This window comes from Chaetodon auriga, chromosome 1 (assembly GCF_051107435.1).
Source record: "Chaetodon auriga isolate fChaAug3 chromosome 1, fChaAug3.hap1, whole genome shotgun sequence".
Taxonomy (NCBI): domain Eukaryota; kingdom Metazoa; phylum Chordata; class Actinopteri; order Chaetodontiformes; family Chaetodontidae; genus Chaetodon; species Chaetodon auriga.
The window spans coordinates 17,660,272-17,941,648 of NC_135074.1; the positions used below are offsets into that span (position 1 = coordinate 17,660,272).

Below are 281,377 nucleotides of genomic sequence, written 5' to 3' on the forward strand. Positions count from 1 at the left end.
TGTGTGCTGCTGATCAGAGAGAAACGGAGGAAAACAAGAACAGAGAGAGAGTTGAAGAGGGTAGATAATAAATGTGTGTGTGCAAGTTTGTGTAGGATAAATGCATATGTACAACTGTATGTGTGTGTGGAAAAGACAGAAAGGGAGTAAGGGGGGATATTTATAGGAACTCCCATCATAAAGCCTAAACTGTATGAATCATAATTACAGAATTTAAAGGATTTGTTTGCCGAGCTCTGAGTCGTCTCTTCTGAAAGTGTTGGAGGTGAAACGCTGGCATGAATAATGGAGATATGTGTGGGACATGAGACCGACAGTGATGGATGACAGACAAAGACGTTAATGGAGCTCTGATCACCTTTCAAATGGAAAAGTGTCACAGGAATATGAACATGGCATAGAGCACATACACGTGCTGAACACACATGTACCCAAACACACGTGCACACACACATATGGGCGCACACGCACGTTCTCATACAATATGAATTTAAAACAGGCAGTAATAGGAAAGCTGTGTCAGCTTTGAATGCCAGTCATACGTGATTTGCAGATTATGGATAATTATGCAATCCTGTTAATGCTGTGTAAAATATAGAATATGAAATTCAGATTAGTTAAAAGTGGCTTAATATCGATAATGAACACGGAAAGGGAAAGCTGAATGAGGAAATGTTGCACGCAGCCAGGTGTTTAAGAGGCTTTTCAGCTCCTTTTTATTTAATTTTCTCAAATGCAACAACAATGTGATATCTCTGGTGTTATGCAGAATTATGCAGGATCAAATGCACAAATCCTACTGAGGTTTAAACATGAAAAAGAACTGATTATTTAAAAAATAATATACTGAGCTATGGTTAGAGTGCAGATTTATTTTATTTCAGATTTCATTATTTGTTCTGGTGGCAAATTGTGCTGAAGGAACACTGACGGGAACATATTCTCATTTAAAGAGATACGTTTGTGACTGGAGGTGGAAACTGTGGGTTCACAGTTTTTCTTATTATTACCTCCAGCGTCTGCTGCTGTTTCACCACATCTGTCCTGCTCAGTCAATGAAAGACATTTCTCTAACGCCTCTTTAAACATCCCTTTTCAAAGAATTTCATTTTTCTTTTTTACAATTACCACTTGAAATGATGAAAGCACTTGCAAAAGACAAGGCGGCACAAAATGCATACCATATTTTGGTGTTTAATTTTTACCTCAAGATTTCATCAAACTCTTTTTCTTTTTCTTTTTCTACAAAGTGATACAAACACAAGCAAAGAGGATGATGTTGTGTAGATAATAATTAGAGAAAATATAAAACTAAATCTAAATCAGACTCTAAACCTCTCCAAACTAAATCAAACACTCTAGGCTTGTTTAGTAGATATTTACTGAACACTGAAACCACAAAGTGCATCTTGGCATGGACATGTCCAAGTTTTAAATAAGACAATAAATTGGTCTTCCCTGTGTGAATGATAAAGTCATAGTTTTATATATCGTGTTTTCAGTGTCTCTAAAATCTGAAGCTGCTATGCTGTGCTGTAATGCAGCCTCAGAGACTGGGCGTCTTATTCCTTTTCTTGCAGACACTGACGTTAATCCAAAGAAAGTAACTTTTCTGAAGAACTCACAACCGAATTGAAGCTTTTGAGAGGTAAGAGTAAGGCAAAATTGCCAAAGGTTCTGTTTTATTCATCTTTGGATTCATTTTAGGGGTGCTGTGCTGTGCTTTGTGAGGTTTATATGGTCAGACGTTTGCTGTGTGTTTGAAAAGAATGTGGAAGAAACACACTAAACACTAGAGTCTTTTAAATAACACAAGTGCATCAAATGCAGGTGTACAACTGCCTCCCTTGCCCACATTTAACCTCTCGCTCATCTCTTCTTATCCACAGAGAAAACCTCAGATGTTGATTAACAACAGAATATACGACCAGCAGGAAACTTAAGGTGAGGGTAAGGTTAGATTTAGGTTAAGGCTTAGGGTTAGGGTTTGGTCAATGTAATGTCCCTAAAAGCGATGGAAACACGAGTGTGTATGTGCTTGTACATGTGCGTATGTGCATGTATGTGTGTGTTCATGTGGCAGGACAGCAGCTGCCTGATGAGCCCCTCACTGATGTTTGCGTGCACTCAATAGCCTCCAGTCATGGATGAATCTCTCTGTGCTGATATCTGATCAGCCAGCGGCACGCAAACCAAAGAGATGACCCACCTGGCAAATTACTACACCTGACATGGTACGGAGGATAGACATGCATCAAAATGATCAGTTCACAGATGAGAGAGGTCAGAGCAGAGGTCTTATCGAGCAACATATCTGAAAACATCTGTGCAGTGGCCTTTCATCAAAAAGACCTTGATATCGGGAGATATCCATGCAGGACCACGAGTGTGATTCATAGTATAGTCCTGAGCGAGGTAACATGCTGATTCTAAAAATCTCAGAAGATAATTGAAACTCTGAGAGACAACGTTAAGGAGACTTGATGAACTGACAGGGAAACTTCAGGATGACACAGGGCAGCTGAGAGATCAGCCATGACCATGTTCATTTACATGAGCGAGAAGCAAACTGAACTTCATGAGCTGGGAACATCCAGGCTTCCAAACACAACAGATGCTGATTATTGCACTTACAGCATGCCTACACCAAGTATTCACCACATACATCATGAGGACACATAGAAGCACATACAATTCAGCAGACAGTCACTCTCGTGAATGGCCAGCAGGCTGTCCAATCAGCCTCTGAGGAGAAGTGCAGTGGCCCATGCGGCTATTTGTCTCACCCACCTGTCATCATTAGCTGCACAGCCATTCAGGACAGGCACGTTCAAGTGAACTCCAAACCTGAACTTTCACTTCTTCGCTTTCCTCCAGCGAGCCTATCCCTCCTGGAGCTTCTTGTCATGCAGCCAATCAGATATCAGCTGTACTGCATAGCTGAGTATAATAAATTACAGCAGTCCTCCTCACTGCTGTACTGCGACAGCACACTTCTAAAACTGCATAATCACACGCTCAGAGGAACAATAAATACCAAATGCGCAAGTTGTTGGGAGGAATGAATATCACAGTATGGGATTATTTGTGTGGAAGTGTGCATGTAGATTAAATTAGACTTTCTGGGTTAGACTGCCAGAGACATTTGCTCCAGCGTTAATACGGTTGAGCAGAAGTCAGAGTGGGAGTGTATGATTTGTGTAAATTAGAGTGACAGGATGCCTCATCGCAGTAATCAGCCATTTTTATCAGCTGCACAATGTGGACTATAGTTTAATCGTCAGACATAGAAACTGTTGGTAGCCAAAGGCTGAAACCAGATAAAGCAGAATCCAATTTTCAGATTTGCCAGATTGTGCTGTGATTATTTCTCTGCTCAACACTGCAACAGATAAACACCTGACAATGAAAAAAGCTGCATCATCATTTACTGCTTGCCATTTGTACATGCGACAAATATGTAGAAAATCACATACATAGTAGTCGCAGCTCAGCGGACACTATCACAGGGGGGTTTCCTGCCGAAGCTGAACCCACACAATGTGAGCCAAACATCATCATACAGCATTTCACAGATTAGATGCACGTAAAGCTCGGCAGCCACATGATAAAATTGTATTTTTGAGTTTGCTGAACAATCAGGAGGAAAACGGCATCTCCCTGCATGCAGGCAGGACGGTTTGTTCTCCCCCCCTCCGTGGAGAACAATTAGGAGACCTCCAGAGAACACATTTCTCAACTGGAAAAACAACCCCACCACTAGTAATAGTGTCACCTGAGACAAGAAGTGATTATTTGTCCTCATGATGTAACAGTGAGCTGTGCAGTGCGGCTGTGAGGCAGAAACTTCATGGATCCACAAAAAGAAAAAAACACACACAGACAGACAAACATTTGAAAGGTGTAGCTCAAGATTTTGGCACATACACTTTTCACGATCCTGCAGACGGTTAAATGAGAAGATTGACTTCACACTCACATGTTAGCGAAGCATTAAGACTGGAAGCAGGGGCAAACAGCTAGCCTAGCTCAGTCTGAAGGTATACAAATCCTCCTCCCTCTACCTCCTCCTCGACTCTCTTTGCTAACTGAAGGTCTGCTGACCCAGACAGCAGCAACAGCTGGAGTGGAAGGCACAATGAGACTCTACCAAGACGTCAGTTTGACACCCAGCAAGGTGAAGTAAAGAGGGTTTATCTGATATGGCTGTGCTGGTGTTGTTCCTACAACATCATCATTCATGTTGCTGCTGGACCATCGTTGCAACTGAACAGAAAGTTTGTTTGTTTTTTCCAGCTTTAGTTTCCTGTTTGAGATCGCAGGTGTTATGTGAAACAAATATTTTACAGTCATTCAATTATTATCAAAAGACTTTTCCCAAGAACTAAAATATATTGTTGAGAAATGGGCTAAATATCCTTGTTATGATTACTATTGAATGAAAATGCATTTACTTTGAATTTGTCCATGACAGGGTGGACATATTTGTGGTTTGCTCGTACATTGCGGGCTTGCAGTTAATTTATAAAAAGCGCTTGAGCTTGACAAATGTGCATTTTTAAAAGCCTAAGGTCTCCTTAATACAATGAATGTGAAGTTAAACAGAAAATCTGAGCTTTTTCTTTGGGAAACTGAATTCTCAGAGGCACTTTAGGGTGATTTAGGGTGATTTTGACCTCATAATTACATCTCTTCTTGGTCACGTCTCTTAGCAGTTAAAACGAATTGAATTTAAGCGTTGATCAGACTTAAATACATCAAATAATAAGCAAGTGTTCGGCCCCACACACAAACACTGAGTACAGGCTCACGTCCACTGCCGACCTGCATCCGCCATTTCCATCATGTGTGTTTTTTGGGAGGAGAAGTATGAATCTGTGCAGACAAACATGGATCACACACATGGAGGGAAAATATGTCGAAGCACAGGAGCTCAGCGCTGTGATGAATCGTGGTGATTTGACAGCCTCCATAGACAAGTGCACTGAAGCGCAGCAAGCACTCCCACATGCACATATCAAAGTGCAGTGTACATACCTGGGCAAACATATCCTCAGATGAGTGTGTGTGTGTGTGTGTGTGTGTGTGTGTCTATTGAATGCCAGCAACAATTGTCCCTGAGGCCTGATTTGTGCTCTCTGCCCCACCTCAGTCCAGGTAATCCATTTCATTGTGCCAATTCAATTCAGTGGGTGAACAGAAGTCTATCGATGTGAGCAAGAGAGAGAGAGAGAGAGAGAGAGAGAGAGAGAGAGAGAGAGAGAGAGAGAGAGAGAGGGACCAGTGTACAGCAAACAAGACTGGCAAACAGCAAATCTACCAGCTATCGTCTGTGATAGTTCAAACATACCGTAGAGGAGAAATAACAGCGATATCAGTTGCTGTGATTGTAAGTGTCGAAACAAATTAATCAAATTAAACTAAAACCAGTGTGGCCCATATGGGACATAATCTAGCTGCCTAACTGTGGGAAAACATGTGTGACCCGACAAACACTCAGCAGCTTCACACACTAACTGCTTTGGCAGCTGCACATTTAAAGCTTTGGCTCCGTCGTGTTTTCATTTTGGACAGAAAATGACACAATGAGCTCAAAGTGCAAGCTGTTGGCTCTGAATAGAGGCCAGGCAGGTTTTAGCCATACCAGATTAACATTTCAGATTTTTCTGATTTTTTAATCACCTCCCACCCTGACAGAGAAATATGTGAAGTCCCACGCAATGTCAGCAGACAGCTCATCTGAAAGGTGATGCTTCAGACCTCAGATGGAATATTGGTTCATTAAGTAACTGAACTGACTTCGTATCTGTGTATAAAGGTATGCATTACAGTGTATATGTAGTAATAATAATAACAATAATACATTTATATTATTTGATTTCTCTTTTAACCTTTTTGCATTCAAAATTCCTCACTAAATTAACTTCAAGTGAACTCAGTCTGACACATTTACATGTGTCTGCGCTGTCACACACAAACTCTGTTTCGTGCATTTGCACCATGTTACTTTGGTTAAACAGTATTTGCATTCATTCTTATGCAGGAGGGTGTGTTTGGTGCACAGCAGCAAAGATGCCAGACTCAAGTCAAATGACTAACAAATGGTCTCGAGACTCGAGACATGCTTGACAGACACTGATAAAAGAATCAACTTGACTTTGACTAAGTATTCATGACCTGAGACAGATGACTCGAAAGGACCTTTTGTATTAGATATTTGCACTTTTGTAGATACTGAAGAGTTCCATTTTGTTTCGGAAATGACTGCAGGATTTATAGTGCACGCAAACCTTTGCTCATAAAATGTCACAAAAGGAACCTTTTGAAGTCTTTTCGAGGGGAATGATTCATACTGGGGTGTCATGTTGTGACACTGACTCCGCTTGTGAGCGTTGAAGCAATGCGGTAATTATAGTGGTCAACAGATAAGGGTCTTTCAGTAACCAGTGGTGATATTTAGAGAGCAGGGCAGCCAGTGGCAGGTCTATAATGCTAATGTCATGTTGTTGCTTTCTTTCTTTCTTTCTTTCTTTCTTTTGCATCTGATAAAATACAACAATTGAATCACAAATGAGACACAGTTGCTGAACTTAAATGAACATTTATTAATGTTATTATCTGTATTGTCTGCTTGAGTAGATCTGCACTCTGTCTGCCACTTCAATAAAAAATATCAATTAAATAAATGTCCACAGGTAATCAAAAAACTAAACTTTATAAAACTGATGAATTAAAAATAAATGAAGATTTAGTGAAGTGAATAAAAAAGCGTTTATCAGCAGACAGGAGCATCTTCTCGTGTCTGAGAGAGAACAAAAGTTTCCACAGTAGCAGCTCTTTGTTTTTAGTCCCATTGAACATTTATTTAATATTAATGTATCACTCAGTAGAAAAATGTGCATTGTTTCTAATGTGTTACACTCTGTGTAATCGGCTTGGTGAGCACAGACTGATCAGCTGATGACAGTTATCTCCAAACACTAGATATTGATTCATTGGTCGACAGCTAAATTTGACTTTTTAGGTCCTCATCCAGTGTGCCATAAGGAAATAATGCTACACAGAAACCTGAAATAAGAAAACCAATAATCAACTATTAGTTCAGAAAATGTTGAGGCTGTTACTTTAAATCCACTTTGCATTTCATTTGAATACGTCTAGCAATATGTTTATATCTCCAAACGCAAGACCTTTAAAGCGCATTTCTGAAGGCATCAGGACAAATGAGTTGAGAAGAACGTGATAATATAAAATATCTTTCAGTTTAATTTAACAGTACCTTCAGAAAGGCACACTTAGAGAGCTGACTGACCTGGATATTACATCTGTGCCATCATCATAAAGCACATGTTGACAGAGGTTGTATGTCCCAGTTCATGACCTGCATTTTCTGCTGGTTCTTCCTGCTCAGATAATTGTCAATAAAAGCAGGAGCACCAGAGAAGAGAGTTAAACTGATTAGCATTTTCAGAAGACAAACCCAAAGACTATTGTGTTTTAGCAATAAATCTTCGACTATCCAGCATGATTTACATACTCAATCCATAAAACCAGCCATTAGAACAGGAACTAAACTGCAATATTTCCAAGAATCGACAAGGATTGACACTCCAATTCTGGCCGGGTGTCAGAGGTTAATTGGTTGCTATTGTTTATGAGTGGAAACACCTGCCACAACTGAAGATTTGTGATCCCAAGTCCCTCTTTTCTCCTCCGATGACTTTTTAATTTTTCCCTACAGACACCTAAGCTGTATGTACAACCTCATGTAACACTAAAACCATAACTCAAATGAAAGTTGGATTAATTAATTCCTTCCTCCCACAGATTTTCCGACTGCATATCCAGTAAATTCTTGAGGATTAATATAAGAATATACAGCACAGTCGCAGTTTATAAGCAGGAATGCTTTTATCTTATTTGATGTGATTTCCAGTCAACAGTCTGGCTGGATTACATCTTTATAGTTCTATTTTTCTTATCTATATGCTCCTCGTTTTCCATTTTCACATTTCCTCGAATACTGCAGAAAATAGCTGAGCCGAGTGTTCGGCAGCAAGGCTTTGCTTTGGGCAGTAAATTTTAAAAGCCTTCAGCCATGACAGTAACTTCACCAGCTGCTCTCACGGGATGTTAACAAAAATTAAAACATGTTTTTTCTAATTTGGTCACATCCCTGTTTATACTGTAAAAGTATTGTTCATGTTTACCGTGCCAGATGTGACATGGCTCGTGTCTCTTTTTCTAATTCGGAGATTGATGCATGTTCTTCTGTTTTCAGATGATCCATCTTTCGTCTGTGAGAAGGACAAAGAGGGTTTGTTGTCAGACAACAGCTGCAGGAGGAGAGAGAGTGACTCGTTTGCATCACTGTGGTGTCGCGGTGACAGAGAGCAGATGTTCACTGTGATTGCTTAGTGGTGTGTTTATTTCTACTCTGTTCCTCATCGAGTCGGAGCTGAGACATTACTGTCATCTTCAACATTCATCCTGTGAATAGACTCACTCTCCACTATTCCAAAACCAGCCGAACTTTAAAAGCTCTATGTGCATTTACCATATTTCATTTTGTCGTAATTACTCAAGAAAGTTTCCAACTATCACCTATGAACGGGTTCATTCTATGTGGCGCTTTAAACGTGTTTACTGCATTAGCTCTGGGTGTGATTTGCCAAGAAATAATTAGTTTAATAGTATACAGTAAAGGCCTCTTTAATAGTAAGTCTTAAAGGACCAGTTTGTAGGATTTAGTGGCATCTAACGGTGACGTCACAGGTTGCAACCAACTGATCACTTGTCCTCAGTCCCTGCTAAGAATGCAAGAGGTGCCCTCTAGAGCCAGTGTTTGGTTTGTCTGCTCTGGGCTACTGTAGAAACATAATGGTGCAACATGGCGGACTTGGTGGAAGAGAACCTGCAGTTTCTGTAGACATTGTGACAACCCCAAGTGGGGTGGGGTTGTTTGGATCTGTTTGTGTGTGTATATGGTGTCTGGCTCGCCCTCTCCTCTTTCTGTTTCAGAGCGCGATTGATCATCGGCCTCCGGTGTGCGCCGTAGTGGGCGGGGCTGCGGCTTTAAATGCCTGTGGAATCCGCCCATTCATTCTCTTGGCTTCTCATTCCCGGCCTGGCCCTGCAGCTCACCTGTTGCCTTTGTTCATTTTAGTTTTGCATCCAACACGCACAACACACACACACAGCCATGCACCTGCATTCACCGCTGATATTCTACATTACAGATACAAATTGTTGTATTTAGTTATCCTCAGTTTCTGTTGCCTATGTTTGTTAAATAAATATAATTTGCAGTTGCGTTCCCTCTTGCGTTTGTTTGTCAGAGAATATATTATTATTACCACCCATAAAGCCATGGAGCTAGCATGGCTGAAAACAGGCGGAGGACTCACTTTGACTTTGTCCTCTTCTCTGTATTGTACTGCAGAGCTGACGCAGCATCTGGCAGAGCATCTGCTTTGGCAGCAAAGTGTCATCCACTGACCAGGTAACGTGAAGAGAAATATATTCACTGGAGTGATGAAGTTAGATAAAAACAGACAGGTGTGACCCGACAAACTAAATTAATTTATCATTCACCGAGTACAGAGAGAGTCTCTAATAAATCAGCATGTTAATATTCACCCAGAACTTTGACTTATAGTAATAGTTCACCATTTTGGGAAATACATTTTCTTACTGACAGTCAGATGAGATTAAAGCCACTCTTAACTGAGTCCATTAAATATGCAGCTGTCAGTTAGCTTAGCTTAGCTTAGCTTAGCATAAAGACTGAAAACAGGTAAACAGCTGACCTGGCTCTGTCCAAAGGTGAAAAAAAAAGTCCTCTCACAGCAACTTCCTGAAGTTTTACCATCACTGTGAGGTTACCAGACAACCAATGGCAACTCCAGCAAGTTACTGAAGTTGACCAAGTAGTCTGGCGCATAAATTATTAGTGTTACGCCTCAGGTTTTGTATGAATTAAACAAAGAAGATGTAACATGTTAAACACAGAGTTTTAGGGGTGCTGGTACAGAGCCAGGCCAGCTGATTCCCGCTTTTTCCAGGCTTTATGCTAAGCTAAGCTAACCAAGAAAGTGAATACGTTTCCAATGATTCCTTTAGTGGTATTCTCATGTATTAAATATGAGGACTTCAGACTTGACTTGGACAAGGCTGCTGTTACTTGACTGCCTGAAACCAAAAAACTGGCAAAACTATGCTTAACACCTTGTAAATGTAATCATCAACCCTGACAGAAATTAGAAAACATTAATCGAATAAAACAAGGATTTTAATATTCATTTTGTTATGCTGGGGGTGTTCTGAGGCATGTTAACACTTCCTTCACTGCAAACAATCTCTTTACTTCACAAATTAACGACTGCAGTAAAGCGAGAATAACAAGAAAGACAGTGTGTCTTAAAATGAGATCACAGACAGACAATTGAGTGGCTGAGCTGAATTCCTCTGCTGAACACGTCGTGCTCTGCGGGGAACACAGCTCTCCTCCTCACAAGTTTATTCCTGCTGCATTATTTTGGTTGCATAATGAGAGTTTCACTTCACCTGATCTGTCAACATCTTGTCTCTGGAGACGACCAAACAAAGTGGCAAGTCTCCACTCAGCAGTGATGTGAAAACAAAAACTCACTCCCAGTTTCAACATTTATATCAGCCAAAAATGCTGCCAATGTTGAGCTGTTCTGCTGTTCGTCACAAACATACTGAAAATTCATTGTTGTCAATATGCATTTATTATAACTGCCTTTCTTTTCTCCATATTTACCATCTGAACAGCTTTGATAAGGACTCTAATACTGTGTTTCCTTCTGTGTCAGTGGATACGGATGGAACTACTAACATTTCATCGCCACACATATTTAAATATTCTGTATTGTGACACAACATATTTTTCATTATATTTTTACTTGGTGCACACATCCATGATATCCTCAATAATGGAACAGTGTTGTAGATCAGAAACCTTTCAATGAAACAATTCAATTAACTCCAGAGAGCTGTTTTGTTTCCACCTTGAATGCATTCAATGTGAGTTCAGCACACAGTTCAGAAGTTCATCGTCTGATCACTTCATCCACACAGATTGGACTGTAGTCAGCATCAACTGCAGAGATAGGAATATTGGTTTGCTAGTGTGCGTGTGTGTGTGTGTGTGTGTGTGTGTGTGTGTGTGTGTGTGTGTGTGTGTGTACTTACAGTATTTGGAAAGGACAGAGTGGTGACAGAGGAAGAATATTGCACTGAGGACAGATTAAATTCCTGGCACACAAAACAACCCAATCACTGGACTCAATCACACTCACTGTCTCTTTCTCTCTCTCTCTCTCTCTCACACACACACACACACACACACACACACACACACACACACACAGCTCCTTTTTTACCAAACCTCACCATTTCTGTGCTGATATTTTGAAGAGACAGTAAATGTACATGTACATAACATTTATCTGATTTCTCTTCCATTTTTGTGTGTAAAGAATGAGGGGCAAATATCCTAAATCATCAGTTTGTGTGAAACTGTCTGATTTGATGATTTTGGTGTCGTGGAGTCAGACAAACAGGGAGAGAGATTAGAGGAAGATGGCTTGCTGATTTGTTCTGTGATCCAGTTTTAATCGGTAATCCACAATATCACAAAAGCAGAAACTGCAGTGGCATTAAACCGATGAATAGAAACCCAATCAGCAACTTTTAGTTTGTTTGAGGATGTTTTTGTCCGGGGTTGGCCCAAAATACTAACCTATATCAGGAGAGGCCCAGAGGGAGAAAGACAATGAGCTGAACACAGAGGATGACAACCAAACTGGTAATGAACTGATCAGTCTCTCATTTGGTCGACTAAAGTGGAAGTTTGTGTGTTACATAGACTCTGTTTTCATATTTTGACTGGAAAAACAGAAGTGTTGCCATCCTGCCTTAAAAACACGGTATGTGCTGCTACTGAAAAGCATGAAAAGCAATTTTTCCATTAACTGGAAAAATAACAGTGAGAATACTGGGCTGCATGATGACTTGTTTTGTATCATTTCTTGATTGTTGTTGGGATTAATATGATTTCCTGGTTAGTTGTATTGCTTCACACAAACAAAGTGTTGCCTCTGACTTCGACGTGAACCTACTGCAGGCAGGATCATTTCCGTATTCACACCCAACATCTGCTCAGTTTATCATCAGCAGGTGCTGCAGCTGAAGTCGTGCTGCAGGAGATTCTGCGTGGACGATGCCTCCACAAACTCCAGCTTCTTCTCCTTGTTCGTCTGTGCTGAGGTAATCAAAATGGTTCAGCACATCTACCTGTATTACACAAAGTAAAGCAGCTGAGATATGACTGCGGTGGGAGACATGCATGAAGACAGACAGGTATATCACACAAGACAGGTACAACAGTTATCTGACATTAACAGATACAGAGAATATAATCACACCGTTTCTTGTGCCATAATCCCTGGTGAGCTCTGGAGTAGCGACTCAATTCAGTCAGATGATTATCACCATATGTATAATACACAGGGCTGTGCCAGCGTACTGTATATCTGCAGTGCCAAACACCATACAGGCTCCACACTCACTACAGTATTTAGCTCATCCTAAAACTCCATAAAAACCCACAAAAAAATCTGTTCAAACTTGTTTGAACCTAACAAATGAATCTTATTATGCATCTGAATTCTCACACTTGCACATGCTTACACAAAGGAGCATATACAGGCTTCACCAATCAGCACGCCTGAAAGCACCAGTGGAGGAGTGTCAGTCATTCGGGTTTCATTCGAGTAAAAACATTGATCTTAAGCGCTCACTCTCTCAAGTCAGTTTGGGAACTGCTGGTTTAGTCTAATTAGAGCTGAGCCTGACAAAGTGAGAAATGTCCTCAGATGATGGTTGTACAGAAGATAAATCTCTCCTCTGGTGCCGCCGTCAGGTCAGGAGTTAAATTTTTGGATAGAATACAGGAAGTGCTTTAAAAAAGTATCAGAAGTTTTCTCCCGTGTACCTGCACGAGATGTGTATTGGCTGAGGATCTAAGAATAGCAAAGCTGTCACTCCAGTTTTCATCCGTCTCTGTGTGATGAACATTACAGCCTGACAGGACTGCGGGCAAGTTAGAGCCTCACAGTTTTTCTTTTTCTGAAGATGTCTGTTGTACAGATTTGCTCGTTTTCACAGTGTCATTATACGTAGAGACCTTTCAACACAAAACAGAAGACTTCATGTCATTTGTCAGTGCACGTTTTTAATATATTTGTAAGAATGTAAGAAAATATACTCCACATTAAGGATATTATAAAGCAAAATCAAACAAAAAAAACACTACAAATAAACAAATGCAGCATCGTTACTGAAGCCAATAAACTATTTCATATGTATGTTTCTTTCCTCAGCAGCTCCCTCGTTGAACAGCTCATGCAGTGTAAAACATTTTAGTGCAAGCAGGCTGTCTTTCCATGTGTGGATATAAAGTTTTTTCTCACTGGAAACAAAAGAGAGAAACGAATTGCTTCACAGTAAGTTGCATGATAGCAAAAAGACAAAAATCAAAAAGAAATTATGTGTTGTAAAACACAACAGGCACTTCAGGACAAAACTCCAGGGTCTTGTGATGTGGATTTCAACACAAACCATCTGTGACTGACAGGAGGTTTGGTGCTGAGGGTTGGACTGTTGTTTACTCAGCCTCGCTAAAATCCTCAGTGAATTTAGTCACGGATGAGTTCTGCTGATCAAGTACTGAAAGTAATTTGCATTTTCATGCACTGCAAGTTCGTGTCGTCAGTGCTGCTCTGGCCTGCAGGTTCGCAGAAGTATTGTATGTAGCACATTTTCTTCTTGTCGGAAACGCAATAATGATAAGGATGTTTCTGAGGCGTAACTGGTGAAGTGAAGGCGTCTGTCTTAACATCACAGGTTGCACATCTGCATGAGAGCCCAACTGAAACATCAGCGTGGCTGATTTTGGCTTATCAGAGATTTCTTAGCGTATACGATACGTACCGCACAGACTGTGTCAGCATGAAACAGTTCGAGGGCACTGCAGAGTTCATTTTTCTACTCTAAAACGTCAAATGTTCTCAGCAAAGTGTTCAATATTAAAATAAAAAAGAATAAATTGTGAAAATTAATGTGAAATAGTTTTCATTTTCATAACAACTGAATTTTACTGGATATCTTTTTTTATTATACACGCTTTATTACAAAATGCTGACGTGTTTATTAAGCAGCTGACATGAGCTGCGGCTCTTAACTCTGTCTAATAAGAAAAGCTCACAACCCTGCTAGCTAATCAACCAGCTAGGTCGGCAGCATGTGCAGCCTAGTTAAATAAAGGAAAGATGTTTGTTCATGTGTCTGTGTTCTTTGATTATTTACAGCAGCAAGATGATCGACTGTTGATTCAGAATTAGAACAGTGTTGTTGCTCTAGCTAACAGATGCTACCTGGCTAAAGCTGGGAGCGGGAGCTGAGCTGGGCACATGATTGGCTGAAAAGTGAGAGGGTGGAAGTGACATGAAATACGTGTTATTTGGGAAAATGCTATCATGAAATGAAAGCAGACTTGTGATCAAGGGTATTCTGAAAATAAAAATGTCCATTATGTACAAGATCGTATAAAATTCTGTTATTATGAAAATAATGTTTATTCATGTATTTAATATGAACACGTTGGCACTCCACACTCATATTTTAGGTCTAATAACTATAACAACATATTGTTATTGAATTTTTTAACTCTTATCAGCCAACATATGCTGATGCCTAAATATCTGCGATAAGCTAAAATGGGCCGTGTCGATATATCAGTCAGGCTCTGATTGGCTCTGCGTATGTTTTACTGTATTGTTTTCTATGGTTGCTTTGCATTCTAAATTCATATTACAATTTCCAGTAGTATGCTAATCTAAAAGTTAGCGTCCAAATGTCCTTTAAAACTGACACCATCCTTCAAAATCCTGTCGTCATCACAGTCCCAGAAGTATCCCATAGATACTCCATCTAATACATCGTTACACCAACTGGAGGATCCTGAATGAATAAAAGCCTTGATAACACAACGAAATGAGTAGAATAGGGCATTTAGCTTAATACATGTCTGCTGTGGAGCATCATCATTAGACTCCATTGAATCTACATCAGTATGTTTACAGGCACAGAGGAGTACTACTGCACATGTGAAAAAAAGGTATAAAGGCTTTGGGGTGTGCAGAGGGAGCCCCAAGAAGTCTGATGAATTTGACTTTAGTCAACTGAAGACTACAAGTTTGAAAATAAAAAATATCTGGTGTTGTGGAGTGAGAAAGAAGTGAGACCTCTATAGCTCTCTCTGCTTGAGGCAAGTGGCTTGCAGCTACATTAGCCACTATTTAGCATAAAACACCTGAATCTCAGATCAAACTGCTAGCGTTTGCATTGTGGGTAATGCAGACGACAGGTTTTGGCTAGGAAGAGGACAAGATATGTGTGGTTCTGTTGCACCGACTCTGATCCTCTCTCTATAATTGTCCATTGTGAGTCTGACACTCTTATAGGAGTGCAATGCTAAATCACTTTAGTACCATTAATGTCAGCAGACAAAAATGATTCAGTGACGACCTGCTAGAAGGTCATGTGGTTGAACAGTCTGCTGATTCAGAAAGAATAAAATATACTGTAACATAATGACACAGCTTCTGAAGCGCCAGCATGCACCACAGAGTCACAGCTCACTAAACCGCACTACGACTGCACGAGCAGATGCAGCTTCTGTTGGATGATTTCAGAGTTCATGGTCCACAGGAACTCAGTCAGTCCTCCAGTGAGCATTTCCTCCATAGGAACAAACTGCAGCACCTGTCTGTCGCTCCCAGACGACAGATTTTTACCCGAGTCCTCTCCTGTTAACTGACCCATGCAGTTATGGGCATCGGTAAGAACAGGGAGTATCTGTGCAGCAGCTTCAGGGCAGAAGCCGACACACACCAGAACCGTCCCGACGACGCCTGAGGGGGGCGGACACCTGAATGTGACCGAGCGAAAACACACATGCAGGCAGAGCACAACAGCTGCGGTGACACGGGTGAGGGCAGAAAACACAGGCAGCAGCAGGGCATCCCCAGAGCTCAGGGTCTGCAGGGAAAACACAACACAACCTAAGAGCTGCTGCTGGTACAGCGGCTCCCCGTCGTGCAGCATGATGCAGCCTCTTTGAGGAAGTGAAGGCTCGGCAGAAAATGTTAAGGCTAAATCCCCGAGCTGGCTTTCAACGATACCCCACACTGAGCGGCTGCCAAACACCAGACACCGCCTCTTCTTTTTGTTCCCGTCACTGTCTGCTGTGAATTCACAAAGACCTGCAACATCAGAGAAGATGGAAGCCGTGCAAACCACATGGCAAGAGTGACAGGGAGGGACATGTGTCCAGTCTACTGCTGAGTCCATCAGGGCTTCATTCAAGTGGTTTAACAATCCTCCTTCACAGAATGCAGAGTTTCTCACTGCAGGCAGTGCAGCCCCGACAATAACGTACCATGAATCCACATGACACTCGGACAGGGGTCCTCCCAGCACGCAGCTGGTCCCACTGGTCTCAGTGCAGTGTCTCTGTATCCAGGCAGCATGGCAACCCCTCTCAATGCGCTCCCTCCAGCTCAGGGTCTGCAATTCCCTCCGCTCATTGAAGGAGCCTGTTTGCTTCTTCTGTCCCAGAGGTCGACCCGCGGAGACGCTGCAGCAGGCGGGACTCACCGTGTTGCGAGAGATCCATCGACTCCGGGGAAGAAAGCTCACCTATGACAGAGACACTTCATCAACGTCAATTGTTTATTCCCTCAAACCAATGTTGTATTTCAAATGCACTCAAACATTTGCTTTTTCTAGGCTCCAAAATGTTTCTTGTCTTGGTTCATTTAATTAAAAGTCGTATATATATACAATTAGATATTTTAACGTATTTATTTCTTTATATATATATTTTTGGTTGGTTGTCAGACTAAACAACCTAATCTGACATCAGGTGGACTCCGGTAACCTTTGATGATGTGTCATATGATGTGTCAGCACAAAGGAGGATTTGAACACTTTAAACAGACCTGGGGCTTCATTTCTAAGTTTCAGGTCAAAAAGTTTCATGTGGATGAAACAAAGTGCTTACTCACAAACATATTCTGATTTATAACACAGTGCACACACACCTCCAACACCGTTTAACTTTATAAATAACTCAAAAAGTGGCACACCTTTGTGAACTTCAGGTAACGCCCATGCTTTCCTTTTGAATAGTCAGGGAAACTGCTCTAATTAATATTCATTCATACCCACTAATGCTGAGAGAAAAAAGAAATTACAGAGTGTGAAATTCAAGTTCGTGTTGGAAGGTACCCTTGCTGCAATGACGAGCAGGTGGACTCCAGGACCCCATGACATCACTGCTGGGTGTGGTTACAGGAACACATCCAACCACACCCATCAGTGATGCTGGCTGTGGTCAGAAGAGACAGAGGCTTAAAGCTCTGAACCAGAGAGGGCAGCATAAAAAAAGTTACTCTTTGAGGTGTTTCAGGCTTCGTGTTGATCCAAAACACTGAGTGGACCTGAGAGAGTCTGATAACATCAACAACAACCAACAACAGGAACCAGAATTTCTGTTTAAGGATAATAACCATAAAGTATTGGCAATGAAATCACTGATACACATTGTGGCCACTAAGTGACATGTGATATGATCGAAAGCTCTACCACATGAATGAATGACAGGTTCATGGTGTACAGACATCCCACCTGGAAGCGCTGCAGGTATTCCTGAGCTGTACAGTCCCTGATGTAATCGAGCCGCTGCCTCTGCTCTGTGCTCATTCCCTCAAACAGTCGCAGGTTTTCTGTGATCGTCTCCACCTGCAGTGCATGGAAGTACAAGCACACCTCTTCATGCTGTTTCCGGAATGACTCTGGGACAAGAGAGTTGGGGAAAAGTGCCTCTCGGTCAGCCAGATGGGGTCCGTAGTTACGGATCAGCTTTGACAGCAGAGGCCTCACAGCTTCCTTGCCGTCATAGTTCAGACACACGACATACACCTCAGAGTTTCCGGCTTTGCTGGTGGCAGGTTTGAAGACGCTGACAGAGTTGAAGCAGCAGTTCAGCAGGTAGAGTAAGCAGATGGAGGAGTGCTCATACAGGGTGAACATCTTCAGTACAAAGGAGCCACCGGGGCTGAGGAGCAGCAGCGCAGCTGTGACCTCGCAGTAATGCAGGGACGCCACCAGCGCCTCCTGCTCGTCTGGGTTCTCCTGACAGTCGAAACTACCATCTGCCGTCACCAAATCAACTCGACGCATGTTTGCCACGAATGCCTGCAGCTCCAGCAAATGCTTCTGGATCATGATGTTTCCTGTGTTATCTGAGCCGAAAAACCACCAAGGCAGTGTGTTAGCAATTAACCGATCATCTGCGATCGTTGTGCTCCCACCATTAGCCTCGTGGTACGGGTTGAGCGTGTTTGCGGCCCAGCTCCAGTCACAGTAGCGTGTGGACTCACTGGTTTTGATGTAGTGGTTCAGAGCGGTTATAAAGGCCCCTGGAGCTTCACACAAGTGGACTGTGTTCAGCTCTCCATTCTGAAGTGCCTCCTCTGGAAGAAGATTAAAGGTTCCCAGGATCTCAAAGAACTTGCACCAGGCCTGAGTGCAGATCTCTGCATTGGCAGCAGAGCGCACGGCGGCAATCACCTTCCCGGCTCGATTGGTGGAGTTGGTGTGCTGATGCCAGATCTGGACGTTCTTATCACTGAGCTGGTTCTTTACTGCGTTCAGCGATGCCTTCAGGGCCTGCAGCCGGCAGTGCTCCTCTGTAGAGTGTCTGAGAGCAACGTTTGGGTCAGGGATGCACCAGTCGCCATTGGAGGGTTTCACATAGGTTCTGACTTTACTAAAAATAGCTTGAATCTCAGTCTGTGTTTCAGGGTCAATAGCCACCATGTTGTTGAAATGCTGCAGCTTGCTGACTTTCCTCTTGGTTCCATTGCCGGAGCTCATCCTTTACATCTGTTGTAGTAAAGCAACAAGAGAAGTTAGAAATGTCCCAGTTAAAAAAAAAACACACATCTAAATCGTCCAGTTTCTACGTTGATGTAATCCACCAGACCTGCTTGCATGGCACAGGTAGAGTCAATCTTAAAAAAATCTGCAAACAGGACATTTCACAGTGAATTAAACTGAAGCCAAGCTCTGCAACCCTTCATTTTTCTCTGCACGCATGAGTGCCGTTGAATTACTGATGTCGACTCACTGTGATGTGATGCCCCTCAGGCAACAGGGCAGACTGTAAATACTGGTGATTATCTCACCAGGCCAGGACGTTACCCACTCTTTCTCTTTCTCTTTCATCAAGAGATTTCCTGCATCACTGCTTATCTTAACATGTTCACAGGATGAGGGTCCAAGTTCAATTAATTTTTTTTTTTGCTGTTGTGTGAAAACCACATATTTCTAAATGGTTAACTATCAACACAATCAAAAGATTTAAAATCACCAAATGTGGAGATATGTGGTTTCACAACGAAGTAATGCTGTGTTTATTTACCACAGAATGGCTGAGCCATTCAGGTCAGTCTGCAACCTTTCACCAGGCCATCATGGTGCGCTAAGACTAAGCTTTAACAATTCACGTAGTCATTGAATAATTTCTAATTCATGACACAAATAAAATTTACAGTCAGAATCAAATTAACCCCTGAGCTAATCCTCTGCTCATGTGCACATGATTTAGATGATACCACAGGGCAGCAGAATGTATTTCTGGGTCATTTCTTGATTAGTCTGCAGTGACTCAGTGATGAATGGAAATATGTGGTGTACAGCTAATGGCAGCACATTCATCCATCAATCAATCCTCATAAATCATACCGTTAAGCACTTATGTGTATGAAAGTCATCTGCTCTGGGCAGTTTGTGAACAGTTCAGCTACTGTTCAACTAAACTCCTGACTGTACTGTGACTGTACTGAGTTCTGTTGTTTGTTTTCTCTTGATTTTTGTGTGTATTTATTCTGTTTTAACTGGAAATTAGGGCACATCCTCAGTGATTCATCCACATTTAAATAAATACTGAATGAACAGAAAAAGCCTGATGTTAATGTTTTATCCATACAAGACATTTAGGACAGTAATAAAGACACCTGAGATAAGATATACATTGATAAGCATCTCAAAGATCTCAGCTGTGTCTGTAGCAGCAGCTGTAGTAAATTCAAGCTTAAATTAAAAAACATACTAAGAAATGAACACTAGCTTAGCATTAGTTACATGCATACCAGCAACAGTAAAACCAGCATGTTAAAATGTGCCACTGCTGTTAGTCCACAGACAATTAATTGAAAAGTTAAATTTAATCAAATACATTTTTAACTTTAAACAGCAACATCAAACTGCTTTTCTTGCTAGTTTACATCAAGTGCAGCTGAACTGTTTACAAATGATAACAATCACACAGCAAAGTGATGCTGAGCAGTATGATTTATGAGAGCTGCAGGTTCGAGCATCTCACAGATTTCTTCATCTCATTTTCTTGTAAACTGAAACCTTTTGGTGTTTTCAACTGTAGTTTATACAAATTTACCAATTAGAAGAAGACACCTTGGGTACATGTGGGGATTTATCCTTATTCTCTGAAAATGTCTCGCCAAGGCAGTTAATATAAACAATTAGCATTAGTAATTAGGGATATAAATTAGTGGTGAAATTAAACTGTTTGCTCCATTCACTCATAAGATTAAACAAATTACTACAATTTTCCAAAACGCGACAGATCTTTCATCATTCATACAGACGATAGCACTGATTATCACCCCCTGAATTACTGCCTAACCTAAGCAGAGGTGGAAGAAGTACTCAAATAGTTTACTTATACTATAATTAGTGTTAGTGTGTAAGCGAACTGCGGCTACTTCATGTATTATCAAGTAGCTCAAGCCATAATAATACATCATATTCAATTACTTAATTTATGTTTTGATTAACAATCTTAATCTGCAAAGTAGGCCTAACTAGTGGCTAATGTTAACAAATCATGCAGTACAGTAAAAAGTAGAATACTGGTTTCCAAAATGAGATAAATGTGGTTATGTTGTGTAGTGTTAAATAATGAACTTTACAGCTGTGAGACGGAAAACAACCTGAGTGTAGCTGCATGTTTTGGACATTGTAAAGGACAGTGAGAAATGCTGTTTGTGGAAAACAAACTGTGTTACACAAAGTTTGTCTCCAGCTGAAGCTGAATGAGACGCTTCCTACAGCGCAGAGCTAAGCTGTGTCTCCTAAAACCCGCGAAGACTGGATTTTCTGACACCCTGAGCTGACTCGAGGCTTTCAGAGAAATGTCTTCGTCCCAGTGAACAGTGTGAGGAGCTGTCCGTCGAGAAGAGAGACACAAACAGCCCAAAAACACCGAACAGACACTCACCTGACTGAAGCTGCTGCTAGAGAGCGGAAATACGCGTCACGTGCCACGGAACAACGCTGCGCATGCGTGTGACTGAAGGGGCGGGGCGTCTTTTAAAGGCGCCCATTCATTGGAGTTTCATTATTTATTATTTCATGTTAAAATCAAACAAAAAGTTAATAATGGAAATAAATGTGCAGCGACAGAGAAAAGCCTTATGTAGCTTATTAATGACCTCTACGTAAATAATGTAAAATAACTGAAGCTTGAAGGTTTATATTTATGCTTTTATGCTTTTTTATTTGTCATGCTAAATGCATTTTAGCATTATTTAAGATACATAAAATAGTAATTTATGTTACATGCCATGTGACATCAACCATGTGCAACCAGCTTCTCTTGAGTTGAGTAGGAGTGCATCTGTGAACTAGCATCTTACATTTAGAAATATATGTTAGCAAAAATTAATATAGTAAGAAAGTGAGTTTTCAGAAATAAAGGAGCTAATTTGGGGTGGTACTTTGAACAGGGAGTTTTAATATAAACATAAACACAAACACAAACAGTCAACCTAGTTTATTGGCTTGCTGTCTTGTAAAATCTAGAACAATAAACTTTTGCCCCCCAAAGATTTTATGTTATGCTTCATTAGGTCATTCATTTTTGTTTAATGCTCCATGATAATGAATGCTATGATTATGTGGGATTTTTCTGACAAGTGGCAATGTCAATCAAACCAAGAGAACAAATAGATCCATGTTGAAGTAGTCTAACTTTCAGTTTATGGGGGAATTCAGAAGAATTTGAGTCTCTGAACAAACTGTATAATCATCTATTCTGTTGCATTTGCTTGTGTGTGTGCATCTTTTCAGACAGATTATCCACGGTGAACTGTTCGGTGTCATCATGTTATATAATTATTAGAGCTCTTTAAATTGTGGGACTATGAAAACTGACTTTTGAAAAATTGTGTTTTAGTGCCACGTTTGAATGTCACTTGCACACTGTTTGCATCTCTACATTTGCTTTCCTCCCCCTCCACTTCACATAGATAACATAATGCTCATGCAAAGATAATTCAGGCTTTAATAAGAAATGTGTCGCTAAGTTAAAAACAGGACACTCACAGAGGGAGTCTCATTCATAAATAATGGACCTTTGGGAAATGCAGGTGCAATTAGGATTTTCACAAGTGGTGGATGTAAACATTTTGCTGTCCGATTTACTGCTGAAACAGTGAAACCTCTTGTAATATTAATGTGTACACTGTGGAGTTATCTTTCTATTTATATCTTAATGTTCCTACGGTACTGCCCAAAAGCAGCATCTCAAACTGTGACAGGTGGAGCAAGGCAGTCAGTTCAAGCAGGTGTTTGAAGAGGTTGAAGGAGAGGAAATAGCTTATTTTGGAAATGCAGGAGAGAGTTATGAAGTTTAAAAGAGAAAATAATAATAGCATGAATAAGTTTTGTGGTTGAGGACAAACAAAACAATCAAAACTATTGTTTCTTATCATAAACATTCATCAAGTGGTGCCTCATGGGCAGCTTCCAATAATACACACTGAACATACTGTAAATCTCAGCTCAGAAAGTGGCTGCATTTAGTGAGATTAAGTAAAATTGAATTCATCACTGTTCAAAGCCAGGGCTACAAAGTACTTCACAGTTACAAAAAGATCATTCGAAGGATTTGGAAAAGCATTTCAATAAAAGACAAGAAAGATTCTAGATAAGAAGCAGCAATGAAGTGCTTTTCTGAATAAATAGATTTGCGATGAGACTGAAAACACTTCACAGAGTTTGCTGATCTCTGTAAGGAGACTGTTAGATAATACAGGAGCCAGGATAGCAAAGATCAGGTCACCATGAATCATGAACTTATTCTGATGACATGAGAGGCCTCGTACAGCTTCTGCATAAACAAACTGATGTGTAATGTACATAACTGACCTAAAAAAAAAACCCTGTTTATTCATAAAAATAACATTTCATTTAGGCATCATTTAGTTTATTATGCTGCAGAGTATTTTGTTTTCTGAGCAACTAATCACAGTTGTACAGTAGCAGGAGGTTCTTTGAAGCATATCGACGCAGATTTGATCATACAAATATTCAGTATCCTGCTCAGTAGGTTCCTGAATTGTCTCTAAGTGTTTAATTTACATGTCAATATTAACTAGAGGCAACTTCAGAGGAGGTTACTGCTTCCAGTATTATATGTAGGCTACACACTTGCTGAGAACCTGAAGACATGATTAACCCTTTCAGTTAAAACAACAATAGCTCTGAGGATTGAAAGAATCTGTTCAGTACATTTCTGCAGCTCTAACAAGAGCTGACCTTTAGTTTCTTTCGAACTGAATTAAAAGATGTTTTTAAGGGAATTCATTTTGAATGTGTGTAGAGTCATGTAAAAAAAAATTGAACAGGCCCTTTAGGGGGCAAAAAAGCTCAGAGTTTAGAGTATTCAAATCCAATGCAACAGCATACTGTATATATCACAACTGATATTAAGAGATTGGGCTTTTAAAGGTCATGTGTGACTTTGAAAAAAATTAAATGTGCTGTGCAAATGGGAGGAGAGACAGACTGCATCCATACTCTATGTGGTATATTATTCGTAAAGGGCAGCCAGTCTCGAACTCCCTCCAGCATTCAGATCACTCAGCCAGTGACACTGTATCCTGTGTACTGGAAAAACAAGCCAAACTGTAACACATACACGCCCGCCAGACTAACTGTGGTTTGAACAATTAACTCCACCATTTCTCTTGAAATGCTTTGCCATTGCATTTCCAATTGTTTACATTTGGAAACCTCTTGCCCTCTTTTCTATTGGAAGAAATCTTTAAATTTAACTGTTATTCCCAAAGATTTAATACCAAGATATGAAAAGTACATGACATACACAGGACATGATCCATGACCTTTATAGCTATAATGAACCAGGGTGGAGGTGTGGTTTTTAGCCAGTATGATGGTCAGTCCACCCCTTTGGTCCAGACTGAAATATCTCATTATCTACTGAATGGATTGCCACAAAATGTTGTACAGACATTCAAGCAGGCCTGTGTAGGCCTATGTGATCTCCTGGCACCATTGAGGTCTAACATATTTGGGTGCAATTGAAATAACAACCATGAAATGCCATGACATTCATGTTTCCCAGAGGATGAATAGTAAAACCTCAGATTGAAGTGGAATTAAACGACTTTTCAACCTCCTCCCAGCTTTTCCAAGTGTTATTACTCTTGGCGCTACTGTTGCAATGAAAAGCAGACGGTTTTCTGTTTTCCTCAGAGTTTAACCGCTAACACAGGCCACACTGCATTTGTTTCCACTTTTTTGTGAAGAAACAATCAATGTCAATTTTGAAATAAGAGACGAAAGAAGCATGTTAACTGAAGAAGTTAAATTATCATAATTTTAAGCGGAGTAATGATATAGTTTTCAAACTTCAGCAGGGATTGGCATTGGGTTGAGCAGAAGAAAACAATCGGAGGAAAAGAGTGACTTCATTCATTCAGTTAGTCAGTAATGGAGACATGAAAGCAGATGGAAATGGTGCTAGCCGGGCTGGATCAACTGTCAGCCTCAATCTTCCTGGGAGATTATACCCGGTGAACAACAAAATTGCATAGTGAAAGCGAGGCTTATAGGGAACCAATCCAAACACAGATGGTGTCATTATTGTATAGCCATTACATTGTGCAATCAAAATTTCCTTCATAATGATATGTTAAAGCAAACAACCGTCTACTGCCAGTTTAACTTTGTGTTTAGTCTCAATTAGGAAATGTTAGCTGCTAACATGTAAAGCGCCACACTAACTGATACACATCGACACAGACACATTGTCTGTGTGTGTTAGCATTTTAGCTCAAGACACTGCTGTGCACAGCTACCTGTGCAGCCTCAGAGAGCTGCAAGCTCAGACACTTTGTCGTTTATTTAGAGAAATCAGCTGAGGCGCAGGAGACAGAGGCGACCATCTCAGTTTTAACTGTTTGGATGAACTCCACGTGATCCTGAATTCGAATTATTAACAGAAATTCTGTTAGTTTCTCATTTGCATCACCTGTTACAACCTGACACATTTACGTATTTACTGAGAGCCTCTGTGTTACTTATTGATGCACAATGTCTTTTTATAAATTCTGACATGATTTAATGCAAACATTTGAAAACAGTAAAGATTTCCACATCTTCAATCATGTTTGTTGTTATTTTTTTAGCATATGTGACTGCAGTCATCACCATGATGGTGTTATTGGATGGAGAGATAAAGGAAAGTGGGCGAGTGAAGCCCAATTGCACATGACAGGGAGAATAAATTTATTATGCAGCCTTACTGCTGTTTTCTATTCTTCATTGTTATTCATGATCTCATGTGTGAATGCAATGACAGGATTAATTCTGAGTCATGTTTCTTTGTTTCTGTGTGCATACACCATATCTAACTACTGTAGTAAATGGAATTAGTCAATGAGGCTTTGTGGCTCTGGCAATCCTCCTCTTGTGTTTAAACTGGTAACAGTGCAGTCTCACAGTTTGTTCATATGAATTGGCCAATTTGGTTTAGGAAATTGTGTTTTCAAAAGAAACACATCTATCAGAGTGGTTGAAAACTTGCACACATTTCATAAAAAGCACCATATGACCACAGATCGATCAACAAATTGATTGCTGAAAGTAGTTAAACTATAAAAGGATTTTTGTCAGCATATACATTTAATGAGTTTGTCATGAGGGATAATGTGAAAATAAAATCAACTCTGCAGTAGAGCAGATATGCTGTTAAAGCATTTAAAGGGTACTGTGGAAAGATGACAATGCTCCTTTGGTTTCACAAATAGAATTTAAAGTTATCCTGACCTGCTGCACTCACACAAGGTGACAGAGGCCTCTCCTTCACCTGAGCTCATTTCCTCTTCAGCAATTATCCCACAGAGTTCGACTCAGAGGTCAAAGATCTGCTGTCACCACTTCAATAAAGGCCCGAGCAGCAAAGTGATGGACGCATGTTATCTCCATCATGATGATCTCAGTCTGCTGGTCATAACCTTGATGCATAGAAAACAAGGTCATAAACATCCATGTACCGTAAAGTACATTGTTAGACACTGACAGTCACAGCAGTGGTGCAGTAACGTCCCTCTTCTTATTTGATATTGAAAAAGACAAAAAAACTGTCAGTTATCTGCAAATTAAATGGGAACAAAATAAGGTTTTTGTCATTCTGAGCACAAAAGGTATGCAGATTTCAATCAGCGTGACAGTGAGAGAAACCACACACGTACACACGCACGCACGCACAGACACACACATTCACACAGCTACAGCCATAACATGCAGCATATGTTTCATTGAGGAATTTTGCTGATGCTCTTATCAGGAACAATTAAAATTTAAAAGGGATTTTGCTACGAATTGCCATTTCATTAATTAGGGCTGCATGAAGCCTACATTACAAGTAATCTTTCAATAACAAAGTAGCTCCAGGGGACAGCATAATAATGAGGACTGGAAATAATTTGTCAGAGGAAGAGGAAAATGAAAAGATAATCTAATGCAGACAATAATGGATGATTTTTAGCCATGCTAGAGGCTGAATGGATTGCAGTGTTGGTTCGTCGGTCCACCACTTTGGTCCATACTAAAATATTTCAACAACACACATATTCATGGGGAGCAGAGGATGAATCCCGCTGACTTTGGTGATCCCCTGACTTTACCTCCAGTACCATTGTGACATTTGTGGTTTTAAGTTGAAATGAATCAATGACTACTGGATGTATTATGATTAAATTTGTTGCAAATATTCATGTTCCCTGCATGATGAATTGTAATAACTGACTTTTCCTTTTGTTTGTTATGTTTGTTTTCTTCTATTCTTTATTTTATGGTCAAATGTCTTTGGAACTAAGGTCATTCCCTTCATCATTGGCTTTACTTTGTGTTTAGTGCTAATTAGCAAATGTTAGTTATGTGTGCTAACTTGCTAAACTATTATGGCAAAAATGATAAACATTATACCTGCTAAACATCTGCATGTTGGCATTGTCATTGTATGCATATTAGCATGCTAGCATTAGCATTTAGCTCAAATCACAGCTGTGCTTCAAGTAAGTAACAGCCTCACGCAGCTGCTACCCTGTCTGTAGACTCTCTCTTTTTTTTTTCTTTTTTTTTTGTATGAAACAAAACAATGTCTGTTGTGAAGTTAGAACTGAGATAGCTGGCCATTGGAGGCAGAAAAGTTGGAAATGGTGTTCAACAGACAGAGAACTGAAGTGCTAAGCTCTTGGTAGCTGTATGTATTTCCCAGGCTGCTACAAGTCTGCGGGCCAGTTTACAGTGAGTGCAGCTGTAGGATTCAAGACTGAGTTTGAGGTTTGTGTGATTTTCAAGGATTTTTGTCATGCCTTTAGTGGATTTAGTCATTTGGCCAGCAGGTTGAAATATTGTCTAATCCCATGGGCTAACCACAAGTGAAGTATAACATTTTGAGGTTTTCCCTTGAGGTCAGTCACGCTGCACGAGATTAAATAAACCCATTACATAACTGAAGCATCGATACGGTGCCACTGTGTGTTTGTGGATGCTCTATTTTTGAATGAAGGCCTTACTCATTCTGTGTGTGTTCAGACAGATAAACGTGTGAAGTTGGGCTGATTCGTTCCTTTACAGCAGAGCCCTCCAGGCACATACACAGCCCCGTTTTTCTGGGCTAACTGTAAATCATTACTCACTCATACATTAACACACATGTGTGAGCACGTGCACGCTCACAGGCAGCATGCCATAACTCTTTTAAGCTTGAAGTCAATAAACAATAAACAGTGATATTCAGCATACCTCAGCCATCAATCTGTGCTCAATGAAAGCTGCAGATTTATATCGCTCAAATGATTCAGGCCATGTGGAGGTCAGTGGAGAGGAAGAATGGGAAAATGCAGAGGAAGGATAAGAATCACCTCCTTAAGAAAACAAATCTTAATATTATTCACTCACACTGTCATCTGGTAGATGTAAACATGTATTCCAAGGGCACAAAATCCATCTGTTTGCATTAAAAAAAGAATATTGTCATGCTTGGTTGATTTAAACGTGGCACTTTCTAGTCAAAGTGATCCCTGGGACCATAATAACAAGGATAAGAGGTGTTTTTCCTCTTATCTGTGCTGCCCGTATGGGCCTCCACTCATATATGAAGTGACCATGCAAATAAATAAATAATGCTTCAGTAGTCTAATACTGCCCCCTGTCAGTGTTTGCAAGTACCAATGAAGACTTGGAGGCAACACAGTGATTTTTCATTTAATATGCTCTATCATTGGCATACTAAATACAACAGATACATACATTCAAACGTCAGTATTTTTTCTGTACATAACTCATACATAACTCTGTATTTTGACATTATTCTCTCTGACATTACATTGAGCGCATCACTCAAAAAAAATATTACATTCTCACATAGTAAATATATTTATATCCAGGCTGTGATTGACCTTGATATAGAAATACAAGTTGAAACCACCTTTACAAATGCAACTTTCGGTTGTGCAAAAGAGGTGAGCGTCGCAAACCGCTCTGAAGTCACAGTGAAGCAGCTGCTGCAGATACTTGTGGTAACGGTGTGAAATTCAGAATTTGTGGAAAAGCTCCATGATAGCGATGGTTGTGCTCTGTCCAAAGATGAAGACTCCGACGACGATGGTTATGACTCCCCAGGCTGTTAATATCACCCTGCAGAGATGCCAATCAGGGACATCAAGAGAAAGACCACTATAGATGAGGCAACATTATGAATCCTCCGCTTCAGTAATTAGAAATCACTAATCACAATTTCCGTTACTCAAACAACCCCATGCTGTAAAACAATGGATCAAATCTTCTCTGCAAATTTATACCCATAGAGGCCTTAATTCGTTTTTTTGTTTTTTTAAAGTAAAGCCGTTTCATTTCACTCTTCTTACCTTCTCTGGAGACGACACAACCCAGACTCTAAGGACTTTCTGGACTTGCATGATAATGAGTGATTGGAACAGATTGCTGGCCTGCTGTGAAGTCACTCTCTATCAAGGCTCTCTATTAGCAATTGGAATTGATTGACCAGTTCCACTCTGTCTCTAGTTTCCTATAATTAGTACCAATTACATAACTCTCTCTAGGAATTTTCTCAGGAAATAATTCAGAAATTAATTTCAAGCACACATGACCCCGTTACGCACTCACTCACCTGACTCTTGGATTCACAGATTCGGTTTGCATTGTGAACACTAAGCAAAGACCTGTAATACACAAGCACACACACCACATTTCCAGGGTTACCTTACTGTGTCATGTGCATGACCATCAATCAAACTTGTATATATCTTAAATACATATATTTATATAGCATCTTGCATACAGGTTAGTTCAATTCAAAGCTCTCTGCAGGTGACTGACGCTGACAATTAGAACAAAAACACACGATGTATAAATATGAAGTCATGTTCATACAGTACAGACAGATACATATTAAACCTGAGGCTGTTTACATACCAGGAAAAATAAAGATGAAGAAGGCGCTGATTCCCCCGATGACACTGATGACCTCACCCATGTCAGGGACAAACATGGCAATGACAACAGTGACGGAGATCCACATCACAGTGAGAACGACTCTGCAGCGACTCTCAAACGAATGAGTGACGATTCCTCGACGACGTCTTTGAATGCGCAGCGTCAGGTTCAGGATGACAGATCTGTTCAAACACACACACACACACACACACACACACACACAGGTGTTAGGTGTTAAAAACATAAACTCAGACGACACAAGTCAACCCTGGCATTGCTTACCTCCCCAGAAGAAGAATAATTGGATAAATGGTGATAATTGATATTCCAAAAAGTAGTCTGGAAATGATCATGACCACATCATTTCCTGGATATGACATCAAAATATCTGAGGCAACGGCTCGTCCAAACGTCATGAAGCCGTACACACCTGGAGATGAGCAGAGGGGCTGGGATTATCAGCTGTCAGGTAAGCACTTGGTGCACTGAGGTCTTTAGAGGTGAACTCACCAGTTAGGGTGTAAATAAGTAAACAGAAAAACATGGAGAGCACAGAGATGACCACCCAGTGGGAGAGCTTCTGGTTCTCCATGCTGCTGTAGATTGCTATGCAGGCTTCATGACACTGCAGACACACAGAGGCACACCGATTAGTGATTCAGTTTGGGGGGATTTGAGGGAGCTTTTTGTTTTGTTTTGTTTTTTGTTTTTCTTTTGTATTTCCTATTTCAGTCATGGCTGTTTTTTGTAGTTTGTGAGTATCTTGAACATTGATTAGCTTAGCATACCTCAGTGCATGAATGTCTATGGGAATGTTTGCTAAGGCAATTGTTTAAGTAAACAGTGATTGGTCAAAAGTTTAATATAGTTTCATTTCATTAATTGTGAAGTTAGTACCTTTACAAATATAGGAATTATGACATACAGTTAAGTTACATAGTTGTAAGGGTAGAAAGAATATTTCCCTATTTGTCTGCCACTGAGTGAGCTAACCTGGCCAGTTATATGTAATGACAGGAATACTGGGAGCTGAGAAAAACCTCTGATGTAGATAAAAGCACTACATACGATTGAAATTAAAATCATTTCCTCATGCTCCCCATGTCACGTTTGAGATCCTACATTTCTTTGTGTTTTCTTATTTGGACAATGTTAGCTCCATACTAACTAATACTAACCCACTTCATGGCTGCATATCATACTGACTACTTTAAGACTTCAAACCAGCCTGAAGTTGATCCTACCTGGAAGCCAAAGCAGATGGTCGGCACAACACTGAACATTGAAGCCCACGAGCTTAGGCTGAAAAACAGGCAACACACACAGACATTAGTAATACACACGAAACAACAGCTGTATGAATGAGAAGCCGATGAAAATACACACATGCATCCATTAAAAGCAGTGTTACTGACCCTTGGCTGTGCTCTGGAGTTGTTATAACAGTGTGGTTCTCTATCAGGTAATATTTGACAACTACAGCCACACACAGATATGTAGCAGCCAGCGTCCCCAACACACTGATAAGAGGAGAAAAGAGTTAAATCTCATAAAGGCTGGCGGTCATTCTGACCACAGATCAGTGATGGATACCTGGTGTATTTCTGGATGCCGATTTCTTTGGGGATGGACAGGGGGAGGATGATGACGAGGCACATGATGAAGAGGGCAAATCGTTGGTCAGTGTACCAGTGGTAAGGCATCTCTCCCTCACTGGACCCAGTCACCGTCTCATATAAAGAAATACACACTGGAGAAGAGCGAGTCAACATGAACATTATCTGCTGCACCACGAAGGCATCGGTATCCAGGAGAACAAGAGATTTACAAAAGATTCATTTACATTTTCCATCCTGCTAAACAACGTGACTTGTGATTTTTTTAATTGTGAGATGAATGCTTTGATGAACATAAAGAATAATAAAGGCATTGCTCGTGTTCAAAGCAGTCCGTCCTTGAAGATATCTCACTAAGTGCTCCGTCTGCACGCTGCTCCGTGCAGAATTTCTGATCAAATGGATTTTTTGGGGGGTGGGAGTGTGTTTGTAAATCCAATCAAATGCTTGTTCAAAATTGGAACAGAGGAAAAACATTAAAGGGATTTGAAGGTTTTCAGATGGACAAAATGACAAAGGGAAAAATGAAAAAAGGGTTGCATTACTGCATGCTTACCCTGATGCTCAAATGAAAATTAAAGTGCGGATGATTTGTGGCCTGAAAGAGATTAATTTTTTGATATCGGAAATGGCTGCTAAATTGATCACAAACTCAGGCGGGTACCTTGATAACATGAAAACATTCAAACACAGAAGAAACTAATGCTGAGGGCAAAAAGAGAAGTGCTTCATGATGATCAACGGCTGGAATAAACCATCGCCAACTGAACAATAAGGATGCCTGGCACACATGTGTGTTTCCAATGGGAACTCTGGTATTATTCTTCTCTAATGTGCTAGAATACAGGCACAAATAAATATTGTTATTTATGAGCAAAGATAGTGCCATAAAGGCTAGTCAGTGCCCATGTGGACAAAAGTTTAAGGACAGATGTAAGCGGATGTAATTTTTGGATAAGATGCATGTTTTTACAATGTAATCTATAAACCTTCGAATAAACCTTTATTCAGTGGTTTCCCTGCCTTCTGAGGCAAGTTTAAGAGTTAATAAGTTGTTTTTAATAGTACATAAAATTCAGTTTGACATCTGTTTTGTGGTCAGACCATCCAGATGATAAATGTATGATTGAAAACCAGAGGGGACAATGTGGCCCAGAATTATTTATCATATCGTATTCAACAGCATAATTCCTAATGATATAATCAATCAAATGAATGCAACCTGGAGCTGTATAAGCTACATAAAACGGATGGATAAATTACCCAATTAAAAATAATTGATTAATCTGGTTAAATTAAGTTTTTGCTAAAATCTGCCCAGTAAGAGACATGAGCGTCATAGCTGCTGGAGCAAACAGTAGAGACGGTGTTTTCTACAGGTCTGATGGTGCTGACTGAAACCCCACAGTCCACTGTCAAATTAACTTCCTGTAATCGTTTCTAAAGATATTTATTTTATAACTCACAACACACTTGGAGGGAGAGAAAAGAATGTGATCATTAGACTGATGTGAACACTTCCTCCACAGAGAGAAAGGGCTACATAAAGGTGGGAGCCTGTAAACTATGGCCATTGGCCAAGTCGTTCACTGTAAGTAAATACAAAACCCATCCATTATGGAAAAAAATAACTTACTTCAGCACTTACATTTCTCCAGCTGGTCCTGCACCACCACCAGGAAGGCGACACATATCATGAAGAGGTTGAAGCAGAAACAGACTTCACAGAGTTGACCCACAGCTCGTCCACACACCTCACTCACCACGTCCTGATACGTCTTCTGTCTGCTGACCGATGAGGCATAGCCGAGGATCACCAAACCACTGATGAGAAAAACCAGTGAAACCTGCATGGACACCAAGGGAGGACTTCAAACTTAGTCTTCATTTAAACACACACACACACACACACACACACCAAGGACAGATTATCAGACAATGGACCCTCAGGCACAGTCACAGACCCCTTCTCCTGAAAGTAGGAAGGGCCCCCATCCTCCTGCTCCTCAGGACCAGAAATATGTAATATGTCCAAGCAACACTCCAAAATCCTTCAGTTTAGCAACAAAGAAGTCCACCCAAACAAGCAAATATTAACATTTGCATAGCTGGAACGAGGAAAGGTTTGAACATTGCTTTTTTAAAAAATAATGAAATGTTTAATTGATTATCAAAATAGTTTGTTAACTTTCTGGCTATCAACTAATTGATTTATCAAGAGCTTTTTCAGCTCTCTCTCTCTCTCTAAAGATTCCTGCCACAGCAGATCAACAAAGGAAACCTGTTAGGTTTTCACAAGCAAATATTATTCATATAAAAAAAATATTAAGACCATGGTCAGCTTTCCAACAGGGAACTGTCACTTCCAACACAGACTGGTTCTCAGTAACACCCCAGACCTCCTGGGTCCATTCTTGGAAATCCAAGAAGAAGACTCTCACACATACATATTTCCTGTGGCAGTCAGTGAATGCAGTGCAATGAAAGTTCAGGTCTTCATCTTAACTGGAAGCTTCATTAGAGGTCACCTGTGAAAAAGATGTGCCTCTTTCACACCAGGGAGAGACAGGAGGGTGGTGAGTCTATACATACTCAGTCTACAGGCTAAAACTTAGCCCCCAAAAGCCTCAGAAATGCAAGATATTGAAAGATAAAAGTCAATTAAATGAATGCATTTGCAGTGAAAAGTTCCTAATTAGTCCATGAAAGTGAGAATGTAGTCATGCAGAGCATTTTATGCGCGCAACGAGCTTTTAACACTTGTCCTAAACTATGCACAAACATCAGCAGTGAGTAAATCTTGCAGGTGTTTGCTGTCCTCACCAGCTCCACGCTGATGGCGGTGGTCACTCCCCCCGCCTTCTGGAAAGCCCAGGGGAAGTTGAGCAGTCCGGCTCCCAGCGCAGACTTCAGCATGATGAACACCGCGCCGAACGAGCCGAGGCGCGGCGGGTCCGCATGGGACGCAGACCGGGCCAGCAGGCTGATGCTCTCCCGGGCCAGTTCCTCCATGATCCTGAACCAGCTCCAAGACTCACAGCACAGGCAGGAGAAGCTTTGACTGATACTGGCCTACAACGATTTTCCAGTGCGACTAACTTTTCCAAAGTAGTCCAGATGTTAGGTTCAGTGCTCTGAGTTTGTGTAGCAGTAAAACCGATGAATGGTAAACGAGGCAAATATATAGCCCACAACCACGCGCGCGCACGACTCACGTGGTCTAATTGGACATTTTGACTATTAAACATTTCACTCTGAGGTGACACATTTGTCACTAAAGTGAGTATGTTTGCTTGTGTCCTCTGTCTCTGTCTCGCTCTGTGAGCTCTGCTCAACACAAGATGGTACACAAAAGTGGACTTGCTCTAAATAAGCAATGATTGTACATCCTAAAAGTCCAATGACAGCCTGACTAGATTAAGCTAAATGGCTCCTGGACAAAAACATAGTGCTGGGTCCTTTGCAATTCGAACTCTCTTCACAATTTGAACAGTTTTTCTAGGCTGGGGTAGTACATGGCCCCAGGTTGACTGTTTTTATTAAACACATATTAATTGTTGTCTCTTGTCTTGTCATTGAACATCTTAAAACTAGATTTTTACACCAGAGCCTTTTCACGACAAGGCCTCAAAGTTAAGGAATCAGGTACAGCCCAATATAACCTAATGGTTAAGGTTCTTACCACTTAACTGCAAAGTCTTCAGTTTTATTCTGGCTGCTGCATGTGGCCTCACTCACCAGGTTTCCTGTTGGTCTTTGAAAAGTTGTCCACTTTGCCAGGTTAGTATTTCAGCCTTTGCGTGACAGTAGTGGCTTTTGCTTCTTCGATTGTGTTTATTTCAGGTGGGTTGTAAATGATACAAGGCACAATATCTTTACCGTATCTCTTATATTTCTTTATTACGCTACTGTCTCCAAAGAAGAATGTGGGTGTTGAACTGACCAGTGACAGCGCTCCTGACTACATTAAAGGTATTATACAGCCAGTCTTCACTCTATCAGATTGCAGAGATCATTATTGACACACTTGCAGGTGTCAACATTTGCAACAACTGTAGCTTTGCCTTCTGATAGTAAACAGATAAAGTAAGTAAATTAACTTTACAGTAGGACCCCCTCTGTTTTTAGAGCCTTGAATCAAAGCAGGAAAAACATCAGGAAATCAGACTTACAGCTGTCAGTTAAGCAGCTTCTTCTCGTAGAGAGATTGAATAACATCATTGTTTACTTCTCATTGATTTACAATATATTTAATGTGTATTTCACGTATATATGTAGAGTTGGTGTGCAGTGCAGCTTGCAGGGTTGTAGCATTTGTTTAAAATAAAATTAAATCCTGGTCATATGGATGAGAGAGTACAATCCACTACACATGGAAGCATAATCCCAGCCATGATTTATGCTACACACCATCTGTTGTAAAGCATTGGTCAAAACCCCATGAATGTTGTTTTACATCTCACTGACTTTCAGCTGGCAAGAAGAGAAAAATGCTGTATTTTAAACATTTGAACATCTGGGCACAGAATGTGAAGGCTTTGGGGCATCTTAAAAAGATTTCGTGGTGATGTTGCAGATTTTCTCAAGTGAAATGCAGGACAAAGAGAGATTAGAGTGAGCAGACAAACTGAGGTGTTCTGGGGACAGTTCAAAGATTTTATCCTCCAGGCATGCTGCGCTGTTTTAAGAAGTATCTCAGGAGTTCACTTACAAAAGAAAAGAAAGAGGACTTTTCCATTTTTAATGAAGTTACACGTGTAAAACTGTGGAGTTGTACTATTACAAAAGGATGTTGAGGGTGGACCATCAAAAATAAGATTTAAAGAACATGAGAGCAGTTTTATAATGAAATTTAAAGTGAGCTTTTGGCAGAACAAATACCTCACACAGAAAAACAACCCAATTGTAACATACTTTAATTGTTTATATAGCTGTTTAGCCTGACAGTCAGACTGAGATGCACTGATTTAAAGACCTGGAACCAAGCTAATACTTATCTAATTAGCTGCATTAGCTTGATATCTTTAATATCTTATTATCTTTGAAAAAAGGTAGAAAAACACTTTCAGTAAAAGCTGGCAGTAAAAGTTTTTGGACATTTTCAGTGACAGGCACACTTCATTTAGATTGTTCCTCAAAGTAAACAAACACCTTCATATTTGTTCTTATTTCATGGTCAGTATAATCACATTGAGGTTCAGTCAGATGTGAATTCCCTCTCTGTCCGTGGTGACCTGCCATGCTGTGTGCAGACTGTCTGCAGTATTGAAAATCAGTCACTGTGGCCAAATCGGGGTTATAGTCTGCCTTTTAAACATGTAGTCTGTTAGCAACAAGCAGACAAAGCCAAAGACTTTTTGACATGCAGTCTGACTTGTTTCAGATCAAAAATGCTCTCGTGTACCACAGTCGTGGAAACTGCAACAGGAATCAACTGTAGAGGCTTAAACCTGGGAAGTGTATGAAACAGCACTATTCAAATCAGCCGTCAAACCGGTGAACTTTCGGTGGCACAGGCTGCATGGTGGTGACCTGACATTTAATCAGTGTAACACATGAATCTTTAAGCAGAAGCAGAATATAAAGCAGGATGCTCAATTCAGTACGCTGCAGTAATGAAGTTATTACCTCTGACCTTCAGCTGTCACACTTGCCCACATCACGATCAAGTCACACTTCACAACACCGCGGACATGGCAACACACCACACAACCAATCACCATTGACTTCCCACGTACAGTATTTATCCTCGACACAAAAACTGTTTTCAAGGGTTTCGAGGGGCAACCTGCTACAGAGATACATGAGACTAATCTATTCACCATTCTGCTGTTATGAAACTACTTAAGAGCATTAAGATTACACAGACACACAGACACACACACACACACACACACACACACGCACGCACCCACGCACACAACTGACACAAAAGCCCATCCCTTCAAGAAAAGTAATGGCTGTGATTTAAGGAAAATGACTCTGCATTGTGTATGTCAGCATACCTTTAATTTAAATATTTGTTGGGTCAAAAATTAGAGTGAATCAAAGACACATGTACCACTCCATGCTGCTGCTAAAAAAAGTATAATTCAAATAACCAAAAAAATCAGAAAATATTACAGTAAATATATTGGTGATGTGAAAACCAGTGAATGAAACGCAGTGTGTGGTTGAATAACAGGGCTCGCTCAGTTTCAGAGAAAAGTTCTACAGCATAAAGTACAGCAAGTGTTCATGTTTTAAGGATGAAATCTTGGAAATTCCCTCTTCCCACCACTGGCTGATGTGTTTTATTGAGATGTGTATGCTCTGCTTTGTGTCCCTTTTAATGGCCCAATGAGGATGTTTTAGCGTAAGCAGCAGTTCAGAATAGAAAAAGCAACATATACCTGCTTATAAAAGGACTGGAAAACCACTGATAGGGGTCACATGAAATGACACAGTTTTAAATGCTTCCAAACAGAAATCTAATTTTCTGACGTTAAACCAGTCATACAGGGTGATGAATTAACCTTGCTGCTCAAAAACACTGTTTTGCACCCTGTAATAACACTCACCCCTGCATCACCTTGATTGGATCACAAGCAGATCTGAACACCTGGCATTAAAACATCTCTCAAAATCTCCTTTGTCCTAAAAATCATGTGGTATGACTGCAGTAGTGCTAAAAAATAAAGTATTTACAATAAATATTAGCTGAAAGGTGAGATTTCTTTTCTTTCAGTGAAATGGAGAGCCTTTTCTTCTCTCCCTACATTAACAGTTTGTCTCTCCAGCCTATAAAAGTGTGACCATGTGCGTAATCACAAACACTTCTGCAGCACAATAACTGTTGTAGAATCCACTTATCTTGATATTTGTTTAATGCTTAAATTGACGCACCACCTTGTCCACATAAGAAACACTGAACAAAAAGTTTCATTTAGATCCAGTTATTGAAATCCTTGTTTTAGGATCGGCTTGTAATCATGAAGAGCCTGACTTGTGAAGAGGGTTAACCTCTTGTGTTTGGATCGTATGGGGAGCAGGACTCTGACGGCCAGCTGTCATCACTCTGATCAAAAGACTTAGATGTTAGATGGATGAACTAACTCCTGAGCAGTAGTAGGATGCTGCATACAGGGAACAACAGAGTGGTGAGGGTGGGGCTGTGCTTGCATGTTTGCCCTTTCAGTGTTTCCTGGTTGGTCTGGTCGGAGGTGGGAGGGCTCTGGGGTGGAGGCACAGTGCTGGGCGGTAGGGTGGTGCGGCTGGCACACATGTCGTAGAGGTTCCCAGAAAACTGCGTCTTCCTGGACTCTTGTCTTAGAGACTCCCAGACAGCTGCTGCCTCTCCGGGACAGCCGTCCAGAGCTGAGTTGGCACAAACGTGAAACGCGTTCCAGGACCTTCAAGGAACCAAGACATCAGTGTGAAATGTAGAAATGTAATGCAATGCATCATTTACCAGGACAGGAAGTAGAAAGTAAACTACAGTAATACAGTGATGCCAATTTTGCTTTTCCTGAGAGGTTTAACCCCTCATGTTGCTGCAGTGATGTACAGGTCTAATGCAGGACCCTGTGACATCACAGATGGGTGTGGTTACACGTGCAACAAAGCATATATTTGACCACATGCTCTGATATGAATGCTTGCAACATGTTTTCTTAATAGAGAACGAGTTTTCCCCCTGCTGCATCTGGAAACCACGCTTACGACACTGAAATACGCTGAGCCAAAACAATGAAGTTATGGGCCACAAAAACAAAACAATGACTTCAAAGACTCTCACTCTGCTGATGTCAGCACTTAGTTTAGCATCTTAGCATGCTAACATTCGCTAATAAGCACAAAACAGAGGGTACAGCTGAGACTGCTGTGGATGTTGTTCAATTTGCAGTTATTTAACATTGACTGTAGATAAAGATGATGACATGACAGCTCCACGAAAGTGAAGCCAAAACATCTCTATTGTCCCCTGGTGGATGGCTGCAGTATAGGTCATAAACCCCTCCACGTTAGCAGATTGGACAAGAGCTAAACTAAGTGTGAGTCAAACAATTTTTTTCCAAAGATGGTTTCTGTCATTTTAGATTTTTCTTATCACACTGATGTGTTCAAGTGTTATTTCTTCTGGTAGGTTTGGTTTAAATTACTTATTTGATACTATAAAAAGGGTGTGTGACAGCTGACACTGATTCACAGCTGAGTTGGACGGGTGCATGGGCGGGACCTCGCTAAAGTGGCTCCTCCGTCATGACTGCACTACTGGAAGTGGAGACATATCGTCCATGTTTATACACAGTCTGCAGCATTTAGTCACAAAAATTATCTAAATCCATCCAATAGCTATTGATATATTTCACCAAAATTGTCAACTCCATGGGGGTACTAGAGGAAAAGTCATGGGGAGTGTCTGTGCACAAGGTTGTGGAAATCCTTCCAACAGTAGTTGAAATGTCTGGACTGAAAGGTGGACTTTCATCCTTAGCAGGGCTAACACGGCTATTCATTAGAGCAGCTTTAAGGCTTATAACCTTTACAATTAGAGACAAGACACACACACACACCTGCAGATTGCATCAATGTCCTGCGTGTTCTGGTCTTTTTGTGTTTCCACCAAACTGTCTCCAAGTGTGAGTAAACACTGAGCAAAACTCTTGTAGATGGAACCACATGAAACAGGAATTGCAGCTCCAAAGCAAACTGGGGTCAAGCCTAGTGGAGAGGAAAAGACAAGAGAAAAATATATTTGAAGACTATATCAAGGTCATTTTATCACAATTGATATAAATACATGTGTTTTGGGGACATTGGGGATGAGAGAGAGAAATAAAATCACTAGATTTTTTGGGTTGGGGATTTCATCTTGTGGAGTGAGACACAATGTTTATATGTTTATCGAGACATGATCCATTCAGTGCTTGGATGGATCAAGCAAATACAGAAATATGTTGTATTCCGTTCATCTGGAGGGATTATACGCCCTCAGAGCCAAATTCAGTATGAGCTGTTTGAGCGCATTGATCAGCTCATACACAACACATCCGGCTGTGATTGAACTGGAAAGAGGACTTTTGTCCTCTGTACATTAATCCACTCAGTGCATGAGGGTATGGAGGTAGATCTCTTTCTGAAGACATCTATGGACAAATCCAGTTGTCAACGGCCTTAGGTAAACTGTTCCAGGGTCAAAGGTGCACTAGCCATATAAGTGAGTCATATGTGACCGTTGAACACCTCACTCCAAAGCCATGGATATGAGTGCACTCCTATATCAGTTTCCTCTCCTCTGGTTTCAGGCTTTCCTCAAGATTTTGGATTCTGGCTGCAGGAATTTGCTCCCATTCAGCCATGAGGACATTAATGAGGTCAAACACTGATGTTGGGTTATCAGACTCGGCTTGTTCCTCTTCATCCTCCAGGTGCCAGATGGGGTTGAGGTCGGATGAAGTTCTTCAACAAACTCAAAAAACGTTTTTTGATGAATCTCAGGCTTTTCCCAAACTACTGGCAGAAGTCAGATATTTATTGGCAGCATAGTACTGTGTCTTATATGTGATTTTTACCTTCAGTTTGTGTTCGATCCAACACCTGTAAACAGGGTTTCTATGTGCTCATTGTGCACTCTCTTTGCATGCCTCAAACTATTGGCACAAGATTGGAAGCACAGTATTTTCAATCATTTCACAGCATTAAAGGTACAATGTGTAAGATATGGCCACCTGTTGAAGGCCACTCCAAACAAACAGCATATCACTGGAGTTACTGCTCACTATACTCTTTGCTGTAGCTGTCCATGGCTGTAACTGCTAGCAGCCGTTAGCTACCCAGTTCAGTTAGGTCAGAGTGCTGTCCCCTCTTGAGGTACAAAGTGGTATTACAAGACAAACTGTCTAGTTAGCATGCTAACGTTAGAAGAAATCTCTGCGACACAATATGTAGACCTCTTTGACAGAACATCAGAACGGTTACTTCTTCAAATTCTGCTGAAAATTTTAGTAATTTTTTTTTGTTTTAAACTAAATCCATATCGTACACATTGCACCTTTAACATTTCCTTTGATTGCTGTGAAAGAATCAAGCTCAAAACATGAAAAAGAGCCCCCAACTTAAAGATGACAGGGTGTCCACAGTCTTCTGTACATACATGTAGTTCGTTAACCAGAGGTCAGTCAACCTTCGCAAGAAGTAACAAACCTTAAAATAATCATTTTCAAAGTGTTCCTTCTTTATGTTTGATTTAACATATCAGTGGGTAATTAATTTTATCTACAGTGGTTATCTTTCAGTCTTTAAGTGATGTTTCCAATTATTTTCAAGGTTTGCCATCTGTCTCCAGTCTACGCCTTAGAGAGACTGTCATGTCCAGCTGTGATTCAGCTTTTGCTGTCCTGGTTGTCCTGTATGAGTTTATTAATCACGTATGAATACGCATTGGTTTTTTGGGGGGGAGGTTTGTTTTTTTCGTTGTTGCTGTTGTTTTATTTCTCTTTTGTCTATTGTTTTGTTTTGTTTTGTTTTGTTGTTTAATTTCCATCTGAGCAGTTGTCGTTGTAAATCTCACAACCATGAGTGTGAGGCAAGTGTTGTTAATCCTGCGCAGAGTATTACTGAAAAAGTCAAAAGTCAAACAAACACCCAAATACATGATGCTGTACACCAAATGAATGCGCACACACACACACACACACACACACACACACACACACACAGGAGAGAGACAATCAGAACATGAGGGGACAGTGAGCATTTCATTAAGATAAGTGCATTTGTAAAACCTTCCTCTCCTCAGTTTCAGAACAAGCTCAATGGAATCTCCTTTATCAGGCCTTTTTCTGGCAAACCTGCTGAAATTCAACTTAAGTTTCTACCTCAGTCCAGTTTGAGACATATGTGCAGAAACAGACACATAAGGAAAACTGCTGAACCAGTAAGAGTGCACAAAACCGGACAGGCAAGAACAAACTCAGCACTGACAAACTTATTCCAGTCGACATAAACGCACAGACACAACACACACATCAATTAATGAAACATCCTTACTGAGGCAGAGAGCGATGGGCAGCAGTATCGTCGCCATGCCTGGTTGGGACTTCATTGTTCGTCCCACCTCTGAAAGAGAGGCTCTAATGTGAAGCTCCCACTGACTGTAAATCCAAAGAGTATGAAGTTGATGCTTTAAAATGTGATGTGTCCTGCTGTCCGTTGGGAATTCGTCAGATTGCTAAACTACAGCAATGCACAGAGGCACAACCCGGCTGGATTAACAGTGAAAGGGGCCGATGCATTGCGGAGCGTAAGAGGATGCTCTGTGTGAGTGTGTGCGGGCATGTGTGTGCGTGCGTGTGTGTGTGTGTGTGTGTCTGTGTACATGTGCACCAGGGAGGGGCACAAGGCGAGAGCCATAGAGGGCTTGGGAGCAGCAAACCAATGACAGCATCACAACACAGAGCGCTGGATTAGAGTATTCTCATTTCCGGTCTTTAGTATTTAGAACATTTATTTGAAACACAAATAAATCATATACAGTATAATGATGAGCAGCACACTCAGGCACCATCTCTGCCTTGTTCATACACATCTATCTGCTGCAAATGCATGGTTTCACCTTTGAAGGAGTGTGTAACAGAACATGATCAGAAGTGTGAGGATTTTATTTTTCATGTGGACAGATGGATGACATCCCAGAGAGGATAAGAGAATCCAGCTCACCTGGGAGTCCAACGTTGCCTTAGTGCGCCCTCTGAGAATAGTTGCAACCCATGTGAAAATCCTCTGCAGCTATGTGGGTCACGAGGGCTTATAGAGGAACACTGTGATGTGTTAAACTGTCTTAAATAAAGATTGGACAGCAACAAATGACACATGCAGACCCTGCTTTTAGATGGCTGATTGTAAACCATCTACCTTATTCCAAACATCCCTTACTTACATCTGTCTTACATCCCCCTTCCTCTGTCCCCCTGGGTCTCCAAATCCCCTGTTACGCCCCCCAGATGGCTCACACTCTGTGCATTAGTGTAAGTCCTGGTTCACATCTGCATACTGACACAGGAGAAATGGCAACCCATTGTTAATCTGCAGCTTAAAACAGCCATTAAATGCAGAATAATCTGTCTGAATCTGAAGCCACAGTCACAAATCAATACATCATGGGGGCTACTTTGGCTGCAACTCCAATTGTGAGTCTCCCTGACAACATCTGTATTAACTCAACAAATACAGGTTGTTTTTAATTCTCATCTTGCAGATGTGCTCAGGATCAATCAAGCAAGATGAGAAAAGTCATTCCACAAAGAGATATTTCAGCTTTTAGGACTTTTCTACTTGTTACATGTTGACTCTTAGTTCCAATTAAGATAATCTTAATGCTGTACTTGTATGAAAAGTGATACTTTAGTGTACCTCCATAATTGTGTCAAATGCTTGGGGAAGGCCCTTTCCTAATTAATCCATAAAGTTAGATCCATAAGGAGATGGTTTTCCCAGTCTGATGTGGAAGAACTTGACTGGTCTGCACGGAAAGCCATCCATCACCTATCACATGAACTGGAACAGCGACTGTGAGCCAGGCCTTATCATCCAACATCTGTGGCCAACCTGATGCTCTTTTGGCTGAATAGAGCGAATCTCTGCATTCAGGATCCAAAATGTTCGGGAAAGACTTCACAGACAAGTCAAGGCTGTCAGAGCAGCAAATTAATGCACATGATTAGAATAAGAAATTCATCAATCACTTATGTTACAATGTCCACATGCTTTTGGATGTAATGTCTTTGGCACTCTGAAGTAGGTGCTCCATCCTCACCATTACGCTTTGCAACAGCGAAGTTGCTGTCTCTGTGTCCTGGTTTCTATCCAGGTGTTGTCGTACCTGGTGTTTCCACTGCACGTGTAGTTCAAAGTAGGACCTGGTGGGTTATAGTGGTCACAATGGATTCCCATCGCAACTGATTTCAGTGACGAAAACAGGATCAAAACACACGTCTTGCAGCACAATGAACCTTTCTGCCCTCCCAACGTATTCTCAGTTTGCTACACAGTCACATTTTTACCAAAATATTCCTAAATATTTCTGCTTCCATCTCAGCCCTTATGCACCATCCTCTCCAGCTCACAAGCAGACGTGTCTACTGGTTTCTGCATGTTTGAGTGCATACATTTTCTATATGAACTTTTTATACTATCAAAAGAAGGCAAATTTTGTAATTGTTAAACAAACACCCGAGCAGCAAATGAATGAGCAGAATCATGTAGTCTTCTGCAGCCTCTCTGCTGACACATACACACCCATTGATGCTCCTGAGCCATGCACAGTGTGTTGAAAAAGATCATATAAACACCCACTAAAAGGCATTTGCAAAAGGCATGTGAAGACAAACAAAAGGTTCTTGTTGAATATTTTCAAAATACAACCAAAAGTGTCACTTTGACCAGTCTATTTTGTTAGTAAATACCAACAAGCCCTAATGAGATTTTATCTAATGGCAACCTTTTTTCCAGGCACAGATATTAAGTTGTTTGCTCTCTTTATTTTATACTGTGTATGTACAGTGATGTGAAAAAGTGTTTACCATTAAGGGGGAAAAAACCAAAAACCTACACAGCCCAGGATTTTTTTTTTCCCCTTCATAATAAACACCTTCATTTAAAACTGCATTTTGTGTTTATTTGTGTTATCTTTGTCTAATATTTATATTTGTTTGATGATCTGAAACATTTAACTGTGACAAACACGCAAAAAAAATAAGAAATCAGGAAGGGGGCAAACACTTTTTCACACCACTGTATACACTGTGATGTCGAACCCTGGACCACATGTTGTGTACACTGTTCTACTTCATGCACATTACATAATTATTCTCAAACAATGAGACAATCTGACAGGAGAAGCTATTGTTTGGCCTGAATGTAAAGACGGTTGTGGTAAATGGCAGCAGCCATAGAAAAAGGAGTTGTGTAAGTTTGATCGACAGCTCTGGATTAAGGCATTATGCAACACTGTTGGGAGTAAAAAAATAAATCCAGATGAGATTAGGATCTGGATCGTCGCTCTCCAATGCTCTCTGTCTATCCATTCATCCGCTTCTCTCTCTTTCTCTGTTTCATGTAACAGCATTATCACGGTAGGTGTTCAAAATTACACATTTTAAATAGACGGGTTGAGTGAGTGCACTGCAGCTTTACATTCACACTGAGACGTTTGACATTTCAATTGTTTAATAAGAGGAACAATTAAGGAAATCACCATCCAAGCTGCCAACAAACAGATAGATAAAGCCATATAGACACAAGCTAAACCTCCTCTCCTCAAGCTTCTATCCCGTCGCCATCTAGAGGGTGAAAATCCTGCTGCAACATCTGTTCTGCCAAAGACAAATTTTACACTTCTGCTTTGTACTGTGTGTGAAATCTGCTATCAACCTGTGTCAGAGTCAAGAAAATAACCAAGAAACCATCATTCATACTGTGCTCTCACTGTGCGGCACTGATCATGCTGAAATGTATAGTCAAGATCAGAGAATTATTTGCTTAATTTTTATTGTTTATGATTTATGAAATAAAAATAGCAAACCTGCTGGATATGGTTTCTCAAATGTGACAAATTGCTACTTTTGAAGACACTACTTCATCTTGTAAAGGTCACTTTTCTTTAGTTTTAGACATTTTATGGTCTAAACAATAAATGAATCCCGCATTTAATAACTGAAGACATCAATAATTAAAATAACCCTAAATTGAAATCTGAACAGAAATATCAGTGTCTCCTGAGTTTTGCCATTTGTGTTACCGAGAGAAACTCCAAGAACAAGTAATATTTCAAAAAACGATTCAGAAGAAACAGCTGAAGTGATGAGTGGCACACTTCACATCATATCTATCGCATTTCTCTTAATAAGGCAACACTTTGTTCAGGACGCACTCTGACAGGAGTAAAGCTTTAAGCACCAGGTGGCCCAAAGGTGAATGAAACAGGGCAGCAATACTGAGATTTGATGTCTGAGTTCATGCTTTTTTCCCATCACAAGTCTTTAGGATTGACGACTGAATATGATACAAATTTTATTTCATTTTCCACAAAAGAGCTTAAAAAAAAACACTCCTGATATTTGACAACAGAGCTGAAGTCACTAGAAATTTGTATCTCTTAAATATTCCTAATTCCTAATAATAAAATTCCTAAAATGAAAAGTCCAAACAAGAGCTTGTGACAGATAACTACAGCCCAGATATGCTGAGCCACAACGCTTCAACATAAAGGTAAAAACAATACAAATAACTCACAGCCTGTTTCAACTTTGTTACTGTGACACTGAACAACATCAGGACACATTTCTTGGGTTGAGAAATGATTCAGCCTGAATCAGCACTATTTCAAAATGAAATTTACTTCAAAGTGAGAGCAGAGCTGTCAGACAAAGTTCATGAATCAGAAATGTATGTGACATCCTGGAGCATAAAACACTGATGAACAGGACAGAGAGATGCAGCCACTCGACTTCTGTGTGGAGGAAGATCTGACCATAAACTCACAACTCATTCACAAATCACACTGAAACAAGCACGTGCTGTTTCACACAACAACCTTGTGGGCAGACAGTCATGTTGAAGTTGCATAAAGTATCTCGACCAAATGGTTTTCTTTGCTCTTCTCTTAAGATTTCCAAATACAATGATGGACAAATGTAACTTAATGCATGTCTTCAAGAAAAATCCCTTAATAGCACTATAACTTTTGAGTGCCCCTTCAGTTCCTTCAAGTCACGTATGTCTTCAGCATCAGAAATAAAGGAAAACAACTGAAGGTACCTGAAGGTAACTCAGATAAAATCATGGTAGAGTTTCATCTCATTGGCTAACACCATAAGTGTGCCAAGAGTAGTGTTGCGTTCACAAAAAATGTACTTTACATCACCTCTGCAAATCTATTGGGAGATGTTTCTTGCAATAACCTCCTGATATAAATGCCTAGGCAACAAAATAAAAACATTGTCAGAGAAATCTTAAGGAGCAAAACTCTTGATACAATTAGGCAGTTTGGAGCATCTGTCTTCCCATCAGTCTGGTAATAAATTGGGCGAGTCTGTGCAAACTGTGAGTCTCGGCTGAATGAATAACACGTGTATTATTGACCTTGGTTGGGCTGCAGGCCAATAGTGGACTGTGCATGTTTCTAAGTAATTAGATGTTATTAATATAAGCTACATAAACTAGCCAGCCAACTTTTTTACGCCAGGCCTACGAAAAATCTGTTCTACTTGTTGAAAATAAATTGTCATCGCTCGTAGTTTTATACAAAATAGGGCTGGAGCTGCTGTCTTCAAACACCTCGGTGTCATCTCTGGTAGTCTCAGTCTTTTCACGGGTCGTCTCCAGTGATGTTCACCCATCAGATTTTCTTCCGGACGCTAAAAGCCACCACCGAGTTTCCATAGAGAAGCCGGTCCCGCTCCCGCACCTCCTCCTGCAACTTGGCCTCGGCCACCCGGAGCTGGCGGATGGTCGCTTTCATCTCCTTCATCTTCACCTCCATCAGTGCGATGATGTCTCGCTGCTCGTTCAGTTTCCGCAGCAGCTCGGCGGATGTGGTGCCAGTGGTCAACGAGTACGAGTGGTCCAGTGGGCTGCTGGTCACACTGACATACTGCACGGGCGGCTGGTGCAGGGCGGACGCGTTTTCGACCGATGAGTCGTCGGCGGTCAAGTCGTCGGCGGTGCCGATCGGCGCGTTGTAACAAGTCCCCTCTGACTGGGCGGGCAGCCGTGCCGTGCCCAAGTACTCCCCGTTTTGGCCTATCTGAACCACGGTGATGCTGTCGTCGCTAGCCTCGCCGCCAGCGTTGCCCTCGGCTCCCTCTGCCGTGCTGCCCAGGACGCTGGCGAGGACAATCCCGGAGGTCGCTGCAGCGGCGGGGGCAGGAACCGCCGCGGACACTTTCCTGCCTCTGCCCCGCCGACTCCTGCGCTCATTCACCCCCCGCAGAGGAAAGAGGGACGGTACTCGAATGCTGTAGGTCTTCCTCCCGCCGGCGAAATGTACGCTGCATACCCGGTGTCCTGTGGTAGGCTGGAAGGTGCTGAAGCAGCCGCTGACCCCGGCCCGGGAGATGTTCCTCAGCCACAGCTCCCTCAGCGTGGTGTCTTTGGGAAATGTGTAGAAGCGCAGGTCCCGGTCCCGGTGCGAGTTGTTGTAGCAACCAGGGACACAGCAGGTGAACCCGGGCATGTTTACCTCAATGCCGAGGCTAAAAACCCCGTCTTCGAATTAAGTTTAGGTTATTTTATTGTTGTTTCTTTATTCTATGCGTTGTTAAAAAGCTCAGTGGCCTGCAAGCGGAACTACACGTCCCACAACGCTAACGACTTCCTGTTTATTTTTCACCCAAAGTGAGCCGCTCTTCTTCGTACGACGACTGAATCCACTCGACTTTATCCGGATTCAAAGCATACGGAGCTTGAAATTGTGCTGAATTCGAGGCTGATATTTTATTTTCGGTGGTAAATGTCTTGTTTTGTTCTTCGCAGTGTTATCAAGCCAACCGTCCTCCATTGAGAACTAAAAGTCCCATAATGCTTTGCACTTCCTGTCCAAGTCCGTTAGTGAACTACCGCCCCTGGTGGTCAGTATTCGGTAACGCAATGCTGAGCTCAGCCTAGAGCTGTAGGCTTGTGTATTGTTTCCATATCCACATCTTTTCTTATTTTGTTATAATACAGACACGCTGAAAACAATGTCAGCATGTAGAAAAACAATACTTTCATGCTTAAAAGTTTCCAAAGATTTGTAATAATCACCTGTTTCCATGGGAAATGATTTACAATTATCTGTATTAATACAGGTATTATTTTCCATGTGTAATTAAAAAAAAAAAAGCTCTGCATATCCACACAGGTGTTTTAAGAAGAGAATTCTAAAGGCAATCAAAAATTTAATAGTATGTTGTTCAAGAACAGAACTATTTTTCCGACATGGTCCCAGTACTTGCACCTTATACACTATGAGTCTACGTGAGGGATGTATTTCTTGAGATACCAAAAAGTGTAGTTTTAATCTTGGATATATCCAATCAATAAAACATATGCTATCATTAAAATTGCTCAATTCATCTCAAGCATCCATGTAGGGTGAAATTGAAGGTGACAGAATGTTAATAGGTTTAAAAGGAAATATTTACTCTTGCTTCATTTGAATCCAATCCACTCATTGGACTCTATCTTCTAAAATATCATTGTCCAGCCATGACTGTCTGCATGTTGTAGTAATCTTTATCGGCCACCTGATGGCCATGTAGATTCCTCCTTTGTGAGTCTGTGGTGGTAACCACAGGGAACTACCAGCCCCAAGTAACATATGGAGGATATTTTTGTCCGGTGGATATATCCATGGAGTTGCATGGTCAACGATTTCCTCCCTCTGTGCACCTGTGATCTCTCCTATCATCCTCAAAACACTGTTCCTCTTGTCATCCGGCTATACTCTACTGATTCACATGGCAAACATCTATCTGTACACAGCAGACACATCTGTAGTTTGAAGTACAGATTACATTCTGACACATCCTTAACCAATATATGTAAAGTTTTAAGTCTTTATGCAACAGAAAACAGACTTATATTCTGAAATAATAAAATATAGAATAATAAAATATATTTTATGCAACTGCACAAAATACCAAAATATCACCAGAAAGCAGCTGGCAGGCAAGCAGTGCTGTTTTCTTAAATGTTCCCTCTGCTATCAGATGACAGTAATGGAGACAAAGTTCAGGAGTGGTACTAGACTGTATGCTGAAAAAAGACAGACACTGTAATATGTTTGGCTCCTCTTTGAATGTAACACTGTAAAGAAATGTGGGAGCATTCTTGGGGTTTGTTGCGACAAGTCTGTGTGTGAGCACAGAGGGCAGGCATGGAGTTTTGTTGGACCAGGCCTCATGGTGCTGACAGTCTCAGGCACTGGAGTCCTCATCTGTTACACTGGAGTTTGGTAAATTTGAAATCTCTTTGAAGAATGCACCATGTTGTTTAGATTCTTAAAGCCAGGTTTTGAATACTCTCCGAGAAAGCTCCAAGCTGTTTCACAGTTTCCTCAGAGTCCATCTGTGATACAAGACGTAGCTTGTGAGCTTTACAAACTGAGACCCAGAAAAGAACATAGAAACTTAAGTGGAGCAGATTCTTCTACTGAGCAAATATCTCATGAAAAACATTGCCTTCCAAGCAATACATGGTGACAGTGTCGGTGACACACAATAAAAATTAAGACCAGCTCTCATTAAAATTGTGGGGGGTTTTGTATGATGCACACAATAAATTTCAGATATACTGTACATACGATTCGAAATATAACTTAATTTTTTAAATTGATATAAAGTCATCTTTCAGTAGACCCTTTGACGATCAAGCTGACTTGTTAGCCATCTCCACAATCCATCCGCGCACATCTCCTTACTCTCATCCTTTAGATTTATTATCTCAAACAGCCTATGGAAACAGGTACTCTAAATCAGGGCTCCTAATGCAGGCCTAACTGGCCCATGGGGAAAATGTAACATGACAGCAACAAGATGTTGCACCTGCAAGTTCAACAAATTACTAGATATCTGCCATTCAGTCTATTAATAATGAAATTAATTACATATTAATTTGCAGTGAATAACGAAACATCAAAGGCACTGGAAACGCCATAAATCTGTATGTGTGTGTAGTATTATACAGGAACCATGATAGGTTTAAATGTATTTTTTTTAAGAAACCTTAACAATTGTACCCCACAATATTCCACAAGTTAACTTGCAGAAAACAGTACAAAAAAGAAAAAAAAAACAGAGAAAGAAAGGAAGAAGAAAGAACAGAGCTGTTTTCAAATCATAGAGTTACTTTTTCAAAGGATTGTCGTGCGGGTGAAGTCACAGGTGACACACTGAATCATGGGAAAACACGGTGCCCGTCCAAAGAGCGCGCTTGCTCCAGGTCAACCTAATGTTACGTGAGTTCATCCAAATAGTTTTTAGCGACCTACTTTTTTGTCTACAAAATAACATGTTTCACAAAAACAACTTTACGTGCGTGAGACCGGAGCCATGTTTTCTCGCCTAGCTCGAGGCGTGTTTGTCTCGTTGCTCCTCCGCCGGTGACCCATCTCCAGCCTCTGTTAGTATCTCTGGACCTCCCCACAGTCCTGTCGTCGCTGCTGAAGTTACCATTAGCAACTGGGCAGCGCCCGGCAGAGCACCTACAACCGCTGTCGATGTTGTCCGGGCTAATCCGTAAGGTAGCTTATGTTACATTTCATTATGGGTTGTTTCTATATCAACTTTGAAGTCAGTTACAGTAATTAACTTTTGATATTAACTCTGAAAAGTACCTACATGTGTCGGGAGCTCTTTGAGTTGCCTTTGCGGCTGTCTGGCCGGCTAGCTGAGCGTGCTAGCTAACGTTATCACTCACCTAGTCTAGCTAGCTTAGTGATCGGTGTGAACCTTAGCTATGCGGACCACATATGCCTATGTTAGCTGAAGTAGTGGACACTTTCCGCTAGTTTGTGATATCGTGAAAAGTATGCCTAATGCCCGTCTAGTATCGATTTCGGCAGCGACAATTTCGTGTGGCATGGGGGCTTTGTTATCTGACCAGCCGACAGCAGCACAGCAGCACGGCTGGGTTACTTTCCAGTGGTATCTGAGGCTTAATCTGTCGTCAGCGTGGTAAATGAATGTTTGTTTGGACATGGTGTTTGTGCCCTGGGGTGATACTGCGTGAAAAGGAGAGAGTGTCTTTTTCAACGGTGACACAGGTAATGCAGGTGCACAGGCACACAGTCTGTTGCTGTAATATTACAGTCATGGCCGCGGGGAGGCACAGTGTTAGCCCCTTCCAGCCGCCAACGTTTTTTCTTCGACTGCATATACGTACTCAGAATTTTATAAATAGGTAAACCACTTTTTGCTTGTGGACAAGCTCATCAGAGCTATCGCAAATAAACCTGCTCATCCCACTCTCCTTTTCAAAACTAATGAATAGTTTGGGCAGGTGCCCCCACCACACGAGCCAACTCAAATTACATAGAGGACTGAAAGCCACAGAACAGATAGAGGTCCATGATAGATTAGACTAACACCAGAGGCAAGTGGAGAGCTGGGAGCACCTCAGGTGAGCTGAACAAGCAGCACTTAGTGAAGGATCAGTGTTATTTAATGTCATTAGACCAACTGATTGTAAGTTCTGTGTGCAAGTTGTTGTACATAAGTGCCACTAAATAAGTCTTGAACCTGGTTAAAGCCCAGCAGAGACATAACTTGTACTTGCTTAGGTAGAGATGACGTTGACTTTCAGTGGGTGTGGATCATCTGAGGAATGGCATGCTAACTATGTAGCAGGACACAATGCAAGTAGCTGTCAGAGACTGCTGATAAGAAAGACTAGTTTGACCTCCGTCAGACATGTTTGTCCTGTCTGTTGGCACAGTCACTAAAGCTGGGGCATGAATGGATAATAAAGACATTGTACTATGAGTTACTGTCTGTGGTTCTGTTTATTAAATCCTGCACTACAGTAAGGCCAGATGATTTGCTGATGAACACTTAATGCTTTTACATGCATGGTCACTATTGTTTACATTAAATTTAAACATTGTATGGAAATGGCATAAAATGACATTTAAAAAATGTCCGATATTTGATTTTGTTAATGTCCTCTGCCTTCAATAGTCTATTCTTTTATTTTTCCAGGTTCAGAAAGCTCTCCTTGATTTCCAGAAGCAGTAAAGGCCTTGACAGACAAGTGACTCGCAGTCTGTTGGGATGTTAGTGAGGCTGGTCATGGTTAACACGTAAGGTTGCAGTGAGTGGCACTGCCATGTTGCCAGGAGTCGGTGTGTTTGGCACAGGGAGCACAGCCCGAGTGCTGGTCCCGTTGTTGAAAGCTGAGGGCTTTGAGGTTCATGCACTTTGGGGGCGAAGTGAAGAGGAAGCGTGCTGCTTGGCAAAAGAGCTTGGTATCCCATTTCACACCAGCCGATCTGATGACGTCCTGCTGCACCAGGATGTCGACCTTGTTTGCATCTACATTCCCCCCTCAATGACAAGGCAGATTGCAGTCAAAGCGCTGGGTAAGATAAGCCTCCATACAGCAGTCACTCCATCAGAGCCATGAAATATACAGCATTGCTATAAAAATGAATATTAGTGGATTTTCATTTAATATCGGCTGTATTTTTTCTTTTACATATCATAATTCAGAATATTTGGGTTTATGTGAATGATAGCACTCAGATAAGATCAGTTTTCATCCTAAACACCAGGTTCAGCTCTTGCACTTGCACTGTATTTGCATCCAAGTTATACAAATGTGACCTAACCAAGCTGGGCGTGGCAGGTCAGCCCTGGGGCAGACTTTTTTGCGACTATAATGACAATACTCCCCAAAAGATCCATACAATAGACATGGCTGCATTCTCACTGTAACATCTTTCTCAGGGTTTATGTTTGAAATGTGATTAATGGTGGTCATAGCCATGACCACAGGGAATGTTATAATTTGTGGGGGGAATCCCCAAAACAAAACTTGCAGACAAAAACTTAAAATTTTCCACATCTCACATCTGCTAGCGACACATTGAAGCAAAAATAGTCAACGCATTGTCGTATCAGAGGAGAGTAGATCTATAAAGTTAACTTACAGTATCTGATGGAATTCCTGAGCGTTGACCTCAGCTTCCTGTTTTAGTTGCAACTTCCTGAGTGTGTCCTCGCCAAAGGACTTGTCCATAGCACTACCATCAAGGGGAACTGAAGGCTGCTGATCTCCATCGATGAAAACTATGTACATCCTCTGTGTTATCACATGGTGTGTCAGGAGAATGTTGACTTTTTGTTTATTCATACCAAAGTCCAGAAGCTGGGCAGTAATGCCATCTAAGGCAGTCGACTCCACAGTGAGTCTGAGCACCAAGACACCAAGTCTGCCCTGCACCTTCAAATCATATTTAGCAAACACTCAGTTGACGTTTTAATGGTATATCGAGTTAAAACAGTCTAATACTACAAATATACTGTAAATCCTGCCTATTTTTTCAATGTTTTAGAGGCATTGAATGAACTTTATGGTAATTTTGGAGGCTGCAAGTTAGTTTATGATGCTGCTGAAATGTATTGAGTCATTCTGTAAAATCTTGTCTGTCCTCGTAGATAGGGAGGAACAACTGAATGTACGTAAAACAAAATTGTACTATAATTTTATTAGTATTTAATGGCAGATTAAGAACCATAGCTAGTGAAAACTATGCATGCAGAACACAAGAGATTAATTCAGAATGAAAGCAATTATTTTACTGTAAACGTTTACTTGAGAGTCGGAGATTTGCAAGATTGCATCTTTGAAATGTAAAATTCCAGAACTCTCACTGCGTTTACATCAGATGGTTGACTTCAGTTTTATCTAAATGAAAAAACCCCGACCTTTGCCCGTCTCTCTGCAGGTATCGGTAAGAATGTGGTGTGTGAGAAAGCTGCAACTGCTGTGGATTCATTCAAGATGGTGACTGCCGCCAGGTACTACCCCCAGCTGCTCAGCATTATGGGTAATACTCTGCGCTTCCTGCCAGCTTTTGTTGCTATGCGCCAGCTGCTGGTGGAGGGATATGTTGGCGAAATGCAGGTGTGTGATGTCCGAGTCTATGGTCCCAGCCTCCTGGATCAGTCGTACGGTTGGACGTGCGAGGAGCTGATGGGAGGAGGCGGGCTGCACACTGTTGGCTCCACCATCATTGACCTTTTAAGCTATCTAACTGGTGCACGAGCCAACCGTGTTCATGGCTTACTACGGACCTTTGTACAACAAAACGGATTAATCCGAGGCATCCGCCGTGTCACCAGCGATGACTTTTGTTTCTTCCAAATGTTGATGGGTGGAACTGGGTCAAGCTCGGGGGGCGTGTGCTGCACTGTGACCCTGAACTTCAACATGCCAGGGTCATTTGTACACGAGGTCATGGTGGTTGGATCCAACGGGAGACTGGTTGCCAGGGGAACAGAACTGTATGGTCAACGCAATGGGAGTAAAAGTGAGGAGCTGTTGCTAGGAGACAGTGGGTGGGTGGGACCAGAAGTGACAGAAATGCCCCTGCCTCACCTGCGGGGGCTGAGCTCCATGGTAAAGGCACTGAGACAGTCTTTTCAGGCTCATGAGGAGCGCAGGTTGTGGGCACAAGGACCGGTTGCCATGGCGCCAACATTTGAGGATGGTCTGTATGTGCAAACGGTGGTTGAGGCGGTGAAACGGTCCAGCTGTAGTGGAGAATGGGAGTGTGTTGAGATCATGAGTCAAGAGCCAGATCCAAATCACAACCTGTGTGAGGCTCTGCAGAGGAATAAGAACTGAATGTGTTTATACTCCCAGTCCAACCACTACATGTGTCTGAGCAAACTGGCCTCTGAACATGTTTCCTTTAAATCAGCTGCTGAGGCGGTTTACGTGACCCATGACTACTTTTTTGCATTTTCACATTCTGCCACATTTTGAGAAAACGAAAGTGTGCGTGTGCCCTCACAGCTCCATTACTCTGATTCTAAACAGAACATTTTATCATAGTAGCAATTTCAAAATCTATCTGTGCCCCTTTGACACATTTATTTCCTGTACCACGCCAAAAAGTACACACAGTCTTTTTTCTCACTGAAGCTTGAAGTCATGACAGTTTCCTGTTAAATAGGGTTGAAATACGTCACGCGCCAGCAAGGCACCACACCTGTGTCAAACAGTGGCAAAGAGCAAAATTACTTGAGTCAGAAAACAGACCTTTCACTGGATGTTTGACCATTGCATTAATGCTCATTTTAAGCAGCCTGTGTAGATAGATTTCTGTATTTTAAGAAAAATATAGGTTGTTGTATCTTATTGATAATCAGATATATATAAATAAAATAAGCTCATACCTCATATTTGCCATTGAACAAGAGCACAGCTCTTCCTGAGGCATGCCAGAGCATTTTTGAATTTTTTTTTTTTTTTTGGGTTAATGTTAAGTCACCAGAACAAGAGTTTGCAGGAGCTGGATATTAGGATACACCAATAATGGCTGAGTGGGCAAATTAGTGCACAAACAAATGCTTTCTTCTGATTACCCAGTTTTGGGTCATGACCAATTGTTCAGAGCCACAAAGTTTTTATACTTTATCAGTTCATAAATTGTCACTTGATTAACAGTTGGGTGCTTCACAACCTGTCCGAGCACTGAATTCAGTAATTTGGCTCACATTAAAAACCAACCGTAAATGTAAAGTCCAGTGGACAAAACATTTTAATCTGTATCGTATATGACATTTAGATGTTGATGTATTTTGTTGTTAATTTATTCCCAAACCCAAAAGCACCTTATTCTGAAAGGAAGTGTTTACCTCAGACATGAATGTGAATGTCAAAGCATGAGGATGATTTGACTAACAAAGTACTTTGACTGTTCGCAGCGTGGTGACTGGCAGAATTCAAGCGTTGTTTCAGAATGAGAATGATGGAGCGGTGCAGAGTTTAGTTTGACTTGTTTGATTTTTTTTTTTTTGAATGTGTGATAATAAGCATACATTTAAAAAGTGGAAGAGTTTGCAAAAGGAGCTTGTAGGTTTTAATGTTATGGCGTGTTACGGCAAACATAAATTACCAGGGATTGAGTAAAATAAGCTATGTAGAAAATTTATATTTGTGGCATCGCCCCTCAAATTTCCTAGACATCTTAGATCTCTTTTGTTTTTGTCATTTCGTTTGAGTGTTACTCGCACTCTGGTGGCTGCAAAATAAGTTCGTAGTTTCGTTCTTCACAGAGAGCAACTGCAGTGAGCTGGAGGTTACAATGGATTTCAGTAGTGACATGTTGCATAGTGGGGTTTTTAGTAGTATGTTGGGTAAACCTTAAAGGATTGGTTTTAGGTGGAGAATCACATGAAATCTTATGTTAAGAAACAGGCTTCTTCAAGAAATTTCAGATGAATTACCTTTTTATTGTTAAACTGATATAGTTTTAATGAGTTTAAAATCTGTGTCAAAGGTTTGTTTACATGTGCTAACCATTGAAGTAATTTAATATGTTTTTACAATTTTTTTTTTTTTTTCCAAGCAAACTATGCATTTAAAATGAATACAGCTGTTTGAATCCAGAGAGTGGGGCCACCATCATCCTGAAACCTTACTGATCTTCTCATTGAGCAGAACCACTGGATTTGACGTGTGTGAGAGAGTAAATGTGTGCCTCTGTAAGGTGATCAGACCAAGAGAAGGAAGTGTTAAAACAGTTTATGGTTGTTGCAGTCACTCACTGTTCTGTTCCCTTCTCAGACCCACGCAGAATCTGCAGATAAGGATATGTAGACGTGACACGCTTACCTCACGCTTTCCCAACAGTGCTTTACAGAAACAATACATCAAGTTTACAGTCTTTGTAAAACACATCACATTTGCCTGCAGGATGCTCCATAACCCACCACTGTTGAAATACATTCCAAATGAGGTTTTTGACCTTCTTGGTAACAGATGTTTTTGTTTTGTTGTTTGCACTGATAAAATGCCACATATTTAATATGCAGTGTGATGCGTGTACTAGCCAGCTCACTGCAAATTAACATTTATCTGTATAAGGAAGACTGTTTGTATTTATTTATGTCTTGGTGTGGAGAAAGTTTCCCATTGTTTATTCTGTTCAGTGTTTGTGTTTTCAGCCTGTGAATTTCTGTCTAAAGCTGTAATATTTAAATGGTTTAGAGTTAGTGTTGTTTTAATTGATAATATGGCTTTTTGAACACAATGTGTTGCATTTACATTGGGAAACTGTTCTGTTCATCCTCCTCACAGACATTTCCTTCAATAAATACAGTTCATTTAGTGTCTGGTCAGACTTCACTTTGATTCTGTTAAAGCTGAGCTGAATATTGCAGTAATACTGTTCACACCATTTTTACATTTTTAACATAATCCATTATTTTGTAAATCAAATATTTCTGCTCAGGCTAGTTAGTGTTCTAGCCTGAGCTAATCTTTACCTGTAGTCTAACTAATAATCTTTCAAATATCTTAACTGCATGACGCGATATCACATCATGCCTTCTCCGTCATTTCCATAGAGTCATCATTTCTCCATGCAAGCATTGTGCTGTGTTCACGTGGGGATTACAGAATCCACCTGCTGGGAACACGTTTTAATGGATGACTTAGCTGTACCTGGTCTCAAAGTACAGGGTTGTCATTCTGTGGTTTTTGACTAACTACACCTAGCTAAAGCAAGCAAGGTGTACCTAATTAAACAATTTGTTGAGAGAGGTGTTTGTTTGTATACACTGATATAAATAACTAATACAATTAAATAAGTAATAAAAACACCCGTTCATGTAACACAATGCAATTCAGCAGGCACCACTAACATCATCCTAACATAGATTACAGAGTTATTGCAATTTAAAACATTGGTAGGATGCTTGATATGTTCACGTACTGTATGTAGCGTAATTTTGTTTTTCAAGCACATTAAACATTAAATATATTAACATACATTAACATGAACATTACATTAAAACATTAAATACAGACCATAGACAGGTGTAGACAATCTACATGTTCAAATATTACATTCAAAACTAAACTTCTGGTGACAGATAACAGTGTTCGAATATATTGCATATATTCTGTTAAGCGTTTTATAATTTTTAATTTGTGAACGAAGAAAATGTTAAATATTTTGTGATAATTTTATTAAAATCGGTTTCACACATATTGTTTTCTAACAGGCCATAATGAGAGGAGCTCTAATGAACGTTTTATTTCATTGTCCGTCACTAAGGGCATAGTTACAGATATTATAATACAGGAACCAATATCTGTTGGAATGAGCGTTTCCTAAGTAGGCCCACGCTTTTTGCCCGCCACGGATGTGACGTAACGGCAATGCATTATGGGTTGAAACGTAACAAACACAGTGGACGGCTGCTAAAGCTAATGCTAATGCTACTGCTAGCAAGCAAGTAAGAACTACCGAGCACAGAAAATTACATTATCTGTCACAGCTACAGCGCGGGCTGTGAGGTGAATCGCTGAGCCCTCAGACCACGGCAGACATGGTCCGGAGAAAAAGCGCAGTTTGGTGCTTTTTCAAACCCATCGACGCTGAGTCGGCCCAGTGCTTGCTCTGCATGGATTATCGGGTGAAACAAGGCACCACCACGAACATGCTGAGACATCTACGAACCAAACATCCCGCAGAGGTTGTCAAGAAATTAAAAGGCCGTGTACCCGAAACTACATCCATCAGCGGCGGTCAGGGAGCCATGAACACGGACAGTGAGCAGTTCTGCTTCGGTATGGTTACTTGAATTACTTAACTGAGTAGCCCAGCCACCATTTGTTTTTATTTACTCTTGTGCGTTTTCTACTGAAACGACACTGCGTTTTCTACATTCAGTTGTCTCCCATGTGCATCAAATTAAAATATGCCACGCGATGAACAAATGTCAGTGTAGCACTTTCTTTAACATATTACACCACCCGCTTTATTGTCGCTCTGCAGTGGCATGTACGTTAATGATGATCAGGTTGAGTTAAATGAAACCAGTCAATCAAAGGTGAACATCTGTCCTATAGAGGACATGCTTTACATGCTTTATGTTACAGTCAGCCTTTTAGTCTGATTGTCATGTTTTCCCTGTCACATCTAATGTTTTACCTCATCAACTTCATTGATTTTTGTAAATATTTGCGTATTCAAATAAGTTGGGACAGGAGCAACAAAAGACTGGGAAAGTAGTGGAATGCTCCAAAAACACCTGTTTGGAACGTTCCACAGGTAAACAGGTTCATTGGTAACAGGTGAGAGTATCATGATTGTAGCCATAACTGTAACTTTGTTTTCCTCCTTTAGTGGAAGTTGAACTGGAGGATGGAGACTCTGACACCCTTACCACAAGGAATGATGCTGATTTTAATGAGGCTGTTAATGGCATCCTGGAAGCCGCAAAAAGAGGTCCAGCAGAACAAGTTACACATGAAGAGGCGAGTGATGCCCGCCCCGTAAGACGGAGACGGAGCTTGATTTGGAGGTACTATGACCGCTTGGACAGTTTGGGTGCTGCTCGTTGCCGTATTTGCATGAAGAAGTTACAGTGCTTTGAAAGTGGCAGCACCAGCAATCTGCATCGGCACATGTCAAAGAGACACCCAGAGGTGTTCTCTCGGCTAGGCGGCGACAGGCAGAACCCAACGCCATCCCAGTCATCACAGGGCTCAAATGTTAAGGGTGGCGCCTCGACAGCACCAGAGACAGAGAGGAGGCCGTTTCCAGGTAATGTTTAATGCATCACTGCTGTTTGTGTATGAATAACAGAGGAAGACAAACGTTAGCTGTGAACACTCTTTAAATAATGTGCAATATCTGTGAACGTGAATGTGTATTAATCACTTTGTATTGCCAATGTGTGAGTAGATTGTAACGTAACTTAAAACATAAGATCTTACCAGACTTCCTCGGTTCCCTGTAGCAGCCTTTGGACTGATTTTTAGGTAAAGGACTCGGGACGAAGGATGTGATGTTGTGTGTGCTGCCGAGTGCCCTGCCCGTCTTCTACAGCACAAACACTGTGCAACACTAGCTAGCATTAACTGAAAAATGGAGTCTGCTAACGTCAACAAACAACCAGCAAACACAGTCCAACTCAAAGTCAAAGCTAACATGAATGCAAAGCTACTGTAACAGCTAGCCAGCTAGCAAACGTTGCAAAATATTTTTGATTGGTTTTTATCATGGAGCCAATGGTCCAAATAAAATAAAGGAACATAGCAGATGGCAACATTATTCTAAATATGATTGTCATTTAGTGTGACAGCCCTGGTTTCATTATCAACAAGGGTTTTCTGAATGTTGCAGATAAACTCTCAAGTCCTTATATTGCCATTTGATTTTCCCCAGTGTTTTTAATAAAGTTGGTATATTAGCAACCATAATCACCTAATGTAAGTGGAGTGGATTAATTTGCTTCATGTTTATAGTAAATAGTTATTGAGCTGTTCTTACCTACTGCACCCAAGACTAATGAGACTAAACATTTGGCCTTCTTTTCCCCTTGTCTTCAAGATGAGTTTAAAGCTTCAAGAGTGTCTGCAAGAGAAAGGCGTGTGTTAAGTACAGAGCGGGAGCTGATAAACTCCCTGAGGAGGGCACAGAGGGAGGAGGCGCGAGCTCTGGAGGATCAGAGGGAACTGCTGGAGAAGCTGCGTGCAGTGGATGCCAGGACCGCAGCTGCAGAGAGGGAGCAAATTGAGTCATTGAGGAAAGTGCAGCTGGAGGAGGCCAAACAGTTGCGTAAACAGAAAGAAGAGCTGCAGGAGGAAAAGGCAGAACTACAAAAGAAATGGGAAGAGCTTCAGCAGGAAAAAGAAAAGCTTTCCAGAGAACAGCAAGCCTCCTACTTCTGATACGACAGGATTGTGTTGTTGCTGTCCTCGCCAATTTCAGGTTTTCTGTACATGCTTTGGACTAATTCAAACACATGATGATGTAAAATGTGAACTCTTCTTTAAGTAAACTATATTTAGCAAAAAAAAAATCAATGAGCAGTTGGTTTTCTTTCTGTTACAATGTGTCACACTGCTTTATGGTGTCTTAAATATTCCCTCTTCTATCCACTATGGTGCTGTGTCATTGTGGGATGTCCTGACATCACTGTGGCATCAGATGAATAGAAATTTGATCCAGGACAAACCTCTCCCTCCCCACCTCACCCTGCATTCACTTATAACTTTATATTTGTATCATAGAGTGAAGACAGATGCATTTCTTCTCACTCTTCAAATCCGCAGTATGGGATCAGGCTGTTTGCACAAGTTATCTTAAGTAAATTGTATCATTCAAATGTGTAAATTGGCAATTGATCAATATGCTGCCCTTAGAAACGATTCCATCAGAGGCTGCCATATACATACAACTTAACTGATTCATGTTTTCTACCTTTCTTTTATCTACCACTCTGCCCCAAGTTGTCGTTGGTGAGTGGTGTGATTATGAAGTTTAATTGGCCTTCCGACTTGAATTGTGTCCCTTTTAATAAATCTAATACCAATACTTCATTATCAAACAAGAAGAAGACCCAGGGTTTCACACTCAGAGGTGATGCGGGTTTTTTTTGTTGTTTTTTTTGTTTTTTAAATACTTGTAAACAAGTTATTCTTGTATTTCATGAACTGAAACAGCAAACCTGACCTATGATACTATTTTAGCACAAGATCACTGATTTGGCAGGTTAATCTAGCCCTAATTGAAAGAATGTGAATGTGTCAACACCACTAGTAGTCAGTTAATTAGATTTCTGTAAACTGGGTGTACTTTCAAATAAGATCACTTCTTTCTAGTGAATGGCTTCTGTCGCATCCTTGGATTGAATTGAAGACTGATATGTACAACAACGCATGCGCAAGTTTGGGGTTTTGTCCCCCAGATTTAGCTTTCTCAGGCAGTGCGCATATGCAGCTATCGCAAGCCCCACCATCAGAAAGTCAATGTGTGTGTACACATCGTTGATGATTAAAGATACTGTTTCGATCATCAGGGTTACATTCACCCAGCTTTAGGGCGAGAAGGCAGCGTGTCGTCGCTGTAAAACCCTTAACCTGCCAAGAGCCGCTGCCTGACAGGCTGAACCCAGGGTTTTCTTAGGATCGTGACGTCATCTCCAGCGTCCTGTCTCTGAGTGGGAAGATGGCTGACAGCGGCTCCGTGGCAGCGAAAAGATGCGACTCTGGCTCTGTGTCCTCCGTGAGTATGGAGACCATCTCGGCCCTGACGGAGCTAGAGGACCTGGAGAGAGTTTACCAGCAGCTCTGCGTGCAGGAGGTTCGTACAAACGACCGTTAACGGCAGGTTGACGTTTACGTTACACTCGCTGTCGTCATCCACGTCAACTTCCGGGACGCTGCTGACCCAAAACACTGCTGAGGCAAAGAACTCTACTTCGATCATTCTGATCAAATTAACACAAAATAATGAAACTAGTGACCAGTCCTTTCCGGTCAGGACAGGGCCACAGGGGTACAGAACACTTCACAACACCCAGCGTTACATAAATAGTTTCTCTGAGGGTGTTGGTCAGTATGTCTGCTTGTTCATGGGTCAAGAATTAGTCCCAGCTGATCTGTTTTAAAAGATGTTAACGTAGACACTATTGTCAGGTCATTCTGAAGATATACACCCTGCTGCCACCAAGGCCTGCTGCCATTTTCAGTAAGGAAACGTGAGAAATCAAACACACAACCCTGACAACTGGAAGTGTCACCCAGAGTGTGTCCATCTGCACAGACTGACATGACTGCTCTCCACTTCACAGCACAGCCGAGATCTGTACAGCCTCTTCCAGCTCTTAGTTCATCCATTATGAAAATCTGTTTTAAAAGACAGGTCTTATTGACTGGCAGATAATGAAATGAAGAAAGGCGGCAGTGGCTTCACAAGTCATGGGCCATTTGTTCAAAGTAAATGTTAATGCTGAATTCTGAAGAGCTCACTAGATGGAGCAAGTCACATATGAACTGACGCTCCAAAAGCCTGAATTTGCAAAGATGTGTTGTCCAAATGTGGCTGTGTTAATGGACTTGTTCAACATTTCCTGAGTGCTCTTGAACTACTTATACACCACAATAAAACATGTCTCCTTCTCCTATACCAGACCTCTGCATGCATAGCTTTATTTCTTTGAATTATTCATGTGTTTTGATAGAAAGTATGAAGGCAGATAAGGAAAACTGACATGTAGTAATGAGAAAATGTATTGAAGTTGTGTATATGGAATATGTGTGTTGTGTATGCTGAACATGTTGCTCAAATCAAAATGAAATTGATTGTCTTTTTGCTCCTCTAATACAGAAGGAAGTGGAGGCTGAGCTGGACAGACTGGTGGGCCAGGAGGGGACCATTCATACAAAGATGCTGGCGCTGCAGAGGATGGGGTACAGTTTGTACAGACTAGTGGAGTTTCAAAAGCACCTGATGGTCATCGTTTATTTGAGCTTCAGCCACTACAGTCAAACTGTCTCTGTGCTCCACAGGCCCAACCTCCAGCTGATCGGAGGAGACGCCAGTCAGCTGTCAGGCATGATCACGTTTACCTGCAGCCTTGCTGAAAACGTCAGCCGCAAAGTCAGACAGCTAGACCTCGCAAAGGTAAACACACACAGTTCCAGTGTTGCATCTGTCAAAGATACAGCGTCAGTTCTGCACCGTCAGGGGTGTAATGTGATTATTGCACTGTTTTCTTAACCTTTTTATTCATTTTCAGCGGTTGCTGACAGTTTATTTTCCTCTACAGGTTGTATTTATTACAAGAATGTTGTACTGCATCACTTACACTGATCTCTTGGTGTATATCTTATCTTATCTTGTTTTTGTAGACACGGCTGTATAACGTCATCCAGCGTGCTGATGATATCCTCGATTTGAAGTTCTGCACAGACGGCGTGCAGACAGCTCTACGCAACGAAGATTATGAACAGGCCGCTGCCCACATCCATCGATACCTCTCTCTGGACCAGTCAGTTATTGAGCTGAGCAGACAGGGAGAAGAAAGTACGAGGCCTCCAGTTCTCTGTTATAGTGCACTGCTCAGTATTTGACTTGTGTTTTTGCACAATTTTGACTTTGTCGCATCATTATAGGATTGTAGTTATTCCTAAAAATAAATTGGCAAGCATATTGGAAAAGCATCAAACATATTACTACTGTGACCAAAAGACCAAAAGATTTCACATTTTTCTCCCTGCACTTTAAGTTGCATCATGAATCAGCTGCAAAATGTCTGGGCTTGCACTGTATAACTGTCTACGCATCATGTGTGCGCAGGCAGTGCCGTGGATGCCAGTTTGATAATGCTTCAGGAGGCAGAGCAGAAGCTGAAGGTCATCGTTGCTGAGAAGCTGGATGAAGCTGTAGCTGCAGTCGATCTCGCTCAAGTCGAAAGGTTTTTCAAGATCTTCCCTTTGCTGGGCCTCCACCAGCAGGGCCTCGCTCGCTTTGGCCAGTATCTCTGCAGTCAGGTCAGTTGTTGCTTGAATATAATGTGTATTTTGGTGAAGATGAGATGAAGATTCTGGATCCAGACGCTGCTTTTCAATTGAAATAACAGATTTAGAGAATTGTGCAGTCTTGGTTGACGTACACACATTTTGAGGGCTTCCTATTATTTACTTCAGATAACATTTGCACTCCTTTTTGTTCATTGCGTTTAAATTCTATTGAACTAATAATGTCCTGATCCATATCCTGATGTTGCAGTCATTGTATTTGGTATAAGTGTGTCAGCTAAATGCTAAAATGAGTTCTATAAGAGCTGTTAGTTAGAATGAGAGTATGAATATAAATCTCTGTCCTTGGAGTTTGCTTTTGTTCTGGTCAGAAATGGTCACAGGTATTTTTTTTCACACAGCTTGCCTCCAAAGCTGAGGAGAACCTGGTCTTGGCTACAGGAGGAGACCTGGGCGAGAAGAGAGCCCCGCTGGTATTTGCAGACACTCTGACGCTGCTGCTGGAAGGTGAGAAAACGGCCCTGATACTCTGCCTGCGTATGTTTTCCTTGCTTGGAGCGGCCTCCGCAAAGGTGTCCGTGTGTGTTTACAGGTATAGCTCGCGTCGTTGAGACTCATCAGCCTATCGTAGAGACGTATTACGGTCCAGGCCATCTGTACACGCTCATCACTCACCTGCAGCAGGAATGTGACAGACAGGCCCAGAAAATAGTCGACAAATTCATCCAGCAGAGGGGATACCACAACAAGGTGTGTATGACATCTGAACTGCATGACTGTTTTCACTGCACGTCTGTACACACTGTCAACTTGGTTCTCTCCTGCAGTTTCAGATTGTCCAGAGCAGCATGATGAAGAGCGTCCCTGGGGAGAGGATCGAGCCCAGGTATTTCTGGTTGTCTCAGCACCATCCTGCTGCTCCTCTGTGTTTGTCTCTGTGGCGATTTTTTTTTATGACATATGTCTTCCACGAGCAGGGAGCTGGACCCTGTACTGACAGAAGTGACCCTGATGAATGCGAGGGCAGAGCTCTACCTGCGCTTTTTACGTCGTCGCATGCTGGCCGACTTCGAAGTTGGTGATGCTCAGAGCGTCACACAGGGTACTTTTATATGTGCATGTGGTGATGCATACACTGATGCCTTTTTGAGATCTAAAATGTCAAATATCAACGAGTTTGTTTTCTCTACTTTTTTAACAGAGCATCAGCAGAACGTGGAGAAGCTACTGAAACACTGTTTGCTGAGCAGGACAATGCAGGAGCTGATTGGCTACTACATTCCAATGGAAGAGTACTACATGAGAGAGTCTGTCAACAAGGTTACTTACTCTCTGTTTTATGTAGTATTTATAGAGTATTTGTATATTAAAGGGGAACTCGACCAATGTTACACTCCAGGTAACACTGTATTTATTCATTAGAACCTTTAACTAAAAAAAACTGAATGTTGCTTCTCAGGCTGTTACTATGGATACATATGAAAAGGGTCAGCTGACCTCCAGCATGGTGGACGACTGTTTCTACATTGTGAAGAAGTGCATCAGTCGGGCTTTATCCAGCTCCAGCATCGATTGCCTCTGCGCCATGATCAACCATGCTAACTCTGTGCTGGAGTCTGACTTCAGGTGCTCACTCTTTCACTTTCCAGTTGACAAATTCAACACTTGTTTCTTTTATTTCAACACTTTTTCACATCTGAGGCAATCGTGTGTGCAACCTTCTTGCCCCGTCTCTCTCCACCTGTCAGGGAGGTGCTGTATAATAAGCTGCGGCAAGGCTTCCCAGCTACGACGCTTCAGGACATCCAGCGTGGCGTCAGCAGCGCGGTCAGTCTGATGCAGAGCAGCTTACAGCAGGGCAAGTTCAACACACTGGGCATCGAGAGCGCTGAACATGCCAAGGCTGCTTTTCTGGTAAAAAGCAAAAACACACACACACACCCATATATCCCTGCCTCGCTCTCAGGCAGCATCTGATTGGCAGTAATTGTTGGCAGACTATGACAAAAATTAAACATTCAAGTCTTTTTGTAGAAGGTAGATTTTAGTGAGGAATCAAATGCATGAATACCCTCCTCTAATTTAAGTGAGGTAAGTAGTGCTTTAATTTTTAAAATGGCTCTCAGCTTAAAGGAGCACTACCTCAAAAACCTTTTAACCTGTTTGTCAAAAGAAAAACTGGAATCAAGAAACACATAAAGGGTTCGTACCCACCAGCTGGGGGGACTGAATCGTACCGTGCCGTCAGCTCTGAGAATCCTTCATTCACACTCTTTTCTTTCTATCTCAGGTGACTCTGAATAACGTGGAGGTGTGTAGTGAGAATATCACAACTTTAAAGAGGAACCTTGAGGTAAGTTTGGCACTCTGCATCTCTCCTATTCATTTATAGTTTACCTCATTGCTCGGAAATGTACTCTTTTATTTCTCGCCCCCTGCAGAACGACTGCTCCAAGTTGTTCAATCAGGGCGCCGGCTCTGGCGAACAAGCCAAGATTGAAAGCTGTTTGTCCGACCTCGTCAACACATCTACCAAGTTCAAGGATCTCTTACAGGTTAGAGACACGCATACAGTGATCAGCGCTTGGCAGCTTAGAGTTGTGTGTGTGCTTATTTACAGTAGGAACAAAGCAACAGGCAGCAATTCTATCTGTGTTCTTAAAGGGCGAGGTCTTGTAAATGTATGTATATTAGACCCTCTCGTGGTAAAACTATCATGCTCTGATGTGGCTGTATTTCACAGGAGGGCCTGACTGAGTTAAACACAACGGCCATAAAGCCTCAGGTCAAACCCTGGATCAGCAGCTTCCTGTCCATCTCACACAACATAGAAGAGGTAATGTTTCAGAAAAGTGAACAGAAATAAATCCGAGGTCATGAAACATGTCGCTGTAACTGCTGGTGTCCCTCACAGGAGGAGTTTAATGATTACGAAGCTAATGATCCCTGGGTGCAGCAGCTCATCGTTAACTTGGAGCAGCTCATGGCTGAATTCAAGGTATCTTGTATTTCAGCTATGATTCCAAATGTGTATGAATTCCCCCTCCTATTTTTTTAAACCTCTCTCCATCTCCTCTCCAGACAGCCCTCTCTCCTGTCATCTATGACACACTGACCAGCCTGATGACCAGTTTGATATCCATTGAAATGGAGAAGACTGTCCTGAAATGCTCATTCAGCAGGGTGAGGAGCCAGGCTCAGCCACAAGGTGGCACTGAGCATCCTGTGCATCACTTCACATCACATCACTGACACACGTGGTGAAATGCCTCAAGCAATGATTTATAAATGAGTCCAGAAAGGCCTGCAGGAGAGGATGCATCCTCTTTGCACGATAGCATCATCCTATTTTGAGCTGCGTGTTTACAGCGAGCCTCTAAATAAATTCTTTTGTTTGGTACAACATGAGGTCCATTCACTGTCCCTGATCTATTTGTTGCAGCTTGGAGGGCTGCAGTTCGATAAAGAGCTTCGGTCTCTGGTGGCGTACCTCACCACCGTGACCACCTGGACCATCAGGGATAAGTTTGCTCGTCTCACACAAATGGCCACCATCCTCAACCTGGAGCGGGTAATTTAGATCATTTTACACACACACATACACAGAATATACATCTGTATAAAAGCTTATTTTATGTGTTTTAATCTGAACATTTATGGCCCTTTACAGCTGTGGTGGAACGTAACCAAGTACATTTATTTAATAGAACTTTAGGTACTTGTGCTTTACTGGAGAATTTGCATTTTGTGCTACTTCTACTCCACTACTTTTCAACTGGAAATGTCATCATGTGTACCCCTGTACAGCTTTAGGTACTAGATACTTTACATATTAAGATCAAACACGATGCACTGTTATAAAATAACTACTGACAAGATGTAAAATAGCTGCATTAACCTTGACCAGCCGCAATAGTAAAATGGGGCATTCAGGTGATTTTGAGTCTATAGATGCTGACCATGAAGTAGTGTACAATGGTAATTACACATTAATGCATCAATAATAACAACCCAGTAATATGGTTTATAATAGTTTAACACTCACAGGGGTGATTTTCTGCATTATGAGGATGGAGCGAGGTCACCACTTTGTGAACACATGATTGTTTAAAGGATGTTACTGCATGGACATTGAACATTTAGCAACAAAAACGTCTAATTTTTACAGTATGATATTGCTACTGTTTCTGCTGCAGGTAACTGAGATCTTGGATTACTGGGGCCAAAACTCGGGTCCCCTAACATGGCGTCTGACCCCGGCAGAGGTGCGACAGGTTCTAGCGCTGCGTATAGACTTCAGAAGTGAAGACATCAAGAGGCTGCGACTGTAACTCATGAGCCAGAGCACTGGCTATCAGCGACTGCCGCGCAGTACCCACCTTTTGATGCTTTTCACTGAAGAGCTTTGCACAATCCAGGTTTAATCCACGTTTCTGTAAATGGACGTGGGCAGGATGTGGGCATATGGCCGGGGATTCTTTTTGTCTGAAACAAAAATGAACATTGCTCATCCTGGAGATTTCAGTCATGTTTCTGGGGTCTGCCTTCTGCTCCACATCCGGCTGATGTCAGTCAGAGTTATAGCTCAGCTTTTAGGGGCATGGTTTGTGGTTACATGGCAGAAATGGTGATAAGAATGATCTGTAAAAAAATGACAATATTCTCTTTAATGTGTAATTAAAAAGTGTAATTGTGTCACACTGGGAGTTCCAACCTTTTAACCTGTAACTGGAAACGAGGACACACTGGGACTGAGGAGCAGAGCTCTGCGGCTGTCAGTGAAACAGAGCAGTAATGAACATCATACCCATTAAACTGACAGAAGCAGGTCAGACAGCTGATCCAGCCTAGTCATTCAATATATGAATAGCTCCTTGTCTGTGATGATGGAACACTTTTAACCTAATAAATTGAGAGCCACTGTGCAACGCCTCTGATCCCTGCCATCCGCCACATCTCACGAAGTGCTGCCCTATTGCCATGCAAGACCTGTTCCCAATCTTTTATACAAATTTCTGACACTAAATACAAAGCTGTGTTCACCAGGCAATGAAGCATTAAAAGTGTTCCATTCTCATAATGTTCAGCCTAATTTCCTCATCTAACCTCAATTCTCTGCACAGATTAAAGCTGGTCAGGGTGTATTTAAACTTTTGCTGAGAGGACAGCTCCGCGATGGTGCAGTTTGTCATCAGCCCTCTTCTCCAGTGTAATCAGACTCAGACGACAGATGCAGGAATAGTTAGGAAAAGTGTGGCTTTAATGTAAACACAACATTCGATTGGCTCAGCACAAACATTCCACATGAGAGCAACCAATAAACTACCAAATAGGATGGGGTGCAGCACAAAAACATTCACAGTAAAAAAAAAATCTGGTATAATCATAATATATATACAGTACGGTGCTTTTAAGGTGAAAATGGAGATAGGATATGGGGATTGATATGTGATAGATAAAGAGTATACAGGGATGGGAAGATGAGTTTCTGGGTGCACAGGTGAAAATGGAGAGCTGTACTTTTTCTCTGTGAAAAGAGAAACGTGACAGGCAGGGGAATAATGGTTCCCTGTTTACTGATCAGAGGAGAAGAGGGTACAAAAACCCCCAGTTCCCCAGACAGAGGCTGCCTCCAGTGATACTGTTCTCCTTGTGCAGTGTTCTATTTCTACACAGAGTCACATCGAGGGGTAAAGCACCACACAAAGAACAAGATGTCACTGGAGGGCCGCTTTCCACCATCTGAACCGTAGACAGGTATCGGTGTTCCCCCAGTGTTTCATGTCAGGAAATAAATATGTGGCACGGGATTTCAGGAGGTAGGAGGAGGCATGTAGGGCATGAGGCTTAAATAAATAAATCATTCGATGATAATAAAAGGTTATCTCTGTTACTTAAATAATATTAGTTGATAGTATGAACATGAGCTATGATTTATGATCCTAATCCCCTATCTGTCATTGTCAGATGGTTGGCACCGATATGACGTTTTTTTGAGATATGATTGGCTGATAGGCATTTCCTCACGCTACAGGAGGCCAATGGTGATGGGCAGCCATTCTGAACAGAAGAATCCTCTCTTTCATTATGTTTTAAAGCAAAAGAGAAAACAGAGAGGGAACAGACCTGCAGGCTACTCAGTCATGTGTGGGTCTGAAGGAGAGGGGAGCTTTATCCCTTCTGAAAGTTAAAATAGCCTCCTTCCCAACCATAACCCTCAGCCACGAGTTCAGCACCTCCCCAACAACATCATCATCTCCACCTTCATACACACAGCAGCTCTTCAAACGGAGCACAACAGGCTATATTCAGTACAGATATAAATGCCTCGAGACTCGCACAAAAAAATGTCACATAAAAGATGGGACAATATTCCACACCGTGGTTAAAAGTGGCATTGCACACTCCTCGCGTTGCATTTCTGGGCTTTGAGTTGTGCAAAACAAGGCTCCAGCTGAATATACCCCTGGTGCTGCCGCTTCTGACCTCAACAGTTGTTGACACAGTCATCAACAGAACACGAAACATTCAGTTCAAAAACACATTTTTATAAGACAAAACCGGGGTTGTATAGTGAAATCAAAATAAGAAGAAGGGAACAAATCATGGCAATAATCCAGTGTGGTGTCTGACGGCAGCTCTTTGGGTCCTTTTGGACGTGTAGAATTACATATTTATGTGTTTAAGTATCATCAAAATTATCATTATTAACACCTCATACTCTCCATGACAACCTCTGTGCTTGGCCAGGCCTCAGTATAAGCCACACCCTCTAAGGTTGTTTGCAATAATGATGTCAGTGACGGCATCAAACACTACCTGGATGTTTCCTGTGTCTGTGGCACAGGTCAGGTGACAGTAGATCTCCTTATTGGGAGAGCGGTTCTTACTCTCAAACTGAACCTGAATATATGCAGTAGCATCGTCGTAAGTATTAGCACCTGGAGACAGAAGGAGGAAACGGAGAGAGGAGAGAGCATGAGGGACCGACATTCAGCACTCTGTTCAAGAAGAAGCTCCGCTGGGGAATGAAAGTCGCGGACTCACCTGTGTATTCTGGAAAACAGATCGTCAGCGGTGACTTCTTGATCTTCTCAGCGAACAGATCCTTCTTGTTGAGGAAGAGGATGATGGAGGTGTCGATGAAGAACTTGTTGTTACAGATGGAGTCAAAGAGCATGAGCGACTCATGCATGCGGTTCTGTGGGAAGTACGAATACGTGGTCAGGTTCACATTTTTCCTGTTAGCCCAACCTTAGTGGTAGTTTCACTCCCTCTCCTGGAAGAGGGCTCCCTTGTGGTTGATCCCTCTTTCTTTACTGTTAAAGGACATTTTTCATTATGTAAATCAGGGGTCTAAGGATAGAGGGTGTTGTCAAAATTGTGAAAGTGAATTGCCATTGTAGCTGTCAACCTTTAGGATTTATTTATTTTGTTGGTATTTTGCCTTCAGTAGAGAGATAACAGTAGAGATGCAGATGGGATCTGGAGAGGATAATAGAGAGCTACAGAGGTCCAAAGTGAGGATGTCAGTGCAACAAAGGTTCCTGTTGATGTTGCAGATATAGCATATGTATGCGACCCAGGACACCCTGATTTCAGCCTTTAACATCACTCAAAGCCCCACCCATGAATTGTGATTCAGACAAAATTAACCAAGCTATACTTACAGTTGTTTCATCTTCATGGAGCACCTGGTCGTATCCACTCAGAGCAACACAGAAGATAATGGCCGTCACATCTTCAAAGCAGTGAATCCACTTCTTCCTCTCTGACCTCTGACCTCCCACGTCAAACAGCCTGGGAAAAGGTGCAAGAAGTCAGCGCAGACACAGAGCTGCACACCCTGAATCCAATCTCAGACAAAATGCCAACAACAAAGGCCAAGTCATCATGAGCTACGACGCTGCAGCGACTCCATGGACGGTACCTGAAATGGAGGTTTTTGAAGGTGAAGTGGGTTTCGACGATACCAGTGGTCTTCACTCGGGTTCTCAGGATGTCCTGCTCTGTGGGCTGGTAATCTGCTGCCCCGATCCGGTCTAGACTGTCCAGGTAACTGATTACGAGAGGAGCAGAGATCAAGAAGAATGTGGGTTAGATGACAGGTGTTTTTTGTTAAAATAGGGGCTGTTATAGTTCTTCTTGCTCACTCACTATTGAGCAGAGTCGTTGAGTTGGTATTCCCGGGCACGGCTGAAGCACTCCTGTGTCCCAGCATCAGCCCATACACGCTTCATTGCGGTAAGAAGCTCTGCAGAGTACGGCTCTGTGTCCTCCATACGACTGACCACATCGCAAACCAGCTTAGCATCCGCCTGGACAAATACATTTCATGAGACCAGGGAAAGAGGTGCAAAATTACATCTGTTCATTTATTATTTATCACCTGTTGTAATTCAATTTTCTATTCAAATTTGTCTAGCATCCAGTCCACGTGATGACTTTATCAGACATCTTAACCCAAGGAGATATTGTGCTTTATAGCAGCATGAGAGAAACAATCTCCTGATCGAATTCTTCTGATAAGAGAACCCAGTCTTGCGTTGGCACTGTCACATTTCAACCCCTAAAATCACAGTTTCTTGCCAATCTGTCAGTGAATGTGAGTGAATGTGAATGTAAGACTAACTTTTCTGTCTTTGTCTCCAAACTCGATGCCCAGGGAGTCCATGGCTCGGAGGATGGCTGCCAAGCTCTGGATGGTGTTGCTGTAGACCACAGGCTTATACTGCTTCACGTCATCCCCAGAAAAGCCATCTTCATGGATAATCCTGCATGCACACACAGATATTACACACAAGCATGGACTAAACAGAAAAAGTTGCACATATCCATATGTTCCCACAGACCCAAAGATTTGTCTTTTCACATTAAAAGGTCCACTGTGTGAGCCAGGTGACCCCTGCCTTCATGGCATCAAACACAACACAGATATCTTATAGTCCTCTCTCTCTCTCTCTCTCTCCTTCCTGTTATCTCTACCTAAAATGCATAATGGGACGGGAATTGATCACATTCTCAGTCTGTGATGTGTAATTGGTCAGTAATGTGATATCTAAGCCATTTATAATTTATGATGGTCAATGGAGTGGAATCAGTCAGAGGACTAATCAATCACACCACACAGGACTCGGCTGTATGATTTAGTACAACACAGTTTAACTCCTTATAATCTGGCCAACATTAATTAATTATTCATCGGCACTCCCTCACGTTGACCTAATGCACACTGAATCTATAAAATATCAGTCATAACCTCCTGAAACTGACCTGCAATCCACATTTAAGCATCAGCAGCTTCTCGTCGCCTCCTTTGTGATCAGTGATTGTTTGATGAGGAGAATAAATGAGGGATGATAAGGGATTTACCTATATTCATCTCATCAGTGCACGTTATGAAAACATTTTTTATAAGAGAGGTTGACCATCTCCACGAACATCAATCCAACAGTGCAGCAGGACCAACAGTCCGAAACACAAAGGTATTAAATTTACTCTCATGTAAGACAAGGAAAACCATAAAATCCTCAAAACCATCCCAGCATCAAAATGGTTGCTGATTATCAATTAATAATATCAGCTCTAAAATAATTGTCACCATTGTTCAGGCGTGAGTCGTGTCAGGATCTTGGTGGTCTGCCAAACATTTTCCCAGGGGAAGCCCTCAGAGAGGAGGTGTTTTTAGTCTATATTCTGTGTGTTCGGTGTGCGCCAAATGCGCATAATTAGGGCTGATAAGTGAATGAGTCTCACGAGCTGAAGACAGAAGTTCAAATTAATATACAGTTAAAGCTGCAACTAACAATTACATTCATTATTGATCAATCTGTAAATTCTATTCTCGTTTAAACTTAAAAAGACCAATCACAATTTCCCAGAGTCCAAGGTGACATTTTCAGATTTGTCATTTTGTCAAACCAACCGTCCGAAACTCAAAGATATTCCACATATTATTCATAGGGAACAGAGACAGCCAGTACACATATTTAATAAAGTGAATTATTGCCACTTTTGCTTAAGAAATGGAAATTTACGATTAATAGATTATCAAAATAGCTCCAGCTTAATTTTTAATTTAGTGGACCAATAATTTCAGCTCTATATGACACATGTGCATTAATAAAATCTGTTTAAAAACTGACCAATCACAGTGTCCAAAAACAGAAAAGTGTAGAAATAGACACGACTGCCATTTCTGCAAATGAGTTAGTATACATCAGCCATCAGTGAAGTTTCCTAAATCTAAATCTACTTTGCCAAATCTACTTTAGTGTGTGCATCTTCTCAGCTATGGGACTCGTTCACCATGGGTTACATTTTCTGACTATTTTAAGGCTTTCAGAATTTATTGTGGCCTTTCAGACTGTCACTCACACTACAAGGGAAGTGAAGCTACATCAGGCTGCACTCACAAAACTACTGCAGCCAGGCCTGGACCAAACAATATAGACACTCTCAGCTGTTATACTAACCTGCACAACATGTGATGATGATGAGTGGAGAACATCAGGGCAGGCCACACTAGATTTGCCCACCAATACCTAAACTTTATGACTCACAGTGCGTAGTAAAACTCATCCAGCTGCTGCCTGCTTTGGCTAAAACAAACCCTGAAAAGGGTTTGTAAACACTATTTGTCCCAGTGTCTTGTGTACAGGGCATAGCAGCAAGTAAATGGACAGGCAGAGACCACAGGGAGGGTTAGGAGGTGAAGGCAAGAAGAGGAAGCAGGGCAAGGAGGGAAGGAGGGAGGGACGGAGGGAGGGAGGGTGCAGTCAGTGCATTGCAGGCCGGGATGCGCTGAGCAGGACGGAGAGGCAGAGAGACGCACACCGCTACCCACAAGAGTGGGAGAGATGCTTCACAAGACAAAATATACAATGGACGGTGCGTTTTCCTGACTGAAACGTCTAGAAACTTAACTAAGAGGTTTAGGGGAAATAACAACAGTGATTTAAAACATCAAAGAGTGATTTAGCTTAGACAGGAGAAGGTTTAGATGTGGTTTTAGAAGCCATATTTCTGCGTAAATCCGCTTTATAGGCAAAGTACTCCCGGCGATATCGGGCACTTAAAGCCATTAAGATTAAAAGCAGAGGTATTCACTAATGGAGCTGTAGTGACCTCAATGTAATTCACACACACACACACACACACACACACACACACACATGCGCGCACACACGCGCGCACAGAGGAACAACACCCACATATCCCCTGTCGCACACTCCCTGTAGTCAAGCAAAACCCTCGTTAACTACATTTCAGCACCGAGGCAGTGAACAGCACCCTGGGACGCACCGGTGCGGCCTCCGCAGCCTCACTGTCGGTCTGCAGGAGGTGCTCGAGTCACCGGCACTCCTCCGGGGCTACGGCCTCTCGAAACATGGCGGCTCAACCTGCCTTAGCACAGATAGGGGAGGCGCAATCTCGGGCCTTTTACTCTGCCTGTGCCCGAAGAGTATTCAACTTAGAAAAAAAAAGAAAAAGACACACTTACTTCATCTGTTTGACGATGGTGCTTTTGCCGGACTCTCCGCCGCCTGTAAAGAACGGAGGGCAGAGTGAGAGCCGGCAGTGAAATCAGTACCACGGAGAGCACCTCCGCCCCATGCAGTCCCACCACAAGCAAACCGAGCCGTGCCGCGCCTGGGCGCAGCAGCCCCGCGGCCGGGGAGGCTCGTGTCTTACCGAGCAGAAGCAGTTTGACGTCCTTGGCGGCGACCATCCCGTCCTCTTTCAGGTTTTTCTCGATGGCCTTGCTCCGGTCCAGAGCTGCGCGCTCCTCGGCGCTCAGTGTACATCCCATGTTTCCAGGCGAATGAGCAATCCCGTCGTCTCTCCTGTCCGCCCTGTCCCTCGCCGACTCTCAATCAGTGCGTTGTCTCTCGCTCGAGCTCTCCTCCCGCGCTGTCTGCTACAGCATTAGGCCCGGATTGAGGGCAAAACAGAGCCGGGATCCCGAAAGGTCTTTTCTCCGTGACTCTGTATGTGCCTCTCTCGTTCCGTCTCTTCTCTCAGAGGGGACTGGGGGGTGGGGTCGTTGTGCTCGAGCCTGCGGGGTTGGGGTTGTTGTTAGGTGGGGAGGGGGGGCCTTTCTCTCTCTCTCTCTCTCTCTCTCTCTCTCTCTCTCTCTCTCTCTCTCTCTCTCTACCTCTCTCTCTACAGGGCGGCGCTGGTGATGATGACAGCGAGCGCGAGCGATTTCATCGTATCTTTTCACGAAGGCAGGCAGGAGGGGCGCGAGAGGAAGAGGAGGGAAGCAGGGCTGGCTGCGCGAGACTCACCTAACGCGGACAGTCTTGCTTACGTCAGAGCAGCCGAGCTTTAATCACGTCCTATGAAAGATTATTCAAATGAAAGAGCCGTTTAAATGGCAAATGTTGCCCTCTTGTCTCTCGGTATTAGTGGAAATTGTGTTGTTGAAAGATTAAAACGCCACAACAACCTTCTTCTATTCAACACAGATTGACGTTTAACAACAAAAATAGGCATAAAGCACACAGGGATGGTGGTGGACGAGGAGCACAACATCAACCGGTTTTTTTTTTTTTTTTGTAAATTAGCCTACATAGAAATATAGTGGGACAATCAAACACAGTGGAGGAGGCAGCCTGTTCACATTGACTTACAATGTAGCGTTAAAATACACAAATACATGTAAAGGTCCAGCATTCAAAATGTTACTTTTGTGATCTAGCCTACATGAGTATTAACCGTAAAATGTACTTAAAATATCAAAAGTTAAAGTGCTTATATACTGTTTGGTAAATTAATCTAGCAATGCTTTGGAAAATATTTGATCATTAAAGATTTTAATAACTTGATGTACAAAATAAGAATTAATATAGTGAATATAGTATAAAGTACAATATAATGAAAGTCCTGACGTGAAGTACAAGTGCCTCAAAATTGGATTTACATGTGTACATACATGTACAGTACATGTGTTTTAAATTATATTCCACCATTGGCACATGTGTTGTTATGTATTATTCCTAATACATAAATGTGTAAGAAGGATTGTCATGCTTTAGCTGGTCTAGGTGCAGCTGATTTAACCTACTTCTTACTGCTGGGCTGTTTAATCTGTACCTGTGCATCATATTTTACAGAATGACCATATGTTTTGTAAATTAAATCTTATAATCTGCAACGTAACTACAGCTGTCAAATAATGAGTAAAAAGTAAGGAAAACCTCGCCCACCTAAGAAATGATGGACCAACTAAAAATAATAATAATAATAATAATAATAATAATAATAATAATAATAATAATAATAATTTTGTTTCAAAGCCACTTGTCCTACACTTAAACTTATGTAATACTTTGGAAAAAATATAATTGGTCTTATGTAATATCAGATGTGTGTAATATCAATATTTGTGAAAGTGTAGAATTTAACCTCTCCATTTGTGTCATAAACCTCCAAAATTCCTAGAAATATTACTGAGGACAAAACCTCTTCAATGGTGGGTACAGCTCCAGTTACAGTCGAGATGCAGAGAGATGTGTGTTTATCATAACTTATAAAATGTATGTCTACGTTGGGGGTTGCGGCCATGCCATATAGCAGTAATAAGTGTTTGTGTGTGTGTGATAAAAGCTTCTAATCCACACATCACATCTGGATGGATGGTCAACTGGAGTAAAAAAAAAAAGGAGGGAGGGGTGGGATTTTATAGGGGACCCTGGATGAAAACCAGCAGAGGAGCTCGACCTGAAGAGACTCCATCCATCTGTGAATTTCCTCTTAGACAGCCAAGCTGAGATAAAACCTCCACACACATCTCAGCTGCAATCTCCACCTCTCTGCCCCGAAGCTCCCACAACATGACATGTGCAGGCACACACACACGTTCAGCGACAACATCAGCAATCAGCATATTCTAATCAGCATGTGCACGTGTGTGAGTGACAGGGAGTGATGGTAGGGAGGGAGGAGGATTAACGCTAAATTATACCTGAGGGAATTTTGACAAAATTATGTTTTCAGTTTTAATTACACTAATGCATCAAACACAAACATGAAGACTTTTTTTTTTTTAAACAACCATTTAATTTGTATGGACCCATTTCGTAGAAAAAAAAAATCAATAACCTTCAGTTGTGCACTCATTAGAAACAAGACCCAATGGGTTCAATCTGTTATAAAGCGGAAATACAAGAGGAACATGATGAAAACAATGTCACCAGTGTATTAAACTCAGGACAGCATACTTTTTTTAACAGTGGTGGCAGATCATTTCATCTAAATGAAAACAATAATACTAATAATTGTAGAGCAAATCAAAATATGAATCAGTTCTCACAGAGATGTTAGCATGTGTTCACACAACCTGTCTGAAACACACACACATGCACCTACACACACACACCCACACACCCACACACCCACACACAGGAATGATTTTGAACATCAACCAAAGACAAACATACTGTATATAAAAGCAGACAGGACAGAGTCAACCACTCCTCAAGAAGAGAGGACCCGTCCTCCTCAGTTTTCACAGCTCATACACGCAGAACGAAAGCATACAGAGTTACTCTCGTGGCTGTACATCCAGAATATTTTCAGCCAGGCTGGTGAGTTTGCAGTCCTCCAGTGCTTTGACCAGCCGGCTCAGCTTGGCTGCTCTCCCCTCCGCCTGGAGGAAGCGGCTCAGCAGCTGATAGGCTTGCTCATACAGCCCTTCTCTGTCGTACTCGTAGGCCAGGTTGTCTATGGCCGGACCCTTCAGTGCCCGGCAGCTCTTCCCCAGGGCCCTCCCTACATGCTTCCACTGGCGGCCCACTCCATTAGAAAAGCTCTGAACGTCCGCCGCCGTCAGCATTCGGTCCTCTGACGGGCAAAAGGATAAGGGATGAAGGAAAAAGAAACATTAACGTAAAGTGTAATTAATTATGATTACGTAAACTTAGGTTTATAATCATATGTATGAGTTAACAGTGAACATTTCCAAGAATAATTTACAGACTTGCTGCACACCTTAACCTAAGGACACCAACAGGATTGATTCTATATATTAGGCCTGTGAAGCATTAAAACAGCATTGATTGATTTTATTTGGCCTCTTGGGGACAGTGATACAAGCTATAAACACAACATTTCCATGTTATCACATGTAAAGTCGTCATGGAGACCCAGTTGCTGTTTAAACACCCTGCAGACGAGGAGGAGCACCAGCAGTTAACTGGAGTTTTGTTTGTGTCTGATGTTCCTCTCCTTTTAGCTCTGATTTACTCCCCAACAACTCCTGAGGGAAATATCTGGCTCCGTCGCTGCCAAATGCTTCACTATGTTCACCAGCTAGTTGCTAACTTTGTCTATCTGCTGTTTGGTGCTGAAAACAACACAAATGAGAGGAGTGAAAATAAACTGAAACACTAAAGTTGTGGGTCATAAAACTAAAGCAATGAGCTGAAACAAGCTGAAATGCTGTTCGGAGACGGAAATGCAGAACTGGCTGATAATTCTCTGCCAGGATTTTCACTACAATCAGGCCCCTTCACATCACCTGCAGACATTTAATCCATTGTGGATACCAAAATATTGATCGGCACAGCTTTATGATTGTAAATGTGTGAGGGCCTCTCTATCTTAAATAAAGACAGAGAGGCCCAAGCGTTTGCCTGCTCCTCACTGTTTAAGAATCAGAAACCAGAGCAGCTACTCCTGCTGGAGGCCTTAGAGGAGGCACTCAGGGAACAGAAGTCCCTCATGCCCCGATACAGTGTCGAAGGAAGCTGAATCTAAATTGACATGAACTGAATCCAAATATTAAATTAACTCAATCAGAAATCAAATTAACTTTCAAGACACTGTAGTCCCTCATTGGTTAATGTTGATTCGACGGTTCAACGTGAGGTCGACAAATTTGAATCAATGCAATCCAAATACATTATCATAGACTGAGCATCAGTTTAGAAAAGGCGGGATTGAAGAGACAGCTGACAAGCGGCACTGACTCCAAATGCTGTCAGAACATCTAACACAAGGTGATCAATCAACAAATGTGGATTTTGTGAAAAAGATAACATGAATTTGGCAGTGTCTTGCATTAAAAAGTTGCTTTTTGACTGCAGACCAACAAACCTCAGATTGCTGAGGCCTGAAAGAGTTCAAAATAATACGACCTCTAGACTGTGTGACAATGCAGCACTGACACAGCTGCTGGTATAAATAAATGCAGGGTGATGCTCACTCTCACAAATTATGTATCACCAGCAAGCTTCACTTTAACACATTACTGTCTGGACGACAGGAAATCCATTTAAAACTGTTGGGTTATGCTTTGTAAAATGTTTGGAAGTAAATCTAAACACACAAACAACTGTGTAGTCATTTAAAGTTGACAGCATGGCTTGTTCACCGTGTGCTTCTGGGGAATCTAACAAACAGCACCAAGCACCTCAAAATGAAGAAAAAAACCTCTTTGTGTGATATAAATGCTGTTTTAACCTGTTTTGTGACCTCTTAAGGCCAACACTTTGTACACCACATAAGACTCGAAAGCAGAAAAGCAGAAAGAAAGTCGTCTCGACTCACCGAACACTCTGTTCTGAAACTTGAAGCAGTTGCTGGGGACGGGAGACTCTTCCTGTGTGATAGAGGCTGACTGTGGGGCAGAGCGAAGGGCCTTATTCTGCAGCAGCTGTTCCAGATGATCGATCTCCTCATCGCGCAAGCGCTCCGGCTGACACAGAATGACAAAGAACGTGTGAGTGTTTGTTCTGCCACCCCCCGGAGTGACGTTCCTGAAAAGCTTCACTGCTCTTCCCTCCTCTGTTGTTCTCTAACTGAGGTCTTTATTCATCGAGCCTGTCAAGACATCATTTCACACGTCCTATTTCTACACAGGATACTTGACACTTTCACTTTTTATACCAACAGGAAGTCATACAATCCAGTATCAGATGTCAATTAAACTGCAATTCCAGAATGCCAATTAAACTTAGCAGAGGATGCAAAGTGTTTTTCTACAGATTTTATTCTTTTTTGTTATTGTTGGTCTAGCTAGCTACTTAGCGAGATTCATGAAAAACAGCAACAAGCGTGGATGAGAGCAACAAAAGCTGTATAGGTTGTTATTATAATAATAATAATAATAATTCTTAAACTGACTTATTTCTTTGATTACTGTGAAAAACTATCCGACAAAGTACCAACTACTTGAAAATTACACAGGAGCTCCATCTCAAACGGCCAAAAAATGTACAAACAGAGACATCCAGTGTACCTGTGACAGGTGGATGTGCTGTAGGCAAAGTTCTAGGTTGTCCAGACAGAGATCCAGGATGTATGTGCTGGCCTTCAGCTGGGTTTCCACTGTGAGCTCTTCGGGAAGAGCAAGAAGCCGGCAGGCGTGTTGGGAGAGGGACTGACGCACTGTGCCAGAGCTGTAGCTCTCCAGGAACTGCTGACAAGCGGCCACATCCACAAACTTCACCTCCACCCCCAGAAAGGGATCAGCATCATGGACCTTAAGTATCTCATAACCACCCAGACCTCCTGCAGAATCTGACCATGGAAAAGACATCCAAGAAAACGCATTTGTCTTTTATCTTAAATATTATACTATACATGCCTGATACATGCTAACTAGACTGCTCACCTGTGAGTGTCAGCTTGATGACTTTGAAGATGAGGAACTTTTCCTCCTGCTGGTCTTTGTAGAGAGAGAGCAGGTTCACAGCAGGACAGAGGGACTGCAGAAACAGGACTGCACAGCCTGTCCATGGCCCACCATCCACAGTCTTGTCTGCCATTCTCTGAAAGTAGTTTTGAAGATAACATCAAAAGGATCTTTTGTCTGATGTGCAGACAAGGACGAGAGGATCATTATCTCCCCTTCACTCTCCACGATCCTCTTCATAACATCACACATGACAACATTGACTGAGGCTAAAGATGCTTACTTGTGTCATGAACCTGAAGAAAAAGATCCCTTAACCTCACACAACTTCAAAGTGAAGGCCTCTGTAACACTGGGAGTCGTGACGGTCCAGAAGTTACCGAGAGAAATCAGGACGACACTGATTTCTGTGGCGTATCCTTCACTTCACTGAGTATATGAATATGTGGAATTGGCTTTTTCAGCTCTGTCTTTTCTTATTTCAATTTCACTGTGTTTTCAGCAGTCAGTGAACTGTTGGCTGGACTGACAACGTCATTTATTTTCCTCTCTGTGTTTATTTGTAACATCTGTATGACTGTTGGCATAGTCTTACTCTCATCTGTAAAGCGGGGTCAATCAGTACAATTGGCTTTGATAGAAGTGACTGCTTTTTTTGTTCCTTTTGTAATAGATTTTAAGGATTTTCGAGAAGGGCCGCTATTACATAATGCTACAAACATTACAGATGATGGATATCATCATCTGTAATGAGACCTAAATAAAACTAAAGCCAAGAAAGGATTAGGGATGTTGCAATTCAATATATTCATGATTATATTCAATATTTGACAGCAGTGTGACAATTTAATTCATTTTCAATAATACACTTTCCTATTGTGTTCAGCTGCAGTTGATCTTTGACTGGTTTAACATTTCAGATGTCAGAATGAAGTCTCACATTGTTCAAGCATTAGATCTCACTCATTTGGATTACTGTCCAGCAGTGTGGGACAAGTGCTTCAAAGAAAGACAAATAAAAAACTACAGTTAGTGCAGAACAGAATGGGGCAAATGTTGGAGTGGAATCACCAAAAAGTCACTGCTTCAGCTTCTTAAACGTGTAGATTTGCTGTTTACTACGATTAAAAATTAAAACTATTTGGTCTGTTATTTGAAACAAACCATTAATCTCATCACCTTTGGCTGTGTTACTCTGTGATGGCACTTTTCAACAACTTCTTGATATGTTGCACACTCCATGATCAACCCATTTATCAATCTGCAATATTAAAAAAATATGTGCTGGCAAAATCAGCTGTACTGTCTCAGTTACATAACCATGGTACTGAACTGATCATCAGATTCTGAACCTGAGAAATGACAAAATGTTTGACACACCTTTCCTTTCATCTGAGGCAGGTGATACACTGAAACTCACTCTCACGATCACTTCCCACCAAAGCGATGAGCAGAATGCACCATGTAGCCTCTCTAAAATTAACTGCCAGGACCAATGACAGCCAAAAATATGTTTCCTCCTTGAGTTAAAACCACTTCTCTCCTAGTGGTCCATGGTTGATGTGGCTTCACTCCACTTTACCCTTTTTTACCCCATCCTCCTTTTGAAACCCTCATTACATAAAAACATGTTTAATCTCAGCCCTCCCCTCCCCCAGTCCAGCCCCTAACTCCTGTTCTCTGAATGAACAACAAAGCCTGCTAGCTCACTCTTGGTGTTGTCTCCATGCTCAGGATGCAGAGCGCTCTGCATGGAAAGAGCATCTCTGAGCTGGATTATATGCATGTCCTCATATTTCACTAATACATAGTATGCCTGGCTGCTGGGCCTACAGGAATGCCCATAACTTAGCCAGTATGTAATTATATGCTAGCCTATCTACCGGTACTCTGGAAGTACACTGTGAGATCTGTTCACCAGCTGTATGAGGATTAAGTGATCACAGGAGCTTAAAATATATCATTTAGCTTTTGCTGCCAAAAGGCAACCTCTAGTATTCCCTGGACAGCTGAAAGTCAGGAAAAAAAATATAATAAAAAAAATAGTTGATTCACACAAGGACGTTCTTCCACAAATTAGTAATTTTATCTTTTTGTGATGATGCGAGATGATGTGTGTTTGTGTTTTGTCTAGTTTGTGTCATTGTCTTTAATGCTTTACAGCTCCAGATGTAAACTAAACAGACCCGCAGATGATGGCTTGAAATAAAGGAAATCCATGTGCCATCCAATGAAATAAATTGTTAGGTTATCACTAATGATTATTTTCAGGGTGAATTAATATGTTATTCATTGTTGTCATTAAAATGTCAGGTAAGTTTGAAAAAAAAAAAAAAGCACATTATAATTCCTCAATGTTCAAACTGATTCAATTTGGCCTGACCACCAGTACAAAACATAAACAATTTTTTGCTTGATGAAAGATATTGTTTTTTAATCCATCAACAAAATCGTTGCCAATATATTTCCTGTTGTATCATATTCATTCAAATTGAGGCACGTGAATACGCAACTACCTTGAATAGTAAAATCAAATAATGAAGTGGCACTCCTTGTGGTTACAGTAAACTTCAGAAAATCCAAGAAACAATACTAACAACAGCTACTTCGATTGCGTCTGTGCAGATCAAGCAGAATAAGTGAAAACAAATGTGTAAGTGGAGGGTGGGTGTGAATGAATACTCAAAAGTTATATATACATAGAAAGAGTTGATTGGTGTTACTGTTCCTCACAAATTAATACAGCAGCTTCATTAAGGCAACTCTACATGTTACAATCTGAACTGACCAACCATAATGGTCTGTTTTATGAACTGCAAATTGACAGACGAGGTAAGTGACAATAATGAACTACATCAAGGAACCTATATTACTGAAATATGTGTACTTAAATAATTAGCCAACTAATCCAACAAAATAAAGTTAGATTTCCCTGTATTATATTGGCTTTACACAGAATGAGTGCCCGTCAGCTGTGTCTGTGTGTGTGTGTGTGTGTGTGTGTGTGTGTGTGTGTGTGTGTGTGTGTGTTGTTTTTGAGACAGACTTTAAAAAACGTGACCCTGTCCTTTAAAGGATGATTTAACTGCTCGTGCCTTGTAGGCCATCATATGTCCAGTGACCTTTCTAAAAACCAAAGCAAAGCTAAAATTTGTTTCGCAGTTTTTCTGGAGGCATTTTTTTTATATAATAACTCGGGTGAGAACAAATAGCCAGATTGTACTATAATTTCACGTGACTGTAACACCAGAGTGATCGATGTTTTTGCAGAGGACGTGTAAGCAGAGTTTAAACAGCTGGCCTAGCTAAAGACGAGGTTGCTAAGCGACCCACACGTACAGTACAGGTGACTTTCGGTTTGAACACGTGAAGTTTGCTGGTTACCTGCCACAGGTGAGGATTATTTATCGAGAGGTTTACAGCAGCATTAATTCGATCAACCGGAGGTAGCACCGTCCATTCATAAATCGCAAATTTCAACAACTTGTGTAAAGACATTAAACAGTACTCGTGGGTTAGTATGAGAATGCAGTTCGTGTTGGTAAACGTCCCGTACAGTAGACCCAACTGCCGTAAACCTTCGGACGCGGCTCTCGACCAAACGGACTACCGGAGTGTTTACTGGACAGCTAAGAAACACGGGACCCGGCACATGTGATGTGTAACTGGTCATTCTTTCGATTTCCTGTAAAGTAATCCTTCGTTAAACTTGGCACAAACTTACCTTGAAACTTTCTTATATTGTTCGGTGACGCTTCCTCCTGCGGGATCACACCCACTGACACAAGTCATAACTTCCTGGCCCCCCATTGGCTGAACAGGAATAAAAAGAACACTCTGATTGGTGGAAATCAACATGCCGCCTGGGGAAAATCGTGACAGGAAGGAAGTGTTTTTTTGTTTTTTTTTCAATTTAGGACTCCATAAGCAGGTTCAGTTACATATTTTGAGCAATGAGCATTTCATTGTACTGATTTTTTGCTACCGAAACATAATCGTTAATGTCATGGCTAAAACTGATGAGAGTTAAAATAATCAGTGAAATTGGACAACTAGGAAGTGTTTGAGGGCGACAGACTGCTTGGTCACTTGACCAAATCAGTGGTACTGTAATTTGTGGGAATATGATACTGTCCCTTTTAACAACTATCGATCGACTCCTCTTTTCTGACAGACGTTTGAGACCCGTGCAGTCTTACTGTGCTTCTATAAACAGTTACTGTTCATGTAAGCCAACTGCTGAAAACTCATAAAAATGCGCAGCCAATTAGTTGAAAACTAATCAAATATGTTGATCCCTGAATTAATCGAGGTAATTTATGAAGTTGTAAGGACTTTTAGTTTTCTTTTTATGTGAATATGAAATAAACATCTGTGAGATTGTGACTTTTGGTCAGACAATTATTCATTATTTTGTGATATTTAGTGTCAACTGCAATAACAATAGCAGTGGCAATTTAACTGAAGTCTTCCATTTGTAATTTTCATAAAATGAACATGTGCTGTAAGAAGGCAATGATGTAACTGAGAAACCTCAGCAGACTTTTTGTGGACTGAGAATTTTCAAATACGTGTCTTAAAGTTTCATTGACACATCAACGTGTCCTTGAGCATAACACTGAACCACAAATAGCTCCCACAGAGTAAATGAATGTGGATAAAACTAATCTATGTCAAGCGTCTCTGTACACATCACCTTAGGAAGAAAGAACAAAGATTTAAAGAAGCACACGCAAGAAGAGATATACATGTATCTTTATTCATAGTACACAAAAGAGAAGTCATACAATGGTCTGCAGGTAGAACTGTTATCAGACTCAGAGGAGCTTTTATGGTTGACGTGTTTGACAAATTTGAGGGTTTCTTTGTCTCTGTAGACGAGGGCGAGACAATTGTCCTCTGGATGCACTGTCAGAAGCTGCGATGAGGAGGAAACCAAAGCAATGATGATCACTGAAGCATCACCCACACATGTACAACTGCACTTTTTACTGTAGTCAACACTCACCTCCTCATCCTCTTCATTAGCAACGTAACACGTGAAGCCCCCAAAGTCTGAGTGCCAGTCTATGGAAGACAATTCAAGAGTTGTAACAGTGACAATACTGATTGACAATTTGAGTGTGTGTGTGTGTGTGTGTGTAGACTCACCTGCACTGCAAAAAGGCAGAACAAGGTCCAGAGCATACTCTGCTCGTGCTGCCTCTGCATCATGCAACAAAGTGTAGCCGCCATGAGTCCATCGACGCAGTTCACCACAACACGTAGGTGTGCTCAGCTCTAAAGAACAAACAGAGGTCAACACACACGTACACACAGCTTTATAGACTTGTGGCTGAAGAAAGTGACACACACCTTTCTCTCCGCTTGTATCTGCTGATTTTGAATTGTCAGAGGACCCCGTGGCTTGTTCATCAGACATGTCCTGCTTCTCCACTTTCTCTTCACCTTTATCCTCATCGTCATCATCAGCAGGACACAGGTAGTGCAGTCGAAGGCCGGTGAAGTTGGAGAGAAGCAGGAAGAAGGCCTCTGAATGAAGCAGCTCCCAACATGCACTGACACACTGTGGCAGAGTATCCAGAGACGCCACTTCGTAGCATCTAAATTCAAATACAGTGAATGTAACCACAGTGTTAAAATGTGCTCCTCAGGACAGAACACATCAAAAATATGAGCTGTTAACAAGTGAAATGATCTGTGAAACGTGCCCTACCTCTTATTAGGCGGACCTCTCTTTGTCCACTGAATCTGAGTGAGTCGCAGTGCCTCACTCACCTCCCTGAATTTCTCCTCCTGAGGACAGACACATAATCAGCCAACAAGAATGAGAGGACGCATGAGAGGCAGTAAAAACAAAGTTACCTTGAGAAAATCTTTGAGCTGGATTTCAGAGCTGTCCTCAAACTCCTCCTGAATCTGCTCCTGATGGGATATGTCCAGGTAGACTGGATTGACCCACTCCAGGAGCAACGTTTCCTGTGATGAACACAGCAAACACGTCAGCAGGAGCACAGGCTGTCCATTAAATATTAAGTTGGAGCCAGCAGAGGATTAGCTTAGCTTCTATTCAGGAAGTCACTGTTCCCAGTCAAGAAATAATGCAGCACATAACCTCCTGTAAGACTGGAATATGATGGTTTTTTTTCCTTTTGGTTTTTGTACCGATTAAACAAATGAAACATAATGTTTAATTAGTGAGATTTAGAGGTGTTTGAAGGTGTATTTTGTAACATTTGGACAGAGCCAGGCTAGCCTTTTCCCCCTGTTCCCAGTCATTATGCTAAGCTAAGATAATCAGCTGCTGGCAGTAGTTTCAACAGACAGATATGAGAGTGGTATCTTCTCATCCAAGTCTTGACAAGAAAGCTACTAAGTGCATTTCCCAAATTTTTTAAATCTCATTATAAAAGCCGCTCCTGTCCCAACTTGTTTGAAACATGCATTAAATTCAGAAGAAGCATATTTACAACAATCAATGAAGCTGATGGGGTCAAACATTAAATATATAGTTACAATGTCCTAACTTCTTTGGAATCAGGGTTGTTAAAAAAACTGAACACATCTTTGTGCATATTTGAGCAGACTCACATCTCTTGGTAAGTGCGGGCTCCGAGGAACAGGGGCCTCTATGTGGCGAGGAGGGCGTTCTAAAGACGGCCCGTGAAACCAGCCGCTCAGAGACAGACGACACTTGTCCTCTGTAAAAACCTCTGATACCTGAACAAACACAAAATCCATCTGCAATCAAAGGTACACCGTTGATGAAAAGGCATGGGCAGTTATTCTTACTTGGTGGAAGGAGACTGGAGAAACTTCAAAAAGGACGAGTGTGTTCAAAGAAGGTACAAGCGACTTCACAATACTCTCCGGTTGGAAATTACCTGAAGACAAAGATGAAGATTATATAAGACTTTGTCTGACTGACTGTTGTCTAAAAGCAGAGAAATACACACACACACACACACACAAAGTGGGACGCTCACTGTCTGTTGAGTAAAGGTCGAGAGTTCCTCCGTCACTGCTTTGCCATGGAGGCACCAGATATAGGATGAAAGCCACGCGCCTGCCCTCCAATTCATCATCATGACACAAAAGAACATCTGGAAAGAAGAGAGAATGTGACATATGTAAAAAAAGAAAGTCTGAAAAGAATGTGATCAAAATAACCTCAAAATATAAAAAAAGCTCACCCGTGTATTCGTATCTGGCACACGAAATATCCACTGTGGGCTCCAGTTCAACCCCCAACACTTCCCCGAGCCAGGAACGGAAACGCCCAAACAGCGCCGCCCTGAAAACAGAGACACGGATTAATGCAAACTGCACTTCATTCACCGTGTTGTACAGACAACGGCAGTAGAGCTGAACCTTTGACCGAGTAATAAGCCTCACCACACAGACCGAATGTTCGACCGCTTCAACCTACCATGACATTTTGTTGTGATGTAAATAATAGATGATCACAAGAGGAGGCCGTCATTGTACATCTAATTATGGTATTTATTCTCCAGGGCTTTAGAAGGCGTAACACTGTATAATCACAAGTAAGCATTAAGAAGGAATGACGTGTCTCTCCACAGTAAACACAGGTTGTCATATTCAGAATTTACAAAACTAAACATTATTTCTAAATAAAGGAGAGGATTGTACATTGTTTTGCTATCTGGGTAATGTTTGAGAGTCAAAGGTTAATTTTTCTTGATTTATACATTGGGATCTTCATTTTTCCTGGAGCCTGCTCAAACACTGAACCTCTGAGCAGGCGTGGCAGCTCTTACTACTCCATAATTCAACAATAACAGCTTGGTTTCTAGACATTTGTTTGAAAGCCCCAACATTTACACTGCTGTAATATCCCTGTGTACCAGACTGAATGAGGCACAGTCGTTCCGCTTTAACAGGGATCGCCTTGTGCTCACAGGTGATTAACTGCAGCAGAATCCATTTTCCATTAAGTTTACTGTACAGTCCCTCCATGCCAAATGTTAATGCTACCTTTCAGAGTCAACAGCACTAAATGAAGGAAACACACTTATTCAGAGTCAGGCGTAATCTCTGGCTCCACCTGGTGGAGCTGATGAATAAACCCCAACCAGTGGGCTCACCTCAGCATTTCACCCTGGAGAGTCATGTAATGCTCAAATAAAACTACTTATTTTAACACACTTAACCCCAGAAGCTAAAATGCAGAGCCAAATGATAAAAACAGATTAATTTATGTCAAGTGTGTCTTTGTTGAATCTGGGACTGACAGCAATTTGCTCTCTAATTATTTCCCCAAGCAAAAGGTTTTACAATATTTATATGTGATAAATATATAAATAATATAATACATATAAATATATAATCATTTATATAACATTCTCAGAGCTGAGATCAGCAGTGAGTAAAAAATACTGAATTTGAACTGTTCTCTCAGGATGAGATGCCAGTTGATTAAAGCGGTTTAAAGCGAGAAAGCTCACTTTGTCCTTTAAGAAAAAATATCGTATCTGTCACAGTGGACCAGCAAATATGCTTAAAAGTGATGCATTTCTTTTTGCCGGGTGGGAAAAACGAGCAACACAATCAGAATGACCAACTGAAAACAAAACCTGACTTTCGAGAAAGGCGGGTCATTGTGTCAGGTGGGAAATATTGATTACAGAGGACTCCCAGAAGGTAAAATGTGCTTTAAATAACAGTTTCTCTGTCTGGCAGATCAGGCAGTGGAGCTGCTGAGATCAATTTTTCCATTAATCTCCGGCTTAGGGGTTCAATACGAGCTCATGAGAAAGACAATAAGACACCAACTTGCTTGAGTATATAAAATTGTGTTACACAATTGACTGAGTCTACCAAATGAATATAATATAAGGTTTTTAGCACTTTATCTCCCACCTGATAGAACGAGCTAAATCACCTCAAAGTACTTTTCCTCCAGTTGCAGCTCCTGATGAGAGATTGTCAGAACTCCAAGCACTATCCACACCACCTTTCTCTATGACTATTTATCTTACTTCATAACTCTGCTGCAAGATATTCCTAACAATACGTTACTGTCATATATAATACACATGTACAAGCTTTTTAGTTTACCTCAGTCCTGTGATATGCGGCTCCGTTCTCTTCCTCAAGTCATCTGACTGCATGGGAACAACAACAAAGTGAGGAAGATGAGATACCAACACAAAACCACTGGGATAAATGAACGAGAAGGTCGCTTTGACAGACAACCTGTTTGAATTTGTACAGATCGTTTGACTTCTCGTGGAAGGTGAGGCCCAGCAGTTCTCTCTGGAGGTTCTCCACAAAGGTCTCGCTGGCGAGGAAGTTCCTGATGATGCAGTGAGGGAAAGGGTGGCAGTCCAGCTCCAGATCCCCTACACGTAAACAACAAGACATCATGTGAGTGCATGAGATGATTCTTGCCACAAACTTGACTATGAAGAAACAAACTCTTACGAACAAAGGTATATTTCTATATTACACATTTCAGGTGTGACAGGTGACATGAGATCAAACAAAACAAAAAAAATCTCCCTCGATTCAGATCCATTCTTCTATTAGAAGACTGTGCAATGTAACAATCTATACAATGAGAGGATGTAAGTATGTCTACCATCAGAGACTATGACCTTTTTGGTTAAACTTTAAATGCCTCTAAATGTATTAAATGATTGTGAACAATGCTGCAAAGCAACAAGCAAGACTGTTTCATGTAATTACGGTCTAAAAACAGATTCCATGAGCAGTTTCTTGATTGACTTTTCTGAAAACTCGCTACATCATTACACATACGGGTGTATAAAGTAGTAAATTAAGTCTTGATGGTCAAGATGGATTAAGTTGTTATAAAAGGCTAAAAACTAACACCACACCAAAACAAAACATGACCTGGTCAAGTGGCTGACGGTGGTTTCAGCAGTTTAATCGGCCGGTTTTCTATGTGCGTCACTTCTTTTAAAGATCATCTGCTTCACGTTTACTTGCTTAGCTGCTGAGTTTATGATCTACCAATGTTGTGATAAGACAAAGAGACACAAGCTCCGACAGACCAGGACTCAGAGTCTGACTGTAGGCCGATTTTATGGCCGGTGACCTGATGGGGTCCGTAGGAGATCTGTTGTCCGTGTATTAGTGTTGTCTCGTTCGCGAACGTTTCGTTCAAAAGAACGAATCTTTTAAGTGAACGTACTGAACTGCATCACTTCCTCAAGTGATTCGTTCGTTTCTCAGTTCACTTGAACTGTCAGCTGCGCCGCCTGCCTGCAGCGCCGCCTGCTGACGAACGAACTGTCAGCAGTTCAACTGAACTGAGAAACGAACGAATCACTCGACGAACGAACTGTCAGCAGGCGGTGCTGCTGACAGTTCAACTGAACTGAGAGACGAACGAATCACTTGACGAACGAACTGTCAGCAGGCGGCGCTGCTGACAGTTCAACTGAACTGAGAAACGAACGAATCACTTGACGAACGAACTGTCAGCAGGCGGCGCTGCTGACAGTTCAACTGAGCTTGAGGGAGGGACCGCGCGCGCCGACTGCGCCGCGTCACCGACGCATGAATCCGTGGCAAGTTGTTCTTGCCAGAAATACGCCACATTCAGTCACGTTTCAACTTCATTACGGCGTAAAAAAACGCCGTTTTTTTCAGATTTTACGCCGTTTTTTTACACGTAATGCGCAAAAAGAACGCTGTTTTTTACGCCGTAATGAAGTTGAAACGCGACTGAATGTGGCGTATTTCTGGCAGGAACGGCTTGCCATATGAATCACTCAGGGAACTACACTCTCCTGAATCATTTTCCTCTGAGGGATACACTTTCATGGCGACCGTTGTTCCCCGTTGTTTTAACAGATTTAGTTTCCAGATAAACAAACTTAAAACGTTATGCTGGCAGTAATGAGGAGCGACGGAGGGAGATGGGGGTGTGTTGTGTTCAAGTGTACCTCGGAGAAAACTAACTTTTTTTTAAACTCTGCTAAATTTGCCACCGCAACAACAGTACAGTAGGACACAGCATGTAACAAATAGTGTATAAAACCCGCAGTTTGAGAAAACGCGTGACTGTCTGATCATCTCATTGCGACAATTTGCGAGGGAACGGTGCATATTCAGTGTGAATCCTTCACTGAATGTACTGTGGGGTATACGTTCAGTGAACGGATCACTCACTGAGCCCAATTTGCCGAGTAGACCAGTTAAATAGCATACCATAGGACAGGACACTTAAAACATCATGATTTATAATATAGTTATATATAGTTTTATATTTACAAATGTGTTTGTCAAAGCAACACAGTCACAACACTCTCGTCTCCCGGTCCTGGAAGTTGTGCACTGAACTGAAACTTGAACCGTTCAGCCGTATATCAGTTCAGGAGTCGCAGGCTCCTCCTGCCAAGCACTGAATGATTCGGTGATTCAGTGAACGAATCTTTTGAACGAATCTTTCTAGTGAACTGATTCTAGTGATTCAGTACGTCTAAAAGAACTGGCGTGCCCATCACTACCGTGTATTGAGCAGTGGGTTAGATTTATCGGGTCACGGTGGGGTCTTCACTCACCCTGTCTGCAGTGAGTCTTCTGGCTCCATGCCGCATTCACTGCCTTCTTCACCTGCTCGTCCTCCACAGCTGAACAAAGTTCAGCCGTTTCTTCGCAGTTCTTCTTCTTTTTCTTCTTCTGTGTTTTGTTATTCTCATCCTGTCGTCGTTTAGAGGCCATTAAACAAACTGTGTGACAACACTTACGTTAGTAACGTGTGTAGGTGTGAAACGCTGCCTGTCGCGGGTAAATGACGTTTAGCCCTCGTGCATTAAGCCCTGAGCTGAGACTGTCAGGCAGCATTGGCAAACTGACAAAAATCCCTTTCTACGTTAAATTTAAGTCTTAAAAGTCAGTAACACGGGTAAATCTCATTCATAAATGTTAAAAAGCCCTCTGTAGCTTTAGGAGGGATGAAGAATGGAAAATATTTTCACAATTCTCCAAGCAGCCAGGTCAGACTATCAATCAAATCATTTCTCTTTAAAGAGGATAATTTACCCAGAATATCTTTCTGGAAAAAAAATCCTAAAATTTGCATGTTTGTAGCTTTCACAACAGAAAATGTTAGATTTGGAAAATGCTGGTGTTTATTTGCTGCACTGAACACATCTAACTTTAACCTCGACATAACTGAGCAACCAATGAAATTTATCAGGGCAGTACCCAACTAGCTAGCTAGCTGTAAGCATCACACATGATCAATTCTTCTGTCTTCTATTAGGTGAAATATTTTGGTTTTCACATCCACTTGATGCATGTTCACTGGAAATTTGATGCCCATGTTTACAGCTGATTAGGAAGTGCCTGCCTCTCTCTCGGTAAACGTACTGCAGGAAATAAAAACAGATGTGAACAAGTAAACATGTGACCATATAAAACAGCAGCATATGATTGTTTTGTCATTAGAATTATTATTCAACATTATCATTTTCTGTTGTAACCATGGAACAATTTAATATAACGCCTCCATCTCAGTCTTGAATTATGTGATCAGTAAACTAAAGAAAATACCCAAAATTAAAATGACTTCTCCAAAAGGTTTATATTTACTTTGAAATTGTATCAGTCAGCCATTCACTTGCTCTTTGAACTTTATAAAAACATACTCAAAGAACTGCTTTATTAAAAAGAAAAAAAAAACACAGCATTGTTACAGGTTAAAACAACAGGAAACTCAATGATGCAGTTTGTTTAATCAAACATTGGTCTACTCCGAGAGGACATAAAACCAGGTTCTCATCACACTGGAATACAGACTTGTATACTACAAAAACTAGTATTTTAAGATTTAAAAAAAAAAACAACCAACACATTTTCATTTTCTTCCGACAGTATAAACACCCTTGTGAACTGTCAATATACCTGACATGACAAGCTTTTGTTTCGTGAAAATTGAGCTAAAGATGAGACCTTTTTTTCCACCACATTGTCTCTCATCTTCCCTCAGACGGGGCCGCACTCACAGAGACAGCCAGACAAACTTCTGTTCACCCAAATCAGTTGTAAATGAAGTTGAACCTAAAAAGAGAAATGATAATTATCAAAAATTACATTTACAACCTGTTTACTGACAACAGTTTCACAATCTGCAAAATACTCTGTGTGTATGCATACAGTATATGTCTCCTTTATCTTAAATAAGCTGTAGTGGTAGGTCTAGTTTCTGAATTTGGTGGAACTTCAGCGTTGTGCTCAAACACTTCAACATGATGGATATCTGAAACGGCTCATCAAAACACAGTGGGAGTCTTTGTACTCTTTGTGCTGCCCTGCAGCCTCCAGCTGAGGCATAAACATGCCAACAACTGACCGCTTTCACTGTGTTCACTGGTGTTGATGAAATGTTTAGCAGGCTGTTACATTACAAACATGAGTGTAAGATGGTAATTTGTTAGTTTAGAAATTGTAGGTCATAGTACACAGGCTTGGTCAGTAATTTAAGATAATAAATCCTTGAGACAGGCCATTAATGGGATGATATTTCTAGCAATTCAGTTTTGTACTTATTTAGCTACTGTGACAAGGAACATAAAAAATGAGTGTTTCAGTTACATTTCGACTGTTTATACAATGACCAAACAAATGCAAAAAACATGAACAGTACCTGCTCAATAGCTGTGGTAGACTGGAAATTATTGGTCCATATCCAGGAGCGTTGTCATATAGTTCAAACAACGGCGCTGCCACCAGTTTATAGTTCTTGGGGACAGCAAACAGCGCTGAAGAAACATGAATCCCAGGTTTCAAAACAAGAAGCAATCATAGCAGTCCTTTCATGCACACCACTGGGTCTACCATTTTTTTCTGCTAAACTTCAATGCTAAAATATGATCATTTCAAAAGTTAAACTGTGAAAATACTGACCTTTTTCCTGCAACTGAACCAGGAATAGTTTCTTGTGTTCCTTAGGTTTGGTGATGTGAGCTGGAATATAGGGATACTGCAAGAAAGACAACATCTTACAGAAAACTCATTTGTAATTCCTAAAAAGCTAAATAGTTTGGACAACATAACCTAAAGAAATAAATGGACTATTTGTGTGTTTGTGAAAAAATTTCAAACTCCAGTCAGAGGGGACAACAGATGCTGACCAGGCTGCTTCTGTGTGTTCTAACCTGTGGAGGCTCAAAGTTGGGGCGCCACCAGTTGCCAATACAGTCATCAATCACCCAGTCCTGTTTCACGCCATCCTGCCGTCCGAGGATCTAACATTCAAACAAAAGTTAATACACATAAACTCCACAATCACCAAAGCAACAAGAAGCTAAAACTGTGCTGTGATGTAGAGACCTCAGTCATCAGGCGTTTCAGACCCTCCACCTCATCTTCTCCAGGACTCAACTCTCCCCCGGGCCTGCCGGAGAGATGCAAACTATCAGACAACTGTTTGTACTGCAGGGTTCATTCAGGAGCCTCTGAACATTGACTACTCACAGTTTGAAGAAAGTGGTGCCCAGCTGCAGAAGCAACACATGAGGTAGCCTGTGTTCGTGGACAATGAGAACGCCCTCCACTGTCCTTCGCATTCCCATTTTATCAAACTCTTCCCGCATCCGCTGGAAGCGCGCAGCCACCGAGCTGTCCTTCTCATACAAAGGCTCCTTGGTGCCGAACGTGTAGTTGGTAAGAGGATACCTGAAGTGAAAACGCACACATGCAAAGACATTAAGCATGGCCAAAGATGGTAACAGCTTGGTTCATACCTACATACAACGTAATGCTGTGTTATACAAGCTAATAATAATAATAATAATAATACAATTTTAAAAGGCTGCAACAGACAATTATTATTTAACCATCCTTTCCTTTTCTTGAATTGCTTCAAAAATCTATAATAAGTCACTTTCCAGTGCCCATTAGGCCATTTATCAATCATTCCATAACTGACTAGAGCTGACAAAAAATTACATTCACAATTAATCTGTTGATAATTTCTCCATTAATTGTGGGCAGTATAAAAATGTAGACGTGTGTTGTAATGTGTATTACAACTTCCTAAAGTTGGCATATTGAAACTGCTTGTTTTGCCCAGCCGACAGTCCAAAAGTCAAAGACATTTAGTTCGATATTACAGAAGACAAAGAAAACTTGCATGTGCTTCCACCTGAATGGCTGACACTTGTGATTTGAATTCAGATAATTCCATTTTAATCAATTATAAGAAATGATGTGACTGCTGAGGGAAATAAACTAAATAAACAATGAGTACTACATGCTCGACCATTAAGTTAACACCACATATGATATATATTTTTTTTACATTTCCCACTGATACTTTAGTCTACCATTCCTGGCAAAATAATACACACAACACCAAAATGTGACCACATGGCTGACATTGATGTACTGTCAAGCATGTTACATGTAATCAGTATAGCCGAGCTCGAACAAGGAGCCGAATTATTCTAGAAACAACAAAAGACAATTAGCTAACTGGGCTAACATTAGATAGGCTTGATATGATTGTCGGTCGTCGGTCTAAGTTAACTAACCGGCACATTTTGATAGTAAAACCAGCTAAATTGGCACTATTCCCCCATGAACTCACAGGTTGATGGTCCTCTCCAGTGTGAGCGGTTTCGCAGGCCCGCTGATGTATTTGTTCCCAAACTGAACGCCACTACCGCGCGGCCAGCCCGTAGACGAGCGACTGGGGGGCACAATCGACATTTCTAACGCGTGCACGACGAGGCTAAATCCTCCTGCAGATGTAGTTCAGGTGTTTGTTAGTTTGAAACACACAGATTTATCTAACGCTGGATAGCAAAAGCAATTCTGTGAACAATTCACAACAATTTGTCTACCGTCGTTTCCCTCAGCCCTCCTCTTCCGGGTTCAGCGTGTGGCTTTCTGGCGATATCCCGGCCAGCGACCCCTGCTGGTCAGGATGATAGAAAAAAAACCATTTCACCTTATGTAGTTTTAAATTGGAGGTAATTGCTGTAATTGCTGTTTAACTGTGATTGATGTTCGTGTATATATAAATATGTATATAGAAATGTTAATGAAAGATGTTTTAAACAGATGTATGAATTTTATCAACCAGGCCTCAAACTTGCCCATATTATATCGGTCTGTCTCCAATAATGGACTGATTCCCTCTTTTATTAGGTAAAGGAAGAAAGGAAGTTTCTCAGTAAACCTTTTACTTCAAATTATACTGCACCACAGCGAGCTGCACAGCCAGTGCTCTGCACTATCATGTATCGAAGGGCTTCAACATGTCTACAATAGAACAAGGTATAATTTTAGTGTAAATGTAGCATTAAAACAGGAATTACTCATACTCAGGTGGATTTTATTTCTTTATGATATTCACACTTATTTTTTCTGCTGAATAACTCATACAGCTGCCATAGTTTTCTGTTTTTCAGTCACACGTAAAAGAAGTCCCTCTGTACTTAGACTGGGCTTAACACTCTTCACTTGGAGCTGACCTTTCATTGGGTTACCAGGGTGTCTGCCTATCTGCATCAGCTGGCTTGAATATCTAACATATACAAAATCAGCATGTATTCATGATCAGCTATACCAAAGCATGTGGCCCAATAGATCAAGACAGTGCATTCTATGAATTTCACTCTAGTTTTCAACATTTTGCTCAAAAACTGACTTCTAGTTTAACAAACCAAGTTATAAATCAGACTGATTTTATTTCCTTATTGAGACATGGCTTAATAAGGGGAACATATATGGCAACTTTTATGTTTAATGTTGTACATGATCCCTTACAAAACAGTAGTTTGACAAAATACCTTAACTCTGCTTACTGGCTTCTTCCAGGCTTTCAGCAATATCTCACAGTCTTCCTCATCAGATGGACTTTACTCAACTGTCATAAGGCAAATCTGGCACCAAAGACCATTGCTGGACAGAGACAATGATATAAGACCACCTGTGATAACTGAGAGATCTCCATCATAACTGTGGAAGTCCATGAGCTCCAGCAAAAGCTAGCAAGTGTGCATTGAGTTAAGATGTTCTTGTCAAAAAAAACAACAACAACAAAATGTTAGAAATTATACATAGACAGACATAAAAAAGCAGAAGGAATGACTGAGTCAATTCAATATTCCATTTAATAGTCATAACTATGTCTCTTATCCATCTATTGTAAACATGGTGTATTTTACCACAGTAGTTGTCTTATGGTACATAATCATACGTGCAATGCAAAAATTCAAACATAAGTTAAAAAAGGACAAAGACACTGCTGGATTTGTTGATTACATCACACCAAGGGGATCTCAGTTCTTTGGTCCAGTGGCCCACCCTATGTGGTGTGCTGCTGTAATGTGGTGGTCCCTGTAGGAAGTGCCATGGATCGTCTGCCCCCCCACTTTACCCTTTACTGTGGCCTCTCCTGCCCCTGTCACAGTAGTTGGTCCCGTATTTTGCAATTTCACTATTTTTGAATTACTTTGCAGCCACTGACTTAGTTTCTTCTTGTTTTTTACCTTCTATCACCCCCTCATCACTAAACAGCTCGCCGTCTTTCCAGGATGCAGGTTCAGCCATTCCCACTTCTGTTTTCACTGCATCTTCTTCAGGTTTCACACTCTCTTCCTGCAATTCTTCCTTTATCACTTTGCTGTTGACTCGAGCTGGTTTTTCCTCTTCATTCTCACTCTCCTTCCCACCATCAATGACTTTCTTGCTGTCATCTGTATCGGTTTGCTTGATCTTCTGAACCACCTCAAGCTCCTCATCTACTGTTGACAGAGGAAAACCACACCATTCAACATATACTAGAGAAATACATGCATGCATGAAAGCATACATTATATGCTCACAGAGCTTAAAACGTACCTGTCTCCTTCTCTGCAGGCTCTACACTAGATCTTTCTTCAGAAAATGATTGTAAATCATTGTCTTGGCCTGAATTAGAGGGTGCTGGACCAGTCAAATAGTGAGAAGTAGCACTTGAGTTGTCAGGAGTGGGGAGGCCAGAGATAGTTGGTGAGAGGGTAGTGCTGACGTTGTTACTGTAAGGTGGGTCTGAGTCAGTCGGGAGTGGGGAGCTAATTGCAGCTGCGGTTGCCGAACTGGTGGTGGAAGTGGTATCTGCACGGTTTAAACTGGTGGTGGTGGTGGTAGTTGTGTCAGTAGGGTTTGTTTCACTGGAAGAAGTGGAGGGGGCAGAGATATCGGCAGGGCTAGGAGTGACTGAGTGAGTAATGGTGGAATTAGAGATAGAATCTATGCAGTCGTTGGGTGTTGGGCTTGTAGTAGTGGGAGAAGAGGTGGAACTGGTGGGAGGAAGGGCAGAAGGGACCAGGGAGGAGGAAGAGGTAATGGGGGCGTCAGGTGTAATGGTATCACTTGACACAGGCAGTGGAGATGTTGTTTTAGTGACTGGTGAAACTAAAGAGCTAGCAGAGGTGACTGAAGTGGAATCATCACTAGCTTCAGTAACTGAATTGGTGGTAGCAGACATATCTGATATGCTGGTGGAGGGTAAAGAAGCTGTGGTGACAACAGAAATAGCTGCATCATCGCCAGCAGCAGGAGTAGCATCAACTGAGGGAATACCATTTGGCTCTGGGAAAGTCGATTTAGTTGACAGATTTGTTGATTTTGTGGAAGCCGGGCTTTCATTGCAGGCCTCAAAAACAGTATCTGAGGTGGTAATGGAAGGCGTAGTTATTGTTGTGGAGTTGGAAGTGACAGAGAGGCTTGGAGTAATGGACTCAGAGGAAACGGAGGTAACTGAGACAGTGGCGGGGGGCTCTGTGGGTGTAGTGGTGCTTGTAAGGGTTGTCGGAAAGGTAGCGGTGGGTAGTTCAGTGGTAGTAGCATTAGCTTCAGTGATAGAGGGTTTGCTGTTGAGCTCTGTAACATTCGTGGGTGTTGTAGCTGCTGCAGTAGGGTTAACAGAGTCAGTGCATATATCTGAGTCAGAGGGCAGTACAGTACTTGAAGGGGAAATCGTGAAATTGGTTGAGTCAGGAACAGAGTTTGAGATTGTCGGTATAGTAGGAGTGGTGGTAGCAGTGAGGGCAGGAGCAGGGGCTGATGGGGTTGCAGTTGGAGTAAGTTTAGTTGGTGTGTTTGTCTCCCCTTCCTGTATTTGGGCTAGCTCGTTCTCAGGTGTGTTGCGGCCAGATGTTGTGGGGGGTGGACCTGGCTTGAGAACTGGCTTTGGAAGCAAAGCGGGTTTCCCGGCTGACTCGTGAGCTGACACACTTGGGCGAATTTGATGCCTTGTATCTAAAGAAAAAAATGAATGTGCAAATTATTTAGCTTGTCATACAAATATGATATGAGTCAGTGAACCTGGGCATGTGCCTCAGTGTGTGTGTGCATGTGTGTTTTACCTGACGACGCAGACATCGTTCGAGGTTTTGTGAAAGTAGGTGGTGGCTCAGGTTTACTGTCAATGATAGTACCTGAGGCACAAAAATCATTTACAACCTATTATACAGGGGGAATTAATTCATTATAATGTCCCTTTAATGGATGGAGAACAGTCTTATCAGCCCAAAGAGATACTGAATCATTTTAATGGAGAGCTGATCCATGTCACAAAGTCTCTCACTCTGAAACGAATCCGTCACCTTCAAAGATTAATTTTGCTTCATTAACACTAAGCTGGAGCACAGCAGAGTTTGATCATATTAGACATCAAATAGATAGAAGAATATACCTTCAGATTCTGCCTTTTTCATCTCTCCCTCCTGATTCTACAAGAATAAAGAGGTATTTAAACACCTTTGAAGACTACACAGAATCACATGTATCTAATTGCAGACATATACATTCACACACCTGTGTCTCTCCTGGCTGGGCTTTGGAAACTCCAATACGTTGAAGCATGAGATGGAGTTTCTGTTCAAAGCTATGCTGGCCTTCGAATTGTTTCTGAAATCAGCAACAGCAGAATGGTGAGTGCTATTCAAAACATACCTATTGTACCTTAATATGTATAAGACTTTATTAGACTATTAAGACTTAAACTCCGCTAACACTCACCTTTGCAGTGTTTCTGGCATTAGTAGTCCCTGCTGCGGCTGATCCAGACAGCAAAATGAGAGACTGGGACTTCCCCTCTCTGAGAGCTCGGCGGGGAGGCACCGCTTCACCCCTTAGTGGCGGAGCACCAGAAACAGGTGTCTCCTGAACAGCTGACTCTCCAGAAACAGCACTGGGATGTTCTTTCGCTTTCTCCTTTTCATTTTCCCTGTCATGCTCCTTCGCTCGTTCCTTTTCTTTTTCTTTCTCGGCTCTGGCGACCTCCCTGAGCGGGCGGATGAAATCAGCGATGGAGGCCTTTTTGGGACGCCCCTCTTGGCTTGCTTCTGATTTCAGACCTCGTCTCTTTTTCAGCGTAAAGAAATCACCAAGCTTCCTCCTGAGTGTTTTTGTCTGAGGTGGACAGGGGACAGAGCTGGCAGGAGCCACTTCGTGCACTGTGATAGATTCTTCATCTTGCTTTTTCCTGAATAAAGGATCATATGCAAAATCAAGACTGTGCCTATCCGGTTGTATCATATCAGTTTATCAAAGCAGTATTGTTAGGATCTAGATGAGATGAATATCAAGGAACTGTAAAGAGGCTAGTGTGGCAGCTGGTGATACTCACAGTGTGTCAGTAGGAAGTACTCTCTTAGTAAAGAACTCTTCAACTCCTTCATCCACCCTCCCCATGAACTCAAGGGCTTCATTTTCACTCTCAATTATTGTCTCCTAATTTCCACACATATACACAGAAAATGCATTTCATTCCAAACATCAAACAAACTGATGCTGAAGAGCAACTTGTATCATATGAAACTTTACATTACATAACCCTCACCTTTGAAAAACCCACACACTCTGGCACTAGTGTTTCTTCTGCCTCTATAAGTGTATTTTGGTTTGAATCTCTCATCCAGTCATGCTACAAACCAGCCTCCTGGGAGTCAGTTGCTCAGTAACGTACAATAGGGGGGCGTCACTGGATTTTACATGCGGAATGAAAGGAGGATAACTCATTTTGCCAATGTAGGTAATGTGATATCCAAATTGCAGCTATACAGTGTTGCATCATCCTGATCATATTAACATCTGTGCCCACAAGTAGCAATAAAAGGCAGGAGGTTGACTGCAGAACGCAAATTTAGCAGAAGTCACCGTTACATGATATCCTGTCAGGGGAATTGCTTGAAATTTGTCTCCTTGGCCATTGGCTCCAAGGGAGTGACTATATGTCTACAGCCTAATCGCTCTGTGACAACATGATCAGCTCAGTGGAAAATGGAGATGATCACACACACACACTCTTGATACAATCGTATGAACAACATAAAAATGGCACTAGCTTTTTCCAGAGAGAGCACGAAAAGACATTCAGTCAAAAACCAAGTGTGGGCTCTTCAAACAGCCAGTGACCGGTACAATGGGACTGCCTTATTCAAGCAGGGACCAGGCATCTTTCACAGCACTCCCCCTCCGTCCTTCCCTTCCCCCTGCCTCTCCCCTCTGTACCCTATTACATCTCTCCTCTCACCCTCCCTTCCATTTTCTCTCCTCAAACACACACCACCTTTCCCTCACACTCCATCTTTACAAAACCTCTCTGATGCTCCTTCACTGTACCTGCGGTCTGCTGGGACGATAGTTCAGTTTTTGTCGGTGGGGTCTCGGTCTGCTCTGGGTGTAGTGCCTGAGCGCTGGTCCGCCCAATGGCAGCTCCATTGGGGAGACACGGCACGCTGTTGCCGTGGAGCTCTGTTGCCGTGGCTCTGTTGCTGAGGCACCGTTGCTAAGAGCACGAGCAGCAGTATGTAATGCCTCCACTGAGGTGGGAGGGGCCAGGCCGGCTAGACTGACAGATCTGACAACAGAACCTCGCCTTTCTCTGCCCCCTCCCCTCCGAGAGGAGAACCATGAGAAAAAGATGGTGATAAAATAAGAAGAGGCAGAGAGAGAGGAATAAAGTGGTCACATGTGTTTCATCCATGCATCCAAGCCTATGATAAGTGCACATATCTGGATATACTGCAATGGAAATAGGTGAAATGAACAAAATGTTCTATTGGTTATGTAACAAATTAATAATTTATTTTATATGCGGAAAAGATGCTCTGAAATGCTGGAAGTGAAAGGCTGACCTGGTAGATTCTTTTAGCACCAAAAAAGTGTGTAATGAGACACTACAGTTTTCTTGTAAATTTCAAAGCGAGATGTCTCACCAATAGCTGGCTACTATAGAGGAAACTGTCCAAAACAGTCCTGAGAGGATGGTTAGAAGCCTTGATAATGAGCTGTAAGACTTGTTCAGAAACCATAAGACACACCCACAAGCACCAATCTTCATTATACTACTAATTCACATGAGGGCTTGTTTGGTAAGTTTCATGGGAATTGGGTTGCCTGCTTTGAATATTTCAGATGAAAACCTGGTTTCAATATTTCGAGATTTTCATCCTGGTTTGAAAGACGTATCTAAATGTATCAGTTACACACTGGCTTCATTGGCAGAGTAGGAAATGCTCAATCGACTTTGATTTATGTCTACAATAGTACCTGTCCAAGCACACACAATTTCTCTGGGGATGGGATTTATTTTCTCTGTGACTGCTTCCTCTCCGAGCGGCTAACTCTCAGCTCCACATAACAACCCATAAATAACTTGTTTTCCACTTATGAACCCATGTCAGGTTTTCCACATGACATTAGCTATTCCAGTGCTATAGTGTAGATGTAATAGACCTACTGTAGTTCATTGTAAGGCAAAAATAAATAAATAAATTAATTAATTAATTTCTCAATTTGGATCATAGTGGTGACACAGTTTTGAAGCTTGAATGTGTATTTTATATAGATCTTGTAAATATGCTCATGTATCACAATAAGTTTGGTCTTTGCTGTAAACCAATAAACTGACAAAACATTAAATAAAACTTTAAAGCCAGATGAGATTAAAATTTAAGATAATTATAAGCATCACTGAAGAATGGGCTTGATGTGCAACCAAAGTGATGCTGTGGTTGATACTCAGTGCTGTTAAACTCCTAAATCACATTGTTTTGCTCTTAAATGTCACACATTCCTACTCCACAAGTTCACCAATATTATCATCCAGCAAATGTTCAACTAGTAAGTACCACAAAAAAGCTATAAACACTGCACTTATAGTGCAAGGACCTCAAAGTTTAAATGGGCCCAGCAGTTCATTTCACCTTGCCAGCAGTTTTATCTGGTCATGGTGGTAGTGTCAGGATATTGGACAGTATCAGTTTCTGAAATATAGGTCATTATTTGGGATGAAAAAAAGTCACCTTCACTCCACACTGACACAACTACATATAAAAACCCTCGAGGATGATGTACAATCACGACTATCTGTGTGCTCAGGCCTGCTTCACACCTACAACATTCACACTGCCCCCTTGTGACCGCTTTTATGAATTGCTTTAATTCGCAGAATGTCACTTGTAGCCACGACTTAACAGTGACTCGACACTGTCTAGCAGTCACTCTCGGTTAAAAGCCACCTGAACTTCCCGTCAGAAAACTGATCAATAATCTATCGCTCGTCCTCGTAATGTTTCCGGACGCCACGCCCACGCCTGAATTCAAATTTGGCGCCCATCACCGCCAGCCACAGCTCGAACACTCCCCTTCACTCCCTCGGGTGCTCTGTTTGCGCAGTCGCGTTGGCTCTTGTGGACCGCCATTTTGTGTTAGGCCCTCTCTCTTCAAAAGCGGGAGAAAATTATTAGTCCGGCGCTCAGCACGTACGGACGGTCACAGCGGGACTGAAGAGAGCGACCACAGACGCTGAGTTTCCAAGTGAATATCACGGGGAAAAGAAGCCGCCGGGAGTAAGTGAAGCTGTTACTTTGCCTCCAAACGCGGAAACGTTTTTGTAGGAGCCGTCGCCGGCCTCTAGGTGTCACGGTAGGGCTTACCGGCCAGGCGGCTGGCGGGGGGTGTTTGTCTCCCTCTATCGTTGTCCAAAATGCACTAAATCCGTCTATAAACTGTAACTCCCGGTCACAGTCGAGCCTTTTGGTGTTTTTTTGGCCGATGTTTTGGGGTACTTGCACAAGGATGGTTGTATTTAGCAGTATTTCCTTTTTAAGTTTGTTCAGGCCTGACGTCCATCTTATCGTACCCTTTGTTTCCTGTTTTCAGACGTACTCGCGCCCCTCGAGTTAACTCACCAACTCACGAGTTGACGTTTGAATAGTTTATATCGTTTTGACTGTATTTCACTTTTAGACCGACGGACTGAACTAATGCATCAAATTTTAAAAAGTAACAAAGATTTAGTAGTGACAGAATTATTGGCTGATTGATTGATAGGCTGATTGATTTCTGTAAATGGCAAACAGATGCTGCTCATCAGTGTTTAATCAGCGCAAGAAGGCCCGAATTATCACTTTTCAAAAGTTTGCCTCACTTTTGGACTTCAGGACAGTCGTGTTATGGATCATAAACTCTCACGAGTTGCTTCCTCGCAACACGTTGCTCGCTCGAGTTTTACTCTAATCTCCAGGTACGACTTAATGTAGTGTAGAAGTCGCCGTATACTAGGTTGTCCATTATATTCATCTCGACGTGGTGCATTATGGGATTAATACTCGCAGCGGTAGAGAGGCAATCTGCGTGAAGAATTGTGTTATTACATCGAAATCATTTTTTGTCACTGCTATTAGCAATCATCTGTTCATCCTTTTAGGCTTCTGCATGTTATATGGGCAGATAAACTGAAGATTTGACAATCCTGATTACATGAGGTCATAGTTGGATTCTATCGTGCTTTATGTTTATGCAGAAAGATTGGGTTGATTTAAGATGCATACGTAATCAGTGGCCCTTTTTAATGGTTTATTAAAGGACCAGGTCATCAACATGACACAAACACACTCGACCCTGCCTGAGCTTTTGAGATCTGCAACGGCAGTGAAAGGAAATGCAGTTTCATTTGTTGAACTCACAGCATTTGATATACTCAACTGCAAAATGGCCTGGTTACTCAGGATAATCCACTCACAGTGGACAGTTGTTGCAATTGTTCCATTTTATTGAAAATTATTTCAAATGAAAACTGCTCAATTAGGTCTAAGGATTATCTTCAACATTTTCTCTGGAAACAAACACTGGTGTTGAGATTTTCAAAAATCTTCACTGCCATTGCATTGGGGTGGTAGTGGACGTTTCCAGAGGATACCTCAAAACCTCAGTAACTGGGTCAAAACTGTATAGTGGAAATATCGGAGGAAATACACAGCAAACATGTAAGATTGATAATTAACTGGTTTTCCACACATGCTTTTTGATGTCCAAGATCCTGGGGCTTGAGCATATCTCATCTTTGGGCAAAGGGCAAGGACACTCGCCTGGTCAGTGCAGCAATTTAGAGTCACTAGTGCATGTGTCCTCAAATGTTGTCACGGTTTGAAACACTTTCAAGTATTGTTTCAGAAATGATTTTAAGTCTAGTTGAGTTGAACAAATAAGTACAAAATTATTTTGAAACATTGAGTAAAATTAGTATTAGTAAACATAAGATAAGTAAGCAAAAATATATTCAAAAACCCAAATTGAATTTCACTTACCATGAAATCTTAACCAAATGAGTAACATTCTTTGTGCAACCAAATGTATTTTCAGCCATGTGTTCTTGTTTTTAAAACTACATGAATGGTCAACCATGAAAGCCCTTTTCAGTTTTTTGATAAATGTCTTCTCTGTTAAGGGTGTTAGTCGGCCCGTTACCATGGAGGGCGAGGTTGTTCCCATGGAGACTGCTCAGGCTGACGGAAAGGTACTGCCAGAAGGTGGAGAGGCCTTGATGCAAGGAGCAGCCATAGCTCCACAGGGGGAGGTGGCTGGTAACATGGAGATGATGGTGATGGATGCTCTCGACCCAACTCTGCTGCAAATGAAGTCTGAGGTGTTGGAGGGTGGCGGCACAGTCACAGTTACTGGTGGAGATGAGGGTCAGATCATCACGCTCCAGGTTTGTATAAACCACCAATGTTGGATTATGAGTAATTAAACTTGGGGAGGAAATGTTTTTGTCATATGATCAAGTTCAGCAGGTTATTCCTTCTATTTAGGTGGTGAATATGGAGGAACAGACAGGGGCTGCATTGGGCCTTGGGCAGCTTCAGTTGGTTCAAGTACCTGTCACAACAGCAACTGTAGAGGGGCTCCAGGGCACCTATGTTGATGCATCGACAGTTAACAAGGACACAGAGCCAGTTATCTGTCACACCCTTCCCTTGCCAGAGGGCTTCCAGGTGAGAAACAACTCTGGGCTGCTGTGTAATGAAATCGGGCCCTTTTTAGTTCTGTCCTCAACTCGGCACACTGTGTGAACTCCTTTTTATTGGAAAGAGTCCCGTTGCAATAAGATTAATTTGTAATGTTTTCTTTTAGGTGGTAAAAGTGGGTGCCAATGGTGAAGTAGAGACTGTAGAGCAGGAGGAACTTCAAGCAGCCCACGAGGAGCTTCAGGGGACAAGGGGCGAGGAGGAGGAAGGAGAAGAAGAGGCAGCAGAAGTAGATCCCCCTGCGCCTCAACAAGAAGATCCAGAATGGTCCAAGGACCCAGACTACCAGCCCATCACCGCTGTCCGTAAAGGAAAGAAGGGAAAGAAGAGCCGCCTGCGCTATGGCGAGGGAGATCGGGACATGGATGTTTCTGTGTACGACTTTGAAGAAGAGCAGCAGGAGGGGCTGCTGTCAGAGGTGAATGCTGAGAAGGTTGTGGGCAACATGAAACCACCCAAGCCCACCAAGATCAAGAAAAAAGGTTAGACTTTAGAGCCCTAGATAATGACACATGAGGGTGAAAAGGACACATTTTACATTCTTGTTTGGTTATGCAAGGTTCCTCTTTACAACACTAAAATGGTGTTTTATTTGCGGTGCTTAGATTGAATGATTATCCCTTTTTGTGTCCAGGTGTAAAGAAGACTTTCCAGTGTGAGTTGTGTAGCTACACCTGTCCACGTCGCTCCAATCTGGACCGACACATGAAGAGCCATACAGACGAGAGACCACATAAATGTCACTTGTGTGGACGGGCTTTCCGAACAGTCACGTTGCTGAGGAACCACCTCAATACACACACAGGTAATGCAAAGACTGATATTTATACCTGATTGAAAATGTCTCCTTGTGGTTTGTAATAATTCTGATGACTTGGTAAGTGAAGAACTTGCTTTGGGAAAAGAAACTGTTACGAAACCTGGTTAGCTGCTTAATGTACTTGAATTTTGTTCTTCCTCTCATTACATTAGCACCACATTGTCAAGAGTTTGCATACTTTTCATCAATCCTTCTCACTTCATGTTATTTTTAGACCAAGTAGGCAAAGAATATATTCATTAATAAGCCATGGTCATGTTCTTCGTTCTCACACTTCTCTCCATTTGCTTAGGCACTCGGCCACATAAATGCACAGATTGTGACATGGCATTTGTGACCAGCGGTGAGTTGGTGCGTCATCGTCGCTACAAACACACACATGAGAAGCCCTTCAAGTGCTCTATGTGTGACTATTGCAGTGTGGAGGCAAGTAATCACATACTGATTGCTAAAAAACTTGCGTGTAATTCTCCTTAAAGCTGGGGATTAGTTCTTATTTTAATGTTTCTGCCTTTTTTTTCCCCCCCAGGTGAGTAAGCTGAAGAGACACATCCGCTCTCACACAGGAGAGCGACCCTTCCAGTGCAGTCTGTGCAGCTATGCTAGCAGAGACACTTACAAGCTGAAGAGGCACATGAGGACACATTCAGGTAACATACTCGTTCCATTTACTGGCTGAAAGACTAAGCTTTCCCCCAGTTTCAGAAGAGTTAACCTCTTTAATTCTCTCTTCTTCGTTGCAGGTGAGAAGCCGTACGAGTGCTATATCTGCCATGCCCGTTTCACACAGAGCGGCACCATGAAGATGCATATTCTGCAGAAACACACAGAGAATGTGGCCAAGTTCCACTGCCCACACTGTGATACGGTCATCGCACGCAAGAGTGATCTTGGTTAGTTATGTGTTGCCATTTTTACTTAAAACTATGTGTCATTAAAGTGGTGTGGTAGAATAAGTGCTGGGACACTGGTTTATATGTGGGTCTCTGAAGCCTGAGATCATTACATGTCTCCATGGAAACCATGGTTGGAGGAGAAGTCATGTTACTTCACATGATGTAAACCGTCTATGATAGAAATATTGTTTAAAACCTGGTCGTTGGAGTATTGGTATGCTGTGTGTGTATCTAGTCATTGTAGAGAATTGGAAGGATCTGTATGTACCGAATTATTATTATTAGTTTGTTTGTTTGTCTTTATCCATATAATAGGCCAGAGTGACTTTTGTCAAACTGATTTCATGTCTTTTTATTTCCATTCCAGGTGTTCACTTGCGGAAGCAGCATTCATTTATTGAAATGGGAAAGAAATGTCGTTACTGTGATGCTGTGTTTCATGAGCGATACGCTCTCATCCAACACCAGAAGACCCACAAGAATGAGAAACGTTTCAAATGTGATCAGTGTGACTACTGCTGCAGACAGGTCCGTGGCAAGAGGAATATGAAGCACATGTGTGGGTGTTAATTTATTTTCATGGTAAATGACTCTTATTTTTGTCTGACCTAGGAACGCCACATGATAATGCACAAGCGCACACACACTGGGGAGAAGCCATTTGCCTGCAGCCTGTGTGAGAAAACCTTCCGGCAGAAGCAGCTTCTGGACATGCACTTCAAGCGCTACCATGATCCCAACTTTGTCCCCACTGCTTTCGTCTGCAGCAAGTGTAGCAAGACCTTCACCCGCAGGGTAGGCCTGTGCTAAGTTTTAGTGCGCTGGCACACACACACTCACCATTTTTTTCACAGTACGCCACTGAGTGGTGATGGTTATGTGTATGCTCCACAGAACACCATGCTGCGTCATGCTGATAACTGCACGGGTGAACTTTCTCAAGAGGAAAATGGAACTCCCACACCCAAAAAGGGTCGCCGGGGTAGGAAGAGAAAGATGCAGGCCAGGAGGGATGACGATGATGATGACACAGGTACTGTGTACATATGCTTTTGTATTGGTCCCTCAAGTTGACACTAGAATATACACTGGCATTTCTTTAGGTCAGAGGAGTCCATTTAGCATTTATCTGATCATTTTTCATTTAACTTAACTATGCAAAAACTGTTCAGTTAAAACAATGTTTCATTTTAGCTTCTACTCTCAATGTTCAGGATATTGTTTTGGCCTACGAGATTCATCATCAGTCATAGAGACAGTTTTTTTTGGTTAATGAAGATTATACAAAACTTGGAAAATAAAAAGCATAGGATCCAGAACATTAATTGTTACATGTGCCAACTTTTGTTGGTTTAACGCCAACCTGGAGACAATTCAACAGTTTTTAACATGCAGAAGTTTTACCAAGCAACACTATTTAGATATATGTTGCTCATTTTAAGCTGTGGCATTCAGGGGTTTAAACCTAGATTCACTGTTCTTTTTTCATCTATTTGCTCATTTGACATTATTCATTACCTTTGAACAGTTATGTAATACCAGTCAAAAGTTTGGAAACACCCTCCCATAGAGCAATGCTGAAGACATCAAATGTATGAAAGAACACATGTGGAATTATGGAGTGGACAAAAAAAGAGTCTGAAGGGAAAAAAAATGGTAAAATATATTTTGTGTTTGGGATTCTTCAAAGTGGCCACCTTTTTGCTTTGATGATTGTATATGCTGAGCATGTTAGCTGCTTTTCCTTCAGTCTGCAGCCCAACTCATCTCACACCATGTCAGCTGGGTTCAGGTCAGGTGATAGTGGAGAACAAGTCATCTGATGCAGCACTCCATCTGTCTCGTTCTCAGTCAAATGGCCCTTACATAACCCGAAGGTCCGTTTTGGGTGAGGGTCTCACGAAGTACAGAGCAGATGGGACGACTTGTCGCTGCAGAATGCTGTGGTGGCCATGCTGGTTAAGTGCGCTTCACATTTTTAAGAAATTGCTAACAGGGTCACCAGCAAAGAATCCCAACACCATCACACCTCCTTGATTAATCTGACCGATATCTGCAGATAAATGCTGTTGTTACATGCACTAAACTGTATTTTTCACTCATAAGTTGTTTTCTTTTCATCTGATAAAATACAACATTAATTCGGCATTATAAATAGGGCATGTGCAGCAGAGTTGACTGTTGACCTTCGGCAGTCTCATGAGAGCTGGTTTGATAAGAGAATTTGATGGTTTTTGTGATAGCACTTGAAGATACATTTGAAGTTGCTGAAATTTTTGGGATTTACTGACATCATTTCTTAAAATGGTGATGATAATGATCTTGCAGGTCTTACCATGATATAGATTACTACAGTAATCGAATAGGGCTATTTGATCTTCTATCAACACTACCGCTAACACATTAAAGCTTGGTTTAGGCTTCGGCGTCGCGGCGACGCCGTACCTACGGCGTACACCCTACGCCGTCACTGAGCATTCGTAGTTCTGCGTCGAGGGAACGCGTTGCTCCGCAATTCACCGCCAAGCCGCTAGGGGGGTGCGGCTGTGTCTTTGTATGGTTTCGGGGGGCTCTTGCTGCCGCGAAGAGGAGTTGTAGAGGTGGTCGTACTTGCGTACCTCCTCAATAATTCTTTCTTCGGCTTGGTCCAGTTTTTCTTGTAGCTCTCACCACAGAAACTTTGAAAATGGCGGTGTTGTTGTGCTGCGACCATAGGGCTGCGACTGAACCGAAAATTACGTTCTGAACGGACCAATCACAGTCCTCGACGTTCACGTCACTACGCGTCGACGCGACGCGTAGTCAGGATTTTTTGGAGGCGCGCGTCAGGCTACGGCGTAGGGTCCGCGTAGGGGTCTGCGTCGACGGCGTAGGTACGGCGTCGCCGCGACGCAGAAGCCTAAACCAAGCTTAAGAAAGCAAGAATTTCCACTCATTAAGTTTTGATAAGGCATGGGTTATGTGAAAACCACTGCATGAAGCTAGTTAGGATAATGCCATTAGTGTGCAAGCTGTCATCAGGTGAATGGTGGCTATTTTGAAGGGTCTAAAATCTAAAACCTATTTTGCTTCAACACTTTTGTTTCCTCCATAATTCCATGCGTGTTCTTTCATATCAGTATTAATATACACTACAGAAAACAATAAAGAAATACCATTTGATTAGATGTTGTGTCCAAACTTTTGACTAATACTATATATACATATTCATACACACAGCCGTGTGCATGTATGTCTCAAATTGTAGTGGACGATATTATATCGAGTAAGATTACCAGTAAATATCAAAATTGAAGTCAAATGTGCTTGATGTCCTTATTCACCATGTAGAGGCTGAACTGGATGAGGCAGAGGAGGAAGAGGAGCTGTTAAGTGAGATTGAGGTGGAACAGGCCCCACCAGTTGTCCCTATCCCAGCCCCTGTGGAGCCACCAGTCAAGAGGAAACGTGGACGGCCCCCAAAGAACAAACCTGACAGTAAGTGTCTGATCATGATACTTTTGCTAATGGATTGTTACGCAGATCACAACTACATAGCTAAAAAGTTGCAACAGTGTGAAAAGCATATTTACATCTTCTAGTACCAGAATCTGACCTGAAACTCTCTTAACAGCGGCTGCTATCATCCGTGTGGAGGACGAGGCCACTGGAGAGGTGGATGACATAATTGTGAAGAAGGAGGTTGGTGCTGAACAAGATGACCAGGAGGCCATAGAGGAGGTGGTGGTTGGTGGAGGGAAGTCAACCATTCAGATGGAGGAGTTATCCCAGGCAGAGGGGACAGCACAGGAGGTGCAGCTGTCTGATGCCCCACCTAATGGGGACCTGACCCCTGAGATGATCCTGAGCATGATGGACCGGTGATGGGTGTGACGGTTGAACCTGTAAACACACACATCACATCTTCATTTTAATTCTTGGAATTTAGGATTACAAACACTTGCATCCTAGCCAGAAACAAACATCACTGTTGTAATTCAAGATTTGCTTTTTAATCATGTATTGACAAAGACTTGGATAAGTGAAAAGGATTTGTAATCAGGATTTGCCTACCAAAAAAAAAAAAGCTTATTTCAGTACATTGGGGTTTGGAGTGGCTGTAATTGACAGCGGTATCTTGAGCCTTTTGTTGTTGCCTTTGGTGGTTAGTAGGTCTGTTATGTGGTAGAAAACGGCTATGCGTCATCTAGACGACAAAAGCTCTTCTGGTTAAATTTTTGCAAAATAATACGTACAGAATGTTTGAACTTGGTAGAATGATTCTTCCCTAAATCAAGACTGTGTATAATTTTACAAAAGATCTGGGGATTTTCATCTCTCTTCTTATAGGTCTTTGTTTGTTTTTCCTTTTCTATGCCTGTGTCATTGAGTTAAAGTTCTAAGTAGATAATGGACATATAATATGGACCTTGCTTTTTTTTTTTTTTAAATTTCTTTCCATAATTCCAATCAATGTTCAGTATCCTTACTGAAGAGCTCCATGTACCTCTCAGTTTGGACAGAACATGTCTCCTCAGAAATGTCATAAATTTGCAGAAAGAAAAGGGCAACTTTCAGGGATATGATACAGCATTAATCACAGCCACTTCAAGAAAAGAAAAATATTTTGAATATTTTTACTTTTTGGTTTCTTTTTCTGTGGTTAGTACATCCCTTTTTAAGCCTATCTAGTTTTTAAAAGCTTAATAGACTGCTTATCTTTATGCTCCTTTCTTGCTACTGTAACAACCCTAGATGATGCATATGTACTAAACATTGTCACCGCTAAGTTCAAGGAAAGAACGTTGTTTTGCATCCTTGTGTAGCCATTCCACTTTGGGTTAATGTTTTCCTTTTGTACCATTGGCAATGTAATGCTCCGTAGCAGCTTGAATGATATTTTAACAACTGTGTGGCAGATGAGACCAGATGTATGACTGTACAACAAATAAAAGTAGACATTGAGACTGAAATTTTAGGTTTCTGCAGGTGTAATAATCTTGATCATTGACTTTTAAAAGTATAGTGGTACAGTTAAAAAAGATGGCTCGAATTAGTTTTATCAAACTTAGCAGAGAAACCCCTGAATGCTTACACAGAAATGTCCGTGTATTTTGCTTGCAAATATATTTTATTAAATGGACAACTTGATATTAAGAGCTTCACTCATTTGAATGTCTAAACCACATGAGTTGACAATGCATTGGGCTTGTCCACCATTGTACTGGATGTTTCCGTCGCTCTATTTTTCACACTGGTATTGTTCAAATATGTCCTATCATGACAACATTAAATTTTTTACTCATTGAGCTGTAACCGTGATTTGCCTAAATTCCCAAACTAAACGTTTCACCTGAAGCACATGAGTCAGGTTGTGCCTTTTATCAGGTGCTTATGCAAAAGGCTGTATTAACTTGGTTCTGACAAATAAAATTGGTTTCTTTAAGGAAATCTTTACTCAGTTTAAACTTTCATATGAAAAATGCTCAGCTGTAGCATTGATGCTTACTCTAATACTCGTGCTTAAGCCTAATTCATGATTTAATAATCTCCAATTTAACTGATCATGAGCATAATGCAATTTAAAAATTCCTTCACTGACATAGAATTATATCAACAAAACCAGTAAATATCTGCAGTGCTTCAGTGGCAAGAGAGAAGGGGGATTACTTGCTTCAAATCACACTGAAATGAAGAACATCTTTGTCTTAACAAGTTGCTTTTCAGTATCCTACGTCCCACTGCCTGAGCTGTCAGGCGGTAGACTGCAGCCTCCTGGCATACAGACCTTCTAGCTGGCTATAAGTTACACTGTTAATGAAACAATGAGCTGGAGACCTTGTTAAACATTGGTACAGTTATCGGCTATGTAACGTTTCTGGATCATGTAGCTAAATTTAATGCCAAACACGACAAACATGGCATATGATCACATCGTTTGACTGGTTTCCAGTGTGTTCTTAAGAGTTCTCCCTCTTCTTTAACAGAAAGTCTTCCTCTGAGAAGAAGTTACCTCCATGTTTCCTATTTTTATCCTGACGACACAGAAATGTTGAGTCTTCGCGGTTTGTGAGGTTTGGGAACCTCCTCGTCATGTAACAGTCGAACAATCCGCTGTAACTTCGCTAAAGCTACTTCATGTTTTAGCTAGCTGAGACACTGAAGGACCAACGCGCTGAGAAAGCGACCGTTATATGGATTCCAAACTGTAGAACGTTCGTTACCGGTCGCTAATAAGTGAAAATGGGGCAAAATGGACGACTAGTGGCTGCGAGAGTCAGGAAAATTTAGTGTTACTTTGTAAAATTGTTTTACCCCTCGGTAAATTAATGATATTTAACTTTACTTAGCTCGTAACTCTTCCATCTTCCAGCAAACGTTACCCTCACTCTATATTATAACCTGTATGAATACTATAAAACGCGTGGTTAGTTTCAGCCGGCAGTTATTTAACTGGTTAATGTGGATGATTAACAGCATTTCTCATGGTTTTGCCAGCTGCTACGTCCTGTTTTGTAGGAAATCTGGAGGAAAAAGCGCCACATGCTGTCCTCCATCGCCGCCCCCTCCCCGGTTTGGACAAACGGCCCCGACGCCGCTGCACCTGATAGATTTCACTGCTAAAAATGAACCTACGCATCGGACTGGGCCACCCATGGGTGACCGCAGCGGCTGTGGGAGACGCTGCTACTTTTTCTCTTTCCTCTCCTTCGGAAACACCATGTCTGTTTTTTTCCGTCGGGATTCACCGTGGCGACGCCAGCGAAGCACAGGCTGAAACGAACAGTGACAGACTGAGGGACATCCTTGTTGCCACAGCAACTAGCCGAAAAACGATTTCCGGTTGGAGGAGCGACATTTCAAAATAAGTTGACATGGCAGCGTAATGGTCCAAACGTGCAGAATCTACAAGATTGCTGGCTTCGTGTTTATAAGGTATATTGGTCCTTAGTGCCGAATACACAAGTCTAGTGAGTGTGTCAAAGCGAGACTGTTCTGGATAGATTACACAAAACTTGTGTCAGTCTTGATAGTTGGCAGCCAGTGCAAAATGTCAGATGTCATCAGCATGTGTAGTTCTGTACAATAGTAATTCTATTCACATCTATGGCTTTAGTCGAAGTGTGCTGGTGTGCAGTTGTTCACAGTATGTTGTAGTTACAGAAAAGGGGGACAGAATTTAAGTATAAATCGATATCAATTACACAATGGATCATTATAACAAACCAACAGACTATTTCAATCTTACATGTAGCCAGTGTCTTCATTTAGTATATATATATAGGGACTGATATATATATATATTGTTTTCAGGCAGTCTTATTTGATACTGTTGACGATGATACCATGTTCATTCTTGATGAGCCCAGAGGGTAGATATCTAAACTTGTGCATGCATCGTCAGGGACAGCTGTGGCTCAGGTTGCCCACTTCAGGTGCTCGGGTCGTTGCCCCTTAGACTCTAGTCTAAAACTAGACTTGAGTCTAAGTCTAAGGGGCAGCTGTTTCTCAGGTTGCCCATTTCAATCTCTGGACCCTGCAGTTTACATGTCGAAGTGTCCTTGGGCAAGATACTGAACCTAAAATTGCTCCTGATACCTGCGCCATCAGCGTGAGTGTTTATTGCTCCTGATGAGCAAATGACGCCTTGCATGGTACCCTCTGCCACCAGTCTATGAATGTGTGTTACTGGTTTGTTTTGTAAAGCCGTTTGAGTGGTCAGTAAGGCTTGAAAAGTGCTATATAAATGCAGTCCATTTGACCATTTACCATGGTTTAGGTCTCCATGTCTTACTTTTTACCCTTTTCACAGGGTTTTTGACCAGAATTTTTCCTTTATCTAAACTGAGGTTTAATAGAGAGTGTATTACTTGTGATTTGAGTTATATGGATAAAAAACTCAGTTTCTCCTTGTGCTTTGTTGTCAGCCCCAGTCATTTGTACCGGACAACAGGGGTCAGTAGTCAAGCTATTCTTTCTTTCATTCAATCTTTTTTGAGTATCCCCGCTGAAATACTTGACATTTGATTCATATTGTTGCTGCTACATATTTGCGCCCCCATATTAGCTGCAAATCTTGGTTTACATGCAGAGCTTTTATAATGAAAACCTCCAACCGGAAGTTATATCTGGTAACTGCTGTTGTCTTGATTGTGGACACAAAAAACTGCGAAATCAAGGAGAGGGACAGCGCCCAGAATAACTCTAAACCTCTGCTAACTGTGTGGAGCATCGCGTTGGAAATGAGACAGCGGTCCTGTTCTCCGGGTTGTGGGACATTAAAACAGAGGTAGGGCTCTGCTGCTTTTCTCGCCAAGGTCACAACGAGAAGCCCGTTAAATTTTTCTCTAACGTTACATGGACACGAGTCCGTCCGACGTGAAGTTGCTTTCCTGCGATGTTGTGGAAATTAAATGCGCCAGCTCTCTGTGTCTGACTGAATCCCCCGTTTTTCCAGCTGCTTTTCGGTGTTAGTTGCGAGTTGGTGGACCGACACTTTCGGGGGGACGAGGGCGTTGGGGGTCCTGGCGTGGACGGGAGTGGACTTTTTGTGGCCTGTGATGAGGCTGGGGTGGGATATGTGCGGAATACAAAATCTGGCACGACACCGTGTCCTAAGTTTGCTGACGGAGCTCCGTCCTTTGCCGCTGCTTGAAGTAAAGAGCACGGCCGCGATGTGAGTGTGCTTATCCGACTCAGTGGCCTGCTGCCGCCGGGTTAGGCTAATCCACTAATCTGGAATATAGGTGGCTGCATTGTATTGTAACACCATTACCCCTCATCCTCCTCCTCCTCTTCCTCCTCACACACACACTCGGACCCTCAAAGTAACGCTGGTCTAACGGGGTGTGAGCTACATGTTTATCTGCACCGGAGCTCTGAATCCAAGTGTTCAACTACTAAGATACAAATCTTTGGTGCTGAAATGATTAGTCGATTAGTGGCTGAAGTGATCGGCAGGGGACTAATCACTTCCAGTAATGATTGTGATTCATCTCTAGACTTCACACACGTGAATTTCCCTTTCCTCATTCCGTGTTATAAAACACTGAACGCTGGGTTTTCGGTAATGGGTAATAAAACCATCACGTTTGGCTGAAGCACGCTGTGATGTCCAGTGTCATTCCAGCAGGTTTTCAGTCCACCAGCAGAGAATTCATCGCCAACTAGTTTGATAATTGGATAATCAGGTCATGTGTCAGGGAGAAATGTCAAAGTTTCACTAATTCCAGCTTTCTGATTGTGAGGATTTGCTGCCTTTGTCCCATTGAAACCACTGTAGGTTCATTCTCACTCCCTCTACTGAAATGGATGGTATTTGCTTGTTTGTGACAAAGTATAAACAACACAATCGATGTAGTGATTCATTGAGTAATGAAAGTAACCATCGGCTGCAGCTCCGCTCGGTAAACATGGTAAATGATTGATGGATTTGTTAGAATGAATAAATGATTATGAGATTGTCGTAGGCCCAATCTACTGCCCCAACAAGCCTATATGTGCTTGTGCATGCAGTGAGTGTGCTGAAAGGTTTTTTTTTTTTTTTTTTTTTGAACAAAACTCCAGTCTTGTGAGGTGATTGGAAACAGGGTCCTCTTTGTTCACTCCGCTCTGTGCAGAGGATTAATCCAGCTAATGACCTGTAATGTAAGGAAAGGGATAAAAACATCTGACGGAGAGGAAACTGGACAACTGGTGCTCATAATTATCAATATTACTGAAATCTGCTGAGCATCGGTGTGGGCTTCAGGTGTTGAAGTGTGTAACATCTCTGTTGTTATGTGTGTATCAACATGATGACTTTGCACTTTCATAGCCGTGCCTGCCTCAGGGTGCAGGTCAGAGTCCTGCATGTGTTCTTTGGTCATGTTTGGCGAAAGGTGGTTGGCGTTCTAACCCCAACCAACTCCTGTTAATCCTCCCAGTGTGCTCCTAAAGATTAGCGCTTTAACCGGACCCCCGGCCTGGTGCACCCCGAGCCCACGTCCTCACTGTGTGGCAGGAGAACGCAGAAAACCAGCAGGGTGTCTACAGCTTTCTCTCATGTCAGCGATGTTGTTCCTAATGTGGCTTTGATCATATAAAACTATAATGTGTGTGTTTTCCACCTCTGCTACTCCAACAGGTGGAACATTCGGTCCTGACTCTTACAGTGAGGCTCATTTCTCTCCTGGTTTTCAGTCTAGTGTAAGACAATGGAGAGCAGATGTCATTAGTTGCTCTGTCCTGTGTGTTAGTGTAGGTTTGGCTCCTGCTTGACAGATTTAGTGTGGTTTAAGGCTGTAATCTCTTTTGTGACTAGATTAGCTCAGGCACGACCCTCTCCTCCCATGGTTTCCCCTGCCTGTGGCATCACACTAATCTGCACGTTTAATGGCTCAGCTCGGAGTAGAAAACGGGTCAATTTTTACACCCTCGCTCACAGTTTTATATTCTTGGGCCAAACTTCTGTGTAGAATTTCCTGTGTAGAGTCAGCCACGAGACTTCCTGTGCTCTGGTGTTGGATGTGGAGGGGGGTGGAGAAGTAGGGAAGGAAGGGCAAGAGAAGCAAAAGCAGACTGTACTCCCTGCTGTTGTCAGTGGTGGCCACTGTGGTTGCTGCATGCATGTTGCTCGGCTTCTCGGACTCTCAGCAAAACAGTGTGGCCAGACTGAGGAAGTGAAAGAGTGGTTTCGACCTCCCCAACCTAAATTTTCACCCAGCGGCTTCTGTAGTTATCAGTGTCCTTGATAATCACAGAGTAGGAGTAAAAATCCTGTCAGGTAGGGTGAGGTATGAGGTGAAGAGGGACATTTTTGCCTCTAATGTCTTCCTTTTGCATAATTACAGGACATGTTCTTCGGTTTGCTAAAGCCACAGTGCTACACTCAGCTCTTCAGACATGCTACAGTAGTGACAATCTCTCTCCACCCAGCAGGTGAGCAGAACTCTGTCTGCCTCTCTGTCCTTCAGCTTTCCTTGAATAAATGGAGATCGTCATGAAGGCCTTATCAGAAATGATCCCATGTCCTCCCTCTGCCTCTCCCTCCCTCCCTCAGCACTGTTTGATCCAAGAGAAACGTGCCTTGTAAGGAAGCAGGATGTTCACAGGCTCCACCAAACTGCCACCCACTAAAACCCCCCAGCCCGAGCGGCTGGATGAAGTGTACGCTGCCTTACGCAGAGGCTTACAGTGAGTAAACACATCTCAGGCACTGTTTGCATTGATTCCAGTGGACGGCTGCCAGGTGCACTATCACTGAATATGCAGATTCGACTGCTATTGAGTCTTAAAATGGCAAAGTAATGGCAATGGGATTTTTGTTGTCAGGTCGTACCTGCAGGTGCACCAGCTGGAGCTGGACAGTCTGGGTCAGCAGATCAGAGAAAACAAGAGGAACGGCCGTTTGGTGAGAGCCCTCGCAGTCAAACCAGTCACACCAGTATAGACTCTCATTCATGACCCTGCTGGCTGCTTTCAGCTCCAGTCCTCAGTCATAATGTTAATTTGATACTTTGTGATGCTAAATGTTTTTATTCTTGTTGTTTGCTTTGCAGGGGTCTTTGTATGAGCAGGATAAGGTGAGTTTCATTCACTCCTGTTGTATACAGTGATTGCAGGAACATCGAAACTGCATGAAGGTGGAAGAGAGACTGAGGTTTTCGGCGTTAGCTTGCCAAGTTTAATCATTTGTTTCGGTTTTCTTTTTTTTTTCTAGCAAGTGAAAGCCATAGAGAGGTTTATGCGCCGCTTGGAATTCCATCTGAGCAAGGTGTGTACTGTATGTATGTATGTATGTTTTTTCATTTAAGAGTCAAAGTCATTTAGTTCTAAAACGATGGTTCAAAGGAGTATGTGTGACGTTAAAGCTATCATTCGTACTGACAGACCCAAAGAGAACTGTCCCCTAACTCTGTTGAGCTTTTTACTGTTTTTCAGCTCATTGTTTTGGTTTTTAAGGCCTTCACTCTCACGCCCTCATCAACTTGTTTCCAGCTGCAGCAGGCAGCTGTTTCTAAGTTAAAAAAAAGCTGTGATGTGTTGGTAGAGACCTAAACAGAGTGATTGTTTGACTGAACTTGGTTAGATGGACATAAGAATGACTCAAGACAGATGAATACTAATGATGTTTCATGTATACTGGATGTGTAAATAGGTAGCTGTTTGCTAACATGTTCACCACAACTTTACGAGGCAATATTATGTCAGTGCTGTTTACAGCTTGTCCCAGTGGCCGAAAGAAATGACATGAATTATTACACAAAAGTGACAATTTACCAAAAGGCTCTAAATCAAAGTGAATTCATGATAATATCCATTTTCAGTCTCTCCAGGTGAGAGTTTAACATTGCACCCATTTGTTGAAACGTGTAACCTTTGCTTTTCCAGGTTGAGGAGCTGTACGATGCTTATTGTATACAGCGGCGGCTGCGTGACGGAGCAAGTAAGATGGTGGCGGCCTTCAACTCCGCCACCGGCAGCAGGGAGGCCAGAGAGAGCCTGAGTGAAGCCAACAAGGGCTACAGGGAATGTACAGAGGCAAGTGACTGACCTGAGTTCGATCTACAGAGTCACACCTGGTGTTGAAATGGCGTCTGTTTCCAGATACATTACCGGGATAATAAAGCGTCTTTGTGTCTGGTATTTTGAATGCGTTCTCGTCGTCCTCACTGTGGTTGGAGCTCTGTCCTCCAGAGCAAAACCTGCATGTGAGTAAGTTGAGGTGGCGGCAAAGCAGCACCAGACTCCCTGAAAAGATGTCGGAGGTTTGTGAGTTGTTGCGTTAGGGGAAATTTTATGAACTTTGTGAAATGCTGTCGACAAAAAATTCCTCTCTGTATAAAAAAAAATATACTGTGTCAGTTTTTCCGTGTGTGTTGCAGTACGGTGTGTAGGCTACTCTGTGACTACACAAAGTACACAGTGTGTCTTGCTTCACAGTTATTTCTCACCGTGTGTCGTTCATTTCATACCAATATTGCTTTAATTTTTCATGCAGCTCTGCTGAATGAGGCATCTTCTGGTGCTTTCGTGGCACAGAATAGACGTATAATCAGTAATTAGAGGCATCTTTCAGCCTTCCTGCTTGCTCGCTCTCTAAATTTCAAAAATAACCTATATTTTCATGTTAGCTAAAAATAAATATATGTATGTTGTGCAGCTTGTGGATGCCAGCACACTGTACACCTACACCCACCTAAGATCCAATCACATTGCGAGCCAGACTACCTACAGATGTGATCAGGCAGAGCCGATCACATCCTGATCGCAGTATTTTTTCCTGTCCAGACGACGTGTCCGGATGCAGAAGGCGTTTTTATACCAGGTGTGAACGGAGTCGATGTGTTTGTATGTTTCAGCACTGGGTGTGGCTCTCACATCGGTTTAGCTAAAAATAGATGTCAGATTATGGACTGTACATTGTAATGTTATAACAAATCACTTCGACATTATTTAAATCCGTTCTTGTGTCTGTTTCTGCAGCACATGTGCTCACTTGAGAGCGAATTAGAAAGCCAGATGGGAGAATTTCATGTCAAGATGAAGGGTGAGTCACTGCGTACACTCATATGATTTCCTATTTGCTCGACTCTGTAATTCTCAAGTTCTCATTTTTTCTTGCCCGTTTTGGATGTTTCAGGCCTTGCGGGCTTTGCACGGTTGTGTGCTGGTGACCAGTATGAGGTAAGAAACACCAAAACAAGCGCATGCACTCATAGTTTGACAGAGTGTCTGCGTCCACTGCATCACTTCAGCTGTTTTTGGCCCCATTAGGTCTTAATGCGTTACGGGCGGCAACGCTGGAGGCTACGAGGCCGCGTGGAAGTCAGCAACAAGCAGATATGGGACAGTGAAGAGTACATCTTTCTGCCTCTCGTCACAGAACTGCTGTCAATCAAGGTAATGGCATCAGCTTTAAAGGATGAGGCTAGTGTTATTTTTAATATTTCTTATTGTAAAGAGAAAACTACGTTTTATCACCAGCCTTTAACTCACAACACGCATCCTCACGAAAGCTGCCAGCTGTAGCTAATTGTGAATTTGTCCAACGTCCACGGTCTCTGCTGTCCTCATCCCTCTGAGGTTTGCTTTTGGTTGTCAAGGTGACGGAGCTGAAGAGCCTGGCCAATCACGTGGTGGTGGGCAGCGTGTCCTGCGAAATGCTCGACCTGTTCTGCCCTCTTCCCCAGACGCTCGCTGTGGATATCAACGACCTCGGGACGGTGAAGCTGAACTTGGAGGTCACCTGGAGGTGCTGACACCTGCAGCCCACACCACCTCTTTTTTTAACACTTTTAATGTTCATTCAGGCGTCTTTTGCTGTTTCTCACTCTTTGTCCTGTTTTTTTTTCCTCCTCCTCTTTCAGTCCGTTTGATAAGGATGACCAGACATCATCCACCAGTACAGTTTCCAAACGGCTGCTGTCCAATCAGAGTCCTCCTGACACGCCCTCTATGCGGGAGCAGGTGTTTTATGTGAGTCAGTGTTTTCCACTAACAGCAACTCCATCACACTTGCTCTGTTTCACCCATAGACAGTATAATAAGTGGACGGAGCGTCATGCAATGCGGGATGCTTTAAACCTGCATTCTTTCTAATGGCCAGCAGGGGGCCGGTTGCAAACAGAAATCTGATTGTATGTACGCTTGTGAGACAATGACGGCACTTTAATACCTCAGTAAACACGCTTCAAAACAGCAGTCCACAAAGCACCTTCCACTATTTATTATACAGTCTATGATCAGAGAATTACAGTTAATGGTTTGGAAACTCTCTCTATATAAAGACATTGTATATTTGCCATTTATCTTACTGATGGCTATTATTACTGTCATTTCACTGGCTTGTTCTATTTCAGCTGCTTCCCAACTGCTTTGTCTGTAGCGGTAGCACTGATGTGTGTGAGGACATTCACAGAGGACTGTGTGTTAGGACATGTGCAGGTGGGAGTGGTGTGCCTAATGCACAGAGAACGAATGATAGCGGTAGTGGGACGTGTGACAGCAGCAGCATGTATGAGCGGAGCTGTGGCCCTTGTAGCTGTTTAATAGTGGTTGAGTAGAGCTCCAATCTGTCCCTCCTCTTCCTCACCCCGCGTGAAGAGCGTGCCTCGTTGTGGGCCCAGACAGAGCCGCTTGCCGGTGGAGGCATTCCACGACGTCGTGACAGGCAGGACGCCATCCTTACGTTGTGAATTCAGCCGCACAACTCCCTGCTTCACCTCCGTACAGTCGGTGTGTTGGGACGTAGTTGTAGTTTGATTTGTAGTGACCAAAGTGAAAAAAAATTCAGGATGCTAATAGAAAAAGTCTGATCATGTTCTGAATCTAATCTCACAATCACAGTCAGGCAGAGTGGGTCTGTTGTCTTTACTTTTATTTTTCATTGTTTGTTCTAAAACCCAGATTCCAACAACAAACAAAGGGCAGGTAGTGCTGTATAGATGGTAATTTACTGTTTACACAACTGTTGTGTAAAATTAAAATATTGTGTAAAAAAATCAAGAAAATGAAAAAAGTCGGTGATCATTGTTTTTTTTAACAATTACAAATAATGACTAATCACAACTAATTGCAACAAACAGCAAAATCTGAACATGTAAAAATCTGATAAACAAAATATTACAGTGATGAAATTAGAGCTGCTGGCAGTAGACAGAGAGGATTGATTAATCCAGTGGTTCTAAGTAGTATCCCACTTTTTCTTCCAAGCATTTACAGTGTTCAACTCAAAATGAGTCTAAATGAATGTTACTGCATTGAAGTAACACATTACTGTAGTGCAGGTGGTGCAGGTTTGTAGACACAGAAGACAGTAAACCTGTGAGCATGATGAACTTAGCCTGTTTTTTCTTTTTCACCTTCCAGAAATCTGCTCAGTGCTCAGTCACATATCATTTAGCTGTCTAAATAAATATATATTCATATATTTTTCACCTCAGTTTTTTCCCATTTGCTGCCTCTATGACCCACGTTTTGAGGACCACTGGATTAATGAGTTTGTCTGTTTATCATATGCACATTGTTTTTCTGGCTGTAATCTGATAACCAACCTGCGCTCAAAGCCTGCAGTCATGTCCTGTATGTCAACGTAGCAGTGATAATTTAGCGTCCTCCTCATCTGTCGCCTCTCTGTGTATTGTTCCCGCTCTAGTCTCTGCTGAAGCGACAGGGAGAAATGGAGAACGGGACCGTCTGGTCCAACTCCTCCGAATCCTCTGATGACTCCTCCAGTCCGGCCCTGGCTCACCACGCTCAGAGGCTGACTGCGTCCAACATGCTGCAAACCACTCTCACCCCTCAGCTGTCGTTCACGCCGCACAAGTCCAGCGCGTCGACGCCATCGCTCTCCTCCAACCAAGAGGAGGATGAGACAGAAGCCGGCGAGGTTTTCTCTCAGGCGGATGCGGTGCCCAACGGCCATCTGCAAACTTCCTGCTCTCACAGCCAAACCGGCGAGAGTAGTCCAGACTGTACTGTGACTGACAGGGCGTCTGTCCAGTCAGCCGACCTCTCGGAGACCTCCGCAGACCTGAGCTGCTCGTGCCCTGATGTTTCCTCTGTACCTCCCGTGTTGCTGACGGAGAGACCTGATTTGGCTGAGAGCGGCGTCCCACAAGTGTGTATTTCAGCGGAGGAGATAAAAGATGATGCATCGGAGCACTCGTCCATACAGGGCGGACAGACCGAAGCAGAGGACAGCACCACTGAAACAGGAGAGGGACACCAGGTAGAAGAGACACATCAGCCCGTTCAGGAGTCAAAACGAGCAGAGGACGCTCCGGCGGTGAGCTCCTGCGTTCTTTTTTGTGTTTTTGCCAAGTTTAAAGTGTCAGATGTGATCTTTAAACTCCTGCGTCTGTTCTCTCCTTCAGGTTCCTTTCCCTACTTCGTCCAGTTTCACCCACGAAGTCGAGACGGCCCTTGAAAGTTTTGACTTTCTAAACTGCTCTGACCTGGACGAAGACGAGGAGGAAAAGGAAGATGAGCAACAACAATTGGAAGACGAAGGAGAGAAGGAGGAGGAGGATGGGCAACACGAAGAGAACCAAAACAAAAAGGAGGAAGAGAAAGTGGAGGAAGAAGAGAAGGAAGAAGAGAAGGATGAAGAGAAGTTTTACTCTGGAGGAAGGTCAGTGTCATGTTTTTTCTGTCAGAACTTGGACAAACTTGTTGGTCACCGTTGAGCTCTAAATATTCATTACTGCCTGCTCCATGAGCCTTTAAGTGTTTCCATTTTGAATTGTTAAGAGTAGCTTTGCTAAAGCAAACAGCTGCAGATTCCAGCTTGTTAGAGTCTTTATTGAAACTGAAACAGGAACCTGTTCCTATTTAAATCTGCAGTGACTGGTGATTTCTTATGTTCTTGTATGCTCAGAGGGGCCTTTGTCTCTTTCTGCTTGTGTTACTCTGGTGGAACCATTGCACAGTGTTTTGTTCTACTTGTACCAAACATTACTTTTCTTTTTTCTTTTTTGCAAACCCTTCATTGTAAAGAGGACGTTCTATGACCTGAAAGGATGAAATGCCATTCAAAAATCGATTGTCCCCTCAGCCATCTGACTGGACTAAATCAAGCTTTTGTGGCAGGCTAATTTTGAATGGTCGTCTACATTAAGATCCCAGCATTTAATCCACCAAATGCATCACATCAGTCCACTTTTTGTCTCACTCTGCAGCGACGAGGAGGCCGATGGTCTTGAGATCCTTATGGAAGCTCCAGAAGGATTTAGGAACTCGGATGAAGATCGTTTCTCTGAGTCACAGGTAATCAAAGTTCAGTCCTTTCTGAAGCCCTTAATGTGAGCGTGTTTATTTTGATGTGAACCAAATGGAACATTATTTTTAAAAAGGAGTCGAGCGTGGAGGATGTGCAGGATTTGGGACAGATTGAAATGCCCGAGGATCGGGAGGATCACAGGAAGGAGCACAGCGAGGAAAAGGGAGATGAACAACATGGTGAGAGGCAGTTTGTCAGTAAACAGAGGCTGCTGTTGTTCATGTGACAACTCAACTGCAGGCATGAGACGTTTGTTTATTCGCTCTCTTTTTTTTTCAGGAGAGGACACATCACATGGTCAGGAGGAGCGTCCCTCGACTCCCAGCCATTTGGCCACTACTGTCTTCTAATGAGCCAGTGGAACCATAGCTAAACCATTTCTCTCACTCTGATCACTGTCTCCCTCTTACTCTGCTGGATTGGGCCTTGAGGATGTTCCACTTACTGCTCAGACAAACAACTCTTCCATTATGGCTGAGTTTGTGCACATATTTGCCTTGTTCTGACCAAGAACGATAAACCTCGTGACTGAAAGCCCCCTCCCCCCCGAAAGTCCTCATTCTTTTAACTCACACCCCATCACATTGCCTGGGTTAAGGGTCCAGTGTGTAGGATTTAGGGAATCTATTGGCAGACACAGAATATGATATTCAGTTATGTTTTCATTAGTGTGTAATCACCTGAAAATAAGAATCTGTTTTTGTTACCTTTGAATTAGCCCTTCATATCTACAGAGGGAGCGGGTCTTCTTCCACGGAGTGCGTCATGTTGCAATGGCATTTTTCTACAGTAGCCTAGAATGGACAAACCAAACACTGGTTCTAGAAAGCGCCTTTTTTTGCATTTCCAACTGGAAATCCATCTGGCGGCCTGCGAAAGCTTGCCATCAACGCAGAAAACATGCATTAGAAGCAAGAGGCTTCACTTGGTATTTTCATTGGCCAATTGTTGCACTAAGTGTCAAACTGAGTATTTTTGTTTGCTTCCTGGGATCCTGAAGAGGAGTTTTCTTGAGATCAGGACTCATTCATTGGTAGATAAACTGTGGGTTTGTACTGAGAACTGACTGCCTCCTTGGTGGAGGTCTGAGAGTGTTTTCTAGTGAAGTATCTAGATATCATTGTGGAGTTTCCATGTTTGAAAATGAAAATATTGGATCCAGCCCACACAGTGTCTGCTTAGAAAAATGCAGACCCCAGGACAAATCCCATTGATGACCCTTGTCCCACATGCTTGGAAAGGGAGGGGTGAGTAGAGGAGTATTCAGTTGGTAGCAGTGTGCAGCCTCCCTGTTAGATACCACTAAATCCTACACACTGCACCCTTTAAGTGGGATCCCACTTAGTTTACACTTTCATAAACTGTTCCTGTCGTGTGAAAATTCAGTGTCCAAAAACATTTCAGGAACAGCTGAAAGCAGCCTTGTTTTTGGCTTTACTGCAGTGCATTTATGAAGTAATCTAATCATTTTTTATAAGTTCAAGTTGGTTGATTTCCTCAACCACAGAGGCATACAATCACTAAGTTGCATTACAAGGTTTGAGAAACGATCAGTATTTGTGGATATGAAAAAGTGTTGACGTTATGATTTTCAGTGTTAAATCAGTGTACAGCTCAGAGCCCTTTCTCTGTCGGTAGGAGGGGAAAAAGACTTCATGAGCATGTGATGTTTGTCTTGAAGATTTGTATCGCCGTGCTGTGGACATGAAGTCATTCCCAAACCAGGAATGTATCCTGAAAACCAACAGGATCTTTTCATTTTAGGCATCAGAGACAGTTCATGAGAACATGAATGCAGAAGTTACATCACCCTTCAAGGCCACACCAGGGAGAGAGGTAATATTAGGAAAGAGTATGAACACTTGAAGGATGGGAGTCAAACATTCTGTGGTCCATAAAAACAATCTGCGGTGTAAAACTATATTTAAACCTGCATGTGTAGCTGCCTCACACTGCCAGCATGTCTGTATAAAAAGCTCAACAGTTTAAGTGTGTAAGCTAGGCTCCTGTGCAAGGACGCCATTGGGTCTGTAGCTGTGTACAAAAGCTGCCTCACGGGGGCGCTATAGTCTTTCAGCATCATGCTTTATGTTGTTCTACAAAAGCCTCGTCATTCAGAAAGTGCCTCAAGTGACAGAGAAATAAGGTTTTCAATGCCAAGACCAGGAGAGATCAGGCAAAAGATAACAGCGTTTATTTTCTGAATTACTTTAAGAGTGTGCACAATAAGAGATATTTACTGTTTCATATAAAGAATTGTATATGTCTTGAAATGTTAAAATGTTTATGTTCAGAAATGTTTAAACTTTATAAAGGTTTCTTTAAAATGAACACGGCTGTTGTGTTGAATTAATTAGCATATGTAGTGACTGTCAGACAACACCATGACAAGAGCACAAAACATTTCCTGAAGGCACTTTTAGTGAGAAATACAGCGATTTTATTAAAGCCAATGAACTATGTATACATACACTGAAGGGTTGTGGAGTCCACATCTTCAGGAAATGTTCAGCAACAATAATTTTGTGTCATAGCAGTTTTAAGAAATTGATAATTAAAAACAAGTTGAAATTATTTGGAACAAGTTAAAAATACCTAAAACCAGACCAAGTTTAGAAGAACGCTATGTCTCATTGAACTAAGGTGTCAATGTCACAAAACTGAGCATCAGAACGTAAGAACTCACCTCCCTCTCATTCATGTCACCCTTTGTAATGCTAAACCCCTCAGTGCAATTTCCCCAACAAACCACAACAACATCACAATTGATTAAAACAATGATCCCAAACAAAACCCATAAACCTGCCGTGAGTGTCACAAACTGATCTACAACACTCTGCGTTCAGTGCAATAAAACACCAAAGATAAAACAAACTAAGAAACAGTCCATCTTCTGAGAGCCTTCTTTGTTCCTCTCTGAAAATGAAACACAGTCTTACAGTTGAATATTATCACACATGAGTGTTTAATTTCAGCATAAACACAGTGTGATGTTTAGGTGTAATTTCCACTGTGGGTGAGAGCGACGTGTCTAAGGTTTCTTCTAATGGTAACGTGTTTAACACACAGACTGTCATTAATAGAAACCTTAGACATGCCCCATCCCCCAGTGGAAATTACACACATATGAAACCAAGCCTTGGTGTGTGTGTGTGTGTGTGTGTAAAACTGGGTGTTGAAGTCATTTGGATTCATTGTTTCTACTGTTTTCCAGTCAGGACTAAAGCTGGGATCAGTGTGTTTCCAGCACTAAGCTCACCTTCCACCTCTGACACAATAATTAATTCAACAGTGAGGAGCCAATCAGCTGCAGACCCAAAGCTCTCTGGACATGGGAATATAGATGTTCACGATATAATGTCAATTATTTGTGTCCCAAACACATGTTGTTCACACTGGTACCACAAAATCTGTCTTTCATGTAAAAGTGCAGCTGCAGGAGGAGCAGCTGTAAATGTGGAATTTAAGTTCACAACAGCTCTGGGTCACAATATCTCCCAACAATGTCTGCTGCTGACCAGGCACCCAGGTGCATGTTGTTTCTGCCCTCACCTAAAAACTGAGCAGCTTCTCCGGTGACCCCCCGAGCGGCAGCAAAGCGCCACAGAGTCCGGCCTTCAGTGCAGAGTAGTCTGGTTGCTCAGAGTACTGCAGAGTCATCACTGTGGCCAGGTAGGTTTGAAATGCACCTTCAACATCACACACACACACACATACATACATCAGCAAAGGGCATACATACAATCACACACTTGTTTTATGGTAAATAAACATTTCAACTCACTGGAAACTCTCTTCTTCCCAAAGCAGTGACTTAACAACGCAGGAACATCCTCCATGTACCTACAAAGAGAGTGTTTTTGAGTCATTTGCGTTTTCTTTGCATTGTCCGACTAATCTGATGATGAACGCTGTCTCACCTCCGTTTCTGTGTGGCTATCTGGTCTGGGTGAGAAAGGACGGTCCACGGCAGCGTCCCTGTGTGCCAGCGCAGCATGCAGTAACCCAGAGACTGCAGGTCGCTGCGTCGAGATGGAGCTGAAAGGAGAACACACACCAGATTAACCCTCATAAAACATCACAATACTACCCTCAGATGTACATATCACATTGTTGTTGTTGTTGTTGTTGTTTACATGGTCAAACAAGTCAAATGCTGAAAGAACCTTTTATACCAAAGGATTTCACAACCAGCTTCACAAGAAAAGTCTTATTATGTGAAGCCTGATGGCTCTGCAGACAGATGGACTGTGGGAGGAGCGCAGGTTTCCTCATGGAGGGAAGAAAATCAATCTGGTAGCGTTTGGTTTACAGTATCTCGTGAAGGGAAATGACTCGCTGAGGTTAGTGGAACGAGGAATCGGTCAGCCACAGCAGTGACTCACCTGCTCCCTGGTGTGCATCCAGGCTGATAAACTCCAGGGTGCCCTCGTTTGGGGTTCTGCTGGCTTCACGGTACTCTACATGCTGTCCACCAGGACAGTACCTGAAAGCATGGCAGTATCCTACTAGGTATACCTAACCACACACACACGCACACACAAGCAAAGGGTGGACAGCGTGAAACACAGTTCAGTCGTTATTGCGAAAAGATTACAGGTTGTACTTCAGAGGATTTCTCACCTGTGATTTCTGTCCTGGTTTGATGTAAATGTTTTCTGCATTAATATCAGCGTGAACATACTCGTTTGAATGGATGTACTGCAGCACATCTAACTGCAAGGACAAAGAAATGCCACCGTTTATTGAGTCACAGTTCTTTACGAGTTCCAGACTGTGTATTTTTTGGTGACTAAGAATATTGTGTGATACACAAACCAACAAGTTTACACTCACGATTCTGCAGGCGAGCTGAAGAACAACTTTCTCAGACAGAAGCTCATCTTCCTCCTCCATGACAGACTGGAGAGACTGACCCATGCTGGGAAAAATCAGAAACCTGTGTAAAAAAAAAAAAAGAAAGAAAGAAAAGAAAAAGAAAACGTATAGCAGAACAATAAGTTAAAGCAAAATGATTTCACATGCAGTATTCACAGTAAATATTTGTAAATATTAAGAGATAAACTTTTTTTTGTGCCTGTAAGAATCTGCATGAAGACCAAAGCCAACACAGGAAGGAATCCCCAGAAAATCCATCTTGCTTTGTTTGATCCATTTGTCCACTAGAGGGAAACACACACAGAGGTAAAGTATCATGTATCAAGTATTTGAGGAGTGTACGCTGAGAAATCAGTTAAAGGCGGTTAAAGATGGCACAATGATGCTCCTGTTGGACAAGCCCTTGTCCACTTCTGCTTTCCTCTGAGTGGATTATGAAATGAAAGATGGATGCCTTTATGTGATCACATGACAGACTGGCAGAATCCTTCTTACTGTCTATTTCACGCTGTAGCTTTGGTGGTTCTGTCACCAAACTTTGATTTTTGATCAGACTGTTACAGCCAAAATAAACAGTGAAACGTTCTTACAACTGATAAATACTGCTGCTACCTTTGTTTTAACAAAGTTTTTATCTCTTGCTGGCTTCATTTGGAAGCTGTGGTAATGGGTATATATGTATGCCAGCACGGGTACTTTCCCACATTAATAGGTCAGACGTTGTTGTGCTTGTTTCCTGCTCTGTGTACTTCGTCAGTTCAGGCGTGAAACAGTGATCTAACAGTAATAAGCACCATATCATTACTGCAGGCTGACAAGATGCCTCCCTTTCATCCCGCCTCTTCATTATTAATAACATGCGGTCATTTGCAGTCTAATAACAGTAATAATGCTTATAATCAGCTATTTATTCTGGAGCTCTTTGTGACACCAAAGAACATAGATATACACATCAGAAGGATTAAAGAGCAGCATAAACTGTCAACAGATTTCCCCACGTTGGTCCCAATGATGCAGGATGACAATCGCCATAAGTGTCCAATCAAAGAGTTTCCTGTCGGTCTGTATAACTTCATGTTCACTCCTCTTGGTTCATTTGTGAAAAGTTAATGTGAATAAGAAGTTTACCAGAGCTAAAACGCAACAATGGATCATTTTTTTTCCTCTTTATCTGGAGCAAATGAACCGAGCTACAGGTGTGAAAGGGCCCTCAGAGAGGTGCCAGGAGGCACTGAACTTGAGAGGAAACACACTAAACCCTCACCTGATGCAGGTTTAGCAGCCCTCTGCAGAAAGTTCTGCTCATTGAAGATTCTTCCATCTTTAGCTCCCTGAGAGGAAGAAAGATCAGACGAACTTTATTGATCCCACTAAACTAAAAAAGTATGAATTAAAAGAAATAAAACAAATAAAAACAATCAATGTGATGATGAATACACACGTGGAGAAACATGTTTACTCCATGTTTATTCTTGGAACCTCAGTGACACAATAATTCAGCAGTTTCTGGGTGGGTAAATGTTACAGGTGCTGAGGTGGTGCTCACTTACCAGTTTGAGGATGTGGTTTGACTCTTTAGAGTTGGATCGGGAAACTGTTTGGAAAACTGAAAAGGACAAAACATACTGTTCAGGTGGGATAAGAGGGCTCTTCCACTTTTAACTCTCGGTTGTTTTTAGAGTCAACTGTTACAACCTGCTGTAGACAACTGAAGCTCAATCCCCTAAACTCTGTCAGTCATCTCTTTTGTGTCCGACAAAACAACATCTACTATAATAACTGCATGAAAAAAGATTGTGTGGATCCAAGAAACTGTAAAATACACAGAACTCAGATACTGGAAACATTAGAGTTTAGTAAGAGGTCTCAATAAAACAACACCTTTTTTCAATTCTGATACTTTTTTTTTTTTTTTACTTATTATCCTCACACATATACACTCTAACTGTCCCAGAATAATAGACCGTTTAATTGTACATTCATTTCATCTTCCACTATTTGCTCTCATGTCATATACTGTCTCACCTTCGTAGATGAGCTCTGTCGTGCTCTGACTGAGCAGTTTCCCAAGCTCCCACTTCTTGCCTGTCGTGTCCATCACCTCCTCACCCTCCTGCAGCGGCTCCACAGCAGATGCATGCTTTGCTCTCTTGGCTTTGCTTTTACCTGTAGCTGAACATGCAAACAAAACATGACTAACCAATTCTGCTGTGTGCATGATGACAGAAAAGGCACCGCTGCCCACTCACAAGAAAAAAATGATGCACAACTAGACAGTCTATCTCTCTGGGTTAAAAATGACATCAAAGAGTAAAAACACTGTAAATAAATCTGGTTAGCTGAAAGCAAACTGATTAACAACCATCTTACAATTAAACATCTCTTATTTAGAAATACATAATGATTCCGATTGTTTTTGGGCCCTGGCAAAAAGATGAGGATTTTTTCAAGATGTCCTTTTAATGTGTTCATGTGTTTTTTTCTGTTCCCTGGAAAGATAAACCATATTTCTCCAGTGAGCCTGATTTCAAACCAAATGTCTTTTTCCTCCTCTCACTTCAAAAGCTGTGAGTTCATGTCATATGGCGATAGGGAGTTTTTGCTCACCTTTAAAGGGAGACCTGGAGATTGGTGCAGAAACCGAGGGAGAGACTGCCACAGGGAAGCCGTCGACCGCTGATTCCTCTGCCTTCCTTGTTGTTTTATCAGCAGGGCTGGAGAGCTTCGCCTTTCCTCTGACTGCATATGGATCCAGCCACAATCAAGATGGATGAGAGAAAAGATTATGATAGAAGAGAGACGCTGCTTTCTTCTTCAGAAACATATTTTGTTCTGTGTTTCAGCTCACCAGATCGAGGGGATTTAGTGACAGGGGAAGAGGAAGACTTTAAAGTTGGTTCTACTGCTGCATCAAGTCTAAAACTGACTGTGTGCTGCTTTGAAGGAGTTCCAACCAGTCCAACGCCATTATCTGTGGGTAGAAATCACAGCATTTTGAGTTAAAGAAAGGTTTAAGCTGTCTAATTAAACCTGCCCCACCAGTTTGTATTGCTGGAAGGTTAAAGCTACACGTCACAAACATTTGGTTTACAGTCTGCTCTGGCACGTCTGTCGTTACTTCCCTCACACCTCAAACTAAATGAAAACTTAAAGGTAAATCTCTCCTTCATAACAGCAAAGCAGAGCAGCTGCTTCCAGGGCAGCTTAATAACCTTCAGTCGTGTCATCTCTGACGTGATTAGTGGAGGGCACCACGGGTGGAGTGGCATCTTTAATGTTGAATTTAACTTCTTTGTCCAAACGAAGGGAGTTACGGGTCTTTCGCAGTGCAGGACGAGCTGTAACTGGAGTGGAGGTGATACATGCATGGGCTGTAGAAAGAGAGAGTGTTCATTTTTTACAAAAGTTTATAACCACAAAAAGTCTAAAATCTACGTTTAACACTAAGACACACTGCCTTACTTTCCGTGGGCTCATAACTTGTGCTTGAAGCAAGGCTTGTTCTAACTACTGATGCTGCTGTTCCATCCTGTTTGGATGGAGACGCCGTGGAGCTCACAGGTCCACATTCATCAGCAGGACAGGGAAGCTTCTCCCCACATGATGGACAAAATCTGAAGCCAGGCTGCAACTTTGTCCCACATTGAGGGCAGAAATTCAAAGGCATTCTGCAGGAATAAACACACCGTTTGATTCACTGAACCTTATGTCAGCCTCATGTGTACAGTCTCTCTGGGAGTCGTCTTCTGTGTCTTCAGAGAAATACACAAAGAAACCTGCCTTTATCCTACCTAGACTGCTCATCATTTATCATGCATGTTTACATTTGTGCGAGTGTGCTTGTCACAACCAAGAAAACCATCACTGATGAGCACTTAGCAGTACTGAATACTAAGTGAGCTCGAGATGCATTAGCCAATGTGATAATCTATGTGTCAACAGGAAGAACATTATGTTCTTTATTATGGAAATAAATGTTCTAATTGTGGTTTACGATGGAAAGACCTGCATTTCCATAACCACATCCAATTAAACGTGAAGACTTTTTCTGTCAAAAACTAAAAGAAAATAAACAAAGCTCAAGCTTAAGGTCATTCTGCTGTCATGTCGTGTTAAACTGACAGCTAGTTCTGGTAACGTTAGCCAGCTGCTATTTGTACTGTCGTGATAATATGACAAGTAAAAGATTCAGAGCTCGACACCTAGTGAAAACCATTTTTTAGTTAATGGTTGTGTCTTTTTCTCTGCATATAGTTATTTCAACCTGTGTTTCACTTTCTGTTACAAAAAACAATGCAATGACCAAACAGCTTGACGTTAGCTAGCCAGCTAAAGAGCACTGAAGCGAAAGTTTAAAATAAAAATACAAATGGTGTGTTTTACTCTCGAGTATCGTATTTTTTCAGGTTTCAAGACTTGGCTCTGAGTAAAACTGGCATCTCGGTAACATATATCTTAGTAATGAATTACAAAGTTGCCAAAACAAATGGAAAATGTTTCAGATACCTTCCTATGCCACTCCCACAGCTCAGGCTGTTGGGGTTGATGGCGCTTCTTCTTCGCCGGAAAAACACTCGTGTTGTTGAGCTGTTCACGGGAGGTGCTGCCCCCTACAGGGGCTGAGGACAGCTGCAGCCATGCTGTTTAACCACTTCTCAGAAAAACTGGACTTTTCCACAACTGATGATGCCTTGAGGATGTAGTTTGTACTCAGAATAGATTACGTTAAGTTTTCTCAACAGTTTCCTCAACAGTACAATTGTCTGCAGGGACTAAAGAGCCTCCAAGCTACATCCAGGCTCTGAATTAGCAGCTGTAGCAATGTAGACAAACCCGGATGACCCGAAGAAATGTGTTTCAGTGTTTTAAATCGTAAATTAATTGGTAAAAATGTGAGAATAAAATAACCTCACCACAGGCTTTTGTACATAAATCAGAGGAAGAAAATTGGCACACATAACAAATAATGGCATCTAGAAATAGGACCTGGTATCAATTGCACTTATCAGCACAGAACCACATTTTCAAGATTGATTAGATAAAATGAGATACTGCTTTACAGAACACATAAATAAAATGTTTATTTTTGGACATAATTTACATATTTTGCATATGAAACTGTATGGCACAACATTTCAGTTTAGTCTTACTAATAAAATCAAATTTGATTTAATAGATTTTCAAATCTGTGGATTGAAATAGTGAGTGGAAAATATCCTGTGTGCCTTTACTAAACCATCACATTCACCCTATTATACAAGAAAGCATGACAGGGTAATACAAGTAATGTGGATCTGTGTGTGAGACTATTGCAGTTGGGATAAAATTTGTCACAATACAGTTTTAGTGGTTTCATAGGTGTCAATACTGTTTTTGTAAAATTTATGATTAAGCTAGTACATGATGGCCAAAACAACATCAAAAATCTAGCATTTGCTGTGTAAAATAGCACCTCTGCTCATTTTCCCTGAAGTTCAATGTTTTATTTCATGACAGTGTATACATTATTTATGCTGGTGGCAGAGATGGTCACTGTTTCAGGCAAGGTGGCCCACCACCTTCACTGTGGGACCCCCTGGAATAACTAACATTCATTAGGTATCATTCTGGGACCTGTGCATCAGGTGCAAGTATCTCACCTAGGAAAATCCTGTTAACTATAAAAACATCTAGAGTTGAAAACAGTAGACATCATTGACTCTGTGCGAGGTGCAGGCGAGAGTCATGAAACTATGTCAGGACTGAAGATGGAACTTCTCCTCAGTCTTAAATCTTGTTATTAGGGACAGTACTTGTTTGAATGTGTATCTATTTAATTGGAAGGAAGCAGGAACTGTTTGGTAGTGAATTGAAATGGAATTAAGTGAGCTGTGCCGTCTTCAATAGACGTCTCCAAAAACGATTAAAATATGCACAAAAGCTACAGCAAGAATTTGCATGTATATTTTTTGCATGTGTCTGTAATACAAGATAAACTGCCCTGAAGTTACTGCTCAGTTTTTACAAAAGTGGCTTCTTCCTTGAGTTATTTGCAGTGTGAAAATACGCTAATCTTGCAGCAATTACAGAGCATTAACAGCATATTTATAGCACATCTGGCAGGGCAGCTCATTTCGCTGTGACTTGGAGCACAGAAATGTATACCTGAAAATACGATCAGCATTCTCAGCTGATGACTACAGTTGGACATTTCAGCCATGCATCACAACAAATAAATATCCCACACTAAAACATGAATTAATTATTCAAAAGACAAATGATATGAATTGAAATGAAATGCCCATATTCAAAAGACACTTCACTCTATACTGACGAATAATACAGCATGTCAATGAAAGTACATCAGTAATGCACTGGTTTGTGGGGCAAAGGACACAAATAATGTCAAGTTTCACCTAACAGAGAACACTATATATATATATATATATATATATTGTGTGTGTGTGTGTGTGTGTGTATGTACATATATATATGAGTACATACATACTCCCACTGTTAAACTTGGTTGCCTTCCTATTTTTTCACCACTATTACGGACACAGATGCGTAATCACAATGTCTTGTCATCACTCTAACATGCGCACTTGCTCTTATCAGATCCCTCTGAGGTGTCTGGGTTGGTGGGTCCATTAACTCGGACGGTCCCATCAGGGATCCAGGATTTGTCAACACATCGCTCCATCCTCTTCATGATAAGATCCAGCAGGACATCCACAGCCTGGCTGACATTCTGCCCGTTGGCAGCACTTGTCTCAAAATATGGGATTCTGCATGGGGGAAAATACTGGTCATAAAAACGGGACCACAGACTCCTGATACCACTTACAGTGGAACACAAACCTTGACATAGTTTAGAGAGGAAAGAGGACCTTAACGGAGCTCCAGTTCCCATAAAAAGATGAAAAAACTTTGGTCTACTCTCTTGAAGGCCTTTAAAATATTTTATATAGTGCAGTTGTACCATATATCTGTGTCTTTAGTAAGGGCGTGTCTGGCAGGTTATTTTACAAATGTGCACAAATATTTGCTTTGAACTAATTTAGTCTAACACTCTCCTGCAGTCTTTGGCAAACAACGCAGCCACTGCCTTCTTGGCAAACACGTAAGGGAGAGGTTCATGTACAGATGGATAAAACTGAGACATACCCATACTTCTCTGCCAGCTCACGGGCCTCTGCCTCACTCACTGCTCTCTGATCGGTCAGGTCACATTTGTTGCCACACAGAATGACATCTGGACTTTCGCAGTATGCGTGAATCTGTAACTGACCTGAAAGATACATTCAGCAATTTATTATGCATTCAGTCCCATTTCAATGTGTAATATCTTTGCTTCTGAGAAAGATTTCAAGCCACCATGAATGCATTATATTCACCTGAAATAAAAAAAGGAACACAGTAAAAGCAGTAGCTCAGAAAGACTTATTCATAAATGAAGGATTAGATGTTTTATTTCAATATTTTGCCTCTAACAGCAGCCCTGCATCAATTCTACATGAGCCAGACTGAAAGTACTTTGACAGTCAAAAAGGAATGTGATACTATCAAATGTCCGGTCATTTTTGGAAGAATCATCAGTTTAATGCCTAAAAGTGGACATTTTGAGTGATCAGAGGACATACTCATCCAGTTTCTGACATTGAGGAAACTTTGTTCATTTGTGAGGTCGAACAGGAGGAGGAAACCCATTGCATCTCTGAAGAACGCCGTCGTCAAACTCCGAAACCTGGTACCATTCAGAAAGAAAAGTACACTCATGAGAGATATAATTAAAAGAGAAAGGCAACTGAAGACGAGGTCTGAGGAAAGTGCTGGTAGAAGTACTTCATGTACCTCTCCTGTCCTGCAGTATCCCACAGCTGCATGTGGATCTTCTGTGCTTTACCTGAAGATCCATCTGGACTCGTTGATTTGTAAACCTGAGTCAAACAGACACAAGTGAGGTTAAACTAACTGTGGATGCTCTTTGCACTAAATTTAACTGATTATGAAGATGATATCAACAGACAAAACATTAAATCTCAACGTGGATCAGCTGTGCTGTAGGAACGTGGTTTGCTGTTGTTACTGATGGCTTGAAAGAAGGAATTTGGATGGAAAAGTTTATTTGCACATCCTCCTCCACTAGAAAAAACAAAACAACAATCCAGCTCCTAATGTTAGCTACTTAACCAAATTATCTGAACAGGCTTCATGAATGATGTTGAGCTGTCGAGGAGGGCAACCAAAGGCCAGACCACGAACTAGCTCTGTTTACTTTGCTTGTATTGATGTTCTGGCCAGAGTTTCCTTCAGCTATAACTCAGCGAAAGCGAGCCTGTTGAATGGTGAGCTATATTTGGAGCATGGCTGACGAACTCCTTTCTGATAAACAACTTTGTTTGGGCATATTTTCGAAACATTTTAATACACACATGCAAAAGTTTTCACTGATGTGAATGTATTATAAAAGATTAGCAGTATTAATCTGGTGTTTCATGGTCAGCAGGATGCTGGCAGAAATTCATTAACATTACTGTTGTTGAGGTTTCACAGCACAAAAAATGATTTTTGCAGATCAGATCTAAGCCATATTTGCCATATTTGGAAGTGGTTTCCATCCTTTTATACATTTGATATAACTAAAGTCATTTCGTGGAGCAGGAGAGACTGCTGTTTCATTTTCATGCATGATCGATTTTAACAATTATAGACCGGATGCACAGCTCTGGGTTGTTTGAGGACACACTGGAATTACTTACAGTGCTGCAACAATGATGACTAAAAGGGATATTGACATTGTCGAATCACAGCTGTCACTGTCAAATATGTACTTTAAAATTTTCTTAATGCTGCATTTATTATTGTCTTTATTTTTATTCATCAGAAGTGATGGAAACACTTCTAATAAAAAGATAATGATGTGCATCGATGGACAGTCACTTAAAATAAATCATGCCAGATTGTCTGAATATACATAACTATGACAAACCCTTTTACTCAGGCATCAGACTATACAGTACATATTCTTGGAGCTGGAGGTCAGCACCATTAAAGAGTGACTATTGAGTAAATATGAACACTGCTCAGCTGTTTGCAAATGGAATGAAGTGTTTATTCTCAAGGAGGGTGGTGTCTGCCGTTCATCTACATCAGTCATAACTTGGACTTCTGTTGCAACATTCATCAGTAGTCTTTTGTCCTAAGAGAGTTACTTAATGGTGCAGGAATGCATTTAAGCCCCTAATGAGGCAGTCATAAATGGCTGCAGCACACTTGGACACGAGGAAATGTTACATCCCAGAGTTTAAACTCCATGTGTGCTTTAAGTGAAGCATTGATCAAAGGAAACCCCCCCCTGTTCCAACGTTGGCTTGACCTCCATTTTATTCAGAATTGATTAAACTTACCACTCGTTTTTCTCTGAAGTCTATTCCGACTGTAGTGATGAACTTGGAGTTAAACTTGCCATCTGTATACTGGTAGAGGAAGCTTGTTTTTCCCACCCCGGAGTCACCGAGGGCTAGGAATTTGATGAGGTAATCATAGTCCCCGTCAGACATAGTGAGTGCTTAATTTCTGAAAAACACAAACAAAACGACTCAGTCAAGCCACAATCACTATTTGGCAGAAAATGAATGAGAATGAATGGTGCTTCCTTTTTTCAAGACCCAAAATGACAGAGAAGAAATTGTGAAGCAGATAGAGGGTCGTGAGTGAAACAGGATCGGCAGGTGGGACAAAACATTTGACCTGAACGTTGAAAAGTGGGCATATCATAACAAACATGGTGATTACAGTGACTAAGAGGTGGATGCTAGACTCCATTTAATCGTAGAAGACGACTCGCCTCTTTCCACACCTAACGAGCTAACTAACTAATGACTCTTCGCTCTGTGCTGCTAGAGGTTAAAGATTGATTGATGGGCGGATGTCATGATATTATTGGTTGAAACTGGTTGGTTCAAGCTAATGTAACCACGTTATATTTTGTTTTACAGGAAGAAAACAGGATTGGATTTTGAAACAAGACAAAGAAATAGATTTTTTTGTTTTGTTTTGACATACATTGTTAAATAGGTCCACAATATGACAAGGATGTGATCTACAAGGGTTAAAAAGATTAACCAGATTACAGATACTGATTATTCCTCTGTGCCATAGAGCTCCATTGTCTTCCAAAAACTATGAAAAACACATCAATGAGCTGCACTAACACGTTGTGACACGTTGCTTCATTACGATAAACATGGGCAGCGCCGTTGATTTTAATGCATTGCTCCACATGCTGTCTTACTGCTGTACATACTCTCTGGTACACTCAATGTGTATTCATCCACCACCACAGAAAACCATCTGAAAATAGTCCTTTACAAATGCACTATTTACTGTTTGTGTAACATATGCTAAAAACTGCAGTGCCCAACGGTTTCAAAGGTTCTGGTGCTCTGACGAGGACCTTACCATGGAAGGAGGAACAAAACTGACGATAAAGCTGAAATAAATGAGTTATTCCTCCAGTCAGTTTTGCCTTTTATGCAATTCACCCTTTTGTTGACCTATTAAAGTAGAAAATGCACAAGTGTTGCAACCGCTTTTCTGTGGAAATCGGTTGTTGTTTATCTATATTCTAATGGACCAGTGAAAATCTGCCAGTGACAGTGTGTAGCCTTAGCTTGCCAAATACTAATGCATGTATTCATTTTTCACATTTTCTCACATATCTCAAAAGTAACAAAGGAACAACGGACTCATGTCCACCTCGGTGAGGCTCGTGTACTGTGTAGTTTAACCCAATGCTGGACAGAGAAATACTATCTTTCACACTTTTCCAATATTATGCAAGACCTTCAGTTCATGGCATTGTGGGCTAATGTGTATAACCAAAGAGCTGTTTCATCATACTGCCACAGTGACAGGAAGCATTTTAAATTCATCTGTCAGCTCCAGCCACAGACACACACCACAACAGACCACACTCAAGATTCTGTCCAATTACTGTCACTATGGCAAGAACCTAGCTGTAATTTCTCTCTACAGATTAGCAGCTTGTTGATATTTATTAAGGACTTGTGTGCAGAGGTACATGATTTCTCGCACTTACACAATGAGAAGCACACGTTGATATCTACTGATGAAACATGTTCACTCTACATGGTTGACCAATTCAGGTCAAAACATTTAAAAGAAAGAGCAAATGTATCATATGACCAGTGTGCAGAAAAGCATTGAGACAAGTCTTACATTCCTTTGCTGTAACCCCCAGTGAACCTTTCATCTGGAGCCATAAGGAGCTTAAGGTCTCGTGCAAAATCAAGATCCATGATAAATGCACCGTGATGGAAACGGTTCGACTCAAGCACTGGTGCCGCCATAAACGGTGAGCAAAGACCACCGAGCCCCACAACTATGACGTCCACATTCCTGCTTGTGGGCCTGTTTTGACTGAGATAGATTAAAAGTTCTAAATAAGGCTTTATTTATAACCTTTGAAAGCCATTGGCCTTTCCCTCAGCGCTGCTAAAAGAAGCTCAGGTTGCATCAGTTGTCATCAACTATTGAACAAATCTCGAGACTCACACAAACCTTAATGAAATGATTGCACTTTAAATTAGATTTTTTACTTTTTACTGCTGATTCTTCATCATACATGGTTTATTCTGTTGTAAAGCTCTTTGTAATGGTTTGCTGATACACTTAACAAATCTTTACTGTCCTCTACAAGGCAAGGCAACCACCATCTCACACAGTTAAGATTGCCACCCCACTCTGTTATTAATGAAAGAAAATATAAATAGACTCTTTGTGCACTGAAGTCCACAGAAACCTTAAAAATACAGTGTAACTTCTAATCAGCGTGCTTCATCATGATTATCAGATCACAACAATCACGCCTTTAGATTCACGCATGAGCAAGATGGATAATTAGCTTAAAACTCACAACTTCCTGCCACATGTCATCTTTCATTGCACCACTTTCCTCTTATCTTCTAGTCAGAAGGCCCATTGATTCATATACACTCAACTGCCAATTTATTAGGTACACTTTTTTAAAACTAATACGGTATGTGACGACAGTCCTGGAGGTTATGATGCTAATTTTATGATGCTAATCAATGCCTCCTGGTCTGTAGATTGCACTAGTTTGTGCTAGATGTACCTGAAAACGTGTCAACCGCATGTTCGTGGTAGACCTTTTGTCGATAAGTGTGTAATTAATAACGTTAATTTGGCTGCACCACATTTAGGTGAGGAATCTGTTATCACACGTATCTACAGTAAAGGAAACTGGGTCGATTAATGGAACTGACACATTATTAGTGTTATTTGCAACATGTATAGTCTTCATGTTTGAGTGTCTTTAGAGAAAACACACACTGTTACACATTAAATAAACATTTGTCTGTCCACGTAACTGATATTAAAAGCCTGACAGAAAAACCTGAGTCAGTAAATGATTTCTGATTGAGTGAAAACCAGCCACAGAGGAGACGCTCAAGCAAAACCACACTGCTGTAAACTGTGTCAGCAAATTTTCCCAGACTATTATCAGGCTGATCAGACAACTCCTTATTGAGCCCCAATCAAAAACAAGAGATAGCATAATCTTCATCTGTTAACGAGCGGATGTTACAATAAAAAGAAAGAAAGTAAATGTTCATGCATAGTGTGTCTAGCACATGAAGCTGTGCTAAAAAATTTCAAAAGGCCATTTTCTAGTCATATCACATTTCTTAGTCCAATCAGAGCTGTGATGGCTGAGCGTGATCGTCCACGTGAAGTGAGCAAACACAGAGTGCTGTCAACAATCACAAAGAACATCAAGTCTCATCCTTTTTCTGCCTTAGGTCAACCTCTCTGAAACAACAATGTCTCCACCTGGCCTCCTCTCTGGATGGAGAGCTCTCCAGATCAAACACAACCAACATCAGGAAAGCTCTGAAAGTTGTCCAGAAGACCTCTAAGACTGCTTCACTGTGAGTCCCTGCCCGGGGTTGAGGGTCCTGCCTATCAACTTTCATTAACTGCCTTTTAAGCCTTTAAAAGTGTGCGAGTTAAAATAACTTAGGTTAAGAAGAAATTATATCGGAAAATCTCATGTTTCCCACAACTTTCTATCAGACAACAAACGAGGCCCTGTTGTACTACAGGCTTAAGGCGTCACATAATACCGAACTCCCCTCAGTGGAAAAGGTCTCACAAGCTGCAGTTAAATAGCAGAAAATTAGTGCAACACTCATCTTAATAAAAAACAGTGGCGTCATTAAGAACAACAAAAAACATTTTGTCTAGTAAAACAAATGACAGTCTGTCATTACTTTAACACATAAAGGTCAGTCAATCTGCAAAATCTCAAGAACTTTGAATGTCACAAAAACCATCAAACACTCTGTTGAAACTGGTTCTCCTGAGGACCACCAGAGGAAAGTAAAACCAAGAGTTACCTCTGCTGTGCAGGATACGTTCATTACATTACAGTTACAGTTACCAGCCTCAGGAATTGCCAATTAATGGCATCTCAGATTAGAGCCCACATAAATAATTCAAAGTTCAAGTAGCAGACACATCTCAGAGGAGACTGCGTGAAACAGCCACTCATGACCGAAGTGCTGCAATGAAACCACAACTGAGACCGAGACACTCCAGAAGAAGTGAATTGCTTCAACCAAGAAACACAAGAAATGGACATTAATGGAAATCTGTACTTTGGTCTGATGAGTCCAAATTAAAGATTTTTGTGGATCCAACCGCCATGTGAGACACAGAGAGGGTGAACAGACGGTATCTTCATGTGTGGTTCCCACGGCCAAACACGGATGATGTGTTGTCAGTGCATGTTATGGTGACCTGGTGCATTATGCTAAAAGAAGATGTGTGATTAATGAACTTACCACAAAATAACTACGAACTAATACATATACAATGTGCAGAAAGTAGGAGAAATGGGGGTCAACAGGTCCCCATGGGGCATTTTTGGGTTAATCCAGCCCTGGGTGCATCCCTATTAACATAGTATTAACATAGGGGTGTGACAGTCTTTTTAAAGGTCTTGGGGCGTGTTAAGGTCTTTTGTAGGTTCATATTAGGCTTATATTTGTGATTTTGTTGCATCTATCTAATTCTGTTTGTCTGTAACTAGTTATTTCTGCATTTTTAGGCCAGGACTCTCTCAAAAGACATTTTTAATCTCAATGAGGTCTTCCTATTTAGATAAAGTTTAAGTAAAGCAGAAGTGGAGAAACTCTGAGCTCGACCTTAACATTTTCTCCTGCAGTGGGTGTTAACCTGGTAGCTGTGTTTGCCAGGCAAGTCCTCCTCCCACAGAGGCAGCCAGCAAACAAAAAGCAGCTTTAACCATTGCTGGGGTGAAGTGGAAGACCCACCCTGGGCAGCCATCCAAGGGAGGCCGGCAGGTCCTTGGGAAAATCCGGATATGCACATACCATAAACTTTAAAGGGTGCAGCACGAGTGTTAGAACTGAGAAATAAAATCCATTGATTAGATGGGGCACCATGCACCATCTGAGACACTTCTGGCTGCCAAAGCTGCTGACTAGTCATTAAAATACCTTGCCAGGTTTTATCTGTAGCAGCAGCAGCAGCAGGCAGCACGAGGGACTTAAAACGCATGTTGAGACACAAACAATAAACAAATCGATTTACTCTAACAAACAAACAGGAAGTGTACTGACCCTCAGCTGGTCATCATATGTCACTGGTGGAAAAGAGGCAAGAAATAATCACTTTTCTACTTGATATGGATCCTGACAAGAAATTAAACTGGATGCCAGCTTCCCAGCCTGCTCCGTCAGACACATTGCAGCCTACATATGGGTCCAAACATGCCTAAACGTTGTGGTAAATGATGATAAAGAGAAGTTCTGCTTGGGGAAAGTCGTTTTTTACTTGTGTAAACAGCAGCGGTGTTGCTCTCTAACGTTATTAAGCAAGTGTGGAAAAAGCTGACAGATCTGAGGAGAGGAAAGGCAGGTGTACAATGTTTCCCGACGGTCTTTGGTTTTGTGAGGGCCAGTCTGACGAGCGCTTTACTGTTTGAAACGCTGATAAATCGACTGAATTGAAGTTTAAAGGAAACTTTTCAACCCCCCGCTAACTCCTGACAGATGCTACAGACTGATTTCTTCGACTGACATTTCCTGGAAACTCAGTTTAACTACTCACCAGCCCCGGGGCGTTGCTGCTGCGCACCGTGTCGCGATGTTAAAAAAGTGTTTGAAAGTGACCAATAAAGACTTTTCCGAAAGGTGAATAAATGAAGAGTTTACTCTGTCCGTCCCTTCTGAGCCATTAGCTGACATGAGACCAGCTTCGTCCACACTGAGCACTGACTTCACTTTCCGTGGTCGTCGTGCGGTTGAGAAACAGCCCCTCCTCCGTTACATTTCTCACTGCTAGCTTAGCTTAGTTTATCTTATCTTTGCTAGGTTTAGCTTAGTTTATCTTAGCTTAGCTTAGCTTAGCTTGGTTTAGTTTAGCTTCAGCATTTAGCTGAAGAGGACACGAGCAGAGGGGCAGCATTTATTAAGAGCACTGAAGATGCTGACGTTACTATGCTTGAGTGTTTTTACTGTATTTCCACTTCATGCTGCTTTGTGCTTGTACTCCAACACATGTCAGAAGGAAATATTGTACTCTTTATTCCACTGCATTTGACTGACAGCCATAGTTGGCATGGTGCCTTTCAATGGAGGAAAGTAACTAAGCAAATAATCATAGTAGTACTCTTGTATTTTCTCTGCAGGGAGACCATTAAACCCATTTCTATAGCTGTTCAATGAAACTGCACACAGATCTGAGACTTCTGTTGGTAATTTGGAAATACTTTTACTGAGGCAGGATTTTGAATGAAGGACTTTTAATGCAGTATTTTGTTGTAATTGTTGTATTAGTACTTTTACTTCAGTGAGGCATTTGAATACTTATATATACTACTGTGGGGAAAAAAAAACCCATTGTGAATCTGGCATAAGAGCACATACTGATCCAGTTTCCCCTCAGGGATCAATAAAGTATTCTGATTCTGATCGTGCCAGTTCTGGCACTCATACAAACGTAGTGGTTTATAATGAACATCACAGTCTCATCAAAGGCCACAACAGGAGCTTTACAGCACTTTAAGTCATGTTTGATGACATATTTACACTCAAAGCTATAATAATTGTGTGGTTTTTTTTTTTTTTTTCCAAAACGCAACATATGTTTACAACTTTCACATTTTACTTGTTTGTAGACATTTATGTCCTTGTTCATGGGTACTTTTTATGTATAAGTGTTGAAAATGAAAACACAGATGTACAATGATCAGCATCATTTTGCAAAAGATGATAATTCAGGATGATTGATTGAATATTTTAATTTTGCACATTAAAAACCATACAACGAACCCCTGAATTTATCTATGCCAGTCTTGTGTTCTGCTCAGCCTCCGGCTCTGACAGTCCAGCAGCCTCTGATGATATTCTTCTGGCTTCTGTCTGTGAGGTATTTCCTGGGAGTTATTGTGATGAGTTGTCTCTTTCACTCTGTTTCTTTGGCACATCCTGGTTTTGCTGTCCTGGGATCTTCACAGGCTCAAAATAAGGTTTGTAGATATAAAAACCACCAGCAACTCCAAGCAGTGTAACGAAGGCCATCTGTGTGAAGGGTATTCTTCTTCCAAACATGTCTTTTATTATGAAATCCCAATGTTGAGACACAAGATGATCCTGAAAGAGGAGTGAAGTGGTGTTACCCAAAACACGTTATCGAGACACTTGGAACTGTTTTCTAAGACTTTGCTTTGTTTTATCATTTTGCACCTCCTGTGTTCTGTTGAATGTTACATGTTCTTGCAAAATTCTAGGCATGCTGTAACTTGCTGCAATGGTGCAAGCTAACTGCTGTATTGCTGGCTGTGCTGGGCCAATGTCACTGTTTTAAAGGCATATGCAGAGCACAGCATAATATTTCTGAATAAATGTAAACATTTTCAAAATAAAAAGGCCCTGATCAGCCCTCATGTGCCTTCACCCACATGAGAAATGCTTAAGTCAGAAGTTGCCTTCAACCCAAATGTCTGCAATCCTGCACACAGCTAAGCAGATTTTCATGTATTACCACCCTGAGATAATGTGGTGTTTCCTTTCATGAAAATGCGTACAAATTTCCCAATGGGTACATTCCACAGCCCATATCACTAAAAAAGGATGGCTGAAGCTGAGGCTGAAGACTGAACAGTGTGCTCTGCTATGTGACATGCATCATGAGGAGTCTCCCTTTGTGTATGTCCTATAGAGTTGAATGAAGGTTTATTTACACAGTGCATTTGGGAAAAGGCCAATTAGATGAGGTTAGCATCTACACACTGTTCTTGATGGCAGTATTAGCTGAAAAAGGGTAGCTAATATTGATTGGTATAATGATTAAGTCATTTATCAAACATTGACATTTTGCACTAGGATAGATTCCTCATTCATAAGTTGGTGTGGGCTCAAGACGATCAGTACACTGCCAAAATGTGTTTGTATGGTCATAAACCACTATGCAATGAAAACTTTAAAACTATTTCCACTAAGAATTAAATTAATTTTAGAGAGTCTTATTTTGAAAAAACCCCGACGTGACACAACGGCAAAACCTCTGCCGGCTTGACTGTGTCCTAGCCATTTGGCTAGCTGAATACAGCTCAAACACAACATTTCACCTGGTTTAGAGAAGTTTTTCTGTAATATACATAACTCACCGAGTAAGGGGTTTATTCGAAATGTCTGTAATCACCAATCACAGACAGACAGGAGAACACAGATGTAAAAACACAAGCTACAAACAGGAGTCCATGAACACTTATGTACAGGCTAGCATTCTTCTTCTTCTTCTACTCTGAGCTCAGGTTGAGCAGCGAAAAGCTACGGTTCGCCACCTAGTGGAGTTTATAGTAGCATGCTTTGCGACAGAAAGGCATCTTGCAATGATCACATTGACTTCAGCGACACGACAAAGACACAAGCTTAAATCTTTTAAGCAGTGGTGGAGGAAGTATCTCAGATCTTTTACATAAATAAAAATACTAATACTGCACTGTAAAAATACAAGTATCAATATCCTGCACTGAAAATGTTTCGTAAAACGTATTTATGTATTATGGGGGAACTGACAAGTAACAAAAGTAAACGTACTCAGTGTAGAAAAATTCCCCCTATTAATATGTATTATAGCATTATATTGGTATTGATCATGCATTAGGCCTAAGTTAAAAGCAACAGTTTACTATTGCAGTTGGTTGAGGTGGAACTATTTTAAGTGTATTTTGTATAGGATTGCAACTGATGACTATCACTATCATCTCTATCATTTTGTAAGTTGTTTCTATGTCTTAATTTTTACTTGGTAAGACAAAGCTGCTGTTTCTCTCTTTAAAAGCTCTAATCAATTTCTGCCTGTTCACAAATAATGGTGATATAATGTGAGTGAAGCGACGGGTTTTGTTTGTTTGTTTGTTTGTTTGGCATGTGTAAACATATGTAAACATAAACTGTAAACATATTGGCTGCCGTTTGTAGAGAATTTAACAATGTTTCAAGCTCACCACAATAAACATGTTCGCGTGGAACCTTTATTTTGAAGTTGGAAAATAACTTTTCCGGAAGTCAGTATGAATGCGGAAGCGCAGCTCAAACCTGTGAGCAGAGTTGACCCGTGGTAACTGGAAGTCAACATGAAGTTACCGACGTGTGGTCATAACAGTTTAATACTGTAGGTTAAACAGACGCAGATATTGTGCGGGTTGTTCACATGTAGCACCTGAGCAAAAAGACTTACGTTAATTTCGTATATTGAAAGTGTGTTTGATTTCCTCGTGTTGAAGGGTTCACTCAGCTTCTGAATCTGGCTGAAAACACCTGTTTTAACATCCTGACAGGTGTACTGTGTTGGTAGCAGACTGTGCAGGCAAGACAAAATGTCATGATGGAGAACATCCGACCACGTCTGAGGTTTGGGAGTAAAGTCGAAGATGTGAAACTGAGGAAACGAAAATCACTACTGTACTCCAAAGAAGATGAATCTCCTCTGAACAGCGGTGCGTTTGTGTGATATTTTCATTTGTGGGAAAAATAATAATAATAATAGATTGAGGTGATGGTGATGAAAACCAGTGTGCAGTGGAATGACATATTATTAATATGAAGTGGTTTTTACCCCCACAGGTGTGCTGAGAGCCAGAGTCGTCGTGTTCTGTTTGGTATTCAGACTGATCAACTGCTTCCTGGTTCAGACCAGCTTCGTCCCTGATGAGTACTGGCAGTCTCTGGAGGTCTCCCATCGAATGGTCTTCAAATATCCTCAGACATTATTGTCTGCAGCTGTGTGACTGGAGGACTGCAGATTGTCATTATTAGTATTAGGACAGTCTGTTTCTGCTCTGTCATCTGTGAATATGTAGAGGTAGAAAGCATTTGACTCTATAAGAAATCACATACAAAGTAACTATTGATCAGTCAGTACTGAAGAGAAGATTTTTACCATTTTGCCAGCTAGAACTCAGTTTTAGAGTTTGGCTCACATGCTCTCAAAACACGCCTTTTGTTTCTCACAGTGCAACAACACAGCAAGCAACTCTTGACATCTGTGAAGCTGAGACGAGTAGCTTATTTTTTATTTTTCTTAGATTATTTTATGCTTCCTTAATATTGTGACTTATGGGTATCTGACCTGGGAATGGAAGGCAGGAATAAGAGGATTCTGCTATCCACTCCTCTTTGCATTCATATACAAGATATTACAACTCGTAAATTGCGACTCTGTCTACCTCCTGGCAAGTTCACATATCTTTTACTTTGTGTGTTTTCACACCTTTGAGCAAATACGTTTCCTACTGTCACTTTGTGTTGCTAATCCTGGTCTGCTTGGTTCTACAGATATGGCTTCCACGAATAATTCAAGCACTCCTGGCCGCGTTTGCAGATGTGAAGTTCTTCTTCCTCATCCAAACCTTGGAAAGTCGTGATGTTGCAGCGTGGACGGTGAGCAGTTTACCTGTTTTACTGCAGTACTGCAAACGCAGAGAGGAATGAAAAGGGAGAAAGACTTATTTGATGCTGCTTCACATCGCGAGTCACCTGAAATGCACCGCTTGCCTCACTGTGTCTTCTTGTCCTGGCCTGTAGTTCTTCTGCCATCTGTGCTCGTGGTTCTCGTGGTACTGCTGCACCAGGACTCTGACCAACAGCATGGAGACCACCATCACCTGTCTGGCCCTGTTTTACTTCCCCCTCCCTGGATCCAACACACACAGCAGGTCTTGACTCATCACATCTTTCTCTTTCCTCATTCTTAATGAATCTCAGCTCTATAGATTATTTACAGATACATTGTTATTGTTTTTCCAGCAAAAAATATTTGACCCTGGTGGCCTTGGCTGTCATTGTCCGACCAACAGCTGCAATCGTCTGGTTTCCTCTGCTGATGTACCATTTCTGGCAGGAAGTTAACAAACTGAGACTCATCACTCATACAGTCATTCCTATAGGGTCTGAACCTTTAATCTCCTGTTACCTTCACCTGTACTTCATCCTCATGTCTTTATTGCACAACATCGAGTAAATCTGACATATTTCTGTCCTCATTTCCAGAGTTGTGGCTGTTGTGATTTCAACAGTGATCGACTGCATGTTCTATGAAAAGGTAAAACGTTGAATCCATGTGATTTACTCTTTTAAGTCAAATGTATAAAACGTAACACACAAGCCTTAAATATGTTGTCTTTGTGGTGTTTTCGTGGAGTTTATGTCGAACAGGATCAGCAAACGATCACATTCTGTTTCAGAGTCAACAGTTTCTCTCTGTTTTTCAGTGGACCATGGTGCAGTTCAACTTCCTGAAATTTAACATCTTCTACAGTGTGGCTGATTTTTACGGCTCTCATCCGTGGCACTGGTACTTCACTCAGGGGTTCGCCGTTGTGATCGGTCCTCATCTTCCTCTCTTTCTTCATGGATGCACCGTCGCCTACAAAAGATATAAAATTCTGCTGGCAGCAGTCATCTGGACACTCGTGGTTTACAGGTAAAACGTCACATTCATGAACTCGTATTTATCAAACTTAGGAGACAACAGAAGAAAAAAATACATTTGCTGACAGTGAAGAAACAAAACACAGACCCACTCATACAAATTTTGCTCTATGGCGCCACTAGTGGTCGAAAACTCCACAGGGTTTCTCTTTTAGCAGTTTGATGCATGTGGGTCCTGGTCAGCCGTCGGCACACAAACTAACATGTTTGGTTCCTTTTCTTCAGCTTGCTTCCTCACAAGGAGTTCAGGTTCATCTATCCGGTGCTGCCGTTCTGTATGGTCTTCTGTGGTAAGTTCTCAACTTCACATCAAACACTTCTGTGTGCTGATGAACAGCCTGTTGTAACACTTCTTCTACTGCAGGGATATCTTTGGCCAACTTGAAGGCGTGGCGACGTGCTGCTGCGACCATCCTGTTAGTGAGTAACCTGGCTGCAGCTCTGTACACCGGTCTGATCCATCAGCGAGGGACTCTGGATGTCATGAGTCATCTGCAGGCACTTTGTGACGTCAGCAACATCTCCGGCCCTCCGCAGCCTGACGTCCTCTTCCTCATGCCCTGCCACTCCACGCCTTTTTACAGGTACGGTACGCCCTGTCACACCTGAGGGACAGTGTGCAGGTGATGAGCTGCATGATGGGATCTGAATAGTGATGAGGTTATTCTAATAGAAGAAAGAAGGGGAAAGGTTCATGAACGCGGTCCAAAAGCTTACAGCTGAGACAATATAAAGCAGGAAACTTGTACAGAACATACTTTATAAAATAATCAACTCATTGCAGCCACGTCCACTGCCCCCTGAAGATGAGATTTCTTGAGTGTCCTCCAGATCTCGGAGAGGAGGGTTACGTCGATGAAGCCGACAGATTCTACGACGACCCTCTGCACTGGCTCAGGACTTCGTTTCCATACAAATCTTCTCTGCCGACCCATCTGGTTTTCTTTGATGTTTTGGAGAGGGTGAGATGATACTTCTCTACATGATATACAATTCTAAAGCTTTCAAGTGTCTAAACTTTTAATGTGTTTTTTGTTGTTGTAGGAAATCTCCGTGTTTTTGCAAGGGAATAACTTTGTGAGGACAGCGGATATATTTCATACTCATTTTCCTGAGGGAAAAGTTGGAGGAAGCATCTTTATTTTTGAAAGACGCTGACAAACACTGGAACGACGGCAGTCTTCTTTCCTTAATGACATCACAAGATACGGGTTTCCTGCTCAGACATTTTAATCTCAGATGTTGTTTTGAAACATCACATGTCTGAAATGTCTCGAATGTTGAGATAAAACTTTCTTTTCTTACTTTCTTAAACCTCCTGTTATAAAATAATTCATGTTGATCAGAAGTTGTCATTTTTGTATTGTATCAAAATGTATTTTATTAAAATAGCGTATGGTTGCCCATCACACGCTGTGGGACTCACTGAATTCTGTATGTGTGGGGGGGATTTTCCTGACAGCTCAGCCTGTCTATGCAAAGGCATTGGGATACTTCCTGCATGGCCAGTAGAGCACCAGGTGATTTGTCTTGGTACGGTGATGTCACTTCCCCTTCCCCTCCAGATGTTCCCAGTATTCTACACTGCCAGCAGCTGGGAACTCTGGGAGCTAAGAGCAGGAAGCTTAGCTCCTCTAAATAGAGAGTGTGTGTAGTGGTGTCAGTTTGTGGTGATTTTGCAGCGCTGAATGACTCATTTACTGCAAAGGAAACGACACAGCAGCAGCAGCAAGGAGATAGTTAAAATAGAAGAATTAGACGAGCTAATGACAGGAATGAGGAAGGTGCTGTTGTGTACTGTTTGTGTCTTACTGTATAAATGTGTGGGCATGTATCTGATTGTGTGTAATACATGTGAATCATCTGTAAATAGAGGAACATCACCCCCTCCTGGTTATACCCAGGTAATGAAATACAGCGTGCATATAGTGACTGTAAGCTGACAATAGCAGGCCTAAAGACACGACCCCACATTATTTATCTGTTGGTCCTGAGGAGGGGCCTGAGCCACAGGCTGGGAACCACTAGGCTAGACTAACTGTATGTAAAGTAGTTAAAACTGAAGCTCCACCTCCAGCAGGTAGAACAGAAAATTGCTGGTTATGCCTTTTACTTAGAATTCTGCTATTTTCACTGCCTTTTGGTGATAATATTTCTGTAGTTTTACTTAAGTAGAATTTTTAATACAGAACTTTGTAATGGGAAATTTTTAGATTGAGCTCTTCTTCTACCACTGGCACACAGTATTTTGTACTCGTGAAAACTGGTTTACCTTTCAGTTTCTTCCACAGTTTGAGCCTCTACATTGGCAGAGATGGACAGAGTGATGAATTTAATTTTCTCTGTCAGCAGTAGATTTATGTTCATTAGCTGTGCAACAGCGCCCTCTGCTGGTCAGTAACGTACACATACAGGGAGTCGAGGCCGGTGGCTGAACGAGCCGCTGAGCTGCAAGTGACACGAATACTTAATTAAAGAGCAGCAGTTGTGTGGGTGAGATGTAGGTTTGAGTACTGTGGTACGATGAAACAATTTATTTAACAAAAAAAAAGAAAAGAAAAAAGAAAAAGATGCAATTCAAAGATACATACAACGAAACAGACACAAAGTGCCAGTGACGAAAAAGGTATGAGTTGCTACTAAAACAGCATAAATACATATTTATGGATCCTACACTGGGTGTTGCGTAGCTTTCAGTGCGCATATCCAAAACGATTCTCAAGCCTGTCACACAGTGATCAGTGACTTTATGGTATACTTACTGATGTTTTGTCAGTGAACTAGTTGGCATGAATCATGTTACCACAATGGTTGCAGTTTGCGCACTTGTGGTTACCTGCTCTGATGCTCGAGCAGATGTTAGGTTGCACAGGGGGACGGTAACAGGTTTGTCTCTTCTGAAGCCGATGGTAGGAGCATCTGGAGGAGAATATATTGTATGGCCCAATTTTCCATGAATGTTTTGGGGGGTTTTTTTCTTCCCAATTTATTTGCTTCACTATCACAAAGTACACCTGATCGGAGCATTGGTGTTTCTTCTGATTTGGACCCGTAACTGTTCTCCAGTATGACTTTTCACATTATTGTAAGCAGTGGATCTAGTCTTATATTTATGTCCTTATATAAATAAAATAAATATTTTACCCCTTGTTTCACAGGAATGAAATGTTTTAATCTTCTTCGCAGGATTGTTTTTATAAGCCATTTACTTTCGATGGCTGGCGTCACGTAATTGCTCCCCATTATGACGTCACAGTGGGACAAATACATTCCACTGTGATGTCACAGAAAATCCTTGATGATGTCACATTTTTGTAGGCCCATTCTCATGTGACCTCATTGATGATGTCACATTTTTTACAGGCCCATTCTCATGTGACCTCATTGGTGATGTCACAGTTCAGATACTCTTACCAGCTTTCGACTAAAGGATGACACACACTCGCTCACAAACATCACCCACTGTCAGCGAACAGAACATTCACAGATATTTTGTCGCCTGATCCTGTATCTTGTATGTTATTGTATATTTGTACATAGTGTTCTTTGGGTATTTCATAGTCATGTTCCTGAGGAAAAAGTCAGAGGAAGCATCTTTATTTATGAAAGGCACTGACAAACATTGGAACAACGGCAATTTTCTGTCCTTAATGACAAGGTCACCTATGGATTTAAGTGCTCAAATAAACATGTCAAACTCAAAACTTTTTTTTTTTAGTATCACTTATCAGATGTGTCAAATGTGTTGTTTTTTTGTTATTATTATTCACAACTAAATTTGGTGTGACATTATTTTTCCAGTCCTTTTTTCCAAGACATGCAAATAAAGTAAATAAAACTGCCAGGTCCAGTTAAAAAAGCTCATGGTGGAATGTTAGAAAGCTGCAGCTCAAATCTGAAAGCAAATCACAACCCTGTCACACAAAACCTGTAGCAGCAAATTAAAACAACTACATGACTGTATATGGAGACATCCAAAATGTGGCACATCAAATCAATCATTTCCCTCTCAACAGTTTTATGCGTATTTTGAAACATAAGTTCTACAGTTGAGGACGAGTATCAGCGGTGTTTCAGCAGGAAATCTTCATCAGCTTAAAAATTTACAGGCCAAAATTTGCACATGTGTAAAATGTTAAATTAACTTCTCATGTTAGAAATTTGGGGTGATGTGAGATACGCCACGTCTTTCACTCAAACCTAATGACCATTACTTTAATAAACACAAAACAGCTCGAGGACGTTCAGTAGCATTACAAAGTTAATATTGTGCAAACTTACAAAAACAACAAGAAATTTTGCATCTAAATACAACCCAGATAGAATTTGCAACTATAATATTAAACCAGCTGAGATATTATCAGTATTTGGGATCAAACGGCATCGGACCTAGTTCTATTTTCACATCAGCCATGTGTCTGTCTGTGTTTCTTCCTGACCGGCTCCACTTGCGTTCACAGTGTGGTCGAGATCTGGCTCTCTGCTGCTTTCGCTGTTGATGCTTCACCTTCGAGTCCTTGGAGTCTGTGCTGGGTCTTTCAAACGGCCCACTGTGTGATTCAACCATAAATCATAAATGGCATCAACATTAGTGCGTTAAAAGCGTATACATGTACAAGCTGCAGCTTTTTCTTATTCACAAAACAACCAAGTTTCTCCTAACTGGGAAACATAAGGGACATATTAGTCCAAACTTAACGACTTCTGGAAAATATTCTGAAGTTTCTCAGTAAACATTCAGCTTTCTTAAAAGGTCTGAAGAGGAAACTCTTAGTTGGAAGCTTTTAGTACCCGTAAGATGGCCTCTGCTTGTAAGATAAGATACTTGTTGAATACAGTAGTGGGACTTACGTCGGGCCATAGTTTTTTGAGTAAGCCTCTCCAAAGAAGTGCCGGTAGACGTAGTCATCAAGATCTCCAAACACACCGTCATCAAGTCCGTGATACTCGTGCATGTCGGTCAGATAGTCCTCCACGCCGCTGACAAAGTCTGTGAACAGCATCCGGTCGTGGATGAAGACTCCGTTGTGGAAGAAGTTGTTGATGAACATCTCCAGATCTTTCCAGTGGTGGAAGTGGTCAACTTCCTGCTGCAGGTAGCTCTGCAGCAGCTGGTGAAATTCATCTGCTCTGATCGGCTCCATGGCTTTGTTGAAGAGACTCATGGACTCCTGATAGGCGCAGTCGAAAACTCCGGAGCATCCTTTTAAGTTGGACTTGTGGGTGTTCTGACCTCGATCTTCGTGAACTTTACCTCCTGATTTTCGGGTGTTGTGGTGGCTCTTAAAGGAGTCGTCAAGTTTGTGTGAGTGTCCATGATGAGCCCTGTGGAATCTGTGCTGCCAGGACTCCTTTGTATTCTTCTCATTATTTCTCTTATCATAAAAATCTCTGGCTTTGTTGATAAACGTTGAAGCGGAGTCCTTAAAGTTTCGGAAAGTTAATTTGACAGAATCTGAGAACTTCCTCAGGTTCTCCTTCACGGCTTCCTTTGCTTTCTTTATCTGCTCTTTGTGGTGATGTACGAACTCCTTGGTGGAGTTCTTCACAGCATCAAGTGTCTCTTTCATTTTGCCTGCCATGCCCTCTTTTGGTTTTTTGACATTGGACTCTGTGTCTCCTTTGGCTCTCTCTTCTTTGGTTTCCACATACAGCCTCTCCCACAGGTCAGAGCGCTGCTGCTCAAAGCTCAGTCTCTTCTCCACCTCCATCAGACGTGTCTGTAGCTCTTCTGCCTCTGAATCTGAACCAGCTTTCTTTCCAGCTCCAGCGCTGCGACGTCTCAGCAGGTTTAACTCTCTCCTCAGCTCATCTGTAACCTTTCTCTCTTTGTCAAGCTTCTTCCTCAGTGTCTGTGCTTCTGCCATCATGTCCTCCCTCTGGACGTGAAAGCCTCTGATCATCCGTTTCTCTTCCTCCAGCTGGTCTTTCAGCCTCTGGTTCTCCGACAGCAGCGATTCAGCACTAGCTCCCATCGCCTCCCGATCTCTAATCTTGGAGCGCAGGTTTCTCAGCTCCTCCTGTAAGGTGGACAAGGACATTTCTTCACGTTCCAGGGAACTTTTCAGCAGTTGGTTCTCAGCTGTCAACATCTGCTGCTGAGCCTCAATATCAGTCCTCTCCTCAGCCTTCTGTTTCAGCAGCATTTCCAGGTCATCTCTCTGGGCCTGAATGGGACAACAAAGTACAAAAGAAGGTTAAAAAAAATGGCTTTTCATGGTGTCTACAAGAGTCATGACCAGTGTTCACTCAAATCATTCCACACATATTTGAACTGTGAAACAAAATGTAAGAAGAAAAGTACCACAAAAAGTTTTCTTATTATAACATTTGCATTTGTTATGCATTTGTCTTATTTAGTTACCTGAATATGTGCTTGTTTGACATTGAGCTCCTGGTTCTCATTCTTTATCTTCTCAAGCACATCTGTGAACAGTGAAATAACTTTTTGCTCATCCAGGTCATCCAGGTCAAAGTCACTCATCTCAACCTGTGAGAGAAAAAGAAGAAACAAGTTATGGTCCATGTGAGTTGTGGGTACGTGGGTCATGACTGCTGAAGGTGATCAGATCTGAACATCCAAAAATATGAATCATTCAGCATCTGAGTTAGTAGGTGAAAAAGAAAACAAAATCAAACTCAAAAGGTAGTTTTTACAACAACGACCTGTAATTAAATAAGTCATCATGACAACATTTACATTTATTATGTGTTTATTTTATGTCATCAGAGTGAAATGTGGATTTCCAAGTTATTTGCACCAAAGGCCTGCTTAACCATAAACTGGTGGTGATATTTTGGGATACTTTCCATTTACACAAAATAACCAAAAAACACAAAAACACCCGTCTGGTGTAACAGAAGTAAATGAAAGAGCTTTGCAGTAAATATTACCTGAATTAAAACTGTACATTTCTGCTTTATTCCTCTGTGTTGACTCAACACAATGGTAGATTTGAAGTAATTGTAAATAAATACAAAAATAAGTATTGTGTATAAAAGTAGTCACAAAATTCAAAAGCAAGGTAAAGAATGAGTTAATGATTATTGTGATGTACAGTCTGCAGCATAACAGCTTATTATTGCTGACCTGTGACCTGTGTTGTCACTGACCTGGTTTGTCAAAGGTTGGTCTCTAACATGTCTGTAAAGCAGATCTCTCACACCATCAAGTTCATTCACTCTGATTTTCTCCACTGTTTTCTGTCTTTCTTGAATCTGGACTGTGCCTGTAAATGGGATTTGTAAAACAAACACATTATTTACAGACAACATTAGAAAGCATTGTTGAGGTAAGGCTACATGTGATGAAGCAGTAGTCCTACAGTGGTCTATAAGGTCTATAAAACTCGGACACACAGTTATGAGGAGAAAAACTGGCGCAGATATAAAACTGCTCAAAGTTCACATAAGAACTGTAGTTCCCACCAAAGATAAGAAGTGCTCATGTATCTCTTGCACCAGGTCTTACAATCAAACTATGGCACCATGTGAAAAGAAACTATGGTTAGAAAGAGTATATAAATATATTCTCAGCACTTACTATAATGTGAGTAAAATCTCCCAGTTGTGCAGTGGATTTCTTACCATAGAAGTGTCCAAAGCCCATGCTGATGGCTACAACAAGGGCAATCAGGATACACTTGTTGAGGATGCTGCTGCCCTGGCCTTGCATTTGGACATCCAAAGCAGCAGCGGGTCTAACTTCTGCCTGCTCCTCTTGCTGCCCCTCATCATCATCTTCCTCCTCATCCTCCTCCTCCTCCTCCTCCTCACTCTGGCCAGACTCCAGCGCCTCCTCCTCCTCAGGCTCTGTCAAGACGCTCGTGTTACTCTTCCTCAACCTTCGTCTTCGGACAACAGAGCCGCCGCTTTGTCCTGCCTCATCCTCGCTGCTGCTGGAGTTTGTCACTGCAGGCTGCTGCGCTGGGAAAACTACAGCAAAATACACAAAGTAATGGTTGTGATGATCATATGGTGCAAAGAAATAAGAAAGAAAGAGCTACACACGAATATAACAGGCTCAGAAAACACACCAAAGTATGGTTAGGAACTGAAATTCAGTTCTAAATTAGAACCAAATCCAAAATCGAAGAATCCTGTATCCATTACATGTGCATCAACACGACAGCATATTGGTTTGTTTACATACGAACATGCATGGCTAACAAGATTACAGTGTGAGAGATGGGCCACAGTTAATGTGAAAAGTGTGACTTCACTTTACAAAGAAGCTGTAAGTTAGGTGCACATCAAATTTGGCCAAACATTGAAGGCAGCACACCATTGATCTAAACAAATGTGACAAACTGATTATATGTATTCATATTTTCTATGGAGGTTCTGTACTTGATGAATTTACATATACACACATGCTTATCTAATTGTCCGTGTGCAAATGAATTGGTCACTTATCTTGTTGCTGAATAAATTTCTTCTTATGACTTAAATTTGATTACTACTAACTTGTTTTACTAGTATTTGGTTCTTGGTGTTGTTTTGATGACCTGTACCAGATGGTTGTTAATCAATCTCTAAAATGCTGAGGAAAGCCCAGGGCTGAAACACACCTGTTTCCATCTGCTGCTGTGTATCATTAAAAGTGTTGCATTCTTGTTTACGAGTACTGACGACTTAATTTTGCATAATATCTGCTCACAATTCTTAAATTAATTACACTTTGATTTTAACGAGACCTACAAAGATCCACACATGCACATGTTTTTTTCATATGTGGTGAACATGCTTTTAAAAGAAGCACAGCTGGCTCACATGAGCGTATGTTCTAGTCAGCAACTGATGAGGATTAGTTCTGTGCATTCCTGAGCAAGCTTAGCATCATATTAGGTTCACACTGGTTTCAATCGGGCCACCTGGAAAAGAGCGGCCTCCAGTGAGCTGACTTCTCAGATGGTAGCCTAAGTTCACAAGACTCTGTGGCAGTTTCCAGTGACTCAACATCAAACCTGCTTTGTGATGTAGAAAACAAGCAAAGAAAGAAAGTTCTTGTGTTGATGTGTCACATTTCTCTACGTTGCCTCTCAAAGTCACCCAGCTAAAGAAGACATGGGGACTGTTCAGTGTGTCCATGTGTGGGTGTGTGTTGCTGCAGCCCTACCTGTCTCTGCAGTGGTGAAGGCGTACTGGCTGCTGCAGGAGGTGCCGAGGTAGAACTCCTCACTGGCTGCTGCCTCTTCATCCACCTCAACGTGCTCGTCCCCCTTCGAGTCTCCTAGAGTCACAATGTCCGAGTGTTCGCTGGAGGACAGCAGAGTCACATGCTGTTTCCTTGGGGTGTTGTCTCCGGCCTGGAGAATATACAATATATTGAAGATGGAAGCAATGGGAGCAGCAACAGAGTGATTCTGGGTTATTTAAAGAATAAGTCATGCAGGTTAATTGTCTGTCTCACCTGTGAGGAATACAGTGTCTCATCTATGGCTTGTTCGCGCAGAGTGTCATCAAGTGAATCAGAAACCCTCTCTTCAACGCACTCGTCTGAGAATACAATAAACACAAATTGAGATAAATATTTGATTTATGATTGTTTTGATTATGTCACATATGCTAAATGTTAGCATGGTGACAGTCATAGTCAGAGGCACAAGTACTTTCACTATACTATTTCACTATTTTCTTAGAAGAAAAAAAAAATGCGAACAGGTAAGTTCATAAAAATGAGTTTTAAGGAGTGGTAAATGGTGTGACTTTCAGATGTCTCACAAAGTCAACACTGGTAAATAGCATTCAGCTGAATGCTCTCAATTGTTCTGTCACTTCCTTATATTCCTCTGAGCACATAAACCAATGTACCCAAAAAACTTTTTATTTTTCTAATATGACATACTTCTGACATAATTTACAGTTAATATTACTAACAAATCTACTACTGTTAAACAAAGGTCAAAAAACAAATATAGGATTTTTACCAGGAGATGCAGAGGCCCGTGTGTCCTGCACCTTTTTTTCCTCCACCGGAGGGCGCTCTAGCAGCTCGGCTCCATATTCCACCACTGCCTCTGATCCCAATGTCTCTATATCTGAACCCTGAAAACACAGTGAGCATAAATTGAAACTGAGCATGATGGAAGAAATTCCTCTTTATGTATCATCAGATTTATAAAAACTCCTCACTGGACACATGGCATGTGCCACCCTACTTCAAAACCTCCAACATCCCACCCCCAAAAAGCAAGGACCACAGGACTAAATGACTACAGACCTGTCGCCCTGACCTCAAAGCTATCACCAATCCATTCCTGGACCCCCTGCAGTTTGCCTACAGCAGCAACAGGTCTGTAGATGATGTGGTCAACCTGGCACTCTACTTCATCTTCCAGGGCTTGGACTCCTCAGGAACCTATGCCAGGATCCTGCATGTGGCTCTGTTCTGAATACCATGACCCTGGCTATGCTGCAGAACAAGTTCTTCAAGCTGAGTCTGCCTGACTCCGTCTGCAGGTGGATCACTGACTCCCTGGTTGACAAGAGGCAGCAAGGAAAGCTGGGGAAATGTGTCTCAGCCTCGCAGATCATTAGCACTGGATCCCCCCAAGGCTGCGTCCTTCCCCCTTTGTTCTTCTACCTGTACACCCACAGCAGCAGCTTCAGTCATCAGTCATGCGCCTGAAGTTTAAGTCCATTACGGAAAGAGACCAGTCCCACCCACCTCCATGACCCTGTGGGACTCTCCAGTCTACACTGTGGTGTAGACTGCAGTGGAGGTACTTCCTATAGCAGCTGAAAAGTTCAAACTGCCAAGGATTATGATGGTGCACTTCTACACTGCAATCATTGCATCCATCCTCACCTCCTCCACCATTACCTGGTACACTGCTGCCACTGCCTGGGACAAGGACAAACTGCAGTGTATCATTCGCTCTGCAGGTAAACTCATGCTCGACCACTTCCACCGTAGACATAAACTTTTTCAGACATTCTCCTCTGACTACACACCATCAGGACCAATGCCTCATGCCTTAAGATTGCTTTCATCTTTATTTGTATTTTCTCATACAACGTTTATTATGCACCATTACACCAAGGCAAATTCTTTGTATGTGAAAACCTACTTGGCAATAAACCTTGAAAAAGGAAAAACAGCAACTGCAACAAATTAGAAGTAAAAATAGTCTTAAATTACACGAACCCAGCTTGTCTTTTCATTCTGTTTCAGATATTTAACTTATGTTCAACACTTTCTTATTACCAAAACCCCAGCTTGGAGTTCAGCAATTAAAGAGTATTTTGCATACAACCCCGTTTCTAAAAAAGGTGGGGTGCTGTGTAAAACCTAAATAAAAGCAGAATGCAACCATTTACAAATGAACTATCAACAATGGTTTTACAAAGTAAAAGTAAAAAAGTAAGGAAAAACAATTCGTACCTCATTACTAATAATGGTCCAGCCACAGGACGACTCTGCATCGCTTGACGTCTCTGACATTTCTGTCAGTTGTCAGCAATATGCACGGATCTAGAGGAGATAATAAGGTTAAACACTGGAGACGTTCTGCTGAGATATTACATTTGTTTTCTTTTTCCTTTACTGATATTTATTTTCTTGTCTCTTCTGCCTTTCATCCACAGTGGAAGGCATTGGAAAAAAAAATCATTGTACATGGAAAACTGTGCATATGACAGTCAACACTTTGACATTACTTTGACTTAAAATGCAGAAAGCTGATTCTGTAACAGTTTCACTTTGTGGAGTACTGGAAAAGTCTTCCTCACTGGGAGATACTGGAAACAACTTAAGGTTCTTTTAGGATTAAAAAGTGACACAAAAGTTTTGAGTGTGCAGAGACACAGAATATTAACTATGAGCCACACCTGGTTGTTTTCCAAACAAATGAAAATGTTAGCAAATCAATAGTTAAGCAGCATCTCGGCACGAGGCCCTGTCTAGTCATTAGTCTTCTGTAGCTTGTCAGGAACTTGACACTGTAATCTCTATTTAAATATGTCCGTAACTTCTACAACTAACAAACAGGAGGGACAGCGACCTCTCGGGGATGGACCACTGTAACAACTAACTGGTGATTTCAGCTCCTGCGGCCTGACGATGAAAACAAACAAACAACAGATGCAACAACGGAGAACACAGCGGCCTTTAGCTGTAGCTAACATTAGCTTCGCCCGATAACATGAAATAATTACATTCAACGGTTGGTTCGCAGCGAGTTAACTAACAGGCGAGCTATTAACGTCTCTTCTCTGGGCATCGCCCAAACATATAAGTAGTGCCATAGACAAGGTGCATTGTCTGTAGAAACCTCCTAACATCGCTAGCTTTTCAAAAAAAATAAGAAAAATGACTAAACTCACCGGTGTTTTGCGCCCAACGACAACGCAGCTGTTTACAAGCAGCTCCAGAGTTATTGCAGTCTGCCCTAGTCCAGGTTATCCGTTAACGACACTACGAAGCCGACTATAGATGGGAAATGTAGTTTAAATCTGACATATGTTGCCACGCAGAGCCAAGTCTCCGCTCAACTGTTGGAACTTCATTTCCTATGGGTCAGCGCGGTGTCCAGGCAGGTTCAGGGAGGGCGGAGCCACCCGTGTAGAAAAAGAGCTTGTGGCTCGGAAAAAATGTAAACAAGGAAGCGTGACAAAGCAGACTACCCACAGGAATAACTAAGACGAAAAGAAAAGAAAACTAACTCATTTATGTATTTTGTACAGTTGTGCAGCGTTAGCAGAAGTTTTAAAAAGCTTGTCGCTCATGTTTAAAAGTTTTAACCGCCCACCAGAAAGCACGTGGTAGTCGTTGTTGTGGGCTGTGAGCGCGTGTCCTCTGGCTCTCTGTCAACAGGTTGCTTGGTTAGGTGTTCGTAAGTTATGTTGCTTAGCTGGTAGATCCGGATCAGTAACTCTAAATACTTGTGCAGTGACTTACAGCATGTGCAACATGGGAACGCTCACCTGTCGTCAACACCAACACGTTACCCGTGGTCGTATTATTTTCACGGTGCTTTAAATTGAAGCAAAAAGGAATTAACGCTGCTAAATACTGACAGTATAACGTCACTGACACAAAATTAGCACTATTATTGTATTGGACATAACTGGACACATGAATGTTGTCATGATTAAGATTGAAAATTGGCATAAACAAAACTCAAACTAGTCGCCATCCTATTTGTTTCGCAAAATTGAAATCACATTTGTAGTGAAGTGTGAAAACTCCAAGCTCTACATAATTAAAGTTTGTGGAATGCGCCCATCAAGATTATAAATAATTATTTATTAAGTATCCTGGTGTATTTATTGTAGTTTTTTTTGTTTTTAATACATTATTGTAAAAGCATGTCATTGTGGATAAGTATTCAGTATTCCGTTTTTATTCCAGTATTTAGGTCTACTTGGACTGTTCTGACACTCCACAACAAAACCAGTGCAGGAAAAAAGGAAATAAATAGCAGGACACAGCCAGTCAGATGTGGTTTGTAGCTCTATGTAACCATGCACACAGTGGTTATGCATAGTGAGGAGATGCAGAAGAAGAATTGAGTTATACAATGAGCACTTGGATTGTTACTTATTGTAAACCTGAGTTTAGCTGTTGGAAAACTGTATCAGCGGAGAAAACAGATTGCGGCATCCTCGTCACCGTAACGGACACAGTTTTTCATGTGTAATATTGTTACTGTGTACAGTTACAGACCTTACAAACAGAGCAGAGTCAATGTGTCCTCAGCTCAAAGTGAGTGTCATTAACTATATTATACAGTGAAAGTTCAAAGTAAACTGAAGAACTTTTTTACATCTCTGTCATTTTTTCCAAATCAGTTTTCTTTGATCATATTTATTCAGGGTGTAATAAAGTGCACATGAATATCTTAAAATCTTACTTTTTTTTTTTTTTTTTTTTTTCCAATATTGCACACCATCAGGACCAATGCCTCATGCCTTAAGATTGCTTTCATCTTTATTTATATTTTCTCATACTACGTTTATTATGCACCATTACACCAAGGCAAATTCTTTGTATGTGAAAACCTACTTGGCAATAAACCTGATTTGGATTCTGAAAAAATTCAGAATGCAGCCATTTACAAATGAACTACCAACAATGGTTTTACAAAGTGTTCCTGAGCCAAAACACCAAAACACCAAAACACCAAAACACCAAGGCTCGTTCCACATGCATGAAATGGTTGTAATTCGAGTTATCATAGAGTAGCAGTAGAGGTCAGTGTTGTCAAGGCTATGGCAATTTTGCATAAAGCTCTGCAGGGAGAGAGTGTGTGTGTGTGGTGATGACTGAATGTACTGGTGCTTTGCTTATTGTTTTACATAATGGCAAATATAGTATGAGCTCATATGCATGCAGCAATTGACCAGCAACAGCATCAACAACACTGAATTTTAGACCAAATGAAGTCCAGTAGTGTGATGGAGGATGTGTGTAATTCTGGATATTAGACAATCTTTAACACTAATGTGACATAATGTTCAGTCCAGCACAGCTAGATTAAGTTGTATCAGCATGTTTATGGAAAATTTACATATATGTTTTTTTGAAGGGGCTCTCTGTCCCCTCTAAACCACAGTGTCTCTGTGCAAAGCACTATTATGTACAAAATGGTGATTACAAATGAAAGTAATCTTAAGGCTCTAAAAGTCAGATGCTGTGCCCCAGTTTAAGACCTGCTTAACTGAGCTCACTGGTGTATTACATACGGAGAAAGCATGATGAGCAGTCTTTATTCATGTTCTTATATTTGGCAGCCAAAGGTCATTATTGTTTTTAAATATGCCCGTTTTTTAAAATTCTTTGTTTTCACTTTGTTTTTTGATGCGTCTGTTTTCTATACTGCACTATGGAAAATCAATAAAAACGTGCAGCATGTAATGTTGTAGTTGGTGCTAATTTTAACTACCTCAATAACTAACACCCCCTCAACCAACAGCAACAGTAAAATGCTGCTTTTAATAATCTAATGATATAATATATAATAGCACAACAGTCACTGGCACATGTTTCTCATTGACTACTTTCAATACTTCCTGATTATACAACCTTTTTCAAGATTTTGAAAGCCTTGCTGCTTGTAAATTAACTCATCACTCTTTACGAGTTGTTAAAAAGAACAATTCACAGATCTAACATAACTACAAGTGAGTACAATTCTAAAGTACAGTACAGTTCTTGTACCTAAGTTACTTTTCACCTCTGATATAAGTGTTGGTACACAGCATACGATACACATTTATATTTTCAAATTAGTTTCCTGTCTGGAAGGTCATTCAAGCAAACTGTGGATAAATGATTTCACACCAGCAATGAATGAACGTTTCACTTGTCCTGAGTCCCAGAACAGGGACTCAAAGCAAGTTCAGTCAAGACAAGTTGCAATTTTTGTATTTTTATTTAAACTGAGAATCAGACTTTTCATAATTATTCACTGTCTAAAATCTCCTAACTATACATTCTTGGCAAAAAAAACAACTTGAGAATGATTTTGCGGACAAACTGACAAAATTTAACAAACCATGAACAGATAATATCAGAAAACATAATAAGTACAAAAAGGTACATTCAATTTTCAAGCCTTGAGACCAGCTTTGTCTTTGAGGAGGAGCAGCTGTGGGTTCCCCTGAGTTTGACTGTGAATGACCCAGAGCGCTCCTCCCCACATTATTTAAACACAACATTACTGCAAAAGGGAGAACAAACAGTGAGTCAGATCATACGCAGACCAGACTCAGCATTTTATCACCTTCAATTCACATGCTCGGACAGGAACCAATTCCAACATAAGACCACTCAAGCGATGAAAGACAGCAGACCAACGTCCTGGGCCCCTTGTCTGATAATGGCACATCTCAACCTCGATCTTACAGACATGGATGACCCAAGTGTATTGCATCTGCACCTATCATAAGAATATAACAAAATGAAAAGCAGAGGTAGCACTTATGTTCCTGTGTGAGCTACAAAAGGCCCAATTCAGAACCTGTATGACTCCAGTGGTTGTGTGTGTAATGAGCTGCAGTTCTTGTGAAGTAGGTCAGAATCTGTGTATGTATTTTGTTCTGGGTTCAGAAAATCAGCATGAGCACATTTTCAGAGTCTGAATTGAGCCCTTAAAGGTCTACACACATAATGTATGAGGAAAACTGGATGTTGTGGAAATAAATGATGATTAAGAAACAGCGTAATATTTCCATCCTGCTGCCTCGTACTATAACACATTATACAATCATAAAATGATGATGGGTACACTGAAAATGACAACATTTCACATAAAGATAGGACGCTTTTAAAGTTATCTCTTGCCAATATGCAGCGGTGACCTTTCAAAAACATCTTTGGTTTACATTGTTTGCTTTTCAAATGAAAGTTAAACTGATTGTGTCACTTCTCATCACCAACATTTCCCATGATTGAATCCTCTGCAGAATCCTCTGATTAAAAACACAGACATGTGAAAACGCTTGTACACCCACTGACCTTTCTACAATCTTTGTACTATGAAACTCTGAGATCTTTAAATCATCTAAAGGCATGAAATGTGAATATGTCACTTGTAATTCTTGTTTTAAAAGCCTACATTATGTACGTCCCATGTGAGGAAATCTTTTCAAATCATTTTGTAAGGTGAAAAATCAGCGGGTGCACATTCACACATGACTGCACTGTTGCAACACAGACTTCTAAACAATATAATATACTGTATTAAACTCTTATAATTTTCACCTACAATGTACAGACATCTGTTTACAGCAGTTTTCGAGGAACTCTGCAGCAGGATCATTTGGCTCGTGTGCATAAGACTGATTATTAATTGTCACTCCATCGTCATTAAGTGCCCACACTTCCTGCTGGCACTTACTCAGAGTTTGAACCTGCAACCATCTCCACTCTTTTGTCGCGGGTCAAGGCCACTAATGTGCAAGGCTTCGTTTGAGGAGCAGCGCCTCAACTCATCTCAAAGGCCGTGTTTCATCTTTGGTCTAATCTGTTTCGATTATTTCACATTCCTCAGTAACCTTCTGCCAGAGATTAGTTGAGAGACTAAAATAAACTCAGGTAGCAAACAAGTCTTTGGGGTATAGCGTCACAGTCACCGCCGCACATTGGCCGATAATACAAAAACTACCTGGCAGACAAGTGCTAATCTTTACCTACTCTACAGCAAAGCCAAAAAAAAAAAAAAAAAAAAAAAACTACCTGAAACAACTACAATGTGTACTCAGTAGTACATTATTATTCTAACAAAAATATAGATTTTTTTCCCAAGTAAAACATTTCAAGGTGTTCATTCAATTCTTCACTTTTAACACTTTCCTTGCTTTTACTACAATCATTCTTCACGTGTTGCATCCTCATGTGGAGCTTCTCCCTCAGAAAGATTAGGCTTCGGTTTCAGCATCTGAGGGACGCTTCCCACATTAAGGCCAATTATAAAGCTTTTCTGTACCGACATGTCACTGCAAGCACTTCTGGTGTGAATCTTTACACGAATAAAAAGGAAGAAGTCAATAAACAACAGTCTGTTGTAAAAACAGACGTCTTAGGACCTGAGGAGACACTACAGAGGGGGTTTCCATCTGTGGGGAGGGCAGCACAAACGTCTGAGCTACTGGCACACAATGTCGGAGATACATTCATAGCATATTCTATTAGGCAATTACATACTACAATGGTTTAGTACTGAGAAGATACCCTGTCAGTTCAGCATGTAACACTACATGACTTTTCAAACGTACTAAACCTTGTTCCCTGAGTTTAGGAAAACAATAAGACAACAAAACAAATTCTTAAATGAGGTAGTATAAAACAGGAATGGCAAGGGCAGCTGCGCACTGACGTACAAAACAAAAGCAGACATTCATTCTCTTTTCGTGCCATTACTCAATAATGGACAAAATGAACAAAACATGTTATCAATACTGGCTCAGCACCTCAGAAACACCCGAGGAGATAAATAAGAAACTGTGTGTGTGCGTGTGTTTTCCGTCCTTCAGTCCACACAACAGGTGGAGCGAGAGGAGAAAGCAGCAGCACCCTTACCATCCATAAATCAGAACAAAGTAAGAGAAAAACACAAAATGGGATGACAATCACAGGAAAGTCATCAGGAAGTATCAAATGTAATGTAACTGAAGCAGCCCATCACATAGCGTAGGTATAAGTAGGTATTAAATATACAGTGGAAGTTTACCCAGAGGTAAACCGAGGTAGATAAGTAGTGAAAAGGACTCACGCTTCCCTTTTCGCTCCAGTGATAAACTCTCTTAAATAATGTCAGAAATGTGACCTTCGTTACATTTTTGACAGGCTTTTTAAACATTCATGGTGGGTGAGATTTTTTTTTTTTTTCAAAAACATACACACACAAATAAAGACAAACTAAAAAAAGACATTCATTGAATGACAAAGAAAGAAGCAAAAGAAATCAAATGACCCTCCCTGCCAACACCTTCCACAGTAAAAGGCATTTGTTGGCTTCTTCTTCATTGTGTGTTGGACCAAAAGAGGATAAAGGGTAAAAAAAAAAAAGGTCTCTCTCTCTCTCTCTCTCTCTCATACTTCCATTCAGGCCTGCGGTACACTTGCAATGGAAAATAACTGCAGGAGGATTATGTGGATGAACTGTAGTCAAATCCATCCTTAGCTTGACTTGCTGAGTCAGAAATTTCATTTTTCATAATTATGCTTATTCACTTTCTTGGCAAGATTTAGGTGGGAAGATTAATACCACTCTCATTATCTGCTAAGCCAAGCTAGCTGCTGTGTGCAGCCTCATATTTAACATACATAAGTGTGGCATCGATCTCCTCTATTCCTTTAATTTTTCTGCGCCCTCACTGGCGTGTAAATAAACAAATGTGAATTTGACATTTCTGAGCTGACGTTTGAAAGTATACCGCTGCGCGCACACACACACACACACACGCGCTTGCACACACATATGCACGCACACACACGCCTTCACACTTGGAGAGAGAGTGCAGAGCGAGAACTGCTCTGCGCTTCATCACCACAGCAGCCGATCTCAACAGCCTCCGTTAACTTCACGTCAGTCTGACTTTCCCCCAGATGCTCGCCCGGCTCTTCGGTGGGCCCGCTGCAGTCTGAGCCTCCGCTGTCCTCTGCAGTCAGAGATGGCGGGCGGCTGCTGGGACCAGACGACAGGTTGGTCATCTCTGTCTCGTCATGAGAGTAACGACCTGAGTCACCGGTCGCGTGGCTGCCCTCGCTGTTGGAGGAGCCCTCCGTGTCACCAGGACGCCAAAGCAGGGCCTGCATGGTGGTGGGCTGGTCTGGAGACATGGATAGCTCCTCTTCAAAGGTCAACACTGTGGTACCAGGCTGGTAGGAAGCAGTGCCGTGTCTCGTGTTCTGTAGCAGAAAGAAAATGTTGCTTCAGTTACGGTTGTGTAGTTGCAAATAGCTGCAACCTATCTGGATGTCTTATTTTGCATTCACATGCTATCATCCACATTACAAACAGGAGCTGAGGTTTGGGTCTGCATTTTTTTTTTAAAGACACAATTTTCTGGAGCCTGAGGCTCAAGTCAGGGTGAGAGAGTCCCTTGTCATTTATACAGCTGGGTAAGCGATGAATTGTGGGGATTTTTTTCTACAATTTGCTGTTAACAAGCAGGACTGATGATTCTCAATCTTACCTGTACGGCTTTATTGTCCTTTTTCACATTACTGCTGAAAGAAAACCACCTCTCTTTCTTCTGAGTGCAGTGTTGAACAGGGCCGAGACAGTTTATCATGAGATTTGTTCCACCCTACAAGTGGAAAAAATATTTTGCTTTAAGTATGCAAAGGAAACCAGGAATATGATTAAAAGTGAACTTTCAGTCACTCTTGCAACTAGATTTTTTGTGCTTCTGAATACGTCAAGGTCCCCACACCGTTTGACTTTTAAATTCCACAGTTTCTCTGTACATTGGATTTTTGTTTTATTATGGTTAATGGGTTTTCATCATCAATACCTTCTTTACAATTTCATGTTCCCTAAAAGTTGAATACATCTTAGCATCCATGTGACATGCTGTTCTAAGTACCTTGGTATCAATGAAATGGTTTTGACTCATCATTGGCATGGTCACATCAGTGTTCTCAGCTTGTCCCTCAGCGCCCAGTCCTACAGCTGAGGCAGATGCGCTCACTCTTTCTCTGCGTGTTTTGACAGCTGAAAATTTCCTGAAAGGAAACAAACATGGCGTCACCACAGACAGAGGATTCTTGAGCAGACTGGGCTTTTGCTGTTAAACAACATGTATCAGCCCCATTTGCTGTCACTGTGCTCAGATAACTACCTGTTTTTGCCTCTGCAGACAATGATGAATGCGCAGATGATGATGCAGATGAGAGCGATGCAGACTCCCACAGTGATCCCTGTCATAGACTTTTGGTCCAGGTGGTAGAAGCCATCAGAAAAGGCTGCGAAAGATGAACACAACACGGTCAGATTATCAATCATTTGCCATAGTGAAGTCTCAAAAAGCTTAATTAAATTCAAGTTTTATAAGACCCCAGTCATGAGACATCAAGTGACCTGTGGAGTGTGTGGAGCCATGGGAAAGCCGAGTATCGTGACCAGAGGAGAGATCTGCTCGTACTGTCAGCTCCACTGTATGAGAAAACGGCCCATCACCCATGCTGTTGGATGCAGAAACTTTCACCAAGTAAATCTGACCAGGTTTCAGATTCTCCAGCAGAGCCATGGTGATGCTCCCTGTTGGTGAGAAGAAGTGGAAAGTTTTTTTTATTGTCACAGATCATTACCTTATTTAGGCTTTTTGTAATTTCATCTGATTACTTACGTTCAGATATTTTATGACTCCACTTTGAGGTCATGTAGTGTATAGCTGGGATGAAGCAACTTATTTAAAAAAGATTATGAAGTTTTTGATCACATACTACAGTTGGGTATTTAACTGCATTTAGTTGTGGTATTTACAGGAATAGTTTGACATTTTGGGAAATGCATTTATTCGTTTTCTTGCCAAGAGTTGGATGACGAGATCAATGCCACTCTCACGTCTGAACACTAACTATGTACCTGGACCAAGTGACCAGCAAGCTAATCATAGCATAAAGATAGGAAACAGGGAAATAGCTAACCCCAAAAAGGTAACAAAAACTGCTTACCCACACATGTAAAGTTCTTTAATTAACACATTAGATCTCGTTTGTTCAATTCGTATAAAAAAGAACACAGAAAAGGGGGAAAATGAATAAGGATGGAGTTTCCCAAAATGTCCGACTATTCCTTTAATCTTTGAGCCCCTGACATAAGATAACATAATCTTGAATAAACTTCTGAAGTTCTGTTACTCTGATATGTAGCTGAGTCTGGTCAGTCAGCTGACCCTTGAAGAACAGGACTTTGTGATGCAGTGAAAGACACTAAAGACAAACATTAAAAACAATCCTCATGGCTGAGAGGTGCTATGTGAGAGGAGCTTCTGACAGGGAGAGCAGAGGGTCAGGGGGATCAGGGCTATACACATTCCCTTATCGAGTACCACCCAGTCTACACACCACCAGGGTCCCAGCAGAGGCTGGGGAGGGGGGTTGTTCAGCTTGAGGTGATAGGGGGCTGGGTTGAGCTGGAGGGGCTTTGTGAAGGCTTCACTTTTGACCCCTTCACCAGTGGCAAAGGGGGAATTGTGTGTCTTTTCTGTGTGTTTCCTGCGGTCATCTCCTCTTGAAAACACCTTTGGTGCCTCACAAACCAGATACAACAACAGCTTTGTAGTTATGAGTGCCTGAGACTGAGAGGACTCTGTTAGGATATTTTAATATGTTCATTTTCTAAGCTCTCCACATTAACTTTATTTCTTTATGCCATTATATTCCCTCCAACAGTGCATATCTCTGTGAATCATTCCATTAAATGGTCACTTCATGTTTAACATCGATTACAAAAACTTAATTGTAGTAGTTCAAAATGGTCCTTGTGTGAAAAGGTAAATCAAAGTCTTAGTTGTAATCACATTAAACCTCCAAACTGGTCTTTTATCAGTACGACACAAGCGATGAACTCAACCTCCCCTGGCACCATTAAGAGATCACAATGAACGCAGAGATAGATTGGAGGATCAAATGAGTTACTGATTTCCAATGGACCATTTGTGTGGGAACAGAGGAATACTTTGCTTCTGCCTCCCCTGCATATCTGCACAAGCTCCTTCTCTATGCATCTCTGTCCACACTCCTCATTACCTTCTCTTTGCAGCACTTGCCATTCCCCTGCTATCCAGGCGTGTCTGGAGGCGTACAGGATCATGTAATGTGTCACAGCTACGTTGGGTTCATCTGGGGGTTTCCATGAAACCAGTGCCGTGTCCTCTTCAATCAGAGTCACTTTCACATTGGAAGGGGGCAGAGTGGGAGCTGAGAGGTGGATGGATGACAAGAACAAGGTCAAATAAAAATACTGCGAAAAACCAGGATTTCATAGGTAACAACAATATGTGAAGAAATTTGAGCTTGGCCCAGACAGGATTTTTGTGCACAATATTGACACTGAAATTTGAGAGTTTAAATCCTACCATCAGGGAAAGTGCTCTGATAGACCACAGGGCTCCAGGGGCTGGACAGGTGGTCAATGTGAAGGCGAATGGCAAATTCATACTTGGTGTTGGGCTCCAGATCTCGCACCAGGAGGCTCTCCTCACTCCTGCAGAAGAAAGACACAACAGAGGTTTGGAGATGTGTTCATCACTCTAATAAATTGCACTCAGTGACATCTGACACCAATGTGCCACGAAATCAAAAACAATACATTCAAAACATTTAACAGCTATGATGATGTAGATAGTCATATTAATCACCAGACTTGAAGTTTTACTGTGTTTCTAACTAGTTGTTGAAGGAAAGGTCTTGTCCAGCAGATGGTGATATAGAGCTGTGCTGGCAGTGAGGGAAAAGAAACCTGTAAGTTTTTCCCAACATGTGCGAGCAAATGTAAAGTGTCAAGTGCTGCAAAGAAACAGTTTAGATGATATGATAGAGCTGAGGCTGTGGTAATCATCTGCTGCTCATATGTGAAATTATTGTTAATATCATTATATGATCAAACTGAACTGTGGCATGAGACATCTCATGGTAAGATACACAAAACACACCATTATGTGTGTTATACATCTGGTTTCACTTTCCATGAATCCCTTTCCTCCAAACAGGAAAGAACACACAGTAGTCCCCACACATTTATTAAAGCTAAACTGATCAATATTATACTTCATCAGCTGACCGGAAACACAATTCTGTGTTTAATGAATATGTGAATAGCCCCTAACAGCATTATATATGTGAAATATGTCATGTGAGATTGCTGTGGGTTTGGCCCCCAAGTGTACAAGACAACAGACTAAAACTGTTTTAAATGAAAGGTTGTATGATGAAGAAATTCTTACGTCTGCAGGTAGAGCACCAGGGAGGCGTTCTGCAGGCCGACTGGATTGCAGCGGACAGTGTAGTTGAGTGCATGGCTGGAGGTGAAGGCTGGTCGACCCCAGTGCAGAAATATGGCAGTGGAAGTGTTTGTCTGGGCGTACACGTTGTGCGGAGGAGGTGGAGGCGGCACCAGGCGATCTCTAACAGCTGAGGGATACATTAAAAGTAATGTTATTTCCCCTACTTTGGTAGTTCTAAATGCAACAAATACAAAGGATGCCGTCATGTGTCAGATGTACTGAAGAAAGTATATTGTGGGACTTACAGACACATCCAGGGGTGCTGATAGTCTGGTCAGCCTGGTAGCCATCTCCAACAACATTATAAGCCAAAAGCTTAACGTGATACTTCTTCCTTGGGTCTACATTAAGAAAAAGAAAGACACCAAAATGGGTAAATCAATAACATCATATAAATGTGAGAAACACACAAAGTTCAGATTTTGCATAGTCTTAGATCTGGACTTAAATAAACATCCATAGAGATTTATTCTCACTAACACTCCACAATCAACATAGTAATTCACCATGGACCACAACACCAAGACAGATGACAATGTGGTTCAAAGAGCCTACAGGAAGCAGGGGTGATACATGAGAGACCTGGGCTGTGTGGGTGTGGGGTCAGTGGGGTTTTCTAGTTTGATAGTGTGGTGGGAACTAGAGGTGAGGCAGTGCGACAGATGCTCAGTGCTGCAAGTCCTTTGGTCATTTTCTGAAGCACTCAGGGCAACAGAACAGAAAAGGTCCATGATCCATCACCCTGTCACCGGGAGTCTTTTCATTGCAAATACTCCAGCCCTCATCAGACCTGCTGGTCAGTGGTCAGTGGCCACTCCTATTCAGGTCCAGAAACTGGGGGTTAAATCGACGGACAGAATCCCCTGGGAAGGACATCGCTGATGGTCAACAGCAGTTGCAGGCCTCAGTGACCCTGAAGGCCCTGCTCTGAACAAAAGCCATGTGACCAAATGTCCCTTTCACCCCTAAAAGAATAATGATTGGCTCCAATTTCAATGTTGCATATAATATTAATATAGATAAAGAAATGCCCACTCATCCCACACCTCTTTAATTAAGGTTTCTCAAATGCTTGGTAACAGTTTGCTGGGAGACCAAAGATTTTCATGATCATCATTTTTGCAATATTATTTTTGTTTGACAAAATATGCTAAGCATTTTTTTAATTGACCCTGTAACTATTGCAGTCCTGTCAATCCCACAGAAAGCAAGCTTCTATAGCTGTATGAGACATTTAGGGGCTCTGGAGAAGACCCAGATTCAGGAAGACCACAGGAGATGAATTTGTGTCAGTCGAGGGTAGAGAAGTTTAGGAGGGGTGGAGTCGAGCTACTTGCACCCCCATGCAGCCCTGAGGAGTTTCACCAGAGCTAAACCAGGGCCAGCAGGTCAGGCCGAGATTAAACTCTGAAAGAATCTGAGGTCACGGGTGTAGAATATGAGATGAGCCTCGTCTTTTGCTCAAGGATTCTCCCTGAGTACAACTACACAACTATTGAAAAGACAATTATGAGTACATGAAAATGCTTATCACCGATTTTAACTGCATCATAAAGGTCTACCATACCAAGACTGAGCAGGCAGATGATCTGAAGTAGAAGAAGTTCTCCTCATAGATGTTTTTTCCTTGTTGCAACAGATAAGTAAAACCACAAGGACTAAACTTTTTGTACAATGTCCACCTTGTTACCCAGAGCTTCTGCCCACTTTGTTATGCCTCAGTGTCCACCTCTAAAGAGGCACAGGCACGTAGTATGCACCTCTACCAGCCCCACAATACAATGGGCCTGCCGTAATTATGCGAGAGAGTAGCTCTGCAAGGGGGGAAGCTGTGACATCTGGGCCACGACCTTTGACATGGAATCTGGGCAAGCTAAATCCTGCAAAAGGAGGGGTTATAGGGCTCTCTCTGAGGGGGGAGGGTCAAGCAGAGGAAATGAGTGGAAAAACAGGGAAGAGTCTAAATAAAATGCCACTTAATAGGTGATGACACAGTTGTCCTGATAAGAGAAAACTCAGAGGACAGGTTTGCTTTTCACTCATGGAGCAGATGCCTGAAGCTCTAACCTGAAAACTCTACATGATCAGATCAATTGTTATTATATCCTTGCGAGTCCACAAATAGCAAATAAATTTAACACAGCCAGAATGGTTACTACATCAAAGAGGTTGTGTAATAATCACACAAATATACTTTCTACTACAGCTCACAAAGTAGCTGTCTAACTAATCAACATGTCTTGTTTTGTAATATTCAGTTTATATTGATATAAATCACAGAAAAGCAGAAAATTCTCACATTTTTAAAACCTGGAAACACTAATATTAAAGAATTAAATAACTATCAAAATTGTTGTCAGTTTATTCTGAATTAACTGACTAATTGTTTTAGCACTACTTGATATTGCATTGGACTCCATTACAACACGTTATATTCGTAGAGAGCTGAGTGCCCTGAAGAGTGAAGACATTTTCCTGTCCTTCCCAAAGGGATAAATCTCACAGGGTCTTATTCCAATAAATTATGGTGTTTGTATTAAGGGACATATTTGAGCCATTTGTGGTCACCCACTTTTTTTTACAGCCAAAATGCAGATCCTGTTGGTCCCTGAGGTTTTGTTCTGGCTTGCGAAGGGCCCCCCAGGCCACAGCAAGCCAGGCCTGAACAGGGGCCATAAATGTCAACTCCTGCATGAACCCACACACCAGCATCTATCATCTCTCTCCTCCCCCTCTTTCTCCTTCTCTCTTTTGCCCTTACTCACACAAATCAACAGAGACATACTGACACACACACACACACACACACACACACACACACACACACACACACACACACTCACACTCACACAAGTGCAAAACGACCTTTTACACTGAGAATACAAATCTAGTTTTCACACCACGCGCACTTTGCCTTGTGTTTAATAAAAGGAGGGGACAAGGCGCAAGGTGGCCTGCAGCTTTGAGATAAATCTACAGTCGTGCACGCAGCACTGCCTGGTGCCAACAGGTATGAGAGGTATTTAAGCTTCGACTACGACTACACGTTCCTCTCATGGGCTGAGCAGAGAAAACACATGCGAGGAAAGGTCACATCACCGTGTCATTTATACCCAACTGGAGCCTCTCAAACACATTCCTGTCTCTCTGGGTGTGCTTCAATCATCTGGATCGTCATAAGTGTTAATTTAATAGCCAGCTCAGGACACGTCCTTCTGCAGATGTACACAGAGCTGAATCAGCAGAATCTAGTTTGACCACAGCTGATAGTTTAGAAATCAATCTTATTGGCATAAAAAAGGGCAGCTGCTGTGTGCAACATCACTGGAATTATAGGAAATGCCATTTACAGTACAAGCAGATGTAATGTGCAGAGATCACCTGTTAAGAGAAATCAACATTCAGCATTTGGTAAGCTTCAAATCTGTGCAGAGTGCTTCAGTATGAAGATACAATATTTAGCAAATAATGTCTCAGGGGTAATCTTCATTGTGGATACAGTTGTTACTATGGTCCACACTTGTGAAGCAGATTACCAGAGGATCTCAGGTGTGGCCCATCACCGTCAAAATGAGACAATGTCATTTCAGAAAGAAAAAATGATCCTTTTTCCAAAATGAAAGTGAAACTTATGAGCCATATAACGTAAAACTTATTTGGTCTGGTATGACCATTTGCATACAGCGGCTAATGTTAGCTATGGCCAACTTTCGATTCAGAAGATGCTGCTTTATAACTGACATTACTGAGTGAGTAATTATTGGTAACAAGTGTTAAAGCTATTTAGTCAGATTCCTCACAGCACAGCAGGGTTTTTTTCTCTGATGCAGGATGTGTTGCCACACAGGAGGACAGATGCTGCATTTTACACCTCTCTCCTTGTGCACAGTGCTGCGGCTAATTCATGAGAAAGAAATCTCAGAACTGCAAGATAGTGAGCTCACGAGGCATGCTCATTGTTAGGCCTACGGCTCAGTTGGTGAGAGGCTGCATTTCCTCTAAGTCTTGGCTAATAAACTATCTTTGTGGCTCTAAAAGCCAAACACAATGAGAGTCTTTGATGTCAATGCTCCTCCAGCAACACTGCTCAAAGCAGTCATAAAACACATAATAAATCTGCCTCCACCAAACAGCTTCCCTCTCTTCAAAACACAGCCCTGCAAAGCTCCTTTATCAAAGAGGGACAAAAAGACAGTTTCTTCTTAATGTGCTGAAATCCCATTTTTGATATTGCTATTTTTTTCTAATTGTCTCATATATTTATCAGCAGCTTTGACTGCAGCTTCCTCCTCCTCCCAAAACCTTTTTTCAATATTCAGAGAAATCTGACGAAACAAGGAAGAGCAGGCAGCTTTTAAAAACTGCAAATCTCTCCATATTAAGAAATTAGATAATATCAAAGGAATTTATTGAGCAAAACACAAATTAAACTGAATTCAGTGTAATTTTCTCAGTTATGTCTTTCTGACCACCACCTGAAGATATTATGGAACTGACATGCCAGGATTGACTTATATAATTAGTTTAGTAGTTCAATTTCATGAGTATTAGTGTACATCATTATGAGTAGAAACAGGGGTAGTTGTCGTTGGTTTCATGGTAGATGCATTGTGGCACTCGCATTAATAGTAGTGGTGTTTAAACCATTGAACTAAATATCTAACTAACTTAATGCCTGCAGCACTTAGAGTTAACACCTAAAGTAATTTATAGTGCCTCCTCATCTTTCTTTCTTTCTGATCCTGTACAAGCACTGAGCTTCCTGATTTACAAGTCAGCTGCTGACCACCTGGTTGACCCCCTCCGGCCACAGATGGTCAGTTGTCCACTGCATTGGCCTGATCCCCCTTTCCTCTCTCAAACAAAAAAAGCCAAAATGAATCTGACCTAAAGGCCACAAGAGCTGTGATATGCCCCAAACACCACCCAGCAGCTGCTGAAAGGACACACACACACACACACACACACACACACACACACACACACACACACACACACACACACAGAGAGAGAGAAATCCTGTGCAGAGGTTGGGAGGTCATGGATGTGGGATGTGGTGCTGTTCTGTTCCATGGCTAATGGTGCTGCTGGACACATGACAAGACTTAAGGCAATTAATCACTCATCAGCTGTCAACAGATGCTGCTGCTGGTTTTAACCACCACACACTATTTCACTGAAACTTCTGTGAGCTTAAACATTTTACATTTTTTCATTAAAATCTTGACAATCATTTGTAAAAATATGAGGGTGTCTGCTGAAATCCTTCTTTGTCTTTAGCTTCCTAATGACCCACTACAACCACTAACATATATGAAATGTCATCAGTTATGCTAGTGAGGCCATTTTTTAACATCACAACCAGCAGCACTGATAGGAACTCACACCTTAAAGCACTAACAAGTTAAAGAACTTTTAAGAAAAGTAGTTTTTCTTCATCAAGATGAAAATCTACGCAGCGAGATGGTATAAAATAAGGTCAGATCATCCACTGTACATGTGATGCGAAGTTTCTGTCATGTGTTGCTGTTGAGCACTGGCATTCACAAGAAAAACACGACAATACTCTACACACACACACACACACACACACACACACACACACACACATATATATATATGCTTAATCTCCTGCTTACCAGGTAGTACGGTGGCAGGAAGTCACTCAAACAATCTGTAAAAAAACTCACCAAGGCCTCCGATGGTGTGTGTATTATCTGAGGCACGAAGCTGAACCGGGGCACTCTCTGACTGGCTCTCCTCATGGTAGAACAGTCGGTAGCCTTGTACACTGGCTGAGTTCTTGGGTGCCAGTTGCCAGCGCACCAAAATAGTGGTGCAGTTTAAAGGCTCCAAATGCAGCTCAGGAGCCAGAGGAACTAAAGAGAAAAGAGTCAGAAAAACATTTATATTTTGATTATGATATTCAGAAATGGATTACAATCCTACACTTCTAGAAGGTCCATGAGCAAAAATAAACAAACAGTGCTGCTGACACTCTTTCCATTTTTGCATTTTTGCATATGAACTTGTTCTTAGAAAACTGGAATGGCGTCACCAGGCTGTTTCTAGCCTTTATGTGACAACAGAGGAGATTCCTGACCAGGGGTCTTCTTTGAAAAGTGAATACAATACCTTACCAGCTGTTTCACACTCAGTGCAGACCAGAGACAAGCACAATAGCAGGAAAGCGAGCAATTTCATCACATTTTCGTTTTAGGAATAAGGGGAAAAAAGTTTACCCATGAAAGACTCCTGTATGAGATTAAACTCGAGACAAGGGCAATAGCGATGCAGGAAAACAAAATGCACCCCTCCCCCACCTCAAAGCTTTAGATGTGGCTCTAAGCAGCCATATACTCTTTCCCACCCAGAGGCCTGATTCGCTCCCTTTATGACCCATGACTGAAGCCCTTCCAATGTTACTGACAGTGCAGGGCAAAGGTCACGGAGTAACAAATGCAATGCCTTAACAAGATTATTAGAGCAAGCTCTTCTCTTGACTCTTTCTCATGGTTTAAACAGAAGAGACAAGTTCAGTGATTCATTTTTATTGGCTGAAATTCCTCTATGCATGGATGTTAATATTTTTCAATGTGCCTGTACATTTGACTTAGCTACACACTGCTATTTCAGAAATTATAAGGACAACCCTTTCAAATGTTGTACCTCGAGCACTGGATGCCTTTGGGGTGCGGTGGGATGTCCATACAGACTGCTCCCCCCACCCTATGCTGGTGGCAGCAACAATACGCAGGAGGTAGATGGTGTCAGGTTGGAGGTTTTCCAGGAGATGCTGTGTCTTCTCTCCAGGTAGCTCTACCTGCGAGACTGTACTCTCAGCACTGGTGCGATAGGACAAACGGTAGGCGGAGATTCGGCCACGGCTCAGCTTGTCTGGAAGGGGCTGCCAAGACACTTGGATGTCCATAGGACTGTGACTGGTGAGGCTGAGTTCAGGGGCGCGGAGGGGAACTGTGGACCGACAAGACATGAAGGTTAAGACTGAGAGAAAATCCTGTGTGGCAAATTAAAGCTGCCTGGAAAGGTAGGGTTCCACAGGAAAGGAACAAAAATACATGAGCTTGTGTTCATGGGCACATTGGCTCTTACATTAACAATAATGCTCATTCACTGCAGTTAAAATACTCTGAAACACACTCTGAGCTCTTACAGAAAAAGAGCACTGTTTCTCCTTTACTTCTCCACCTCACTCTTATATTTGTCTTCCACTGTGGGAAGGATTATATCGTTTAGAGATGTCCCAGGGTGTAGGCCTCACCATCCTCCAGTGTCTGCTGGAACACATGGTCCGACATACGACTGGCTCCCATGGGCATGTAGGCCACGACGTAGAAGGTGTAGTTACGAGCCGGCTCCAGGTCATCAATAATATATCGAGTTGTATCGTTTCCAATGACAACTTGATATTCCTCATTGTTTAATCCTGACAAAAATGACAACAATGACATTGCATTATAAATAAATCAAACCTTTAGCATGAGGAGATGAGAAATTCATTTTTTTCTAAAAAGTAATCTCATTTTTTCCCACATCTGTTTCAATAAATTAGAGTATATTTCAAAATAATATATATAAAGCAGGAAATTAAAATCCTGCCCTTGTCAACAAAAAAGTTTGTGTCGCTATGACAAAAGTTTTTTTTTATTATTTGGTGAAAGATATACAGTTGCACTATTCTTTCCAAATGACTTACTGTGTAATAGTTATTTAATTAGAGTAGATTAGCAAAATAACACAAAAGCTGTACTTGATTAAAAAATAATCACCTGGTGTGATTTCTGACCTTGTAAACAAAGTACTTGAGGAGTAAATAACAAAAAGCTTTCTCCATAGTCTGAATGCCTCTGTAAGCCTTTCTGAAAAGTGTAACAAAGTCTCCCTTCCTGTCCAATTCACACCCTCCCACTGCTCTCGCAGAATACACACTTTTGGACACTCCATCACATCGGCTAATTAGTTCCTCCTTTCATTAGAGTCTGCATTTAGTGCCAAGCTTCTCTGTAACTTCAGGTGGAGATTGTACTGTCCAATACTCTGTCAGTGTGGATGAACAGCCATTCTCTGTGACTGGGACCAAGAAGATTGTGTCACTAAATTTCAATTAAGCGCTGAAAAAGCCTGACAGATGTCAGTTATTCAAGAAAAAACAAACAAAGAGAATTTGTTCAACTTCTTTTTATTTTGACCTCCTTATCCCTCACAAAATCAAGCAGGTGTTCCTTTTTTCTCTTGTTAAATTCTGTACATTTCACCTCCTGAATAGAAGTGAGTGGCATTATAATTAAGTGCAGTGCTTGAAAGAAGAAGCTGGATTTTTTCTGGAACGTTGCATTGTTTGAATGTGACTCTTGTTGTCAACAGCAAGAGTTCCCAGGATAGCTGAAAGGCTTTTCTGCTGCCACACTGCAACCCTTGTGCTTTTTGTGAATAGTTTTGTCTGCCTCCTGCATCTTATCAGCCAAAAAGGAAGGGACCCTGTGCCTCAACACTCTTCAGGGCCATGGTCTATAGAAGACTATTCCTGTTTGTCCAGAAAGAGATGTTGCTCTTCTATATTTTAGAAGGCTATGTCTTTTTTCCCTCGACCTCTGCCCACCAACACTGCACTGACAACACAGTCAACTCCCACAATATACAGTACCTTCTAGACAGGAAATGGCACAAATTCCTAAATTGCTCTTTCATGCTGCTTTACAAGGGAACTCCACTGAATTTACACATCAAAGTCTGAGTCCAGGTCTTGGAGGGTGCTACTGCACACATCAAAAAAGTTGTACAAAGTTTCCAGAAGGAGCTTTGTGAAGTCTGGTAAATTGCTTCAAACGATGTCACTCGAGTCAGTGTCAATTAGGGCTGAGAAAAATCTGTGGGTGTGCTGTCAGAAAGGAGTGATCTTAGTAGACCTCTGTAGCCCACTCTTCATCTCTGCTTCATGCTAGCACCTCCAGGCTACATTACCCGATACGAGCATAACACACCAGAATCTCCACTCCTGTGGAACTAGACTGATGGCAGTGCAGTTGCATTGTGGGTGATGTGGGCACCGTGTTTTGACACTGAATAATAATGGATGACTTATAATACAAAAAGCTATATCTCTAGTTCTGCTGCCTCAAACTGTCCGTCATGTGTGCAACAGTGTTACAGGAGTGCAATGCCAAATCGGTTAAGTACCCTTTTAAAGTTCAGACGCATGAAATATTTCAATGTTTGAACAGTTTCCTTCTACGAGAGATAATATCGCTGTGTGACAAAAAGACAAGGAAAATATGACCCCTGGTCTCTCTTGTTTGTTTACACACCACTCACCTTCAGCCTTCATGTAGTGCACTGAGTAAGCAATAACTTTATCTGAGTTATACAGAGGCCTCTCCCAAGCCAGAAGGATGGCGGAGCTCGACACGGTGTCGGCTCGGATGTTCCTGGGGGCGCTCGGCCGATCCTCAGACATCACCACAATGAGCCTCGCCATGGAGAGGACCGACCCCTGCTCATTCTCTGCCTGGCACTGATAGATGGCATCGTCCTCAGGGATGATCTGGTTGATGACCAGTTTGCTGTGGATACAGATGTACACAGATGGCTTCATCCTGAGGCTACTTTACTAGAATGTAGTCAATCTATAATTACCTTTAACAAGCGCTGACAGTTGAATAAGGAGTGGAAGCAAATTATAGGGAAACCAACTAAGACCCCATTTGCACTGCTGTAAATTATTCAGTTTCCTTTCTACTGTAAGGACAGCAGTGAATTATTTATTTGAATAGCTTTAAATGTCAAGACAAAAAAGAATGTTAAACAAGTGCTTTGCGGTAAAAGGATTTAGGCTTTCAGTTTTCATTATCTCTGTGCATACAGACTTGTCAGAAAAGGGATTTATATATCTCAATAATGACCCTTCAAATGAAGAGAAAGATACCTGTTGTACATCTTGATACGACCGTTGGATTGAACATTCTTTCCGTTCTTGAACCAAGTGATTTGAGGCATTGGTACTCCTTCAGCCTGGCACACGAAGCGGGCGGTGCCGGCACGTGGACGGGTCAGGCTCTCTGGCCACTCGACCAAGGAAGGTGGTGCTTTAAAAGAACAACATCGATGAGAAAAAGAAAAGAAAGGAAAGAAAAAAAAAATACATCCATATATAACATTGATCCCAGTCATCATCGTAAAATTGAATGATTTACATTATGAGTTTTTTCCCCATAAGGAAGGCGAGTCCACGCAATGTGACTGTGTAATGTGACACACACACACACACACACACACACACACACACACACACACTACTCTATATCTTTACCTAACACAGTGACATTGGCTGCAGCAACAGTGTAGTTTCGCGTGCCAGGGGTGGTGGCTCTGCACATATACACTCCTCCGTGCTGGGGCTTGATGTCTGTGATAATGAGGTTGCCATTCCCCAACACTTTGGTGTTGTAAACATCAATAGACTTGCTGTCGGCTCGGCTCCACGAGATGATGGGTCGGGGATTGCCTGTGGCCATGCACTCCAGGATGGCGTTCTGGTGCAGCGACACTGAAATGTTCTGTGGCCCGGCGATGATGCGTGGCCTCTGGGGGAGCTGGGGGCTAGGGGCTGCAGAGAGAGAGAGGGGGAAGAGGGAGAGGAAGACCGCTTTAGTGCAGGTGCTGTGACATGATATATACTGTAGATTAAAGTGAAAATACTATCTCTGTGCTGTCCCTTTAGTGAACAAATCAGCCTTTCAACCAACTATTGACCAGTCTACAACTACTTGAGAGACACAATCCGCTCACCCTACTATTACACTGCAGTATTGGTTTTAATATGGTAATTTCTCTGATAAAATAATTTAGAACACCTATCCCACCACATACTCCTTTACCTAGATTTAGGTAAACATCTACAGCAAACACAGTTTCTCTGTTTGTGATGGCTATATTGTGTATTGATGTCCATTACACAACACACTTGGAAAAAGAGCTGGTTGACACACCTGGGGTGACAGTGAGGGTGGCCTCCGTGCTTCGTCGGCGGCTGGCAATGTTGGTGGCGATGCAGCGGTAATTCCCAGCATCCGCCTGCTGCACCCCATGGATCTGAAGAACACCACTGGGCAGGACTGTGATTCTATGAGGACAGAGACACACACAGATACAATACAGCGTTTATCGCTTACAGTTCAGAGCAATTACAGGTCAAATATTTCTAACCGCTGATAATGCTAAAGAGTATCTAAAAAAAAATCTGCTGTCCAGTAAGTATGTGAAAAATGAATACCATGAAGTTAAACTGAAAACAACAGAGGGCATACCTTTCAGTGGCAAGGGGTAATGTGACCCGATTGAACTCCCAAGTGATGATTGGAGGAGGGTGTGCACTGATTTTGCAGGAAAACCTGGCAACTGAACCTTGTGTCACCACTATTGACGTTGGCTGGATTGCAAAAGACGAGATACCTGCAGCAAAACAGAGTAACAAGAGGCAATTTAATGTTCTGTATTACTGGTACCAAACTGAAATTAATTTCTCTAATGTTTCTTCTAAAACTGTTTTTCCCTTTCATCCTATAGTGTGCCAGAATGAGATGTCTTCCAGCCAGTGCCAATAAATAGATGGTTTACATTTTAGGACTGGCTAAGAACAGGTGACCATGAACTCACTTGATTAGTAATGACCGATTATTTGTAAAACAGCCACACTTATCAACTTCTTCAGCCCCATACTGAGGTTGTACATCTGCCAAAGGACATTAAGAGGAGAACTGGCCAAGATGTACAGCTTCAACTAACACATAAAACTCTCTGTGTCTCATACAGTAGAATTCTTCCCTGTAACCAAGAGAGTATTCATGCTTTTATCTCCTACGTGTAGTCTTTTTAAGAGAAAGTCAAAGGAAACCCCTTTCCCTTGAGCTATTTCTTTGTTGGAAATGCTGGTGTTGCATTTCACTCCATGAACTGCCACAAAACATTCTTTGACACAATACTAAAGCACATCAGACACTAGCATTATCAAATGCCATTATAAACATGTGTCTGTGACTGGTTCTACAAGATCAATCCAAAGGATGATCATTTAATTAAGTATTTCTTAATTACCTGTCCCACTTTACAAACATATTGATGTATTTCAGACATTCATCCATCTCACTCAGTTTCAGCCAATGTCAGAAAACGGAGATCCCTATTACCTAAAGCTACAGACCTGCTGAGTTCTGCAGGAAGGTGATGATTGGAGTGGAACAGCTACATCCTGCGTGGATAGGGTTTCCCTGAAACTGAGCTGTTGTCAGGCACCAGCTGAGCAGCAAGCAATTGAGGCCTAACATGAATTACAATAAGGTCTTTTATAGTGAACCAAACAGCCAACAGAAGTGTACGCATTTTATAAGGACTAAAGTTGTTTTAGCCCTTTTGGTAAATAAATGCTCTCTTTCTGTAGACAGCAGTTCCTCCCAGGCCATAAAAGCCCTAAAAGTCATTAAGGTCACCCACTGCCGTACCGTCCCCCCTGTGCTCAAAAAGCTGCAGAAGCCTGAGGTCAATCATTTGTTACAAGAAATCAATTGCACTGCTGTTTGTGGTAGAGAGCAAATACTGAGATTACCAAAAAACAGGAAGCATTACAGCATGTTAACATTATTTCATTGTCATAAATATATCTCACTGTCCATGGTGCAAAAATGGATAGATCAATAGTCTGTAAAGGATTTTTCCCATAAAGTTGAATTTATCAACTTTTCAGAAAAGGATAAACAAACACACTGTGGTGCTCTTTCACCTCAGTGGACACATCCATAGTGTCTTCTGCTGCAGTGAGCCGTCAGCACTCAGCAAAGAAGAAACAAAAAGTCAGAGGAAGCAGGGAAATTGAGCTGAAACCAATCGAGTCTGTCAAGTACTGAGTGAAAAACATTACATACTTATCAGTGTATTTCTCCACTGAAACACACAATGCCACGCTGTGTTAAACTTTGCTTTCGAGAAAGGTCCACAGGAAATCCCTCCACAGTCATAAACACGCAATAGAGTGTATGAGAGCCGTGATGGATGGCTGTGTGTGAGCAGTGTTGCCAGGTGTTGTGGTGCTAAACAGCAGGAGAGCTCTGACTGCCAAAAAACACTTAGTGAATTATGACTTTTACACAATTTGCCTTCAAATTAAGCTGACATTTGTGCAAGTAAGAGCACCACCTTTGCCTAAGGTAAGGGTGTCGGTTTTGGTTGAGCATTAAATTGTATTTCTGATTGAGTATTTCTAACAGAATTTACTGATTAATTACAACTGATTAAGTTGTTGTAGATTGATGTATTTTATATTTGCTGTTGGGTCTATTCTTTCCCACTGATACAAGGGACTTCATAGAAGTATGAATTGAAATGAATTTGCTCATTGAATGCATGGATGCTGTTTACTACATGTGTTTTCCAGACTGAGTGAAATTCCTGGTATATGCCTGATATTGCTCATTTCAATCAATCCTTGCACCATAGACACATTTAATCAAATTAGTCCTGAGCTGTTATCCCTCTTAGCTCCACTGTGGTTGTTTGATGTGAAGACAGAAGTAGGGGTAGGCATTCAAAGCCCTCCTCCTTCACACACTCACCCTCTCCCACCCCTCCGTGTTAATGCAGGCTCTTACAAAAATGCCATTAATATGCTGAAGTGATATGACTATAGGGGATGAGAGATAAGCTACACTCATCCTCTGCCTCACTACTTTTTGCCTTTCCATTCAGTCAAATGTTGCTGGATTGACAAACAGCAGGATAATCATTGATTATTGATAAACTACTAAGACAAGGAGGAAAATCTATAACTGCAAGGGTTTGTTGAGCATTTGCCAGATCTCTCCTGGCTGAAAATAGAAGGCTGACCTTCTGCTTGGAGCGCTGATGTTTGCCGAGGGGCTTTTAAAGTCCGGATGAAATTATGAAGGCAAACATGCAAAGCTCCTTCTGATTTACTTAAATTATCTGCATTAACTCATTCAGCTATTTATTATTTGTGTGTTACTAAATCAGTAAAATGGTATGTGTGTGTCATTTCCTTTATTCCAACAAAATACATAAATATAAAACATCTGTTCTTTAACATTTCTGCCAAGTAAAACACTGAGCAAATTCCTCAGACTATTCCCCAAAAGCATGAAGAAACTGTTCTGGTGATCTGTCTGTCCCAGCAATCTCACCTCTGACCTCCACAAATCCTGGTTAGCACCCTACTCAGGCAGAGCCCTGCATGACCACCCGAAACCAGCGCTGCTGCTCACCGCCGCCCTGCAAACTGCCTAGAAATCCTTCAGTTTGCTCTCTAGCTGCATTGTTTTTAAATGCTGTTTTGTAACAATATCCTTCTCTCCTATACCAGTGACAACTGCTAGCTGCTGCTGCAACAACAAACAAAAACAATATGCAGTCCGGCTGCTGCAAGACATTAAATCACGACTAAAAAAGATTGCAATATAATGAAGGTAACAGAGAAACAGTCAATTTCTCTCTCTCTCTCTCTCTCTCTCTCTCTCTCTCTCTCTCTCTCTCTCTCTCTCTCTCTAGAGTTCAAACTTTAAAGCTGAAGACATGGGAACATGAGCCTGTGCAAAGCCCTCCTGGTTCATTATGTTATGTTCTAACTACAGTCTAAACTCAAACGGAGGAGTAAAGCTGTATTCGGCTCACTTCAACTTGCAACAGATGGACCTGCTGATGCCAGCAGCTCAACAAACTAAAGGTCAGTGGACAGGTCAGGCCCAAACAAAGGTTCCCTTACAAATACCAGGAATTAGTTCAGCCTCTCTCCTCTGGTTACTGTGGTCAGTTTCTCAGTTAGGACACAGCACAGCGTTGTCTCCCTGCATGTGAGCTTCGAGAGGTATAAACGTGCTGATTTTATTTCAGTGATATACTTCTTTTGGTATAAATCTTACAATTATTAATCTTTAAAGTGACAGTGATATAAAGTGATATACACCAAAGCACATTTTACACATCTCATATAAAACAATATGCACTTTCTATATCCTACCTAAAATGTGTAGTTCTTGGGCAGGTAAGCGAACACACTGTGTATCAAATACATCCTCAGTGACGGTGAAGTGCCAAGACAAGATACTATCATTAAAGATTTTTTGTAAATCAAATGCTGGAATAAACAAAAATCCCTTCCAACTGAAAAGAACAATCTGAGAACAGAGCCACATCTTAAGTCCTTTTTCACTTTCTAATAAAGAGGAACCTTGAAACCAAAAGAGGCAGTTTGTGTTCAGTTATGCTGTGTTCATCTATTACTCTGCAATGATGCCCCCCAACAGTCCCAACCCCCCCCCCCCCCCCCCCCCCCAGGGTAATCTTTTAGGGGAGACATTAAAATTGATCATTCTCTCCTGATCCTGCAGGCTGAATGTTAAATTGATGGCCTTCTGCATCAGGAGGCCCATAAAAAAAAACCTTCATTAATTCACTGAAACAACCCAGAGAAGTTTCACAAGAATTCTTCTTGCACATGCTATTCCTGTGAACTGGAGTACACCACATGCTTATACAAAATAAGTTCATTTTACATTAACTCATTCTGCAAATAATACTGAAAATGCAGCTATTTCAATTGACAGATGAGTCCTTTACAATGTGACACGTACCCCGCTGCACATTAATAATAAAAGGCTCTGGAAAAAAAAAGAAGGCTGATAAGAAAGGAACGAACGCAGAGTTGAAAAAGCCCACAAATCAATCACTGGCTGGCTGGCAGATTTGCTGCTGCTACACACAAACTGCAGGACAGTGAAGTGACCACTGGCCTGGCTAAACAAAGACCTATTCCCATGAGCGGCGTGACCTCTCAGCACCGACCGGGCGGTGGGGGAGTGGTGCCGCAAAGAGCATCCATCCCCCCCCTCCAATCCCTTATCTCTGCCACAAAGTTTTCCAATCATTCAAAAGCAACCCTCCACTCACCACACACAGTGGCTTCATTGTCTTTAATCTCCGAATCACAACAATGAGATGAAGAAGTCAATCTGTAAGAAGCTACACTCTGTTTTTGGCAACAGTATTATCTTGTGGTGTGTTAGAAAGAAAGCTGATGGCAGATGACAAAATAAAACTTATGTTGTACAATAACAGATGCGGGCAAGAATGATGCTCATGAACACAAAGGTAGAGCCACTGGTGTCCACTGCAGCAGTTGAAAAAGCCAGATGAGCACCCAGCATTACTGCAGGAAAGATTTAAGTCCTGTGCTCTGTCTCCCTGCCCTTCATCTATTGAACAATTTAAAGAAACCTTTGACCTCTAGGCCTGCCGCTCGGGGGAACCATGGTAACCTTTCGTGTCCAGCAGAGGAGAAAAACAAGATTCCTGGCTTTGAGCTGTCTCACTTAAGGCCATCTCATTCATTCACACCACAGCTCACACTGTGCAAGGTTTGCTTACGTCTTATTGGGGTTTCTAATTGTGCCGAGCCAGTGCAAGTTAAATACATTCCTTGGCAACTTAAAATAATGCTGCAGTCCTGGTAAAGTAAACTTTGTAAGAGAATAGCAGCAGCTCATTCAAATATCTCTTTTAAATCACACCAGTACATCAAAACTACAATGTGGGACGCCATGGCAATACACTGATGCTTATTTTGCTTATTTAGGTATGCACTGATAGATGATGTGTGATAGATCCTCATTACAGTTTCTTCATCATAAAATGTTAAGTTCTCAGTTGTCATATCACCTAACATAACAACGATTCAAACGAGTTCGCCACAGTGCAACAGAGGGAAAAGCTTGAGAGGAATCTGACATTTTTCTCAGTTTTCATGCCTTATGTACCTTCAATCACATAGTGCAAAAGCCCAAAAAAAGGGGAGCAACTCAGGAGGCAATCTCTCTCCTGAAATCCCCATCAATCTGAACTCTATTGACAAAAGTCACATGATGAGGCTCAAGTGTCGCATTCCTTTTCATCAAGACCAAATCCATTCTCACCTTTGTGCTTTAGCAACACAATGTTTAAGTTTCTCCTCCATCACCATCACAGTCCTCAAAGAACAACTGGCAGGTCCACAGCTCCAGCATATAAGCACAGGATTAAAAAGCCCACAGTGGGCTCAATCCTTGCACTGGAGACATAAAACATTCCTACTGTCATTGTTACTTAGAAATAACTAAGCTACAGGAAGGGAAATGATAACATCACTGTAGGGCTGCAACTAACGATTATTTTTATTACTGATTAATTTGCTGATTTTCTCACAATTAAATGATTTTGTCTACAGAATTTCCAAAATTTGTGAAAAATGCTAATTACAATTTCCCAGAGCCCAAAGTGATGTCTTCAAATTGCTTCTTTTGTACAACCAACAGTCCAGATGCCAAAAGTCCAGAAATGCAACAAATCCATACATTTAAGAAGCCAAAACCAGCAAATCTTTGACAGTTATTATTATGTCGATGGACTAATCGGTTGCAGCCCTACATCACTGATAAAGATGGATATTTCATTGGCTTTGGAGAGGAGGTATTGAGGCTCCCCACATGCTTCACTCAGGACACAGAGACCCTTGGATCAAAATGTTCGTAATATGTTCTTTCTCCAGTTAAAGTAAATCAAAGACAAATGTCCATGTTGCCAAAATCTCTGAGCAGACTTCTATGCAACAGACATGTCATACAGCAGAGCCATGCTGTTTAATGAGGATTGCCATCTTGACTGTTCAACCAAAATGTAAACTGAGACTCAATCTCTGATCTTTAACTTTTGCAATTAATGTACAATTACCCCTGCAGTGGATCCAGCTGTTCTGTCCACTGATATCAGGACAAACAATGGCCCCCAAAGAAACCGTTTTCTTTTATGACTATGTGGGGGCAACAGGGGTGTGGTGGGGGGTTGGGGGGCAACGTGGACAAAAACAGTCAAAGAGTGAAAAGCTTTTCACTCTTTCACCAGAGTAGTGAGGCAGAAAACAATTGTGTGCAAAGCCTCCAGCCCCTACTGACCTGGTAAGACCTGTAATAAAGTTTGGTCATTTAGACACTCAGGGTAAGGCTGTGGTACTAGGAAACAGCAATTCACATTTGTGTGTGTGTGTGTGTGTGTGTGTGTGTGTGTGTGTGTGTGTGTGTGTGTGTGTGTGCGCGCACGCACGCACACACACACCACTTGCAACAACCCCCACTGCTACCTCTGTGTCCTTCAACTGAGCATTTCTCAGGTATGTGCAAACTTTATGAGCTTCCAGATAGACCCTCAAGCAGGTCTAAGTGCCATTTTAAAACAAACTAGTAAAGCTCACTGGCAGCCTTTATCACCTCTTAACTTCAAACTATAAAGTAGGTAAACTACTCAATTAATTAATAAAACAATATTTAGTTTTAAGCACCAGGACATATCTGAGCTACGACAGGGATCTCTACCAGAGAGCAAGTGCAGTACACCAAGTACAACTTCCGAATAGTTCATGTCAACTTGCTCATGAAACTCAACAACTGTTATGTAACTCAGCCATAAATTTACAGTTAAATTGAATTTTAGCATCTTGTATGGAATGCTAAAAATGCACGTTTTAGCACAGATGGGAACGCATTGCTGGCAGGGTAAAAGTGTTAACACACATGCTGCAAAAGTGGCACAGCAAGACACATGGCCCGTGGTGTAGGAGGAAGGGATATAAGGTCCCAGAACACCAACTCTGCCTGAAGCTTCTCTACTCCTCCCTGAAAATCCATGGCCAGCTCACACAGCACTGGAGGAGGAAGCATTCCAAAAGAACAATTCCTCCAGCGATCAGGGTGCAATAACATGAAAGCCTCAGCCTGTGAATGGGGGTCATCTGCTCTTTCGCATTGGGAAGCTGGTATCCTGGACAGCTCCTAACCTTTCAGCTGCTCCTTCATTAACACACCAATGGGAATATTCCCCCTCCAAAGAGCATCTTTTCTGAGCTCCAACTTTGAAGACTTTGTCCCTCTTCCTCCACTGCCACCATCAAAGCTGCCCCAAATGCAACATCAAGCAGCAAAATAACTAAATACACAGTAGAGTGTACATAGGTTTAAACTCCTTGGATGATTCATGCGAGGAGATCTGAATCTCACCTAGTGAATACTGCAAGTAAATCGTAGCAGCAGAACACACTAAATCTGACTCTGCTTGAACCTGATTACAGGAGTCCATCACATCACGTCCTCCACACTGATGTGTTTCCAAGTTGATTCCAGCATGATACTCACTTGCGATTGTAAGATGGGCTTTCTGGCTCAGGATTGCGCCATACTTGTTCTGAGCAAGGCACTGATAGAGCCCTTCATCTGATTTGTCTCCTCTTCTGCTCTCCACCTCTGAAATATAAAGGGAGCCATTGGAGAGCAGGTACACCCGTTCATTCTCCATCAGGTTAACTCCATTCTTGAGCCATCTGACGTCGATGGGCGATTCTCCGTGCGCCTGACAGTCCAAAATAACAGCATCTCTCCGCATGACAGTGACATCATGGGGCTCCTTGATGAAAAATAACTCGCTAAAGCATAAAACACCTGTGGAAAGAGAGAAGAGCGTGGCTCAGTATCCTCTGTATGGATATTATCAGTGTTTATAGTCTTTGATGAATACAACTGTGACACACTAAAACACCCTATTATGGTGAAATATCACATCTCAGAGGCTGGGAGGACCACCAGCAATAGGTCTACTGGCCTGGAGAGAAATCACATTGTGGCTTCATACTGTAATGTCTTTCCGGCTCCACTTTAATCCAATTACTTACGGCTCATAAAGTCACCAACTGAAGGTGAAACAGTGGCTCCTATTAGCCCCTTTAGTTTAAATAGAAACCTATTATTGAACTCTCAGCACGAGCTTTATGTAATGTTTCATTAATGTGACCTTTGTGGACTGAATAGAGAGACACTGTGCCATTCTTAAAGGGCTATAATTCAATATATCAACTGAACACAAAGGAGGGTATTCACATCCAGTCCAAAGCAATAATACAATGAAACTATGTGATATTTTTATCTTACAACCAGTGGAAGTCTGCCACGGTTTTCTCCCAAGTCAAAGGCAGGGGCCATTCATAAAGCCTGAGCACAGCATGCGTCTTTCTGGAGTCATCTATCTCCTACAGCAGCTCTATGTTTGATATGAGCTGGACTGGCTTTGAATTAGTTGATCCACATGGCAGATCTCTCATTTCAGCTCTGTAATTGGATGATACTGGTTAGAGTCACTCTGTCGCTTACATTACACATACTGTCACTTTACCCTTGTCTGGTCAGCTACTCATTTTATGCCCCAATATAACAGCTAGATAAGGCATAAAATCACAAAACGCCTCACAAATGGTGGCATATCCACAGCCCTCTCATATCCTCACTAGCATCCGTTTAGCTGGAGCTTAAAACAGTGTTGAATTAAAGAAAACTGGAAAAACACCAGCAGTGGTTTCACTCTCCAGTTCAAGTTAACTTCTTTAATTATGACCCTCATTATGACCTTTTAATATCTAATAAATATATTAAAATCCATCCGGTGACGGTGAACATCCGGAGAAAGTTAGAAAGTCAACGTTAACTGACAGTTGAATTAGCTAAAATAGGACAGTTTGTCACTCAGTCAGGCGACAATTTAGCATTACATTGATTAACTAAGGTTAATTTATTAACAGTTAGCATATATAACGACAAAAAGCAGGTTATTATGATAGCACCATAGTTTATTCGTCTTTTTCCGTCACTGGCTTTGGTGATAAACGTTGGGAGCTGGCGGTGAGAGGCGTTCAGGGACACTAAGCGTTCAGGTTAAAGTTACTGAGGAGCTTTAAACTTAGAGGTCCACGGCGGCTCCTGTTCAGGGTCCACAGTCAGCTCAGGTACGGGCAGCCACAGTGATGCACCCAACACTTCATTAGTATTTCAACTCTCACAAAATACCTCTGAAAACGCTCCTTACCTGAGATTGGAAGAAAAACGACGAAGAACAGCGAACGCTGATATAATTTCCCTTTGACAGGCGCCATTTACATGAATTGTCCGTGCATGCCAGCTACTCTCTCATAGCTGCTCTCTCCACATGAACTGCGTCGTTACTGAACGAGGAGCTGGCGCTGGGAGCTGCTGGAGAGTAGTTTCCCTCCTCTGAGATGAACACAGTCAATTAATCACATCCGTGTGCCTAAATGAAGCTTTTCGTCTACCGCCACCTAGCGCTCGCTGCAGGTCACAGAGAGGACAGTTCACGAGGCCCGACCAGCGTTCAGCCTGCTGTTACCTGCTTGACTCAGCACCACAGAAAAGGTGAGCGCAAAGGCACTAATGTAGTTTCTTGGCCACTGTGTTAATACATAATTTATGAGACAGGTGAACAAGCCACCTCAATACTACTATGCCTGTGATGTGTTGCATTGATTTGAGCCTCCTTTCATTTACAAGGAAATCTTTGAGAAACCTCTCCAGTACAGAAGAGATGACCAAACCTTTGGGCAGCATTATGGAGCCAGAAAAAGACTGCTTGGTATGTTTTATTCATACTGAAATGTTTTATTGACAACATGACAACCACTTAGGAAGACTGTGAGTTGAGGGTGAAAGCTCCAGGAAAAGCCTGTAAAAGGAGGAGTGTTTTCATCACAAATAACTACTTAAATAACAGTCATTTTTACAATTTTAACAGTTTAACACAGAAATAACACTCTGACTCATATGATATGCAATTTTAAATATGTAAAATATGTGCAATAGTCTGATACACAAGTACAAATATGTTAAGGTTTAGTTGAATGATCAGCACCATCAGTGACATAATTTATTTGTCTGGAATATTAATACTGAATGCTCTGTATCAATACCTTTAAGATCAGATCAGTCGTGTTTTTCTGTGTAGAGTGGGCCTCACACCAAAGCCCTGACTGACCCATGATAGATGTTTTGTACACTTTGGGAGTTCAGTACTCACAGATGCTGTCATCTCATTGCTCCACCAAGACCTATTCACTTTCCTCATCGATACAAGTGAAGCTGTATTGATGAGAGGAGATCCCTCAGTATCAGAGACCAACTGCTCATCAAATGGTCTCTGCAGACTGAAAAAAAAAAATGTTAATGGAATTAGTTTACCTCTTGTGCTTTAAAAGTGGGGCCTGCAATTAGGAGGAAGCATTGATAGGAGCAGGACAGCTGCTGTGTCAATGTCGATATTGATCCAATGTCCATCACTTATTGTGCAGAGAGATCAAACCCCCTCCCTCCCACGGTCCTCGCCCCTCCCTATGTGAACCTTCATTCAGCAGCGGGACCGCAGCCCAGCTGTGATGTCCAGTCAGTCAGAAAAAAGAAAAAACACTACGTGCTGATTCAGTGAAGAAAAGCAACACTCTTCAGTAAAGAGCTTCAATAAACACAAATATTACTGATGTTAACTAACCATATCACAATTGAGGACATTCTTAACAATCCATGTTTATGGTATAGCAAAAAAAAAAAAAAAAACTACTTATGCATGCAATTTAAAATACAGAGAAAGTATTCAAACTACATCAGTTAACTGAATTTTATCTGCATGCTTTTATGTGTTTGTTTCCCTGAAACAAATTCAGTAAAGAGACAAAAAAAAGGAAATCATTGTCATCTTTACAATTTCTTGTTTAAAACAAATCTGTTTGATGTGTCCTCTCAAAATAATCTTAATACACTATAGTGTTTACTGGTTAAAAAGGAGTATTCCTACATTGATTCCAAGAATAGCCTGAACTCTTGTACATTGCATAGCCCAATATCTGACTACTGCCTCAGTGCAGGTTGAGGGCTCCTCTCTTACATAACGTGAGAAAGTGAGAGCCTGGCCTCATTCATGGTCAGCGAGGATCTCCCCAGGGTGTTTAATTAATCAAGAATTCACTTTCAGCACCTGCCAATATGTCAGAGTTTGTGGGTGGAGTGATGGTGGGTCCACATTTGAACTGCGGTCAAGCTCTGAGGCCAGATCAATGGAGTAAAAGTCATTATCAGGTTATGAATGTTGGTGAGGTTGTGGGTAAAGGGGACCTGCTGCCATTGGCTGAGGCCCGTGTCTTCCTGCTCCCACACATGCCCATCCCCGCTGACCCCAGAAGTGTCCAAAAGGCCGGCCTGAATCCTGCGTGACCTTTCCACTGACCCCTGTGGAGGAGAGGGGTTTTTTAGTGCCACAACAGGGGGGTTGTGGAGAAATTAGGACTATGGGTGTTGAGCTGAATCACACAAAAGGCTCCGACCACAGAGATATGGATGAGTCCCCTCCACAGACCCTCTTCTTGTTAACAAAACATACATGAATGAGAACCCCAGTATGCCGTAGGTCAACAAGCACACATGGAAATGCATAGACTCATGTTTGGCTACAGTTATTGTCTGTCCTCCCAAATGTACCTTCAGAACTGATATTTTACTGCCAATATATTTTGAAACAACCCAATTTTGTTCCTCAAATGCAAGTTTAGAAGTTAGGCAATTGCTCTCAGGAAGAATCCAATGTGTTTTATCTCCCCCAGCTGGAATAATTCAGTACTACATCTGTGTGTGTCACACGGATGTGGGTAAGAACATATGTGCTCACAAAAACAGACACAGTGCATCTCTGGAATGAGTTGAGGGAGGGTATTCTGAAATAATGCAAGCAAGGCATCAGCGTCAGTTACCAAACGCAAATGAAAAAGAAAATGGCTGAATACGTGGGAAAGATAGACATGACGACACTTGATTTTTATATTTCTTTATTTTTCAAATATATTTAATTTGGTGCACTATAGGTCATCAAATTGGGATTTAACAGCTACAGTTCATTCCACCCTTTAAAGTATTGTATATATATATATATGTTGCATGCATGTTGTTGTTGTTGTTGTTGTTGTAATGCACTTATAGGTGTTATAATTAAATTCTATAATAGCAAAATTTGATATATCAGAAACTAAGTGTTGATCTATTCATTATTATTCAGTAGACAACAATACATATAGAACAGTTCTTCCGTTTAGAGATTAGAACATCAATAAACAATCAAAGTCTACAACACATTACAAACGAAGGCCTCTGTATTTAATCTTAAATAGATGTGAAAGAAAAGAATGTGCTATCTTCAGCAATGTTTACATGTAAACATTTCAACACGTGCACTTGAAGCATAGGATCAGTTTCTTTAAAGAGCGATTCAAGCAGTCTGCAGGTGACAGATTGGCAAAGATTCAGAAAGTTCAGAAGTAAGACTCATCAATATGAACAAAGTGCTTCACTTTATAAAAGCATAAGTATAAAATTGTGTTGTCAGCCCACGAAATCTTCTTTTATCAACGGTCCTGTAAACATGGCAGGTAGTGTAAACACGTTTTACCATCCAGAAAACGTTAAAACTACTGCTTAAGTACAGTTACTTTCCTACAAAGGTATTACAAGTGATTACTCATTTTTTAAAACAGACAATAATCTGTACACATTTTGACAACCAACAGAACAATTTCTAAAGTTGTACTCTTAAAAATAGAGCACTGTGCTGCAATTAGACACCCATGATGAGTAGAAGAAAACAAAATGATATCACTCATTGACAAAAGGCAACAAAACAGGATATTTAACATACTGTATGATAAGGCCAGTCTGTCAGATAATGTTTGTATAAGCTACTGGCCAGGAGATATAACGTGTGTATACATTTCTATATTCCTCTGATGCACAGTCAGTGTTGAACTTGAGTATGAGAGGCTACCGATCGTAAATGAAACACTAAAAGTACGTATAAAGGAGAGGTGCAATAACCTAACTGTCGATTTGAGTCACGTTTAACAGTTTCAATAAATGCTTCATATTTTGTAGAAAGTTATATTTATATGTACAGAATATTTGAGTATGTAATGACTGAAAAATCAAAAATCAAGCGATATATAATTATCTCACGTCCGTATGTACAATTATGCATAGTATTTCAGCACAATCTAACACTGGTGCAGTCACTTCTTTGGACTGGTGGCCTACATAGATACAAACTACTGTATAATTAGTTTAGTCTGTTACTGGTCCTGGTGTTGATACATCACGACTATAATGACTAAATGACTTACTGTCAGGGTAGTCACTCAAACTTGTACATAAACTGCACACTTTCTGCTATGAATGCTTTCGAGGTGCATGGATTTGGGATCAGTGGTTCTAGTATGATGGAATGAAAAATGTATAATTATATAAAGAATTTAAATGAGAGGAAAAAAGGAGGGAAAGTATCTTCACATCTGTTTAATTTAGCTTGAATTGTCAATTTATCATTTAGGTTTTGCTTATGACAGCGACACCTGTGACATTTCATTTCAACGTGAATGACATTTCATTGTTATTGTGCTAACATCATGTTTTTATAGTTAAAAGCATTTCTGCTTTACTATGGTAGTGACAGCTGGAGAGAGACAGGAGAGGCGGAGGGGAGAGAGGGGGGATGACATGCAGCTAAAGGGCCTCCTGCTGCTGTACATGGTACATCTTCTACCAGGTGAGCTACCAGGGAGCCCAATGTCATGTTTAAGGGGATTTTGGACTTTAACTTTGGCATTAAAGGGTATTGGACAGGAGGCATGTTGCGAGTTCTCGTCTTTTCATTCCTATATCATAGTGGTCCACTCTTTCCAGCACTAACATACGGTGAAAGGACAAGTTAAGGGATTTCAAAAGAGGAGAAACATAACTAATCTCATCTACTACAAAGCGAAGACAAAAATCTCACAAGTACCTGATGTGAGAAACGGATCACAAAGTTTTTCTGAGGCAATGTAGCCCAAATGAAAGAAATGTTTTTTTTTTAAGTTAAATGTTTTTGTTATACAGTATACAGCTTTTGCTATGTAAACTTCAGAACACGCAGAGAGATTAGATACCTCTTTCACTCCAGACTTAACGTCCTTTTTCCGCGTGTGCTTCAACAGAGTGAAGGTCGTGTGACTGTTCTTCATCTGTCACACAGCTGTCAAGTTAAGACCCGAGTCCGATGCACAGCTTGTTTCTCCCATATTTGGTTTTCCTCTAATGGCAGTAATGTCCGTACAGCTCATACACAGCAGAAGCATTAATCCACACCATCGAAGCCTTGTGCGTTCTCGATGGCGATGTGAAGTTTCTCCCTCAGCTCTTCAAAAGACTCATAAGGAGGCAGGTCCAGTCGATTGAAGCTTTAGGAAGTAAAAGTAAGAAAGTATGTAAGTAAATACATAAAATCGAAGCAGGAGTCATTAAAAACAAGCATTTGAGGGAATAAACTTCAGCTGCTATTTGGTTATTCACATTTCTTATGGGACAGTCCAGATTTAGTGTTGCACCTACATAAAGTTGAGGAATTTTCCATGGACAGACTACTTAAATAACTCTAACATTTGGTGCAGCTGAGGCAAAAATTTCCAGACTTTAAATCCCTGATATGCGTCGCTCCAAAAACCCAGAATCCTACACTTCCCACAATGCAACTCAGCTGCAACTTTTGCATTCTCTTTGACTAGAAAATGGACTTTGACATGTAGAATCAGTGGAGCTCTCCTTAAAACACTGTGACGTCTCACTGAACCGCAGCAGAGTGAGAACTATGACTGTATCCAGCCACTAGAGGGCTTCAACCCCCTAAGCTCAAACAGATACTGTAGTGTACTAGTCTTTTTATCAATATTCATTACTAAGTGTACGCTAGTCGTGTGCCGGTCAGGGCTGATGTAACATTCTGCATATTAGTTCTTTGATAGCTTTGAGGCCGGAAGCCCCAAAATGAATCTTTTTTATCTTGCATGCACCGATTAACATCAAGATATGGATCTCGTGCACAAAAGCACTGGGGGCTCCATACATCTTAGCCACAGCACAGTAAAATGATCCTATTTACTGTATGAATGTTAATCAGAACTGTGATAAAAAGCTGAACTGAAGCAATATAAACCTTTTTCTTTTGGCGCAACCTGCTTTAACCTTTCTTAAATGTCGACACACGCTCAGTAAATTCGTAAAAGCTCTAAAGTGCATTGCTAAACTCAACTGTGTTGGCTATTAATGAAAATAATCACAGTGAAGTGCTCACCATGTGTGGGCTCGGGGGAGTTTATCACGTGTCCCCCACTGTTCGATGGTGAACAGCTGTGGTCCGTTAGACCCTGGAAAATAAAACCACCATCAGATAAACACATATAACGTGATTATAACTGGAATCATTTACAAGAAAAGAAAGTTCAAGCCACCTGTGAAGTGAAGAGTGCGTACAGTATAGAGGGCAAAGATGTGGGAGTTAAGGCAAAGACGGCCACTCATTTGCAAGCAAAATAAAAAGAATTATTTTTCCTGAGGGGATAAGTTGATGGAAGAGTGGATAATCTATAAAACGCAGTCAGTTATCTCACCATAGAGTTCAGCAAAGCCATTCATTGGGACCCTTGATGTTCCTGTCACAAACTGTAGCAGCCGAATTCGCTTTTCTGCATCCATCAACAGCACCGTCTGCAACAACACAAACAGATACACAAATAAATACAAAATAAAACTAATACAAAGCTCTTTTTAAAGGAGAAAAAACTTGCTGGCTCCCGGCATGGAAAATTGTCTTACTTTCCAAAACCACTGGATAACGACGTGGTTGGAGCAGTAGCTGTTCTTGTACTTGGTGTTCTCTCTCCAGTCGTTCACATCCACATCTCCGAGACCACACATGAGCAGCTGTGGAGGGCAAGAGGGCAGGGAGGCAGGCCATTATTCATCTTGCTGGAATGAATCTGGTTCATGTCAGCACATCGGGTAGACTGAAAACTCACCTCAAGCTCATTCTCATCAAAGATCTTGATCAGATCTTGTGGTATCAACTCAAAGAAGCCCTACCACAAGCATGAAAAAGCAGAAATATGACAGGTTTTTAGTCTTATCTGGCACTCTTTAATGGTGTATATAATGCTAACTATGTCCACGTGATAAAAACATAACACATAAATCACCTCTTTGAAGGCAGTCATCTGCTTCTGTATCCTGTTCACAAACCTCCACTGCATCACCAGACTGCCAAACACAAAACAGCAGATCAGCATAAAACCATAATTTCAACACTTTAAAGACAATGAAAACTGTTTGGTTGTTGAAGTGAGGAGCTTTGCTGCTTACTGGATGTATTCCTTCTTGTTGTCATTTGTGACGACAATGTCTGTGCCGCCCGGCGTCAGTTCATGCTGGTGAGTCTAAACAGGTGGAATGGCAGAGTTTCACGTAAATTAGGCAGAAAAACACAAATCATAAAGTGAAAGTTGTTGAGGCAAAGATAACAAACCTGTCCAAACAGCTCTTCATCAATAGTGAACCTCAAATCCAAGTCTGTTGGGTCGTTCTCCAAAATCCACATCAAGGAGTTGAAATATTCACTGTCCTGAAAAGACAACAAACAGATTTAGCAAAGGAAATGTCCTGCAGAATAGCTGTAATTTAAAGATGCTGATTCAAGGGGTTCAATCAATTATTTGCAGAAACAAAGCGACACTCACAACAGACTCCATGTCCTGGAGAGTGATGGGCTTCTGCAGCGTCATCTTGTAGAAAGGTCGAATGAAGAAAGCTGAGAAGAACACAAACAAAAATGTCAGGATCCATTAAAATCACAATTTCCTCTAAACCCTTTGACCTTCTCACCGCTGTTGTTGCTAACCTTTGAAAATGTCTGAACAACATTTATGCAGAAATTTTCACATAATCGCGTAGCACTCACCATCGAGCAGCTTGCCATGATACACTGCCATGCCTGCCACACGGCCGATGAACTTAAAGTAGGACAGGTGGTCCTCATTACACAGACCTGAGTTAGGGTTAATCTGCAGTGTGTAGTTGTCCCTGGGAGAAAGAAATCACAAAATATGAAGAAAAACTTCCAAGAGGGGAGATACTTTCCAAAATCAGCTGTCCTGCCTCTTGCCCACAGATAAGTACAGCTGTTACTTTAATGCTCCTATAAGAAATACAGTTCTGTGACTGTATATGAATTTTGACTTGAAATTTGTGTTTTCATTGATGCTCAAGTTATATAAATAGCACTAACTGCTCCATGGAGAACTTGCTCCCAACTCATTTCAGCCCACAATTATAGTTTCCCAGACCACATTTGTAGATTTCGACAGTCAAAGAGGATGAGCAATGTGAATTTCGTGTGGCCTGGCACTGTGTAAACGAACAGGCATCTTCCCAACAACAAAAATCACACAGAGTGTGTGACTGTACACAGTGAGCAGTGATACATTATGTGCAGGCTGAGTTGTTTTTTCTTTCCAGATCTGTATGGGAGTCCTGGGTGCAGAATATCTGTCAGGTACTGATCCATGAGATAAATGAGAGAACCAGTGCATGTTCCTCTCAGCGTGAATAGGCTTTGCAATACAAGAATGATTTGGGCGTCTGTTCTCATCTAAACACATCTTAATGGTGTATAAGACAGTTGGAGAAGGTATAAAAAGAGACTCACGTGGCAGAATACTCAAACAGTCCATAGTATGGGTTGAACATCTCCTTAGACATGAGGAAGAACCACTCTCTGGCTACGCCACCGTAGTCCAGCCCTTTTTCTCCCTCAAACTCCACCCACAGTCGTGCCTTCAGCAGGTCTGCCTTCTTAACTGAGAGGATGCGCCGGTACGAGTCCTCCAGCACCGCATTTCGTCTCATCTTCATCTCAAAACGGTTCGGGATGTCAGCCTGCATAGAAATGTACTGAGGTTATTAAGAAGAAAACTTATAATCATGTAATGGTGAAAGTCAGATGAGGAAACTGACATCAGAGGGAAAAGCAACACCAGTGTAGAAAAGAACAGTTTTATCATGTATTTGCAAAGTAAAAGTCTCAGTTCAAGCAGCTCTTTGGGGAGACTCACCGGTTTCTTCAGCTTCTTCCGGAAGTAGTCATACTTCTGTTTATAATCTCTGGAATAAGGCACTGCCTATAATAAACAAAAAACAGAGTTTGGTGGCAACAAATCAGTGTTAACCTTATGACCTTCACTGTGGACAATGATACATATTTACAGGAAACCTGTACGCTATAAATAGACAGTTCTCACTGTATGCTAATATCATGTTACTGACGAATAATCTGTCAAATACAGTTTATACTCACTGGTCCAGTTATAGCTGAGTTCTGCAATCTGGGATCATCCCATTGTGTGGTCCTGGTGTCTATGAAATAATACATTCATTAATATGGAAACAAATTCATCGTTTAGTCCCAGATGTATTTTTAATATTAAAGGTCATACGCACTGTGATCTATGTAGAATATCCTCCCATCAGTGTGGACCCTCTCCTCCCAACCAGGCTAGGAAGGAAGAAAATATCACATTCTTTAATAAATTGGCTTTAAACTATTAAACCTGCAGAGTGGAACTTTCGTCTCCCCCTTGTGGCTGGGTGAGTAATTACACAAACAGTGTCCTCGTTTGCTTATGACCTATGCCTCAGTCTGCTCTCCCCCACCCTCAGGAGCCTATTGTAGCTATGGCTGCTCCCTCCTTCATTGATATGCAAAACTCCTGCACTGCAGCTTTAAATACAACAGTCAGCTCTGATTATACATTACAACACAGAGCCTTTCAATTGATTGGTTACAGATTTTTTTGTTACTGCTGAACTTACCGGCAGGGGGCCGAGATCATTTGGGTCGAGTGAGGCTCTCCTCCTCTGCTGCACAGGAATCTTTAGCCTGGGATCTTCCTGTTCAGAGGAAAACAAGGAGGGTGTGATCCAGTCAAAGAGGAAATGCTTACACAAGAGATACTACTGACTGGTAGGGACTCTACATGAAACTTTTTCATGTATTGTTTGACCATGACACACAGAAGAAAAAGTCTACTGGAAAAAACTGAGAGCCTTTCTTGTTATGGAAATAAAATATTGGCCTTTGTGGAGCCATCCCCGTGAAAGCACATCGGAAGTCTGCTGACTTCTCACCCAGGTAGTAGTCTTCGTGTTGTGGTCAATGAAAAAGGGTCTTCCATTGGGAGCACTGCGAACCTCCCAACCATTTGGCAGGAATCCAGATTCATAAGTGGGCTCGGGGCTTGGGGTGTGCTGAGGAGACTCCACAGGGGGGGTAGGCGGTTGGGACGGAGCAGAGCTCTGGGGTAAACCTGCACCACTGTGTGCTGTTGTTGCTGCTGCTGCTGCTGCTGCTGCTACCGCTGCCTCTGAGGTTTTCTGTCCAGCAAAAATGACAAAATGGAGAGGTATTAGTGTTAAACAAATTCCACTTGATTTTAGATCCATCCTGAACTCGTTGAGTTTATATACTGTACAAACATTTCGCCCCTATCAAAATCAATAAGAAAGCCCACTTTGTACCTGAATGAGGGGCCGAGTCCATGAAGTGGTTCGGCTGTTGTGGTTGATATAGTAGCGTCTTCCTTTGCTGTCTCGCTTCTCTTCCCAGCCTGGAGGCAGCCCAGATGTGGTTGGAAGCAGCTATTGAATGACATAAAAACTGATTACAGCGATCAATACTGAAAACCCCAGGCTCATTTAGTAACACAATACCAACGAAGACATGCATAACCTCACTAAATCTATCTTCTAAGTTCCACAGCAGAGGAAATGACTAAAAATGATTCAGAAATATAACTGTGAATCTTGAATGCTGACGTCTGTAAACTCATACAGCAACATTATGATGTAAGACAGGTTTCGTAAAACACAGGAAAGAGTGATTTCAACAGGGAGTGAAATACCGCAGGGTTGACAGGATGTTCCTCTCCTGCTGAAGACCGGACACTTCCTCTGAGACTGGAATGGCTTGAATTACTAGCATGATCCTGCATCAGAGGGGAAGGATGTCAAAGACAACAATAATCATCTGGCCATGAAATGTGTATATGTCATTTCCACCTCTCTCTCTCTCTCTCTCTCTCTCTCTCTCTCTCATTGAAAGCCTGTGGTTCATGTTAATGTCGTTATGTGCACCTCTTCCTCTGACTTATGGTAACTGGAACCTTATGCTGCACAGTAAATGACTCACTGTCTGGGAGGTGTGCAGCTCGCCAGCTGTGGCCCCTGAAATGTGAACGTTTCTCAGCTCGTCGCAGAACGAGTGGAACTCAGGTACGGGCGTGCGGGATGCAGGTGATGCGAGCTGGTTATTGCTGTGGTACAAGGTTGATTCGTCCTCTGTAATGACCTCCCAGCTCTAGAAGATGGGACAGAAGAGATTCATCAAGCACACAGAGTTGGAGGCAGATCCAAGGTTCGCTCTGCCAAATTACTCAGTTTAAATATACAGTGTAAGCCACTGAGAGTTCTGTTTTAGAAACCTACAAGTTAGTTTGTTTCGAGTAAATGAAAGTGTTTATGCCAAAGCCCTCAGAGGAGAAGCCAGAACTACACTGCTACAACCACCACTGCAACATCTGGCTTCAGCACGGGATCCACATAGCTATCAGAACACATTTACCTAAAAAGCCATTTCAGACGCTGCCTTGTGAACAGGCTGTGTGATATTCTGAAACCTGCCATAGCTGATTTTATTTGGCCGCTTGGGGCAGTGGAATCTGTGAATACAACACTGACATACCATCACCCTTTAAGTCAAATGTTTAATGTTCAACTTGATAACAAACAGGTGCCTATTCACACACCTAGCAGACACAGAGCAACATTCTCATTCATCTGGAGTCGTGTTTCCATCCACCTGATGAAGCCCAATACGTACTCGCCTTCTAGTTCTGTTTTTGGTCTTGTTGTAAATATCTGTCTCATTTGCTGCTAAATGCTCCAATATGTTCACCAGCTGGTCGCTAACAGCCTGTCTGCTGTTGGGTGCTCAGCAGGTTGTGTACAACAGGTTTTTAGAGTTTTTTCACTGTAAACAGCCGCCCGCTGCGGTCAAAAACAATGCTATGAGAGCTGCAAGATTGAACGACAGTTGCTGAAAATGTACAAAAATGAGCTGAGAGACTAGAAACGTTTGTAGAATTAAAAACTTGCTGTCATTTGCAAATACTTAACTAAGCATGCTGGGATTTTAGAGATGATCTATTTTGTTTGTATGACGTTAAATAAGCTTTTACCATTTTAAAACTCTTACGTCTTCTTAAACAATGGAAACCAGCAGGTAAGTCTGAGTAGAACACGGTAATACAAAACAAGCAGGACACAGTGAAAAAAGCTGAAATCACCTCAGGAGACTCTCGTGTGGTGTTCTCATCAGGGTCTGAGATCTGTCTGCGTGTAATAAAAGCATGCTCCACCTCCATATTATTATTCCGTCTTCTTTGCATCTCCACATCACCGTCCCTGTTTAGGACACAGACAAACAAACACACAAACACACACAATAAGTGCTGCACCAACAAGGAGTGTTCTGTAACTTTGCTGGGGAGACTTTTCTTTGCTTACTGCATTGTGGGTCTTTGCCACTGTGTGGTTCTGCTCTCATGATTGACAAAGTAGGTTCTTCCCAGGTTGTCCTGCCGCTCCTCCCAGCCAGGGGGCAGAGCAGGCAGCAGCTGGCTTTGTCTGGGACCTGACATGTCCTGAGCCTCCAGAAACTCCCAACCAGGCTGCACAACATAAACAAAATGTTTTAAAAAGGCAGCAAAGGCAGGATGGAGACAACAACATCTTAATGCCAGCTTTCTAAGTGCACACCCCGAAGAGGACTATGCTTAAAATCACTCTGAAGAAATCAGCATATTTTACAAAGGTCATGGACAGATCGTGAGACAACCACAAGCTGGACTCATGGACTTTGTGTTTTAAGAAAATGTTCAGGAGACAATCCACGCTCTTAAAGAACCCGTAATACTGCTATGACCTTCAGCCGTTTAACCTGCTGTCTATGGTGAAAACAAGCAGCAAGGCCAAGGTTTCACTTGACTTTTCAACGTGACATTTATCATCCAATGAAAAAAATGTTCTCTCAATACTCAGTAAAACAAAGTTTACATGTGGTCATGTTGTGTATTTTTGGACCTTTGTTAGGTGAATGATTTGTGAGATATTCAATGTCGGGCCACAATGATACACGATCATTACCTCATAAAGGAGGTTATGTTATCTGTCGTCCGGTAATTACTCTTTTTCTACTGTGAAAATCTGCAACATATCTAAATCTCAAGTGAAGTACATGTGAAAATATTCTGGCTCTGTTTTCACTGCTTCTCTGATCTCTGCCCTCTCTCTCGCTCCTGTCCTGATTTGGTGAATTAAGGGTCTATTTTGACCAAATCAGAGATGAATGTAGGGAGAATTTGATCAGTTCTATTTTGTTTCTGTTGAATTTGAATGAAGCGTGTTTTATAACGATAGATGGGGTCAGGTGGTTTTGGCAAGAGCAGTATATCGGAAAACACAAAGTGCCACACATCTTAGCAGATTTTAAAATGCAGTTTAGTTATTGAAGAATGTGATTAACGGTTTAAAATGGCTCATAATATACGCAATATTTTGAAGGTTGGTTTCAGCTGTATTCATTGAATTGAGGTCACCTTAAATTGGATTTTGGGAGCAACCAGGAACAAAAATAAACATTTGATTAATGATTGAGGCCCTAAATCCAGCACTGTGTGACTGTATCTGTACTTATTTCTGTCCTTGTGTTGCAAATTTCTGCCCTGGGGGATCAATAAAGGATTATCTTATCTTATTTATTAATCTTGTTATTAACAACAGTCAAACTTACATCCTCAGTCTGATCTGCTGTTTCCTCCTCTGAACCAGGGTTTTTTGGCAGGTAGGTCATCTTGAGACGCAGGTGACCTTTGACCCTGGACTTGTGGCTGTGCGACAAACAGATTGATTTTTTTTTTTTTGAAACAAGGAAGAGATAAATACTGTCCGGCATGTTTAAAAATAAAGTATGAGCTGAGCTGTGGCCTTTCATTTCTCCTACAAATAAACATATGTAAAAATGGAATGTAAAACAGAGAAAGACAAAAGATTAAATAACCATGAATTCATGCCAACCTTCGTGGGTGAAGCAGAAAATCCTTGAATGTGTATGGCCTTTCTGTGTTAGGATTTTCTGTCTGAGAAAAAAAAAAAGAAAAAAAAAAAAAGAAACACACAAACAGGAAAAAGAACAAAAAGGAAATCTTTAACTCTCCAAACACTTTCACAGGCACATGAATAAATCTGCTGGCCGGCGCTGCATCACAACACAGTATATTTAAAGATACCATTGCATGAAATGATGGTGACAGTGTACCATGAGGGCTAATTTGTGGGCTTTGTATTTATAATGAAACAAAGCTGCAACGTAACATAAACATGACGGACTGTGTTACCAAAACTGTAGACAGCGATGTGGAACAGACACTAGAATAAGGGTGTGCGTGTTTACATTTACATGATGGCACGGGTGAGACTGAGGTCGAGAGCACGTACAGTAAAAACTACAGTGAAAACAAAATGCATTCGACTTACTGGAACTTAAACAAGTCACAAAGAAGAAGGGTTTCCTGCAAGTAACAACTCACCGGTATCTGATTTAAGGGGACATCCACCTGTCCCAGAAAGTCATCACGTGTCTGATAGGGAGAGAGGGAGTCACACACAGATGTCAGGATCATGACAATATTATCTCCTCCTACACGCACGCACGCACACACACACACACACACACACACACACACACACACACACACATACACACACAGAAGACTGGCCTGGACGTGTCTTCTCAGGAGTAATGAGAGCCACTGTAATGTCCCCATAGGAAAAACAGTGTGTATTATTAGCTGGATTTTATCTCCTATATCCATATCTCTATCAAGACAAGGCCTTTAATTTATCTTTAACCATCTGATCATCAAAGGATTAAACAGCTCGTATTCTCAGTGCAAACATTGCACTATTTTACTACTTGAAACAACAAGTCATTTGACTTGGGTGTATTTCCGTATTGATTTAGTATGGAACTGAGATCGGAGTGTGTTTTTCAGGTCACAGTGAATGGCTGCACTGTGTAATTGCCAGAGAAGCCGGGACCAACATAATGAAGCATTTGTCAGATAAACTGTCTTTTCTTTCAACACTTCACACGTTCACTGCGCGTCCTTATCGCAGTTTCAAAAGCAGAAGGCTGAAGTCAAACGCATACTGCTCTGTAGGAGTTAGCTTTGTGACCAAATTAACACCCGTGCCGCAGCAGGTCAGACTGTCCAACAGCAGTATAGAGTGTTTATGTGAACAAATATAGATGGAGGCCTCCTTCGTCCTGCCCTTGCACTTCTAATAGTGCAGCTAAGCCAAAGCAGTTAAGTCCAGGTTAAAGGAAAAGCTACATGCACACCAGCAATGACAGGACCGAAGGACCACTACATTCTTAAAACCCAAATGAATCTCAGCCCGATATGTATTTTAATTTTGCAAAGATTCTAAAAACAAGAGTAGATCCTTTTTTTTTTTTTACAACTAATAATTCTAAGCACAACATAGACACTTAAGGTAATTACTGGACACGTCGTTGTCATTTCAAGTCAACAAGTACAGACACACAAGTCTTACATCAGACTGCTTGCAATTTTGTCAATCTAGAAATTAAAGCTTACTCAATGGCAGCACTTAGTCGATTAATCATTTGATCCATACAATGTCACAAAATACTGTAAAATTACTGAATGCAATTTAGTCATAGTGTCATGTCAACTTTTTATTTTGTCCAGACAACAGTCCAAAACTGTCAAATATCCAGTTTACTATCAAGTAAAGGAAAGGAAAGCTGCAAATACCCTCAAATGAGAAACTGGAACTAAGGAATTTTTTACATTTTTGCTTATAAAATGTTGTTTAACTTCATTCTATCTTAACTGTTTTTTTTTTTTTACTTGTACAAGCACCTTGAAACCTTCTTAAGAAAGGTGCTATACAAATATTATTATTATTATTGTTAGAAAAACAGATGTTTAGGAGGTATCAGCACTCAGAATCATTGATGTCGTTACATATTTATTTACACACCAGAGTCAACAGGATATTGAGAAAGTAGAATTTGTGTATCTTTAGTATTGTTTACATATGACCCAACACAAAAGCCAGTGTACTGGAGATTGATTAGGATGTAAGACTGTGTACAGTATACACAGCAGTGTGGTTTCATACAGAACATTGTCACGCACAATTTCCCTCCCCCTTGTATTTATGTTTACAACAGTTAATGAGTGAACAGAGGAAAATCCAAGTTCCATTAAAAATACAGTATATATGATCTTACACTTGACCTCAGAGCCTGTCACCCAGCACTTCTGTAGCTTTGTATTTATCAATATACTTTGCCCTTCATAGCTTTCAACAGCCTGCTCAGATGTTGAGAACCTGAACTACACAAACAATCACAGATGAACCAGACAACTGATCCTCAAAGTCAAACTCAGCTCAGTATTTAATAGTTATACATAAACAATTTCAGGCTAAATGTCCCTGCTGGTTTGAAAAGTCAAGTGGGTTGTTTCTATTTCAGGAAAAATCAGAATACACAAACAGAATTTCCTATCAAGTGAAACCATCTCTTTCGTCAGAAACTCCCCGGATGTAGGGTGAAGTGACGGCAAGCTCAACAAAGAGGGATTGTTCTCTTTTGACACATGATGGGACTGCACAAGATAAAAAGTCAACCATGGATGAATCTCCATTTAGAGCATCCCTGAAGGTTCATGTGACACTGAACGCAACTCAGTTCAGCATGTGGCATTAAGCAGTGCTGACCCAATACTGTATGAGGCTGTGGCAAACAGCTACAGACACATGTTTTTGTATCTGTGGAGAAAGTTCAGTGACATCAATCTTAGCTCAGCAACGACAAACTGCTTTCAACAGGTGGACTGCAGCTTGTGAAACCTTAACTTGTTCAGAGCCACCCAGCTAATGTTATAGGAGCAGGCAAACAAAGTGTCTGATGATGAGCCATGCTGATTAGAGACTTCAGGACATAATCCGTGAAAAGCATGACAAAAAATAAGTTGAAACACATTATATTTCGGTTAAGAAGCTCAGGGAGTGAATGAGCTGCAGAGACGAGCCTTATTTTCCACACTGGAAACCATCTGCTGCTACCGCAGATCAGGAAACAGTAACATCAACTCCGACCTGCACCATTCATTTGTTGTGCTGATGGAGAATGCATAACAAAAACATATCTATTGCAACTCTTCAAAGAAGAACGAGGTCCTGTTTTCCCTGCCTGCTGGCTATTTTCCAGTTTCCAAACACTTAAAAGCCTAAGAATCAAGCTTGGTGCTGAGACTATCAAATCCAGACAATCAATAACGACATGCACCGTCATTTTGAACTTTTTGGTCCCCAGAAAATGTAACTACAGTTAAATACTGGCCACTTATATGACATCTTGGTTATTTATCAAGTGAATGTCTGCTCATTGGGCTCTAATAACAGAATGCCTTTATGAAATTTTGCCTTGCAGTCGTTCAAAATACAGCAGTGAGATTTCTGATGAATGTTTTTCACCTTCCTTGTGTGATATGGTCACACCTGGTTGTTCATTAACTCGTGTGAGGCAGGTGGGGTTACGAGGGCACTGCAGATAAGAACGGCAGACCTGACACTTTGATAAAAATTTCCATTGTGAATTGTGACTTATTTCGATTTATGTATCAGCTGTTTTCTTTGTTTTTGTAGCAGCATTTGAAAAAAAAAAAAATCTAAATAAATCTGGATGAGGCCACAGGAGTACAAAAAAATGTCACTTTTAGTCTAAGCAGACCAAGGCACAGGTGGATTATGTCACCTTACAAAATTATGACATTGCAAAAATTATTGCTGTTATTCCCCCATTTTGTTAAACGTTGTTGTTGGGACTGTTTGCAGGAATGAGGTGACCCTTTTTGCTGCTGCTGTAAAAGGAAAGTCATTGACGAGTACAAAGCTCATTTAGCTGTAGTTAGTAAAATCACTGCACCTTTAAAAAAAACAAAACATTTCAATATCTGGGGAACTCTTAAAACTGTTATACGTATGTTTCAGTATTTTTACATGTGTTTCTCTCTTATTTGAGATATGATATACTTGATAGTGAATAACACTGTTGTTGCTCCATTGTGGGTGGACATGGTCAGAATGTAAACAAAGGCGTGTGGTATTTGATGCAGACTTTTAGGGAGGAGGTGCGTGACATGGCAGTGGACTGAATATGCACGGACTATGAACGTCAAGCTCAAGAGAAATTAATATACAATACAATCCTGATTCCAAAAAAGTTGTGAAAAGTATAATCAAAACAAAATGAGATCACCTGCACATCCTTTTTGACGCTCAATTGAAAACAGTACAAAGACAATACATTTAAAGTCTTACTTCATCAACTTCATTGATATTTGTAAATATATTCTTACTCTGACTTTCAAACAGGTTGGGGCAGGAGCAACTAAAGACTGCGAAAGTTGTGGAATGCTCCAAAAACAGCTGTTTGAAACATTCCACAGGTAAACAGGCTCGTTGGTAACAGGTGACAGTACAAAGGACATTACTACATGGGCTCAGGAAACTTTGTAAAACTTGTCGGTGAACACCGTTTGGTTGCAAATGATTGCAGTGCATTCTGTTTGCATATTCTATTTACATTTTACACAGAGGCTCAACTTTTTCAGGCTTGTACTTGATTATGGCATTTCAGGGGCATTTTAAAGCAAGACAATAAAATCTAGATTTACAAAAGCAAATTTAGATCTTTAAAAAGTAAACAGACTGGCTAATTACTGAAGGAGACCTTGTTACTTGACAACTTGCTAAATGCAAGGGGGATGCTGACACCTGATACTTCACAAACACTGCCTGGCAGGGCACCCATGGGGAAGGGACACACCACCCTTTTACTGAGAAAGGCTCACACTCCCATCCTGCCTACATTACATTACCCCCACCACACAGACACACACACCGTGTCCACAGATGGCTGGCATGACTGTGCGCTGCTCTAGTATCATGCTGTTAAATTTGAATCCACAAGACTGGGCAGTGCTACAGACCACCAGACTATCTGGAGTCAGGGGGAATATTTCAGAGGCACTTTATTTATATCAGCAAGGGGCACTGCTTTTCCCACCACTAAAATTAGCCTGAGTAAACGCTTAAGTCGATTACTCATAGCGCTAACAGAATAATAAAAAAGGAGAACTATTATAAAGCTGAACATGTCTTCGCACACATCAACGAACGAACGACGAGATGAAAGATGGGCAGCTTTTCCTTCTCGTTCGCGCTTTTCTTGGAAACCAGTGCAAATGGATTTACTGTAATGTAACTGAATACCTCTGAATGTTTGTCCACATTGGGCTTGTTAATTGCATGACTTAGCTGTAGCAATCGTCTCAGTTACTGAATTTCGCTCTAGCTTGTGGTGAGCCTAATAGCTGATGCTGAGTAAACAGAGTTTTAAGGATTTGAATGGTAATAGCAGCGAAGGAGAGCAGAATTATCACAGCACATATATTCCCTACTCCAACAAAACATCTAGTACTGCACAAGTGGCAGAAACATAATCTCTTGAACGTTAAAGGAACGCTCCTTTAAGAAAGCCGTGTCACTTGAAAAGTCCAATCAAAACAGGGTGGAATCTACTTGAACCAGTTAAACAACAATACAGGCGACTGCACAGCGTTCCTTCAAAGGGCCTTTATGTCACAGATGTCTGGACAAAACGCTTTTTTAAAAGCTGTTTGACTCTCAATTCACTGTGACATTTCAGGCATCTCCACTCGTTCGTGACGGTCAGGGAGCATCAATTAATTCCACTTGAGAAACGTAACACTCACCTTGGTGTCTTGACATGGGCTCTTTGGTGTATTATTCCCTTTGTGGCTTGTGTTTACTTCAGTAACAGAGCTTGGCAGCTTAGCTGGACAGCAAGGAGACAAATGAATGTGCACATGTGGAGAGCAAGGGCTACTGAGTTTTGGATTCGAAACGTGACATGAAATTCCAGTGTTAGCGTAGGGCACCTCCAGGGAAAAGCTCCTTTGTATGGCGCGATGACAGTGGTTTTCCTCGTACGTTTCCTGACCTTTTCCTGATGAACAGACCTTTTGTTTTTTCTCTGGTGGTTTAGTTGAGGAGAACAAACAAGCGGAGGTACTACGATACAGTTTTTTGCGAGGGTCATGTTCGCCCTCGTGGTGTGCGGCCGGGTTAGGAGCATCAGGATATCCCACATTGACAGTAGCTGTGGTTGTAGCTCCCTTCCCGGATATCATTGGTCTCTGGTGGGCAAAGTGCAGTAGCACGCTACTAGAGTGACGATTTGATCTGTCGAGAGTTGATGACAGTTCCATTACTTTACTCCTGTCCTCCATTTTGCTTTTTGGTTCATCCTGTAAAGGAATATTAAATTGCACCATGTGTTTGGTGTCCCTGAACTCAGCTGAACAGTTTCCTTTTGGGAGACGATGACTGCTTACTGCTGTGGTGGTGGACCCTTTGCAAGCCACTTCCTCATCATCTTGTGAGAATTCAGATGTCTGGAGAGATGGCTGATGAGAGCCCTTCCCTGGTGGGAGAGCAGGCAGAGCCACAGGACTGACCGGGGAAGCAGGTGGGGTGCTGCTGGGGCTCTTTGGAAATATAACCAAGGAGGAGCACCGTCTCAGCGGGACCTTGAACTTGCGGCAGAGTAGATTCCTCTCCTGGGTGGTCCTGTGCTTTTCTGGAGCCTCAGGCTCAAAGATACTGTTGCTGCTACAGTACCCGGCATCGCTGGCCATGCTGCTGCTGCACGAACCTCCGTCAGATCCACTACCGACTCCTCCTTCATTGCCCCCCGGATCTCCATCCTCTATGGTGCCATCCAGCTCTCCACTGTGCTTTCCACAGGGCTGCAGTGAGATCTGCAGAATGCTCTTCTTGTTACATCCTCCCGTGTTAACCCTGGGTATGAATACTGAAGAGTATCGCTGTAAATTAGCATAGTCTGGTGACAGAGGAGTCACCTTCAAGTGGACAGAGCTGTGCGCCAGAATCTCAGCGGGGCTACGAGCTGGCACACTGACTCCCCTCTCCTCACCATGGCTGCTGAGGCTTTCTGACAGAGGGTCCGTGTTGCTTCTCCTTGACGCAAAATGCAAGCGCAGCCGACGTGCCATTCGTTTAACTCTCTAATCCCTGCAGCGTCGGTGAGAGCTGCATGATCAAACTTGGTGGTAGGAAAAAAGGAAAGCAAAGCAACTGCTCCGGGCTCTGCTCTGTGATCACAATCATTAGCGGCTGTACATTGCCAAAATAGCTCTGGTGACAACCTACATTCCTCTCCGGGCTGATCTCAGCTTTTAGTCAGAGGAGGTCAGTAGTTCTGTTTGGAGACATGACCCAAACATACGACCTTTGAAACTAGAGCAATCCCAGAGGTTTGCCCCTTTAGGGAGCTTAAAGAAAACAAAATTACACTACAACTTAAAGGACAGAGCTTCCACTGTTGACTTGCTATATAAACCTAGCTTGTCTTAGCTGTTAGCTAACTGTACCTCCTGAGCTCCAGCCAGATTAATATCTAAAACCTGTTTACCCCTTTAGAAAAAAACAACATGGAAGCCCTCTGTGCTGCATCTCAGACTGAAGCTCTGCTAAACTGTTACATCTGCTTCAGGACACTCACTCAGGACTCTACTTCCTGCTGCAGCTATGCTTCTAATGTTTCTGCTGCTCTGTGCCCCCACAAATATTTTTACCCACTGCTATTGAATTACAGGAAATCAAAGGGAATGACTTTCAACATAATTCTGTATAAACCTGAGGACTGGGTTCCAAAATAAAACATAGCACACAATAAAACCACCATAGCTGGTGAAAATATGCACGAGAATGACTGCAAACTGCAAAAGTCATCAAACTTATTTCATACAAAAGCACAACTAAGGCCATGAAATACTTTAGAATTAGTTTTTTCTGGCAAAGAAACAGACAATTTGCTAAACAGACATGAAGTAATCTGCCTACAGAAAACACAAGACGATAAGAACGAGACAGAACTGGGATTGCTTCGACAGTTACACGACACCTGTTAAATGACACCTCATGTAACCGTCAGTGCTGGTCTGATTTCCCTTCCATGGCTGTTGACAGTCCTATTTATTAATGGCAGCCTATTGTGAGCCTGGCTGACCTATTTCAGGATATTACTCTGCATCCAAAACAGTTTCAGTATAGGGTGTAATAGTGGGACACACAGCCAGGATAAAGACATGATTCATCAGAGGACACTTCAATGCTGCAGTGGAAGTCATAGCCTATTTTTTAAGCTAACATTACAAACTAACGGGACACCTCATGATTGGCTACTGCGCACTCATCCAGCCAAAAGTAGGTCCATTGATGGTGCTGCATAGGCCATAAGATAAGATTGCACACAACACACAGTATTGTGTAAAAAGCCAATGAAAAAGGAAAGCCGTCTGTAATATACACATGAAAATGAACACTGTGCCCAAAGGAAACACTGGAGGACAAGCTATATTTAATAAACTCTTTAGAGAACGTGGTTGAGTATCATTATAAATTGTGTCAGTGGGGTGTGGTTAGAGTTGAGGCCCTGAATGAGAGACAATAGATGGCTCTGACGATCAGAAGGAAAACCTGTAATGAGTTGGGCTAAGCAGCTGTTAACTATATGTGCTAACGTCACTTTGTGACGTTCTCCAATTCCCCTCACCAACACTCAGTGGCAAAACAAATATGGTCTGCCTGAGGTGAATGGAGAGATTTGCCAAATCTGGAGGAAAACAGAACATCATCTTGAAAGAGTAAACAGCCATCCGAATTAACAAGGATCAGTATGAAGTCCTGGACAGAGAACGCTCTGTGGACGTTGATATGTGGCGAGAAATTGACCTTTATGTGTCCATACATATTCATACATACTGTACATACTGTGTATGGCTTCAGCTGAACATTCTGTAGCTAATACCAACCCCTACTGGCACAGATCTATAGCATCTGTTGAGTTACTGTTGGGTTAACTCTTTTTACTTTACGGTTGTTTGTAAAATGTGGTTGTTTCTGGTCTCTTTAGCCTTCAGCAGTCTGTACAAACTTTCTGAATCCTTTCTGAATCTGCCTATGCATTCAGTTGCACAACAGCTATTTACCATTTTATCACTGTTTTCCATGTGAATTCATGATGCCCATTCAGTCAAGAGGTAATAACCATGGCAACTCTGCATATGGGGATGTTAGGTGCATACCCTCTATTCATGCAGTCTCTGGAAGAGAGACAGAGCCTCTTACACAGACCTCTCCACGCCAGCATGTGATATCTGAATGGAAACCCTGTTTTTTATGTGTGTGATTCTGAATATGTCATCTCCTGGTGTCTGGGGGTATGTGGGTGTCTCCAGCTACTGTAAAAAACAAATTGGAACCAGCAGGAAGGACAACACTGTTAGATTATGGGATGACTTGTGGTGTTGCCAGGAGCACTCCTTCACTCTGCTCCTTCACTGTCCTCCTTCACATAACGACTTAACCTGCTCAGCAAGTAGCAGATATGCTGAACTAAGCATAAGTGCAAAATTTCACAAGCTACAACAAACACCAGCTTCTAATTTCATTGAAATAGTTCTCAAGATAAATTTGTGTGAAACAACATGTTGATTAAAGGACACTCAGAATGGCACTAGGTGAAAGGCCAAACCGTGGATCACAAAATTGATTAGGATTTGTCATTGCAGAACAATAATTATACAATGAACAGCAAGTTTCACGACTTGTGAGGGACAGACAAACAGACTCTGCTGGTAGCAGTGTGACAAATCAACAAGACTCCTGCATTCTTTACTCATTCCTCTATGCGTCAGAGCAGCTGCGACACACACGCGCACAGAGGCACGTTCACAGCACTGACACACCCTCCAAATTACTACAAAATCCACCTGGAGCATGACAAGGCAGCCTTCAGCCAGTCACACCCAGGCTTTCTCCCCCCAGCATGAATGTAAACCTGTGACGGAACACGTTCTCGAAACATTCAGCCAAACTACAAACAAAGCAAACGGAGTGGAGAAGCTCAGTTTATGTGAGTGTGTGCAGACTGCCTGTTTCTATTTGTTTTTCATCGTGACCTGCTGAGTGGCTGCAGACCAAAATAAAAGCTAAGCCCAATCTTGTGCAACACCACAAACTGCAACAGCTGATCAATGTTATACAAGCTCCTTCATTAATCACCAAGAAGAACAAAGAACTACAAAGAACTACAATGATCACAAATATTAGAGCTAAAAGGGCGTGGGACCAAACACTCACCTAATTTTGTTTTCATAGCACAGCGTTGTCAGTTCTGTGTGACGTGTCGAAGTAATGGTTCCAAATAGATGTCTGATACAAAGCTGCAAACTGACTTGATTCTACGGAGAATCTAATGTGCTGCTTCCTGTTCTATTAACTGATCAGACACTGCCAGTTTGGACAGGTTGATGAATCAGTGCCTCACCATGAGGAGGACAGGGCAGGTACAGATGTGCCCAAATCGCATCACGGTTGCATTTCAGTACAAATACTGCAAGATACATTTAAATAACTACTACTATCTCAAGTTGTACTAAAAATACCAATATTGTAACTTTTTCAGTGTAGAAAATAGCTTAAAAGGGAACTAGAGTGGGAAAATAAAGAGTTATAAGCTCCTGTAGCTTAAATAAAAGTAGTTACTACTTTCTAGAATACTAAAACAGGTTTTATATGTGCCTTTATGTAATATGTGTGGACATGTATGTATTCAGTACGCCGTTAGGAGGTGAGGTGATATTTAAGTCAAACTCTTTGGGATCGTTCATGGTGGCTAACTGCGTGACTGTGTTTATTATCAGCCAGCCTCAGACAGCACTGGTGCTGTCACTGTGCGCTGGCTGCTCAGGTGTCCCAGGACCTGCTGTGCATCAGACCAGCATGAAACTGGGTCAGCAGCTCAACTGATATCAACCTGACATTCCCAAAAGCTTTAACATTGCTGTGCACCAACTGTGTAATCAATCAAAGAACACGAGATACTGGCATCTATATTCACTGCGGCCTCCTGCCTCCTCACTCACTCAAACATCATGCAACAACCCTGTGCATTTGTGTCATAACAGAAACTATTTAGCTACATATCACTACACAGAAGATCTATCATCTACATGATATTCAACACTCAGTGTGATATGTGACTCCTTCAGTCTCCATCCACACTTGACCAGTCAGCATCAGGTGTTAGGATGCCCTTAAGGCAGCCAGATTTTCCCATATTTACCGCTCTGAATAATGGTATCCCAGGTTTCCAACAATATCACACATGCCATGGCAAAATAAGGGCGGCTGTATGAGGCGGACAAACCAGAGTTAACTCCACACTGACTGGAAGAACCCTTATCTACACAAACATGACACATTGCCTTGTTTTGGCATTCAGGGTGTTTTGTGGTACACAAACATTAAGTTATGAAATAAAGATGATGTTTTGAATTTGAAATGTTTGTTTTAAAAGCTTTTCCGTTCGTCAGAGGAAGTCAGTGGTTCCATCTTAAATTTTCAAACCTTTGTGAGACTATTTCCCAGCTTGAACATCTTTGGGCTGTGTCCAATATGCTGAGTGTGTTACAACTATCAATTAAGACATGACCCTCCGAAGCAGAGTAGCTCTGAAAATCGATTTCCAACACTTTGTTCATTCTCAAAGACTTTTTTTCCACATCAGGAAACAGACATTAACACTATCTGTAGGTGAACCAGCTACAACAATTCAGTGATGACAGATACGTCCAAGCAACATTCTGTTTGAACAACTCTTCAAGAGGAACAAGTTCACTGGATTTGCAAATGGAAATGAATCCAAAATCTTCCTCAAAAGACCTCCACCATCAGATCCTCAGGCAGAGGGCTTTTGTCTATTCCAGAAGCCCGGCTGAAAACAAGAGGGGCCCTGAAGCTCTGGAATGATCTCCCTTCTTAAAACATGCTTGTATCAGCCTTTCCTGATTTTACTTGAGTTTCTTGTTTTTTTAATCCATTTTCTTGTTTTTTTTTTCTTTTAAAAAATATTATAATGACAGTTACTGACATGTTTTATTTTGCTGCCTTTGTGAAGCCCTTTGTAATGTGCATTATAATGTGCTCTATACATAAAAATTATTAATTAAAAAATTAGTAATTATTATTATTACCTTCTGACATTTTATAGACCAAATGATTAATCAAGAAAATATTGATCAGATTAATGGATAATTACCAGTAAGTCCATACTTCCATACTTGCAATCCAACTACTTACAGTCAACATCAAATAATCTGTAGAGGAAAAAACTACTAAAATGTGTCCATAAAGGTGCACATACAGGTTGAACAGAAACGAATAACTTACCAGACGGTTCTCATCAAACACCTCCAACAGCATTCGATGCTTGCTGGGATCAACCTGAAGCAAAACACACACTGTATCGTCAAAATGCAGAAAAACTGGGTTCAATAATGAACCATGATCAACAAAGCCAACGGTATGACTTTAAGCATTTTATGGTAACAAATGATGAAGTATACAGTAAATGAATCCAGTTTCCTGTTATGAAATGCCACAACAATCTCTTGGAACACGTACAAGTGTAACTATTCAAACAACACAAGAGATACATGGATGCATTTGATGTTTATGTTTAATGTTAACTTAAGTTTCACTTACTCTGAAAAAGAATTCTTCATTCCATTTTGGGTCCAACGTCTTCATGTACCATGACGTGAGAAGGAAACACAAGATCAAAATAAAATATGAGTCACAAAAAAGAGTATGTGTATTTGCAAATGTACATGTTCACATTCTCACCTTTTTTATTGTTTTAGTCTGAAGACTTGTGATTTCTCCGCTGATGGGGTCATAGAGGGACAGTCTTGTATATGGATCACTGATAGAAAAAGAGAGACACTTAGAGTCAGCTACGATGTGGATCTATAAAGATTGAAACATTTATGATCTACTTTCTGTTCTTTGTGTGTATTAGTGGTTTGTGTGGTTTTTCTGCCATGAGTCTCCATCCTCTTTATTTAGTACACGTCACCATCTGATCAGATCAGCCGCTGCATCCAGAGCTAAGAATCATTAACATAATGGCTCCAGCTTCTCTATGCTCAACGGAAAGTTGAGTTTAATTGTTAATTTATAATAGTTTGAGGCACTGTGACATGCATTAAAACCACATCCATCAATGGCATCCATTACCAATCTCAATGCCACTTTAGGCCTGCAGCAATGTTGAAGCATTAGTAATGTATTAAGTGGCTAGTGTTATGTAAGAGTGATACTAAGAGAGAAATTTTGGTTACAACATGAACAATTAAACGCACAGTGGTAATAAATGCATAAAAATCCTCAAACACACACAAAAAATCACAATTTCCTGAGCTCGATTAGATGTTGTTGTTAGACTGGATTTAAAGGTTAGATGAAGTTTTTTTAACTGTTTATTTGATTCCAGAGTTTTAAAGAAAACAAAACAAGCCGTGAAACTGTCGTAAACTGCAAAATCATTTAAAGTGTCTTTTAAGTTAACTGTCATGAGCCAGGGTTGAACTGAATCATTATTGTGTAATAATACAGATCACGCTACTTTGGGTCTTAATGGGATTTGGAGAGAATGGAGGACTCAGTCTGAATAATGAAATACAAACTGATTCATGGATCACTTTGTGCTGTTTGCTCACAAAACAAGTGTCGTCATGTGCTGTTTACTGAAGATAATGAAGAAAACTGACAATAATGGCTACAGCATATGCACAGCAAGATGATGACTTCGATTTTACAGATGAATCACATGAAATGAATAACACAGTATGACACGACCTCCACAGTTTCTGTGAAATTGAAACACGTCAATGAACGTCAACAATGGGGATAAATCAATAATTTAAGTGAATCATAAAGAAAAAAAAATCTGCCTTATCAAATGCGAAGATATGCTTTCTCTTGATATATCTGTAAATTAAATATATTTGGGTTTTGTTTTGTTGCTCTAACAAAACAAGGAATTTTAAAATGTGTGGATGTGGAGTCTGGGAGTAGGTTGTTTGCAGATGACGTCACGTCACTCTTTTGTTGTGGCGCGAGCTGCAGATGGAGAAGTGAATTTCTGCATAGGAAACACTATAACACACACTCAAAATGCCTGTTTTGCCTCGTTTATGGTTGCTCAGATTGATAAAACCAAGAAACCACGAGGAGCTTTTATTGAGTGCCAAATGCTGCTGTTCATAAGGGTGAAAGATGCAAGAAACTGACTGAAAAAATGCCAGAAAAATGTCTTGTTGACAGCCTGCGGCCGGGAGGAACCGAGTCGGCTAATGGTGAAAATGGTGTGACATTAGCTGTTGTTTTAAATCTATGGTGATAGATTTAAAGTAATGGCTACAAGTAACACAAGTAACACTTGAAAAAACAAAACAACAGTGTAGAGAGTATTTTGGTACCAAGGTCGTGGACCTGACCGCTAACAAGAAAGTCATTTGCCTCCATACTTAAATATGCTTTCATGTGTTTTCTAGAGTAGATTGATGTCTGAATGAGAAGGTATTTGTTATATCTGCTGCCTCAGTAGCAAACAAAACTTTCAGTTCATCTGAAAAATCACTCCTCTTCATATCGTAAGGGTCACATCCAACATATGATCTGATTTTCTGTTTGTACCTTTCTCATAATTTCATATAAACTAGCCCAGTAAGAACTTTCCTTCATCTCATCCACTGCAGTTTTCACTTCTGGCCCTCCTTCTGAATTTAACGTCACGTGACTGCAAACAACCTACTGGAGTGTAGTGTAGCATTTTTCATTATTTTCTGAGACACTACAGTAAAGTAGAGTAAACGTTTAATTGAATACAATATCTATATCGAGATATAGTTGTTGAGGAAAAAAAAATGGCAGGTTAATCAGTTATTATGCTAACATTTAGTTTTGACACTGCTCATAAGGTATACAGTACAAGTAAGTGTTGACTGTCTACAACTTACCTGGCTCCAAGGATGTCTTTTTTAGCCAGCCCAATTCCTGCAATGACTTTGACTTTTAGAATTCTGGACTCCTCCTGAAATAACAAAAAAAAAAATGCTCATGAGTTTATGAATATGATAAAGTCATAAAGACCGGGGTGGAAATAAAGTACTTGATTAACCTTGATGGAAAATTAGAGTCACACATGAGTCATAAACCAAGCAACACAAGGACGGTCAAAGACGTAGATAAGAAAATAAAATAATAAAAACATGACTGAATAAGCAACGTGAACTATAACTAAAAACCAGGACCATACTCTAAATCTCAATATATACAATAATAGTGCCTGGTGCTATTCTGTGCATGGCCCCATTGATAGTGAATATTGCAAGTTGCGCGCGCGCGCGCGCGCGCACACACACACACACACACACACACACACACAAAAAGGTATGTGCAAGTATGCTATATACAGATAAGTTTATCAATAGCAAAGTAATAAAAGATAATAATAATAGTAAACAAAACAATCCCCTTCTGTCCTCTCAGAAATCTGTATGTTCAACCCCTCCTACATGCATGCCGTGCAGACCCCCCCCCCCCCCCAAACACACACACACACACACACACATCCGGAGTACACTCAATGATGCAACATCCCGACAATGCATTTCCCACCATAACCCCAGCTTCATTTATGCTTTTATTGTTAACTTGGTGAATCATCATGAGATTTCGCAATACATCACACCGTCTTGGTGTGTGAGACAGCCACAGGGCCCTGACACTGTGACCTGGACTGAGAGCAACGTGATTTTCAGCAAGATAATTCAGAGTTTGGTGGTGGTGTTTGGTGTGTGTGTGTGTGTGTGTGTGTGTGTGTGTGTGTGTGTGTGTGTGTGTGTGTGTGTGTGTGTGTGTGTGTGTGTGTGTGTTTTGAGAGGCATTCACAGCTCAGGAGCCTGTTGGGTTTCCTGACTTGAAAAAGTCAACAGCTAGTGTTCTCCAATTAGGAAATCATGGATAGCATTGACGTTAGCTGCGAAGAGGTACAGCGGATCAGTTACATCGATTTTCTATCAGTAAGTCGTAGATTTTAGCTAACACAGAACTCCTAACCTCGCCAGCGGACTAGCTTGTGAGTTAGTTAGCTCGTTAATCACTTTTCCGGGACATTCCGGGTTAGTTAGCAACAGTTAGCGATAACTAGTTAGCCAGCTGGCTAACGACGTTGTCACATGAGCAGGCTCATTAGAGGCTGGCAGACGTGATAGGAGCGTTAGTTTACCTCATCTGTCTGAAGTCCTCGGATCTGTGGAGAAAGTGCAGCCATAATATCGTCGCCCTTCTTCCTCCCAGAAATCGACAAGAAGAAGACAGTTGTCCGGCCAAACAGTAGACTCTTATGGTGTTTAGTTACTACGCTTCCTTTATTATGCCCTCTGCGTGTTTACGCTGATAGTTAGATACCGTGAACCTGACCTAGTGGTTAGCTGTGACACCGTCGTCACTCAATGTATCCATCCTCCTCGGTTTCCTCCTCCTCCTCCTCGGTTTCCTCCCTCCTCTCCTTATTGCCCCCTGTCCGTCGCTGCTACAGCCGGAGAAAAACCCATAAGAGAAGCGCTGTTGGGGCAAGTGAACGCATCATCAGTCTTTTACTGAATATACTTAACACCAGTAAGAGGTGAAACGAAGTGTTCAGATCCTGTACTCAAGTAAAAGTAGTAAAAATAGTGCTTTCTGCGTTACTGTCAGCCAAAGGGAAAAGCACTCTGGTTCCAGTCAGTTAAGCTGTTATAGTATTAGTATTATGGAGGCATTGGTATGTAGGCCTAAGCTGCATTTTGCTGCCTGTTTGAAGTGGAAATATTTTTAACTCTGTTACACAGCCTGTTGTTGGTTAGTTTACTCTGTAACAATATTGTGTTTCAGTTCATGAGATGATGATGATACAGATTAAGGAAAATATCAATTTGTTAAGTAACTATTCATCAGATTAATGTGCTGGAGCTAAAAGTACAACTACAAAAGTAGTGGACTGGAAATATAAAGCAGCACAGAATGAAAGCACACTATTAAAATGCCTCAAAACGTTACAATGCAGAAGAAAATATTAGTTATATGTATTAGTTAACAGTGACACTGACTGCATCAGTCTGCAGCTAATTTAGAATTTAATTAAGGATTCAAATAATTAGGAAACTGGTCAGAAAACTTAAGCTTGAATGAGGACCAGTGGGAACCGCAACCAGAACAAAAACTAGTCTCACAAATGGTCTCACCATGTCTGGCAAGCTGCTACTGTTACTAATTGTGTGCAGCCATGCTTCTGGCTCAAACACAGGAGGTCTGGAGAAACATAAACAGTCGTTGGTTAGAAAAGGGCAGAGAGGCTTCGGGCTGTCGTCAGTCAAACAGTCAGAACATGATGCTGGTGTTTTGTGCTGCTGCATGAACAACAAGGGGGTTCAAGTTAGTCACAGCAAGAAGGCTGAAGCCAGTTTCCAGCACAGGTTTAAATGTTCCCACCACAGTTCACTGCACAGAGTTGTTCAGTAAAAACTTACACAAATTACAAAAGTACATTTAACTGCATTTACAATACATTTTCAAAAATAAGCTAGGAAGTCAATGGCAATCACCCTTACTTCAATAACTGTTTCTGAAGTGTGCATGAGGAAGGGAGTGATCACACAACTGTTTCAATGGAGCTGCTCAGTGGACAGAAGTGTGGGACAGTAACTGTGCTGCTTGCCTCACACATACTCTTTGAATGTGTCCATGACAACTGACAGTAATCAGATATGCAATTAAACTTCAGACAGACGCCTAAATTCAACCTTTGTACAAAGCTGCCCAGGTCTTTGTGTGCACATACAAGTAGTTTGATGCCAGTTTAAACATTGCACTCAATATATTTGCATAGGAAAAAGGACATATGGCTCAGCAAGGACAAAAACAAAAGAAAACAAAGACTGAGCAGTAAGTTGTGCCAAAATATGAAATAAACAATATTTACAAAGAATGCTGAGGCAATTATTTGTTGTGATGTCTGGATAAATAAAGCATTTTTTTCCTTACAAAAACTATCGCGGTCACAAATAGTTTGAAGTTGGAAATAATCATGTTTTTGTTACCTTAGAAAGAGCTCTTTATGTCTACAGAGAGAATGGCTCCTCATCCATGGAGTCCGCCATGTTGCACTGCCATGTTTCTTCTGTAGCCCAGAACAGACTAGTCAAATACTGGCTCTGAAGAGCATTTTTCATGAGTTTCATGGTCATCATAGGTTCTCCTATATGGTTGGAAAGGGAGGGATGAGGTGAGGGGTGTTCTGCTGGATGCAGTCTGGAACCTCGCAGCTAGATGCATCTAAATCTTTCACACTGGACCTTAGAGAACAAAGGTGAACAGATGAATCATCCATCTGTATCATTATAATAACATTAGAGAACAGGTTTTTTACCTTTTGTATGAGAGAGGTCAAGCTCTAAAATACAAACTGAAGACAATAAGGCTTGTAGATATAAACTTAACATATCAGGTAAACAGAGGTACAATTCATCACATGCATGAAATAAGTAGCTTTAAAGTCAGCAGGTTCACACTTTATCTCCTCTCCGCTGTGCTCCTTTTCTCTTGTCTCTTCACATTTCTTCACTTCTTTTCACAATCTTTTTCTGCCTTGCTGTAATCGTAATCTTTCTTTTATTTCTTCCTCCTTTCTACCCAGTATGGACCCCTGCACTGAGGTCTGTCACTGTGGGCTCTTCTTGGTCCATACTGGGTGTTGACAGTCATATGAACCACCTTCCTTGGCATGGTGTCGCCATCCTTTTCTTTCTTTGAACTTTACTGGGAGAGTGGAACATGTTGAAGGTTCATGCTATACCCCATATCACACTTCTTCTATACAGACACCCCGCCTGAGTCATGGTGCAGCAACAGGACACAGTTCTCACCAGAACATGGCCCTTTAATCAAATTCAAGTTAATATAATTCAGTTCAAAATAATTCTAATCAATTCAAATCCATGTAAATCAATTCAGTTCAAAGCAGTTCAGATCAGATACAGTCAGATCAATTCAAATAAATTCAAGTAAACTAAATTCAACTGAGTTTAGCTCAGTTCAATGAAAATAAACAGGATTCAAATTCACTCAGGTTCTGCAGCTCTCTTGCACCACCTGCTGCCAAAGTGTTCATCAAGTTCGTCACCCATTTTGGCTCAGGGCTCCAGAACAGCTGACCCGCTCGCTGGGTGCCTCAGGTGTTTTAGGGTGGCAGGCTTTCAAAGACTCACTGGGAGCCTGAGGATGGTTAGAGGATCCCGCCGTCAACAGCTTTCTTAGTAGGACCTTAGTAGGATCATCTGATAGCACATGAGTCCAGTGTTCCTCCTCTGACCCTGGGGTGTTGGAGCAACGGGGAGGGCAAGGGGAGGAGAAGAGGGGAGACACAATAGAAAAACTACAGGAGGAATTAGAAGAATTTAAGGAAGAGTGAGGAGATTGGTTAGGGGAGGTGCAATAGAAGTAAGTAGGGAAAAAACAAGAGGAGGTCAGGCAGGGGATGACCTGGAGGAGGTGCTAAGAGAAGATTTACAAGTAGAACTTAAAGAAGAGCTACAGGAGGTGAAAGGAAACGAACTGATGGAGGAGCTAGTGGAGGATGGGCTATGGGATGAGAGGCTGGGGGAGGGACTAGAGGAAGAACTTAGGTGGGAGATAGGGGAAAATGGCAGTTAAAAATATTTGCCAATATTGGCTCATACACCCTCAGAATACGTGAATTCTGAGGGTTTGAAAAGTCTCAACGGTAAAATAGCCCACGTAAAACAGGGTGGGTTAAAATCTTTAAAAAAATGTGCTTTTGTCAATGACAGTAGGTAAAGTCCACTTGAAAAATGTCGCATGTTGTTTCCGTCTCAAAGAAACCAGCATGTGACCATGCCCTCTATGGTGGCCCTATGTGGAGGAAATGGGATCAAATGCCCTCTAAAGTGCCCTTTAAATGGATGAAAACATGATGTGGTACTCTTCCACTGGAGAAAACGTGATTGAGGTTCCATACACGCTGCCCTACAGGCTCGAAAACGAGTTAGCCTCTACATGCCTCTAAATGGTTGAATAGTTAATGGTTCCCATTGTGTTTTTATTTCAGAGGTGAAGGAGTTATACTTTAAATCTGCATGCAGCTGGTGTCCTTTTTAATTTTCTTTTCCCCTGCCCCTCAGCAGCGGTAGCGTGTGGTAAGAAGTCAACAAATGCCAACAAATGACCTCTATTTCAGCCTCAAGAGTCTCATGCAAAGCCTTGCCTTTCTTTTAAGTGGATATTAATACCCCAAATCCAAAACAGGTGGGATGCTGTGTAAAATGTAAATAAAACCAGAATGCAGTCATTTGCAAACAAATGGTGTTTACCGACAAGTTTTACAAAGTGTTCTCAGCCCATGTATTAACATCCTTTATACAGTCATGTGTTCACAAAGTGGTGAACCTCGCTCCATCCTCGCTTGTGAACGACTGAGCCTTTCCAGGATGCTCCTTTCATACCAAATCATGACACTATCACCTGTTACCAATCAACCTGTTTACCAGTGGAATGATCCAAACAGGTGTTTTTGGAGCATTTCACTACTTTCCCAGTCTTAAGTTGCTCTTGTCTCAACTTGTATGAAACATGTTGCTGCATCAAATTCAGAATAGGCATATATTTACAAAAATCAATGAAGCTGATGAGGTAAAGCATGAGATATATTGTAAATATATTGACATTCTGCTTTATTTGTTTTACACACCGTCCATGCTTTCTGGGAATCATCAATGGAAAGAAACACTGTCCCCAGGATACCGATGTACTTAAAAATGTTTATTAGTTTAAAAAGTTTTTAAAAACCAGTATCAACAATCACTTCCCCTTTATAAAAGAACTTGCTAAAGTGAAAAAAAGAAAAATCCTCTGTACACTGACCACAGCAACATAACAGTGGAGGGCAGTTCTACAGCTCTGAACCACTTTGATCAAGAGGAAGGGTAAAGTCTTTATTAAACACAAAAGTCAGTGCTAACCAAATAAACACAAATGTTTTCACAGACACGGTAAAGAGAAACATCTTAACTGAGAAAATGGACTCAAAAACTGAACGTGAATAACAAAGGTTTGTCTAGACTGCTCAATATTAAGTACTGATTTTTTACTTATTACAATAATGTAATCTGCTTTGACAGTAGTTTTGCTAGAACGTGACATTAATATTACACCATATAACTATGGATAGTCTCATGTCCACATTTCAAAACGTGTGCAAATATTTTCTGGGATAATTTTTTTGCCAAAATCCAGTTCTGAAAGGTTTTGGATCACAATCTTGAGAGTTTTGTTACATACAGTATTCTCACTATTCACCACAATGGACAAATCATGTTAAAAAAAAAAAAGAACTGTATATGATAGGTGATGCTATGACACTTAAAAAGTATGCTCCAAAACATCAGAACAGTGCAAGTCAGATTATTGTGTCACAAGGTTATAAAGTTTGCAAGGTTATAGTTTCTGTACAACAACACACTCTAAATAAATAGCAAAACACAAACAAACTGGGCTTCGGGCCACACATCCAATCTGTACAAATAAATTGAGTCACTCGGGCATCTAATGCTAACACAGAGAAACAGATCATGAATGCATTTGTGTTTTTTTGCCATCCCATAAATAAAAACATTATTTACCTGTTAGGTTTACAAAAGCATCAACAATAGTAAACAAAGTACTTTTTAATACTGTCCTGATGTAGTAATTTTATAAAAGATTTCCAGTGCTGCAAATGTCACCAATTTGTCCACTCATTTCTCAGTTTATCTGTCGTATCACAGAGAATATTTGTTATGGCTATGTCCATCACATAGTGGATTGAGATAAGACACCCAAGATCTTAGTGCATGTTATTACAGGTTATATTTAAAGTCTTTGGTATGGACATAAGGCTCAGAAACCAAAACCCTCAGGAGCACCTGTGAGTCTCACCTCATCCACGGTGAGACACACAGGTGCCTTCTTTACACGCAGCTCAACATCAGTGAAAAGCAAGACTTTCACATTTTATCAGTGATTATCAGGTGTTACACGTCAGGACATGCAGTGAGAAATAGTCCTCCATCATTCAAACCAAACACAGTGCATTTATGTGAAGAAACACAAGTATTACAGATTGTCAGTGCAGTAAGATGAGTGCTACAATAGGAACCAAACCGGTTCAAGTTCAAGATGCCAACTTTGGAAATAAACTGTTCCACTCAGTTCCACGTTTCGTCAATTTCAGATGAAAACCTTCATCTTCAACTTAAAGGAGTTATTTGCACACAATACAAATAATGCATTTTCTGAGTGCTATTGATTATAATTATTGTTTTACCACCTCATAATTCTTCCTTTATACCAGACTCATACTTTAAAAGTGCAGAAACCGCCCATTCAGGGGGTTAGTTTAGTTCTTAGGTAACTGGTTTCCTTTATACATTTTGTCTCTTTTTTTGAGCTGTGGTTACGTGGCTGAGCCCTCATCACTCACTGCTGGTTTGATGGACACCTTTCATGTTCCTAGCACTCAGTGGTGGATGGTAACTAAGTACATTTACTCTAGTACTGTACTGAAGTACTAATTCAAGGTACTTGAATTGGACTGGGTACTTCCATTTTATGCAACTTTACATTTCTCCTCGACTGCTTCTCAGAGGCTTTTTCCCTTTTTACTTCACTGCATTTGTCTGACAGCTACGTATAGTTACAAGTTACATTTCAGATTACAGTTTTTCATATCCTAACCATATCCATAATATGATGCATTGCTGTAGGTTAAACTAACCAACAATATATGTATAAAGTGGATAAAATTAGCACAACACTAAACAACTGCAGCAGTAAAATGCAACATACACATTAATATTGATCCAAAAACATAAAATATAATAACATAGAACAGTAAAACACTGACAGAAACCATTTTACTGCAGAATGAGTACATTTACTTTTCGTACTTTAAGTAAATTTAGCTGTTAAGTACAGTTTTGAATGTAGGACTTTTACTTTGATACAAGTATTTTCTCAGTAGTATTAGTACTTTTAGTAATGTAAAGAGTCTGAATACTTCTTCCACCACTGGTACTAAACCATGAAAGGTATCCCACTCCCATGAGACATAACTCCCACATGATGCCATATAAAGACTCAATGCATAATTAAAGCTATTTTATGGGCGTCACAGCAGGACAGAGGCGATTCTTTCTGGCTCAGTGCGTCCACACTAAACAACTCAGAACCACTCAGAGAACTCATTGTTTTTCCATATAGTGTATCCCTGATATTTCTTAATACATCTATGGATTAAACAATTAAGAAAGACATATTGTGCATGTAAATGAAACCAATTCATTTGAACTTCTAAAACTGACTTGACAAACAAAACAATGTGCAAAAGAAGCCAAATCATATCATTGATATCATTATCTCCAGGCTGTCTGAGCTCTGCTTATATTGCACAGACGTTTGATTCTTGTGATGATTGAGAGATAACATTGGCTCTTTAAATTCACTGACTCATTCTGAGAGGTCCAAAATCTGTGATGATTGTCAGGAAAAGCCTGATAAAAGAATAATATTTGAAAGCCTTTAAATCTGGCTATTATAACTAGATGAATTTTACAACTGTGAAAGTATTAACAGATACTCTTTATGTACTCCATCAAAGTGAACCACCAGTGCTGACAGATCATGAGGATATTTTAAATGGATTCACATGGATGACTCTGACACTAATGATATTTCTATAAACTGAGTGAATACTTTTCAAATGCACTGACACCAGACTCACACCTAAAGCTCCCATGAAGATAACTTTGTGATATTTCCATTTTTTTTTTCAGTGAATGTACATTGCACACAAGTGTTTCATTTATGACAAATTATTAGTCATTTTGTACCTCATGCTTTAGTTAGATAATGCCTGCAGATTTAAATATAATAAAGAAATATTATTGTAAAAGGGTTAGTAATAATCATCTTGTTTCATTCATTTCCACACATCTTTCCACTGACAATTCCATGGATTATCTAACACAACAGATTTAGGATTAGGTTTCTTTTTTGCTCAGTAATTCTTCTTTACTTGTTGGAAATGCTCTTGATCAAATAACGTGGAGCAATGTTCTCTGATTAAAGGGAAATGACCAGCATTTTAATCAGAGTATTGCAGCATCAGTTCAGTCTGGCACTTAAACTGGACAAACCTCAACGTGTCCAGTGTTGCATTACAAAGCGTAAATGCCTGAAAATTAATAAAACAACCACAGATCAACATGTTCAACATGACTAAAAATTATTCTCAACCCATCAGCCCAACAGTTGGATGATCTTTGCTTTCCAGCCAGTCAAGTCCACTTGAATGCGCCGCCTCGCTGGTAATTTGCTGAAACAGTTGATCATTCACCATCTCCTCTGCAGCTGCATTTTGATATTGCTCTTGCTGCTGGTTAGGGTCAAACAAAAGGTTGGTGTCCAAAGCGTTAAGGTCATTGATGCTGGAGAGCTCCGATGTCATTTTGATTTCACAGGGGAAATCTGTCCCACCTGCAGTAAACTCAGACACCTGCTCCATGAGCTGACTGCCAGCAGTAAGGCTGTTGTCTGTCAGGAGGTCTTTCACAGTGCTGCTGAAATCCAACTGCTGATGCTGCTGCAGCTCTTCTTGATGCTGCTGTGAGCTCAAAGGTAACAACATAGACTGGGCCTGTTGTTGATGCTGTTCTCCAGAGGCTGACTGTGCTCGGCTGTCGCCTGCTGAGAGAAACATTTGTTCATTAATAGCATTTTCGATGAGGGCATTTGGCCTCTGCAACTTGCACGTGCTGGTGGAGTCAGAGGTCATCAGACTGAGGTGGTTGTCACTGCCAGAGAGGTTTGGGGCGGACTCAAGGATCTGGGTGAGGTTCATGCGTGCAGTGTAGCTTGAGGGTAAATTATTGATGCCCAGACCCCTCACAGTGTCGTCGTGGTCCCCATCCAGCTTGCTCAGAAGGACGTTGCCGATGTTTTTGCTGTTGCATTGTTGGCCTGAAGTGGGCAAAACCTCAGTTTGCATCATGATGTTGAGTGGCACAGAGTGGCTCCTCTGAGCCATGCTGCTCACCCCGAGATTTGTCTGGCTGTTTGCAAAGATGTTTAACACCTCAGGCGTCACAGGTGAGTTAAAGGGAGACACTACTGAACGAGGGATATAAGGAAGATTTCCTGTGTTTCCACTCAAATTCCTCTGATGCACAGCGGGGCTGACACTGCGACAACGAGAGGTTGTAGCAGGTGTGTTGGTGGCTTTGTTATCCAGAGGGGCAGGCACGGCAAAACCCTCCTGCTTGGTCATGTTGGCCATACTGGCTACTTGCTGCTGCACAGGTGAGATGGGAGTCAAGCGGCCAAAACGGTTGTCATGGTGTCGTGCATGAGGGACGGCAAAGGCATGAGGCTTCTGAAAATGGTCCCCTATCAGGCCCTGATAGCTGGGGAGGATCCCCATTCCACTGTTTGCCTTGTTTAAGCTCCCGCTGCTGCTGTTGTAACTGTTATTCATCCACTCCAGCCTGGTCTTGTCTGGGTGGGTGGCCATCGGTCTCTGCATGGGCTTGACGGGGCTGCTGGAGACGTTGCTGCCATCATGGAAACCAGTGATGCTGGAGTTGATGGGTGTAAATGCAAACGGGTTCCTGCACTCCACTGGACTGGGAGGCACATTGCTGCTGCAGTTGGAGTGTGGAGTACCAACTGGGGTGTGACGACTGCTTCCCAGTGCACTGTCCACTGGGGTTGTGGAAGCGATACAGGAGCAAGGGCTCTCTCTAGTGAGGCCTTGGGCTCCTCCCATCATTTCCGATGTAGGCGTGGGAGTGGGCGTCAGCGTTTGAGTTTTGATTGGATTGCTGTGGCTGTTTGCGGCATGGTAGAAAGTAGTCATGGTCTGATTGGGGGACATTATGTTGTCTGGTATCATAGCCTGTTGACCTTGCAGTGTGACACAGCCTCCAAACTCCTGCAGGTTGTTAAGTTTCATCTGCTCTTCCATCTGCACCAGCTCCTCCACAATGCTGTCCTGAGTCACATCATCGTCAAAGGGAAAGTAGTCTGTATCCGTCTGCATAGGGAGCTGGCTCGACGATGAAGCTTGATTGAGAAAGTCTAGGGGTTCAGTAGCATGATTGGACTGAGTGTAGGTCTGCTGTTGAACTCCTTCCAGGCTCCCTGTGGTTGAGTTTGAACTCCTAACATCACTCCCACCTGAATGTTTTTGAAGGCTGGGGTTATTAGGTATGGCATGCACATAAGCCATTGTGGGCCCCTGCTGTTGCTGGATTGATGGGTGACTGACTGAGGTGCTAGTTTCCATAACAGTGGATGTGTTTTTCCTCTGCATTGAGCTCTGTGTTTTGGCAACAGAGTAGAAGCCACTGGCTCTGAAAGAGGAAGTGCAGAGTGCGTGGACTTGAGTCGATGAGACAGAATTCATTTTCGTCTCCACCTCCCTGGTCACTGGTGCACTCTCAGGTCTAGCTGGAGCTCCTGGCCTGGGGACGTTATCGACTGTGTTTCTAATCCCATATCCAAGACCAGCAGTGCCCTCTACTGCCTGCTGGGGCATAAAAACCCTTTTGACTGGTGAAAGATCTGGACTGAGGCCTGGGCGTTTCCTGAGGCTCTTCATGGACAAGAAACCTTCCTTTGCTGATGTTACACTGCTACCTTCCCCAAATGAAGGTGTTCTGCTGGTGTTCAGCAATGAAACAGCACTGTTTTTCTGACTGGAAATACTTAAGGGCAAAGTGTTTGTATCATTAGCGCCATTATTTCTGCTTTCGACTGCTGCCACAGTGTTAGTGCTTGAAGAGGAGTTTCCATTGTAGTTGGGGCTGGATGTTTCCTCCAGGCCCAGGAAGCCTCTACTCTGAGGTATGGGCACACTGGCAGCCCTCTGCACAGCCCCTCCACACCTATTTGCCATTGCTTCTTCAGTCAAAATTAGACTGCAAGGATTATGCATTTGGCTATTTTTGTGTATAGCTTCAACTTCCATTTCAACATCGATGGTATGTGTGTTAGCAGCCTGCCCTGTCCTGACCACCGGGGCCAGAATGGGAACTGCAGAAGAGCTCCTTGTGATTTGATTGTTGCTCATGTCTTCCGCAGCTGCTGAACTGGTAACGCCTGCAGATGCTGGCCGTAGAGTGGAGTTTGGGAGGGAAGTGGTAGTATTGCTACTGTTGGGTGCAAGCGATATGGCGGTCATCTTGACCAAACTGACGGGGCTGACGTGACATGTAGTCATCACAGTCTTAATGGGACTGTTGCCAATGAGCATGGTGGAGGGCGAGCGCAAAGTGATAGCAGTCGTGGCTGTCGGCTTGGGCAAGATTTGCGCGTAGCGTTGTCGAGCACCGCGTTCTCCGACAGCACTGGCTAGAATATTTTGCGGGGTTTTGGGGTTCTGTTTCACTGCCTGAACAGGCTGGGTCACCATTTGGAAGTTAATGGGCAGCACTTTGTCCTCTACTGTCCCCATTGGACTGGGGGACATCAGCTGCCTGCCTCTCTGTACCTGCAGAGGGAAAAGGTCAATCAGAAAGTGGAACAACTGAATTCTAGACGATACTCACAGGGTTTTTGACGACATGTCATTTCTACCTGTCGGTTTTCAAACAGTAATTTTGAAGTTTGCATCCAACATGTAATGCTCTGATTTCTTATAGTTTAACTCTTAATAAGTACAGAGAGTACTGCTTGCTGTCACACAGTTTTTGCTGTTTTGTGAAAAACATGCAGGACCTGTATTATTTTCAGGACAGGCTGGGCTATGCAGAAAAATCATTCTTTGTCATATGACAGGTACTAGAATTATGTTATGAATCTGGATGTAAATTGGGTTTATCAGGTTCTAAGCATTCATAAAATCATTTTATATACCATATTAAGTGGACAGTTCTTACCGTGATGGGGCTTGGGACAGCAGCAACCACGATACCTATGGTTGGCTGAGGTGACGGAGGGGTGGGGCTAGCACATGGCACACCATCATCTGCCCTCTTAATTTGTCCCTCTCCAGGTAAAGGAGACTGCAGCTTCTGCTCTTGTTGTTTCCTCTGGATCTTCCTCTGGAGCTGCTGCTTGGCATCGACAGAAGGGGAGGACAGCGAGAGCCCATGAGGCTGGAAGGACAGAGCCTCAGCAGTGGGGACGAATGCTGACACTGACTGCTGAGTATTAGCCTCTAGAGAAAGGAGATAGGGGGATTTAGGTCTGTATCATGCGACTGTTAAAATAACCACATCATCACCGAGTTACAATGAGGTTTGATTGTTAGACAAAACCTTAACTTATTGTTTGTATATTTTATTGGGCCCCCTTTAGCTTCTGTTATAGCAGTCACTAATCTTCCTAGGGTCCACACACTAAGTATAGGTTTTAAAAGACTATTCTTGGGTCTATGGATAACTAATTGTTGTTTATCCACATACTGACTGCATTATATGTATGTGTTTAATCAGAACACTCCAATAAAACATACAGGTTTCAGTTACTTGAACCTAAAAATACATGAAAACAAGCTGACAGGCGTATAAGTGCAGTAACAGTCAAGTGCCACCAGAGGCCACTCCCGATCTGTTTTTCCACAGGGGGCATGAGGCTGGGGTTAACTGCGTCTTACCTGTTGCTGTGCCGGTTGTAATAGTGAGCGCTGCCAAAGACTTGTTGCTGATGTAATGGCTGTCGATTAGGAAACGAGCCAAGTCTTCCACAGCATCAAACTGGCGTTTCAGCACCTTCTGGGCCCACTCGCACACCAGATCGCAGGCTGCAAGTCGCACATCCTCCTTAATGCTGCCCAGCTGTCCAGCTGACTCCAACACATCACACTGGAGCTACACACAATATACATGTGGTTATATACATGATACACTGCATGACAGAACAGTGACAATAACGGAGTCTGAATACAAGGAGAATAGTCTGAAATATTAGTACAGAAGATGTAAATGTGCTTACTCCATCCCCTGTTTTATGGAGATCCAGAGTGGGCAAAGACGGCATGTGAACAAAGGGTCTCTTCCTTAGGCCACTATAACAGTATGTAAGCTGGTGTTAAGATCTAAAACATGATTCCAGAAAACTCAAATACAGTGTGCTGGAAACATACAGTATACACACTAATTTGTAACAACAACAATTATCAACTAGTCAATAATAAAAGTCAACAACTAATACAGTGATTGACAGCTCAGAACAACAGGCTACAGCTAGTTTGCTCATGAGTTTAAAGCAAACTCCCTTCAACAAGCAAACATTTTACAATAACCCATAAAATTAATGAGTTATGATCTCATCTTATACAGTGATAACTGAATTAACCTGAATGACTGAAGGCTATGAGTATAAACCAAAAAAAAATCCCAATTTCATGAAGGTCAAGATCACAGTGACTCCAAGGGGGCCTCTGTATTGAGGCATGGGGAGACTTTATTTCATTTCACATCTATATTTAGAGAGCTTATGAACTGCAACAGCAGATGGTCTGTGACCAGAGACAGAGGCCAGAGCGTTACAGTCCATTCCAGTGAAGGATATTTAGATTTTCCTCTCATGCCAAGTCGGCGCGCCTTCATGTTGGGGAAGACATTTTTCATCATTTTTCCAAAGTCTGCAGCACTCAGTGGGTGGTAGTTAAGATTGTCACAGAAGCTCCTGAAAGACATTAGAGACAGAATAAATGTACAAACGTCTTGAATCAGGGATCAAAACCATATCAACACAGCAGATTATTTTCTGGGCCATTAATGTTTGAATCTCCTGTGAATGTGAGTTGATAAAGTCTTAAAAAAGTTAAAACTCCTCACTGATTGTGTGGTAATAATGGTTGGAATATTTAAAACTTCTGTATTAATATTTTAGATTAACAACAGATAAAATGATCTAAAATTAATTGACCGATGTCAATCATCAATCATAGTGAGAGTTACCACCATATTATGACTTTTGTCTGGTATCATAGCCTGTACCATAACTGTTTCCCTCAGCGCAGCATAGATTTTTAGTTTCTTTGGGCTCATTGTTTTGGTTTTATGGCCCATAACTTTTCTGTTTTGGTTCACTCTCACGGGCCTCTTTTTCATCCACAGCAGGCAACCGGTCCCAGCTCTAATAAACTCACCATACTTGACCTGCTCAGCACCAAATAACAGACAAAGTTAGTGTTATTTAGCAGCTAGGAGTCAGGAGTTGGTGGAGACCAAACACGGAGCTAAAAGAGAGTGTCCAGAATCACAACTCTGAATGAATGATAATGTTTGTTAAGACATTTGTTGTATCAACTTTGTACAGTGACATCAATGTTAAGTTTACAGCCTGTCGTGCTGCCCCTAAGTGGCCAAATCAGTTAATACAGGTTTCAAGGTAAAATATGTAAAGTTAAGTGTTAAGAACTGCAGCAGTAGAGATGTAATAGTTTGAAAAATGTGAAAAATGAGAACCATGAAACTAAACTCTTATTAACATCCATATGTTGGCATCATCAAACATAAAGTGCTCTTTATAGTTATATATTCAAAGTACCATACAGATACATGTGTATATGTACCATAAATGGCTATCCAAGTCCTGATACATACATACATTGAGCTTTTACCATTTACTTGTCAGGTATAGTGGAGCTTTATCTCTGAGCTGTGGATCAGTGCAGGTTCAGAGCACACTGATGGTTGAACATGTGTGTGTGTGTGCGCGAGTGTGTGTGTGAAAATCAACTATCAAATGTAAATGAAACATCTCCCTCAGTAAGACTTCAGTCTCTGCGGTAAAGTTGTGACAAAGACTGTTTCAGTGCACAAAACAAACAGTTTTTGTTGTTTTGAAGTGAAGCACATTGCGTCTCTTTAAAGCCTGTCTATCCTGAAGGCGCCAATGTTTCTGGAGGGCACTGTATTTCTGATCTGGTGGAGTTAAAAAGACAGTTACATAACACTGTCAGAGCATTTCAATGGCTGTCTCAGACTTTCCATTCTAATATTACCAACACATGCTGCTCTCTGTGATTCCCATGCCTGCAGCGTCTATTTATACTGACGCTTTAGCCGGCAGCAATTTAAAGAAAGAATCTCAAACATCAGTAGCTGTTATCTATTCAAAAGGTGAACGGCAATAATAAATATTCAAATAAATAGTGAAGTCAATGGTTAAGTAAATCTGATTTATTCATTGTGTGTCTTTGTGTCATCATGTGTTTAATACGAAACTCTGAGTGACAATCAAGTCTCAGCTTGATATTGGTTAGTTATGATAGTGACCAAAACATTTATTCTCATTTTAGAACATTTGAAATGTCTCCATTCTCCACTCCATTGTTTATACCTACTTGTATTCATCATAGACCTCCTGTTTGGGAAGAGAGGTCTCTGGGTATTCCTCTAAATGATTGTGGATCCAGCTGAACGCATGCATCTGCTGTGTGCGGCTTGAAGACAGGGCACTCTGGTCACTGAGAAAAGATGTGGATCATTGATTGACGGACAAATGACACTCAGCCGACTTACACCACTGTAACCTCAGTCCTGAAGAAGAAGTCAATGAAAGCTAATCTAAGATCTGTGCACAATCATTATTTTGCCATCCTACATCAATCACAAGACAACATACATATTTCATCAACTGTCCTTTTGGTGTGAACGCTGTCAGAAAGCAGGTGTGTCCTTACCTTTTATCAGTGTTAGTGCTGGGACCAGAAGGCAACTTAAGGTAGAGGTAGAGCTTTTCAATGTCTGAGAACTTCTCGACATCTTGCTGCAGAAATAAAAAGGGGAGTTAGGGGTTTAAGTGAAATGTCTCCACAACTACTTGATGGATTACCATGAAATCAGCTACAGGCATTCATGTCCACCTCAGGATGATTAAAAAAAACTTTGATCATCCCCTGACTTTTCCTCAGCTCGAACTTTGTATTTGTCCATTTGGTTTATGACTAAAGCTGCACAGCTAATGACGCTCCCATCAGCCTCAGCTGTAGTTAAGTGCTAATTAGCAAATGTTAGCAGGCTAACACACCAAACACGATAAACATTACACCTGCTAAGCATCTGTATTCCAACATTACAGTGACAATGTCAGCACGCTGATGTTAGCATTCAGCGTAAAGGCTGTATACCAGGGGCACCCAACGTTTTCCCTTGGAAGACCAAAACTGAAACTTCATGGTGGGCTACAGGCTAAAAACACCCTTTGTTTGTTAAGATGTGAAATGGTACTGGGATCCCAAGCTGTCACTCAGCCAGACAGTAGTAACAAACATACACAAACCTCTCCAACACAATCAACATCCATTTGAAGCAATAAAAAGGATGTTGATGAAATACATACAAACAATAAGTTTAAATGGAGCATCCATTAAAAACTATTCAGCTTTAACACAATGTTCTGACCCTGAAGCCTTTACAACCATGCAACCAACAGCAAAGCTAGTGGCCACGAATCCACAGATTTGAGTACATTAATACATTAATAGTGCAGATGAGTACAAACTGAATCTCCTCAGCACGGCCCTGAGCTACAAACAGTCCTCAGCACTTCCATCTACGTTCTTCAAAGGGACAAAGAAACATGAGAGTGTGAAGAGGGAGCAGTTTACATTCTGCTGGTTTAGATGGCAGCAGACAACAGTGTTGAAAACCAAGCAATACTCTCACCCTGTAGGAGTGATTCAGTAACACTAACAGTGCCTGTAAGAAGTATTCACCACCCTTGTAAGTATTCATGTTTCATTGTTTTACAACATTGAGTCAAAGGAGATTTAAGGAGGCAGGTTTGAAATCAGATCTCTACAAAGTGATTAGAATTAATCACAAGGATAAAAATACAAATTCTGTCTTTAATATGACACGCTTCAAATGTCACTGGTGCAGACAACTGGTTTTAGGAGTCATGTTATCAGTTAAATGGAGATCAACTATGCGTAGTCAAGGGGTTTTATTTAACTGGAGTATAAATAGAGACGTATCTGAAGGTCTAATGTTTGGTTCTGTGGCAAAACTTTCATCATGAAGATGAAGGAAGTACAAAAAGAGGCTGAAAAGCACAAGTAAGGGGATTATTACAAAAAAATGCCAAAGCCAATGAACATCTCTTCGAGTACAGTTAGAGAGGAGCTTCACTGATTCATCTATTTACATCTTTTTGTCTCAAATGTCACTCGAGTCAGAGTTGGTTCTTTCTGACAAGTCTGAAAATGACAGAAATGTTGAATAAGAAAGAAGTGAGTTTACCAGACCTTTGCTGTCCACTCCTCATCTCTGCTTGAGGCTAGCGGCTCGAGGCTACGTGTGACGCTTCTAGCATAAGATACTCGAACCTCTGACCAAAACGTCAGAGGAAGACAGTTTCTGCTTCTGCTCTATCGATTTTGGTGCTCTTTTTTAAACTGTGGAGCTCTGCCTAAAGCAGGCTGTCCTCAAAAACTGAGTACTGACTCTCGAGGGAGGCCAACAAGAGACCTCTGCAGGGGTTAAAAGCTGGAGCTGAGATTAGAGAGACAGCGAATGCAACTGTTGAACTGTGGGAGCTCTATGGGAAAGAAGCAGAGAAAGCCACTCATAAAAACTAGAATTACTGCTAGTTGCATGTCGCCCATAAAGCCAGGTGTATTTTTGGCACAATAGAAGTTCTCACTATATTGACATGTCTGATTCCAGTGAATAACTTCCAGTCAGAAATACGCTGTCTTCACTTAGAAACTGTTTTTACAGAAGAGTACAGATCACATGGAGCAACAACAATCACCTGAAGCTCAATATCAGCAGAATCAATGAGTCTGTGGTGACTACAATGCTTTAAATGTGGATGTTCAAAATGTGAGGAATTCAGGATCTGAGAAAATGTGAAATATGGTCCCAGTCTCCCCCTCTGCTCCAGAGTTATGGTGTCGAATCAGGGCCAGAAAGGTGTTCTGTAAAGTGCAGAACATTACAATGTCTCAGTGAATTTGACCTTTGACCTTTTGGATATAAACTGTCAGCACTTCATCATTTCATCCTATGAGACATTTTTGTAAAATTCTGTCATAATTAATGCATAAATTATTGAGCTATATGTGTTTTGTGAGGTGACAGTGACCCCTGACCTTTGACCACAAAAATCTAATTAGTTCATCATTGAATCCAAATTTGAAGAAATCCCCTCAGGGCCTTCCTGAGATATTTCACTCATGAGAACAAGAAGGACGGACAACATGAAAACACGTCTCCAGCCTCAGCTGTCTCAGAGGCATAACAGTTCACATGAAATCAAAGCTGTAACTTGCCAGAATGATGTATGTATGAGACTGAAATCAGCGGGAAAAAGCTTCTATAGTCTGACAAGAGCAAAAGCCATCAGACTAAACGCCATGTTTAGTGTGAGCCGCACACAGTATATCATAAAGAGAACATCCCCACTCTGAAGTGAGGAGCATAAGCAAAGATTTACTCTGACATTCAGCCGAGCACTGCAGAGGGATGAAACTATATAGTACTATATAGTACTAGTATAGTATAGTATAGTACTATACTAAATATAGTGCATACATACAGCTGTACAGTTGAGAAACACTAGCATGTGCCTCACATACAGTGTAAATGGCTGCAGACGGACACACCCACACAGACAGGCTTCTGCAGTGCAGGGCAGACTGTAAGGTGAACTCCAGTCCTCTGCTGTTTGCCCTTTTCTCAGGACAGCTCGCTGCATAGTAAGTGTACACACACACACACACACACACACACACACACACACACACACACACACACCACACAATACCGACGTGTCCTCACTCATATAATATATATATATACTATATATATATATTCACCCTCCCAGTTGGCTCCTAATAATAAACGTTATTCTGTCCATCTTCTCAGATTAACCTCTTTGTTGTGAGGGAGCCACAGCTCACCCAAGGCTGAAGGTAACAGACACTGAGCAGCATCAGCCATGATGAATACATGTCAATGCACGTAATTCTCATAAATAAGCACTGTAGCTTTCAAACTGGGCAAGAATGATGGGTAAATTGTTGTATCTGTGGGCTGCATTTCAAATTCAATGCTGCTGAAAGCCTTGTTGTGCATCATTCAGAGGACATTGTTGGCCTTTTTAGGGTGACTCACTTCCTGCTCTGCTGACTCGGGCTGTCACCGTCTGTATGTTACTGTGTCATCAGCTTCAGACAGTCAACGCCTTCCTCTCCCCCTTCAACTCACTATACCTTGAAACAAAGATGTTAACAGCATGCAAACTCACAGGTAGAGTAGATTTTAGTAGTAGTTGTGAATTTGCATTTTACACATGTTTTTGAAGCATTTTCATCTATAGCAGACAGCAAACTTGAACACCAACACAAGTTAAATGGTACCTACAATTCCACATGACTCTATCAAAGACACAACAGCTATTTCTCTATTGTTCAACATGTAGGCTACAGCTCCCAAGAGGCTTTCACAATGACCGTCACACTGCATGAATTACTGGTGTCATCGTCAAACAGCAACGGGACGTCCAACTGTGCTGGCAAGCACAACACTGGATACCAGTTCAGTTTAGAGCAAAGTGTGACATTAGCTGGCTATTAGTGCTGGACTTTGTCTTTATGTAACAGGTTATGAAATCTACCACAGATCATCACACAAAAACACTAAATTAGAGTCAACTCAGTCCGAGACTACAACTATTGTTCAGAACCAATTTGATCAGATTTCTTAGTCAGAAATTAAAATGACTTTGTCTCCCTCGGCCCTGCGGGGATGCAACATACTGATTTGTGCTCCATTCACAGAGAAGACAAACATATGATGTTGATCTACTAAAAGCATATTTGACCTATTCATGAGGCTGCTGGCAGAGGTTAATCCCTTGTTGTCACCAGTCATCGAGGCTCACTGCAGCCCACTGCACATCAGTATCTGTCCCTAAACCCACCACTGCATCCCACAGACTCTGCTTTGAGCTGACATCCGCTCTGGAAATTATTTTTCAAGGCTAGTTTTATAAATCTTACACCTTGATGATTTAAAATACAAAGAGTAATAATCGACCCCATCGGGCCAACCAGTCGACATCATTAACTAGCGCAGTTGTCTGTCCTCAGCTGCGCCCTCTATGGGCTGATCTGAAAAGCCGCTTCGGACAGATTTGCTGTTTTCTTTTTTTAAAATTATGCTAAGATGGAAATAAACCCATCAGGACACAAGAGTGTTTCAGGTCTATGCTGGAACCACAAATCGATGACAAACAATATTTTAATGGATTACAGTTAAATAAAAAGGTTTGTAGATTGAAAAGACATCAAGAATACTCACCAGAATGTTTTCCACTTTTGACTGAACAGATTTGCTGCAAAATAGAGATATAGTATAAATTAGTATGAAGCTGGTGTAACATGAGCGCTTGTGCCTAAAGTGTATTTATTTATAAAGCAGAGGAATGTTTGGTATGAGACGACCCTCCCTACAGCATCTCTCAGGTCATGTATCCCACCACCAGGAACACATGTTGTCATATGTAAAAAGAGAGAGAGAGACAGGCACTGTGGTCACATTGTCTCTGACAGAAACACTCAAATTCATGTTTGGTCACCAGGGAAATCTGTCTGTTTCACCCCATCTCAATGTAAATGTGAAGGAAAAATGTGATGAAAATACAGACTTCCATTCTTTACTTTTTATGTTTTTTAGGCATTAAGTTAAATCATAGTTTTGAAAAAGCAAAAAAGAAAAACGCAAAAAAAAAAAAATAGAATAAAAAAAAAAACTAAAAATAAATAAAAAAAATAATTCTTCAGGTGTGTTCCCAGGTGTTTTATTGTGATTCTTGATATAATCCCAATAATTAAGCATAGTGTCTACAGTCACATCCGTACTGTACATTCTGTACACACGCACAGTTCAGACAAAAGGTTCAGACAACAAATTAACTTATGCCCATAACTATTTTTGACACGTATTTAGGCCAAAACAAGCATTAGAAGACTTTGATTTTAAAGCTGTATACTGATTTGAACATGGAAACATCGCTCAAACCAGACACATGAATAACTTCAGGTCTAAGTCCTAATCTGCAGACGGGTCAGGTTGTTGTTTACTGCGAGGCAGAAGGTAAGTCTCATTTAAGGACTTACTAGCCGCCGCTGGGCAGGTCAGATTCAGCGGACCCTCTAAGCCATGACAAGAACAGTTCAATTTAATTCACTGTTACTAGGTGGCCAAGGAATTCCCAGTGCAGAAAGGCCATCATTAAGCTGTTTGTAAGGCGGATTTGGCAGGTACAGTGAATGACACCTCAGACTTAGATTAGAAAAAGAAATAAAGAACTGACACAAGCCTGATTCTTAAAAAAACATAAACAAAAACAGAATGCAGTCATTTGCAAGTGTTCCTGAGTCCATGCAGTAATATTCTTTGCACAATCATGTGTTCACAAAGTGGTGAACCTCGCTCCATCCTCGCTTGTGAGCCACTGAGCCTTTCCAGGATGCCCCTTTCATACCCAATCATTCATCACTATCACCTGTTACCAATCAACCTGTTTACCTGTGGAATGATCCAAACAGGTGTTTTTGGAGCATTCCACTACTTTCTCAGTCTTTAGTTGCTCCTGTCCCAACCTGTTTGAAACATGTTGCTGCATCACATTCAGAATAGGCAGATATTTACAAAAATCAATGAAGCTGATGAGCTCAAACATTCAATTTACTGCCTTTGTATTGTTTTCAGTTGAGTATGTGTTAAAAAGGATTAGCAAATGATCCCATTCTGTTTTATTTATGTTTTTTTTTTTTTTTTCTTCAGCCTCACAACTTTTTGGGAATCGGGGTTACACCAGACATCCTTCAAATGACATTATGTACAATATGCAGATGTAATTCAGCCTCTGACTGGGGGGCTTGAATGAACAGCAGCAGGAAAAGACCCTCCACAGCAGCACTCCTGTACAGACTATCACTCCATATGAAGACGCAGTGACGGCGTGGTTTCAAATGAACTTGCTGACCTCGGCCAAGACAGTCTCATTTGACCATGAGCCACTCAGCAGCAGGCCGCTGAGGTGAGCGTCAATATTTATACTCTAATCCTCTTAAAGGTTAAAGATTTAGGGAGTGGGACAAATATTCAATATCCCAATATGTTATTGACAAAGTGGCTCCGGCAGAGTGACGTGTTTCTGCTGAGGTTTTTCCTGCAGACATTTCAACTCTGAACTGTTGCGCTTTGTGAGAGTTCAGCCTTTTGACATTTTACAACTGTTTGACATTTAAATGATAGTACTTGAGTTCACTGACATTCTGAAATAAAAGGGTATTTCCGGTCAGAACACGGCCTTAAATAACAGCAACCACAGACAATATTCAATATTAGCTGTTCAAGAAATCAGTTACCTTTTCCCTAATAACTATCTTAACCCTGACACACTGCTTGCAATCCTTGGCTTCATGTTGTTTTAATTCATTCAAATTTTAAATTAGGCCTTAATTCAGTGTTTTAATGCCACCAGGTGTCAGTTGTCTTTCTTTCAAACTGGTAATTGTATACTTCACAGTCACTTATAGACACGTGATTCTGCCTGGTCTATTTTTTGGAATTAGTTATTTGGAGCCAAAAACCAGGCCAAGACATCTGAGGTCAGTGAGCTCTTTTATGTAAACTGAAGTGAAAATAATCTGGACAATTTGGACACATCATGGATATGTCTGATATGTGAGAGCAGTCTTGACATGTTGTTGCAAAAGTTCTGTGTTTGCAACATAATTTGAAAGTGAGCAGTGTCGAGTCGATTCACCTGCTGAAAGAGGAACTTCTCACTGTAGCTGCTGGTTTGTCGGCATGCCAACAGTGTTTTGATGGTGGAAATAAGGAGGGGAGGGGGAACTGAGTAAGAATGTAGACGGCTACCACTGCGACAATGCCTTTAACCAATCAGTAAACAAGCAAGGGATGCAGGGGCGGGTGTGAGGGCAACCAAGGGGTGAACTAGTTCCATGTTTTGTCTTCACTGAAGTAAAAGCAGAAATACTGTGTTAAAATGTAAAAGCAGAGCAAAAAGTACAAACAAGCAGAACGATCAAGTCAGATTTACACAGTTATGTATTACAATGTGAGATCAGAATTACGGGTGCATTAAAGTGTGAGCAGCATTTTCAACTACTACATATGCTGTTAGGTAATTTAATTTATAGCAATGCAATATCATATTTATAAGTTCATCCTATTTTTGTAGGTAAATACTTAATCTTAACAATAAACTGTGAATTTATTGCTGTTAAATAAATGCAGTGGACTGAAAAGTACATTATTTTCTTTTGAGGTGTGACGGAGTGGCACTACTGAAGCATAAAAGTGAGATATGTTATGTACAAGTACCTCAACAGTGTACTGGTCTGATCCTAAAAAAATAAGTGGACTCTGAGACCTGACCACCAGATTTTGAACCCAAGACGATCTTTACAGATTAGTCTGTCGGCATTAACCTCCAGCCCAGACAGACAGCGACTAGCCACGACATATTTCCATAATACTGCGGTTCAGTTTTAAGTAGGCTGGTTCGTCTGAACAGTCCTCTGTTGCAGCTGAACAGCAGACAGACCGACTGTACTGTACATTTATTCACACGAAACTCTGGTAAACAAAAAGTCACATACTCCTCAGTCTGAAGACATCATCCAATGAAGTGTTGATGCTCTGGACTCCCGACTTAATCTACATGTAAATAAATATTTATAACTACTGACAGTGGTGTAAGTACATTTACTCCAAGACTGCACTTGAGCAAGTCCAGTTGCCTTTGGAAAGCATTTAGAAGTACCGTGACCTGCATGAATGAGAATCTTCACAGACTTCAGAGTACTTCAGTTTAATGCTGCTCTCATTCTTCTACCTCACTGCATTTCAGAGGGACATATTGTACTTTTTATTCAATTACATTTATCTGATGTATAAATAGATAGATAGATTCTTAACATACAAAACATGCAGTATAATTACTTCGACCAATGAGAGACACTGTTACAGATTAAACTATTAGACAGTATGAAAAAAGTTGCAGTCAGCTCCATATGGAGCAGCAAAAACATCAAACCGCTGCTCACATGTTGATGTATCAGGAATAATAATCCAGTTTAAGATGTGATAATATGACATACTGTAGATGGTTTACTTTTGATACTTAAAGTACAATTTGTTGATATACTTATGTACTTTAACTTAAGTGAAATTTAGGATGCAGGACTTGGAAAATGTTTACTTTGAGTTACTTCAGTAAACAAAGTGGTGGTATGTGATTCAGTACATTTACTCCAGTGCTGTACTTTACTGACTTCAACATTTCACTTGTCAGTCACACTGTACTTCTACCCCTCTTCACCTCAAAGGGAAATATTATACTCTTTAATCCTATACAAGTATTTGCAGATTCATATTTTACATATAAAACATATGATCATCTCGTAAAATGTGATGTATTGTTATAGATTAAAATTCCCATCAGCATACAGGTAGAAATGGCTCCACGACCAACTCTAACAGTATGATACTTGCATATTACTGCATCAGTAATCCAATAAAATAAGATATATAAGTATAATACTCACAACGGCTCGACGAGCACTGTTTAGTGTTTCTATGAGTAGACTTCGCTGATAGTACTTGTGTACTTTTTTGCATGCAGGACTTTGACTTGTACTTAAGCATTCGTGTGGTATTGGTACTTTTTCTGAAGTAAAGCATGGAAACAGCACTTCCGCCTGTGGGTGCTGACTTTGTGACCCACACAGAAGCATCACACTATGAAGAGCAGTACATGAACACCTCCTCACCAGATGGAGTTCTTGATCCTGAGCTGCAGAGCACTGGCCTCAGCGCCCTGCAGCCCGGGCAGCAGGCCGGGCAGGCTCCTCGCCCCGCGGTCCGGCTGCTGCTGGGGGTCCTCCTCGGCCATCACGGCGGGGCTCGGGAGTGGACTGCACTGGACTGGACAGGAGGCGTGGACGGTCGGACTCGTCCGGCGGAGTTAATCAACATGGACCGGAGGACGCGGCGATGCTAACGGGACAGCAGCGCGCCCTGTTGTTGTTGTCAGCCAGTCCTCCTCCGACATCGCTCGCTTCAAGTCCCAACACTTGGTGAATTAAAGAGGCTGTGCAGCACAGCTACGAGTCGCCGTCACACGCGAGGTGGTGCATGAATAGAAATAAAGGCAGGTGTAAACAAACAGACAGCTGGAAAACAACTAGCTGGACCCTCCGGAGTGCTGTGCCCCTCACGTTGTGGGATTTCTCTGCATGTGCAGGCTGAGTAGTAGCTGATGGGCAGACGCATGCGCACTGAGACCCTCAGTATTAAAAACATGTAAACAGAGACGTGACTGAACTGAATGTGAATTTAAATATATATTATTGTTTTATATATATATGTTGCTGACATTAACCCAGCTATAAAACACAAATAAATATATACAATTTCTATATTGTTATAATTATAAAATGATAAAAACAAAAGCAACATAAAGCAACATAATTCTTTTTCTTCTTTTTCTTCTTATCATCATCAACATCATCATCATCATCATAATTATTATTATATTGATTACCTGTTGGCTGGATCACCCCCCCCCCCCCCCCCCATTATTATTTCATAATCATTTCTTATTACCTTTACCTTGTTCATGTGAATATTTACACGCTACTTCATATTTCTACTTCACATTAAACCAGTGGTTCCAAACTTTTTTGGCTTCTACATCTACATAATAAAGCAGTTAAAACTAGCTCCACCTCAACCAGCAGTAACAGTAAATATGTACATACACATTGATGTACTGTATCTGTAATGACCTAATAATGTAAAATATATTTATATGTCACATGACATAAAGAGTACTTTTACTCTGGATACTTTAAGTACATTTGACTGATATGTATTGTAGTAATAACAGGTAGGTTAAAATAGAGCATTTTTCATTGTTGTTTTGTTATATTACAAAATATTCCACCACAGAAATATTGTGCAAAAGTCACAGAGACCGGGGAGAGCCAGGGGTCACAGGGGCCCATCAGCTCATTGTGAAGTGGCTTTTTTATTTGGCAGGGAAGGACTGATGAAAGATGCTGCTGAATGATATCAATATAACCAGTGCTGCTGGAGCTTGAGCCATACTAGAGACTCACAGTCAGGACATCTCTGCTGCAGCAGCTTTGAATATTGACCTGTCTCCTCTCAGTGCCCCATCTTTGTGTGAATTGTTGCTGATTTGCTGGAGTAGTTAACAGTAAATTTTAATTAATAACATTGTAAACGTAAGTCAGTTATTTCAAAATTATTGTTATTGAGAAAAATATGATTTTTTTTAAAATATGTGTTTCTTCTTTTACTACACTTTGCTATATAATTTTTTGCTTTTTTTGTTGGCCCTTTGCCTTAAATGTCCTTGGAGGGCTGCCGTACTGTGTGCGCTGTGTGTATAAGGTAGTTGCTAAGCAACCAGAGCCGCATCGTCTCAGTCCGACATGGCTCAAAGAAGTTGTGATAAAAAGGTCCGTCCATCCCAGCGCGTCGTCCCGCAGGTTTGTAGCGTAATTTCTCATCTTTACCTTTCTGAGTTTCAATCAAAACTGTGTCTGCTGCCAGAAAGAGATTAAAGCAAACGTTAAGCATTTGTTTCCGACAGGTGAAGTCAGAAAATAACACAAGCTAACGCTAACTGCTTTAACTAACACAGTGGCGGATCAGTTCTCTTCCACAAAACTCTGGACGCTAACGTTGAGATACAGGAAGACAATGTGCAGCATAATGAATACTGATATACGTTCACTATGCTGCCACTTTTTATTGAGGGACCATTTACAAAAGGTTTAAATGCTTCAGTTAATCAGGAAACTTTCTCGATACTCATCAGCCAGCACACACTCATATGTCTGTAATAAGCTAAGATAGGCCTGTCAGTGTATCAGTCAGTCTGAGGAAAAACAAGGGCAAATGCAAATGAATTTGTATTATAAGCAGTGTCATGAAATGTGAAATTTTACACGAGTAAATGAATGTTAGAAAATGTACGTCTTTGTCCTGTGTAGCCCAAGAAGGGCCCGTCCACTAACAGTAAGGCTGAGAGGTCCAAGAGGGTTGAAGGACGGCCGCATGTCAGATCTGCCTCTGGTCCAGCAGAGAAGCACACAGATGACCTTTTTGCTAAGGAAGAACAATACAAGTAAGATGTCCTGTTCCGGTAACTGTTGGCTTTGCTTTGAGTGAATAAGTAAAAGGTTTCTTAATTTTTAATGAGTCGATCTCTGAGATAAGTATTTCTCTCAAGTTTTGAAGAGGCAGTGATCCACACCTTGATAAAAACAAGTTCAACGAAAGTGAGTTTGGGACACAATTTTGGACAGGCTGAACTGTAACGCTGAGCCTCAGCTGATTCCTTCATCAAAGCTGGAGAGACCCTCCCCCTATGTGATCTTACACTTTATAATCTTCTATCAAAGGTGTCATATGACATCAGGCATGCGGTTGGATATATTGCATTTCTTGCGGTCCTGAGCCGGAAAATCCTTGTTTATATAAAGATTTGCATTGTAATGTTATCATTCTCCATTTTCCCTACTTCAGACTCTTAAACGCAGAGCTGGAAGCCAAAACAGCAGATCTGGTAAGACAGGCAGAGCAGCTTATGGTAAGTTATCAACATGTTGCCATCAATTAGCTGAAAAGCTCGTTTGTTTTGCCATTTTTCAGTGAGCAGAGACTTAAAAAGTGAATCTTTCGGATTTTAGAGAGAACAGAGTGAAGTTCTGTCTAAACCCTTATCCACCCTCCTGCTCACGGACATTGAGGATGAAGAGGATTCAAGGTAATACACATCTTAGGCTCATGCGTGCTGCAGAAATGATTGCAGTGGTTAGTTTTCTTGAGACTGCTGCAAACGTCTTCATTTATTCCAGTGAAACACTCCAGCCTTCACACAGACCATTCAAATATTCATTGTGAATTTAAACAGTGCAAGAGAAAGAACTTAATCAACAAAAATCAGCCATTTCTTTCTTTCCTTATGTGTGTACTGTGTATATCTGTTCACCTCCAGGATAATAACACCTCATCCGTGCACTGTGCAGGAGCCCCGTGTGAAGGTATCAGCTCAGAATATGAAGTTCGAGTGTCTGTATTCCTGAAACCTGCAGACACTTTGCTCAACAGAGTTTACAAACCTAAGGTTTAGTTAGTTAATGCTATTGTTCTACATTACAATACGACATTTCTGTTTGCCCTCCCTTTTCTTAGGTGGAGACCAAAAAAAGGGTCACCTCATCACAAAACAGGGCTACTGGAAAACCAGAAAAAGAGCCGTGAGTTTGATTGTACATAAGTTTTAGATCCATTTTTATTCATAACAAAATAGCACATTGGAGGTCATCCATTTCGTTAAATATATTCTCGAAACGTTTTCACATTGATTTTTTAACTCAGCCCATGCCATACTGCACATACTGCACACTGCACATATCACTTTATATATTTTATGTACACTGTATACCTCATATGTTCACTCTGTACTGTAGTGGAGAGGACACTATTCTGTCTGGTGCTGGCTCAGGGTTTGATCGCCAGGTTCACACAGGGAGTGCCGGCCAGAGCACTGCTTAAGGCCGTTCAGAATATGTAGGAATAAAGGACTGAGAGGCTGATGTGATATTCTCTTCTTTACGTTCTTATGCAGCATCACATACAGGGTACAAGCCTTGGGTGTATACGTGTGTGTGGTTTTTCTACAACAAACAATAACAAATACAACTTAGTGAAGGATAAATAAACATATCCATGAATTTATTCAACCTATAACATATCACCAGTCTAATATAAACAGACAATTATCAAATGAGGTAGATAATAAAGAAACACTGTAACACACTCAGCACACAGATCTCACAGACTGACGCTCGTATTGTGAAAGTCCAACGTGTGCTACTTCCGGTGACAATTAGCGTTAAACATCGGCGATAAACGCTACTTTAAACTAGTTACGCTGCCTTTTAGTGCAGCGACAACACCCCCTAAACTGTACCTGAACCAGATAATGAACATACAAGCATAATTATAAATAAGCATGACATATTTACACTCAACGTGCAGGGACAGGTGAGCTAGGTGGTTATCTAACAGGCATGGACAAAGAGCCGACACGGCAGGTTATTAAAGGGATTTAGCTCCGAATTCTCGTCTACATCAGTCAATACAGGTTATGCACAGCCACATCAACACAGAAATATAACATAGGTCATATGATGGTTGTACTCACTTGTCATTCACGCACACACGACTTAAACTGAAGTCAGGGTCTGAAGTCAGGCTTTTCTACAAATACTTTCTACTTTTACTGCACTGCCACTTACTACCTGTTGCACATGATTTTATGGTTTCATAGAAATTACTTGCACAACCTGCAACCTACCTCAAACTGTTTATTGCCACTTGCAATACTTACATGTATTTACATATATATATTTTTGAAATTATGACTATTTGCAATTCTGGTTAGATGCTAAACTGCATTTCGTTGTCTCTGTGTTGCACTCTCACGATGACAATAAAGTTGAATCCAATCTAATTGATTTCAGAACTCGAAAAACATCTCACGTTGATGACATAGAAGCTGTAGGAGACTCGCCTGACTTTTTCCTGGCAAAGACCATTCGTAGCATGGAAGAGAAGATGAACAACACCGCCGCTCATGACAATGTTGCAGATGACGTGTCTGATGCTGACGACAATGTAGGATCAGGTAGACTAATGTTTACGTCACTTTTCAAAGTGCAAACCCCAGTTTTAGTCAGTAAAAATGATAAATCAGAAATGATGTCATCGTTTTGTCACAATTTTTATTATTTTTTTTTTTAAAAACTTTCATGAACTTATAATTCTGATTGTGTTCACTGCTCTGTTTTGTTCAGGCATTTCAGATGCTCAAATACGAGTTCTGAAGGCAAAACTACGGATCATGCAAGAGGAACTGGACCAGCTCTCATGTGAATACTTTAAGAAGGTACTGTAAAGTTAGGAGATAAGCAATGATTCAACTAGAGCTGCTACGGCCCCTCCATATCAGTAGAGGGGGACAGAGCCTCAGCTGAGGGAGCAGTTAGTAAAAAGTTGATGTTGAAATAATCATGTTGGCATGAAGTCTCCATCTCTAGAAGCCCTGAACACAGCAGAATATAAAACACCAGTGGTTGTATTATTGTTGTGGAATCAGCCTTTCTAATAGATGACTTTAAAATTGAATATTGTACATATTGTTTATAGATTGCATTATTTTTATTGTTGCAGGATGATGAAAATGCTAAGCTGAGTGCAAAAATTAAGGAGATTGAGGAGGATCGAGCCAGACTGCAGAAGACAACAAGCATTCAGCATACACAGATTGAAAAGCACCGAGCTTTAGCAGACGAATCTGGCAAAAAATGTGATGGTCTTCAATTGCAAGTGTCTGCTTTACACAAGGTCTGAGAGCATTCTTCAAGTCGACATGTAAAAACTGACAATAGACTGCAAAATGTGGAGTACAATGTGTCACCATCTTCCATTCCTCATGTGAACTGTGCTCTGTGCAGGAAATAGAAAATCTGAATAGATCCCACAAACAAGCAGCAGCCGTCCACAGCACTGTGGAGGTCCGTCTGAACAGAGCCTTGGAGGAGGTGGAGAAGTTAAAGACTCAACTCAGCAAGATGAAACAGATGAACAAGGTAAGGTAATGCTCTAAATTGAGCCAAATTTTCAGATAATAGAAAGTTTTATGTAAGATAATGTGCTAAAATCTTTAAGGTAAAAAGATAATGCATCCTTTTAGTAAATATTGAGAATGGGGAGCTCAGTAACTTTGCACGGAGATAAACTGCAGCACACAGAGCCAGAAAGTTACATAAAGCATTTTCAATTTAATTCAAACTGTTTGCAAATCAGACCTCATGTGACAGAAATGTTAGGTTCTGCTTAACTTCTCCTGATTTCAGTCTTTTAAATTCTTTTAACATAAGGACAAGATAAGCGAGGAACATCAGAGTAAAGAAAATCTACTGGCTGAAAACAAAATGCTAAAAAAACAGAAAGCAGAGCTCATTGTGGGTTTCAAGAAACAGCTCAAGCTGATCGACATCCTCAAGAGACAAAAGGTAAGTGTCTCTACTGCACCCTGTTAATACCCAATACCCTGTTCAATATTAACTGACCAAGTTTTGTTTCTGTGCAGATGCATTTTGAAGCTGCCAAGCTGCTGTCGTTCTCAGAGGACGAGTTCATGAAAGCTCTGGACTGGGGGAAGTCATGAACACAGAGGATGGATGAAAAGAAAAGTTGGTTTAAGGTGCCTTGATGCAATTTTAGAGATATTTCTACGTATTGTGCAGCAAAAAGACATCAGTTTGATTAGTATGACAATTAAAAAGATTGGAGTTTGAATTCAGAGTGAACTTAGATTTTGAGATTTGTCTCCTAATTATTATCACATTTAGCCAGACAACTCCTGGATTTCTTTTAATTAAGATCCTGTCAGCACAGTCTCAATAAAAAGATGTTTCTGAATCGTCTTCTTGTTCCTGAATGCTAAACAAATAGACACTGAGAAACAAGAAACTCACCAAAAAATGGTACATGGTTCACTTAAACTGCCATCTAGTGGCATAGTGAGCAATTTCAGGGGAAATAAATCTAATCGTTGTCTTCCCATTCATCTTCAGAGAACACATCTGCCTGACGCACTTTAAAGTTTTTTCTGAAGTCCTCGTCAAAGTGCTCCAGGTCATCTTCACGGAGTAAGCCCTGAGAATGGATACACTCATGGTCATACACTTGCTTGATCTACACAAGATATGAACCTGTGTGATATGATTGATGACCTGTACATGGCCTCTTACCTTTGGAAGGTATCCGAGGAGTTTTGTTGCGTGATGTTTTAGAAGTCGCTGCCGCTCCTCTTCAACGATCCGTCTGCGCAGCGCCTCCCTCTCCTCCTCAATTGCTCTTTCTTTAGCCTCGAGTTCCTTGAAGAGAGGCAACAATGTTATAATTAAAGCAGGTCATTCGGAACTGAAACGACATTCTGCAGTACGATTATTAAAAGTAGCAGTAAAAGTACACCAGCACAACCCTATTCTGGGTGTGATTATGCGCAGAGAGAGTGGTTTGTACCATGTCAGCCTCACGCTGCCGTCTCTTGTCCTCTATCAGTTTCTCCACCTCGCGTTTGTGCTCAAGTTGCTTCATGCGTCGTTTCTGGGCATTCATCTGCTCTATCCGATCGTCCTCAGCAAACTTGGCCATCATCATTCTCCTGAAGGCCTCCTCTTCCTCTTTCTCTGCCTGCCTCCGCATCTCTTTGAAAGCCATCTGCTCCTGGCAGGTCTGCTGCATCATCAGCCTCTGTTGGATTTTCTTCTCCATCGCTTCCTGTTAGATGAAAGTTTAGAAAAATACTAAGATGATGCAGGTGCCCCAGAGCACACAGGGCTGTGTGTGTTAAAAAGGGATCCTTACAATTTCCCTCTGCCTGCGAGCCTCTTCTTGTTCTTCAAAATAATGTTCCTCATGGACTCGCTCCATCTCTTCATGCTGCTTCCTCTCCTCTTCCATCTTCTCAAACAGCTGGAGGAGAACAAAGAGGAGTGATTCCTAGTGCCAAACACACCTGTGTGTCTGTGAATGAATAGATATAAAAGTTTTGAGCATTAAAAAAAAAAGAAGTTGTCTCACGAGTTTATGAAGTTGCTCCTTTGCTTTGTCTCTCTCTCTGATCTTAGCCATCCTGGCCTCCTCCATCTGCTCTTGATGTCTCACAAACTCCATGATGCGTCTGTTCTCGGCCTCCATCTTTTCCTGCTCCATGCGTCTCCACTCGGCCTGCTGTCTCTTAAATTCTTCAATGTGCTGCTGAGTTGCTCTGACCTTCTCTAGTTTCAGCTGTCTCTCCCTTCAAGACAAGAACAGATCTCAATAAATTCATCATACTACCTCAGCCTTAATGCTTTCTCTGGAAGGAAATGGGGTCCTCTTAGACACAACTCATGTTAACCAAGCAATGTGTTATTCATTCATGTTAGAGAGTATAAGAATGGTAATGTACGACTCACATCTGATCCTCCTCGTAAATCTTCCTGATAATCTCATCAACCATGAGCTTTTCTTTGAGGAACTCCTTGTATGCCTCTTGTCTCTTACGCTCCTTCTCCATGAGCTGCTCCTCCAGCTGTCTCTGATGCTGCACCAGCTCCTCGTGGCGCTTCTGCTCCAGCTTCTGCTGCTCAATGGCCGCTCGCTCATGTTCGCTCTTCATCTTGCGAGCAAAGTCTGTGTCCTTACGCTAACACCAGAGAAACGATATACAAAGGGTATAGCCTGTGGGCTTCACCTCAGAAGTATTCTCTATTCAGAATGCCCACTTGAAGTTTTAAATTGAAAAGCTTGTTATTATTTGGAGGAATCAGAACTGACAGCATTTTCTACATTTAATAACACTCGATCGCTACTTGTGGCTGATATTGAAAGAAAAGTTCTGCTCACCATTGTCTCACACCTCAAAGCCTCCTGCTCAGCAATCTGTGCATCTCTTTCCTTATTCAGATATGCAGATCTCAGTTTTGACTCCAACTCTCGAAGCTCCATGCTGAAAATAAAAATAAATAGACTTTTAAAACTTAACATTAGTAATGAAGAGGATAAGCAGAGAAAGATGCCAAAGTGTTGCATTTGTATGACCCAGAATATAAAGTCAGTGAAGGTAATGAAGTGAGTGTGTGTACCTGTTCTCTTTAATGTACTGCCTCATTTTCTCCTCTCTTTGTGTCTCATACTTGATCTGGGCCAGCTCTTTAGCTATTCTCTCCTCTTGTTCAAGTTGCTTTTCTCTGTTTATTCTCTCCTCCTCTGCCTGCAAGTCAAATCATGAGGGAAGGTAACTAAGTTAGTAAGTCACAGTTAATATCTTGATACAGCGCATCGGTGTGGAAAGCAATGAAGAACGGACCACAGTCTTACCTGTTTTAATGGCAACTACCAATAAAACAGATATTCACAAACTATTGCATTATTGCTCAATGCTCACTCACGAACGTATAGTAAATATCTTTAACGTCTTTACCTTAACTGAGAGATTGTTAGCTGTCTAACATTACCTGCACAACAGACAAACATACCTTGAGCAGAGCGCTCTCCACTTGCCTCTCCCTGACTTCCTCCTGCACCTGTCGCAGGTATCTCCGCCTCTCGTGGCTCTCCTGGTTCCGCAGACTGGCCTGCAGCTGCCGCTCTCTGTCCACACGCTGAGCCTCCTGCTCCCTGCGCTGCTCCTGGCTTTGCCGCTGAGACCTTAGCTGCTGGTTGTAGGTCCGGTTCCAACTCTGTCCCAGTGAAAGACACACACTTTAAGGAGACACCGAATAAACTACCACAGGCGAACAGTAACAAGTGCGATGTTACGTTAGCTGCTCTGTTTGTAGCAGTCAAGCTAAAGCGAACTCTAACTTCGATTTGGCGACATGGATTTACCATTTTTGTGATGCTTCTCGCCGATTCTGGCCTTCTTGCTTAACTTTCTTATTCGTAAACAATTTGGATCAATTAATTTGAAATGAATTTCGATGCACAGTCACCGATTAATTAGCCATAGTTAACCTGAGATGTCGCTTGGTTCGCTCGCCTGTTTGGCGTTTCGTTGTCCAGGGAACGCCGCGTCTCCCGACGCTCAGCCAATAAAAATGAGTCTGCCAATGACGTCAGGTCCGGGAAAATCAAAATGAGTCTCGTGCACATCTTCATAAGAAATTCAACATTGAGGAGACTGGTTTAGGGATAAATAAACATAATATAAATATCTGAGCTTCAGGGTTTTACTGTTGACCGTCTACAACACAAATGCTACGGACAACAACATTCAGAAAAACAACAGCCAAACTCAAACCTCTTGTAGTAAAGATTTATTTCCATAACAAACAACAGGAAAACACTGATCCCAACCAAGTAGTTTGTAGATCTGAGGAAAATGTGCCCTCAGGGGAGCACAATATTTTTCGAGGAATGTATTCAAATCAGACTGAGGAGGTTACATTTACAGTGCCATCATAGACATAGAAGCATTTACAGACTTGCTCTACAGATACTTTATGTACATGATGTGAAATCCCTTTTGAAAAACCTAGTCACACAAAGTAAACAAACTGTATCGTATAAAATATCCCCCTTTTTTTCCCCCTCTAAATGCAAAATAAAAGGCAACTTAATCAACCAGAAGCTGAGACATGAAAATTGGTTGACAGAGTTAATGTCGTGCTGAGTACCTTTGCCAACAGTTAACATAGCAGACTTAGCAGATTTCTCTTAAAGGCTGACACTTTCAAAAGTTAAAAGACAATAAAATCTACTGTACTGAGTACAGTGGTATATGTATTATTCACTCTTCAAATAGCTGTGGTCATTTTGCACCTGATGCCCACTATTATTGTTTTAGCTTTGTTCTGTTATCAAAGCCACACAGTTCACAAAGCTGAAATCATTTTTCTCAGGGAATACAATGTCACGCTAATATTTCTATACACCTACTCATTAGAGTGTTGGGTTAAGTGTTGCTCTGGGAAGCTCAAAACCAGCTGGTAACAATGTTCCTGCACCACATCAATTATTTCTGCTCATTTCAGTGTTCTTTTTTTTTTTTTGGGGGATAGCCACCTCACATTCAATATAATGGGGGCAAACAACAGATTAAACGAAGACAAAAGTCAATGTTGGTGACCCAAAAACCCAAACTAAAAAAAGATCTTACCTCAAGCCAAGACAGTAGCACAACACAGCTGCTGCTGGTCATGGGACTCAAACTGCTAAAACTAAGTTGAATACAAGGCATGTGTACTTTTTGCATGTGTGGACACTATATATGGGTCAGGAGAAGAGCCAAATGTGTCCTGTTTATGACAGATGAGGTTTCGTTAAGGATAACATCCATCAGTTTTGGAAACGTTTAAGAAACACAAAATGAGCCTCAATCTTATGAGTTGAATCAACCGCTGACACTGAGCGAGTCAAAGTGCAGAATGATTTCCCAAGTGGAAATGTTTGACTATGTACATTCTTTAACTACATAAGATTATAGGGCAAATAAGATGGTAGTGGATGTATTATTTACTGAATATATAAATACAAAGACACATTACATCTATTCAAGTAATGGAAGTTTGACAGATTAAAAAAAGTGTGTATTTTTTTGTTGAAATTGGTTTGGCAGCACATGAATCTTCAGTGGATTAATAGTAAACACCAGCAGCCAAAGCAACATTATCATATGTTTGATATTTGTAAAGGAAACAAAGCCAAACTGTGGCTCATGATACCATTATTTTTAAATTCACAACTGTGTAGTGTTCTCATGTGTCTTGTGCCTCGTTTGGTTTGTTCACAGGTTCACTCTGATATAGGCTGCTGCTCCTTCGTCTCATCCTCAGGGACAAAACCTGCGAGGGGGAGCTGCTCTCTGGCTTCGAGGATCTCCGAGTTACCAACTGACTCATCACACTGATCTGAGGCCCCAACCGATGTACAAGAAGATGACAAAACGGGCAGCAATGGCTGCGTTAATGGTCCTTCAGAGGAACCTGCAGCGACACAGATTTCCGTGGAAGCCTTTTCCTGATCACCTGCGGGTAACATCGGCACCGATTCTGGTTTGTCGACAGCAGCGAGAGGAACACTTTGAGATGTGACGCTTTCAACTAGTTTCAAGTCTGTTTCCTTTGGTCTTTGTGCAGCTCCAGACGTCAGGAGGTACACGACTTTTGCTGGCTGCCCGAAGATGAGATGCCTGCACGAAAGAGGATATCATCCTTTAGATTTACATGCAGCCTTGAACATTACACTCTTATCAGTTGGTTAGCTAAACACGCTGCCACCAAACAATACCAAACAAATATTAATAAAGATAAGAAAGAGACTTTTTCATGAAAGCCAATGTGGGTTGTTGCTCCATGTGTGACTCTTGTGCTGTGCAGCAGGCTGCTCTGTGACTGTTAGCCAGTGTGACCGTCTACAACACAAATGCTACGGCTTTATTCAAATATGGTATAAAATGAAACAATCTGATTGGCTGTTAAAAAAAAGTTCTCTACGTAAAGAACTAGAGGTGTTCTAACTGCTTTATGTAAAGATAGGGGCGCCATCGTGGAACCAGAAATCCATCAGAAAAAACATGCAACTTAATTTCAGTTGGACTGAAAGTTCTTTGGTCTCTGAATGATTAAAAATAAGACGGATGACAAGATGTAATGTGGGCAGTAGTTTCTACTCACACTCGATCTTTGGCTTTCATATCTGCTGGGTTAAAAACAAGAGACAACCTTTTCAAGAAACTTGTAAACACTAAGTGCCGGCCATGATTCAGGCGGTACGAGCAGAAAAGGAACATACCTTTGTCCTGAATGACTTTGCATATGTGATTGGGTCTATCAGTTAAATGTTTGGTCATCAGATCACCACCCGATGCATCTACGAGGAGGTCACAGTTGAGACAGACCAGGGTTGATCTGGGGAAAAATGAACAAAAAAAAATTCTATCATGATCAATTTCAACAGAAAACACTTATTAATGTTGTGCAAAATACCACCATGAAGTGAACTTACTTCAATGCGGATGAATTTTTCTTGTGATCCATTTTCAGAAATCTGTTTTTGGTTATGGTGCTATGAAATCTGACAAAGGCCAAAGAAAGATTTGTCACACCATTTGTCACTGGGACTAAAATAAAGTGCAACAAATACTAAGTCAAACTTTTACTCACCGAATCATGTGATTCCCGATGGACACTTTGCAGCTTGTCCGATATTTGCACGCACCGCAATTTGAAACCATTGGGAAATGAGAAAAGAAGTCGTCAACTTGTGAGTTGCATTCGATGCAAGTGTAACGCCCTCCATCAACTCTGAAAATTGAAGAAAAAGAGCATAAAACATTTTGATATCCTGCAACGGTATTTTAAAATAGTTTGATTTCTTGTTGTCAGGATGTCATTTGTTACACCTGTTCCACTCGGAGTTGGTTAAGAATAGCAGATACAAAAACCCTAAACCAATTATCTTTGTTAATTATCTGCTGAGACGCCCGGAGGTTCTTCATTTTATTCTGCGAGCCTGAACTCTTCTATTACACCACTACATTATCTTGTCTCATCTGCTTAAAAGCCTGGATCATGTGACTAAAGCAAGCATATTTTTCTTGATTACTGAGCCCAATTAGCCAAATATCGCACAGAAATCCCATCTATGTGCCATACACCAGTTTATTTTTAGCGAGCCTAATGAACAGTGTCTGGGAAACAGATTGAAAACACAATTAGCTACTCTGTTGCATCAAGGCTTTAATAACGTCTATAAATTTACTTCCATCCTGTCGTGAATACCCAGAAGCAGGGGGTGTTTATCAGTGGTTGGGGTGGGATGGGGGATCATGAATGATTCAAGGGGCCCCAAGATGGACATGCTGAGGATTGTAGATTATATATTTTTTGGGGCCCACTTCTTGGAATGCACATGCTCAGGAGCCAATTCCAGAAGAAATAAAGGATCTCCATAACTCCATACTATCCATTCATCTGGCAATGTTCATCTATAATACCCATCAAACCCAATTCAGCCTACTGATTGCGATGCAGCAGAACCAGAGATATTTTTGAAACATGGAGTCTACATTACCCACAACACACACATGGGAGATTTGGCTGTGTTATGCTAGTAGCAGCTAATGAGGCCTGGAGCTGCTGGCCTTCAGCAGAGATGAGGAGCGAACCGAAAAGTTTCCCATTCTGATGCAAAATTTCTCAAACATTTTGCCATAAAACCTAAAAGTACCAAAATGTTCTGACAAAAGAGATCTGACCTGCTGTCACTTTCAATTGCTGAAGAAATGATCAGTCTGGAATAGCAAAGAATTCTGTTTTGTTTCATAAAAATGTCATTAGTTATTGCTGCTGTGTCTCTGACTGCTGTGTGAAAAGGCTCAATGAACAACCTGAGATTCCTGAGCACCAGATTGTGCTTGGTATTACGGCCATCTTGCTTCCTGCTTGGAGTCGTCTTGTTTTTTCCGGCTACAGAGATGTTTGATTTCGACTTGGATACACTGATTGGAGGTTTGGTCTGCTGACTGAAACTTTGCGTTTCTGAACTGACAATAAAGCCAGATCGCTCAGGGGAGACCGGCAATGTGGGCGTCTTTCCTGTGAGGGAGGCTCGAATGGTCACCTAGGAAGAGAAGACAACAGGCATCGACACTCGTCTAAGAACGGCTGAGACGTAACGGTCAAACATAAATGCTGCACTGATCTTGCTATGGCGGCGTCAGACCTTTGTCCCTGGAGCAAGGCCCTCCAAGGCTTTAGGTTTTCTGAAAGTCTTGTGGACGTGAGTCCTGTGCTCCACTTTCTCCTTGTATGTGAGGAAATTCAGTCTGCATTTTCCACAGCGATGGATCCCCTTTTTCTGAAATAGAAAAAAAAAACACAGTGTAAAAACAAAAAAACATGATTAATAAGTGGCGTGACGATATGCTTCATTTGGGTTCACTGAAAGAATACAAAGAGTCTCAAAGAAGCTACTTTCATTGCTATTAATAGAACGGCAATTCATTTTGTTTGGTTCCAACTCGACCGCGTTTATTGCTCCTTTCAGGCAGGTGAGGAGAAGCAGGTTTTATGGTCAGACTTTTATGTATTACAGAAAGGTGCTCCGCAGACAACCGAATCAATCCAACCTCGGAGATAATAGCACAAACCAAAAGTGTGTTCAAACTCCTGCAAACACACTCTCTACGATCTTGAGAATTTACAGAATCAGTAAACTGCTAAAAAGAGGCTTTTAGAAAGGCTTTACTGACTGTACAGCAGAGCAGATGAAATGCAGTAACACACCTGATGTTTCATGTAGTGCTGCATGTACATATGACTACTCCTAAGAACTTTGAGACAGAAGGGACAGAGCAGGTCTTTCGTGTTTTCATGGGCACTTCGGAAATGCCCCTCCACATCTGAGAAGAAGGAGGACCTGTAATTGCAGACCTGTGGAGTCAGTGAAACAGAATATCAGTATCAGTGAATGTTCTCCTTGGAACCTTAAACCAAAACCACAGCTCAGTATGAAGTGACAGACCTGACACACATAAGGCATTTCCCCAGGCTTGTGGTTGTCCTTCATGTGCTCCAGGAGAACTTGCTCTGACTCAAACGCCAGCTCGCATATCTTGCAATTAGCTGAGAGAAGGAGAGAAAAGAAAATAACAAATCAGTGTTTGACCAAACTGTCACGGCAAACGGAGCTGTATAGACAACTGAAGTCATACTTGAGGATTCGATCGGGCTGTGCGCGCTCTCGATGTGGCACTGCAGCTGGAATGGAGTCATGTACTGCCGGTAGCAATGCTGGCATGTTGTGTGGCTTTCCCAGCTCTCACTGTTCTGCTTTTCCAGCTCGAGGTGGTGCTTCATGTGGTTCATGAACCTGGACGAGAGGGTAGAAAAAAACACACACACACACACACACACACACAAAAGTCACATAAATGTTGAATAAGAGGGAAACCATGAATGATCAGCCTGCTTGTCCCTTTGGAGAAGCACAACAGATGGTAAGAGATTTATCTGTGTGTATATCTTTGGGTTTAGGACAGTTGGTCAGACAAAAAAAATCAACACTGATGAAGATCTCACACTGGGTTCTCAGAACTTGCAATGAGTATTATTTTTACTTTTTTGACAATTCACAGGTTCAACAATTGTTCAATTAAAACAAAAAATGATTAGCAGACTAATCGATAGTGAAAAACTTGTTAGTTGCAGCTCTAGAATCACAATAATTCAATAATAACCCCAAAGCTTGGAAAAAATCAAAGCAATTCAAAAGAGAATGAAGTCGTTTTAAGGGCAAAAGTTGACCCTACCCCCTGTTAGGTAAGAGAGCTGGCTATACACACCCCATTACTTACCCGGTTATGGTCCACGTCCCAAAGGATTCAGAGATAAATGATGTGCTCTCCTCACGCCTCACTTTCTAAGCATGTATAATAGCTGTTATAATATCAGCAATTACACAAAGATTTTTGTTTTGCCTAATGATGTAGTGCTCCGCCACAGCAGCCAACACCTCCACAGCTACCTGCCACTGCTGCCCTGAAGAAGCTTGGCCCATTTTTCAGCCTGCACATTCTGCTGCCTCAGCTCCCCTAATAGAAATTTTTATGTGGATGAACTATGACCTTGACTGTGAGAGTGCGGTCGCAGTACAAATGTGTTTCCCCATTAAAAGCAGCTTACAGAAGCTTTTTTTGCAATGTTCTGAAGCAAAGTTATTTAATCAAAGGAGCGGTTCTTACGCCACCTAAACTAGCAGTCATTTTTCATCTTTAGGCCCTTGAGGGAAAACGGTTTGATAGTGTCATCCATCTAAGAAGAAAACTGCAGTGAGGGCCAACCTTCTTTATTGGCACGTGACAGGTATCTTTTCCGTAAGTCTTTCAAGTCCCAGCCTGCATTTTAGAGCATATTAATTACAGCACGTGGACTGTTTTTGACAGGAGACTCAAGGTTTGCAGCCGTGCTCATTTAGCCTCCTCATTGACTTGAATGGGGCCAGACTGGCAGCTCAGCAGCGGTGCACAGAGGGGCCTCCCGCCTCAAAAGCAGCCCCCGGTGTCGTTTCAACATGAGGGTTGTTTTTGGTCTGATGCCTGCTTATTCCAAAATGCTTTAAATCTGCTGGATGAAGCCAACAGAACTACAAGATCAGAAAAATGCTGCAATGCAACCAATGGCTGCACACCACACCAGGTATTCAGTTTAAAATTATATAGAACAAGAGTAAAGAGCAGCAAAGCGTCACACTGAAGAAGCTGGAGCAAAAAAATGTGGCACTTTTCTTAAAATTCACTGATCCTAAAAATTGTTGAAGGTTAATTTTGTGTCGATGGACTTCTGCTGCTGCTCTGCTGAAGGTCCTTCAGTCAGCTGACAGGTGCTGGAATGCCAGACGGACTGAAGCTTGGCCTCAAGGAGGTCTGGCAAACAGTCTGGGCTGCACTGTGCCCTTGCTGGATTTTTTTTCGCTGATTATATTTAGCAATGAAAAGTGCTGAAAACTGTAATAGTAGAGAGGAAATGAATTACTGCCCTGCTATTTTACGGAGGGAAAGGAAACACATCCTCATACCTGATGTTGTTCTTGAGAACCTTTAAACAGCTCTGGCACTTGAAAGTGGTGTTGGTTTTCTGAGCCTCCTTCTTGTTCCCATCTCCCTCAAAGCAGCCGTAGTAGAACTCTGAGACCAGCATGATGCGCTTGTTTGCACTCATATCCGAGGCTGAAGGTGGCGTGCTGTCCACTTTTGCACAGCAGCTCTGAAATAAAGAGACGTTTTATGTGAATAAGCCAACTTGATTTTGATGTCTGATTCGTTAAGGCAAAGATTCAAACACAAGAGCATTTTCAGTCATTGATGATGATTGATTGATGGCAGAATGCTTTTTCTGAATATCAGGAGGAAAAGTGGAAAAAAATGACATAACAAAATAAAAATAAAGAAAATAAACTCAACAATTTGATTTTGAGAATTGTTAATCTAACAAATAAGACCATTCAGAAAATGCAGTTTTGAAAAGACATGGGTCTGATCTGATAATATCATGTGACTAACTTTGTTTTTTTTTCTTTTTTGGTCTTTTCTGGATAATTATCAACCACATTACGTTAATTTCTACTCATGTACAATCGCCCACAAGATGTTTACTCACCACCATATGACATCTCAGGGTCTCCTGTGTGATGAACTCTTCTTGACACTTTGGGCACTTCTTCTTTAAGATCCCATTTTCCACTGGGACTATTACTTTTGTTGGTCCTGCAGAAAACCAGAGAGATGTTACAAATCCAAATTAGGTGCAGGGTTTGTTTAGATTACAAAATGGTATGAATTAAATGCTTCCAGTAATAGAAACGCACCCAAATCAAGCTTAACTCTTTTTGCCACGCTGTCTGTTTGCTGTGGTGGTAACCCTCGTTTGACCAAGGTTTGATCTGTGTGAAGAAAATACATTCACATTTTAGGCAGTGACAGCTGATTGTTCTGCAGATATGGTAAAGTACGGCAGAAACATTAGATTAAAAAAATTACCTCTGTTATTGCTGTTGGTCTTTACAGGCACAGAAAAGGTGTGAAGAGACTGTGAGCTGGAGAGGTTGGGTTGCATCTGATTAGACTGCGCTGAATACAGAGCAGGGCTCTGGACGTTAGACAATGTCACAATGTTGTTGCTGATTTGTTGCACCTGAGGCCTGTGGACAGCACCAGGTATTACTGTGGCTGGAGTGACATGCTGAAAAAGCTGCTGCTGACCAGCTGTAAGACAGAACAAACAGACAAACTCTTCAGTCAAGCTCAAGTGCAAGATTAAAACCACAAAAGCCTTGAATGAAGCTTATTTATTTCACAAAATCACTGATGAGGTAGGAAAGAAGATTTACTCCTGACAGGTATGTTACACTCAGATTTACCTGGTACAATTGTAAATGAAGTCCCAGGGGGGTACTGGGACCCAAGGGAGGCAATAAACTCACTGCTGTTTGGTAATTGTGGAGACGTGACAATGAAGCCCTGAAAAAACAAACATATTCACAATAAACACGTTCTTACTGCACATTATTTGCAAGAATAATTTCAGTACCAGACGTACCTGGTTATTGACAATAACAGGCTGTGGAGTCACTGTGGCCAGATTGGGAGCTGCAGCATTCACTGCATTTCCAGTAATACTCAATGGCAACATGATCTGTGGAGAGCCAATGACGGGCTGAGGAGCAGGAGGCTTTATTTCTTGTTTCCCTGTCGTGTTCCTCTGAGGAGGTGGAGGATTGGGCTTACCATCTTTTTGGTTATTTGCTGTAAGAACATAGAAAAGGGCAAAAATAAGCACTTCAACAGATATTTTGTTTTAACATGTTGCTTAAACTCTGAGCAACAGGCTGGAAGACAAGCAAACAAAAATCTATTTTTAAAAAAGTAATAAATATCAGTTATGAACTGTCCACACTGAGCTATACTAAAAACATGAATTATTTTAATATTAAACCGTTAAATCCAAATTTTAAACAGCAGAGGGTGATTCTGACCTACACGTCATTATTGTGATTTCCCATGATCTGCCCTTGTGTATCTTATACAAACAACAAAATTAGATGTTTAAACAATTTACATATTTTTAAACATATGCTATGACATACAGATCACTCCAACGAAGATGGGTTCATCGTCATCATCATCTATCAAGTGAACTTCAGGAACTTGTTTCTGCCACGGCTCCAGCTCCTCCTCAACACATTCCATAAAAAGTTCAGACATTGTGGACCTGCGACAACAGAAACACTCAAAACTTAGCCAACCTGAACACTACTTCCTGTAGCATTTTTAAACAGATCTTAGATACGACTATTACAAAGCAATGAGCAAATACATGCTATAAGCTAATCCTTTCTATCACACAATTAATTGCATGGCATCTAAACCAAAAAGTCCAGCTGGGTGAAAATGTTGGGCCAATTATCTGATAAACCTTTAAACAAAGCAGCTGAAGAAATAATCAGATTTTATGTTGTGTTTTATGTTATGTTATTAGTGAGAGCTGTGCTTTTCTTACGACAGGTCATAACACCTGCTGTGAAAAAGGCCCTTTAGTGCTGTACAGACTAACAGTTTTGCTGAATAATGAGCCACTGATACAATAAACCATGTTACTGAGAAAATCACAATGAGGTGTGAAATCTGATGTATTTTATGCACTGCAATGACCTGTTTACTGAAAACTTGAATTTCACAAGCCATCAATATGATCTCACTCCCCCACCCATTCCCATAGGCTTGAACCAAGGCTGACTGGCAATGGTTGCAGAGATACACGTAACTAAACTTCAACATCCAGTCTGCTACAGCTCTCACACTGTTCCACTGTCAGTAGAAGAGACACTGACATGACATCACCATACAAAGTTGTTATGGCCAACGTGTTAGCAAACAGTTTCCTATTCACAAATCAAGCAGACACAGAGCACCTTGAGAAGACCTGTGAGAAAACATCACTGAACTTTATAAATCAGGAAAAAGATATAAAACGAAAACCAGAGATTTGAAAATGCTGATCAATAGTACTCAAACTCTGATAAGGAAGTGGAAAATTAGGGGTTCTGTTGATACAAAACATGGTCACATAAACCAATGATGATTTCTGCCACAATTGCCAGGAAAATTGGTCCAGATGCAAAGAAAAACCCACAAGCAACTTCAGCTGAAATACAGGCGTCACGGCTGCATAAAAAGTGGTGTGGCTGTTCCAAGATGCACAATAAGGAAGTACTATGGGCTGCACAGTCAAGTTGCCAGAAAAAAAAGCCACAATTGCGCCAACTGTACAAAACAGCCTGCTCATAATATGCCAAAGAGATCAGAGAAAAGCCTCAAAACTTCTGGAACAATGTCATTTGGAGTGAGGAGCCTGAAATTCGACTTTATGGTCACAACCAAGGAAAGAATTCTACACATCTTACAAATTCTGCCAGGGGATGAAATCTTAGGAGCAGCACTGAATCTGTTTCTTCACCAGCAACTACTGAGGCAAACGCCTGGCTCCTGAGCTGCTAAATACACCACTAGGTTCACCAGCTCCTCACTATGTTCATCTGGTTGCCAGTTGGTACTGAACCAAGATTGTAGGTTTGAGCTTTTGTCCTTGAAAACAGCTGTTTGCTGGGGATGAAATGGAAGCAGAGAGCAGTGAGAGCAGCTGCTGCCATAAAACCCAAAACAATGAGCTGAAAGACAAAAAATGCTCTGTAAAGCTGAGAGACTCGTAAGAATACTCTGTGGCTTCAATGCTGCAAACAACATCCTACATACAGCCATTTGACCCACTGTTAGTGTAAATATATAGATTACAGCCACTTAAAAAGTACTGAAATATTAAGTTTCAATGGGACATCCTTAACAGCCAACCAGAGTACAGGTAAGCATTAGAGCAACATACACTAATGATTATATATAAAACTCGATATGGCAGCAATATTCACGGTAGCTATTGTGGACAGATGAGGATTAATTGGGGCCTATTGTTGCAAAAACGCGTTTCAAACGCCGTCCAAGATGGCGACAGTATAGGTTGCTATAGAAATCGCTGATGCGGCTCTCAAACCACTGCCCACATGAAGATACAAAATCAAATCTGAATACCTATAAAATGGCATAAGTTTACATTATTGCCGTTGTTTGCAGATGTGTATGACAGGGATCGAGCCACTTCCGAGCGTTAAAGTACAATTTGGTGAAATGATCTGAGTACGGCTAAGTTAAAGATGCAATGAGTTTTGAGCTAGCATTGCTCCCATCGCAATCAAATCTTAAATGTATTTAAATTGAATGAAACATAACTGCCAGTCTCCCTCAAAGCTCTGAACAGTAACCAACCAACGTTAACACTAGCGTTAACTCTAGCGTTAGCACTAGCGTTGCATGTTGTGTTATTAGCTTCTCGGTCCTTTTCAACAGCAAGGTAGCCGATGCTAATTAGCTGACGTTTATGATTTTTACTGCTCCTTTTCTTCAGCTTCTGTAGTCTGTGACGAGATGACAGCATCAAGAACAACATCGGGTTTTTAAAACTTCAACGCATTTATCTCCAATTCATCCTATCGTTACATTGCGAGAGCTATCGATTATCGATCAGCGCACCACAACACTAGCTAGGCTCCGTTAGCATCTTCACAGTGTCTGGGAGGTGGATGACAGGACAAAGACTGCTCCCGGAGTTTGGTGTAACTTACAGGACGTGCGTTTTAGCCTACCTCTCACTCTCAGCCTCTGGGTTTCAAGGCAGAGCCGTGTCTAGATAGCAACTTCAGCACAGTACTTCACCGGAGGACGACAGAGTTCAGCTGGTGTGAGTCTACTTCTCACAGCAGGGAGAGAAGCTGCCTTAAGCGACGGAAGTGCTCGGGCTGTCTGAACCAATCAGACCGCCAGGCGCCGTTCTGTTTATCATTTCCGGTTTGTTTATGTAGTGCTTCCTGATATTTCAAACTATTTATTCTTTAGAATTAAGTAACACGCTGTTATTGTCTCTTGAGTGACACATGTTCTCCAGTATATTGAGTGGAAATGCCCGGTGTTTATAGTCTATGAAATTTCCCACCATTTAATAGTATTGTTCGTGCCTGATAATTATTATCAGATGTAGGCCAGGTAGGTAACTTAAATGATTTAAGAGTCGGATTTAAGACTTTGCAAACAAGGACAATGTTTCTGGAAAGACATGCTGCTTTTATAGTTTAGGGTTCATTAATGTGACCAATTATTCACCAATAAACATACTGTGATACACTTGCCCAATGTAAATCTAACATCTGTACACTGCAGCTATGCATGCAGGCTTTAGAAATGCTTGGCCACGATTTACAGTATCATCAGTAATGTGCACGCACAGGAGGAAGGCCCCTCAAATCCAGAGTAGGATTGGTCCCTGAACATATATGCTCGGCTGCCATTTTTCTGAATTAATCAGAAGATTATACAACTGAAGTGATATTTTTCATTTAGCTTGATTCATCTTCAAACCAGTTTCCCCACTATTGTTACTGGTTGATAGAAATTACATGGAGGTGGGTGGGGCCTTCCAAAGAGGGGGATGAAAGCTTGGAACCACTGATTTAGACCAACTTTTATTAAATAGCCAAGGTTAATTCTCAAACTAAACACCTGTGTGCTGCAACACAGTGAGACTTTGAACTTTTTAAAGAACTGATTCAACAGTGCTTGATCCCATTAAATATTAATGTATTATAGAGAAACTATTGTATGAAGCAATACCAGACATTTGATAACACAGCAACAAAGCACCTGAAAATGATTTTTGCTTTAAGAATTTATTTTACTGAACTTAATATTACAATAAAATCTGCACCTTTGAAGTGGACTGTAACTGAGAGGCAAACTGCATTTCATTATAACAACATGTGAATTTACACATTATAACAGTTAAGAATGTTAAAACTATTGTTTGTTTGATGTGCCAGTTGATTCAAGTTCAAGCACAGTAAAGCAAGGCAGAGTAAAAGGGACAGGGAGACTGTGTGTGCTGGACTGGTCTGACTGCAGATGGTGAGATGACGCTGCATGTACTGCAGGACTCCGGACACTGGATAAGGACACAGGGTTGCTGCTGATGTGATGCACCTCAGAGGGGTGGACAATATCACAGGCTTCAGGTTTTACTGGTGCTGTAGCCACTTTCTGGAAAAGTTGCTGGTGAGCAGCTAAAAAAACAACACACAAACTCTTAAGACACACTTAATAAAAACACAAGGCCAATATACAGCATACAAACACTGAAAAGATGGAAAAATTACAAAAGGTCCCCTCAAAGCTATCCTCACTTTTACCTGCTACTATTGTAAATGAATTCCCAGCATGGCACTGTGTCCCCACAGAGCCAATAAACTCAGTATTGTTTGTTAACTGGGGAGAAGCCACGATGAAGCCCTGAAAAACACAAAGACAGAGTCCATACTTCAGCAAACACTAACTACTATGCATCAACCATTCAAATGTCACATCACATGACAAGGTATGTACACCACGTCATTTATTACACATAAAATATCTCTAATAACGCAATTACGGGGTTGTTGAAGATAACCGGCTGTGGAGTTCGTGTTTTCAGCTTAGCTGGTGAAGAACTCGCTGCGTTTCTCTGAGGAAGTGGAGGCTCCGGCTTAGAATCCGTTTGGTCATTACCTGTAAGAACATACAAAAAGACAAAATCAGGCATTTTAACAGAAGAAGTCAACATTCAAGCAGCAGTTTCAGGTGACTTTGAAATGCATAAAGAAAAATGACGTGTATTGTCTCGACAGTTACTTGTGTTTTAAAGGAGAACAGAAGACAGATGTTTGAAAACTTCAACACCAACATGTTCTTCAAGAACCTGGTGTGACGTACTCGACTCTCCGACATCATCCTCATCTTTCAAGTGAACGTGTGAAGTTTGTTTCTGCCATGGCTCCAGCTCCTCCTCTTCACATTCCAGTACGAGTTCAGACGTTGTAGAACTGACACAGAAAACAACAGACTGACACTCCTGCTTTACGTCATGTAGAAAGCTCTTTGTGTCCTCCAGCATTTTTCTATTACACGTCTTCCAAACTGTGCATTCTCAACACTGAGAATCAAGTTTTAACTCTTTATAACTCCATTATACGAATGTCATCTAAATATATTCCATTCAATTTATTCAAACTACACCAAAAATGTTTAAGATCCTGACTCTTGAAAATGAGCCTCATCAAAGCCACATATGTTGGTACCTCTGTGGAATTACTGGTACGTAGACGTCTTCATCGCAGCTGTCATCAGCTCCTGGAGCACTCAGCTCAGCTGTTTCTACGACATTTTCCATATCACTCTCCAAGTCAGATCTATCAGATAAAAAATAGATTTAATATTTGAATGAAATGAGCAGCAGAGGCACAAGATTTGAGATGCGATATATTCTGTATAATCCAGTATAAAATTACAGTCTGTTCTTCACGCTGTCGCATTCGTCCTCATCAATGGTGACCTCCATCTCCTCAAAACTGAAAATGACAAATTACAGTGGAGACATTGAATAATCATGAAAATGCATCTTTAGAAAGTCAGTACAGGACTGAAAGACATATAAACCTCCTGATACGGACATTCTCAAAAACCTCAATACTAGGCTGTGCAATATGTGTAGTTTCACTCTGATGTTCAACATCATAGATGGACATTAGTTGTCTGGTGTGACACAGGAATGCCTGTAAAATATGATGTGATCCAATGAAAAAGTCACAGAGTAACCCAGACCACGCAAAGTAATACAGTCCTGTACAGGTCCAGGTCTGACACAAACTATCTGTCATGCTCCTGGTTTCCTGTCGCACTCAGCTCATAGAATACAGTGTGTTCAGTATGCCAAAAATGTAATTCAGCACTACAAACAAAGACTTAAAATCTCAAGTTATCTGTTGTGATCAGAAGACACAGGCATCAATTGAAATGTGCTGGCTAATCATCTATTGCAGATCATGAGTTACTTCCTTGGAGGGTTTTGTCCCCTCACAGACATGAGATGGAAGACACCTCACATCACCTCTGTTTGGTGCATGAGTCATCCCATTATGTGGCATGCAGACAGACACAGCAGCACTTCAGAGAGCACTCTCCAGAAAAAGCCTCTGACAAAACAGCACTTGGCTCATAGACAGTATGAAGCTATCACACAGGCATATGTCGCAGCAGGGAAGGACCCCCCGCTTGGTGTTCTTGGCGACTCTACCAGAGCTTTGTTTTCCACAGCTCTCCTCAGAGGAGACGTACACACACACACACACGCACACACACATCACTGTAGAGAGCCAATACATGTGCTCCAAAGCATCATGTGCTTCAGCTCTAACTTATTTCTACAAGGTTTTGGGACTGCCACAGCGGGGAACGACCTTTTCTGCCTCATTCACTCAGTAAATCAGGGGCAGACTTTGGCGTTTGTCGGGCCCACTTTGCTGTGGTCCAGCCAGAAACAAAGCAAAGTTGCGACTGCTTACCTTTCAGAGGACGAGACATGTCCAAGACTTGATTGTGCAGTAGGCTCTTGCATACACGTTCCAGTGGAGGTCAGCAATATCGAGGATCTCTTTTCATAACTGTAAGAAGAAACCTTGTCATTAGCCACAAAACGTCATCTGGAAATGTTAAGCATGCAAATTCACCCTTATCTTGACAAACACCTGAGTATCAACTTGTTTCAAGTTGACCTCGGGGCTTTTGTCTGAATGTCTGATTGAAAGCAAGTACTGCAACTGAGTTTTTCTGTGGAAGTGACAGAAGTTGTTTGGATCACATGCCACATCAAAATGAAATGATATGCATGGCTGGAGAGCAAGGATGAGCAGGAACATATGAGGGTGCTATGTGGATGAACCCAACCTTGAACTGTTAGCGCTAACAAAAACAAAGTAAAGATGATAACAAATGTATACTGAGAAAAGAGGCGTTACAGGTTTACTTGAACCTGAAAGAAATTGTAATTACAGGAGAAATCACATGTAGGCAAAGATTGGAAAATCTTTCATCTGTAGTTGTTTGAAAACTAGTTGAGCTTCTGTTAGACTGTGAAACCATTCACACCTTCGCCGCTCAGGTCAGGAACAAACCAAGTAAAAGAGCTTCATACCCTTAAAAGATATTTTACTCCTTGATGTACTCTAAAGTCTGCTGTTGGTCAGCCATTTTTTTTCTTCACCAAGAAATCGGTAAATTATATTAATATGGTAAGTGAGTCATTTGTTGTCAATGGTTGTAAAAACGAGTCACATCCCCGGTATCACAATATTAAAAATGATAAGAAGAGGTATGCAGTTACCAGGAATTCAAGGCACGCAAGTTTGGCAGATAAAAACTTAAATGCTTTTATTAATGTTTCTTATCCACATTATTTTGCGTTAATAGAGGAGGATACATATTTTGAAAAAAAAAAAAAAAAAAGACACAACAACGCAAGTAGCAAGCATGATAAGCATCAATAAAAAGAGTAAGTTAATCTTTATTGAATTAATACCAAACACATTATATAAAGATTTTGAATAGCAGTTTCATCATGTTGAAAGTACAACGGTTACTCTTGGAGTGACTTGGACTGGCACATTAAGCACTGACATCCCAGTCACACAGTAGACAATCCGTGCAGGGTGGAGGTCCCACACTTTCTCAATATTCATTCATTTCATTTTTTTTATGAAAAGGGCCCGT

General features: G+C 41.4%; 26 protein-coding genes across 39 annotated transcripts in view; 7 read left to right on the forward strand and 19 right to left on the reverse strand.

Annotated features, from left to right (window-relative positions):
* Positions 1–13,241: 13,241 nt before the first annotated feature.
* Positions 13,242–19,033, reverse strand: cmtr2 (cap methyltransferase 2). The gene is made up of 2 exons (XM_076727434.1): positions 17,779–19,033; positions 13,242–16,788 (listed from the first exon to the last, which is right to left on the reverse strand). The coding sequence occupies exons 1-2, from the start codon at positions 19,027–19,029 to the stop codon at positions 15,739–15,741; spliced, it is 2,301 nt and encodes a 766-aa protein (XP_076583549.1). The 5' UTR covers positions 19,030–19,033; the 3' UTR covers positions 13,242–15,738.
* A 10,044-nt stretch (positions 19,034–29,077) lies between these two features.
* slc38a8b (solute carrier family 38 member 8b) lies at positions 29,078–34,634 on the reverse strand. Its single transcript, XM_076738722.1, has 10 exons — positions 34,446–34,634; positions 33,271–33,469; positions 31,600–31,756; positions 31,422–31,526; positions 31,251–31,308; positions 30,517–30,631; positions 30,289–30,436; positions 29,986–30,188; positions 29,681–29,732; positions 29,078–29,187 (listed from the first exon to the last, which is right to left on the reverse strand). The coding sequence occupies exons 1-10, from the start codon at positions 34,632–34,634 to the stop codon at positions 29,085–29,087; spliced, it is 1,329 nt and encodes a 442-aa protein (XP_076594837.1). The 3' UTR covers positions 29,078–29,084.
* A 2,426-nt stretch (positions 34,635–37,060) lies between these two features.
* On the reverse strand, positions 37,061–42,907 carry nrn1lb (neuritin 1-like b). Its single transcript, XM_076737618.1, has 3 exons — positions 42,654–42,907; positions 40,178–40,325; positions 37,061–39,013 (listed from the first exon to the last, which is right to left on the reverse strand). Exons 1-3 carry the CDS (start codon positions 42,706–42,708, stop codon positions 38,713–38,715), a joined length of 504 nt encoding a protein of 167 aa, XP_076593733.1. The 5' UTR covers positions 42,709–42,907; the 3' UTR covers positions 37,061–38,712.
* Positions 42,908–46,981: 4,074 nt separating this feature from the next.
* Positions 46,982–49,190, reverse strand: thap11 (THAP domain containing 11). Its single transcript, XM_076727447.1, has one exon. It carries the CDS (start codon positions 48,835–48,837, stop codon positions 48,001–48,003), a length of 837 nt encoding a protein of 278 aa, XP_076583562.1. The 5' UTR covers positions 48,838–49,190; the 3' UTR covers positions 46,982–48,000.
* A 2,492-nt stretch (positions 49,191–51,682) lies between these two features.
* Positions 51,683–58,486, forward strand: gfod2 (glucose-fructose oxidoreductase domain containing 2). 2 transcript variants are annotated; one of them, XM_076727459.1, is made up of 3 exons: positions 51,684–51,885; positions 53,342–53,721; positions 55,090–58,486. In XM_076727459.1, the coding sequence occupies exons 2-3, from the start codon at positions 53,469–53,471 to the stop codon at positions 55,989–55,991; spliced, it is 1,155 nt and encodes a 384-aa protein (XP_076583574.1). In that variant the 5' UTR covers positions 51,684–51,885; positions 53,342–53,468; the 3' UTR covers positions 55,992–58,486. The 2 variants fall into 2 exon arrangements, with proteins under 2 accessions (XP_076583582.1, XP_076583574.1); XM_076727467.1 differs by lacking the exon at positions 53,342–53,721 and having other exon boundaries at positions 51,683–51,885.
* A 1,047-nt stretch (positions 58,487–59,533) lies between these two features.
* LOC143318936 (uncharacterized) lies at positions 59,534–62,192 on the forward strand. The gene is made up of 3 exons (XM_076727479.1): positions 59,534–59,948; positions 60,508–60,927; positions 61,717–62,192. The coding sequence occupies exons 1-3, from the start codon at positions 59,708–59,710 to the stop codon at positions 62,055–62,057; spliced, it is 1,002 nt and encodes a 333-aa protein (XP_076583594.1). The 5' UTR covers positions 59,534–59,707; the 3' UTR covers positions 62,058–62,192.
* A 1,108-nt stretch (positions 62,193–63,300) lies between these two features.
* Positions 63,301–70,897, forward strand: cog4 (component of oligomeric golgi complex 4). The gene is made up of 19 exons (XM_076727492.1): positions 63,301–63,471; positions 64,498–64,580; positions 64,680–64,794; positions 65,022–65,196; positions 65,470–65,663; positions 66,053–66,158; positions 66,244–66,401; positions 66,479–66,537; positions 66,629–66,753; positions 66,853–66,971; positions 67,111–67,277; positions 67,400–67,565; positions 67,942–68,004; positions 68,093–68,206; positions 68,395–68,487; positions 68,566–68,649; positions 68,733–68,834; positions 69,094–69,222; positions 69,848–70,897. Exons 1-19 carry the CDS (start codon positions 63,337–63,339, stop codon positions 69,980–69,982), a joined length of 2,322 nt encoding a protein of 773 aa, XP_076583607.1. The 5' UTR covers positions 63,301–63,336; the 3' UTR covers positions 69,983–70,897.
* gnao1b (guanine nucleotide binding protein (G protein), alpha activating activity polypeptide O, b) lies at positions 70,891–77,957 on the reverse strand. Its single transcript, XM_076727503.1, has 8 exons — positions 77,346–77,957; positions 77,155–77,197; positions 74,284–74,425; positions 73,809–73,969; positions 73,582–73,710; positions 73,322–73,451; positions 72,699–72,852; positions 70,891–72,592 (listed from the first exon to the last, which is right to left on the reverse strand). The coding sequence occupies exons 1-8, from the start codon at positions 77,461–77,463 to the stop codon at positions 72,405–72,407; spliced, it is 1,065 nt and encodes a 354-aa protein (XP_076583618.1). The 5' UTR covers positions 77,464–77,957; the 3' UTR covers positions 70,891–72,404.
* A 1,746-nt stretch (positions 77,958–79,703) lies between these two features.
* tradd (tnfrsf1a-associated via death domain) lies at positions 79,704–87,075 on the reverse strand. Of its 2 annotated transcripts, none has more exons than XM_076737639.1 (5): positions 87,017–87,075; positions 83,272–83,428; positions 82,897–83,177; positions 82,206–82,353; positions 79,704–80,498 (listed from the first exon to the last, which is right to left on the reverse strand). In XM_076737639.1, the coding sequence occupies exons 2-5, from the start codon at positions 83,423–83,425 to the stop codon at positions 80,200–80,202; spliced, it is 882 nt and encodes a 293-aa protein (XP_076593754.1). In that variant the 5' UTR covers positions 83,426–83,428; positions 87,017–87,075; the 3' UTR covers positions 79,704–80,199. The 2 variants fall into 2 exon arrangements, with proteins under 2 accessions (XP_076593754.1, XP_076593745.1); XM_076737630.1 differs by lacking the exon at positions 87,017–87,075 and adding an exon at positions 86,677–86,826 and having other exon boundaries at positions 80,058–80,498.
* Positions 87,076–88,029: 954 nt separating this feature from the next.
* Positions 88,030–95,058, reverse strand: ogfod1 (2-oxoglutarate and iron-dependent oxygenase domain containing 1). 2 transcript variants are annotated; one of them, XM_076737661.1, is made up of 13 exons: positions 94,848–95,058; positions 92,512–92,657; positions 92,374–92,420; positions 90,486–90,586; positions 90,279–90,395; positions 90,085–90,176; positions 89,884–90,012; positions 89,158–89,271; positions 89,009–89,088; positions 88,648–88,895; positions 88,444–88,572; positions 88,301–88,359; positions 88,030–88,210 (listed from the first exon to the last, which is right to left on the reverse strand). In XM_076737661.1, exons 1-13 carry the CDS (start codon positions 95,005–95,007, stop codon positions 88,049–88,051), a joined length of 1,584 nt encoding a protein of 527 aa, XP_076593776.1. In that variant the 5' UTR covers positions 95,008–95,058; the 3' UTR covers positions 88,030–88,048. The 2 variants fall into 2 exon arrangements, with proteins under 2 accessions (XP_076593776.1, XP_076593768.1); XM_076737653.1 differs by having other exon boundaries at positions 88,444–88,895.
* A 670-nt stretch (positions 95,059–95,728) lies between these two features.
* On the reverse strand, positions 95,729–99,182 carry nudt21 (nudix hydrolase 21). Its single transcript, XM_076727513.1, has 7 exons — positions 98,879–99,182; positions 97,765–97,965; positions 97,621–97,684; positions 97,446–97,535; positions 97,195–97,270; positions 96,935–97,049; positions 95,729–96,348 (listed from the first exon to the last, which is right to left on the reverse strand). The coding sequence occupies exons 1-7, from the start codon at positions 98,998–99,000 to the stop codon at positions 96,327–96,329; spliced, it is 690 nt and encodes a 229-aa protein (XP_076583628.1). The 5' UTR covers positions 99,001–99,182; the 3' UTR covers positions 95,729–96,326.
* An 839-nt stretch (positions 99,183–100,021) lies between these two features.
* On the reverse strand, positions 100,022–105,085 carry LOC143318975 (uncharacterized). 2 transcript variants are annotated; one of them, XM_076727530.1, is made up of 8 exons: positions 104,908–105,085; positions 103,913–104,016; positions 103,303–103,768; positions 103,099–103,191; positions 102,977–103,013; positions 102,648–102,719; positions 101,140–102,540; positions 100,022–101,039 (listed from the first exon to the last, which is right to left on the reverse strand). In XM_076727530.1, the coding sequence occupies exons 1-8, from the start codon at positions 105,004–105,006 to the stop codon at positions 100,747–100,749; spliced, it is 2,565 nt and encodes an 854-aa protein (XP_076583645.1). In that variant the 5' UTR covers positions 105,007–105,085; the 3' UTR covers positions 100,022–100,746. The 2 variants fall into 2 exon arrangements, with proteins under 2 accessions (XP_076583645.1, XP_076583637.1); XM_076727522.1 differs by having other exon boundaries at positions 100,022–101,042.
* Positions 105,086–106,979: 1,894 nt separating this feature from the next.
* LOC143318988 (transcriptional repressor CTCF-like) lies at positions 106,980–116,450 on the forward strand. The gene is made up of 13 exons (XM_076727543.1): positions 106,980–107,138; positions 109,019–109,282; positions 109,383–109,565; positions 109,705–110,080; positions 110,233–110,403; positions 110,711–110,844; positions 110,948–111,068; positions 111,162–111,311; positions 111,682–111,842; positions 111,927–112,109; positions 112,209–112,347; positions 114,645–114,791; positions 114,928–116,450. The coding sequence occupies exons 2-13, from the start codon at positions 109,040–109,042 to the stop codon at positions 115,176–115,178; spliced, it is 2,259 nt and encodes a 752-aa protein (XP_076583658.1). The 5' UTR covers positions 106,980–107,138; positions 109,019–109,039; the 3' UTR covers positions 115,179–116,450.
* A 2,968-nt stretch (positions 116,451–119,418) lies between these two features.
* LOC143318992 (rho family-interacting cell polarization regulator 2-like) lies at positions 119,419–131,388 on the forward strand. The gene is made up of 17 exons (XM_076727551.1): positions 119,419–119,583; positions 122,126–122,213; positions 122,335–122,468; positions 122,607–122,685; positions 122,834–122,857; positions 122,995–123,048; positions 123,666–123,815; positions 124,761–124,824; positions 124,918–124,961; positions 125,052–125,177; positions 125,381–125,529; positions 125,645–125,753; positions 127,432–128,064; positions 128,153–128,409; positions 128,957–129,044; positions 129,131–129,236; positions 129,337–131,388. The coding sequence occupies exons 3-17, from the start codon at positions 122,377–122,379 to the stop codon at positions 129,405–129,407; spliced, it is 2,046 nt and encodes a 681-aa protein (XP_076583666.1). The 5' UTR covers positions 119,419–119,583; positions 122,126–122,213; positions 122,335–122,376; the 3' UTR covers positions 129,408–131,388.
* A 90-nt stretch (positions 131,389–131,478) lies between these two features.
* On the reverse strand, positions 131,479–138,495 carry vrk3 (VRK serine/threonine kinase 3). The gene is made up of 16 exons (XM_076727561.1): positions 138,442–138,495; positions 137,398–137,603; positions 137,148–137,306; positions 136,784–136,906; positions 136,543–136,674; positions 135,961–136,107; positions 135,486–135,541; positions 135,200–135,266; positions 134,135–134,219; positions 133,894–133,996; positions 133,681–133,773; positions 133,443–133,575; positions 132,978–133,095; positions 132,842–132,900; positions 132,610–132,746; positions 131,479–131,973 (listed from the first exon to the last, which is right to left on the reverse strand). The coding sequence occupies exons 2-15, from the start codon at positions 137,600–137,602 to the stop codon at positions 132,610–132,612; spliced, it is 1,617 nt and encodes a 538-aa protein (XP_076583676.1). The 5' UTR covers position 137,603; positions 138,442–138,495; the 3' UTR covers positions 131,479–131,973.
* Positions 138,496–138,993: 498 nt separating this feature from the next.
* Positions 138,994–149,308, reverse strand: rab27a (RAB27A, member RAS oncogene family). Of its 2 annotated transcripts, none has more exons than XM_076727572.1 (6): positions 149,098–149,308; positions 143,325–143,493; positions 141,769–141,854; positions 141,558–141,661; positions 141,082–141,205; positions 138,994–140,702 (listed from the first exon to the last, which is right to left on the reverse strand). In XM_076727572.1, exons 2-6 carry the CDS (start codon positions 143,475–143,477, stop codon positions 140,507–140,509), a joined length of 663 nt encoding a protein of 220 aa, XP_076583687.1. In that variant the 5' UTR covers positions 143,478–143,493; positions 149,098–149,308; the 3' UTR covers positions 138,994–140,506. The 2 variants fall into 2 exon arrangements, with proteins under 2 accessions (XP_076583687.1, XP_076583695.1); XM_076727580.1 differs by lacking the exon at positions 149,098–149,308 and adding an exon at positions 148,608–148,626 and having other exon boundaries at positions 140,382–140,702.
* Positions 149,309–150,278: 970 nt separating this feature from the next.
* Positions 150,279–151,781, reverse strand: pigbos1 (PIGB opposite strand 1). The gene is made up of 2 exons (XM_076737673.1): positions 151,658–151,781; positions 150,279–150,641 (listed from the first exon to the last, which is right to left on the reverse strand). Exon 2 carries the CDS (start codon positions 150,597–150,599, stop codon positions 150,432–150,434), a length of 168 nt encoding a protein of 55 aa, XP_076593788.1. The 5' UTR covers positions 150,600–150,641; positions 151,658–151,781; the 3' UTR covers positions 150,279–150,431.
* Positions 151,782–152,579: 798 nt separating this feature from the next.
* On the forward strand, positions 152,580–156,393 carry pigb (phosphatidylinositol glycan anchor biosynthesis, class B). The gene is made up of 13 exons (XM_076737686.1): positions 152,580–152,667; positions 152,834–152,992; positions 153,120–153,249; positions 153,610–153,727; positions 153,831–153,935; positions 154,080–154,210; positions 154,302–154,442; positions 154,545–154,596; positions 154,766–154,977; positions 155,211–155,275; positions 155,350–155,569; positions 155,770–155,947; positions 156,030–156,393. Exons 2-13 carry the CDS (start codon positions 152,878–152,880, stop codon positions 156,141–156,143), a joined length of 1,581 nt encoding a protein of 526 aa, XP_076593801.1. The 5' UTR covers positions 152,580–152,667; positions 152,834–152,877; the 3' UTR covers positions 156,144–156,393.
* A 2,173-nt stretch (positions 156,394–158,566) lies between these two features.
* On the reverse strand, positions 158,567–167,413 carry ccpg1 (cell cycle progression 1). The gene is made up of 10 exons (XM_076727590.1): positions 167,313–167,413; positions 166,372–166,461; positions 164,915–165,032; positions 164,398–164,483; positions 164,104–164,293; positions 162,573–162,920; positions 162,099–162,214; positions 161,350–161,475; positions 159,837–161,152; positions 158,567–159,535 (listed from the first exon to the last, which is right to left on the reverse strand). Exons 2-10 carry the CDS (start codon positions 166,429–166,431, stop codon positions 159,346–159,348), a joined length of 2,550 nt encoding a protein of 849 aa, XP_076583705.1. The 5' UTR covers positions 166,432–166,461; positions 167,313–167,413; the 3' UTR covers positions 158,567–159,345.
* Positions 167,414–173,931: 6,518 nt separating this feature from the next.
* prtga (protogenin homolog a (Gallus gallus)) lies at positions 173,932–199,467 on the reverse strand. Its single transcript, XM_076736661.1, has 19 exons — positions 199,401–199,467; positions 197,684–197,986; positions 189,770–189,914; positions 189,452–189,585; positions 188,773–189,069; positions 188,389–188,548; positions 187,779–188,026; positions 185,728–185,892; positions 185,115–185,420; positions 184,136–184,324; positions 178,691–178,786; positions 178,386–178,572; positions 177,519–177,646; positions 177,190–177,360; positions 175,517–175,696; positions 175,278–175,401; positions 175,023–175,161; positions 174,630–174,743; positions 173,932–174,342 (listed from the first exon to the last, which is right to left on the reverse strand). Exons 1-19 carry the CDS (start codon positions 199,465–199,467, stop codon positions 173,932–173,934), a joined length of 3,564 nt encoding a protein of 1,187 aa, XP_076592776.1.
* A 2,738-nt stretch (positions 199,468–202,205) lies between these two features.
* nedd4a (NEDD4 E3 ubiquitin protein ligase a) lies at positions 202,206–229,941 on the reverse strand. Of its 4 annotated transcripts, XM_076727613.1 has the most exons (29): positions 229,683–229,941; positions 228,412–228,485; positions 226,235–226,313; positions 226,094–226,132; positions 225,779–225,832; positions 213,925–213,975; positions 213,413–213,474; positions 213,129–213,225; positions 211,844–212,007; positions 211,624–211,741; positions 210,468–210,635; positions 210,181–210,264; positions 209,798–209,917; positions 209,408–209,653; positions 209,093–209,170; positions 208,721–208,775; positions 208,578–208,636; positions 208,336–208,401; positions 207,930–208,159; positions 207,183–207,304; positions 206,962–207,032; positions 206,751–206,846; positions 206,588–206,661; positions 206,425–206,485; positions 206,248–206,307; positions 206,045–206,152; positions 205,840–205,936; positions 205,524–205,596; positions 202,206–204,633 (listed from the first exon to the last, which is right to left on the reverse strand). In XM_076727613.1, exons 1-29 carry the CDS (start codon positions 229,725–229,727, stop codon positions 204,531–204,533), a joined length of 2,754 nt encoding a protein of 917 aa, XP_076583728.1. In that variant the 5' UTR covers positions 229,728–229,941; the 3' UTR covers positions 202,206–204,530. The 4 variants fall into 4 exon arrangements, with proteins under 4 accessions (XP_076583728.1, XP_076583720.1, XP_076583735.1 ...); XM_076727605.1 differs by lacking the exons at positions 225,779–225,832; positions 226,094–226,132; positions 226,235–226,313; positions 228,412–228,485; positions 229,683–229,941 and adding an exon at positions 219,214–220,536; XM_076727620.1 differs by lacking the exons at positions 213,413–213,474; positions 226,094–226,132; positions 226,235–226,313; positions 228,412–228,485; positions 229,683–229,941.
* Positions 229,942–234,232: 4,291 nt separating this feature from the next.
* On the reverse strand, positions 234,233–254,774 carry LOC143319066 (DNA-binding protein RFX7-like). Its single transcript, XM_076727639.1, has 9 exons — positions 254,319–254,774; positions 249,811–249,844; positions 245,184–245,269; positions 244,845–244,967; positions 243,062–243,178; positions 242,483–242,567; positions 242,145–242,358; positions 241,426–241,706; positions 234,233–241,037 (listed from the first exon to the last, which is right to left on the reverse strand). Exons 1-9 carry the CDS (start codon positions 254,438–254,440, stop codon positions 237,780–237,782), a joined length of 4,320 nt encoding a protein of 1,439 aa, XP_076583754.1. The 5' UTR covers positions 254,441–254,774; the 3' UTR covers positions 234,233–237,779.
* Positions 254,775–256,007: 1,233 nt separating this feature from the next.
* Positions 256,008–260,863, forward strand: tex9 (testis expressed 9). The gene is made up of 12 exons (XM_076737723.1): positions 256,008–256,064; positions 256,572–256,705; positions 257,107–257,170; positions 257,271–257,347; positions 257,579–257,624; positions 257,776–257,840; positions 259,110–259,273; positions 259,443–259,534; positions 259,819–259,992; positions 260,103–260,237; positions 260,529–260,663; positions 260,741–260,863. Exons 1-12 carry the CDS (start codon positions 256,008–256,010, stop codon positions 260,816–260,818), a joined length of 1,221 nt encoding a protein of 406 aa, XP_076593838.1. The 3' UTR covers positions 260,819–260,863.
* On the reverse strand, positions 260,410–264,211 carry mns1 (meiosis-specific nuclear structural 1). Its single transcript, XM_076737712.1, has 10 exons — positions 264,031–264,211; positions 263,679–263,882; positions 263,286–263,413; positions 263,047–263,149; positions 262,617–262,846; positions 262,240–262,456; positions 262,024–262,131; positions 261,679–261,936; positions 261,405–261,530; positions 260,410–261,309 (listed from the first exon to the last, which is right to left on the reverse strand). The coding sequence occupies exons 1-10, from the start codon at positions 264,031–264,033 to the stop codon at positions 261,199–261,201; spliced, it is 1,488 nt and encodes a 495-aa protein (XP_076593827.1). The 5' UTR covers positions 264,034–264,211; the 3' UTR covers positions 260,410–261,198.
* Positions 264,212–264,445: 234 nt separating this feature from the next.
* znf280d (zinc finger protein 280D) lies at positions 264,446–276,552 on the reverse strand. Of its 5 annotated transcripts, none has more exons than XM_076727670.1 (18): positions 276,394–276,552; positions 273,787–273,911; positions 273,240–273,445; positions 273,061–273,160; positions 272,681–272,905; positions 272,509–272,583; positions 272,301–272,407; positions 271,720–271,907; positions 269,858–270,015; positions 269,668–269,768; positions 269,430–269,576; positions 268,867–269,001; positions 268,532–268,764; positions 267,306–267,446; positions 267,148–267,216; positions 266,935–267,050; positions 266,817–266,841; positions 264,446–266,332 (listed from the first exon to the last, which is right to left on the reverse strand). In XM_076727670.1, exons 2-18 carry the CDS (start codon positions 273,902–273,904, stop codon positions 265,936–265,938), a joined length of 2,541 nt encoding a protein of 846 aa, XP_076583785.1. In that variant the 5' UTR covers positions 273,905–273,911; positions 276,394–276,552; the 3' UTR covers positions 264,446–265,935. The 5 variants fall into 5 exon arrangements, with proteins under 5 accessions (XP_076583785.1, XP_076583793.1, XP_076583800.1 ...); XM_076727678.1 differs by having other exon boundaries at positions 266,817–266,838; positions 276,394–276,539; XM_076727685.1 differs by lacking the exon at positions 266,817–266,841 and having other exon boundaries at positions 276,394–276,528.
* Positions 276,553–277,451: 899 nt separating this feature from the next.
* LOC143319097 (uncharacterized) overlaps positions 277,452–281,377 on the reverse strand; it is a 7,679-nt gene continuing 3,753 nt past the window's right edge. The window contains exons 6-12 of one of the 2 annotated variants that reach the window (XR_013077058.1): positions 280,174–280,272; positions 279,121–279,180; positions 278,911–279,021; positions 278,465–278,655; positions 278,226–278,341; positions 277,987–278,086; positions 277,452–277,860 (exon numbers count right to left, since the gene is read on the reverse strand). Coding sequence is in view for 1 of the 2 variants with exons in the window: in XM_076727693.1 (XP_076583808.1) it covers positions 277,598–277,860; positions 277,987–278,086; positions 278,226–278,341; positions 278,546–278,655; positions 278,911–279,021; positions 279,121–279,180; positions 280,174–280,272 (859 nt within the window). In the remaining variant the exon portion in view is untranslated. The remainder of the gene's footprint in view (positions 277,861–277,986; positions 278,087–278,225; positions 278,342–278,464; positions 278,656–278,910; positions 279,022–279,120; positions 279,181–280,173; positions 280,273–281,377) is intronic. The other variant, XM_076727693.1, reaches the window with a different exon arrangement.

Coding starts and splice junctions, on each gene's coding strand:
- cmtr2 (XM_076727434.1), bottom strand. CDS start 19,029: ATGAGCTCCGGCAATGGAACCAAGAGGAAAGTCAGCAAGCTGCAGCAT. Junction 16,789..17,778: donor AATACCTGCAGCGCTTCCAG/GTGGGATGTCTG, acceptor TCTCTGTCATAG/GTGAGCTTTCTTCCCCGGAG.
- slc38a8b (XM_076738722.1), bottom strand. CDS start 34,634: ATGGAGGAACTGGCCCGGGAGAGCATCAGCCTGCTGGCCCGGTCTGCG. Junction 31,757..33,270: donor GCAGGACCAGCTGGAGAAAT/GTAAGTGCTGAA, acceptor GCTCTTCTCCAG/TGTGTATTTCTTTATATGAG. Junction 29,733..29,985: donor CTTCATCTTTATTTTTCCTG/GTATGTAAACAG, acceptor TGTGTATTACAG/GTCTTTGCTTAGTGTTCACA.
- nrn1lb (XM_076737618.1), bottom strand. CDS start 42,708: ATGAAGTCCCAACCAGGCATGGCGACGATACTGCTGCCCATCGCTCTC. Junction 40,326..42,653: donor GCCCATCGCTCTCTGCCTCA/GTAAGGATGTTT, acceptor CCTCTCCACTAG/GCTTGACCCCAGTTTGCTTT. Junction 39,014..40,177: donor GACATTGATGCAATCTGCAG/GTGTGTGTGTGT, acceptor GGTTCCTTGAAG/GTCCTGGAACGCGTTTCACG.
- thap11 (XM_076727447.1), bottom strand. CDS start 48,837: ATGCCCGGGTTCACCTGCTGTGTCCCTGGTTGCTACAACAACTCGCAC.
- gfod2 (XM_076727459.1), top strand. CDS start 53,469: ATGTTGCCAGGAGTCGGTGTGTTTGGCACAGGGAGCACAGCCCGAGTG. Junction 53,722..55,089: donor GATTGCAGTCAAAGCGCTGG/GTAAGATAAGCC, acceptor GTCTCTCTGCAG/GTATCGGTAAGAATGTGGTG.
- LOC143318936 (XM_076727479.1), top strand. CDS start 59,708: ATGGTCCGGAGAAAAAGCGCAGTTTGGTGCTTTTTCAAACCCATCGAC. Junction 59,949..60,507: donor CAGTGAGCAGTTCTGCTTCG/GTATGGTTACTT, acceptor TTCCTCCTTTAG/TGGAAGTTGAACTGGAGGAT. Junction 60,928..61,716: donor AGAGAGGAGGCCGTTTCCAG/GTAATGTTTAAT, acceptor CTTGTCTTCAAG/ATGAGTTTAAAGCTTCAAGA.
- cog4 (XM_076727492.1), top strand. CDS start 63,337: ATGGCTGACAGCGGCTCCGTGGCAGCGAAAAGATGCGACTCTGGCTCT. Junction 67,566..67,941: donor ATGCCAAGGCTGCTTTTCTG/GTAAAAAGCAAA, acceptor TTTCTATCTCAG/GTGACTCTGAATAACGTGGA. Junction 68,207..68,394: donor AGTTCAAGGATCTCTTACAG/GTTAGAGACACG, acceptor TGTATTTCACAG/GAGGGCCTGACTGAGTTAAA.
- gnao1b (XM_076727503.1), bottom strand. CDS start 77,463: ATGGGATGTACACTGAGCGCCGAGGAGCGCGCAGCTCTGGACCGGAGC. Junction 77,198..77,345: donor CGTCAAACTGCTTCTGCTCG/GTAAGACACGAG, acceptor CGTTCTTTACAG/GCGGCGGAGAGTCCGGCAAA. Junction 73,711..73,808: donor CTCAACGACTCTGCTCAATA/GTGAGTGAGCAA, acceptor TCTCGTAATCAG/TTACCTGGACAGTCTAGACC.
- tradd (XM_076737630.1), bottom strand. CDS start 86,790: ATGTCTTTACACAAGTTGTTGAAATTTGCGATTTATGAATGGACGGTG. Junction 83,429..86,676: donor ATAATCCTCACCTGTGGCAG/GTAACCAGCAAA, acceptor AACTACTTTCAG/AGAATGGCAGACAAGACTGT. Junction 80,499..82,205: donor GTTTCAGAACAGAGTGTTCG/GTGAGTCGAGAC, acceptor TTTGCCCGTCAG/AGGACCGAATGCTGACGGCG.
- ogfod1 (XM_076737653.1), bottom strand. CDS start 95,007: ATGGCCTCTAAACGACGACAGGATGAGAATAACAAAACACAGAAGAAG. Junction 92,658..94,847: donor GAAGACTCACTGCAGACAGG/GTGAGTGAAGAC, acceptor GTTTACGTGTAG/GGGATCTGGAGCTGGACTGC. Junction 88,360..88,443: donor TCTGCCTTTTTGCAGTGCAG/GTGAGTCTACAC, acceptor TGTCTTCCATAG/ACTGGCACTCAGACTTTGGG.
- nudt21 (XM_076727513.1), bottom strand. CDS start 99,000: ATGTCGATTGTGCCCCCCAGTCGCTCGTCTACGGGCTGGCCGCGCGGT. Junction 97,536..97,620: donor TGAAACGCCTGATGACTGAG/GTCTCTACATCA, acceptor TTTGAATGTTAG/ATCCTCGGACGGCAGGATGG. Junction 97,050..97,194: donor GGTTCAGTTGCAGGAAAAAG/GTCAGTATTTTC, acceptor ATGTTTCTTCAG/CGCTGTTTGCTGTCCCCAAG.
- LOC143318975 (XM_076727522.1), bottom strand. CDS start 105,006: ATGGAGCTGCCATTGGGCGGACCAGCGCTCAGGCACTACACCCAGAGC. Junction 104,017..104,907: donor ATCGTCCCAGCAGACCGCAG/GTACAGTGAAGG, acceptor TGTGGAAATTAG/GAGACAATAATTGAGAGTGA. Junction 101,043..101,139: donor GCCTGCAGAGAAGGAGACAG/GTACGTTTTAAG, acceptor CTCTGTCAACAG/TAGATGAGGAGCTTGAGGTG.
- LOC143318988 (XM_076727543.1), top strand. CDS start 109,040: ATGGAGGGCGAGGTTGTTCCCATGGAGACTGCTCAGGCTGACGGAAAG. Junction 111,312..111,681: donor CGCACGCAAGAGTGATCTTG/GTTAGTTATGTG, acceptor TTTCCATTCCAG/GTGTTCACTTGCGGAAGCAG. Junction 111,843..111,926: donor GTGACTACTGCTGCAGACAG/GTCCGTGGCAAG, acceptor TGTCTGACCTAG/GAACGCCACATGATAATGCA.
- LOC143318992 (XM_076727551.1), top strand. CDS start 122,377: ATGTTCACAGGCTCCACCAAACTGCCACCCACTAAAACCCCCCAGCCC. Junction 123,816..124,760: donor GCTACAGGGAATGTACAGAG/GCAAGTGACTGA, acceptor CTGTTTCTGCAG/CACATGTGCTCACTTGAGAG. Junction 125,754..127,431: donor TGCGGGAGCAGGTGTTTTAT/GTGAGTCAGTGT, acceptor TTCCCGCTCTAG/TCTCTGCTGAAGCGACAGGG.
- vrk3 (XM_076727561.1), bottom strand. CDS start 137,602: ATGCCTTTGAATTTCTGCCCTCAATGTGGGACAAAGTTGCAGCCTGGC. Junction 136,907..137,147: donor CAGAGATGACACGACTGAAG/GTTATTAAGCTG, acceptor TTCTACCCACAG/ATAATGGCGTTGGACTGGTT. Junction 133,997..134,134: donor CTTCATGCAGATTCTTACAG/GCACAAAAAAAA, acceptor TTTTTTACACAG/GTTTCTGATTTTTCCCAGCA.
- rab27a (XM_076727572.1), bottom strand. CDS start 143,477: ATGTCTGACGGGGACTATGATTACCTCATCAAATTCCTAGCCCTCGGT. Junction 141,855..143,324: donor ACTTCAGAGAAAAACGAGTG/GTAAGTTTAATC, acceptor TGTTTGACTCAG/GTTTACAAATCAACGAGTCC. Junction 141,206..141,557: donor CAATGTCAGAAACTGGATGA/GTATGTCCTCTG, acceptor TGTATCTTTCAG/GTCAGTTACAGATTCACGCA.
- pigbos1 (XM_076737673.1), bottom strand. CDS start 150,599: ATGTTTGGAAGAAGAATACCCTTCACACAGATGGCCTTCGTTACACTG.
- pigb (XM_076737686.1), top strand. CDS start 152,878: ATGATGGAGAACATCCGACCACGTCTGAGGTTTGGGAGTAAAGTCGAA. Junction 153,728..153,830: donor GCGACTCTGTCTACCTCCTG/GCAAGTTCACAT, acceptor TTGGTTCTACAG/ATATGGCTTCCACGAATAAT. Junction 155,570..155,769: donor CACTCCACGCCTTTTTACAG/GTACGGTACGCC, acceptor AACTCATTGCAG/CCACGTCCACTGCCCCCTGA.
- ccpg1 (XM_076727590.1), bottom strand. CDS start 166,431: ATGTCAGAGACGTCAAGCGATGCAGAGTCGTCCTGTGGCTGGACCATT. Junction 161,476..162,098: donor ACCAACCTTTGACAAACCAG/GTCAGTGACAAC, acceptor TTTCTCTCACAG/GTTGAGATGAGTGACTTTGA. Junction 161,153..161,349: donor TCAAACAAGCACATATTCAG/GTAACTAAATAA, acceptor TGTCCCATTCAG/GCCCAGAGAGATGACCTGGA.
- prtga (XM_076736661.1), bottom strand. CDS start 199,467: ATGGCGCCTGTCAAAGGGAAATTATATCAGCGTTCGCTGTTCTTCGTC. Junction 178,787..184,135: donor ACACACCATCGGAGGCCTTG/GTGAGTTTTTTT, acceptor TTCTTAATGTAG/ACCCAAGGAAGAAGTATCAC. Junction 175,697..177,189: donor GCAAGTGCTGCAAAGAGAAG/GTAATGAGGAGT, acceptor TCTCACCAACAG/GGAGCATCACCATGGCTCTG.
- nedd4a (XM_076727605.1), bottom strand. CDS start 220,536: ATGGCACGTCGGCTGCGCTTGCATTTTGCGTCAAGGAGAAGCAACACG. Junction 213,475..213,924: donor TCCCCTTAAATCAGATACCG/GTGAGTTGTTAC, acceptor TTTTTTTCTCAG/ACAGAAAATCCTAACACAGA. Junction 210,636..211,623: donor CCACACGAGAGTCTCCTGAG/GTGATTTCAGCT, acceptor CCCATCTTCTAG/AGCTGGGAGGTCATTACAGA.
- LOC143319066 (XM_076727639.1), bottom strand. CDS start 254,440: ATGGCCGAGGAGGACCCCCAGCAGCAGCCGGACCGCGGGGCGAGGAGC. Junction 245,270..249,810: donor CAAAAGTGGAAAACATTCTG/GTGAGTATTCTT, acceptor TTATTTCTGCAG/CAAGATGTCGAGAAGTTCTC. Junction 242,568..243,061: donor GGCATGAGAGGAAAATCTAA/ATATCCTTCACT, acceptor ACACCAGCTTAC/ATACTGTTATAGTGGCCTAA.
- tex9 (XM_076737723.1), top strand. CDS start 256,008: ATGGCTCAAAGAAGTTGTGATAAAAAGGTCCGTCCATCCCAGCGCGTC. Junction 257,841..259,109: donor GGAAAACCAGAAAAAGAGCC/GTGAGTTTGATT, acceptor AATTGATTTCAG/AACTCGAAAAACATCTCACG. Junction 259,993..260,102: donor AAGTGTCTGCTTTACACAAG/GTCTGAGAGCAT, acceptor TGCTCTGTGCAG/GAAATAGAAAATCTGAATAG.
- mns1 (XM_076737712.1), bottom strand. Junction 263,150..263,285: donor CAGTACATTAAAGAGAACAG/GTACACACACTC, acceptor TTTTATTTTCAG/CATGGAGCTTCGAGAGTTGG. Junction 262,847..263,046: donor CTTTGAGGTGTGAGACAATG/GTGAGCAGAACT, acceptor CTCTGGTGTTAG/CGTAAGGACACAGACTTTGC.
- znf280d (XM_076727653.1), bottom strand. CDS start 273,904: ATGTCTGAACTTTTTATGGAATGTGTTGAGGAGGAGCTGGAGCCGTGG. Junction 273,161..273,239: donor CTGTTATTGTCAATAACCAG/GTACGTCTGGTA, acceptor TTGTTTTTTCAG/GGCTTCATTGTCACGTCTCC. Junction 267,217..267,305: donor ATCGGGAATCACATGATTCG/GTGAGTAAAAGT, acceptor GGCCTTTGTCAG/ATTTCATAGCACCATAACCA.